This window comes from Primulina eburnea, chromosome 15 (assembly GCF_022965805.1).
Source record: "Primulina eburnea isolate SZY01 chromosome 15, ASM2296580v1, whole genome shotgun sequence".
Classification (NCBI taxonomy): domain Eukaryota; kingdom Viridiplantae; phylum Streptophyta; class Magnoliopsida; order Lamiales; family Gesneriaceae; genus Primulina; species Primulina eburnea.
In genome coordinates, this window is record NC_133115.1 from 36063399 (window position 1) to 36342016 (window position 278618).

The 278618-nt window shown below is 34.6% G+C and overlaps 40 protein-coding genes, 5 long non-coding RNA genes and 5 pseudogenes across 64 annotated transcripts in view; 22 read left to right on the forward strand and 28 right to left on the reverse strand.

Moving 5' to 3' along the window:
* Positions 1-6066: 6066 nt before the first annotated feature.
* On the reverse strand, positions 6067-9713 carry LOC140814000 (microtubule-associated protein 70-5). The gene is made up of 11 exons (XM_073172843.1): positions 9394-9713; positions 8639-8724; positions 8466-8531; positions 8200-8370; positions 7934-8104; positions 7702-7857; positions 7465-7611; positions 7214-7285; positions 6551-7135; positions 6311-6454; positions 6067-6180 (listed from the first exon to the last, which is right to left on the reverse strand). Exons 1-11 carry the CDS (start codon positions 9500-9502, stop codon positions 6157-6159), a joined length of 1731 nt encoding a protein of 576 aa, XP_073028944.1. The 5' UTR covers positions 9503-9713; the 3' UTR covers positions 6067-6156.
* Positions 9714-12331: 2618 nt separating this feature from the next.
* On the forward strand, positions 12332-20081 carry LOC140814412 (uncharacterized). The gene is made up of 7 exons (XM_073173372.1): positions 12332-12645; positions 13084-13373; positions 17779-17879; positions 17974-18096; positions 18179-18982; positions 19155-19371; positions 19442-20081. The coding sequence occupies exons 2-7, from the start codon at positions 13085-13087 to the stop codon at positions 19609-19611; spliced, it is 1704 nt and encodes a 567-aa protein (XP_073029473.1). The 5' UTR covers positions 12332-12645; position 13084; the 3' UTR covers positions 19612-20081.
* A 2586-nt stretch (positions 20082-22667) lies between these two features.
* On the reverse strand, positions 22668-23999 carry LOC140813440 (uncharacterized). Its single transcript, XR_012113952.1, has 3 exons — positions 23856-23999; positions 23073-23220; positions 22668-22900 (listed from the first exon to the last, which is right to left on the reverse strand). It is a non-coding gene; the product is annotated as an uncharacterized lncRNA (long non-coding RNA).
* Positions 24000-24881: 882 nt separating this feature from the next.
* Positions 24882-28838, reverse strand: LOC140813825 (protein NAR1-like). Of its 2 annotated transcripts, none has more exons than XM_073172576.1 (11): positions 28537-28838; positions 28163-28245; positions 27787-27940; positions 27449-27638; positions 27077-27203; positions 26654-26810; positions 26520-26569; positions 26268-26439; positions 25823-25949; positions 25633-25724; positions 24882-25297 (listed from the first exon to the last, which is right to left on the reverse strand). In XM_073172576.1, exons 1-11 carry the CDS (start codon positions 28621-28623, stop codon positions 25145-25147), a joined length of 1392 nt encoding a protein of 463 aa, XP_073028677.1. In that variant the 5' UTR covers positions 28624-28838; the 3' UTR covers positions 24882-25144. The 2 variants fall into 2 exon arrangements, with proteins under 2 accessions (XP_073028677.1, XP_073028678.1); XM_073172577.1 differs by having other exon boundaries at positions 28163-28308; positions 28537-28837.
* Positions 28839-29330: 492 nt separating this feature from the next.
* Positions 29331-30624, reverse strand: LOC140813827 (CASP-like protein 2B1). The gene is made up of 3 exons (XM_073172578.1): positions 30244-30624; positions 30028-30160; positions 29331-29811 (listed from the first exon to the last, which is right to left on the reverse strand). Exons 1-3 carry the CDS (start codon positions 30471-30473, stop codon positions 29563-29565), a joined length of 612 nt encoding a protein of 203 aa, XP_073028679.1. The 5' UTR covers positions 30474-30624; the 3' UTR covers positions 29331-29562.
* A 1243-nt stretch (positions 30625-31867) lies between these two features.
* LOC140813642 (OBERON-like protein) lies at positions 31868-35923 on the reverse strand. Of its 2 annotated transcripts, none has more exons than XM_073172255.1 (3): positions 35778-35923; positions 33752-34900; positions 31868-32771 (listed from the first exon to the last, which is right to left on the reverse strand). In XM_073172255.1, the coding sequence occupies exons 2-3, from the start codon at positions 34887-34889 to the stop codon at positions 32161-32163; spliced, it is 1749 nt and encodes a 582-aa protein (XP_073028356.1). In that variant the 5' UTR covers positions 34890-34900; positions 35778-35923; the 3' UTR covers positions 31868-32160. The 2 variants fall into 2 exon arrangements, with proteins under 2 accessions (XP_073028356.1, XP_073028355.1); XM_073172254.1 differs by having other exon boundaries at positions 35719-35905.
* Positions 34815-35397, forward strand: LOC140813643 (uncharacterized). Its single transcript, XR_012113993.1, has 2 exons — positions 34815-34954; positions 35003-35397. It is a non-coding gene; the product is annotated as an uncharacterized lncRNA (long non-coding RNA).
* A 4504-nt stretch (positions 35924-40427) lies between the features above and the next one.
* LOC140815697 (scarecrow-like protein 13) lies at positions 40428-43714 on the forward strand (annotated as a pseudogene).
* Positions 43715-46138: 2424 nt separating this feature from the next.
* LOC140813485 (uncharacterized) lies at positions 46139-47209 on the forward strand. Its single transcript, XM_073171968.1, has 4 exons — positions 46139-46275; positions 46379-46542; positions 46629-46887; positions 46988-47209. The coding sequence occupies exons 1-4, from the start codon at positions 46207-46209 to the stop codon at positions 47156-47158; spliced, it is 663 nt and encodes a 220-aa protein (XP_073028069.1). The 5' UTR covers positions 46139-46206; the 3' UTR covers positions 47159-47209.
* A 679-nt stretch (positions 47210-47888) lies between these two features.
* Positions 47889-49254, reverse strand: LOC140814751 (putative MO25-like protein At5g47540). 2 transcript variants are annotated; one of them, XM_073173835.1, is made up of 3 exons: positions 48925-49254; positions 48202-48363; positions 47889-48036 (listed from the first exon to the last, which is right to left on the reverse strand). In XM_073173835.1, the coding sequence occupies exons 1-3, from the start codon at positions 49060-49062 to the stop codon at positions 47914-47916; spliced, it is 423 nt and encodes a 140-aa protein (XP_073029936.1). In that variant the 5' UTR covers positions 49063-49254; the 3' UTR covers positions 47889-47913. The 2 variants fall into 2 exon arrangements, with proteins under 2 accessions (XP_073029936.1, XP_073029937.1); XM_073173836.1 differs by having other exon boundaries at positions 48800-49245.
* Positions 49255-58982: 9728 nt separating this feature from the next.
* LOC140815360 (E3 ubiquitin-protein ligase UPL5-like) lies at positions 58983-63703 on the forward strand. The gene is made up of 3 exons (XM_073174485.1): positions 58983-60946; positions 62557-63146; positions 63269-63703. The coding sequence occupies exons 1-3, from the start codon at positions 59251-59253 to the stop codon at positions 63530-63532; spliced, it is 2550 nt and encodes an 849-aa protein (XP_073030586.1). The 5' UTR covers positions 58983-59250; the 3' UTR covers positions 63533-63703.
* A 424-nt stretch (positions 63704-64127) lies between these two features.
* Positions 64128-65358, reverse strand: LOC140815361 (uncharacterized). Its single transcript, XM_073174486.1, has 2 exons — positions 65174-65358; positions 64128-64873 (listed from the first exon to the last, which is right to left on the reverse strand). The coding sequence occupies exons 1-2, from the start codon at positions 65186-65188 to the stop codon at positions 64316-64318; spliced, it is 573 nt and encodes a 190-aa protein (XP_073030587.1). The 5' UTR covers positions 65189-65358; the 3' UTR covers positions 64128-64315.
* Positions 65359-70358: 5000 nt separating this feature from the next.
* On the forward strand, positions 70359-73509 carry LOC140814743 (uncharacterized). The gene is made up of 3 exons (XM_073173828.1): positions 70359-70609; positions 72837-73058; positions 73176-73509. The coding sequence occupies exons 1-3, from the start codon at positions 70424-70426 to the stop codon at positions 73389-73391; spliced, it is 624 nt and encodes a 207-aa protein (XP_073029929.1). The 5' UTR covers positions 70359-70423; the 3' UTR covers positions 73392-73509.
* A 969-nt stretch (positions 73510-74478) lies between these two features.
* On the forward strand, positions 74479-75763 carry LOC140814744 (uncharacterized). Of its 2 annotated transcripts, XR_012114149.1 has the most exons (4): positions 74479-74654; positions 74753-74971; positions 75073-75195; positions 75443-75763. It is a non-coding gene; the product is annotated as an uncharacterized lncRNA (long non-coding RNA). The 2 variants fall into 2 exon arrangements; XR_012114148.1 differs by having other exon boundaries at positions 74479-74971.
* An 892-nt stretch (positions 75764-76655) lies between these two features.
* On the forward strand, positions 76656-78026 carry LOC140814325 (acyl-CoA--sterol O-acyltransferase 1-like). The gene has a single exon (XM_073173276.1). It carries the CDS (start codon positions 76797-76799, stop codon positions 77904-77906), a length of 1110 nt encoding a protein of 369 aa, XP_073029377.1. The 5' UTR covers positions 76656-76796; the 3' UTR covers positions 77907-78026.
* Positions 78027-84530: 6504 nt separating this feature from the next.
* On the forward strand, positions 84531-86740 carry LOC140815698 (uncharacterized). The gene is made up of 2 exons (XM_073174764.1): positions 84531-85705; positions 85819-86740. Exons 1-2 carry the CDS (start codon positions 84531-84533, stop codon positions 86738-86740), a joined length of 2097 nt encoding a protein of 698 aa, XP_073030865.1.
* Positions 86741-89638: 2898 nt separating this feature from the next.
* LOC140814647 (fumarylacetoacetase-like) lies at positions 89639-93197 on the reverse strand. The gene is made up of 14 exons (XM_073173687.1): positions 92871-93197; positions 92309-92387; positions 92063-92121; positions 91857-91981; positions 91697-91771; positions 91413-91488; positions 91146-91245; positions 90976-91035; positions 90737-90807; positions 90584-90646; positions 90367-90431; positions 90167-90263; positions 89940-90065; positions 89639-89839 (listed from the first exon to the last, which is right to left on the reverse strand). Exons 1-14 carry the CDS (start codon positions 93072-93074, stop codon positions 89777-89779), a joined length of 1263 nt encoding a protein of 420 aa, XP_073029788.1. The 5' UTR covers positions 93075-93197; the 3' UTR covers positions 89639-89776.
* Positions 93198-97162: 3965 nt separating this feature from the next.
* Positions 97163-101438, forward strand: LOC140814122 (transcription initiation factor IIF subunit alpha-like). The gene is given in 10 exon segments (XM_073172999.1): positions 97163-97376; positions 97378-97500; positions 98076-98228; positions 98337-98482; positions 98554-98924; positions 99427-99542; positions 99632-99781; positions 100102-100314; positions 100414-100626; positions 101201-101438. Coding segments are annotated over 10 exon segments (1623 nt in total). The 5' UTR covers positions 97163-97328; the 3' UTR covers positions 101291-101438.
* Positions 101439-101766: 328 nt separating this feature from the next.
* On the reverse strand, positions 101767-103046 carry LOC140815095 (blue copper protein 1a-like). The gene is made up of 2 exons (XM_073174206.1): positions 102619-103046; positions 101767-102373 (listed from the first exon to the last, which is right to left on the reverse strand). Exons 1-2 carry the CDS (start codon positions 102791-102793, stop codon positions 101958-101960), a joined length of 591 nt encoding a protein of 196 aa, XP_073030307.1. The 5' UTR covers positions 102794-103046; the 3' UTR covers positions 101767-101957.
* A 1051-nt stretch (positions 103047-104097) lies between these two features.
* LOC140814921 (phosphoribosylglycinamide formyltransferase, chloroplastic-like) lies at positions 104098-106717 on the reverse strand. The gene is made up of 5 exons (XM_073174015.1): positions 106203-106717; positions 105902-106013; positions 105215-105391; positions 104834-104960; positions 104098-104607 (listed from the first exon to the last, which is right to left on the reverse strand). Exons 1-5 carry the CDS (start codon positions 106573-106575, stop codon positions 104500-104502), a joined length of 897 nt encoding a protein of 298 aa, XP_073030116.1. The 5' UTR covers positions 106576-106717; the 3' UTR covers positions 104098-104499.
* A 411-nt stretch (positions 106718-107128) lies between these two features.
* Positions 107129-114134, reverse strand: LOC140814723 (mitochondrial pyruvate carrier 4-like). 2 transcript variants are annotated; one of them, XM_073173805.1, is made up of 5 exons: positions 113986-114134; positions 113019-113117; positions 112808-112860; positions 112013-112086; positions 107129-107255 (listed from the first exon to the last, which is right to left on the reverse strand). In XM_073173805.1, exons 1-5 carry the CDS (start codon positions 114038-114040, stop codon positions 107210-107212), a joined length of 327 nt encoding a protein of 108 aa, XP_073029906.1. In that variant the 5' UTR covers positions 114041-114134; the 3' UTR covers positions 107129-107209. The 2 variants fall into 2 exon arrangements, with proteins under 2 accessions (XP_073029906.1, XP_073029905.1); XM_073173804.1 differs by lacking the exon at positions 107129-107255 and adding an exon at positions 111827-111912.
* On the reverse strand, positions 107262-110030 carry LOC140814722 (glycosyl hydrolase 5 family protein-like). Its single transcript, XM_073173803.1, has 4 exons — positions 109467-110030; positions 109099-109346; positions 107993-108513; positions 107262-107872 (listed from the first exon to the last, which is right to left on the reverse strand). The coding sequence occupies exons 1-4, from the start codon at positions 109881-109883 to the stop codon at positions 107406-107408; spliced, it is 1653 nt and encodes a 550-aa protein (XP_073029904.1). The 5' UTR covers positions 109884-110030; the 3' UTR covers positions 107262-107405.
* A 1534-nt stretch (positions 114135-115668) lies between the features above and the next one.
* LOC140815085 (uncharacterized) lies at positions 115669-116621 on the forward strand. Its single transcript, XM_073174194.1, has one exon. The coding sequence runs from the start codon at positions 115802-115804 to the stop codon at positions 116456-116458; it is 657 nt and encodes a 218-aa protein (XP_073030295.1). The 5' UTR covers positions 115669-115801; the 3' UTR covers positions 116459-116621.
* Positions 116622-118460: 1839 nt separating this feature from the next.
* LOC140814468 (inositol diphosphatase DSP1-like) lies at positions 118461-120377 on the forward strand. Its single transcript, XM_073173465.1, has 5 exons — positions 118461-118777; positions 118878-118971; positions 119682-119739; positions 119835-119878; positions 119967-120377. Exons 1-5 carry the CDS (start codon positions 118575-118577, stop codon positions 120159-120161), a joined length of 594 nt encoding a protein of 197 aa, XP_073029566.1. The 5' UTR covers positions 118461-118574; the 3' UTR covers positions 120162-120377.
* LOC140815699 (protein CLMP1-like) lies at positions 120244-122325 on the forward strand (annotated as a pseudogene).
* Positions 122326-123376: 1051 nt separating this feature from the next.
* On the reverse strand, positions 123377-134672 carry LOC140813664 (1-aminocyclopropane-1-carboxylate oxidase). Its single transcript, XM_073172296.1, has 5 exons — positions 134665-134672; positions 124986-125123; positions 124659-124885; positions 124148-124481; positions 123377-123939 (listed from the first exon to the last, which is right to left on the reverse strand). The coding sequence occupies exons 2-5, from the start codon at positions 125088-125090 to the stop codon at positions 123652-123654; spliced, it is 954 nt and encodes a 317-aa protein (XP_073028397.1). The 5' UTR covers positions 125091-125123; positions 134665-134672; the 3' UTR covers positions 123377-123651.
* LOC140813663 (pyrophosphate--fructose 6-phosphate 1-phosphotransferase subunit beta-like) lies at positions 130848-136241 on the forward strand. Of its 2 annotated transcripts, none has more exons than XM_073172294.1 (16): positions 130848-131150; positions 131838-131990; positions 132070-132195; positions 132626-132675; positions 132764-132870; positions 132981-133086; positions 133401-133464; positions 133684-133772; positions 134193-134324; positions 134445-134615; positions 134699-134814; positions 135039-135150; positions 135265-135349; positions 135533-135577; positions 135796-135864; positions 135944-136241. In XM_073172294.1, exons 1-16 carry the CDS (start codon positions 130970-130972, stop codon positions 136018-136020), a joined length of 1683 nt encoding a protein of 560 aa, XP_073028395.1. In that variant the 5' UTR covers positions 130848-130969; the 3' UTR covers positions 136021-136241. The 2 variants fall into 2 exon arrangements, with proteins under 2 accessions (XP_073028395.1, XP_073028396.1); XM_073172295.1 differs by having other exon boundaries at positions 130917-131150; positions 132081-132195.
* Positions 136242-144530: 8289 nt separating this feature from the next.
* LOC140815700 (uncharacterized) lies at positions 144531-145550 on the forward strand. Its single transcript, XM_073174765.1, has one exon. It carries the CDS (start codon positions 144531-144533, stop codon positions 145548-145550), a length of 1020 nt encoding a protein of 339 aa, XP_073030866.1.
* An 11743-nt stretch (positions 145551-157293) lies between these two features.
* Positions 157294-161039, forward strand: LOC140815292 (homeobox protein SBH1-like). Its single transcript, XM_073174419.1, has 4 exons — positions 157294-158255; positions 158382-158625; positions 160261-160505; positions 160595-161039. The coding sequence occupies exons 1-4, from the start codon at positions 157899-157901 to the stop codon at positions 160796-160798; spliced, it is 1050 nt and encodes a 349-aa protein (XP_073030520.1). The 5' UTR covers positions 157294-157898; the 3' UTR covers positions 160799-161039.
* A 1845-nt stretch (positions 161040-162884) lies between these two features.
* Positions 162885-167069, reverse strand: LOC140814017 (O-fucosyltransferase 15). 2 transcript variants are annotated; one of them, XM_073172864.1, is made up of 10 exons: positions 166528-167069; positions 165966-166055; positions 165754-165853; positions 165616-165677; positions 165408-165496; positions 165143-165263; positions 164438-164581; positions 163960-164294; positions 163472-163712; positions 162885-163299 (listed from the first exon to the last, which is right to left on the reverse strand). In XM_073172864.1, the coding sequence occupies exons 1-10, from the start codon at positions 166963-166965 to the stop codon at positions 162991-162993; spliced, it is 1929 nt and encodes a 642-aa protein (XP_073028965.1). In that variant the 5' UTR covers positions 166966-167069; the 3' UTR covers positions 162885-162990. The 2 variants fall into 2 exon arrangements, with proteins under 2 accessions (XP_073028965.1, XP_073028966.1); XM_073172865.1 differs by having other exon boundaries at positions 165754-165847; positions 166528-167068.
* Positions 167070-168339: 1270 nt separating this feature from the next.
* On the reverse strand, positions 168340-174769 carry LOC140813596 (protein STRUBBELIG-RECEPTOR FAMILY 8-like). Its single transcript, XM_073172175.1, has 16 exons — positions 174387-174769; positions 173341-173473; positions 173162-173233; positions 173011-173076; positions 172845-172916; positions 172674-172745; positions 171925-171996; positions 171733-171798; positions 171558-171623; positions 171149-171459; positions 170526-170782; positions 169923-170194; positions 169691-169826; positions 169283-169425; positions 169015-169171; positions 168340-168814 (listed from the first exon to the last, which is right to left on the reverse strand). The coding sequence occupies exons 1-16, from the start codon at positions 174496-174498 to the stop codon at positions 168665-168667; spliced, it is 2157 nt and encodes a 718-aa protein (XP_073028276.1). The 5' UTR covers positions 174499-174769; the 3' UTR covers positions 168340-168664.
* Positions 174770-175597: 828 nt separating this feature from the next.
* Positions 175598-177318, reverse strand: LOC140814652 (uncharacterized). Of its 2 annotated transcripts, none has more exons than XR_012114136.1 (3): positions 176980-177318; positions 176597-176670; positions 175598-176124 (listed from the first exon to the last, which is right to left on the reverse strand). It is a non-coding gene; the product is annotated as an uncharacterized lncRNA (long non-coding RNA). The 2 variants fall into 2 exon arrangements; XR_012114137.1 differs by having other exon boundaries at positions 175760-176124; positions 176604-176670.
* A 4005-nt stretch (positions 177319-181323) lies between these two features.
* LOC140814998 (putative pectate lyase 2) lies at positions 181324-182858 on the forward strand. The gene is made up of 4 exons (XM_073174093.1): positions 181324-182010; positions 182116-182219; positions 182407-182545; positions 182640-182858. Exons 1-4 carry the CDS (start codon positions 181324-181326, stop codon positions 182856-182858), a joined length of 1149 nt encoding a protein of 382 aa, XP_073030194.1.
* An 8322-nt stretch (positions 182859-191180) lies between these two features.
* On the forward strand, positions 191181-193856 carry LOC140814676 (probable WRKY transcription factor 31). The gene is made up of 6 exons (XM_073173731.1): positions 191181-191740; positions 191871-191972; positions 192050-192214; positions 192307-192630; positions 192729-192842; positions 192949-193856. The coding sequence occupies exons 1-6, from the start codon at positions 191423-191425 to the stop codon at positions 193639-193641; spliced, it is 1716 nt and encodes a 571-aa protein (XP_073029832.1). The 5' UTR covers positions 191181-191422; the 3' UTR covers positions 193642-193856.
* Positions 193857-198977: 5121 nt separating this feature from the next.
* On the forward strand, positions 198978-201474 carry LOC140815353 (uncharacterized). Of its 3 annotated transcripts, none has more exons than XM_073174478.1 (7): positions 198978-199379; positions 199545-199937; positions 200043-200162; positions 200246-200404; positions 200501-200673; positions 201015-201120; positions 201260-201474. In XM_073174478.1, exons 2-7 carry the CDS (start codon positions 199692-199694, stop codon positions 201287-201289), a joined length of 834 nt encoding a protein of 277 aa, XP_073030579.1. In that variant the 5' UTR covers positions 198978-199379; positions 199545-199691; the 3' UTR covers positions 201290-201474. The 3 variants fall into 3 exon arrangements, with proteins under 3 accessions (XP_073030579.1, XP_073030578.1, XP_073030580.1); XM_073174479.1 differs by having other exon boundaries at positions 198980-199138; XM_073174477.1 differs by having other exon boundaries at positions 198978-199937.
* LOC140815349 (uncharacterized) lies at positions 201379-206344 on the reverse strand. The gene is given in 6 exon segments (XM_073174474.1): positions 201379-201673; positions 201917-202100; positions 202210-202382; positions 202661-203119; positions 204639-205277; positions 205857-206344. Coding segments are annotated over 6 exon segments (1944 nt in total). The 5' UTR covers positions 206253-206344; the 3' UTR covers positions 201379-201580.
* Positions 206345-209431: 3087 nt separating this feature from the next.
* Positions 209432-209988, forward strand: LOC140815066 (uncharacterized). Its single transcript, XR_012114249.1, has 3 exons — positions 209432-209527; positions 209649-209769; positions 209881-209988. It is a non-coding gene; the product is annotated as an uncharacterized lncRNA (long non-coding RNA).
* A 426-nt stretch (positions 209989-210414) lies between these two features.
* LOC140815065 (uncharacterized) lies at positions 210415-213978 on the reverse strand (annotated as a pseudogene).
* A 601-nt stretch (positions 213979-214579) lies between these two features.
* Positions 214580-218344, reverse strand: LOC140813530 (glucan endo-1,3-beta-glucosidase 1-like). Its single transcript, XM_073172059.1, has 5 exons — positions 218212-218344; positions 216943-217353; positions 215556-216836; positions 215048-215075; positions 214580-214863 (listed from the first exon to the last, which is right to left on the reverse strand). The coding sequence occupies exons 2-5, from the start codon at positions 217028-217030 to the stop codon at positions 214713-214715; spliced, it is 1548 nt and encodes a 515-aa protein (XP_073028160.1). The 5' UTR covers positions 217031-217353; positions 218212-218344; the 3' UTR covers positions 214580-214712.
* LOC140813531 (arogenate dehydratase/prephenate dehydratase 1, chloroplastic-like) lies at positions 218079-223084 on the reverse strand. 3 transcript variants are annotated; one of them, XM_073172061.1, is made up of 11 exons: positions 222510-223084; positions 221711-221778; positions 221536-221628; positions 221246-221446; positions 220760-220840; positions 220603-220698; positions 219972-220049; positions 219815-219904; positions 219652-219719; positions 218997-219078; positions 218079-218398 (listed from the first exon to the last, which is right to left on the reverse strand). In XM_073172061.1, the coding sequence occupies exons 1-11, from the start codon at positions 222766-222768 to the stop codon at positions 218342-218344; spliced, it is 1173 nt and encodes a 390-aa protein (XP_073028162.1). In that variant the 5' UTR covers positions 222769-223084; the 3' UTR covers positions 218079-218341. The 3 variants fall into 3 exon arrangements, with proteins under 3 accessions (XP_073028162.1, XP_073028161.1, XP_073028163.1); XM_073172060.1 differs by having other exon boundaries at positions 220760-220852; XM_073172062.1 differs by having other exon boundaries at positions 220760-220852; positions 221711-221859; positions 222510-222642.
* A 4147-nt stretch (positions 223085-227231) lies between these two features.
* LOC140814230 (uncharacterized) lies at positions 227232-228853 on the reverse strand. 3 transcript variants are annotated; one of them, XM_073173150.1, is made up of 3 exons: positions 228479-228853; positions 228306-228379; positions 227232-228149 (listed from the first exon to the last, which is right to left on the reverse strand). In XM_073173150.1, exon 3 carries the CDS (start codon positions 228134-228136, stop codon positions 227570-227572), a length of 567 nt encoding a protein of 188 aa, XP_073029251.1. In that variant the 5' UTR covers positions 228137-228149; positions 228306-228379; positions 228479-228853; the 3' UTR covers positions 227232-227569. The 3 variants fall into 3 exon arrangements, with proteins under 3 accessions (XP_073029251.1, XP_073029249.1, XP_073029250.1); XM_073173148.1 differs by lacking the exon at positions 228306-228379 and having other exon boundaries at positions 227233-228149; positions 228479-228851; XM_073173149.1 differs by having other exon boundaries at positions 227233-228379; positions 228479-228851.
* A 3804-nt stretch (positions 228854-232657) lies between these two features.
* LOC140814530 (starch synthase 3, chloroplastic/amyloplastic-like) lies at positions 232658-235668 on the reverse strand. Of its 4 annotated transcripts, XM_073173551.1 has the most exons (5): positions 235245-235668; positions 233947-235158; positions 233740-233851; positions 233322-233445; positions 232658-232894 (listed from the first exon to the last, which is right to left on the reverse strand). In XM_073173551.1, the coding sequence occupies exons 3-5, from the start codon at positions 233777-233779 to the stop codon at positions 232765-232767; spliced, it is 294 nt and encodes a 97-aa protein (XP_073029652.1). In that variant the 5' UTR covers positions 233780-233851; positions 233947-235158; positions 235245-235668; the 3' UTR covers positions 232658-232764. The 4 variants fall into 4 exon arrangements, with proteins under 4 accessions (XP_073029652.1, XP_073029651.1, XP_073029650.1 ...); XM_073173550.1 differs by having other exon boundaries at positions 233740-235158; positions 235261-235668; XM_073173549.1 differs by having other exon boundaries at positions 233740-235158.
* Positions 235669-241382: 5714 nt separating this feature from the next.
* On the forward strand, positions 241383-242361 carry LOC140813945 (protein S40-5-like). Its single transcript, XM_073172771.1, has one exon. The coding sequence runs from the start codon at positions 241540-241542 to the stop codon at positions 242179-242181; it is 642 nt and encodes a 213-aa protein (XP_073028872.1). The 5' UTR covers positions 241383-241539; the 3' UTR covers positions 242182-242361.
* An 8180-nt stretch (positions 242362-250541) lies between these two features.
* LOC140815352 (tobamovirus multiplication protein 1-like) lies at positions 250542-254485 on the reverse strand. The gene is made up of 12 exons (XM_073174476.1): positions 254469-254485; positions 254176-254353; positions 253796-253886; positions 253671-253723; positions 252842-252934; positions 252579-252650; positions 252004-252076; positions 251828-251873; positions 251649-251712; positions 251196-251249; positions 251014-251091; positions 250542-250943 (listed from the first exon to the last, which is right to left on the reverse strand). Coding segments are annotated over exons 1-12 (897 nt in total). The 5' UTR covers positions 254471-254485; the 3' UTR covers positions 250542-250850.
* Positions 254486-256188: 1703 nt separating this feature from the next.
* LOC140815350 (probable serine/threonine-protein kinase PBL23) lies at positions 256189-258805 on the forward strand (annotated as a pseudogene).
* A 139-nt stretch (positions 258806-258944) lies between these two features.
* LOC140815351 (N6-mAMP deaminase) lies at positions 258945-261493 on the reverse strand. Its single transcript, XM_073174475.1, has 11 exons — positions 261327-261493; positions 261089-261159; positions 260841-260932; positions 260710-260769; positions 260397-260609; positions 260238-260314; positions 260080-260149; positions 259872-259985; positions 259679-259745; positions 259400-259504; positions 258945-259289 (listed from the first exon to the last, which is right to left on the reverse strand). Exons 1-11 carry the CDS (start codon positions 261401-261403, stop codon positions 259180-259182), a joined length of 1056 nt encoding a protein of 351 aa, XP_073030576.1. The 5' UTR covers positions 261404-261493; the 3' UTR covers positions 258945-259179.
* Positions 261494-263098: 1605 nt separating this feature from the next.
* LOC140814499 (homeobox-leucine zipper protein PROTODERMAL FACTOR 2-like) lies at positions 263099-268265 on the reverse strand. 2 transcript variants are annotated; one of them, XM_073173513.1, is made up of 13 exons: positions 267910-268265; positions 267284-267491; positions 266361-266623; positions 266143-266260; positions 265840-266028; positions 265299-265736; positions 265109-265210; positions 264772-264972; positions 264503-264677; positions 264022-264293; positions 263748-263843; positions 263283-263661; positions 263099-263149 (listed from the first exon to the last, which is right to left on the reverse strand). In XM_073173513.1, exons 3-12 carry the CDS (start codon positions 266579-266581, stop codon positions 263296-263298), a joined length of 2178 nt encoding a protein of 725 aa, XP_073029614.1. In that variant the 5' UTR covers positions 266582-266623; positions 267284-267491; positions 267910-268265; the 3' UTR covers positions 263099-263149; positions 263283-263295. The 2 variants fall into 2 exon arrangements, with proteins under 2 accessions (XP_073029614.1, XP_073029613.1); XM_073173512.1 differs by having other exon boundaries at positions 266361-266628.
* Positions 268266-271002: 2737 nt separating this feature from the next.
* On the reverse strand, positions 271003-273774 carry LOC140815701 (COBRA-like protein 10; annotated as a pseudogene).
* Positions 273775-274219: 445 nt separating this feature from the next.
* Positions 274220-276652, reverse strand: LOC140813845 (uncharacterized). 2 transcript variants are annotated; one of them, XM_073172607.1, is made up of 5 exons: positions 276427-276652; positions 275850-276021; positions 275637-275734; positions 275449-275533; positions 274220-274684 (listed from the first exon to the last, which is right to left on the reverse strand). In XM_073172607.1, exons 2-5 carry the CDS (start codon positions 275908-275910, stop codon positions 274485-274487), a joined length of 444 nt encoding a protein of 147 aa, XP_073028708.1. In that variant the 5' UTR covers positions 275911-276021; positions 276427-276652; the 3' UTR covers positions 274220-274484. The 2 variants fall into 2 exon arrangements, with proteins under 2 accessions (XP_073028708.1, XP_073028709.1); XM_073172608.1 differs by lacking the exon at positions 275850-276021.
* Positions 276653-277961: 1309 nt separating this feature from the next.
* LOC140813844 (probable dolichyl-diphosphooligosaccharide--protein glycosyltransferase subunit 3B) overlaps positions 277962-278618 on the reverse strand; it is a 1091-nt gene continuing 434 nt past the window's right edge. Inside the window, exon 1 of the mRNA XM_073172606.1 lies at positions 277962-278618. This exon is cut by the window's right edge and continues 434 nt beyond it. Coding sequence (XP_073028707.1) covers positions 277977-278618 — 642 coding nt within the window. The 3' untranslated portion in view covers positions 277962-277976.

Sequence of the window (278618 nt, forward strand, 5' to 3'; positions counted from 1 at the left end):
TAATACAAACAGTAATAATCATATATAAATCCATATTATCCTAAATATACTTTAATTGTATCATCATGTAAAGAAGTTTTATTCTGACATTTTTACAGTTGTATGTGCAACACACTTTGCCATTTAATAAACACTTTGGATAACTCAAAGCAATGCAACAAATGAATTTACATCAATACAATATTCATGGCTTAAGATCAATTCTCTTACGTGCTATACATCCAAATTCCATCGTTACTATCAATCCTATAATAAATTGACAATAGAATTGATGATTTTGACTTAAATTTAATAGTTATTTTTTAAAAAATATTTTTTACATACACTAGTTACCTACGAAATAAATTATCTTTAATAAAAATACATACAAGATCAATATTAATTTATAATAAATATTGAAGAAATAAAATATTTTAAAATATATACATATATTTACATTACTTAAAAATATTAAAAATGAAGCATAATATTGAATTAAAAAATAAATATATAAGTTATATTAAATATTACATATTATTAGTAGTTTAATTAATAAATATAATAATATTTGAATTTATAATTAAATTTTTTATTAATTGAAAATTTAACATGATAAATATTATGAATATTTATAAACTACATTCAAATTTAGGATATGTATTATTTAACTTTGATCTAACTATATAAAACTTATTTTTAAACTGTTAATAAAATTTATTTTTTTAAATTGTTACAAATAATATACATTAAGTACATTAATAATTATTAATAACAGTTAAATCAAATATTGTAAAAATATTAATGTTAATAAAAATATAATAATATTTTAAATTATATTTGAATAAATATTCAAGTTCATGAATAATGTACTTTGATATACAGAAATAAATAAACTATAACACAGAAATAAATTTATTTTTTTAAAATTGTTACAAATAACATACATTAAGTACACTAATAATTATTGATAATAGTTAAATTAAATATTGTAAAAATAGTAATGTTAATTCAAGTTCATAATAATATTTTAAATTATATCTGAATAAATATTCAAGTTCATGAATAATATATTTGATATATAGAAATAAATATACTGTAACACATGCAGCTGTCTATATACTTAAATAGTACAAAATTAAATAATCTAACATAAAGTATTATACTTTCACATACATCTTAACAATAAAATATATATATATGATATGAAAGTTTTCTATATATACCATCAACGAATGTTAAGATCCCTAACAAGTGATCCAATGTCTTCAGACCGGAAAATAAGGTTTTATACATAGTTTTATGGTTTTACCATATCTCCTCCGTATCGCAGCTTTCCCAAGTTTGTTTTTCAATTATTTTCAGCCTTCTCTTGAATAAGTGACACATGCTGCTATTTGCAACATACACATCATGCACATTGTTTATTGAGTAATTCTCTCAGAAGACATTTTTTACATCACTTGAACAACAGTCAAGGTAAATCAAAATAAACCTAAGTAAATATCGCTTCCTACAATTACTGACATTGATTTGTTACAAATAATCTGATGAATATATTGTCACGCCCCGAGACCGGGGTTAGTAGACATCGGCGTCGTTTAACAATCACACAATTGAAACGACCAGCCTCGTAGCATAGTATAAACCGAAAACCAGTTTATTATTCATAATTTCTCAAAAAACAACTGTCTTTACAACTGAATTAAAATAAATCTGCGGAAGCGTCTTACATAAAATTTAAATTTGCTAACTTCAAAAAAATCTCTAATATTAAATCTCGAAATAACAATTATTCACCAGCCCCAAAATTGTTCAGATTCTTCTCCTTCAACCTGTTCTTCAGATTTATCTGGGGAAGATTGTAAGGGGTGAGTATTTTGGGAATACTCAGTAAATGGGGGACTTTGAACACAACATAACAATTTTATAACATTTTCGAATCATAACATAAACGTACAACATGCTTTTCATAATCGTAACGTAAATTCCATAACATAATAACACTGCGATTTTTCACCCTTCATGGTTTACTGACGTCAGTCCCTAAGTTTTAATCCTCTAAGGGGGCGAGGCCATAAAACAGTTCTATCCCACTGTTAAGGGCCATATGTTGGAATTCCACCCACTTTCAGGGAATCCTCACAGTGCCAAACATAAACGTACCAACTTTCGTAAAAACGTATAGACGACGGTGCTTGACCAAATTTTAAAAACCAAAAACCGAAAATTTAATATGCATAAAACCGAAATTTAAAACAGCCCACTTACCTTAAATTCTTACTTTACCGGCTGGACGGCGGCAGCGCTTCGCTGTACTCGAAAATCCTAAGGGACTAGGGGGAAAATTCTCGAAAATTTGGAGAAAAAGAGGTGTGATTTTCAAATACAGGGCCCTCCTATTTATAGGGGTTGGTTGCTATCGTGATCGAGTGATATCGCGTTTGAATTTGAATCAAATCTTTATCGAGAATCGTGATAAAATCGTGATAACGGGTGATATTCTAAATCTTTCATCTCAATCAAATCTCGAAAATATACACGCTATTAATTTAAATTTATCCCAGATTACACCATCCTAGTATAATCAAATTATTAATCTGATATGATCCCGATTGTACAAAATCCCGGGTTTTACATCCTTCCCTCCTTATGGGAAGTTTCGTCCTCGAAACTTGGGTTGACTTGGTCTATGAAGAGGTACGGGTATTGGTTTCTCATCCTTTCTTCTAGCTTCCACGTGACTTCTCTTTCGGTGTGGTTATTCGAAAAGGTTCAGCTAGTGACTCGGGCTTAAGTCCTAATTTCTTTAGCAAATCTCTTGGACACAAAAGAGTGTGTAGTACCACAGTCAAACAATACATAAGCAGGTACTTTTTGAATTAAGATGGTACCTGATACGACTTCATTGGCGTCGTCCGCCTCTTCTTGATTCATGGCGAACACCCTGGCGTTAGGCTTGCCTTCCTTTGGCTTGTTGGGGTTAGCTCCTGTATTTGGCCCAGTTCCCTTGTTGGGCCTGGCTGCTTGGTTGGCGGCAGTAGGACATTCGGCAATTCGGTGTCCCGCTTTCCCACATCCGAAGCATACTCCACTATTTCTTCGGCATTCCCCCAGGTGTCGTAAGTGACAGGTTGGGCAAGGCTTAATATCTTGGTAACTTGAGTTAGGCGAAGGCCCTTTAGATGGTTCCTCGGAATGGTTCGGTTTCTTGAACGACTGACTGCCATGAGGGGGCTGATCATTCATAGGCCTTTTGTTCCTAAATTCTTTCTCTCTGCGCTGGATATCAGTATCAGCTCGGATAGCTGCGCCCATCAGGTCGGAAAAATTCGTCGGTTGGTAGACTGCTAGGGCTGATTGGATCCTGCTGTTCAACCCCTTCTTGAAGCGGTGCAATTTTAGAACTTCATCCGCCATAATTGCTGGAGCATAAGATCCTAAGGCGTTGAACTGGGAGGTGTATTCCACAACTGACATGTCGGGAGCTTGACTAAAATTCTCAAACTCACTTAGTTTCTGTAGTCTGACCTCGGCGGGGTAATACTGTTTCAGGAAAGCTTCCTTAAAGCGTTGCCACGTGATTGGTCCTGCAGCTGTCATGGCTGGCGAGATTGCTTCCCACCACTTACCTGCTCGATCTTCCAGGAACGGCACTATCACGTCCACTTTCAGTGCTTCCGGGACTTCCAACAGTCGCAGCTGAGTCTCCACACTTTTCAGCCAACTCTGGCTAACCTCAGGGTCGGCAGTGCCACTGAAAGTTGGGCACCTGTTCTTACGGAGGGACTCGTAATGGAATTTGACTCCGTGCTGTGGTGGAGGTGGTGGTGGTTGATTGGCGTTGGGGTTTACTAACCCCTGAAGTGTCGTCGCTACGATCGTGGCTATGGCCATCAAGTCTGCTTGATTGAGATTGAACTGAGGTGGAGGTCCGTTGCCTTCTCCATTAGTGTTGTTGTTGTTGTTAGTATATCGGGGGTTGCGGTTCTGCCTTGGAGGTCTACCGGCCATTTCCTACAATTGCAAGTTCTAAGAATTTGTACGAGTGGGGTTCATGCAATAAATTGCGCAGAAGTAAATTGAAATCAATGGAACAAATAAAATATTTTATTGATTTCTCAAGCAGGACGAAAATAAATGAACATGACCAATCTAAATGAAATAAATGTACTGAACCAATCTAAATGAAATAAATGTGCTGAATGAAATAGGACATAATAAAATGTCAGGGTCATATAGAGTTCAATAAATGAAAATAAATAAAAATTCGAAAATTTCCAAAAAATGAAAAGTTTTGAGATTGACATATGGATTCGAAGAGTATATCGAGAGGATACCATAACAGTCGACGGAACCGAATTCGGAGTTTTCTACGAAAAAAAATCGAATGACATAAGCTGGCGGGTTGACTCGTTGACTCGGTCGAGTTGACTCGCCGGATTGATTTGCCGGAGTATGGTCGGAGCTAAGAAGTACGTCGACGAAGGTGTCAGCATCACGGAACCGGTGGTGGCACGGAAAGAATCGGTCGGAAAGCGACCCAATTTGACCAGAAACTCGCTCAAAATCGGTTAACTCACTTGAAATTAGGCGTTTTTGATTGGTTGATTTGAATTCAAAATTGATGGGTGGAAAACGTTACCCATGGATCATATATGATTCGGGTAAAATTAATTGAAAATCAGAGTAGGATTGATAGGGTCATTGGATAAAATAACATTCGGCGTTAGGGTTTGGGCGAAAATTCGTAGATCCGAAATTCCCGTTGAATACGAACACAAAATCTGAAATTATTTGAGGGCTTTTGTTCGTCTCATTGAGGCGGTTCTAGATCGGGTCCCCGATCGAAGAAAGAGTGCCGGAAGTGGCCGGAATCGGCGAAATACGCGGCAGGGCACCTAGGGGCTGTTTGGCCGAAAAAAAAAAAATATTTCCGAATTTTTTTTTTTGAAACTCGATTTTTTTTTTCCACTCGGATTATGAACCTGGCGGCTCTGATACCACTAAAATGTCACGCCCCGAGACCGGGGTTAGTAGACATCGGCGTCGTTTAACAATCACACAATTGAAACGACCAGCCTCGTAGCATAGTATAAACCGAAAACCAGTTTATTATTCATAATTTCTCAAAAAACAACTGTCTTTACAACTGAATTAAAATAAATCTGCGGAAGCGTCTTACATAAAATTTAAATTTGCTAACTTCAAAAAAATCTCTAATATTAAATCTCGAAATAACAATTATTCACCAGCCCCAAAATTGTTCAGATTCTTCTCCTTCAACCTGTTCTTCAGATTTATCTGGGGAAGATTGTAAGGGGTGAGTATTTTGGGAATACTCAGTAAATGGGGGACTTTGAACACAACATAACAATTTTATAACATTTTCGAATCATAACATAAACGTACAACATGCTTTTCATAATCGTAACGTAAATTCCATAACATAATAACACTGCGATTTTTCACCCTTCATGGTTTACTGACGTCAGTCCCTAAGTTTTAATCCTCTAAGGGGGCGAGGCCATAAAACAGTTCTATCCCACTGTTAAGGGCCATATGTTGGAATTCCACCCACTTTCAGGGAATCCTCACAGTGCCAAACATAAACGTACCAACTTTCGTAAAAACGTATAGACGACGGTGCTTGACCAAATTTTAAAAACCAAAAACCGAAAATTTAATATGCATAAAACCGAAATTTAAAACAGCCCACTTACCTTAAATTCTTACTTTACCGGCTGGACGGCGGCAGCGCTTCGCTGTACTCGAAAATCCTAAGGGACTAGGGGGAAAATTCTCGAAAATTTGGAGAAAAAGAGGTGTGATTTTCAAATACAGGGCCCTCCTATTTATAGGGGTTGGTTGCTATCGTGATCGAGTGATATCGCGTTTGAATTTGAATCAAATCTTTATCGAGAATCGTGATAAAATCGTGATAACGGGTGATATTCTAAATCTTTCATCTCAATCAAATCTCGAAAATATACACGCTATTAATTTAAATTTATCCCAGATTACACCATCCTAGTATAATCAAATTATTAATCTGATATGATCCCGATTGTACAAAATCCCGGGTTTTACATATATACATAGTACTGTAAATTCTCAAACATGTGTATTATATTCCAACGCTGAATTAATTATACTTTCATCTTTCTTTGGAATGTATCTTCAAGAGGCATTCATCACATGGACCTAATCAAATGGAACTATCAGAGAGTGAGAAATAATAAGATGTATATGAACTCTCTAACATATGCTGCTTCAACTAGGGAAAGGAGGTTGAAAAGGAAATGCGGAACGGGAAATGGAGTATATTACTAACTTTTTTGGATGTGTTCGGATTTCTTAGCTTATCATCCACCTTTGTTGGCATAGAATCTTTTTCTCTTATTGCTGCTTCTCTCTTGATTTTCCTTGACCCCACTTCTATTGCTTTGGCTAGCGTTTCTGTTTTTTTCATAAGCATCTGGAAATAATTAACAAAAATAAATACTTGAGTTAGTGCTATAAACAATCACTACTCCAAGATATGAATTAAGAGTTAGAGTTACTCTTTTACTACCTTGATTTCTTCTTCTTTAGTGTTCAAAGTGCGGTCCTTCAATTCACAGGACTTCCTCAAATTTAGGACTTCTCTCTGAAGCCTATCATATAAAAATCCTGATACCATGTCTTCACCATCAGTATCATCAACCTCCACTTCTTTAATCTTTTTGCAGCCGTCATTGATGCATTTGTTGTTTCCCATTTCTCCAATTCCTTCACAGACGTTACCTGTTATTTGATCAAATGTTACCTTACTGTTTGCCTCCGTATTTTCCTTTTCACTGTTATCATCTTTAACCTTGTTCCTGGAAGCCAATAAACTTTCTCCAGAAGGATATTTCTTTTTCAAACCATTAACTGGATTAGTTTCTTCTGTAACAGTTGAAGCTTGTTCTTGATCCTTAGTCTGCTCTGAGCCTTTAGCAATGACAGAAGCCCTTGGTAGTGATGTTGATCTCTTTTTCATTCTATTGTTGCTTGATAAGATCCCAAATAAATTACAGGTTTTTACGTTTTTAGGGGATCCATTAATCTTGTTTGAAACACCAGTGTCGTGCCTTAATCCTTCTTCAAGTGTCTTTAGCCTCAACTTCAACTTATCCTGGAGGCCCAAAAAACGAGCGTGTTTATTTCACCATATATAGGTGTTTTACCAAAATGGGGCTTGAAGTGTAGTCACCTTGACTTGTGCTTCTGCACTGGCAGTTCTCTCCGAGCTGGTTAATTTGTCTTTTAACTTCTGTATCTCTGCCTACAATTCCGAGGTCTCACAGTTAAAACGAAGGAGGTGTACAAGTTCAATATTTTTTCATTTATAACACAGTATATTCAGTTTCACAGATGCTGTCAGAAACCTGAACTCGATTTCTTTTCTACTTTCTAAGATTCGTTAGCATAATGCCTGTTTATATGGTTAGTTGTTAAGCATACCTGCAGTATCCTTCTCTCTTCTAGCCATTGCTTGACAGGCATTACTTTGTCCTTCTCGTCTTTCCACTCATTAGCTACAACACTTGCTACTCGGTTAGCTGAAACCTTGGCCCTTGCTAGTTCCCTTTCCAGCGTCCTCTTCTCGTCCTACAAAATTGGAGAAAAAATTCGTGGAAATTTGTTTTACAGTGATTTTTAGATGAAGCTGCTGTAGATGGCCGAAGCACGAGATTTTACATTTAGTTCAGATATCTGTCGCCTGTAGTCACGAATAGTGTTGGCTGTTGCTCCACCAGCAAGTATGGCCCCCTCAAGCTCCATGATGGTTTCACTAAGCTTTTCAATAACTAAAACGTTCTGCCTATTAGTCTTCTCGAGTACTCTATTCTCCTCCTGCATTACATTAGCATTTTTTTGTTAATGTTCTGAAAACTAACCCCTGTCAACCCATATTTGATTCAAAGGCTACCAGGCATATCTCAATTTGTCTCCTGAGCTCGAAGTTCTGATTCTGAACCTCCTCTACTATTAGTGCTCTTTCTAGAGCACTTCTCAATATTTTTTCTGCTTCAAGAAGTGCCGCTTCTTTGCATTTGGTGAGACGTTCCATAGCCTTTTTATCCTCTCGAAGCGCAGCAATCTAAAATGGCCGAATACCAGAAGTTCAATGTACCTTCGAACTCTAGTTATAAAAGATTCTAATGACTAGAAAACATGTTTTCCTCATCTGAGTACCTCATTTTTCCGCATCTTAAGTTCTGCTTCTAACGGGGCAATAACCAACTCAATGGCGACGGAATGATCATCCTTTTGATTGGCATAGACCCTCCGCAGAGTCGCTTCAACTGCATATTGTGCAGCCAGAGCTTCACGCTTCTCACCTGTGAGTTTCATTATGTCCAGATTCTGCATCAATCACACTTAAAATACTTTAACCATCTTAATTCACATCTTTGTACATGAGCACAGTAAAAAATATGTACCAGAAAATGAACACACACCTTTTGTTGAACAAGGCTTTCATTGATTCTTAGCTTCTCTTCCAACCTTTCTACTTCACTTCCAAGCTGTCAAATATATTGTTCTGTCAAGTTGATATAAATGCCAGATATCGATAGTGTGTGTGTGTGTATATATATATGTATATTGCATATCCTCAGGTTATATATTCTACCTCTTCCACAGCCTTATCCTTGAGGATTTCTGTTGCTCTCAATGCTTTAATTTCACTTTGAGCTTTCCCCAATTCCCTCTCCTTCTCTGAAGTTACAGTAAAATTCAGCATGTGATCGGTATTAACCATTATAAGATAATTGGAAAAATACGCTTTAAATGTTAAACCGATGTTCACATTTCCCACTAGGGGAAGATGGTCAAAAAATTATACTTCCATTTGACTTGAAGTATAATATAAAATTTATGTTGTGATTCCCTAAAAGAAAAAAAAGGTGTAGAAAATCACGTTCGTTTGAAATAGAAGCACAGCCTTTAGCCAATTATGACATTAATTAATTATGACTCATGAGTATTTAATATTAAAAAAATGTTAGTTGAAATAACTTGCCGTGACAACTTCGAAAATTACCATATCTAACATCGAATAGCCTTCATCAATCTAAAGTATTGATACTAAAATCCCCTTAATTTCATTATTTAATATCAGTTTTTTTTTTTTACAAATATACCACATGTAATAATTTTTTGAATGAATAAAATAATGACAAAATAATAAGTTTGCTCATAAATTTCGTTTTTTCAAATGATTTTTCTTAGTCTGAGTGTAAAAAAATCGATATATTTGAGACAAACATGTGTAATACAACAACGTACACCAAAGAAGAAAAGAAACACGAAACTTAAAAAGTGCATGAAATGAGCGTGTGCCGCATTAATCTTGAAAGAACAAGGAGGAACAAAGAGAAATCAGACCTCTTAGCAGATTCTGCAAGCGATTGAGCTCCAACACAACAGGGTCTGTACAAGAAAGAGAGCAAGCATCTTCTCCATTAAAACCATCCATTTTCCCTCCTGGGCTCATTCACTACCTCCCCGATCAAGTTTAAATAAAAAGTTGGGGTTGTTATGGGTTTAGTATATGTAGGAAAAAGGAGGGAAAAAAAACAATAATTATCGATGGATGTTTCCTACTCCCATAATTAGAATCCATACTTGTAAGGAATTGACCGCAAAGAGAGGAGCTTTGGATTGGGATTTCCCCCTCGTTTTTAAGCAAACTCTTGAAAACAACCGTTTTTGAGTCGGCTGGCCTTTGTTGTTTGTGGTTCGTTCGATCCTGGGTGTGGGGCAGTGCTCACACCCTATATGAAGTGTCAGGATTCTATTTCATGGGAAAAAAAAATAAAGTTGGACATGAAAAAATTCCAACCCTTGGATTAGTGACTGCAAGGGTAGAATGGAATAATCCGTTGTTTATGGACACTTGCATTTAAAAAACAATAACAACTCGGTTTAATGTTATCTTTCCTATTCTTTTACCAATTTACATCTAGTAAATCAATATCAGTTAACTACTTGTACAACTATTTTATCATATTATAAAATCATCATTTTTAAATAAGGGAAAATGGATAAATTACTTTATAAAATGTATTTTTCCAACATTTTCTTAATTTGTGTGAAAACACACACGAGCCTAATTATTCATGAGTGGGATGGAGGGTGGTGTTGTTCAAAAGAATAATGACTATTAATTATAGCTTCTGGATAATTAAGGATAAAGACGAGAAAATCATCGTGTTACACCTCTCCATGGTCATGATCTGAAAATGTTGATGGGCACCACTAATTAATTGCTTAAGCGTTAAACCCTCCTAAACTCTAGCTTAATTACTCAACCAAGAAAACATTGATGGATAATTGAATGAAGTTGCTTACAAGTATACATGAATGAAAAAATTGTGTAATTTTCCAAGAATACTATAAATTTAACATATTTTCCGCTTTAAAGGAATTTGGACAGATAAAATGGAAAATTAAATGCCACGTTTTGTTTGTTTCTTTCTTTTTGGGTGAGAGGCGACAAAGCCAAGGCTCCATTCCTACCAACACCGCCCCGAGAATACTTCTTGCATGAGAAAGAAGACAACGATATTTGGATTAATGGAGTAGAATAAATTCAATGTCTTATTAGAAGTAATGGAAATTGAAAGTGACTTTAATTTGGTATCAAGCCCAGAATTAGCTGTCGCGCTTACTCGGTTTTAGTTGGTGAATTTTGACAAATAATAACAAGTTGTTGATCAAATAATGGAGAGTAAGTAGGAACAACCATAGTATTAGTATGTATGTCCTAACCCAATAAATATTGAACCTTTAATGGTGTTTGTCTCCAATTAAAACTTACTATATTTTACGTCTTAATACATTATTATAAAGACAAAAACTTGTGTGAGACAATCTCACGGATTATATTTGTGAGACAGATATCTTATTTGGATCATCCATAAAAAAAATATTAATTTTTATGCTAAGAGTATTACTTTTTATTGTGAATATCGATTAGGTTGACTCGTCTCACAGATCTTAATCTGTGAGACGATCTCACATGAGACTTGTGATTTTGAAACGACGAAAAAAACACAAATGTGAATTTTTCGGGTAGTATTTGTAATTTTTTTTCATGAAAACTAGTATGAGAATATATCACATATCCATTTTGTGATACAAATCTTTAATGTGAATTAATTTATTAAAAAATATTATTTTTTTATTATAAACATAGATCAAGTTGACGAGTTGTTTGAGAAAATATAGGTGGAAATAGAATGGTTAGATGGAATGGGGAAGAAGAAAAGAACTTGTGGGCCAGGGAGGTGTGTTTGCCTTCGGATGAATTGGGCTTGTAAATAAAGTTTTGCTTAAAACGGCCTAATGGGCCATTGGGGTATTTTTACAATATATAGGCCTCTCATAAGATTTTATGGGCCCAATATTCGATTTGTCACACTTCGCAAAAGAATTTGTTCATGATGTATATTGGTCATCTTGATATAAATTTTCCTTATCCAGTTGATTTGATTTGTTACAAAAACCAATCAGATTACAAATTAATCAATTTCACACGAGAAATATATTTAGAATCATTTAATATTCATTCAATCTTATGATGATGAAATTAATATTTTTTCATACAAAGTAAATAAAAAAATTAATTTAAAAAAACCCAAAAGACTTGTATACCTGAAGGTAAAAACTTGTGTGAGACAGCCTCACGGATCATATTTTATGAGATTAATATCTTATTTAGGTCATCTATGAAAAAATATAACTTTTTATGCTAAGAGTACAAAAATAAAATTCGTTGAGACCGTCTAAATGGTTCCATGCTCAAATCCATTTTGACAAATTTTTTAATGGAAGCATGCACGTGGAATCTTGTTCAAACTCGATCGAGAACCCAAATCAAAATTTTTGCTTATTTAATCTTGAGTAGGCATCATGTGAGACCGTCTCATGTATATCAATATATGAGACGGGTCAACCCTGCCCATATTCATAATAAAAAGTAATACTTTTAGCATAAAAAATAATACTTATTCATGGATTATCCAAATAAATATCCGTCTCACAAAATACGACTTGGGAGACCTTCTCACACAAGTTTTTGCCTTCAATCTTTCTCGTTGAAGTAAACAAGTTAATTTTTTTACATCCATAAACTCATTCAAATCTTAAACAAGAATTTTGTCCAAGTAATAACAATAATAATAAAATCTAATTCATCATATTAAACAATAAAGAATCCAATAGTAATTACAAAAACAATCCTTTATAGGAGAATTCTGTTATTTACCCGAGTATCCTCATAATTATTGCCTGAAATATGTTTAAAGCAAATTCTCCGCAAAACCCATGTAGTAGTGTAGCGTGTATTCATGGCACTTGGCCTCTGCCTTTGCCCGCCAACAAAACCTTCTGTGTCTCTCTCGCTTATTTAATCCACCATCTTCGGTTACTCACTGAGCAGTGTCATTAACCCTTAACCGCCAAAAGCTGCCACCAAATATCCTACTCACCATTTGTCTCATTCTCTGCGCTGAACTCACTCCAAGTTGCTTTCTTCCGTTCGGGCCATTTTGAAATTTCTTTATTGTTTCTTTGCTTTCTTACTTCGATTCTTTTGGTTTTTGTAGTTGAAGTTCTTGTTGCTCAAGCTTTAAGGTACGTAGAAGCCTTTATGTTCGTTTTGATCAGTGGTTTTTGCGTGTGGATGCTAGTTTGTTTTAATGTTTTTTTGTGTATGGTGTTGAGGTTGGTCGAAATTCAACACAGCTCATTTCGTTTTCGGTGTAAAGAGACGATCTTTAGTTCAATTCAGCAATACAGAGGATGATATTCTACCTTTTGAATTTGTTCGGGTTCTTGGTGGGGTTTGATTATTATTTACTTTCTTTTGCTTTTGAATTTATTTCCATCCGCTGTGAAAACCAGAATTAGCCAAGTGATTTCTAGAATTCTGTTTTTTAGAAAAGTTAGTATACGGGGTTTGATATATTATGTGCGATCATAGCTTGGATTGCTTGTTTCTTGCGAGGGGTAACTAGTGAATGACGATTTTGTTTGTAACGTTTTCTCTTTCTTTATGTTTTCGTCGATAAGCATGTCTGAAGAACAGGTGATGAGGGCATGGGAAGAGTGTGTGATTTCACAGGAAATGGGCAACCGTACTATTCACTATATCATACGGGATACCACAGGGTATCATCTCCTTGCTGTGGTGGGGACCGAGAGAGGGAAGCACATGATTTATACAGTTTCCAGGGATTTCATACGAGTGTTTGGGTCAACCAGTGAAGTCCATGATGGAAAGAAATGGCAAACAAGACGTGATGTGGTTGAATGGCTTGTGAAACTAGTCTCAAAACGCGCCCCAATTCTGGTTGATTCAAGTATGTAATGCTTATTTATTCTAATTATTTGAAATCAATGATTTTCATGGAAATCTTGTATAAAACTTTAGTTGTTTTGAGAATTTTATATTCACGTTGAGAGTTTCCAGAAGGTTAGTTGCACGAGGTACAGCTAATCATTGCAAAGGCGGCATCACTAGGATAATATGGCCTTGAGAACTATGCAGGGGGTAGTGCACGACACAGAGAGACAATTCGGAAGCTTTTGTGCTTTAGATGTTAAGTTTATGCATTTGCTGCTTATATTATTTGCCAATGCTTCATGTGAAATGCTAACTTTCTCCTTTTATTAAGTTGTTCAAGTCATTAGTTAGCCATGTGCTAGGTCATTTCTAGTTTGATAAGATGATATTTTTCAAGTAAGTTTCCTACTCATTAGAATTGATCTGTGAAGTGTTACATATCCTTGAGTTTATATATCTCTGCTCACTGTTCAATTGTTCAGATGAACTAGAGGAAGCATCAGTGGAGGCTTTGGTAGACAAATGCGCTTCCATTTTCTCTCGGGATGTCTTTATTATTTTATTCCTTTCCAATTCCTGGCAGTTAAAGCCTTCCTTTTGGGGGCAGTTGTTTCTTAGATCATAGTTTTTTTAATGAAATATTCATGTCTTTAGGATTTATTTCCTAAAATTAGATATTTCTTTGTGTGCTGATTGAAATGAAAATGACATAAAGACTTGTCATCTGAAGAGAGTTTACAGGGGATTATTGACATTAACTTAACTCCTCCAGTCTCTTTGGCATACTTGCAGGAACTAATTGAGCTTTTTTCTCATTTTGGTTCCTTCGTTTGTTTCTCCACATCCAAGAGTTAGCATTATTTTGGCAACCTAATCAGTTAATGATCACGAGTTTTTCCATGTTACTTAAGCATCTCTTAGCTACAAACAGTTTAGTTATTTACAACCCAAAACTGTGAGTAATCTACCGTCTGCATTGTTATGCAATTTAACAAGAAACAGTTATAGTGCAAGAGTTGCATGTCCTTGTTCACTGAAAGTTTTTGAAGTCAAACTTTTTTTGTTGAGCTTTATATTATAAACTTATGAATATCAGTTACACTTCATCAACAAACTTGAAATCTAAGATACATTGTCAAAATTCACGTGTCAATATGGAAATTGGAATGTTTCATGTTTATTCCAATCTCACACTTTTAGATTGAGATAGCTTACTGAGCTTCTTTTCATTTTAGCCAAGTCAATACTTTCATAGGGGTGTGTTAGGTCTCAATATTTGGTTTGTTTACAAGAAAAAAATGTCGTACATAAAATATGCTGATTTTATAACCTAATATGTCCTGGTTAAACAAAAGAAAATCTAATTCCAATGTCTTGGTAAACTAGCCTTATGCTTTCTAAGACATTATTAATAGCAGAATTCATTTGGTATAGTCAAATTGATAGAGAGTACCAGGAGTGATGGGGCTTCTCTTTTGTGACTATTTGATTTCAAAAGTGACTGGACTGCATCACAAACTTGTCTCACAGTCAGTTTTCAGCACTTTTTGTTACAAGGTATAACTAAAAGGCATATCAAATAAATTCATGGCTTCTTTCGAACCTTCGTCACGACATTTGCTTCTTCGGTCCCCTTTCTACTTTTGTTCTTTAATTTACTATTCAGATATTTCCCTATAGCTTCAGTCGTTTCTTATATCATAGCCAATCCATTCCACCACGAACTTCTAATTATGATATATCCTACATATGCATACAAGTTGAACAATCACTTCATTCTTATTTGATTTCGAAGCTTCCAAACTTCCAAGCATTTTCTGAAAATGATGTATGTTACTGTATAGTCAAGCATCTACATGTGTGACATAGATTCGAATTGCAAAAGAACACGAAACAAGTCTAACGAGGAAAGGATATTGATATTTTCATTTTTATGTTTTATCAAATATCCCCTGGATCATGTCAATTATGAGAATTAGATTCGATAAATTTTTTTTCGTTTATAGGACTAATTTTACACTCCGTATGAGGTGACTCTGCCTCACACCAATGGATACACTTCTTAACACAATTCATGGAATGTTTACCCTAAACGACTCATTGTGTGATGAGTCAATAAGATACCATGGTTCGTTCTTCAAATGCAATCGATTAGCTTCCGTCTTGCCATCTTTTCCTTTACTTTATCCCCATCACTGTTCCATGCACTCTTAGGATTCTTTTACATATAACAGTTCGTGGTTGCCTGTTACAAATTTGAATCAACGCATGAATATTCATATTATAATGATATAGGGAGTAAGGAATTATCATACGGTACAAATATATACCCCCTTAAGCATTTTCGCTTGCACATCCACGTCAAAAGGAACCTTGATCTCTCACTAAGTATGAAAGTTATGAAATTAATAAACATAACTTACTCAAAAAGAAATATGAAATCTGAAACGAGGAATTATTGAACCAATGCTTACTATCCTTAGCTAGGTAATATTGCTGGAAAGTTATGAAATCATAATATTGCGAAATAACCGAGGAAATGTTGAAGTAATCATATAAAAATGCGAATCTCACATGAGTTCTAAAATCTAATTTTTTATGTCGATCACATTATGAAAATCTCTTTTAGATTTAGCGACGCATAGTTTTATCTCCTCCAAGTGTCTACATGAGTTCTAAAATCTAATTTTTTATGTTGATCACATTATGAAAATCTCTTTTAGATTTAGCAACGCATAGTTTTATCTACTCAGAGTGTCTACCGTGCCCTGGGCTTGGCTTGGTTAAAGCCGCTGGATTGCCAGATAGGAATGATGTTTAATTTGTAACGTTTATTATGAGAATCAACGAGTTAGAAAAAATAAACCTTTTTAAGAAAAAATTATCTTGAAACCAATTGAAGGTTTACACATGTTTGAGAAAATATGAGGCGGATGTAGCATCCGAATGTTAAATATCAGAGAAAGGTGTAGTGTTTCCTACTCTTTTTGCGAATTACTTTGGAGACTCTGTCTTACTCTGATCAAATTCAAGGTAAAATTGTAGATGCCTGGAGCTTTCCTCAGTGAGCATTCTATTCATAAAGTAAACTTCAAATCGCTTATCTGGGAAAGAAAGGCCATCTCCTTTTTATGTGATTGTACTGATTTTATGATTAAAATTTGGATTTTGTGAATTCATCTTCTTTGGCTTTATATTGGTTTATGTTTTTTTTTATGTGTCTTGAGTGTGTATTCATGTTTGACTATGAATTTGTCCACACAAACATATGTGGGGGGACGAGGGGGGTAACTCATCAATTGTGAGTTCCTTGCTAGTAGCCATTTCACGTATCTGACATCTATCTTGTGTAATATCTCTATGTTATGCCAAAAATATCAATCCTGTTATGTTACTTTCTCAATTTGGCTAGATTTTTGGTTTTGAATGTTATTACTTGTAATGCCGTATCATTATTTTTACCATTTCACCGCTTAAAAATTTCATTCAATGTCAAGTTGTTTTTAATCTCCTACTTTGATTAGGAAGTACATTTCTATTATTAAAGTGATGTTAAATATGTGGTGATTTTCTTTGAACCAATGCTTTGCTTAATGCTGATATTCCGAAGTTTGATGGAAGTAATCTGTCAACATGGTTAAGGTGATTATCTTTAAAGTTGTAAGTTTTCATAATGGTTTGGTTTGAGCTTTCAGAATTGGTATTTTATATGCTTCAACTAAGCCCGACTTGAGTTTTGTATATCCTGATGATCTTCGGAGGTGATTATTAAAATATAATTTGCTTTATTTCCCAACCATTATTGATTTGCCACTTTGTCTTTTATCTTGATGTTGCTTGCTTTAATCTCCGTGTTGAACCATCTGGGCTTCATACCCCGTTGCTGTTTTCATTAGGCTACACTTCATCTTACTTCTTTGTGGAAATTTTTTGAAGTATATTTGATTGGTGCTTTTGTTCTATACCTCTCGGTCACTTGTTGTATATGAAATGAGCACTATGATTTGTTCCTACTATTAATTTAGTTTTTGAAAGGCACGTTAATTTTTTCAAACCTCAGCTACTTATATGGTCAATCACTCTTGCCATCAATCGTGCAAAGAAGAATGAGACATGGTACAAAAATGTTGTATAATAAAGATAGATATCTGGATTTTGCAGACAAACTGCACTCAAGGCACTTCTAACAAGTATTTTGAGATATGTAGCTTGAAAATGGTTGGAACTTCACTCTTTGCTTTATTGAGATGGTTTTTACCTGTGAGATCCATTAGAGCTAGTAATAGAAGAAATGGAAGCTGTGAATCCTGGAAGTTGTAGTTAAGAGTTTATATTTCTTATAGCAACTATTGGATTAATTTTTCTTTAATGTGAATATATTTATGTAATTTAACATTTTGCATGTTAAAACTCCCTGTCAGAGCACCAGCGATTACTTGATACCGCACCTTCTCTACAATATCTTATGTCGGTGATGACTCGTTTCTCCACTCGTCGAAGACCCAGCCCTTCAGGCGAGGAGGTAGTTCATCATTTTGCTCCATGCAAATGTATTCTGATCATATCTGCCTAAATTCAGGTCTTATTATTTGATTGATTGAAAATCTTGATTTCAGATCCAAGAGTACGGTGCAACGGTAGAAGAAAATTCAGATATTGTGTGGTCAGGCGAATCTTGGAAGTGCTGTAAACAGCTGACTCATTATCCAACTTTCTTCAGAAGAGGAACTAAAATACCTGTAAGTCTCAAATATGCCACTAATCTTGCATTTGCCAGCTAACCTTTGTAGTAGTTCTCACAATCATGGTCATAACCTGTAGGTGCATTCCTTTGTATGGGTCATGGGCAAAGGTGAGAAGGACCTCTTAGGTTACATTGAAGATATGTACGAGGATCCGCAGGGGGAGAAAATGGTTAAAGTACGATGGCTAAACTTTCAAGAGGAAATTAATTTTCCAATTCCTTGCTTGAACTCCAATGGAAGAGAAGTTTTTATGACTCCTATTGAGCAGGAGATAAGTGCAGAGTGCATTGATGGCCTGGCTGCAGTTTTGACTCCTAATCATTTTGAGAAATGTTTGGCGCTTCTTCCACAAAGCATATCGTTTGGATGTTTTTTTTGCCATAGGGAAATTATAAACAAAATTATGAAGCCCTTTAGTTTAAGTAAATTGCGCGGCTACTCTACTCAGCCAATCCTGTACACTCTGGAATGCTTTGCTCGGCAATGCAAGAAGAGCAAGAAGTCAACTCAAGAATTAGAAGTTTCTGCTCCTGAGGAAACTGGAAGGCATGGTTCCAAGAGTAATAAAAGTGGAAGTTCAAATCAGACTATTGGGAATCAAACCTCTTCAGTATTGGACAATCAGGGCAAAAAATGTGAAACGAGTGGCCAAAGAATGAAAACCAAACTGTCAAGCAAGAGACCTATGGATAACAATCTTGTTGTGTCTGAGCCACTGGTTCCAGTCCCATCCAAGGTCGATAAAAATATCGAGCTTCTTTGTCAGGACAGTGGCATGCGAGGCTGTTGGTTCAGGTGCAAAATCTTGCGTTCAACAAAAAAGTGCCTGAGGGTTCAATACCTTGATGTTGATGATGTTGATGGAGCTGGGAAACTTGAGGTATATATGCATTGCATGTGTTGTTTTCCCCTCAGTTTCTGTTCAATATCCGCTGCCCTTGCAGTTTCCTCTGTCAAATAATTAGACAGCATACTTGGAAATGAGTACTTGATAATTTTGACTTGTAGCTGATATATATTCCTATTAATCTATCGAGGTGTGAATTGTACAGGAATGTGTTCCAGGTGGCAGAGTGGCAGCTCCTGATAAGTTAGGTATAAGATGTGCTGGCCGCCTTACAGTCAGGCCATGGCCTTCTGAGGATTCTTCAGACTCTAAGCTTGAAGTGGGAGTGGCAGTTGATGCACGCTGGTGCGATGGCTGGTGGGAAGGTGTTGTAATTGGTTGCGACCCATCAACTGCTACTAAACTACAACTTTACTTGCCTGGTATGCATTTCAATTTGCGCCTTTAATGTCTCAGTGATATGGGTTCGATTTAGTTATCATTTTGTGGCAGGAGAGAGCAAGTTCTTGACTATTGAGAGGAACAATGTAAGAGTTTCAAGGGACTGGATAGACAACAGATGGGTAAACTGTCAAGCCGAAGGCGGACATACTCTCTTTCTTAACTTCAACTCTGAACCCGGCCCTGGAAATTCCACCTCTGCCAATGTTCTCCAAGATTAATACCTCTCCGGAGGTGAATAAGAATAAATGTGACTTTCAGAAAGTTGCGGGCGCTGAAACTGATAAACGCCAAAATCCAAGTTTTTCTGCCTCGATTGATCTGAAACCCGGGAAACTTCATTTCAAGAAACGACTTATGAACAGGGACGATGAAGGAAAGTCTGACGCAAGTTCTGTTAATGAGCGCAAAGCAGTGCCAAACATTAGCTGCCAGTCTAAGCCATGAAACAGGAACATGGTTCGGCTGCTGCAGTTGTTTGCTTCTTTTTTGGTAACTATACATGGTGCTGCACATGTTTAAGCTGTAGCACCATGTATAGTTACCAAAATAGAAGCAAAACAACTCGTAGGACCATTAGTTTTATGTTTTCGTCTATGATTTTCAGACTACAGTTGAATTGAACTACAATTGTTAATTACAGTTTTCTTGAACTTTTCAATAGTATTGGTAAAGTTTAAGGTTGCATTTCGATAGAAGGATTTGAAAATAAAAATTTCGAATTTATAATAACAAATTCATCCTACTTGTTTGTGTGTTTTTTAAATCTGCAACTTTACATTTTTTACTTGTTTATTAACCCGTGCAATGATTTTCAAATTTCCCGGATATGGAGTAATTTGAATATCCTGGAAGTTTTAAACCCTTTCCCAAATCTTTTTTCTCGAATCCAAATGTAACCTTAGGTGTTTCTTTTCGGATTGTTATAGATTTGTAGTGTGTACATGGCTAAAGAAGATGAGGTTTTCGCACTTGGCCTTGAGTATAGCCAGCTTGCTCATGCCTCACGCATTACTGCTTCTGTTCTTTGCATTATCCCAACTATAACATTAAACGTGCTTTGCGATGATATACATGTGCGATAACGTGTTATTGAAGAGACGGGGACATATTTATTTTCTTTTTAATTTTTTTTTTAAAAAACATTTCTATTCTTGCAAATCATCCACTTTTTGAACGTTGTTGTACGCTGGATGATTTCGAAAGTTATCTCTTTTTGTAAAAGCAATCTTTCAAAAAATAATACAAATATTGCTCTTCCAGATTTGTTCCTGCAGGGAAGAGTCAGAAATATGGCTTTGCTCGAACTAGAATTTTAAACTCTAGAATTTTTTACCATTTTAAATTAATCTACCCGATTAATATCATATTATTCCAAAATTATACAAAAGTTACATATAATTTTTTTAAAAAAAATTGGACAACCCGGGCTTATGGGCATGTGGCTCCGCCACTGATCCCACCTAATAGAGGTGATCAAATTTTTTTATTAACCGTTCGAACCGCATTGCACCACACCGTTTTTCCTAATATTTTATAAAAATCGTGATTAAAAATAATAATCATAAACCTCACCGTATACGCGGTTTAGTATTTTTTTCGCGAAGAACCGCACCACCTAAACCCCTTGCTATAATATTTGTCCTATGATTATGATAATTTGTAAACAATATATTCAATTAAAGAAGTCATTATTCATTATATCTTAATTATCTTCAAAATTATATTCTTACAAATAAAACTTATCTTCTTCTTAATTATTCTTCATATTAGTCTTTTGTTAGATTATTTATTTCTTTTGCTACAGTATTTTGTTTGAAGTTTGAAAGTAAAAAAAATATATAAAATAATATAAAAGTCATTTTTATTGTGAGTGTATTGTGTTGTTAAATTATTAACTTAATTTTGAATCTTAATTATTGTTTTATCTATGCTTATCTTTGTATGGTTTGAATTATATTTTATATTTGAAGATACTATATTTTTGTTATTTTCAATTAAATTAGAATATATATTATAATATTTTTCATTTAAAAACCCGTAAACTGACTACAACCGTTTTAAACCGTTCAAAACCGTAAGACTAATTTTACATATAAAACCACGATGATTTTTTCAAAATACTAACCGACCGCATATGACAATTCAGTTTAATTTTTTTTAGAAAAACCGCACCGTGATCACTCCTACCACCGAGAGTTCCGAACCTATTTATTATTATATCGTGCTTTCATATTTTGAGTTCTTTAGTCTTTCTTGCAACTCAATAATCAATAAGGTGGGCTGGTAATATGAAATGGCCCCTTACTCAAGTCTGTGGCCCTTAACTTTCAGCGACCTCCGATTTCCTTCTTGGCCCGCATATGAAGTCACGCCAATGATGACATCATATACATTTGTGATTACGTAAATAACCCGGGAATATGAAGTTCCTCCTATTAGTAAATAGATGCTTGGCCGTTTCAAATTAATAAATTTCGATTTACACTTCAAATCTGCATACCGTGAATAAAAAAATTGAGAAACGTAGCTTTATACACGCAAGAAGATTTAGAAACGCAGGCAATTACAAAGCTGATTATGTACTCGAGAGAATTCGAGGAGACCACGTTCAAGAATCCGAAGAGTGTCTTCTTATAACTTATAAAACAAGTAGATTTCTCAATCTGAAATTACAAAGAATCACATGTAAAGAGGGGATTAGTTCCACGGCAGCGTGCAGTGTGATGCGTAGCATGGTTTCTTGGATTATCCAGCCATGCCACCATTGTTGATGAAGCAAAAATATGCTAAGAGTGCAGAAGAATCAAGAGATTTTGAGAAGTAGCAGCTTCAATGGGTGTTGGGATTGAAATCTGGCTATATAGAAGTGATGCCGGGATGAATTTATGTATTATTTTACTCCGAAATCACAGTGAAGTGGCCTGAGTCCATTTATAAAGTAGGGACTTTTTTAGTTAAATAAAATATATTATGACAGCAATTTAGTCAAAGAACCAAACATATGAGATCGAAGAAGCTACCTCATGCAGTACGTAGCACCAAGTTTCGATTTGGGGAAGATTTAATTTTTTTGTTTTCTAACTTTCACGATTATTTAAAGCTTTTTAATCCACTAGCTTACACTTTATTTAAAAACAAATATTAGTCATTACTTTTATTAAAATACTAATGTGACATAAGATGTATCAATAATATACGTCGTCTCGTTAGCAATACGTGGTGCCTGCGCATTAACATTTCAACGAAAAAAAGACTAATTAAGATGAACTGATACTAAAAACTCCCCAAACAAAAGATGGATTCAACAGTTTTCATGTCTAGATAGAACGAAACTAAGGTTACTTATAATTAAACATGAAGTTTTATGTTCAATAATAAGCTGTCTTAGCTTCAATTTATGCCAGAGTTCGAAACTTAGCACAGAATGAAGCAGCATGTTATAGGGTCAAGCCAGGTTTTCTCCAGTTACCCCTCCGTATAGTGCCATTCTTACCACCTGGAAGATAACTGCAAAGCCCAAGAACATAAAATCATCGGTGTTAGCATGTAACGATGAGACATAAGTCTTAATTTATTTCCAACACAGTTTTACAATATTTTCTTCATTAGTCACGCGGGGCCAAGCGTTAGTATGAGTACAGAAGATAGTAAAGGGAGAATCTTGGAAAATTAGTCTTACATGAAATGACAACCAAGACCGCGAATAGAATGAGAACAATGTGTGCTGGTTCGAATGCCTGTTTGGAGGGTAAAGAACCCACTCCTCTCCTTGTTATGTTCTTCTCAAACTTGGCCACTTTCTTCTCCGCCAGCCGCTTCGACACAGTCTACAAAACCCCATTTTATTCATCATAAATTGTTGGTGATGCATCCCGATAATATAATATAAATCACAAGCCTAAGGTCAAGGGAGAATTGCAAAAAGAGAGAGAGACTAATATTTCTTTCTTCGGACAAGGAATTTAATAATAAAAAGTAAAAGAAGATGACATTTAAACGCGCAACCACGCAAGTCATCTTCTACCTCCTGGCCATCAGGGTTAATTAATATTTGTGTCATAATAAGCAACGGCCGGAGCCCTATCAAACGACTATTAATCCACCACCATTGATGATGTCGTAAAATTCTTAAACCTCTGTAAGAGGAAAAATCAGTACTTCGTATCACGGAAGAGAAATAGCACACATGGAATATCTATCCAACGCAATGCTCGTGAAATATAAACCATAAGATAGTTGTTGTAGTCTCACAAATCGAAAAAATAAGTAAAAATATCCCAGATTTATTTTGCGATAGCCGGTGGAAATTGATGAAATCTTGAGGGGGAAATTAAGATACATGAAAACAGGAGCTATTAGATAGAACACAATTCATGGCGAACAAAAATGCGTATGAAATTAATTAAATAAAATTAATCTGTATGTTGGTGCTCATCGTCATGAGAGAGAGTGACAGGAATACCATTTTTGGGTGTCCGAGGAAGAATTGTTCACAAGATTGAAAGCAGTGCGCTGTTGCTGTCAGAAGATAAAAGACTTTTGTAAGACTGCAGAAACCTCGGACTTATGACAGAAACCTACGACTTTGGCACTATCTCTCTCTCTCACACACACACAAACACACACACACATATATATGTATATGTATGTATTTGCTTTTCCTTTCCTCCCTGTTAATATTTCCTTCTTTTTCATATAATCCCTTTTCACCTTTTTTTTTACCTTCCTTGCCCGCAAGAATCCAGCATTAACTGTGGCCTTATATTTATCATTAATAGCCCACATCAGAATGGATGTTTCCCAAGTTCAGTTTATGGATACGTCCATGACCTTTTAAATTTCTTGATTTTTTGGACAACACCCGATATGAATGTCGTTTGAAAATCTTGCCCAAATCAAATTTCTTTTTCTAAATCAAATCAACCGATCCTATCGCATATTTTTCTTTTCCATACATTAAGAGTGGACCATCGGTGAAATATTACCCTGTTACATAAATATTATTTGTCTCATTAATTGCTTAAGTCAATTCATTTGCAATCTTGAAACAATTTTTTTTTTTTTTTACTCGTACATCGGTGGAATATCATCTAAAATATTACAGAAGAAAAATTTTGAGTATCTTAATCATGTGTTCCCAAAATATATTAAATGATAAATTATTCTGACGATAGACAATGTGTTTTAGGGGAAAAAATACTTTGTATATTACTTTTAAAAAATATATCAATTGGAAGGTGCTTATCGATCATATTCAAGACCCCAAATATAGAGTTACAAAGAAATATTTGACTATTGCCTTCATTCAATTTTTATCCATAGGTCGCCATATAAGGCAAATGAGCATAAAGTCAAGTAAATTAAACCCATCTACATAACACCACCCAGAAAAATATTTGTGCATATATTGTTCCATATTCACAGCACTGCTCGAGAATTTTCATCAAACAAGTTTGAACACGGTACTATATTACAGCATTAATCATCGTTGAATCAAATAGACATTTTTCCATAGAATCAATAGTACCAGCTGCATGAAAAAGCGGGAACTGCACAAGGTTTTTTTTACCCTATGTTATTTTCGAATACATAAACAGCAAAATTTAGAAAATGCTATGTGCACTGACTAATTGCCTAAAAAAATAAAATGTTCTATCAAAATTGGATTCCTACAGGACCTGAGGCCTGACTGAGGAAAAGATCGCCAAAATTGATATAAACACCACTGGGGCAGATAGAAGAATACATTTCTCACCAATTTTGCAACTGAGAGGAAACACTTTTTGTGACGGCGTGGTATTCTGTATGTAGATGTCTCTTAGCCTTCTCTGAACCAGGTTGCCCAAGCCACTCATCGTATAGTCTTCTGGTTCTAGGATTTTCAAAAGGATCCGACACCAATACCTAAAAATTAGGATATTTGGGCAATTATAAGTCCATTGAAACCAGTAAGCAAAATCAACATTTTATCAGAAGAATACAATGCACCAAATCACTATTTCGATGAAGATATTATTCAGAATTACTTCCATGCACAATTATTTACGGTCATGACATCCAGAATCACTCGCTCCCAAAATCGTTGAAGGACATTGTAGTGTTATATTTTCTCGAGAATGTTCTGATGTGTACGAAAAAGAAACTGATCCATACATGGTACCCATTTGCTAATAGCGAATGGAAATTTGGGCAAAAATAATAACAGTTGTTCAGGCTTAACCCACTAGCAGTTTACTTACGCTTTCTGAATATGCTGCTTCCAACAATGGAATCAAATCTTTTGCAGATTGGCCAGCGATTGGCTTGATTTGACCTCCACCGTTCAAGCATCCTGTAAAATGACCAATCATGCTAAAGCCATCTAAGATTTATAGAAGTAACACACTGATTATGATAACCAAAATCTATATGACAAGAAAAAAAATTTACCTGAAGGACACGCCATGATCTCCAAAAAATGATATTCACACTTCCCACTTTTAATTTTCGTGACAATGTTTCGCAAGTTCCTGAATCCATAACACAGGGCAAATCTCAAGACAACTTTACCCTGCACCTGCATTACAAGAACCATCATTCATCAGAATACAGAACACAAAAGTGGAATTTCTTATTTGAAGAATGAGTAAATAGATGGGCTGATACAAACATAGCACAGACAACTTCATGCTGCTTGTATCAGAGAAAAGCAAAACAATCAAAACTGATGCCATAAATGATACAAGTGTCATTTGAGGGCTACAGAGTATTAACAAAAGAACACGTAAATTAATCAGACAATTTCAGTGGTCTAACTGGAGCATTTTCAGGATCAGACTACAATTTTCCCAAATCTCAGAAAACAGTGTCCACAAGCTGGATATATTGCACTTACTTCGAGAGTCACTTCACGGAAATCTGCATTTCTGATAGTCTTATACTCGAGTGGGCCTTTGATTTCCTTCCCGAAAAGCAGCTTTGTAGCGCATCTAAACACAGTGTCAGCATATCCTCCAGAGCTTCCATGAGCTCCATAAAGATGGCCATCTTCATCTACATTTGACAATCTGTCAAAAAACGAAGTCACCCTATCAGTCCCTCACCACATCCATTTTCTAAATAACCTAGAGATGGTATAGAAACTCACAATTTATCAACAGGAGATTCCTCCAGATTCATTAAATTAACAGATCTCAACTGCAACAATGAAACAATAAATTTTCAGTGAACATATAAAGTAGATAGAAGAAAGAAACCAGACTGCAACAACCAAAAGCAAACCTTAATTAAATCTAAAACTTCTCCGGTAGTCAATACGGAATCAACTTCTGCAATTCTTTCACCATCGGAGTCCAACTGGAACACAAAATCATCACGAGAAGCCTCAAGTTTTTTGTCATAACATGGCATCACAGTAACATGATAGATCTCCTCAGGCCTGCCCAAATATACAGTCAACATTAAATCAATTCTTTTCCAACCTCCAGCTTTCATATAGGCCATCATAGCCATTTTGGCGACTGCTCCTAACACAAAACTAAGTTTCATTAAAAATACTTGTTTACCCTTCCTAGTAGTTTTGGTAACATCATTGTCGCCATATTATTAAGGTGGTTTCAGAAACCAACTCATACCATCAAAAACATGAGCACTATGATGCAACAGAGCAAAGATTTATGAACACATGTGCAAATTATGGATCACCTGAGTCCTAATTTTTGGGATATGTGGTTTTTAATGGCAGCGCCGATTGTTTGTTGAGGACTTTTAACTGAGGAAATATATGGTAAGATATAGGATCCAAGAGTTTTTTCTGCATAGCATATCCAACCTGCAATTAACATCATGGAAAAGTCAGATACAGCCTTCAAATTGGACACATCGTAATTCAATGCTTAAACGGACCAACTTTCCTGCAGCTCACCCTCAACTCAACTTCAGCAAGAAAAAAGAGAAAAGAAAGATTTTTCAATTCATCAAGCATGCCGTATCCAGGTGGGGAAAAAGGTGATTTGACATCTAGCATGGGTACAATAATTAGAGATTTACACTAGAATTTCAGAACAAAGGACACACCGGGACATGCAGATGAAATCATAGGGAGCAGGGGTGATTTTGATCTCTCCTCATCAGTTGGGCTGCATTTGTTATACCGTGCCAGGAATTCATTACAGGACTCTATAAGTGTTAAATCCCGACTGCAGCTGGTATCAAATATGGCTTTCACACCCAAGGACTTGAATAATGTTGTGAGCTTTCCAAATATCTGAAAAATATTAAGTTCTTGGTAAGACCAAAAAACATGAATCCGAGAAGATAATCATCAGACAGTATCGACAAATGGACAACATGAGAATTTCAGCTGTAACCTCTTTTTTTTTCAAAAGAATTTTCAGCTGTAACCTCTTAATCACCTGATAAGGAGAAAGGCCAAAATGAACTGCAAGGGAAGCCCTGGACTGGGGAGAGAGGGAGACGATGACATATTTTCCTTTGTCGAGGTTGGAAAGAAACTCATCTAAACTTTGCTTCTCAAGCATAACTGTCTCTGCTGATGTTATGCACCCGCTGCATACACATGACAAACACAAGTTTTGTATCTTTCTATTATAATCTATACGGAATAAGAAGCAAATCAAGTTAAATATTCTCTCACACCTTCCTCCCGAACAATTTTTTAGTTTTCTATTCCCTCCCAACCCCTCTCTGTCTCACGAAAAGATTACACACTCACAAACAAAATAAGTAAGCAGTGATATCCATTCAACTTGAGCAACAAGTCCACCTTACCTGCATGCTAAGCAGTCTTTGAGGGAAATCTTTACTGGATCAGTTTGCACAGCTTTAGGAGCACTCCTTGCTTTTCCTACACCCTGATTCATAAATAACTATAAATGCGCGTATTTACCAATCGTCGTGCTCGTGTTTTTACTCTCCTGTGAAGTTAGGACGATAGCAAATGATTAAATAAAAAATATTTACGAAGCTGATCATAAACTACTTGCTTGCGGTATACCAAAAAACATCACTTCCTAATAATCATAGATCAAATTAGAGCCGTAATGAATTATCGACCAAACAAAAAAGCACAGAGAGAATACGTCAAATATAAATTAATTTTATATATAACAAAATACGAACAGAAAACTAGAACGACTCGTCACCTCAGTTTTAATAACGCAACCCTGAGATGGTGCTATGTAATCATTCAAATCCCCAATTCTCAACGTAGCTGAAAATTTTTCCGACATCGTACGTTTGTTCGGATAAAACAAAATTGGATTACATGCACTTGATTGTGCTAAAAAAATCAATTTTTAGTATCTTAACCGCGGAAGAGAAGGATTTGAAGCCTTGGAGGTTTACGAAAAATTAGGGCTACAAATTGCTGAAACAGGGTATGTGGAGGTGAAGACGATATAATATTTCCCCGTGTTGCCGGTGCACAGCTCTCCAGTAGCAGCGAAATAATAATAATAATCAAATCGCAAACTTGTCTTTTTATGCCAAATTAAAATTTCAAGTTCAATCCCTTTTTTTAAATTAATTTACGATTTGTTATGCAAATTTTATCCAAAAAAATTAAACAAATTGATTCAGAAAAATTAAACAAATTGGAAAATATAGTTTTTATATTTATGTTTCAATTCTTATTTCAAATATATATATATATATATATATATATATATATATATATATGTGAAAATTTCTGTTTAGATATATAAAAAAAAAAACTTCAAAATTTGAAGAAATAACATGCACCGGAGAAAGTAACGCTTGCATTTACAAAATAAGACAAGTCAAAACAACTCCCACCAAACCCAATAAGTGCCCTTTTATGACACCATTTATTTTATATGGCCTTAAGATTACTCGGTTGTTGCTCAGTCTCTTCAATAGGTCAATTATTTTCTTACCTTAAAATATTTTATTGATTTTTGTCTAAAATACACCCTCAAATAAGTGGTAGATTTTGGCATATAAACTTTGCAAATCCATACACTGGGCAAGAAAACAATCCCAGACTTGCCCAAAATTGACAGACACCAGACCCCTTTTAGTAATATAGTACAGATTCTACAGCCATAAGGAGGGGTATTTATTTTTTTGACGACACACCAAGTTTATTTTACAAATTTTCGGACGTCCCCTACCACGATCAACCTGGCTTGTCCTATTATCACTCACCATCATCGGTTTCCCTTTCCCAACTTGTTGTTCTCATACAAACGGAAGAGACTGAAAGCTGAGATGGCCGACATCACCACCATGGAAAGGCTCACCAGCAATGAACTGGCTATGCCCTCCGCGATTTGGTTGCAGAATTTACCATACATGCTGCATATCTTCATCCATTGCATTTCTTTCTGCCCGAATTTCGCAAACAGCGCCGACTGTGTGGCCGCTGCCACCGCTGCTAATGTCACGTAGGCCATCACCTGAAAGTACAAATTCACAACGTTCGACTTTTGACGGATTAATTTACTAGAAGTCCTCGAAAGTTACTTAAATAAGTAGGAAAACTCAACTTCTTGAAAGTTACATGAACACAGCTATGTCGAAAATTAACGTGAATCCAAGAAGGCAGATGTTTTCGAGAAATGATCAGGTTTAATACATGATATATACAATCTTACTGCAGCACAATTCCATACCTGATCTCCAGAGAAAATGGCCCAAGCCAAGGGTTTGTTGAACAAAACATTCCCTCTAATCATATTCACAACACACCTCAAAACTTGCACCAGTGAGTAGGCAGCCGCTAGCCCGTCGGCCACCACCAAGAAACTGCAACATATTCAAAAAATGAAACCATAGGATCTTAGTAAAGTAAGTATATAATACAACCGATCATTTGGCATAGATCTTACACAAGGGCTTTCATGTTTGTAAATTTAGCCTCCTTCCGAATTGTGAAAATCTCCTTAACCTGAGAACCGGTTCCTAAAAGAACAGCGGAAAGAATGGCCAAACCGGAGATCACACACCTCAGAACCAGTTCTACTAGCCTAACCCTCCTATCTATCACCTTCAAATTGCTCCCATGGTACACAGCAACATTACCGGGACTGGGGCTAACTCCCACATTAAGGTAATTCATCTTCACCAACTATTTTTTCTGTTCACCAAGCTTGTGCAGCAATCAGTGGAGAAATTATGAAGTCGTTGGAAAATGGAAAGACCAATTCCACTTCTCACAATGACAATAAATTTTAGCAATAACTCGACAACTCAATGCTGGCCTACCTTCATTCCACCACTTATATAGAAATCACCCGAAAGAAAATGAAAAAAAAAAAACTGTATTTGTCTTTTTTAATCATAAGGAAGGAAGCCTATCGTAATATACTTAGGATCTGAACAAAGCGAGGCTTTTTTCTTTAAATATCATTTTAAAAATTTCCGATTGATACTTAAATAGTTAATATTAGATTTTTTCACATTCTAATATAATTTATATATTAGTTATATCAATTCGTGGGATCATTTCAATCACATGAATATGATATGAATCATGCATTAAATTTTATTGCAATGTTGCACTTTTTACAAAATTTTTTAGGGGCACAAAACGATATGACCACATCTTCTTTCTTTTCTTGGTGTTGGTTTCAACTATTATATAATTATACTCATTTTGTTTCACTAATTTGAGCAAAAATCATCTCTTTTATATATAATATATATATAAGTGGCAATTTGAAACCGAAGGGGGGCATATCAACCTCTCGTATATTTAGTAAAATAACGGGACATCATTTAAGAAGGGAGGGCAGTGAGATTGCTATATTTTCTGGGGGGAGGGGCAATGATTTCTTTTTTTCAAGGAAAAAATATGAAGTGGGAAAAGATAAGATCGTGACAGGACGAGGGCTGGGCACGGGCCATCTATTTTGAGTCTCTTTTCTCGCAGTTAATAAGCCGTACTGGAATTATTTGATTTATTAATGACTCCATCGGATCATATTAAAAAGTCTAGATGTATTGAAAATGTGGTATGTCAAGTGTTATTATCATTAATCGATTTCCGTGTGCTTGGTAGGTAAAATTTCAATTCCGTGGAGTCCATTTCTTGATTTTGATAACAATATATACATGATGATATACCTCACTTCGTTACTTGTATATAAATTTGTTTATTTTTCTATTTAAGATAATTGAAAAGCAAAGTTTACAACCAATTTTTTTATTTTATTTTTATTTAATTAATTGAAAAAATGGTTGCACATTTTCCAAGGTTAGTTAATAGAATCAACAAAAAATGTTATTGAATGAGTATATATTAAAATGGACCTTTTTACGGATTCAAACTCGCTGTAGCGCCACAGTTCTCAAATAACAAAAACCAAAATGAGGGTATCAAATTTCCATAGCAGAGACGATGCCATTTTAATCACATCATGGCATGTTGGTGACGCATGAAATAGATTAGCTTCTCATTATATGGTCAATTGACAATTATAAACCCAGCACATCACAAACAGTTCACAAATCAAGATAAAAAAGAAACTATGCATGTATATGCCAGCACTGAGTGTCATGGATAACAGTTGCAAATTAAAGGAAAAATAATAGTGACCACTGTACATGAGAGGGTGGCCATGAATAGCATCCAGTAAGATGGGAACATTCGCTTGCATCCAAGCTGTTTCGCGAGCTTGCTTTCTAAGCTATAAGGAAAAGCAGCAACTAAAGGTTTGACAGACATAATTAACAATGAAGTTTCATGCCGTGCACGAAATCGAAAGGTCCACCATGGAGAATGATGAAACTCAAGGAAGTGAACCCTATGAGTGACGATCGTTTGACTGTGCCTCCACCTTCGAAGTTGTGTCATACATGTTCTTCAGTAGATCCTGGATTTTGCTATACATCATTTGGGAAGGGTCACTTGTTCCTTCACCACTCTGTGACACCCTTGTACTTTCCTGAAGCTTAATCTTTTCGAACAAATATTGTTTCTCGGCCTCAGCCTCATGCATTCTTTGCTTCAGATATCTACTTGTATAATCCTCTTCTGACTTTTCGCTTTTGGCGAGTGAAATTCTTTGAAGCCACTCAGCTTCTCGTCGAGCTTCATTGGCTTTCAGCTCGAACATGTCAGCCTCAGCCTGTTTGAGCCTAACAATATTATCAAGTTCATCAATTTGTATCTTCTTTCTCTGCCTTTCCATCTTCAGTGCTGCCACTTCCCTGGCTTTATCCTTAAGCTCTTGCTCACAAGCATCAACAGCCAAACGGGCTTTTTTTACCATCCGCATTTTCTCTTCTGCAACATTTTCCATCTTTTTAACAGCTTCCTGCACTACGTCTGCTATCCTGTTGAATGCTTCCTGTGGGGATATCATCCTGCCACTTTCTTCATTCTCTTGAATCTTTAAGGGGTCTGCCTCAAGCTCTGTAAAGGTAACAAAATTTTTCATAAAATAAGAGCGAGTCTCTGAAATTAGTATTTCCAGTATCATGCAAAAGGAAACAGAAGTATGGAACTCCTTGTAAAGAACTTCATCGCAGGAGTAACTCAAAGAATCTCAAGAAGTTGAAAAAGAAAAAGATTAATTTGTTCTATATGGAATTTGATGCTAACGTATTTAACAGAACAAATCGGACAAACTACAAAGCAGATGAACATAATTCACCTTGCAGGTTGCAAAGGAATGTCGAGCAATAATAACCTTACTTAGATGGCACAAACAAGTTGATTGAAAAATAGCTGTCATCCAGTAACTTGGTATTTGGATTTGAAAAATGCTAGTCACGTTACCTCAGGAGTAAACCAAGTCAATCTTGAAATAAAAACAATAAGGATGACTAGAATAGCCTATAATTTGCATCTTGAATTCAGAGGAAGAAGCCAAACTATATGTTGTCAATCCGCAGAATGACAATACTATGCAAGTTAAATTCATCTTGTTAATTGGCTCCCAAAAAAATTAAAATCCAGGTGTAAAACAATTTCCCTCCAAAACTATTACGAACAGTGGAAAGATAGGATGCACTCCCTAATATTAAATAAATACGACGTCACATCAAAATGTAAGGCAGGTTGTTAGAGGTAGACCCCTTTGAAATAAAATCCTCATTTTCCATTTCTCATCCCAAACATCGATATAGCATTCTTAAATGCAAATCCCATCAAATCCTCCTAAGCCATGTACAGTATGATTAATACAAAAACCAGAAGAAGTTTGCAACACGAAGATATGAACAACAATCATTGGTTCACCAAGCTGAGCATAGTAAGCCCTAAATAATAATCTGTTTTTGTGTTCATTTCATCAAAAACCAGTTCATTTCATCAAAAACCAGGCAACAAAGAAAAAATATAAATGTAGCAACGAGCATAATTCACAATATAACCTTGTGAATAAAGCTTACCTTGAAAGAGCATTAAGATTACTTTACAAGCCACAGGTTCTGCTACCCCACCCTTCAATTTTTCAATGAGCTCCTCACACTTTCTGAACAATTTCCTGCCTCTATAATCCTCACTCCCACGGAAAATTCTACTTACAAAGTCCAGTTCTCTGATTAAAGCATCCCTATCCCAGGTCGGCGCACAATGCTGGAATACATCTTTCACCCACCCTAATAACTCAGATGTCCTACTACAAGCTCTGCATCTGAAAAGCATCTCTGCTGAACTAGTTCCATTCTTCACGCAAGGGCCCATGCCAATTTGTCCATTTCGAATAGCACAGTCAGTGTGAGTCCAGTGAGAACACAAATCACACCCAATCCAGCGGCATGTGTTAACCTCAAAATCAAACTTTTGGCAGATTACACACATGCAAAGGTTGCAAAAACCATTTCTCTTTACGCACAATTCACATGCACAATCCTCCGCTGGTAGTGCACTTCCACATGCTATGTTTCTGCACTTCTTGTACAAGAAAATGTCCATCAGTGAAGCTTGAGATAGACTGAGGCTTGGATGCAAAAATGCCTGGATTCCAGTTTTTATAGAAACAAGAATTTCTAGCTGAATCCTGTGTGCCATAATCAGATTTTTCTCAGTCAAATCACCCCTACCTTGGACCAGCTTCTGCAGAAAAAGAAATTCGTCTCTTTGCTGAGAGCCACCCAACCCTTCCAGAAAAGCACGAAGTTCGTTTTTAAACTTGTCTAAATACTCGTCTGGGAGATTCTGCATTTTTTCTGCTATGATTTCTATCCTTTCACTGGCCACATCCCGAAGAGACATTTTATCTGCATTCGAAATATGTCGGACGACAGAGTGCCCAGCAAAACCATTCTCTCTTTCTTTTTCCTTCTCCGGTTTCTTTACTGTCAAAGCCTCAGCAGTGGGCCAAGTTTCTCGTGAACTGGCACTTTCTGTTGGAGATTCACGAACTAACCCATAATTTGAGCCATGTTCCTGAAGATTTGGAGATCCACATACATCTGGTGCAACTAAGGAGAGAGAGGTCTGCAGAACTCCCCCAGGTTGCAGCTGTTGACGAGGAGGTAGCATTGAGGATTGGTTATTGAAATGAGAACCAGAAGATGTTCCCATATGGGAATAACCTGAAGTAGCAACAACTTAAAGTCACTTAACCACCAACAACGACAAACAACAATGTTTTCTCGCTTACATCTTAATGTGAAACAATAATCACAATCTTCTAGGAAAGGATTGAGATGGCATGCCAGTACAATCTCTGATGAATAAGAAACAAAGATCGATGGAATGGATAAAAACACAACATAACAACTCTAAGAACTACCAAGACCCGCAGTTTTGTATAACCAATCACCAATAGCTTCAACAGGTACAAATAACAAGAGAAAGCATTTTTTCATATGAAGCATTTTGTCACATGAAACTTTAATTTAGTTATAGACCTCTGAAAAGCATAATAAAAAACCATTAAAATCATGAGTCCAGATAACTTCTGAAGGCAAATCAACTATATTGTAAGTAACAGTAACAGAAATTCAGAAAAAAAATATCCTCCCTGTTATCCAGAAAAGGGAAGCTTTGTATAATATGATTCAAAGGACAATTTCAAAAAAATTTCTAGCACATGAGATTAAAATCCAATTTTACAACCAGTCAACCATATTTCCAGGGATTAAGCTTCGGTAGTCAATATGACCGAAGAAAAATAGAATAATTATTACATGACCGACGTGGTAAATATATGCTTTCTCGACAGATCACCGTAAGAAGTAAGAAACTACCAAAAATCCATAACAAAGGAGCTAAAATTACACGATTAAAACCGAAAATGAAATTCCAAAACCAAACTAAACCAAACGCAGACTTACAAGAAGCAAGATCTAGGGCCAGCAAACACTTGAACAAGATAAATAAATGTCACTTGAAAGGATCCATCTCATACCTGAAACGAGGTAACAAGACGAAATTCAAACAAAATTCAGGGAATTGACTCAATATTACCCCTTTTACTCTTCGAAACCCTAGCTCAGCCGTAACGTATATGGGACGGAGAAACGCTGACTAGCCTGAAATTCCCATTGCTTTCTACCGTTTGGACTCGTCGAAGAGGGAGCAAAAACAAAACAGGAAAGTTGAAAAATAATGGTAACCGGAATGGTGAGTACCCGGTAATCAGCCGAATGGCGGGACCCACTTGGCGAAACTTCTTTCCGCGTTGACTTTGTTTCTACGTCTTTCTTTTTATTTAACGACCATGTTTCCACTTATTAAATACTAGCCGTATATGAAAATAGGATAATTTTCATAATAATAAAATAATAATAATAATAAAAATAGGATCGTTTTTCTAAAGACGTTTTTGGAATTAAATAGGATAATTATTTTATTTTAACATAATGTACTTTTGATTTTTTTTTAATTATCATACCACCTTTAATATAAAATTTAACTTAATTTCTAAATATTTCACACGCTTTATATTATATGAAAATTCAATATGTATACATACATGGCATGCAAAGGGACACTAATTATTATCATATTTTCATATCTTTTGATCCCTCAACATGAGAGGTCAAGAAGCACAAATATTTTTAAGTAATGTGATATTTGAAATAATGAATTTAACATATTTGGAACAATTAAATTTGAAATTAACTCCCATTTCACTTGGGCTCATTTATTATTGTCAGGAACAGTGGTTTTAAAGAATTTTAATTTCACATTCAAAAAAAAAATTAAAATAAATTCACCCAAAATAGCTGTAATTTGAATCCTATGTCGAATAAAGCCATTCAAATAAATTTATTCTTTCAAATGCAGACTAAACATTCGAAACAGTACCAGTATGCAGTTCAAATTTTAAACTTTTATTATGAACCTCGCAAAACAAAAAGAGATTTTATTGTTATTATTATTATTATTATATTAGGTCGGAGCCACGTTCATTTTTACAATTTAATTTCAAATTATAACATGGCGAATGTACTATAATCCATGCCATTAATATTAATGGCAGATTAACATATATTGCTAGAACTTCCCGACAAATGGGATTACAAAGAAAAAAACGATGAGTACTCATGAGTGCCGTTTTACAGACGAAGAGAAGTATCCACGTGATCAGAAGAACAAACCAAGGGTGCATCATTAAACCAAGATTTAGCAATACTTTTTGTGGGGACCTCGATTCGCCGGCAGGAATCGATTTTCTCGATTTGTGAGTCCGGCCGGAGGGATAGAGAAAGTTGGCAATGTGGATTGGGAGGAAGAAACATCAGTTCGGAGTGTACATATGATGTTTTCAAGCGTGGCTCGTGATGTTTCACGAGTGGACTGCACGGCTTTTCAGATTCTGATAATATTTTAAGGAGCTCTCTCTCCTGTCTCAGTTCTTTCATTTTTTCCAATTGTCGAAACATTTCTTGAAGCAAAGCAATGGAGGAAAGAGTAACCGTGCCTTTACCAAGATCAGCTTCCGCTACCATTTTACCAGCTGGATCGCTATGTGTCTGTAAGATTAAAAGAAAAAAAATCAGGTTTGGCTGTTTGAGTTAAGCTGCACGGTTTTTTCACTTTACACGTATATATATGTAGTGTTTTAGGATGTTCGGATTAAAAGGGTTGTTCTCTTTAGAAAAAAAAGAAATAAAATCGTTTGTGGGGAGAGAGGCGCAAAAGAAGAAAAGAGTTTTGGAGAAAAATCCAAGAGAGATGGTTAAATCTAGTACATGGAAGGGTGTGTTTGAAAGAATAATAGGTTGTGTTGATGCTATGTGAAAGTGTCCTCAAAGGTCCCTCTATTAAGAAGATGGTGCCTCTTTTAGTGTATGCACATCAAGTTTTCTTCGCTTACCCCTCTTTTTTCTTTTTCAAAACTTTGATAATTATGCATGTTTGCCTTCCAACAATTTGAGGTCTTCTTATTGATTATATCTCACTTTGAACACCTTTTTCTTTCCTACAATTCTTTGTACATTGTTCTTGGAATTTATTGTTTGGAAGGATCCATGATGCCCTAATCCACCGAATATTTGAGAAGTTTGTTTAGCAAAATCTAAATGACATGATCAAAATCCGATAGAAGCTATTCTTGACGTATCTACAAATCGTACTCTTCGAGCGAAAATATATTGATTGATTATGTAATATATAAGTTTCATGATGAACTAGTTAAAATGATATCAAATATTATATTTTATATCAAATTTCATGTACCACGGATCGTGGATTTAGTTGAAATCATAAAATCTTGAAATATCTTCTATTTACCCAATCTAAGTTCGTAAAAATGACTAATAATATCCAACTTTAAATAATTGTCGAGATACGTGGTTAAATTAAATAAAGGGCCAATTTTCCTATGCAATAATTAGATCGTGTGTGGGGAGCGGGAAGCAATGCCAAGAAAAGATAAGAAAGGACAAGCATTCGAAGTGTGAATAATCTGAGATTATGATTCTTTGATTGAACCATAATAGTACTATGATATATAGAATATTTGAATTTTTAAATGAAAAAAAGGCTGTCCTAACATTCTCCTTGCTAGATCAGTCGCCTTGATATTTGGGAAAACAACAAAACATTCTCTCTCTTTCTCAACTCATGTTTTTGTCTCCGAGTCATTGGAAGGGAATGGCATGCAGGTATGAAAGCTGCAGATGCCGCAGTTTGGATAGGAATAGGATGGTAGTCCCCCATCATCAACTACTATTCATGTTTTGGAAAATGGGCACTAGATATATTGGCTAGGCAACTGATCTTTTTGCATATTTTCACACACCCTGTTTCGTTGGAAGTAATATAATTGGGCGCGTCTTTAGGGAGTCTTTGTCACCATTCAGGTGTTTATATGTTTTTGTTGAATGTATATATATATATATTATCTATTATATATCTGTTATCTATTACTATTATAAATGAGTGGGTCTCATGTGAGACCGTCTCATGGATCTTAATATGTGATATGGATCAATCCTACCCATATTGAAAATAAAATTTAATACTCTTAGCATAAAAAATAATATTTTTTCATTGATAAATCAAATAAGAGATCCGTCTCACAAATAAGACCTGTGAGACCGTCTCACACAAGTTTTTACCATTATAAATATATAAGTTTAAATTGTGAATTTATATGTATGCCCTTGTTTTCATTTAATAATAATAATTATAAATACATATTTGTTGGTTTTTCATCTATATATTGTAATCTATTTACATGTATGTCTTTATTTTTATTTAATAATAACCATTAATATATGTTTGTTTGTTTTTTTTCATCTATTAATTATTAATGGATTTTAAAATATCTTTGTTTGTTTGTTTTTCATTTATTAATTAATAGAATTTAAAATAAATTGAAGCTAATAATAATAAATTTTTTTTTTTGTTTTCTTCCAGCTATTAATAGTTTCTAAAATAATTTTTTTAAAAAGAAATTTAGCCACAATTTTTTACGTTGGTTTAATAAAATCATTAATAAAGTACTTAAGTATTTAGTAATCCAATACACAACATACATGGTACATATATCATAACTCTTAATTATTTATTTGATTACTTTATGACTGAGGTTGAATATGGATCTAGTGTGTTATTAAATTAACAAGTCTTTCTAAAATTTAATATTTTTAAAATATAATTCATTTTAATATATAATAATAATGATGATGATGAGGATAACCGTTATTCAAAAATATATAAGGTACGATACGGTATAATACGATACAGGCGATTAAAATCCACGTCTTATCCAGACCGTCAACCATGTACGGTTAATTGCCTTTGGTCTCTATAAATATTTTTCATCATTTCTAAATATCCTATATAGTTATTTATTTATGTTATACAATATACTTTCCTATTTTTAATTATATAAGCTCTAAAATTTTAGATCAATAATATATATAAAATGCACAACAAATATTCAACTGTTAAAGAGAATTTAATCATGCAATTAATACAATAATTATAGCGATATGAATGTATATAATCATCGTATCATATTATTTTCTCGTTTGTACATATGCTAAAATTTTCAAAATGAGTTAAATTTATTTTATCATACAAAATAGATTGGTTGAGTTGAGAGTTTCACAATTCACATAACCTAATATTTTGATATGTCAAAATCATTCAATCCATAACTAAAAATAGATAGATCGAGCCGGTCATTTCAAGTGAATATGGTATGAATTTTTTGATAATTGATTTTTCTGTTTGAATTTATATTAGATTATGATGAAATATAAAACGATCAACAGCTAATTCAAAGGTTTCAAGTTCATAATTTCATTAAAAAATTACAAACTCAATCTAACCAACTTACCAGCACTTCTAATGATTAGAAAGCCAATCCAAATTTAAGTCTCAAAATATCCTTCAAGATTTTTTTCTCCTTATAAATCTTTCATACAAAAAATTCAAATAAAAATCTATATGTGATTAAACAAGATATTGTTTTGATAGAACTCTTAACATAGAGATACGTTCAAATATTTAAAGCAGAAAAGATAGGATAAAATATATTTACATATATATACCTCGTTTGCTTCTTAATTACTGAACCCACTTCTGTCCGTCTAGTTCTCTGCTCCTTAATTTGTATGTGCATGCGTGGAAGACTCAATTTCAAGAACATCCAAGAACATGGAGCGCTCAGATTCAAGAATACTACCCGAGATCAAACAGAACCTACAAGATGGCAATGATCTTGTTGGAATTTTCCGATCTGTCCAGTTGGTTGACGACGTTCACCCTTCGATTCACAACTCCGATATAAACGATCCAGATGGGGAAAGCTCCATGAACATCATGAGTAGAACGTTAACGACTAAAACAACCTCTGATCAAACTCAAAGTTTCTTGAATGGCTCCGTTGCTAAGATGACGCGGGGACTTCAGGAGTTTACTAGTGCAAACTCGTTTGGTTATGGAATTATAGGGGAGTCTCGCGTGGGTGGTAGTGAAGGTAAATAATTTAAGCAAATAAAATACCTTTTTGCTATTCTTGTGTATTTTTATTTTGAGTTCATAATATAATTGTTATTTATAGGGAAAGATATAATTTGGGAGAATTCATCTCATGTGAGGAAAAATTATTTTAATGATCGAGGATCATCGTCAGATATTCACGGAACAAATCCATTCTCATTCAACAATCCATTTTTTGAGGCTATGGAGCAAATTAGATATTCAACCAATGAAATCAAATTTAATGAACTAAATTATGGTAATTCTACGTACTCTTCTTATATATGTACATGAGTTATTCAAGATTAATTATTTGGATCGTTTATACGTCATTTTCTTGAACCGTTTCTGCAGGGGGGGATAATATCTCAAAGAATCTTGGAGATGGAGGTTCCACAAGACAAGGAAAGGTAGATTATTTTCACCAATCACAACCAGAAACTGGCCATGATGAATTAAGAGACACAGATATTGGACATCACTCTCCTGTCATGATCCAATCCTCAAGGCCCCTATGAATCCATTCAAGGGATCGAAATCAATGGACTTCGCTCTAGTCATGGATCCCATACAATGAACAACTCGTGGAATCAGAATGCAACACAGTCCAATGATTTCAATTTATAAATGGATGCTTCAAGTGATGCATTCGACCCATGTAATTAATTATGGCGATATATATTAACTCGATCCAATAATTATTATAAAATAGTTTAATTTTATAATCAGGGAGCAGCCAATAAGAAATAGCTAACTGGTGATAGCAATGAAATGGAAATTTTATTTGTCTTATAAGGTGCACTCGCGGTGACATTGAAAAACATATGAATTATTTTGAGACATTATTAATTATTATTGTTATTCTTATTATTATTATAATAATAATAATAATAATAATAATAATAATTATTATTATTATTATTATTATTATTATTATTATTATTATTATTATTATTATTATTATTATTATTATTGTTGTTGTTAATCTTATTATTATTATTATTATTATTATTATTATTATTATTATTATTATATGTATGCTAAATATAATTATTATACACCAAGAACGAGGACCGATAAGGTCAGAACTCAGAAATGCATGCTCGATATTGGGACAGTCAAATTCCATGGCCTTTCCAACTTGTGGTTTGTATGTTTTATGTCGATCCCAATCTCAATCTAAAATCGATCTTCGCGTAGCTATCTGTTTTAAATTTAAATTTTAAAAGAAGAAATATTAATACACTATTCCTTATTTTTATTTCATGACAATTAATAAATATTTAAATTAATTTTTTAAAACAAAGGGATGCGCCATATCTGTATGAACAAAGATAGTATTTGTAAATATTTTAAAAAATTATTATGAATAGATTTATCTTAGGTATCCGCTTTCCCTGTTCTTTTTTCTCTTTAAATTTAAATATATTTTCAAAAGTTGCCTTCCTTTTCCGAAGAACGCATTACAGATTATACTTTTAGAAGTACTATTTGTTCTTTATAATGTAATAATTAATTCCAAGAACACGCTGACTATTAAGCGCATACATGTTGGAAGGGCTCCGGGCTAGATTGTTGGCTTCAGGAAGCATAATATACAAGAAGTTAGTGCAAGGAACCAACGAGTTCTGGATTGATGTCTTCCATGCACGTGCTTTATCAAATATGCCCATACTACAAGTTTGCATACGTTTCATCTAACGCCATAATCGGGGAAGCAATGGAAACCGAGAATAGAATTTACATAATCGATTTTCAAATCGCTCAAGGTAGTCAATGGACGTCCTTCATTCAGGCTGTCTAGCATCGGCCTGGTGGGCCCCCGTCTATTCGAATCACAATTCACATGTGCAGACGACTTCAAAATCCGCTCATGCTCGAGGGCTTCAGCTAGTCTGCCAGAGGTTAGCAAAATTAGCTAATCCATATGGAGTACCATTCGAATTCCTTGGTGCTGCTATATCAAGATGTGATGTCGGGCTCGAGCATGATCTTCAGGTTCGACATTTTCCTTACGTGCCAGATGAGCGCGTGAGAACCGCAAATCACTGAGACCTCCCCCTCATCAGACTACTTAATATCCTGTCACCCAGGGGCGGATCCAGGATTTTAAGTTTGGGGGCACCGGCTCACCACTAATTATGATAGTTTTAAGTTGGGCATTTGAACATTTGTAAAGGCTCGTTATTTAGTTTTTCGAAAAAAAATTGCAGATAATGGAACGCGGACCACATATGTAAACCTTGAAAGTCTATAACCATTAAACTAATTATAGATATTTTATTTTTTTATTGTCAAATGATATATATACTAAATAATAAAATATATCTTATAGAGTAATAATTTTTTAAAAAATGTCGAGAGAACCGTCTATAGATACTTTATTTTTTTCATGAACAAATAATATATATACTAAATAATAAAATATATATTATATAATAATAATTTTTTGAAAAAATTTCCCGGGGGCTGGTCCTACACTAGATCCGCCCCTGCTGTCACCCAAGGTTGTGACCCTTGTCGAACAAGAATCCAACACGACACTTCAACATTCTTTGATCGGTTCCATGAAACTCTAGATTACTAAACAACCATGTTGGATTCCATCGACGCAGCACAGACGAAGGATGACAGGCAGCGGATTACTGTGTGGCAAGCGATGTGGTAAACATACTAGCTTGTGAGGACCCTGAACGGGTGGAAAGGCACGAGGCTTTTGGTAGTGTAGAATACGGCTGACGATGGCTGGATTTTCCCAAATTCCATTGGTCCATCAGTAAACAAAGGCATCGTGGATATGTCGAAAGAATACTGACCCATCTACGCAACCGCTGCTGGCCACGGTGTCGTGTATCTTGGATGGAAGTTTAGAGCTTTAGCTGCATTACACTTATTTCGGGTCTAAAAAAAAGAAAAAAGAAGTTGTTTGCAAGTTTAGTTGATTAAAATAATATAATGTTATAGATGGATATTTAATTATTGAAAAATGTTATATTTACAATTAAGGTTACAAAGACGATTTGAAATTAATAATTTTGTAATTTCAAATATATTTTGTAATCCAATATATACATTGTACATATATCATAACTCTTAATTATTTATGGATTTCTTTATGACTAAGGTTGAATATGGATCTAGTGTGTTTTTAAATTAACAAGTCTTTCTAAAATTTAATATTTTTAAAATATAATTCATTTCAAATATATATATATATATATATATATATATATATATATATATATATATGATAACCAATATTATTCAAATAGATATATATATATGTTATATATATATATATGATAACCAATATTATTCAAATAGATATGATACGGTAGGATAGGGTATTGTACGGGAGATTAGAATCTACGTGTTATCCAGACCATCCACCATGTACGGTTAATTGCCTTTGGTCTCCTCTAAATATTTTTCATCATTTCTAAATATCCTATATATTTATTTATTTATTTACTTTATACAATATACTTTCCTATATTTAATTATATAAGCTAAAAAATTTTAGATCAATAATATATATATATAATGCACAACAAATATTCAACTGTTAAAGAGAATTTAATCATGCAATTAATACAATAATTATAGCAATATGTACGTATATAATCATCGTATCATATTATTTTCTCGTTTGTAGATATACTAAACTTGTCAAAATGAGTAAAATTAATTTTATCGTATAAAATAGATTGGTTGAGTCGAGAGTTTCCTAATTCACATAACCTATTATTTTGATATGTCAAAATAATTCAATTCGTAACTGAAAATAGATAGATCGAGCCGATCATTTCAAGCGAATATGGTGATATTTGATTTTTCTGTTCGAATTTATATTAGATTATGATGAAATATAAAACAATCAACAGCAAAATCAAAGGTTTCAAGTTCATAATTTCATTAAAAAATTGCAAACTCAATCTAACCTATTAATTACCAGCACTTCTAATGATTAGAAAGCCAAACCCAAATTTAAGTCTGAAAAGATCCTTCACGATTTTTTTATCCTTAAAAATCTTTCATACAAAAAATTCAAATAAAAATCTATATGTGATTAAACAAGATATTGTTTTGATAGAACTCTTAACATAGAGATAAAGTTCAAATATTTAATGGAGTTTTAGATAGGATAAAATATCTTTACAATATATATATATATATATATACACCTCGTCCGAACGTGAGTACATGCAATACACTATTACTTTGCTTCTTAATTACTGAACCCACTTTTCGTCTCTGCTCCTTAATTTGTATGTGCCGTGGAAGACTCAGTTTCAAGAACATCCAAGAACATGGAGTGCTCAGATTCAAGAATACTACCCGAGATCAAACAGAACCTACAAGTTGGCAATGATCTTGTTGCAAATTTCCGATCTCTCCCGTTGGTTGATGACGTTCACCCTTCGATTCACAACTCCGATATAAACGCTGCAGATGATGAAAGCTCCATGAACATCACGAGTAGAACGTTAACGACTAAAACAACCCCTGATCAAACTCAAAGTTTTTTGAATGGCTCCGTTGCTAAGATGACGCTGGGACTTCAGGAGTTTACTAGTGCAAACTCATTTGGTTATGGAATTATAGGGGAGTCTCGCGTGGGTGGTAGTGAAGGTAAATGATTTAAGCAAATAAAATACCTTTTTTTCCTATTCTTGTGTATTTTTATTTTGAGTTCATAAGATAATTGTTATTTATAGGGAAAAATATAATTTGGGAGAATTCATCTCGTGTGAGGAAAAATTATTTTAATGATCAAGGATCATCGTTAGATGTTCACGGAACAAATCCATTCTCATTCAACAATCCATTTTTTGCGGCTATGGAGCAAATTAGATATTCAACCAATGGAATCAAATTTAATGAACTAAATTATGGTAATTATACGTACTCTTCTTATATATGTACATGAGTTATTCAAGATTAATTATTTGGATCGTTTCTACGTCATTTTCTTGAACCGATTCTGCAGGGGAGAATAATATTTCAATTCGAGGAAACTATAATCCGAGGACATGGCGCCCACGGACATTGTTTTCTCAATTCCAAGGCTCTTTTCTTGAGCTGATGACTAATAAGCATGGAATGTTTCTCTTTGAAATGCTTCTTCATGAATGCGCAAATGAGCAGCTGGATTCCCTCGTCCAAGAACTCTTGTGGGGGGATACAAAATCATTCATAAGTGCATCATACTGTAAAGAGGGGTGAGCAAGACCGGACCATTTGGTTTTTTATTTAGAATGAATATTTTTCCTGTTTTTCTACAGATTACCTCCATATTTTTCAAAAATCGAACTAATTTTCGTGGGATTATATCTGACTTATTGCTTCCTGTTTTGGCAGAGCAAATTCAATCAATAAACTGATAAAGAGGATCAAGAAAACAATTCACGCTTACACTCTAACGGGACTGTTATCTACTACATTAGATCGTCTGATGACTGATAATACGGCGAAGACAGTAATAAAACAGTGCCTAGATCAATTTGGAAGCGGACCAAATGAGGTAATTAAAAATAGTAAAGAAAATTAGGATGATTGAATACAGAAATATTGATACCATTCACGAGATTAACGCAATTGACTTAATATTCTGCTGGAGATTTCAGGTTCTTTATGAAAATGTGATATTGCATTACATGAAACTGGCTACGGACGAAGTAGGGTGCAGGTCATTGAACGAATGCATCAGCACTATTTCTGGCAAACAAAAAATTAAACTATTCGAAAAAATTGTAGATGAAGCTGTGTCACTGTCAAATGATCGTTACGGGTAACTAACAAATTACAGTCTGAATAATCTTACTTTTATGATAACATTTATATTACTAGTGAATGTTGATTCTTCTTTTTTCCCAGGAACTATGTTGTGCAACATGCAATGATACTTGGTCATGATATCATGACTTTTAAGGTCATGCAACGCCTCTGTGGGCACTTCACGCAGTTATCCCAAGATAAAGGGGGCAGTCATGTGGTCGAGAAATGTCTTAATTCTTCAAGCTTTGGGACTGATTTAGTTGTTGGAGAAATTTTACAAACGAAGTTAGCTCCTTTTCAACTTGCTCGGCATCAGTATGGTAATTACGTAATTCAAGCCGCCTTAAGGAATCTCAAGGTAAAGCTTGTTTTACTGTTATCTACATAGTTAGCGGATGCTAAAATGTCAATACTTGGTTATCTTCTCCAAGATTGACTACATACTTTCCTTCTTGCAGAGACAACGAAAGAAGACCCTTTATGCGATTCTTGTCAAAGCTCTAAAGCCTCATTTCCCACAGCTTCAACGCAATGCAGGTGGAAAAAAGGTCGTTAATCTCATCATGACTGATATTGAGTTCCCTTATAAATGCTGGCCAGAGTATTATAGTCAATGCAAACTGTGGTAAACGACCTTATGTTGTGTTTGGTAATTTTATTTGTTCGGTGAGGAGTTGTTTAGGTCCATGTAGGTAACTCACTTACTGCAGAAGCTTTAGTTTGATGTACTTTGTTTTGTTTAGGTTTTTACGATCTGGGATCTGCTCTGAATTATTATCATTTTTTAAAAAAAAAAAAAAAAAAAAACCTCCTCTTTTTTGTGCCCTCTCAAATCTCAGCAACTGATAAAATATTGGAAAAGAGGCATCGACCAAGTAAGATGAAAAAAGGCAGTAGAAACACAATACCAGCAATCAATCATATAAAGACCCGATGTGATTTTCACAATCAGCTGCAAAGTTTGTCAGAGATAAAAGAAGCTTTCAAATATAAGTACCTGATAAACAACTATCCCGTGCTCTAAATTTCACCAAGATTTTATTAGTGAGTACTGAACATGAAGAATGTTACCAGAATAGAACTCCTTGCTTACATGTAACAAGAATAAACATAGATTTCTATGCGGTTCATTTCACCCTACCTTGTGTGGCACTGCCCCATGAGGTGATCAAAGGCCCAGATTTACACACACATACACCACATGAAGTGATCAAAGGCCCAGATTTAATCACCATATAAAATCAATGGCTGAGATCCTGTGAGGGCACTACCCCCACAGGTAGCATCTACTCTACCTTTCTATGCTACCCTACAATATGATTGTTCAATTTGTCATATTTCACAACTTTCCAATTAACACCGAGACCTCCCAAAAAAATCCGCCTTACCCTTGTAGCAATATATCCAAGAGATCTAAATTCTTTTCCAGATAATCACATTCAATCAACCTCGACTGAACTTGTTGTCTCTGCAATTTAGCAACAACCTGAGAAATATCTTTGCGTACCTACAAAAATTTATCTGATTACTCAACAAAATTATCATGAGAATTGCCATACAAGAGAATCATCTGAGATTGAACACAATCCAATCACCAGTCATTTCCAATGACAAATCTAACACATAGGAGATATATTGGTAATTCATTGCAGTTTAAAAAGTTCAAAATCACCTCTAAGTTCAGCTTGGGAAGACAGATGATTAGCAGGCGTAAAGTGTTTTCCCTAAAAAACTCACTAGTCAATTGTGCACAAGCTTCTGCCACTGACTCAGATTCGCTGTTGCCATATAGGACTTGCTTCAATTCCCGGATAAGTTTGCTCATTTCCATCATCTGCAGAGATAAACATTAATGGTGAGGCAGACATCCGAAGAGAAAATGCGAGCTATTTCACCACTAGACACAATTACATTCCAGAGCACCAACACTAAGCCAAAAATCTCATATACATCAACAGTAGTCACACATACTCACAGTCACAGCTACAGAGAATTGGTCAACCCACTTTAACTTCATGTTTTCAAAACAAATCAATCCAATCAACATAAATGGATTGTTGAAACGCACGCATGCACAATCACACCAAGTAGAAAAAGTAATAAAGTAAAACGGAAGTTCAGTTTTTTCTATCAATCCATAGGACAACACCAATCACAAATTCCTCATTAAATCTGATAAAATTAGATGTAAGCTTCCGAACACAGATAACAGATGAAGCAGATGATGTATCTAAAAACCACAAAAACAAAAAAGAAAGAGAAATGACAACCTTCTCGTCGCGCTTGCTCTCGGTGCCACCGAGATCGAGGGAGACGAGCAAATCTCGCGTTTGTCGCACCAAATCGGCGGGAGCCTTTGGCTTCGACTTAAATAAACTCTTCATCTCACCGTGACCTCAGCCAATGGGAGACTCCACCCGCTGCGCTGAGGCCCTCTGCAGCCCCGACGAATACAGTCCTCCAATATTATACTTTTTGCCAGCACCCGCTTCACCTTCAATGATCGAGCGCCACTCAGTTCGATACTTTCCATCAATTTCGTTAACCTTGAACTCCGGATTCTAGATTCAGCACAAATGATGTTTGCTCAGCGATTCAAGGGACGCGTCAGGAATCGAATGTCACGCGGAATGATCTAGTACATCAGAATCGAATCGGATTGATGGACATGTCAGTATTCAGTGCGTAGCGGTGATTTTATTCCACTATTTTATATCGGATTACAACTTCTATATATAATATTGTTATCTTGTCGTTGTCGGCGTCCACCTCTTGAATGTCAAAATTATAATTGAGCTAAGTTTGATGTTTATTTAACAAATATATTCATGAATTATGAGATTATTCAAGTTTTTGAATAGTTTTTTTGTAAGATAGTTTCACGAATCTTTATCTATGAGACCGTAAATCCTACCGATATTAACAATAAAAAGTAATACTCTTAGCATAAAAAGTAATACTTTTTCATGGATGACCCAAATAAGAAATTTGTCTCACAAAATACGATCAATAAAACTATCTCACATAAGTTTTTGTCCATATTTTTATATCCACACATCTCGTCATGGGTTTCCCTTTCCTCTTAAATTTTTGGGTAAAGATAATTAAGATAAGTTTTATTCAAGCTAAAGCATTGGAGACACGAGCATATATAATTCATCTTTATTATTATCCTAAATTATTAACAATAAAAAGGACTCAACAATTAATAACAACAATAATAGTTTTTGTGAGACTATTTTATGAATATTTTTGGGTCAATTTTTCTCACATTTACAATAAAAAGTAATATTTCATTGATGATCAAAATAGAATATTTTTCTCACAAAATTGATCCATGAAATCATCTCACATAAATTTTTGTATAGTTTAATTTATTGTGAATTTTAAAGAGACGAATTATCGATGTTAACATTATACAAACTAGCGAATTGTGGTCACACGCAGTATGTGTTGGTACAGACAAATAAAGAATGACATTTTTTTAATAAAATAAAATAAAAGATATCAAATTTTTAAATAGAAAGGTAGTAGCTAAAGATATGAATTGGAAAGATAAATCCGATATTTGATATTTAATTTTTTAGAATTAAAAGCGTATTTTGGAACTATGAGAAAAGTTTTATCATTTATTCCAAAGTTATTGGAGTAGAACTTTTATTAATGATATAGATTTATATAAAAGCATATGATTAATTTTCACTAACTCATGCATCATCGCTAGATTAAATTATTTTAATCAGTTTTTCAAAATATTTTATTCTATGTACAAATTAACCAAAAATGGATATCTTCAAGCAAATATGCAGAAAGCATCATTGCAGAAGCCTTTCGAACGAAACGAGCTTCCTGAAATGTTCCCAAGCCTTTACCCAAACAACCGCCACGTAGCGGTCCGGCGCTACGGCTGCGCCATTGCCGTCCTTGGCCGAAATAACAAACCTGTATTCCATACCATCAACCACCTGACTTTCTGCTCTTAACACCGATACAAGCTCCAACTTTTTATTGACCTGCTTGTTGTGCTCGGCCACCGCAAATTTCACGATCTGCACCAACTTCGGGTCGTTTGGGTTATCGATTACGTGCCAACCGTAACCGAAATCGTTCCTGGCAGCCGAAAATTCAAGAGAAGCTGAAAACAACAGGACCCAGCAGATTACGTGACGAAACATGTGGGTTCTGAGCGCCATTTATTATTTTTGGTGGAAATTTCTCTGTGGAAATGTAGGAGTAGCTAGTTCTTGAAGTATATATACGGCTCCGATGCTTGCTTGGTAATTTATAGTGGCAATGTATGTAAGCATGCACGTGTGGGAAACAATGCATGGGGAGACTGATTTGATTCTACGAAAAAATGGGTTTGAATTTGTTGCAGAAACTGATTCTCGTTAGAAAAATCCGAATAATATTGGAAAATTCAACTTACACATGATTAACATGAAATAATATTTCAATACTGCATGTATTAACGTAATCTCTTGACAATTACCAAAATAAAGATTTTTTATTGTTGTTTGGGGAAAAAAATTAGACTTAACCCTAAAATCAGTTAGTTAGGTTGCGTTTTATCTTGGATTGTGCAGATAAATTATATCATGATTATTAAAGTAATTAGGATTTGGAATAATGATAGATAAATAAGAATATGTTTAGTTTTATTGATTGATTATGATTAGGATTGATATTAAAATTAAAATCATTCCTAATATACTCCTTTGATCATTTTACTTTGTATAATAAAATTAAATGATAATTATAACTGGAAAATATTTTTTTTACATTTTTATATTATATATTTAATTTCTTTGTTTTAAGTAGTTTATGATTAAAATATTTTATATTTTATATCATTCCAAATAAATACATACATATTTTTTTTTCAAAGTGCTTAATACTTTTATGATATAATATTTAATAATATTGCATTATCTCAAATATAAGACCAAAAAATTTAAAAAATATTGTAAATATTTCTTTTCACACTTCAAAAATTATGAATGTAACTATTTTAATTTGGATAAATGTAAAAAAATCATATAAATAATATTTTATATGAAATAATATAATGATAGGTAAAATTTACAGTAAATTTGATAGATAATGAATACAACTATAAGCAAGCTAAGTAAACGCGACCTTAAAATATTGACAGAATAAATCTTTAAGATTAACAATTTTTTTTGGAAATTTGATTATTCTTTATTGAAAAGTTAAATATTGTATTGTATAAAATGTAATATTATTATTACGGAGGAAAAACTATCATTATTTGATTATGTCCGTGCTACTAATTGTATTTCATTGAATGCATGTGTTCCAAGTGCATGTGTCTGAATATTACTCCTCAAATTCTCATTGGACTGAGGAAATAGATAATTTCATATCAATCCTGATGCATGCCAGACAAATCAGAACGAAATCAGACATAATTAAATTTCATGAAAATGGGACAAACTAGTATCTAAATTCATTTGAAAATTTTCACGATCCTCCATTTATTTAACATCGGTTAATATTAATAGCAGGTTTTATTCCTTAATTTCACAATAACCGGAGAACTGAGACATAAACTAGAGACAAATTCACAATTATTAAGTTGACATACACACACATGAAATCTCTATTATCAATAAGCTAGCCATGCATCACTCGTCAATTCTCAAGCTTTTCGAAGTGCTTCAACTTCATGTGCTTCGGAGCAGGCCAACTATCCAACCACACCAGCGCCACGTACGTGCCCGGTGCATGGCCGTGATCTTTAGCAGCGATGACAAGAATCAATTCCACCGAATAAGTTTTATGACCGTGAAACATCGTATATTAGATGTGCATCCACCACCTTTTCCAGTTTCAAATGTGTATTCTTTTTCTTGTTGTGCTCTTCCACTCCAAACTCTGCGGCTTGCTTCACCGAGTGGAGGTCTACACTGACTGGATTCCAGGCTTCCGCCGGATTCGCCTTGGAGGGTTCGAAGCAGTTCGAAGCCATTAAGCATGAAACAAAGGCTACGAGAAGGAGAAGATATGATTTTTTAGCCATATTGATGACCGTTTATATATTGTATAATATTTAAGATATTGGATTGAAGTGTGGTTTTTCGAGGGGGGTTAAGGAGTGTTGTTTATATAGTAGAAGACCGCTGCATGTGTATTAAATGCTGTGTTGTTTTTTAAGACAATTGGCTGGACAACACCTACAGCTAATTATAATATTGCAACTTTGAGATAAGATTTGTGGAATATTGAAATTGGGGTTGGGGGCCGGAGGTTATAAATTACGTAGATTTCATCACCTAGGGTTTCCTTATTAATGGCTTTATTTTATTTGATTGATGATTTCTCCATTACAAAGTACTGATTTGTATCCATTTTTGTTAATGTTAATTTCTACATGTAACACACACACACACACACACACTCTTCCAAAGGCTATATATTTTTAGATAAAAACTTGTGTGAGACGGTCTCACGGGTCGTATTTTGTGAGACGGATCTCTTATTTGGATTGTCCATGAAAAATGTTGCTTTTAATGCTAAGAGTATTATTTTTTAGGCAAAAACTTGTGTGAGACGGTCTCACGGGTCATATTTATGAGACAGATCTCTTATTTGGGTTATCCATGAAAATGTATTACTTTTTATGCTAAGAGTATTACTTTTTATTGTGAATATGGGTTGAGTTGACCCGTCTCACAGATTAAGATCCGTGAGACGGTCTCACATGAGACCCACTCTATTTTTTATCGTGAATACCGGTAGGGTTGACCTGTCTCACAGATAAAAGATTCGTGAGACCGTAAATCTACTCATATCTTTATTACTTTTTGTGACTTTAGATTAATTGTAGCATTCAAATTAAGCTTCAAAATTTATGCTAATTAGGTTCAAATTAACAAAAACATCTAACTAAGATACGAGTAATAAATGAAATCTTCTTGTAGTTAGGAATCTAACAAATCATCTATGTTAATTGGCTTTTGAATGTTGAGTCAATTTCCACAATGAAATGGGTTTTGGATGGATACCGTTGGATAAGTCATAAGTGGATTTCACATTATCCAACGAGTCTACTGTGCATATTTTTCTCAATTCAAATTAGTTCGATATTTTGTGAAAGAAGAAGTTATCATATTTGAACTTTTATGTGTTTACATTACATAAACATTCAAATTCAATAATTTTCGCTGGATTAATTATTTTTCGTATTTTATCTTTTTCCTTTTGCATTATTTTCTGGAGTTTCGATTCATTGTAGTCTCTCTCGTGTGTGTGTGTGTGTGTGTGTTTTTATTTATTTATTTATTTATATATCATATTTAGGGGGCTCATTGAGTCGTGATATTTTTTATTTTTTGAAGGAGAACTCATTGTTAAAATATTGATTAAAAAAATGGTTTAATTTATGACACACTTGATGTATAATATAGAGTTGTGTGATTAAAACGTATTTTGAACTTATAATAAACATTTACCAACATGTCAAAAGTCAATTATTCTGAGGGAGTTAACTTTAATTAATAGTATAGATAAATAATTATAATAATAATAATTATTATTATTATTTATGTATAACGACATTATATGTATATTTGCGATAAAATTATTTATCCCTTGCCTTAAAATGAATCATTAATTACTCATAAAAGAACTATATCTATACTATTATCTAATTCATATGTTATTCAAAGGATGTCATTATCATTATTTTAAAGACATCGTTCTTAGAGCGTTATAATAAATTCATTAAAGTCCCTATATATTTTTTGTATACTTTAATGATGAATTAATTAACGTATCTATCTATCTATCTATCTGTATGTCTTCCATTTTGCTTATATGTTTTGGGGCTATTATAATATAGCTTAGAAACGACTTTATTTTACATTTTATCCCATTTCATACTTATCTAGATTTTATTTTAAAATAAAAAAATAAGAACTTGTTTTAAACTATGTTTATAAAGTTTGATAAACTATGTTTATATGTAAAGTTTTGCTCAAATAAATGTCGTTTGCATGAATTATAAAAAATTAAATGCACCAAATATTATATATAAACAAAATATAATAATCACGGACAAAACATTTGTTTCATCTTTTTTTCTCTTTGAAAAAATTGTCTCAAACACGGTAAATAAATATATTTACAAAAATATGAATCAAATGTTTTTTCTGTGATTTATTATATTTTTGTTAATATATAATATTTGGTATGTTTAATTTTTCATAATTCGTGTAAACAGGACTAGTTTGAACAAAATATAGCATGATTTGAAGTACCAAATGTAGCAGATGATTTCGAATAAAAAAAATGTTTTATGAGGAAGAGATATAATATTTGCATAACTATTGTGGGGACCCGGACGCTAATCAAGTTATTAATCATCATTGAGACTAATTAATCTATTATAAAACAGGGTCTAAATTTTTTTTTTAAAATACAAAGCGGAAACGTAATGTAATTTACTCAAATTACATATTAAACATGAATATACAAATCTTGTATTATCTACCAGAATTCAACTAGACTCAACTACATATCAGTGCTGAATCCTAGGTTGCTTCGAAGCCCGGATCTCCACGCTATCTAATCTTCTCTCATCCTCTTCTTGACCCTGATCCAGCCCTACCTGTTGTCATGCACACATACAAAACAAGACAACAGCCGGATAACTCCGGTGAGATATAAATATCTCAGTATAAACAATGTATACATGCAATCATATAGAAGCATATACGAAAGCATATAAGAAATATTCATAACATGTATCAAATCAGAAACATAAATCAATATCAAACATTCAATAATCATGAATGATATAAACAATGTAAATCAACATGTCGTATCAGACTCAACTCAACCGACGCGTCGTCTCCGACTCGACTCCACTGATGCGTCGTCTCAGACTCGACTCCACTGATGCGTCGTCTCAGACTCGACTCAACTCTAACCTAGGGATCCCGATGTATGGATATAGGTAATTATATCGAATCTCAGTCGATATGAATGAATCAATCCCTAAACGGCATCGATATAATTCATATATCAGTGTCTGGGCGAATCAGCCGCAGAATTGACGAATCAGTCAAGAATTAGGCGAATCAGCCAATAACCAGACGAATCAGCCTGTAATTAAGCGAATCAGCTTAAATTTAGACGAATCAGTCAATAACCAGACGAATCAGCCTGTAATTAAGCGAATCAGCTTAAGTATAGACGAATCAGTCAATAACCAGACGAATCAGCCGGTGACTAGGCGAATCAGCCCATGACTCAACGACTCAGTGATCAATACATGCATTCAGTATCTAAGCAAATCAATCGATGACTAGCGAATCAGCAGTCATTACATGCAGTGGCTATAAATCAATAGACTACAATCATAAATCTCATCAATTGCAAATATCAATGCAATAATTGAAAGTATGTGATTTAGGGAGACTCGAGTCAAACCTCACTCGAGTTGTGCAATCCCAACTCAACATTAATTTATACCTTTCTTCCTTATACTCTGACTCTGTCGAAGTCTCGAACTCAAAGCCTGTCAATACTCAATCTGACAATAACAATATCGAGGAGTATACTATCAATACCCGTTCAAATCAATACTGGATATAAACAGAATTCAATCAAATTCTGTTTCAACGGCATAACATCATAATCTCAATATATCCATCAATACCATATCAGTCAGATATCAATTCCAACATCTCATAATCAATAACAACTCAATTCTGATATCAATTCTCAATCAACTCAACTCTAAAAATCATAACAATTTCATATGGTATTTTTTTCTCAGTCCGGTTTCGATTATACGATGTCTAATATGACAAGAACATCATATATGAATCATATCAGATTCTGACAATACCATAATTTCAAATCATATCAAAACGTAGCAAAACTTACGTCCAGTTGTAGCCTACGTTGATAGGAACACAGTACCAAAGTCGGATTCAAAATCGGATAGACGGATTTCTCAGAAAAGGCGTAAGGATTTTTCTTAAACCTCCCTCGACCCTTTCTCCGTTTTCTTCTGAAAGAATTGAACGTATATATGCATATATATATATATATATATATATATATATATATATATATATATATATATATATATATATATCAAATTGGTCGGTTAAAGAAACGTGGCTTGTTTCCTTGAATTTCGGTCGGCGCTCGGGTGGTAATAAACTACCGCTCGAGCGCGGCGTTCTCTGTCCGATTCCTTTCGGGTTACACATTGGCGCTCGGGAGGTCACAAACTACCGCCTGGGCGCCACTTCTTCTGCCCGAACATGCTCCCAATGAACATTGGCGCTCGAGCGGTCATTTTCTACCGCTCGGGCGCCACTAGTTCTGTCCAAAATTGCACTCTTCATCTATTTGGCCCCGTTCGGTCTCGGCATAATGCATCTATAATCATATCAGATTACGTTAATCATCTCAGATTATGTTAATCAAATTATTGGACATTACAACTATGCCTTCAAGACTTCCTATTTATTAACTCAATGTGTGATTAACTTTAGTTAAAAAAATTTATTACACAAATAAAAACTTACCGGCAATTTTTATGGACTAATTATACTAATAACATCTTAAAGATGATATAGAATTGCACTTATTTACATAAATGTCAATTGTGCGACAATAGTTTAAAAAATATGAGTGAGTCTCATGTGAGACCGTCTCACGGATCATAATCCGTGAGACGGGTCAACCCTACCCATATTCACAATAAAAAGTAATACTCTTAGCATAAAAAGTAATACTTTTTCATGGGTGACCCAAATAAGAGATCCGTCTCACAACTACGACCCGTGAGACCGTCTCACACAAGTTTTTGCCAAAAAATATTTGCTCGACACATAAATTTTTGTTGCCACATAAAAAATTTACTCGACATTAATTCGAACCATTTATTTATAAGACTTATATATACATATACATATATATATGTATGTATGTATGTATGTATATATATGTGTGTGTGTAATAATGTGACGCAAAGATCAAATATTCAACTTTCCTACTAACTCGAACATTTGTTAACACAATTCAAACAATTATTTAATAGGACATGTGTAAAGATTTGATTCCTTTTTTTTTACATATTCTGTCGTTATTAATTGTTTTAATATTTCTGGATTCATGCATGGTCGTGCACCACTAATTCTAATTTCTAATGATCGTAAAAATATTTGTAGTTTAGTACAAGAAAAATAATAAAATTAAAACTTGATTTTTAAATAAACTACACAAAAATGTAAGCTCCAACGTAAATAGTGCCAAATCCGGCCCCAAGGTATCTAACATGCTATAAATAAAAAACTAAATGAATGAAATATAAAAACTTACTAAACTTAAACCAAGAACAAAAAATCAAAGATACAATGTCCCTGACAAAATGGGAAATCTAAATTACTAGGGCTTTACCTTTTATGTTTTAATCTTTTTATTTATTATCTTTGTTTAAAATTTTTTAAAGTAATAAAACTAATAATATAAAAAAAAAATTAGGGGGCATTTTCTCAACGGGAAATCCACGTTAAAGAAAATCACCGAGTCTCGTGCATAAGAGTAAGTTGAATTAAACCCAGAATGGAGATGAGAAACAAAATCTGTACGTGTTTAGAATATAAATAAAATCTCAAATTAATGTTTTATTGCAAACCATAACCAGAATATTCCTCAAACGCAGCTAGTCCTCTTCGAGCCCCTCGCTCCTGGACAACGGCCGTGTATTGCTTGGACGCAAAGCCATCCATCACCTGAATCAAAACCATGCATGTAACTTGATTGAGCAAATTAAATAAAACTTTAACAACGTTCGCTGAAACCTCAACTTGCTGTCTGTATGTTTGTTGTATTGGTCGACTGCGAAATTCCCAATATTTACGATCTTAGGGGATCCTCGACTGTTAGGTTCGTGGTAAGTCCCCGCCATCGTTGATATCTTCTATAACGTCTCGAAGTTTTTCAGGCCACCATAGATATTGAAAACAATGAAGGCCACCAGCAAGATTTCGATGAGAATTATGTCGAGTTCAGAGGTCATTTGAGTTTTTTGTGTGATCAGGTGAAGTATGAATTTTAGGATGGTTCTTATAATTTGCCTAGTCTTATTTATTTTCCGATTCTAATTTCTTGAATTTTGGAGATATTTGGTATGATCAAGAAAATCCCTTTCATCTTCTCACCATTGTTTGACTAAAATACCATATGATCAAGCATTTTGAGTAATAACAAGGGCTGGATTCTCTACGCACAATATGTGTATATATTATATGAAATTTTGATATAAAAATATAACTTTGTTCTTAATTTAATATTTGAGTTTTTATTCTGTAATAATAATAATATATTTATAATATATTATGTATATATATTTTTTGAAAAAGTATCTAAACAAATAACGATATTGTCAACTGTGAAAAGGGTGTCGAGAGAGGAGGAAAGTATCCGCGGGAATGAATATCTAATTCAGTAATTTCGACGCCCATCAATACATACTGCCACACCCAGCCAAACCCCCGCCTTCGTCACTCACCTGTTTTCACACACTGAAAACAAACACACTGGTTTCCTTCTTATTCTTCGGCAAATTCTCCGCACGCAGGCTGCGAAAGAGGTGATTTTTCTTACTGTGACGGACGGGGTTCGGATTCCATGGGCACAGGCCCACCGTGAAAACCCCCCTCGTTCTTGCCCTCAAATGTCGTCGTCTCTCTCTAAGCGCAAGCTTGACGATTATGCAGACAACGTCTTTTTCTTCGTAAACCCTACAAGGATGAGAAAGGACCAGACCATCCTCCCCTCGTCCTCCGATTCCGCCCACTCCTCCCGCACCCGATCATCCCCCGACGACTCCACCCGCCTCCAATTCTTTGTCCGTATGCTTACCGACCGAACCCTTGTGCTCCATGCGCAGTGCACCGACACCATCAAAACGATTCATGAGAAAATCCAGTCGATCACCGGTTTGCCCATCATCGAACAACGACTCATTTACCGTGGCAAGCAGTTGCAGTGGGAACAGACTTTGACTGAATGCGAGGTACAAAAAGATGCAAGTTTGAATTTGGTTGGCCGGATGCGGAGCACCGAGCACCCCCAGGCCTGGCAGCTAATCAACGATGTCGTTTCTTTGATTTTCTTTCTCTACAAGAACAATCCTCCGACACCCATTCTTTCGGTGCCTCGCCCAAAAACTGTGAAATCGATGCTCCTGGAATTCTTGACTATGACGCCGCAACCAGACTCCGACCAAGCCTATGGACACCTGCAGATTTTTACTGCATCCTCTGCTCCAGCTGCGCTTGTGATGCTCTATATGTCTTGTCATAAACCTAATAGGGATGCTGCGGAAGATGCCATCAGACAGTTTATTAGTTCCAGTAAGAATGTTTTGCCTAAGCATACATATCATCAATGCGTTCCCATAATTTTGGACTTCTGTAAGTTGTTGAGTTTGGCGGCTGGAACTGATGATCCCTTGTATGTATTATGTCGAGGTAGTTTGGCAGCCATAGTGGAATGCATCGAAATAGGAGAAAACAAGGGATTGATTGGACTTCCTGACCTATTCCCTTTCGTTAGCGAGTTAGCGGCCAAGCTGTTGCGTGATTTGTCTTTGAGTATGGGATCGAACTCATTTGTGGGCCCTTCTTTTAGTGATGTGAAGGATTTCGCAGCAATTGTGGTTCCTGTGAGCAATGAGATCACGAGGCATGATGGCTATTGTGGCCCTATTAAAGTTCCCTTGTGTGTGGAGCTCCATAATTTCCCAGTGTGTTACGCTAAGGAGATTGCTCTTTTGCATGGGATTTTTGTTGACTTGTTGAGGAAAATGGATAAGTGCTTGAGTAAAGTTGAGGAGCATGTGGACTTGGTGATGAAACAGGACGGTGAGACTCTTTTCTTTGGATGGTGCCAATACCTAGCTATTCTGAAGGAGCTTAATTGTATTTCAAAAGTTTTCTTTGATGGCGTAGAGGAGTTTTGGGAGATCATGAAACATAGGAAGAGAGCCTTGTGTTATCTCATTGTTAAGTTTGCCAAGAGAAGTGACGATCATAAGTGGATTCTTGAGCGTAAGGAGGTAACCAATTTTGAGGCGAGGCGGCATTTAGCAATGATGATGCTTCCTGATGTGAAGGATGAATATGAGGAGATGCATGAGATGCTCATCGACCGAATGCATTTGTTGTCAGAATCATTTGAGTACATTGCAAATGCAGATGCTGAGTTTTTACATGCTGGTTTATTCATGGAGTTTAAGAATGAGGAGGCAACAGGTCCTGGTGTACTACGAGAGTGGTTTTTCTTGGTATGCCAAGCGATATTCAACCCACAAAATGCTCTCTTTTTGGCTTGCCCCAACGATCGTCGAAGGTTCTTTCCAAATCCAGGCATGTCTTTGCTCACTCAAAGCACGGGGTTTCTTGGTGATTTATAGCGCTATTTGTTTATTCCCGACTTTGACGCATCTGTCAATACTCAATAGTTGAAATTTAGATATAGATAGCTAGTAAGTAGTAAATGGCAGCACATTAGAGCTATTTAACGTCGCATTGTTTACTTCTCACACTTTATTCAAGCTAATTATCATTGACAAATCATTTTAATTGCATTTAGAATAACGAAGTGAGCAGAGAGCGAGTACCTATTTTCTGAACTTTCAAGGTTGTGGGCTGTTGGATTAGTTTGATATAAAATCAGGACGTCCGATCCTTGTTATAACTGGGGGTATAGGAAATCATGTGAGAACACCTTGGGTACCTGATGAACATGAAAGAAAATGTAGCGAATAGCTCTCTACCTGAGATATACAGACCATAACAGAAGAAAATCCTCTGAAGTAACTATGCAAGACAATTCCAATCTTGAGCTTTGGGGTTTTGAGGGAGCACTGAGGGTCAAGATTGTGCTGTTACACTGTGCAACCCAATTCATTATACGGGCATTGTGGAGGAAAAAGTAGTCACTCGAGTCAGTGGAAGAAGTCATATGGACATAAATTTCGATATTTTGAAAGGCAAATAGGTGCAATCACGATTAGTTTTTTTTTTTTTTTTTATTTCAGTTCGATTATGCTCTTTGGCTTCTATTGTGGTTGAATCACTAAACTGTGGAACATTTTTCTTGTAATTTAATTTGAACATGCCTTATCAAGTTAAGTCAATTTAAGCCAGTGTCCACTATTTCATATGTATAATCTTTTCCCTTTATTGATACTCGTTGACGTAGATGTCGATTTCTCGCTGTCTGTGACAATTTTTGGCTTGCAGATCGGGTTGATCAGATATACACTTTAACTCATCATTTTTTTGGCATTCATGCTTTGCTTTTTCTTTTTACAAGCATTCTCACGGGTGACACCTCTTCAAATTCATATTCTTAAAAAAATTGGTTTTATGTAAAATGATTTGTAAATTCGTTTATGAATGCTTAGAAGTTGCATCTCTGTTATGTAGAAGGCGTACCTTCTGTTGTCATAAGATCTCACATATTCGGAACTCCCCATGTGACATGGTTAGAGCATACCATATGTTTTTAGATGCTTCAAATTATCATAAATCAGCACATGTTCTGTTCATCACAATTTACAGTTTCAACTACATTAGATTCTGAAAATTGTAATTTATGTTACATCATTTCACAATGTCTAGCAGATTTTTAGTTCAGCTTATCAAGATTGTGTGCAACAATTTGACATTCAGTGATCTTGTATGGTTTGCCCAAGGGTGGTAGCAGCACTACCAATTTTGTATCTGACATTACCCCCATTGCTCTTTCTATCGACATTACCCCCCCCCCCCCCCAATTTTGTTTCCTGTTTCTACATCATCCTTTCATGCTTTGGACATCAAATTGTCTCTCTTCATTTGTGACATACTCTGAATTTATGCCTGAACAGGTTGGAAAGTTATTTTAGAATGTGCGATTCTTTTGTTTAGATAAATTCATGATAAGACTGCTAATTTCTACTCTATGCGTTGTTTTTTTTCTAAAATTGCAGCATCTAGGATGAATCCTTTGCACCTCAAATATTTTCGCTTCTCTGGCAGGGTAATTGCCTTGGCCTTGATGCACAAAGTACAAGTTGGCATAGTGTTTGATCGAGTATTCTTTTTGCTATTGGCTGGATATTGTATTACATTAGAAGATATTCGAGATGCAGATCCCTATTTGTATAGTAGCTGCAAGAAAATTTTGGAGATGGATGCTGAGGCTGTCGATCATGATGCTTTGGGTCTAACCTTTGTTCATGAAATCGAGGAACTGGGATCAATGAAGATTGTTGAGCTGTGCCCTGGTGGGAAAAGCTTGGTTGTGGATAGTAAAAACAGGGAGCATTATGTTGACTCTCTAATTCGACATCGCTTTGTTGTAGCTATTTCTGAACAGGTAGCAAATTTTGCTCAAGGTTTCGCTGATATAATGAGTTCTCGGCAGCTCCAGAGATCTTTCTTCTACTGCTTGGAACCGGAAGATCTTGACAGGATGCTGTATGGCAGTGAAACTGCAATTTCTATAGATGATTGGAAAGCAAATACAGATTATCATGGCTTCAAAGAAACGGATTTTCAGATAACCTGGTTTTGGAAGGTAGGTACCCCCCCCCCCCCCCCTGTTCTTGTACGGGTCAAGAATGTGTATGTACTAAAAGTTTCTCATGTACTTGCAGTCTCTTATTGTTCAAGTGATATAACTAAATTTCATTCCTTCAGATTGTCGATCGTATGTCGGCAGAGCAGAAAAAGGTTCTCCTCTTCTTCTGGACCTCTATAAAGTATTTACCAATTGAAGGTTTCAGCGGTTTGGCTTCTCGACTTTACATCTATAAGACATCTGAGTCATTTGATAGGCTTCCTTCCTCGCACACATGCTTTTACAGGTTATGCTTCCCTGTTTACCCTTCAATGACCATGATGCGTGATCGTCTTCATGTTATTACTCAAGACCATGTAGGTTGCAGCTTCGGAACTTGGTGAGATCGAGCTGCAATTTTTGATACTGTGCTTGCATCTGCAGATAAAGCTTTGTATTTAGTTTGTACATGATAGATATAACTCTTTTAACTAATTTCGAACTAGGGTCTAGTTGATGCATCACAATGTTGTTCTTGAATCTTTTCTTTGGTAAAAGATTGTTAATTTCTCTTTTGTCTACTGTTGATATGGGATAGTATGCAGGTCGACTATGACACAAGGTTTCTATAGCATTTTGAGATTCGTATTCTTTAGGATGTATCTATCTCACTATCTTTTTGTCGAACATCCCTTCAGTGATATGGCTACCCCATTTTTTGTTTATGCTGTGTTGTGGAACTAACTAGTTGCCTTTTTAGTTGTCAGAGAAAATGTCGATTTTGCTTCCTTGGGGTTAACAAGATTTTACACAACATTAATATATCATCCATGTAAACAATTTTTTTAAATTTAAATATATGGATGACGTTGCATCAAATTATAAGCAGGCAAGTTTAATCCAGAAAAAAGAAATGGCACATTTCATGACTTTCCATCACCCGATAAATATTTTGGACAGTCGATGCATGTGCGTGCACCAACGTTCTTTTGTAAGGTGTTGGGACCCAAAAAAGGCTTCAAATAGATTTCCGATTTAAAACCAATACACGAAGTACTGTTTTCCTTATATCAAACCAGAAATAAATTACAAATGGAAGAAATGCAAAAAAAACAGATAACAAACTTAAACCAACTTCGCCCTGCAGCCCGGAAGGATCCAACTTCCCACTTCATATATTTGACATCTCACTCTTCAGTTTTCTCAGCTGGAACAACCACTTCCTCCACTGCTTCAACCGTGGCTGCTGAATCATCTGCCTGAGCTGGAGCCTCTGGCTCAGCCTCAGCAGCTGGCTCGACGGTGGCTTCTCCTTGAGTCTCCTCAACAGCAGCCGGCTCCACCACCAATGGAACAGGGGTTTTCTCCGCAGGCTTTTCGGTCGGAACAACTTCAGCCACAACTTCTACGTGAGTCTCCAAAACGGCAACCGGCTTTGCCACCACTGCGACAGCTGTTTCGTCCCCAGAGATTTCGGTTGGAACTTCATCTGCCACAACCACAGCTTCTTCGTGAGTCTCCTTAACAGTAACCGGCTCTGCCACCACTGGAACAGCTGTTTCATCTGCAGACTTTTCTGTTGGAACTTCTTTGGCTTGTTCATCTGCCACGTCTTTATCAGGTTCTGCTTCAGGAGCAGCTGGTTTCCCCACCGCTGTTGACACATCTTCGGTTTCTGTTACTTCCATTGCTGGTGCTTCCTCCGTTGGGACGGACTTTGAAACTGGGACCGGAAGAGACTCCACCTGCATAGACATCAATATAGTTGTCCGTGAATTACATAAAGGCAACTCAAAAGAAAATATGATCATATGACAAACCCTAGCATTATTTTCTTATCAATAAAGATCCCAATCTGAATTGGTATTCCCGCTTTGCATGCATATGATTTGATCATATAAACAGCGTATGCAACTATAATATGCTCTTAAATTAATGAGATCAAGATTCAAGATCATGTTCATGAACTACTGAATCCTAGCACGGATGCAAACTTAATCAAAGGTATATCAATTCAAATGGCAAAAAAGTTTGAAATTTCATACCTGGCCTGTAGCCATTGTGCTTTTGGTAAGTGTTTCAAAAGAATGGGAGGAATAGAAGATGGTAAAGGTAAGAGAAGAGATGGAACGCAGTAGCTTTGTTTGTGATTTGGTGATATGAAACAATGGGTCTGTGGGGGTATTTATAGGGGTTATAAATACCAATACTATAAATTAAATAATTACAGAGAGATCGGAGAAGCTAATCTTATAGTGAATTCCTTTGCTCATATCAATCTTTTAGTAATTACTATTTTTTTTATGTTAGACATCTCATCTTTGTTGTGGATAGATTATGATATATTATAATACAGAGGGAAGGGTGCTTTTGAATAGGCAAATACACATGGGTCGAGGCCAAATCACTTTACCCTAGCTAGGCTTTTCACGTCCCATTATTTTCTTGAATAGCTATATTTTGGAGTGAGTCTATGTTACATCAAGAGATTTATTCTCGATTTTATTTTTTTTAAGATGATCAGTCAATCAGTCTATGTCACATCAAGAGATTTATTCTCGATTTTATTTTTTTTAAGATGATCAGTCAATCATTTCATTTTCAAACAAAAAAATCGAGATACATCAATATTTTTTTCATTTTACAACGATGGATGATCATATTATGTAACATAGAGTCACCTCTATATTCTATGAATGTTTTGTGAGGTATGGCATGTGGGCCATTGATTTTTTAGGACATAGAATAAAAATATATGTCGATATTTTCTATATTGGCTTTTGTTTAACATATCAGTTTGGATGAAAGTATGAATTATGTTTGCAGTGGTAGCATGAATCTCATCATTTAAAAAATTATCTTTAAATAATAAGATAATTTAATTTTGTGTTTGATACAGAAAATATAAGAAGTTGTAAGAGAATAAAATGTATTACGTGATATTTTTCTTAAAAAAATTGTCGAAAGGTGGGCTATCAAATCAATTGTCTGACGTGGTGTCGCCATTCGGTATTAAATCTTCTTGTGGGACCCGATGGATGCTTTAAAGGTTGTACACCTCGTGACGCCTCACTAGCGCCCAGTCAGACTAAAGTCATCGTCTGCACAAAGGCCCCACCTCAAATATATTCCGGCTGTGTTTGTATGCTAACGATCCAAATTAGGCCGAACAGTATCAGGTTTGAGCTTGGCTCGTTTAAATTAATTCAAGTTCGAGCTCGAGCTTGATTCGAGCTTTTATCATCTGGCTTGAGTTTGACTCGTTTAAGATTGATAGAGCTCGAGCTCAAACTCGAGCTTTATTCGAGCTTTTATCATCAGGCTAGAATTCGACTTGTCTTGAAATTACTAAACTTGTGAAAAGCTCGAGTTCGACTCGTTAAAAGCTCATTTATCATGTTAATCAAGCCGGGCTCGAGCTTGGTTTATTAATTGCTCGTTTATCATATTTAACAAGCATGACTTGAGCTCGGCTCGTTTTCGAGCTCGTAAAACATACAATTGAGCTCGAATTTGAGTTTGATTGGAGCTTGTTAAAATTAAATATATGTATGAACTAATTTTATATTAGACATACAAGTTTAACTTTTATTAGTACTAATATTTTTATTTGTCAATTCAATAAATGATTCAAGCTCGAGCTGACGAGCCACCTAAACGAGCCGAGTTCGAGCTCACGAGCCGAATACGCTTAAACTTGAGCTTGGTTTGATTAAGTTGTCGAGCTCAAAATCGAGATTGAGCTTGGTTTGATATGATTAACAATTGAGCTTGGTTTGATATGATTAACAAACGAACTCAAACAAACTTTTTATCGAGCCGAACTCCGAATAGCTCGCGAACGGTTTGATTTGTTTACATCCCTAGCTGTGCACTCTTTTAATTATATATAATATTGATAAATTTTGTTTTTTATTGTTTTTATTTTTTATGTTTTGTAAGCAATTTTTTTGTATTTTTAATTTTTTTAAAACGTAGTATTGACGTGATATTGATATAACATAAATGTGATGTTGACATATACAAAATAATATTACCACTTCTGATAATATATAAATAAAATTATAAAAAAATCGAATGATACATAACTAAAATTGAAATATGATATAAAAAAACCTAAATCGCCATTTTCCATGTTATATAAAATATATATAAAAAAATTGTCTCGAAAGAATGATAAAAATTGAATCGTAACATTGGAGATGATACGACAGAGTAGTAGCAAACTGGGCGAATGTATGTTATGTCCTCTGTCTCTTGCTATGTGAAGATTAAAAAAAAAAAATTGATTGGAATTGTCATATTGAGATTTGTTGGTATCGAGCTCGAGCTCGTTGATCGTAGATAATTTTCTTAGTTTATTTAAATAAATTTAATAGTTTTTTTTTTGCAATTTATTTAATCAAGATAAATAAATCTCGGATCAATACTTCAAATCTTGTCAATGATACAAATAAGAAGGAAGTTGGTGAAAAATTCTCAATCAAAACATTTATTTGGGTTCACTCTCTACTCACAAAATTATGGTACTATGTCATACAAAATATGGTACACTTCATGTGGAAATGTGGTGTACTTCATGTAAAAATGTTGTACTAAAAAGTACTCAGAGACTGAGCACAAAAAAAATCGACGACTGGAAATTGAAAATCAATTTCTCGTACAAATAATTACATTATATTTTTATTAATTTTGTAATAAGAAACTGTAACATAGTTGTACTAAAAAAAAGTTGATTGAAATCTAAAAGAATGGGCGGTGGATGGACCCATGGCTTTGTCGTGGCAGGAGCCACTCATATGATGCCGTGTGTGACTTCGTTTCTATCAGATCTGACGTGCTATCTCCCCTCCACTTGAATGAAAATAAATGAATTTCAATGTGGTGCTCGATTTAAGTTTCGATGTGATCTAGGTAATTAATTATTACATTTAACAAATATCGATTAACCAATTAATAATTATAATTAGTACCACAATGTTCGATTCTCCAGCTTGCATAAGATCTTGTGGAGGTTAGAAAAAATATTCTCGCAGCAATTTTCAGTAAAAATATATTACAGATGAAACTTGGAATCGTACCAGCTTCATGTATCTTTCCTAAAATATTGTTTAATACGATGTTCGATATTTTTTGTTGCATTGAGTGAAATTTCTAGTGTTTGAGACAGTTAAATGCTGTTGTCGGACATGGGATATAATTTTTCCTTAGCGTAACACTTCAGTACTAGAGTATTATAATATACATCGTTTTGATTCAATGTTGAACTCCTTGACGTTTTAGTCTATCATGTTTGTCAAAACTACTTGAAACCAAGTCATTGATATTCATATAGATACCTCGATAAGAGCCCAAATTATCATTGAACTCGGACGTGGGAGTAGAAATTGAGGTAAGGTCAGCCCAGAATTGGTCCGGAGTGTCTTGAGGTGGGAGTTAGCCTCGATAATTTCAACGCATACCCTAAATCACAAGTGATACTTCTGTCACATAGCCACCTGGAAAACTCGTTCAGATAAGGATTTAGTACTTTGTTCCTATCAGCCCGGATTGTCATTAGTCTGGGTAGCTTATCAGATCGTTACAGGTTTACGCAAGCTCATATCTTTATCCGAGCATATGCAACGTAAGAGGACCTAAGCCAAAATGAACGTGGACCTTGTCAAACGAATATCCAGGGAGTCATTCTTATCTCACGTTAGCACCAGGGGCGGAGTCATTTGCTTGTTTACCCGGGCTTTAGCCCGGTTGAATATGTAAATTTTATATAATTTTGGAATAATATGATATTAGTTCGAGTAAATCAATTTAAAATACTAAAAAATTTTAGAGTTTAAAATTTTAGCTCGGACAGAGTCATATTTCTGACTCCGCCACTGGTTAGCACATTTTGCAAAAATCATAACATGAGCCACATTCCCACACTATGGCCACTACCCGAACATCTCGTGATTGTTCACGATTTCAACACCCTATAAAAACCCCTAACATAAATAAAATCAAAGGAGAGACGAGTCATGATCACCATGACTCATCATATTTTCCTTTATATTGCACTCTTTTTTCCTTTGTATATTCACTTGATTGATTTGATTGTCGGAGTTGCTATTTCGGACGCCCCACTAACATATCTTATTCTCACTAACATGTCATATTTTCAGGTGTCCAAGTTTTATAGACATGGTTCATTTCACTCTGTCAGCACTGCATATAAGGAAGAACTATTACTCAGCAAGGTAAATTGTCCACTCAAACTCACCCAATTTATCCGAACAATATATATTTCCAGGATTACTTGGAATCAAGTCATTGGTTATCCGAGGTTCCAACTTTGATTACCATTAAAGATTTTGTCAGCAAGTTCACCTATATGTGTGGTTAGCAAGTTAATATATATTACTCGGTATTTGTTCAAAATGTAGTGGTTACTGGTTTCTCATTATCAAACAAAAATTGTATTGTTCAATTTTTCTATTCGTGAGATAATTGTGATGAGAACGTGTATGTCAAAATTTCCGTAACTTTATTATGAGCTATGAGATTTTGATAAATTCAATTTTTACAGTATTTTTGTTGGCAAAAATTTGTGAGAGACGATCTCACGGGTCGTATTTTGTGTGGCGGATATCTTATTTAGGTCATCTATGAAAAAAATATTAATTTTTTTGTTAAGAGTATTATTTTTTTATTGTGAATATCGGTAGGGTTGACCTGTCTCACAGATAAAGATTCGTGAGACTGTCTCACAAGAGACCTACTCATTTTTGTATCATTAGAATTAACAAATGCTAAAATTTGTAAAATTTGATTTCTTTTATAGTCTAGAACAAAATACATTTATAAGTAACATAAGGTTACGCAAGTGCAAATGAATTATATTTAATAAGTATGTGAGGTTGGCTAAAAAAATCTGATGTATCGTACACATAATCATAAATTTCAAACCAAATATATTATTCCAGTATAATTGTTAAAAGTCACATTTTTTAATAATTATTATATTATTTTATCATTTTTTCATGCCTCGATTTCACTAAATTTATAACTTCTACGGTTTCACTTTTTGATTAAAATAATTCTAAACATTCAATTAAAAATAACTTTAGATTTTTTAAAAAAATTCTCATTTTTTTTTTTTAAATTAAAAAGATCCAGTTAGCAGCAATGAGCAAACTAACAAGTCTAACAACGTTTGGAGGAAAAAAGAGAGTCTAAAAACGTGAAAAAAGGTTTGGGAAATCGCTATTAAATTTAGGGTCTGCAATCCCGTCACGAGCACAGTCGAAACAAGAACAATGGCGCAGGTCGCAGGCCTACGCCCACTAATCCCGTGTAAAACCCAAACTACGTGCCACCTCCAGCGCAGGCCTCGGCGAATTCAGGCCGCCGCTGCTTACTCAATTCACACATGGAGTTCTCTTAAGCAAAGTCTCAACTGTAGCGGGAAGTTTTCTTGCCTCTTCTCCGACAACCGCAAGCAGGTCCTTATCCGCTTTCAATTTCTCACCATTCTACTTTTATCATCGCATAATTTCTTCTTATATGCTCGCTCGTTATGTATTTCGGAATGGAAAAGAATAATGAGAAGATTTTGGCCTTCTCTTTTTTCTTGTTACTAATGGTTAAACGAAACAGTTGTTTGAAGCAAGCAGATATGACATCCTTGATGTGCAGCTGTGCTTGTGTTTCTAATTATCTCTTGTTTTATAAATTTTATTCCGTGGTTTAGCAACACAAACTTTCCTGGAACCATTTTTTTATTTTGTTCTTCATCCTATACAAGTTATCAGATTTCTTTTAATGTCTCTTTTAGCGCTCAGACTGAATGTTTGACTTTCAATGAGTTATTTGAGGAAATCGGCTCTTGCTATCAAATTAAAAATTGGGTGCGAGCTTGATGGGATTTCTATTTCAAATTTATTTCCCTGATCCACCCCCTGTTTGCAACTGGTGTTGGACTATTAACAAATAACACTACAATGCCAAGCAGTTGCATAAAAACATTTCATAAAACAGTCAATGGTAGAAGAATGAATTTTGTTTAGTTCAGAGAAGACGTAAAACTGCAAAACTATGTACCGATCGCCATTATATGAATCGGAAAAAACTATTTTGCTATGTAGTCTCAATACCGTGTAGCTCCACCATCCTCTATCAAAATGATTGTTCCTGTTTTTGTTCATCCGTACGTGCACGATGAGTTCAAACTGTTACAGTTAGTGCTTGCAACATTAAGCAACCAGCTAGAAATTTACCATATTTATTTAGCTTTATGGTAATAATTATGTCAGTCCTTTTGTTATCACATGATTTAGTATCATGTGAGTTAACAGTGAAGACAAAAATATTGTCAGTTCTAGAGCACCATGGGGCAAAATACAAGTAGTCGAGTATGTCATATTAGGAGTTACTTGTTGCTGTATAAAGAAAAGTAATTGATAATTAAACAACGGTATGATGAGTAAAAACTTGACCCTTTCTCGTATCCTCTGTTTTTAAACTGCATGAATTTCATTTTTTAGTTTGTAATTTATTCTTGTTTGCATGTTAGCCATCAATAGTTGCATCTGTTAAGAATCCTAATGACAAGAATTTTACGCTTGATCTTGATTCAATTTCTATGAATGATTATGATTCTTAGACCCTCGATACAAACTTGGAACCTGGTTTTAGAATTTTGGCACTCCAATGCTATGTTGTTGGGGTCTTCTTGGATAGAACATATTCGGAATTGTTATTGCCTTGCTGGTTGAGCAAAGCCTCAAAACTATGCTACTGCAGCCTTTATGTGATCCTAAAGCTTCTTCATGGTGATTCTTCATAAGCTGTAAGCCTTGGTCAATCTACCATACTATACCAAGTTACTTTGCCTAGGTGTATGACGACTTCAAACTACTGTAGTTAACACCTGCAACTTAAAGGGTGCATCGCAACTCAGTTTTTGGCAGGTCTATTTTTCGGTAATTCCACACTTGGAAATTTTGAGTTTCATTTCACATTTTGGTGTTCTCTATGCATCTACATATTAGTTATCTCCTGCGTTATATCTTAGAAGAATCTTAGTACTTTTTTCCTCGACAACTCGAGTGATGTCAGGCCCATTCCCCCTGTCTTGATTTCAGAAGCTAATTGATTTTAGAAATTTTCAGTGAGTGTGTCTCAATGAAAGATTTCTCGCGCATTAATCAGTAAATTTGACTTCCTAATCCTTAGCAAAGATGGATAATTAAGATCACACTTCTACAATTTTTTTAAACATGATTGGATGTAATTTTGTCTTTGTGTTTCAAATCTTTTCTGCAATCTGTCATTTATTTTTTATGTTTTTCCAAAAATGAACTTATGTGGTTATTTTATGTACATCAGCCGGAAGTATTGGACACTCAATTGTCTACTACAACTTTGAGAAAAGACACATTGTTTGGGTATTGTGTGGGTTTGATTTCAAGTATAACCATCCTCTCAATGAAGAGGATCTTCCTCGTATACAGAAATGATATGCCAATAATGCCATGATGTCTTGTTGGCAAAGTCAATCAAGAGAATAGTGCAGTATTGAATAGAGTTTGGTTTGGTCAGGAGGTTATATTGTGACATAATTAGGTTAGAGATCTTGAAAAGGAATAACTTTGGACTTGAATTATTTGAACTCTACTTTCAGTGAATGATCCTCTGCCGTGAATACTCTTAAATATTTATGAATTACAGGAACAGGCTCGAAAAGCCTTAGAAAGTGCCCTTGGTGAAAAGAAAATGGAGTTCGAGAAATGGGACAAAGAAATTAAAAGGAGAGAGGAAGCAGGTGGAGGAGGAAATTCAGGAGGTGGTGGCTGGTTTAGATGGGGCAGATGGTTTGGTGGGTCCGATGGAGACCATTTTTGGCAAGAAGCACAACAAGCAAGTCTTGCAATTTTAGGTATTCTTGTTGTGGTAAGTGTTTTCAACAATATTCGTGGGATCTGCTCCTACAAGTAAAATTTGTCCTTTTGGTCTAATTTCGTTTAAACACACACACAGAATATCTGATTTATATTTTTATCAGTACAGTATCTAATAGTGACAAAAGGGGATGTGATGCTTGCTGTTGTATTTAATCCTTTGTTGTTTGCTCTACGTGGAACTCGGACTGGCTTCATCTTTTTGACATCAAAGATCTCGAATATGATACATCCTGGCGGGGAAAATATCGCCACACCTCAGGAGGAAATGGCTCGAAATGTTTCCGCCAAAGAACGAGTCGTGGGCAAATGGGGAAGCAATTGATTTTGTTTCAGGCGATCCTTTCTTATGCCCAAAAGAGTTCTATATATGCTTGATTTTTGTAGAAAATATTGGTATTTGTTAGTTCCAATTTATCCTACAGAATCTTCATTTTCGTTCAGCCTTTCCTATAACCACTACAAATTCTGGCTACTATTTGCAATCAACTCATTCCAAATCTTTCGGTCCAAGTGTGATCTAAGTAGTCTTGTAAGATGATCACGTAGCTAATACTCAAAATGGAAGATGAAACTAAAATTGAAATGCTTGTATATTCTTTTGGTTTCAGTTGTTCAATTATGGATTGAATTAAAAGATAAAGTTCAGCTTCTGAAAAAAAATTATTAATGTGTGTAATCAAAATAATTGAACTCAATAATTTCAGAACCATTTTACAAAGTATTACTCCATGTATGTATAATTTTTTTAATATAAATAAATAAGATCCCGCTTAAATTTCGTTGATATACACTGACTAATTTAAACTATGCAAAATGAATTATTCATATAAATTTCAGGGTTTTAGAACTTAAATATTCAAATTTTGATTTGAAAAGCACTTTGGTAGGATGTAATGGTAATCGCATTTGCATCAACAAAATTAATTTTTTTTTGGAGTAAACAAAATTTAATGTTGGCCATGTTAAAAGAGTCCGTCGAGTGGCCTCTGGTTAATGAGATCCTACCTATGTAGGCACTAGCCTCACTTCATTTCAACGGGTAAGATATTGTCACACATACAATTTCAAAAAAAAAAAAGTTGGTCTTATATATGCATAGACAAATCTTGGTCATCCTATCATGGGTAATGCCCACATGAGTAAGATGAAATCAACCGTGGCCTCTCATCTCATTCAAAGTACAACGGTTCCACTGGTAATTACTGCATTCCATAAACTGCATTCCAATTCCACCATTAACCAATCAAAAGAAAAGTCAAATTTAAGGAAGAGTGCTACATACCACTCTGTCTCGTCCGACAAATGTAAGTTAGCGATTTTTTATCCACGTTAATTGCACATGCAATTTACTATGGTTTGGCTTTACAGTTAGATGTAAAACTCATATTCTTGTAGACTGCAAAAGAAAATTTTGAGTGAGATGTGGATGTAGACTAAAAATGAGATCCGTGGTCAAATATGTCATTGATTTCAGTTTTCATAGGCTCTTTTTTTTTTCTTTTTCTTTTGAGGATTATCATAGATCTCCGCACTGAAAGGTCATACAAGCATCCCGGTACAAAGCCAAGTTCTAGTGGTTCAACATGTATAGAGTTTGGCTGTTATGTTGGTTATTGCAGTTAAATTTAATCTGTGTCCGGAAATTAATTGTTTGATAAATCTGTCTCTGCTGCAATATTGTAGAAACACTTGATCCAGGAGTGAAAATCTTGAGCCTTGCAATAAAATCCACTGGTAGGAATGATATATTTCTTCCAATCCCTGAAGCCGGAAATCCAAAGGGCCCCTGGTTTACCTTGAAAGAAGGGTGCCGATACTGCCTTAGATTTACTTTCCTAGTCAACAACAACATTGTATCGGGTCTGAAGTATTAGAACTCCGTCTGGAAAACTGGCCTCAAAGGTTCTGTTCCCTCTATATATCTGTGTTCATAATTGCCGTTTAGTCGACAAGGATTTGGTATATTTAATTTACTTCTCCATTTCTCATACTTCTTTCCACAGTGGACAGCACGAAATAGATGATTGGAACCTTCAGTCCTCAGGCAGAACCTTATATGCATGAAATGCACGAAGAGAGGACTCCTTGGAGTATTTGCTAGAGGATCATACTCAGCGAAAACACAGGTTACTTAGCTATTGCCTGTTTGTCTCTGATTTACCTCTTCATATGAATGCATTACACTAATGCAACCTATCCACAGATATGATTTGAATAGTGAATTGCCACATATTTTAACTCTCCAAATGGCCATGCCAGCATAAATCATAGCTAGAATATGCACTAGTAGAATCCTGAAATCTGTAGACAATATCGAAATGTATCATTTATCTCACACCACCATGCTTTATCTCTTTGATGCGATATTTGCAGTTCCTTGACGATGATAACAGATGCTACTTGGAACTGAACTATACATTTGAAATCAAGAGAGACTGGTAGTCAGCATAGAATCACTCCCAACAGCACAAACATAAAAAAAATATGCTGTGACAGTGAGATATGCCTGTTCATGGAACACTACTACCATGCTTCAAATTTGAATTTGTAGTTGGAAGTGGTGGGCTACTCATTCGACTTCCAATCTAACTGTATCCCATTGAGCATACTACATTTTATTTCTCCTTATATATTACTATTTACTAAACTTATAATAACCGATTTAATCCGTCATTGTAACCGAACTAAATTCATATATATATAACCCTCCTATTTCGACTCAACTAAATACAAATATTCTTCTCCTACTAATTTATTTGGAAGACATAAATTTCAAAAATCAAATTTAGCTTACACGCATGGTGTATCCGTATGTCACAACAGAGAACAGTACGTAGGTTAAATATGATATTTCCGACAATTATGGATCCAAGACAAATCAATGAGTACCATGTCCAATGTCATTTTTTTTCTTCGTTGTACCTCGTCATTCGGCGATGTTTTTATATTTTATTTATATTTATTACGGAGACAACCAAATCTTGGTTGCGTCTTGTTTCTGCAACTAAATTTTGGTCAAACCGGAAAATGCCACGATCATTGCCTCTAAGCCACTCATAGAACGCTAGTGATATCTTCGGCGGCGCCCGTAGATATTGTTACCTTTGACTTTTTGGAACCAAAGCTTCTAATTAGTCCATTTCTTTAATGAAGCAAGAATATGACAGTTTGGATGAGATATTGTTAATTCTCTCATTCAATAAAAAAAATTATTGTGTCAAACAATTGTTATTTTAATTTTTTATTCTTTAAATAATAATTCTATTATCATATTCTATATTATTTTTTTCTAACTATATAATGCGTCGTGACAACGCAACCGATATCTCTAACAACTGATGTTTATTGTATTTGACCATAACTATATAATATAAGTAACTGCAGTAGAAAAAGTTTAAACCACATCATCATCTAGTAGAGAAAAAAATCAGTTTTCAAAAATATTATCAATTCATTCTCGAAGAAATATAATATATGCCCTCTCGTTTTCACACACGCACATTTAAAATGATTGATGACAGTTGCTTACAATAATATTAAACACATTTTAAAGTCAAAAATGATGTGTAACGTTGAATTAATATTTGTGGGAAATATATAGTAGCATTCTTCATCGTGGCTCCGCAGGTTAAACACGACCAAGTAATATTTTTTTCCTGAAACAATCAAAGCAAATTCGCCATAGCCCACCAACCTTCCCACACACACAGAAGAGACCGCAAAATTAATGGCGGTTGATCAGATAAAGAATGTGATTATGCATTGGACGGAAGGAGAAATCAACAGCTTCATCAAGATATGGTTATCAGCATACATATCTTTGTTGTACTGCTATTCTGCCGGCAAGATATTAACCGGAGGAATATCCAGACTCACCTGTTTCCTCCCTGTGGTGTGCCTGTTCATTCTCCTCCCGTTGCAGTTGCACTCCATGCACCTTGGCGGCATCACCGCCTTCTTTCTCGCTTGGCTTGCCAACTTCAAGCTGTTGATGTTCGCTTTTAACACAGGTCCTTTAGCCAATCCTTCAATTTCTTTACCACGATTCCTAGCCGTTGCTTGCCTTCCAATCAAACTCATTCAACAAAACACAAGTAAGAAGACCGAAGAAAATGAAACTTCAACCCCTAACAATGGTCATAGGTCGGTCAAAAACTATGCATTGAAGGGTTTATTATTGGCGTTGATAGTGAAAACATATAGCTTCGAAGAATACATCCATCCAATAATCATTTTGGTTATATACTGTTTCCATATATACTTTGCCTTGGAGATTATACTAGCCATCGCCGCAGCCATGGCTCGCGGGTTGCTCGGAGCGGAGCTCGAGCCACAGTTCAACGAGCCATATCTTTCTACTTCTCTGCAAGATTTCTGGGGGCGTCGGTGGAACCTCATGGTCTCGCGGATACTCCGCCCGACTGTGTACCTTCCCGTTCTACACTGGTCAACGGGAATAATGGGCCGACAATGGGCCCCGCTGCTAGCGGTGATGTCCACTTTCATCGTGTCGGGCCTGATGCACGAGCTCATATTTTTTTACCTGGGCCGAGTAAAGCCCACCTGGGAAATCACTTGGTTCTTTTTGCTGCACGGCGTGTGCTTGAATGTGGAGATTGTTGTCAAGAAGGTTGTAAACGGCAGGTGGCAGTTGCCGAGGCTTGTAGGGACAGTCTTGACCGCTGGATTCGTGATGGTCACCGGATTTTGGCTGTTCTTCCCCCAGTTGTTGCGGTGCGGCGGGGATCAGAGGGGGCTGGCGGAGCTATCCGCTGTCGGCGCGTTTGTGAAAGACGTCGCCAGGGCGGTTGGTTTCGCGGTCAACTCAAGAGTATAACATTTCTTTTTTACGTCCTACAGATAAAAACATATGATTGTAATGCTATAATATTATTCGGACACGCTTCGTGGATGATTTGATTATTCATTAATGATTAAAACAACAATTTCAAAAACATTTACTTGAGCTATAAAATAATCTAACCCCAAAAACGGCGGGCGAAACCAAGAAATTACAGTTGTGGCGACTTAATGCCACTGCTGCGCGCTAAACTAAATCATCTTCACAGGGACCATTGGAAATTTGGAAATCTGGTTTCCAAGAATTTTGTTTTATTCAAGGTGGGTTAATTGTGTTTTTTTAAGTCAAATACCCATTTTTTGGATGAATGACTTCGATTTCTAGGAACAGAAAATTGTGAATGAGAAATTAATATTCAAATTTACATCTTGCCGAATATTTTAGCATTTTTGCTATGTGAAACATAAACAAAAATATTAAATTAATATTTGCGAGAGTTTCACTGAAATTAAATTATTTATGCATGGAACTACTATTTCTCATAATGTAAGTAAAGGCAATATTAATGTATTCTTCTATCATCAGTGCTAATACAATTTTTTTGTCATTTATTCGAAAATTCTCGTTCAACCTTATATTGGTCAAATTGTGGCAAAGTACTATGATATTAATTCAAAATCATTTATTTTATGACCATGATGGTTGCTATGGAATAAAAAATCGAATCACACGTTATCATATGAATTAATGTTAATAAATTAAATAATACCACGGATAACTTTGAACGGAGAGGATAAGGAATGGCTCATAGTCAAAATCGAGGAGAAATAAATATTGTCATCCAAGAAAACACCCCACCAATCTCAGAAATGACTTAAATGTTCAAATGCAACCATGTATATATATAGAGGGCAACCCCTGGAGCAAGCTAAATCGTGGTGGATCGATCGTAACTTCGTTTTGTAGAAATTCTAAGATGTCAAGAATGATGATTTTGTGCGGTGTAACGATGATCTTATTATGGGAGATGAGTGTGCCTTCTGTTGGCTGCCCCTCTGATGGTAGTGGATGCCGAAACTGTCTCGCAAATCGGATGAAATCCGGGTGCCCTGGATGTGTATCTGTTATGCAATGCATGGACGGGTGTCTTTGGGGTGGCAACCCTCGTTCCAAATGTATGAAGAGATGTGATTGCAGGGGTGAGTATCCACGGTTAGAGGACTGCAAAAAGTGTCTGTCGCAGTGTAAATGCAGTTGTTCTGTTTAGAGGATGATGGTGTAGTTTTGGTGTAGTGAATTTAACATTTTATGCGATATTTTGAGATTTAAATGTCATTTCATGGAAACTGTTTCGTTTTTCAAGAATATCTACGTATGTGGCTGTTAGGTTTTCTGTAGAAACAAGAATGTCCAATCAGTTAGATTGATTACGAGTTTACACTTGTCACAACAAGTAGTGCTAGCAAGCAGGGTTCATTGTTGAAAAATGATACAACAATCTGAGTGCCTCGAATTTTTTGCAAAATAAAGATTGTGTTTGGGCTAAAAATAATTAAATTATGAAGCCCACGTTAAATTAATACAAGCCCGATTAAATTGTATGGGCCCATCAAACTTAGCAGAGCAAGCCCAGTCCATTTAAACTGATCACGAGACGTTAAGTTGGAGAAAACGTGGGAAGAATCGTGGGAAGAATCGTGGGAGGATCGAGACAGATCGTGGAATGAGAAGCGGGGAAACATGGGTCATGGGGGAGTGGAAAAAACCATATCTCACAGTGAAGAAAAAGAGTTCATCGGCGACACACAAAACACAACACAACTCTTCAACACAGACAAATCTGCAAATACTCTCTGCAAAATTTCCAATATTCAAGCAATAGTCTTTTTCAAGCTTTCAAGCATATTTCTATTTACGTCTTCTCGTTTGTAGATTTCAGCAACTTCATATTTTATATTTTTATGTCTTGTAAATTTCTACAGTTTATTGAAAATATAAACGATGTCAGAGATTTATTCCTCAAATCCCAATAGTTTTCTTTATTTTGGCGTTATAGTTCTTTAGGAGATTAGAACCGACGATCAAATTTAGAATTCACAATCGCTTGTTTTTAGAAGTTAGATTTTATCATTTTCACACAAATCGGTGCACTTCGCACCTGGCACGCCCGCAACACCAAATATTGTGCAAACATATTTTTGGCACGCCCAGTGGGACCATCACTATGCCGCCAAGAAGAAAGGAAAACGTGAATCAGGAGGGTGGGGAGTCTCTGGCGAATCAAGAGGGAACTCAAGCGCCTCAGCCAGAACAACACGTTGTTGAACCACAGGTTGAAGAAATGGATCTACAGATTTCTACTACTAATGACCAAGTCTCAAACAGGGTGATTGGAGAACTGACTGATACAAAGATTGAGGAAATCTCACTGGCATTATCTAAGGCGATGGCTGACTGTTTGAAATCCATTTTGTGTAAGCCGAGTAAGTCCCTTCGAGGAGAGCAAAATACTACTGGCAAAGAGGCTGACCAGGGAAGCAACCAAGTTCATGAATCCGATCAGGGAGTTGGAGACTCAAGGGCTGGCGATCCCCGCCGCCCAGAGTGTACTCTCCCAAATCAGCCCGAAAGAAGGTACACACCACCTCACAAGAGAGAAGAAACCTTAGGAGAGAGAGCTCAGCCATATCCACGTACTCATGGAGTGGGGAGCTCGAAGCAACCAGTTGCTCAAGTGTTCAGCGTGACCAATCCTCTGTACCAACCGGGAGCTTATGATGACATATCGCACATGGATTATCCAGGAGGAGATGGAGGCTTCCCAGGGGGTAATTTTGGTTTAAATGCAGGGTTTCAAGCTCGGGGGGCAAATTACCATCACCAACTCCCCGCTCGGAATTTGCACGGGATTGATCCAGAAATGGTGAGAGAAGCTGTTCAAGAGTTATATGGGCCGGCCTTGAAACAGATTGGCCGCCCAGAGTTCCACAAACCATATCCAGACTACATTGACGTGAATAACCCGTACCCAAGGGGTTATAGAGTGCATGAGTTCAGTTTATTCTCCGGGGAGGATGGCCAGTCCAGCATGGAACACATAGCCAGATTCACCATCCAGTGCGGGGAATTAGCCAACTTGGAGAACTTCAACAATCTAAAGTTGCGGCTATTCCCAAATTCCCTCACTGGAACTGCATTCGCTTGGTATGCCTCGCTCCCCAGAAATTCAGTGATGAGTTGGCAAGAAATGGAAAGACAATTTCACATTCAATTCTATAGAACAGAGCCTGAAGTGTGCATTGCCGACTTATCCAGAGTCACTCAAAAGAAAGGAGAGTCTGTGGAATATTTCATAGACAGGTTCAAGAAGATGAAGAATAGGTGCAAGGTGTTCCTACCCGAGACTGAGTTCGTGAAGATGGCACAAAAGGGGCTAGATTTTGAATTAAGGAAGAAATTCCAGGGAATGGAGTTCAGGGATTTCTTTGAGCTAGCCGCCAAAGTGGCTGAATACGAAGAGCTTTTGAGGGAAGAGTCGTACAAGAAGAAAACTGCTATGGGGTCGTATTATCAAGAGGTGGAAGATGTGGCATTGGCGGAGATTCGGTCAGCTGGTTCTTGCACCGTTCCCCTGCTAAAAAAGAAGCCAGCAGAACCTGAAAAGAATAATAGCTCCCAACTCCCCAAAGACATGCACTATACTTTTGACACGTCAAAGACCGAGGAAATCTTCGATTTCTTGGTAAAGGAAAAATTCATCACATTCCCGCCTGATCATAAGATGCCACCTACAGAAGAGCTGAAGGGAAGAGAGTATTGTAAGTACCACAACTCTTACAATCATGCTACGAAGTCTTGTTGGGCGTTCAAGAATATCTTGCAGGACAGAATTAACAAGGGAGTTGTGAAGTTCCCTAACAAACAAGAGTCTATGGCGGTGGATGACGATCCTTTTCCCCCCGTTGCTTTGGTTAATGTGAATATGACAGATTTGAGAGATCTTCTCAATGAGAAGAGAAGGCGATCTTTTGCAGTGAAAGACCGAGTGATCAAGAAATACTGGATTCCAAAGGGTCAATTGTTTGAAGCTCATGGAAGGCACAGTGTCGATGGAATGCCAATAGCCCAGCAGCGTTTCCCTAGAAGTGTTGGTGAATCCGCGGCCTTTAGGCCGAGGGATCAACATTTTCTTGAAAGACCAGTGATGGAGAAGCAATGGTTCAGAGGGGAGTCATCTCACAGTCATCACCAAAGGTATTCAAACAGGAGAAATGCATGTGAATTTGAGTCAAGGAGGGTGGAAACCAGAAAAGTATCAGCTGATCACGGCAGAGAACGGCGTTCATACGAAATCACAAAAGGAAAAATGATTGAGAACAGTGGAGTAAAGCCAAGATACGTTCTTCCAGCCAGAGGGGAGTTCAGTGAGTCTTGGAGAGTGGCCCAACACAAAAAGTTCCCTAGGCCACCGACTAGGACACAAAAGAGACGACTGTTGAGAGAAAGAGCTATTGCAAGAAGAGAGGAGTTCGCTAAGCTGAAGAATGAATCCAAAACTGATGTTCCAGTCTCCAATGAGCCAGTGGGGAGTAAATCTAAGTTTGGAAGATCGGCTACTGAGGACAAGTTTGTTGAAGACGATGATGATTTATTAAGCGAAGAGGATGATCAAGCAAGGAAATCAATTAATTTTCGCGTTGGGGAATTTCACATCACTGTGGATTGTGCCACTGGAGTGGTGATACTACCCGAGATATTTAAAATGGTAGAAGAAGGGAACGGGGAGTTGATACCCCATGAATCGTCGCAAAAAGAAGATCAGGCAATTAAACTCCCCGAAGGGAGTTCAAAAGTGATTATCAAGGAGGATCACCGAAACAAGCCTCAGCAGGTGATACTTGAAAAGCCTACACCGGCCATGACCAAGCACATAAGGCCGTTGTACATCAAAGCCCACTTGAATGGGAAGCCAGTGTCTAGAGTGTTGATTGACAATGGCTCAGCAGTGAACGTTCTCCCAGTAAGAATGTTGAAAAATCTAGGCAAAAATGAAGAAGACTTGATCCCTTCAGAAGTTTCGGTTGCTGCATTTACAGGGGAAACTACCAAGACCATTGGGGTACTCCCCGCCGATGTTACTGTGGGGAGTATGTCATCTTTATGTGCATTCTTCGTGGTAAACTCCTCCGCCAACTTCCAAGCGTTGTTAGGCAGAGATTGGATCCATGCAAACCAGTGCATACCATCCTCAATGCACCAACTGTTGTTATTTTGGAAGGGGGATGACTTGGAGGTCGTAGAAGCGGATGGACAACCGTTCCAAACAAGTGCAAGTGCAGTAGAAGCCAGATATTATAATGGGGATTTTGGGCCCATCAAAATCCGTAGCAATAGCAAGAAAGAAAATCCACTGTACATGCAAACACCAACTCCAAGCTCGGTGTTGGAAAGAATCCTCAAACCTACCGTTATCGTGCCATCGAGGCCGATAATTCAGCCACTGATTGAGGAGATTGATGATTGATTCGAACCAACGAGGAAAGGAGGTAGCTGCAACCTCTATATGGAAGGCACATGTGCAGCAAGTACTGGAAAAACTAAAGGAAGAGGAAGCATGGGACACTTATGGAACTGAAGTGGTCCAAGAAGAAGAATACGAAAATGATGAGCTCCAAGTCGATGAGTTGTTGATGGCGTCATCTCAACTGGAAGATGGCCAACATGAAGTTCAAGACCTATTGGAAGAGATTAACTTGGGGGAGCTTGAGAATCCAAAAGTTGTATATGTGAGTAAGTTACTGGAAGAGCAGTTGAAGCAAGACTTGATCAGCATGTTGAAGGAATACAAAGATTGTTTTGCATGGGGTTATGATGACATGCCAGGGTTGGACCGAAAATTGGTCGAACATCGACTTCCACTCAAAGAAGGTTTCAAACCATTTCAACAGTCATCTCGTCGCATGTCAAAAGAAGTTGAATTGAAAGTAAAAGAGGAAGTGGAGAAGTTGTTAAAGGCCAAGTTTATAAAGCCAATCCGATATACCGAATGGCTTTCAAACATTGTGCCAGTAATGAAAAAGAATGGTAAGGTCAGAATATGCATCGACTTCCGAGACTTGAACTGTGCAACTCCCAAGGATGTGTATGTAATGCCGATACCTGATATGTTGATTGATTCAGTGGCTAGACATGAGATGTTATCTTTCATGGATGGATTCTCGGGCTACAACCAAATCAAAATAGCTGAGACTGACACTCACAAAACAGCATTCAGATGCCCGGGAGCTGTTGGTACGTTTGAATGGCTTGTTATGCCATTCGGGCTAAAGAACGCGGGAGCCACGTATCAAAGAGCCATGAACTCCATCTTTCATGACATGATAGGACATCATATTGAAGTATATATAGATGATATAGTTGTAAAGTCTAAACAAGCTACTGATCACATTGAGCACTTGAGGAAGAGTTTCCAAAGAATGAGGCAACATGAATTGAAGTTAAATCCATTGAAATGTGCATTTGGCGTGAAAGCAGGAAACTTTCTGGGATTTCTTGTGCACCAGAGGGGAGTTCAAATGGGAGGAATCGCATCAGAAAGCTTTTGATGTGATCAAGGGTTATCTATCTAACCCACCTGTTCTGATGCCTCCCAGGTATGGAATGCCCCTTAAATTATACATCTCTGCTGCTCATGAGTCAATTGGATGCCTACTAGTTCAAAATAATCATGAAGGAAATGAACAAGCCATCTATTATTTGAGTAGATTCCTTACTCCAGTAGAGGTGAAATACTCTGTGATTGAAAAGCTATGCTTAACACTGTATTATGCATGTACTAAGTTAAGACATTATTTGATTCAATCAAGAGTGTTTGTGGTGGCTAAAACCGATTTGATTAAATACATGCTTAATAGACCCATCCTCTCTGGGAGAATTGGCAAATGGTCTTTAGCATTGGCCGAGTTTACATTGACATATTATCCCCAAAAATCAGTAAAAGGCCAAGCTATCGCCGATTTTTTAGCTGATCACCCTTCACTTGATGAGTTTATTGGAGAACAGGTTGGATTTCCAGTTTGTGGAGTGGGAGTTCAACCCTGGGAGTTGAAGTTCGATGGATCAAGTACAGAAACAGCAGCTGGAGCTGGTATTGTGATCACCTCCCCAAGAGGTGTGAAAACCGCTCTATCCTTTAATTTGAATTTCCCATGCACCAACAATCAAGCGGAATACGAAGCACTGGTCATTGGATTGGAAATTCTGAAAGACTTAGGTGCAAGAGAGTTATTGATATCAGGGGATTCTCAGCTGGTACTCAAACAGCTGTCAGGGGAGTTCAAATGCACAAGTTTGTCCTTAGCTCCTTACTATACCGCTGCATCCCAACTGCTAGATGATTTCGAGGAAGTGTCATTAGTACACGTCCCAAGACAAGAAAATTGGGAGGCAGACGAGTTGGCACAGGTTGCTTCGGGATTGAAGATGTCTCCGGAACTTACACACAGGCTGGTGTTGATTCAAAAGAGAAACCACCCTTCAATTCAGCAAAGAGGGATTCAGGTAGATACGCTCAACTTGGATATAAACTTAGCTGGTGACTGGAGGGATGACATAAAACATGTGCTAGAATCAACCGGGAGAGATATTCCACGTGGTTTAAAAATGAGAGCTCTTAATTACGTTTTAGTGGAGGGTGATTTGTACAGGAAAGGGCTAGATGGTCTGCTTCTCAGATGCATAGGCTTCCCAGAGGCTTTGGAGATCATGAAGCAAGTTCATGAGGGAGTGTGTGGAGCGCATCAATCTGGAATAAAGATGAGATGGTTGATAAGGAGGTATGGCTACTATTGGCCATCCATCCTGAAAGATTGCATCAAATATGCTAAGGGATGTCAGCCATGTCAGAGACACGGAACATCCAAAGAATTCCAGCGGATGAACTTCACAGCGTTGTCAAACCATGGCCATTCAAAGGCTGGGCCATGGACTTAATAGGGAAAATCTACCCTTCATCATCTAAAGGCCACTCGTTCATCCTTGTGGCTACAGATTTTTTCACCAAATGGGTAGAAGCAGTGCCCTTGAAGAAAGCGGAGCAAGGGGATGTTATTAACTTTGTGAAAGAGAATATTATTCATAGATTTGGAATTCCAGAGTCATTGACCACAGATCAGGGAACTATGTTCACAGGCTCAGATATGAGGGAGTTTGCAGAAGACTATGGAATTAAATTGATAAACTCATCCCCTCATTACCCACAGTCCAACGGGCAAGCCGAAGCGTCAAATAAAGTGTTGATAAAGATTCTACAAAAGATGATGGAAGAGAATCCTAGGGATTGGCCAAGGCTATTATCAGAAACTCTGTGGGCATACAGGACATCCAAGAGGACTGCCACTGGAGTGAGCCCTTTTTCCCTTACCTTTGGCCATGATGCAGTGCTCCCATTGGAGATTATGGTGCCATCAATGCGAGTGGCAAAGCAAAATGAACTTTCCCTTGAGCATTATAATGAAGCAATGATCATGGAACTAGAAGAACTAGATGAGTTGAGAATCCAAGCGTACAATGCTTTGCTGTTACAGAAACAGAAAGTGGCAAGAATCTACAACAAAAGAGTTAACAAGAAAAGTTTCCATGAAAGAGAAATAGTGTGGAAGACCATACTACCACTAGGAACAAAGGATAGGGAGCTGGGCAAATGGTCTCCCAACTGGGAGGGACCATTCAAGATACATAAGGTGTTAGACGGAAATGCATATTGGCTATCAAGCATAGATGGCCATCCACACAAAAGATGCATAAACGGCAAGTATCTCAAGCCCTATTTTCCGAGTATGAGGGAAAAAGTAGGAAGATCTTGCGAGTAAAGCAATCACAAAGGCTAATCTTCAGTGGGGAGTTGGCATTTTTCAGTGGGGAGTAGGCCTTCAGGGCCATTTTTTTAATATTAAGTTCCTGATTTCAAGGTGTCACGTGATGTAGGCCTTAGGGCCACTGAAATAAATATCTGTTTATGATTCAACAATAAAATTGATAAGAGAGAGTGGGACAGTAAGCCACTTTCATTCATCATTTTGAAGGCCCTTTGTTTCACTAGGGAGTCGGCCTTATGGCCACTTATTTCCAATGTTTTTATGGTATCAGAAATAATGGTGAAGTGGACCGTACCACCATTATATAAATTGGTTGTTTGCGTGTGCAGTGACAGGCCCATGAAGTAGGCCTTCAGGCCACTTAGAATAGGGCAAGAAAGAAACATACCGAGCGGGGAGTTGGGCTCACCGAACGGAACAACGAATAATAATGAAGAACAGAAGAGAACAAGGGCGTTATGCGAACCCCAAGAGAACCCAGAAGTGGAATTTGGTATTGAAATAGGCTATCTAGCCATTTTTGTACGGTTTTTAGCTTCATGTTGTAAAATTTTGTTTTAAGTAGGCCGTAAGGCCACTAATGCAAATATTTGTTGGTTATGATTCAAAAAACGAGAAAGACCAATGAAAGTTGGCCAGTAGGCCACTTTTACCATATTGGATTCATTGTGTTTCGATAGAGAATCAAGGAAGAGAATAATCTCGAGTGGGGAGTTTTAGACCAATCTATGGTTTTGATTGAAGATATTGAAATGAGTTGGGTTAAGTGGATTAAGAACGAATAGAAACTCCTTTCCAACATCCAATACACAACATCACATACAAACCCACCTTCATTCCACATCCATCACCCGACAACCACAACATCAAACCAACAGTCAACAAATACAAAGCGGAGTCACCGCATGCAAGAACAGTAAGTAAATGTGTATGTGGGAAAGGGGTCCAACTGAAGTGCAATGCATGCAAATGGCTGCTTGGGTAGGGGGAATGTGACCCAAGTGATGTGCAACACACAAAGAAAATATTAGAGTTACCTCTTGGCTGCCAATTCATGGTCATATGCACGTTTGTTGAACAAGGGAGCTAGTGATCTAGCGGGGAGTTATGCCAACACATGGCTTGAATCAGTTGTTTGTCGGTGGGGTGCACAAAACCATCCAACTCCCCGCAGGAACTCGATACTAGCAAAGGAACAAAGGGCAGTGACATGAAAACATCTACAAGGAGCCAACATGGAAATGACATAGAGTAACATGACAGTGATCAATATTGTGGCAAAACAAGTCGTCATTCCCTCAAATTTCTCTAGGCGAGTCAAAGTGCCTCAAGGTTAATCATACAAGGCAGGAAGAAGAAACCAAATTGTATTGCATAAGATTCAAGAAACGGGCAGTACATTTACCAATGGCCATAGAGGTTGGAGTCATGAGTAGGGGCAGACAGTGGTGACTCGTGCTTGAAGCTTGAGCGACGACCTCAGTTGGGTACCCGAGCGGAAGAACTATGACATAGATGTAAGAAGCATCGGCACATACATGACACATGCATGTTGGTATCACAAGAAGACTTCATGAACAGAACAAGTTTGGGTCTTGCAAATGTTTATGTATTTTCATTGGAACAAATTCACAAACACCATTAGGGCACAATGATGAGCAGAATGACTTCTTGGTTGGAACAACTAACGTAAGATTCATCAATTACCTGGTAGGGATTGACGGTACTGGTCATGGTCGACGGGGAGTTAAGCTTGGTGTTGCTTTCTACTCAGCTTACTTGGTTGCTGAGAAGGTTACTGTAACTACTTAACATTATAATGATTATCGGTATGTATGGGAGTCTCAAGCTAGTGGCTCATTCACTGTTACCAGATAGGCTCATCTGCGAAAACATGAGGAGATCTAAAAGAGGACCAGCTGGAATACCTTGAGGAATGCAGGTTGAAGAGTTTGGTCAAGAAGCACTTTGAGTTTATTAGCTACCCAATCTCTCTTTGGGTGGAAATGACTACAGAAAAGTAGTTCTCTGAATGCAGGGATGAGGAAAGAAAAGTTGAAGACAGAGAAATAAGAATAAAGCGGGCTGTAGAGTTTTTGAATCTGAAAGGGAGTTGGCTGTGAAAAATCCAAGAGATAATTGGGCTCGGTCCAAAATTACAAGCCCGCCTCAGAAAAAATGCTTACGGGCCGCTCCAAATGAATGAATTGAATTTGGCTACATACAAGCATTTTGGCCCACGGGCCAATGCTTGCGGGGGGCAATTGTTTGGGCTAAAAATAATTAAATTATGAAGCCCACGTTAAATTAATACAAGCCCGATTAAATTGTATGGGCCCATCAAACTTAGCGGAGCAAGCCCAGTCCATTTAAACTGATCACGAGACGTTAAGTTGGAGAAAACGTGGGAAGAATCGTGGGAGGATCGAGACAGATCGTGGAATGAGAAGCGGGGAAACATGGGTCATGGGGGAGTGGAAGAAACCATATCTCACAGTGAAGAAAAAGAGTTCATCGGCGACACACAAAACACAACACAACTCTTCAACACAGACAAATCTGCAAATACTCTCTGCAAAATTTCCAATATTCAAGCAATAGTCTTTTTCAAGCTTTCAAGCATATTTCTATTTACGTCTTCTCATTTGTAGATTTCAGCAACTTCATATTTTATATTTTTATGTCTTGTAAATTTCTACAGTTTATTGAAAATATAAACGATGTCAGAGATTTATTCCTCAAATCCCAATAGTTTTCTTTATTTTGGCGTTATAGTTGTTTTAGGAGATTAGAACCGACGATCAAATTTAGAATTCACAATCGCTTGTTTTTAGAAGTTAGATTTTATCATTTTCACACAAATCGGTGCACTTCGCACCTGGCACGCCCGCAACACCAAATATTGTGCAAACATATTGCAATAAGAAATCTTTACATCTTAGACCTTGATAATTCTGGCCTACCCAGCAGTAAAAACTCACAGACATGGAAGTCATGAAGTAAACACAAAATCTAATTAAGATCGCGTTTTCAGGGAGGTGACGGAAGAATCTTCCCAGAGCACATTCCGAAGCCAACGTTGTAACCTTCCCCCTAAAATTGAAAGAAATAACCACTCAGTGAAAATTAAAAGATGTGGCAGAAAAGAACGCAAAAATATTAACTTAATGTGGATATGTCCACAAAAATTAACCTTGCAACACCCAGTAAAAATGACTTTGTCCCCGTCTTCAAGAAACGTACGAGTGGCTCTACCTAGAGACAATGGCTTTTGCCCGTTCCAGGTTAACTCTAGCAAGCATCCGTATGATTCAGGTTCCTGTAGTTGAAGTAAGGAATGGACATTTGGGAGAGGCAGAAACAGGGAGGAAGGCAACAGAAATGACTGCATTACAAACATATCTCAGAATTTAATCTTACAGGACCACTAATAGTTCCAGTTCCAAAGATATCACCAGGCCTTAAGTTGCAACCATTGATAGTATGGTGAGCGAGTTGTTGAGTGATTGTCCAATATCTGTACCACAAAGCAAATAAATTAGCGTAAAATTCTCAGCAACACTTTTGTTATCATAAAGTGAAAAAAAAATCTTCAATTCGAAACAAAGATAACGACATACAAGTTATTGAAGTTGCTTCTTGTGACAATGTATGTTTCTTCGTGTCCAGCAGGTGTTACAGAAACCTGGTAGGAACATTTTCTTCAATGTGTATAAAATTTAAAAACATGCTAACACTTTAGGGGTGGAAATTTTGCTCCAGAAATCTATCGACTCAAAAGATGCGCTAGGAGAGAACATTTATTGATCCCCAATAAATGGACAGAGCAGACTACACCTGCAATGAAATATCATAGTTCTTGGATTTCTTTTCCGTGAGATATGGCAAGGATGGAGGATTCTGCAATTAAAGTTACAGAAATTAATATGCTTTTGGAAAATGCATGTTAGCTGGTATGCTGTCTGATTGCAAAGAGAAGCTAACAAGTACCTGCTCTGGAGCATCAATGGCAAATGGTTCTAAAGCGTCCAATGTTACAATCCATGGAGATATAGTCGTGCCTGCAGTTTAAACAAAAACAAAAGTTAAGTTTTTGATAACTCCACCCAGAGTTAAAGATGTACTAATTAATCAGAGTAAAAATCGGATATCAGCACTCGAATGCACCATAAAAATTTTGACTCATTTAAAGAACATGATTCACAATCAGTAACACATTGATCTCTTACCAAAACTTTTACCAAGGAAAGGTCCAAGAGGCACATATTCCCATGCCTGAATATCCCTTGCTGTTAAAACCAACTTCTCATTATTATTGAAATGCATGTATCAAATCAATAAATCAGTGTAATTGATATAATCTGAAGAATAAAAAGACTCAGAGAAAGTGTCTGTATACCACTCCAGTCATTCATTAAGACAAGTCCAAAGATATGATCTGCTGCCTCGTTGATATCAATGGGCTTCCCCAATTCGTTTCCAGGACCAACCACAGCAGCCTAAATTGATAGCAATTTTCAGAAAAACATGCATGTAGCTTTACAAAAGCAGGCAGGTGGAATAATATCTACCAAGATGGATTCACAGGACAACAAAAGAGGTGCACTCCACTTGAAATTTAGCTAGAAGGAACTATCAAGTTAGATACAATGATATGAAAGCTCACCATTTCCAGTTCAAAGTCCAACTTACTAGAGGGTCCAAAATAAGGAGCAGAATTTCCAGTTGGATAACCTTGACCTCTAGACAAAACATGATAACGTAAGTCACTGATTTACTTCAAGGGCCTAAAATACAATTTTCAAAGATTGATTGATAACATAAAAGCTTACAGTTATATCGCCCTTAATGGGATGATCATCAGATTTTTAATCATTGTTTTAGTGCAAACAAGCAGGGAAATTAAGTATGTTTGCTAATAAACAAAGAAGGAAGGCTGATTTTTGTAACCTTGGTCGAATGATATCAGTTCCAGAAATGACGATAGATGATGCACGCCCATGATAAGCAATAGGAACATGAAACCTGAAAATTATTCAGTCACCGAGAAGAAAATTTAAAAACACCTCAAGAGCTATGGGCTGTGAGGGAAGACAATAAATTGCCATACCAATTTGTATTAATTGGGTTTTCTGGGCCTCGAAATATAAGTCCACAGTTTTTGGCATGATGCTTAGATGCAAAGAAGTCCGTGTAGTCCCCTATTGCAATAGGGAGAAGCATTTGGACCTTATCCTAGCACATCACAATATATTAAAACAGAAATATAGCGAATTATCAATTACATGAAAATTTTAAGCTGTAAGAATCTCCTACCACTGGCACAAGGGCTATCTGTTTTAGGATTCCATTATCACGCAGTGTTGGTTCATCAGCTGCATTCAGAGATTAAACAATCAAGCACTGAAATTGCAGGTCATAAACAATGAATTTACTGTTTTCAACTATGCAGTAAAATCACAAATGATTGATGAAATTTCGTGATAAAAATTAGAGAATGTCACAATAAGTTACGGAAGCAGGAAAACAGAATTTGTGCAATACAGAAAGTGAGTAGACCACCTGACAAAAGCTTTTGCAATGTAGCACGAGCTTCCCTCCATGCAGGTCGTCCCAATTCCAAAAACTTATTAAGATTAGGCTGTTGCAGAGGACATTTCCAGCATTTAATCGTAGACTTCATACTCTATTCTGATTTTGCAGTGCAGATTAACTCAAATAGCCTTCCCACCCAATTAGAAGTAATACGGGCACATTGACTCAAGCATTGTTAAATAAATGGTTAAGTATATTCGACTCCATTTTCTCAGTTTTTTTCTCAAACATAGAGTTACTCCGGCGCACTTAAATTTTAAATCCCGTGATGCTTTTCATTTCAAGCAATTTTATTATAAACAAACAATTAGATTGATTACTCGCTTCCCATATAATATGATGCAACCACTCACTGAAGCTGCATCAGAGCATTAAAATACGAGATCAACCAAAAATCATGCCGATGGCGATATATGTACTTCTAAGCAATTCACACAAGAGTACAAGCCCAAGAAGAACCTCTCCTTAGAAAATCTCAAATTTACAGAGCAAAAGTACATCGATTTTTTTATATATAAAAAAACCGTACCTGATTGAAGCAATCGGAATTTTTGAGAAACTTTCCATCGAAGAGACCGGCGGAGGAAATGATGGAGAGATCCAAGACGTAATCTCCAATGGCGACGCCCGGTCTAGGCTCGGAAATCGGCTCGGGCTTGAACACACCGAACGGAAGGTTCTGAATCGGGAAATGAGAGCCCGGTTGGACTTCCACGAACGACTTGAGCACCATAGCAAAGCACTGAAGATGGAAAGTGAAGAGTGGTGAGTGAGAAGAAATGTGGAGAAGGTCACTAGTATTTATAGTAGGCAATTACCAGTCTGGTGGTTGGCGAATGCTACGGCTGAGATATGAAGTCATCATCTTTTTCATTGTAATTATTTTGTTATCAACTTGAAATAAAATATAATATTATATAATTACGCACAATCTTAATATTCGAAGATGTAAACGAAGCAAGGCTGAAAATGTATTTTTGCCCTTCATGCTCTATTTTTTTGACTCTTCGAAATAAAGAGCAAGTCTTTTATGAGACGATATCATGAATCTTTATTTATGAGACGGATCAACCTTACTCATATTCATAAAATACGATCCGTGAAATTGCCTCACTTAAGTTTTTGTCGAAAGTAAAATATTTTTTGAGAAATGATTTTATGACTATAAGTCTAGGATCAAATCTTTGCTTCATATGACGAAAAATTTGATATTTTCAAATTATTCTGGCATGAGATATACGTTGGAAAATAGGTAATGAGTACCATTCCATGAGTATTTGTCGAGATCCTTGGTAAATTGATCCGAAAAATTTCTATATACAAATTCATCTTTATAAGATGGAACCACTCTAGGTGGTTTCGGACCTGATTGACCTTTCTTCGCGCCCATTGATACCGACTTGTTCCAAGAACTTCTCCAACCATGGGATATCGAGTAGATCACCACCGTCCCTCTATCATCACTTGTCTAAGAGGACCTTCGAAGCTGACACTTCCGTCAAGATTATATCTATTTAGTCAAGTCCGGATACAAGTAGGGGTGTCAATCGGGTGGGTTGGGTCGGGTTTCGGGTCAGCCCGCGAATTTTTTTTTACTTTTTTTCCAACCCGAACCCGAAGCAACCCGAAAACTCCCAACCTGAACACGAACCCGCATAACCCAATTTAACCCGTCTAACCCGCTTAACCCGAATTTTATTAATTTTTTTTAAATTTTTTTTAAAAAAATTCAAAAAAATAATAATAATATTTTAATTTAAACACATAATAAAAAAATTTTCGATTTAAATTTGAAAATTTAATCGTAGAAAATTAAAAGTATATTTACTAAATCAAATAAAAAATTGTTAAAAAAATAAAAATATACAAAATAAATATCAAATGATGAAAATTTAGCACATAAATATACAATAAATTTTGTTCAAACATACAATATATAAAAATATAGGTAATATTTTCTAAAAAAAAGTTCGTGGGTCAACCCGCGACCCAACCCGACCCAACCCGAAACCCGTCTAACATGACACTAACCCGAACCCACCCAACTCGAACCCAACCCGAACCCGAAAAACCCCAACCCGAACCTGATTTTTTTCGTGTTGGATCGTGTCGGGTTGACGGGTCGTGTCGCATTTTGACACCCCTAGATACAAGCTTCTTATGAATATGTCCACTCAGACCAATAAATTGTGTTTTACACTTGGGATTGTGACGTGCGGTCGTCGAGTTATCAAACTTAAATTTTCACTTCCAAACATAATGAGTGTAATAATAAATATGGTCAATTCACATGAAACGAGATATTTATTTCATTTGAGGAAATACAATTTAAAAAATGATTTTTTTTGGATAAAATCTAACTAAAATACTAAAACTAAATTAGCAAGGAAGAAAAATGATGAATTCAAATGAGAATTAATCAACCAAGATGGGTGGAATAAAATCAGAAATTCAATATGAACAGATTCTGATTCAAGAGAGTTTCACTATTCAATTATATCACGGCTAACAATTTATCTATTTATTTAGTTCCAATCTATTAACCTTATAATTATGGGATAGTCGATATATTTTTTTGTGTTTTCCTGATTTAATTTGTCAAACCTAGCATCCAGTCAAAACTTATCAATAATCAATTGTGCACGATGACATTCCATACTAATTAAAGATAACATATTTGTTTTCTGAAAACAATTAATCTTATATCTAACAACTGAGATAACTACAATTTATGAATCCAATTTTGTTGATTTACTTGGATCAAATGTGCTACGATAACACAACACACTTCATCTATCACTATATCAATCATTCACGACAATTATAGATCATTAAATTCATATATAACAATAGAAATCATATATCAAATTAAATTATCATATTAACTGACATTCAACTTCATAGAAATAAGAGTGACTCATGTGAGACTGTCTCACGAATCTTAATCTGTGAGACGGGTCAACCCTACCGATATTTACAATAAATATTAATACTTTTAGCATAAAAAGTAATATTTTTTCATGGATAACCCAAATAAGAGATATGTCTTACAAATATAACTCGTGAGACCGTCTCACACAAGTTTTTGCTTAGAAATAATTCATAACTCAATAAATAGTTGAACAAACAAGAGCATTCCATTAAGACAAAAACTTGTGTGAGACGGTCTCACGGGTCGTATTCGTGAGACAGATCTCTTATTTAGGTTATCCATGAAAAAATACTATTTTTTTATGCTAAGAGTATCACTTTGTATTGTGAATATGAGTAGGGTTGACCAGTCTCACAGATTAAAATCCGTGAGACGGTCTCACATGAGACCCACCCTTCCATTAAAGTGCCCTCACATAAATAAAATATAAATATTTCTTGAATCAAAAGTAAAAAATCGGTAATAAAAACTTAGCATATAGTTTTTGGATAAACAAAAGAATACCCTCATCTTTGGTCTTCATTGAGGTTGGTGGAGAGAAATTGATTGTAGTCTTTCACGTATATGATATGATAGACATAAGTGAAGATTCAAAAAATTAAAATTCTAAAATATAACTTAATCCTACTTTGAAAAGATAATGTATATCTATAAAAAAAAACAAATCTTTTTTTTATCTCAATAATAAGAGTTTCATTCTTTCGATATATCAAATATCACAATTATGATTTAAAAAATATGGTATTTTTATCATAAATTTCGAACTCTTCTATGCACCCACAAGACATTTGGGTCTTTCTTTCAAAATTTCATCTTGACAATTTTAAATGTGATAAAAATATTTTTTATCCCAAATTTTCTAAAGACCATAACATTATTTCTCCATAAAAAAAATAACGTAAAAATATATCAATTGAGTATGTCGGTAGCGAAAAATACGAGAAATTTTATAAGAAAAATAAAAATTATTATGAGTTTGTCAGATCGGGCTAGGATGTGAAAGCTCGAAGTACCACCAAAGATTAAGTATTTCTTTGGCGTGCCATGAGAAACCGTCTGATCTAGTGCTGTAAAAACGTACAAAATTGAGGTATAGATGTCCCTATATGTCGATACTGAAAATAATTGGCACATATTCATTGATTGCCCTAATGCACGGAATTGTTGTAATCTCGCTAATCAAATACACCTTGAGGCTGAATGTGCAAATGATTCGGAGTCATTCGCACTTGGTTATATCAGCGCCTAGAACGATTCCCATATTTCAGGAGCGCACAAGACTGAAGTAACAACAGTCATTCGAGACTAAGTGGTGAATTCATAGTCTGTAGGATACAAAATTATCATGGGCTAATAGAGGTTCGTGAAGACTAAGCGAAAGCATTGCTCGACGCCATCCATTGTGTTGTCTTCCTGGAGTTGCAATATATTATCTTCAAAGCATATTTCAAATCTGTGGTAGTCTGGTAGATGATGTAACTTCAAAGTTGGTGGATCATAGCGAATTTGGTTAGATGATTGCTGCATGTTATACTCCCTTCTATCTAAAAAAACCTTCCTATGAAGTTCTTTTGTTAGTAAACAAACGAATATAGTTACTTATATACTGGTCAGAACGATTTATTAGTTTTTTTTATGATAATCATTATTTTATTTATTATGTTTTGCTTTGTGTTTTAACGAAACTATTTTGATTATAATGGAAAATGAAATATTTATTAAACAAAACCCATTGTTGACAATATTTAATTAATCTCCTGTCAAAATTTGAATTTTTGTATTTAAATGTTATTTTAAATTTTTTATTTTTATTAAATGTTATATTTATTTGATTAGCTCGGCCCCTTAAATTTTTACATGGAAGCCCACTTTCTTTTTTAATTATATATTATCTCGCTGTGTAAATAAAATCAATCGAGATTGGAAAAACTTCAATTTCTCCCAATTTGTCAGCCCCAAGGTCCCGTCCGTGGTTTTCGATCAACCTTATACTACGCGTCTCAATTATCCAGGATATTTGCGTGTTATGCAGGACGGCCGGAAATAAGGAGGAGGATGCCGATAGATTTGATATTGAAGCCGTCGTGCAGCGGTTGCGGTTCCACGGTAGGATCTATATGGAAGCACTTGCAAGCATCTGACACTTTGCTTGACGTGCGGCAAAACCATGGCTGAGAATCGAGCCAAGTGCTACGAGTGTGGAACCCCCGTCACTCGTTTGATTAGGGTTCGTCCCTTGTCTCATCCACTAGCACAGGAGCAGTTAAATGTAGAAGATGCTAAAAACTAATTGATTTTAGTTTATCAATGACACTTTATCTGCTTATGCGCTTGCCCGTAGCGTGTGTGTCTGTATGCCAACCATCCGTCCTCCGTTGCTTTCTAATTATGATTTTATTTCAATTATTTTAAGTATGATGGTGGATTGGGTCTTGAAGTTTTTAAACTGCTTACTTATTGCCCTGCAATCATTCACTTGTTGATAGTTCATTTTGAGTACTTTTTTCATAAAGAGCTACATTAGCTTGCTTGTATGAGAACACTAGAAATCTGTTAAGAACTTGGGGCGATTTCATCTATTTCTTTGAAATAAGCATATATGTGAGTAAAGTGACCAAATCCTTATGTATCCAAAAGTGCTAATCAGCCAAAAAAAGCAAACACTTCAATTCTTGGTGGCTTGGCAGGGAAAAGATAATTTATGGATTGGATTCCATGATTACATTTTTAATCCTGTGTTATATATTGCTGAATACCTATTCTTCGGTTATATTTATGATGGTTTCTATGTCTCAAACGCAGGAATATAATGTCCGGGCAAGTTCCAGTAGCATCAAAAATCATTTTATTGGCAGATTTCCAACAGGTGTGCCGAATTTTAAGAAGAAGACCGAGAATAAATGGTCATTGCAGAAAGAAGGCCTGCAGGGACGCCAAGTTACTGATGCCATGCGGGTGCGAAATATTTGTAATTTTTTAATCAATCACTTGTTTTGTCCTCATTAATCTCTTTCATCTGTATCTGCTAGCTGATTACTATCATCATATGATTGCATTGTGTAGGAGAAGTACAAAAATAGACCATGGCTGCTGGAGGATGAAACAGGCCAGTTTCAGTACCATGGTCAACTAGAGGGTTCGCAGTCAGCTACATATTACCTCCTGATTCTTCAGGGAAAAGAATTTCTTGCTACTCCTGCTGGTTCTTGGTAAGAAAATTACTGTTCTGCCTATGTATTGGATACTAAGCGTTTAAGTTCATATTTTCTTTTGATTTTAGGTACAACTTTAACAAAGTGGCTCAGTATAAGCAACTCACTTTGGAGGAGGCAGAAGAAAAGATGAAAAATAGAAGGAAAACTGCTGATGGCTACCAAAGATGGATGATGAAAGCAGCAAACAATGGACCTGCTGCCTTTGGTGAAGTTGAGAAGTTTGATGAACAGGAAAGTGGAGCTGGTGGTGGGAAGGGACGCAAAAAAACTGCTGGGGATGAGGATGAAGGCGATGTTTCAGATAGAGGAGAGGAAGATGGAGAAGATGAGGCATCAAGAAAAAGTCGGTTGGGACTTAATAAAAAAGGTGGGGATGATGATGAGGAGGGGCCAAGGGGAGGCGACCTGGATTTTGATGATGATGATATCGAAAAGGGTGAGACTTGATGATTTCTTAATTCTTCATTACTTCTAATAGTTTGATTGAAGATCCATTTGCTTGGGTTCTAATAGTAGCACACCTTTGATAAAGATGTAGACATGTAGTGTAAGAATCAGCTTTGCTAACGTAGTTTAGGACTAGGACTAGAAGAATGCCAGTGCTTCATCAAAACTGACACACAAAGCAAGTTTGGTTTTCTTCTCTCTCTTTTTTTTGTTCATTATAAGTTTGCATGTGCAGATATTTGGTCGTGTTTTTAAGGTTTGGTGGTGATGTTTTGTATCCCATTAGTTATCCTACAAATTCATTGCCAAAGCAATTACCGTCGGGCTTTTCATGTTCACTCATGCATATTTATTCAATACCCTGAGTTCTGCTATTTAACTGTGTCAGAGGCAAAATCTACTTCTATTAATCTGGAGCTGCCATGTCATATTTTATTGCTTTTAACACTTCCATTTCCAATTTTTTAAAAGTTTTTTATCGTTTTCCGTAGGCGATGATTGGGAGCATGAAGAAATATTTACAGACGATGATGAAGCAGTTGGAAATGATCCTGAGGAACGTGAAGATTTGGCTCCTGAAATTCCTGCTCCACCAGAAATCAAGCAGGTTTTTATTTAGAATGTTGCAGTAATGTATATTTCATGCTAAATGGTAGTTGTTTTATTGGTTATTATAATATCAATCTCTTTCCTCAGGATGATGAGGATGAGGATGAAGCAGATGAAGAGGAGGGAGGGCTAAGCAAATCTGGAAAAGAGCTGAAGAAACTGCTTGGGCGAGCTAATGGAATGAATGATTCAGATACAGACGATGACGACGACGACGATGATGATGAAGATGATGATGTAAGGTGTTTAATCCCCTCATTGTGAAATTTAAAGCAAAATTCATGATAAATTTGTTGACTTGCTTCTGTCTGTTGGTGAAGAAACTTTCATACACCTGAAACTAATGATTTGGGTGAATATCCACTTTTCTGTAATTTTTTGATTATTATTTTCTTTCCTGATAACCATATGTGGTGTGTTCTCTCTGATTGAACAGATGATCACTTCCGGGCTAATGCTCAACTTGTTTGGATCTTTGAAATTGTTCTTTGTCAGAATCTATTAACCTTTATACGCATGCTAATCTGATGAGAGTATAATTTTGTTCATGTGATTAGATGGAAGATGATATTTCTCCTGTACATGCTCCGAAGAAGGAAGCTCCTAATGAAAAACCAGCTGAGTACAGCACTCCACCAAAAGCAACTACTTCTGGAGCAGGTCGTGTGACACCCTCCTCATCAAAATCTTCAAAGAGTAAGAGAAAAGGTAATGGAGAGGATTCAAAAACACCTAATGCTGCACCCCTGAAGAAGCTGAAAACAGAAAACGTAAGTATATTGTTAAGTGTATATTAAATGCATCAGTTACAGTTCAGGCTACATGATCTTTTACTCTTTCATCTTTATAAAAAATAAATCGGGATTCAGGAAGCAAAACCCATGAAAGATGAAACCACAGTGGTTACAAAGAGCAGCTTGCCTCCTAAAGGCGTATCTCCACCAGTTCCATCAAAATCTGGATCAACACCATCTTCTGGACCAGTTACTGAAGAAGAAATCAGGGCTGTTCTGTTGCAGAAGGCTCCAGTGACCACACAAGATCTTGTAGCCAAATTTAAATCCAGGCTAAAACTGAAAGAGGTGAAGGATTTTTTTGCAGACGTGTCTATTTCAGTGCACCGTCTCATATTCCTTGATTTGGGGTTGCACCACAGTTGTCTGGTGCAACCCTAGTTCTAAAAATAAAAAATCTAGACATTTTATTTTCGGTTCCTTAGACCTATGAACTCCCGTCAAATAAATTTTGCAGCTTATACTCCACAATGGCTGGTTGGTGATTAGGGTAGCTAACGAACACGTCGAGCAGAATATTCGTCACCTGTCTTGTTCAAACTCTAGCTTAAATCCAGCATGAGATTTGAAAAGTGAAATTGGTATAGATTCGAGTTTGGCTCAATTAGGAGTTTGAATTTGAGTTCGTCGGTATCAAGTTTTGTCAAGTAAATGTTCAAAATTTAGTTTGAGCTAAAAAATTCGGTCAGTTATGTTAAAAATACTTAGAATATATATCTGTTGGATGGGTAACATAATTCGACTTGAATTAGATTCACAATAACTGCAAAAACGTGAGATCCAAGATCCACATCAGTTGTTTGGGATATCTTAAGCAGTGAATAAATCCATTTAGTAGTTGAATTGAGTTTTTGTAATGCAGGATAAGGATGCATTTGCTGCTATATTGAGAAGAATATCAAAGATACAGAAGACTAATGGGGCCAACTATGTAGTTATGAGGGACAGATGAGTAGTTTAATACTTGTGTCTCTATGTATCTTTTCTTGTTGACTCAGAGAAACCAACAATTTGGTTTTTTCATACTTGATTTTCGTAGTAATAAATCATTGTATTAGTGAACAAAATTTGGAGCAAAACACCCAGGTACAATGCTGGCACACGTCTGTGAGACAGCCCAGAAAAATTACTGTTAACAAATTGTGCAACTTCAACTTCAAATTCTGCAACTTGAAAAGTTGCAATAAACATATTTTGAAATCAGTGGAATTTATTTTCAAGTTAGCGGTTTCGCTCTCAAACTAAGGGCATTTATTTTATGCACGTTTATGGAACCTTTTGACAATTAACTACAATAACTTTTTGTAATGAAAATATATGGTGTTATATAATAATTTTTAGAATTTTGTAGGTACTAGAGTTATGATGTGGATAAGATAATTTTTCGTCATCACAAGTCCATAAAATGCGAAGTAATCATGCAAGGAATATCTAAATTGCTTATATAGAAGAGACCGGGTGGTTTAAAAAGTAACCCCACCGTGTAATCTTTTAGGAACAAAAAGGGAACAAAGTGCAGGAAATTCCAGCCAGTAGTCGCGTTACATTGACGTGTTTTCAGAGGTGAACTACTTAATTGAAGCAAAAGACATTATTCGTGGCTGGTTAAAATAAAAAAACTACAGGACAAAGTAGGAAAGGAACAACCCATAGTACACAAAAGAAAGCACATTCGAAGGGGTGGTGGCTGCAGATGGAGGCGGAGGCGGAGGTGGAGGTGGAGGTGGAATGGCGAACGGGGGATGAATCGGAACCGGCTCCGGTGGTGTTGGCACCAATGGTGGTTCTGGCTGAATGGGCGGCAAAGGCTCCGGTTGTGTGGGTGGTTCAGGCTGAACTGGGACAGGTAGCTTCATCCCGTTCTTGCAGTTTTTGATGTTTCCACTGGTAAAATATCTGGTACCTTCCTTTTCCAGTGTAACGTTATTTAGTCCATCAGTATACATTCTGATGGGGTTTGTGATATCGCAGGACATGAATTCCTCCAGGCTTTGAAGCTCTGCGATGGTGTCTTCTACTGCCAGGCTCCTAAACCCTGTTACCAATACCTTAGGCTCAGCTTGAATCAAAATTTTCCCATAATACATGGAGGTGAAAAAAGTATCGTGCTCTAATGAGAGAAAAAAATTAAAGTGCTGAGCTTTGGTTTAGCAATCTTCCCAAATAACAAAATTCCCATCTATATTATGAAACATGAACATCAAGAAAACCGCTACGTCATAAGTCCAAAAGAGGTGAGATTCTTCATTCAAAAAAAAAGGTGAGAATTGAGATGCTCACATATTTTGTCACCAACCCTGAAAACCCGACCAGCCAACCAGGAGCTGACGTTCAAATCGGAGCTCCAACCATCGTCCCCTCCGACGACGTGGTGTGTCTGGGCTAAAACCTCTTTCCCACAGAAGGCAGCAACAAGAAGAGCAAATACCTTGAGCACGACTCCAGCCATTTCCATAAGCAAAATACCTCGATTTCCTTTATCAAATCAAATCAATCTTAAGAGAAGTATGAGAGCAGCGATTCTTTTAGTTTTTACCACTCCAAGACTGAAAATTGTTCAACTGGGTATTTTCCTATAAATAAGGGGAAAATACAAACAGGAGTTAGGTGGGAGGCCAAGCAGGTAGTAATTTGGCACGGGTAAGTTTTACACCAACCCTACTCTCTTCCCTCCCTGTTTGGTTGAATTTTACCCTCATTTTCGATCTTTTTTTTTTTTAGAAAACCAAGGTTCAATCTTTTACTGATCTCTCTTTTTTCTTTTTCTCTTCTAGATGATGCTGCGAGGTTCTTTTCAGGTACTCGTGTGCTTATTACTATGGGTAGTGGTCCACCTCATTCGTGGGGAACTGCGATTAGTATTAAATAGTGATGGGGAAGCTAAAACAACGGACACGTATATCAAGAGCGGGCTTCATGTTCTTAAACTTTTTTTTCATTCTTTTTTTTATCTTTTAGTGAAACCTCGGTCTTCATTGGCTGTGATTTAATCCGGGAATCTGATGCTTGTCCACCACTAAGCTCGAACGATTATTTATTTCTTAGTCTTTTCATATGGGGACTGAAAATAAAATATGAATCTTTGGATCCTCCAGATAATTAGTTGCTCTATCATAAAATATGAACGTAAACAGAGGAATAGTTTTTCTTGATATAGTAGAGACTTCACTCATAATATTTTGAAACTCAAAAGTCAAAACGTAACTTAAAAAGTAAATTATGGTCCCCAAACTGATAAGTGGAATTTGAAATTATACAGAAATCAAAAGCATTTGGACGAAATATACGTGGACTTAGATATCTATCAATGATACAGAAATCCTAAGCATTAAAGACGAGTTAAAATTTGAAAAAAGAATGCGCAAGGTAACTCAAAACATCTAAATTCAATAAAGAAATTAAATCCTATGCATCCAACATGTTTCTCGAGGTGAGAAAACTTGTGGGCATGCCTGGTGCACCAAATTGGCTCCTCATTGGTCAAGAAAATCGTGAGCGTTAGATATGAGTCTGCGGTTTCTCCATGATCTTTCGATGGAGCTGTATCTCCTCTTTTCATGATTCCATGGATATGTGCATTCTACATGTATTTAATCATATTCTGATCTATACAAATTATTTTATCAATAGAAAAGATGACAGAGAAATAAGTCCGTTGCCCAAAGAGTGTTTACTAATGAGCTACAATACGCTATCAAGATCGTTGTATCGTTGACAAAATTCATAAATATAATCTCATAATATTTTCATGCACGTCAATGAATCAAACAGACATCTTTATAAATAAAACACCGATGCTTACAACATGAGAATATCTCAGAGTTCATAGAAATCAAGCATCAGCTATGTGGTATTTCGACAAAATAATTGGCCATACGAAATCCACAAGTTTTTTGCCGCCAGTTTCACCATAAGATACCTTCACTTTCGCGCTAGAATGGACACATAACAGGTATGCTTTCAATAATAATAATATTCAAAAAAGGGCGCGCCGACAGAATTTACACTCTTAAAAAGTGAAGGCATGTGAGTATATCTGGCTGGTAACTTGAATTGATGGTATGATGCAGGAAGACACCAGGCAAAAATTTCCACTCCATGATAACACCAAGTGTGATCTTCCAAAGGTAATGCAAGCAAAAATAGTGCAATATCAGTTCACTAGGTATAATCATGAGGGTTTTCTCTGATAAGAGGGACACCATCTTCGCGCCAGGTGATTCGGTCTTCACATAATGCTGAGACTACCTCCACATATAATTTATGCTCCTGTCACAAAATAATTGTATGTGTCGGTATAATATATAAAACCACAGAAACGTAAATATTTGATCCAATCAGAAAGAATTTTTACAGGCATTACGGCACCAGAAGGGCATAGCAACTATGTTTCTTATCCTTGAGGCGGTTTAGTGTTGCATCCAAACAGTTTGATATGGAAGCAAGTAAAATTGAATGTATAAAGTCTAGTAGTTCATTATTAATTAGAAAAAACCTCGTGGAGAACCCTTTCAGCTAGCTCTTCAGGTGTGTCATAAGCAAGCACAGGAACTACCCTTTGGGCAAGGATACGACCCGTATCATATTGTTCATCAACAAAATGGATTGTAGCACCAGAATACCTATTAAAAATGTTTAAAAGAAGGCAAGATGATTAAGGAGATCAACGTGCTGGTTTTAGAATTTCTGCAGAAGGGAGTTCCGGGCTTGATAAATACTTACACAGGCAGAGTGAATCAAATTGATGTTCATAAGAAAATTGAAAAACTGCAGATCAAGCACAATCAAATATTTTATAGGACTGATCTAGATCTAGATTAACATCCCCCAAGATTACAACAATGACAATACTTGAAAGGACATCAAAGTTTCATACCTCGCCCCTGAAGCAATGACTGCTTTATGCACCTTCATACCATAATATCCTTTGCCACCAAACGCTGGAAGAAGTGATGGATGAATATTCAACATCGATTTTGGAAATGCTCGAATCAACTCGGCGGGAATAAGTTTTAGATAACCAGCCAAAAGAACGAAGTCTACCCTGTAGGATCTGTTCATAGATAATATGAATTAAACTCGGTAAGATAAATCAGCAGGAAAGGGAAAGTGAATGCTTGACGATATTTTGCTAGAAGAAGGGACAGACATAAATCGGTTTCTGCTTTTCCTCGAGATGGTGATAATACATAATAGTAAGCCAAAAAATAAAAAGACAACAGAAATTAAATGGAGACAACATCGTGAAAGAGCTCAAATACAACTTTCAGAAAACGACTGAAGCCAAACCGGATGGATTAACTCAAACCGGATGGATTAACTCAAACTTGAGCAACATAATAATGCCAACAATAAGACAAGTCAATTCTCAAAAATCCTTGAGGTGGCAACTTATCATATAGGAGGCAAAACTTGTTGTTTTAGAAAAATTTAATAATCAAGTTTGAAAATTATTAGCTGGAATGGGAAATTATTCTCCTTATTTGCTGCACTTATCTGCATCAATCCACAAGTGCTAGTGCCTGCCACAAAAATTTGTACTTTCAGAAAATAGAGATCTGACCTTAGAGTAGTTACAAGGTCTTCTGCAGACAAACCCTCTTGTGCATCTTTCAGTTTAGGAAAAATAAGAACAGGGATACCCTTCTCACGGGCAAACACCGCCCCTCCACATTCTGTATCAAATGTTAACACAGAAATACAGAGTTGGGTTTAACAACCATGAAAACAATTATGCCATGAAAGTAATCGATATCAAGTTTGGACTAATAGCGATAAAGTTGAGATCTTTTTCCAATTAAGAATCAACTACAATGTATGCCGCATCTGCGCGAATAATTGCTGAAATTTGACATGAAAATTACCAGGTTTATTGGTGACCAAAACAGCGATATCCCCATGAACAGACCCACTAAGACTTGCCTCATAGATGGACCTGAAATTGGAGCCTCCGCCAGATACAAAAACCGCCAAACTTCTCTTTCTAGTTTCTGAGACTGGGTTATCGTTTCCTGCATCGAGGCTCCCTTTACTCTCAAGTCTCACGACTTTATTTATAAAGTGCAAATTTCTTTTCGAGAATGGGTGAGGATAAAAAGAATGATGAATTTTGAAAGAAACCCAGCTGGGATCACGGATTTTGGATGAAAAGAGAGCAACTGACTGGATTTTAGAAGATCGAATCGATGGAATAGCTGAACGGACAGGGTTTCGTAATTGAGCTGCCTGGGTTTCCATAGAACTGAAATAACTGAAAACTGAAAAAAAAAAAAAATTAACTTAGGGTTTATGCTCTCTGCTTTCCATGCCAATGGGGGGGTTTAACAATATCCATTGCCTGTTCTATTTAAAAATTAGAACGGATCAACCAAAATAATCAAATGTAACATAGGAAAAAAATATTCAAAATACTGAAAAAAAAAACCGTGAAAATCCAAGTTAATAATATTTTTTTTTGTTACAAGGAGAATAATATGTCACTGCATCATGAAAATTTCGAATTATGATATCTGTTTTCCAAATGCACTAAATAATACTAATATATTAAAAATAATAGTTATATTTTACATTTGATATATCAATCCATTTTCATTTCGTCAATAAACAAATTAACTTAAGGTTTGTATTTCGTGTTATTAATATTACCACTTATATATACATATATAATAAATAAAGTGAAAATAACACTAATATATTAAAATTTTATATTACGACAAAAGAGATGGTAATGGTTTCTTGCAACGAACAAAATAATAATAAAACATTATCTGAAATCAATTATTATATGTGATGGCAATTTATGTTATTTATTACAATCAGTCAATCAGTCAAATTGAGTTTATTACAAAAGGAGACGTGGGTGATTTTCGGATCATTCTTTAGCTACAACAGCTTGCTCCTCGTTGAAGTAATCGTGCCTGTAATGGTGAGGGGTTCTCATGAACGCAAAGCACTATGTAGCTTTATCACGAAGGCCACAGTGAAGATATATGCCAATATCAAACCATGCATTTTCTCATATTCGTACGTACTTGTAATGTTCATCCCAACTAAAGCCTCGAGGAAAATTATTCTTGGCTACATTTTTCAGAACGGAGCCCGAGATTCGTGTGTCTTGTGCTGTCGATGATTTTGAACCACTGGCTTCCTGGATCGCACGTATTGTTCTTATTATCCAAACATTTGCAACTATTTGTGACAATGCTCTTCTCTGAATCTATGTCCAAACACACGCTGATGCCATCTTCGAGTTTTGTGGACAGATGCATCTTAGAGTCTGAAATAGCCTCCCATTTTGAGCTGTCACTGCCGCAGATTATACCAAGCTTTGCAGGCTCCCCCAATTTGTCTGCTTGTAGGCAAAAATATGTTCCCTTTATTGTCAAGGTTTTTTGGGGAGTGTAGCTCCATGCTGAGGCATTGGAGCATGATCCTAAAACCAGGGGTTTTGGTAATGACAATATTCTTCTCACACATAGTCCTGTCATGGGATGGAAAAGTATCTTATGTTGACGTGCTTCAGAGTAACCTGGCCCTGTAAATTTTTTAGAATGATTATGAATCCCAGGTTCGCCGAGAAATTGTGCATGTTAAATTATGAGTGAACCTTATTTGGATAGTAGAAATCAAGAAAAAAGATGCGCTGCAAATCTACCTCTAAATGGAGATTGAAGAACAGATAACTTTTGTAAAATACTTGCGTTCCTTGCTCCACACCAATTCCAATTATAAACTCCATAAGTTTCATCTAATCCAATCACCCCTTCTCTTAAATAATAACTTCCTGTTAAAGCCCACAATGCCCAATCCACGTCGAATTCGGCTGCCCACCCAACAAAACAATTCAAGAATCTGTGGTCATTCACACTAATACCCCTCATATCCACCCCAAATTCACTCACAAACAAGGGGTACCCTTGCTCCAGCAAAAAAGTTGCTCTCTTCATTGTCTCATCTACAACTTGCCCACATACTTGGTTAGGGTTGCCTGATTGCCATGCTGTGCCATCTGTGAAACTATACCAATGAAGCTCAAACACTGTCTTGTTAGAGTAACTCAAATTGACAGGTTTGCTAATAAGAAAAGATAGATCATTGTCGAATTTCAGCCCGGACAAAATGACAAGAACGTTGGGGTTGGTGGCATGTACTACTTCTGCTCCTTTCTGCATGTACCTGTCCATTACAAGACAGAGCATTGACTCGATTATGCAATTTGTATCATAATAACAGTGATTTGAGATAGGGGATTCCAAGCGTTATTTAATGATACAGTTTATCTCCTCCTAGATATGTGGTGTTGTGATCTAGCGTTAGCTTCATAACTAATAAACGTGGAATCATGTATAAGTTTGAGAGGCTTTACTCAAATGCAGTAGACTATCCTTCTTGATTTGAACTGTTCTGAAAACATACATCTTAACACTTGTGTGTTCTCCTTAAAATAACAATGCAGTAAAAGAAACGACCCAGTAAAGGAATTGGGATGGCATCGGTAATCTGATTCCTATTCATTTATTTATAGTTGAGTTAAGATAAAAACTCTGAATTTTGATGGACTAGAGAAAGCCATACAAAATTGACTTCCATCAACCTTGGTTACTTTTGAGGTGGCCAATTTTATTTATGATCTTCGCATACCAGACTCGAGGAATAATTGAGAGATTTATAAATTTGGAGATATTTCAAGTGTACGTACGTCATATTTTCAACATGGGTTCTTATAAGAGCAGTGTTATGATACAAATGTCGCTATGTTACCTGTACCAATCATTAATATTTTGTTTAGGACCTCTGAGTTCATTCCTCAAGCCCATGCCAACCACATTTTTGGTTCCATTGAAAGTGGTGGCAACCTTTGTTAGGCCCTTGATCCATGTGTCTGGGTTGAAATACTTGTCTCCGAAAAAGCCATTGTCATCAAAATTGCTGCAGCACCAACCCGGCTTGCTTATATGGTTGTCTAGTATGACCATCACGTCGTTCCTAGCAAGACTAGAGACCACTGCCTGAAACATATCACTTCAAAACTGTCATCGAATCGAATATTAATTTTTTTTATCCATCATTTCGGAAAGGAAATTATATTACAAGTACATTAGGACCATTGTAAATCTCTTACTAGCTACCTGGTATGCATTGATGAGAGTAAGATTAATCAGTGATGGATTATTTGCCTGGAAACCTGCGCTGGATTCGACCAATCCCAGGTTGTTGAAAGATTGTTTGACAGTAACAGAAGCCAATGTATCATTCGTAAACAAGAAAAGTGGCCATGTTAGTCTAACACAGTTGAATCCCATCTCAAGAATTTCTGCAGAAATAGCATCCAGTGGCTTCTTGCTCAGCCCTTCTGCCACCACCACCTCTAGATGCGCCGGCCAATTTACGCATGCCAGCTTTATGCGCTTGCCTGATTCATCGACGATCCACCGTGAGTCTGTGGAGAGCGGCTGAGACACCGTGAAAACAATGGTGATCAATAAGAAGATTAATAGTAGAGGAGAAAGAAAATATAGGTGGAAATTGGATCTCAACCTTCCCATGTTGGTTTGTTTTTGTATCAAGAGTACTGAGGGTGGAATACATGCGCATGCATGTATGATATTTAATTGTCTAGCACATTTTCTACGTTTTTAATAAAGTAGAGTAGAAGACATGCATGATTGATGTTTGGTAACACGCCAAGAAATATAACGTGGAAAGATTGTGAAGGCTCATTTCATGCTTAAAAATGAAAATTAGAAAAATGAAATAAACATAGATACCACGCATCACTTTTGTGACAAGAAAAAAAATATGGTAATTATTGGAAGAAATACTTACAAGGCAATGTAGATATAAATCATAAAAAAAACATTATTAACCTGACTTCTAATTGTGAATTTTCCAATATACCCTTATTCATTTAATGTAGCAAATTAAATCAATAATTGTTTCGATGGGTTCTTTTATAATCTATTGTTTATCTTAAATGTCTTTGGATATTAATGCATATTGAATTTATCAATTTACCCATAATTTTTCTTTGTTGTTAACCAAAATTAGTGTATTTCTTCATGGTTGTTAATGAATATTTAATATTTATATCTTATCTTATCTTTTATTTTATAAATTGATTTAAATAAATAATTACTCAATAATTTAGTGATTTCATTTATGATTAATTATAATATTTTAGATAATAATGTTTTTAAATGATATTTGTGTTTAAATTATTATTAGTTATTAAACTACTTTGTGTTTAAATTATTATTAGTAATTAAAACTATTTTGTGTTCGATGAAATTATTTGACTAGTGAGAATAATTTTGATTTCATTTATGATTCATTTGTGTTTAAATTATTATTAGTAATTAAAACTACTTTTGTTTTCGATGAAATTATTTGATTAGTGAGAAAAAATTTGATTTAGAAAAATGATTTCTAAAATGTAAAATAACAACTATATCATATTTGTTAGGTGCAATACTTGTTTATGTAAGATATAACAATCCAAATGTGACGTTTGAGTTGATTTACGATTTTAAAAGATTTTAGTTAATGTTGCATCGTTACCCTGGTTATAACTTTTGGTAAAACGGCAATTGCATGATCTTACAATTGGTATATATAAGAGTCAAAGTCATGAGATAGATTCTCATAGATTGCAATTAGTGTAATAATTGATATTGTTTGAGTTCAATAATTGTCCTTGTTGGATACATCGATCGAATCATGGCGATTGAGCTACTATACTGTTTAAAATATTTGAGTTGACGTGTAATATATATTTTATAAAAGGAAAAAGTTAAACAAAATTCGCAAGGAGTTAAAAGTAGCAAAAACACAATTGATATTTAACTTAATAACAAGTTTAAGTGTTTTATTTTAACATCATTATGATAATTGAGTTAATTAAGAGAATTTTATTTGACAATCACTATATGCACTCCATCTAACATACATTATGATTTTGGTTTTAGTAAAATTTTCTATTCTCTTAATTTTATTTTTATTGTTTTTCATTGTGAATGATATTTAGATGAAAAATATCTTTGTTAATTTGAGAAAGCTGTCATTATGTTATAATCATACAAATTGAAAAATATTATATAAATAAGTGAATATATTTGATTTATCGTTATCGTATATTTTTATTTATTGTGTTTTGATATATTTAGATTAATAAATATTCATAAACAAGATATTATTCAAACGATTTGAAAAATTATCTAAATCTCGTTATTATATTTTTTTATTATTAATCACCTACGTGCATCGCACGTGATCATTCCTAGTATATATATATATATATATATATATATATATATATATATATATATATATATATATAAAGTTAAAATAACACTAATATATTAAAATTTTATATTACGTCGACAAAAGAGATGGTAATGGTTGCTTGCAACGAACAAAATAATAATAAAACATTATCTGAAATCAATTATTATATGTGATGGCAATTTATGTTATGTATTACAATCAGTCAATCAGTCACATTGAGTTTATTACAAAAGGAGATTTTCGGATCATTCTTTAGCTACAACAGCTTGCTCCTCGTTGAAGTAATCGTGCCTGTAATGATGAGGGGTTCTCATGAATGCAAAGCACAATGTAGCCTTATCACGAAGGCCACAGTGAAGATATACAAAAACATACTAAGAAATACACCTACTGAATTTTTCGGGCAAGCTGGTAAATGCCGGTACCAGCCATTACAACGTTTACACTAAGAAGGTTCCAATTCTTCTGCACACCATAGTCAGTGATATCACGGTTAAGAAACCAATAATCTCATAAGATCAGAAAAATAGAAAGTGAAGCAATTGCAAAACAAAAATGACGTGAATAATGGAACATGAATCCATCAGCTGCAGATGCAAAGAGCGGCTTGCAAATGCAACTCGCATTAAATATTGACTTTGAAATTTGATTAACAACCTTCACTTTAATCCTGTTTTGCTTCACCTACGCCTTTTTTTAACAGCCTGCTTCAAAAAGACTTGATTTGCTGTCTAACATGATATATACAAATAGAGCAGCACAGTTGAGATATTGAAATAAATTTGTCTCGAAAATATGCCAGAAAAAGGTGATGCTTAGAACAAAAGATGGAGGTGTAGATTTTATCTGAACTTTTTAAGTCCTGCGACCTTACCGAGACATAATTTTGGATGGTTTTGTAGGATTCCAATTCAGATGGTTTTATAGGTTTCCACCAAATAATTCTACTCTTTTGGAACTAATATTATACTGGTGCCTTAAAGTTTCTTAAGCTGTCAGGACTTGCTTGATCTGAGAAAAATGTATGACTTGAACCGAAAACTCAACATAGATGGATAATTTGGTACCTAGATGTGAGTTGAAAATTATATTTCTCAGACAGAATGACAGATCAATAAAATTGATGATTATCTAGTCTCACAAAAACATAATAAAAAAATTACAGCCCAGATCTAATTGAACTTACAGGAGTAATAACTGTGCTGTAACGCGACAATACTAGTCCAGTTGCAGTCACAGCTGCACAAAATTAATCATAAGATTGACACAATCAGTTCCACAATATCCTAAATAAAAGTAATTAAACTTTCGATGGGAAGAGACAATAGATACACCATTATCTCATGTTCACACGTCCAAAAGTTCAAGAGTACAAAAGATCATCAAACATCACTCACCAACTTGCTGGGGATATGAAACTTTCTCCGGCGGTTTGCTGAAGTCAGCATAATTGGCTATGCTAATGCCCCACTTGAAGGTTGGTGCCCAGAAATGAACTACAACACAACATTAACTAGAATATTACACTAACTGATCACAATATTGGTCAAGGCAGATACCTAAATTATAACGTGAACTTCACAGTTAAATTAGAAACCCAAAGAAAACTCAACTCCGCAGACAGTGTTATTCAGCATCTGTTTATACGACACCATTGGTTGAGAATTTGAGACAAAACAAGAACTTAAAAAAGAAATACAATTTACTTGCTTAACTACAACATTTACATGCTTCTTTTCATGATTAACAATCTCATCAAGTATGAGCTCATTAGGATACTCTAGGATAGATAATTGCCACAAAGACTTGAGAAACTCTGCAGATCAATGTTGTATAAACTTGAGAGTCATTTAATCTTCTTGCACTCATCATTCTACCTAAAAATAATTTGTCAGTTCTTGCAAAATATCATTATTCATAGCAGCGCTATAAGACTTCTGAGAATTAATATAAGAAGCTCTTTCATGCATGGTAATGGAAAAAAATAATGAAAAATCAATTAAATTAAAATACTCAAAAGTCCCAAGAGTTTTCACATCCCAAGTTCAGGAAGTAAAGACACGAGATTACATACTGAAGCCGTACAATAAAATAAAGGCTATATCGATGCGATTACAAGATCAGCTAGAAGTCAAACCATTTTCACATCTAACTCCGTAAACTTAATGCAATAAATCAGTAAACACAACACACCCTTTCCGGGTTCAGATATAAACAGGTAAGATAAAATCTAAATCAGATAAAGCAATTCCATCAAACTTAATGTCAACGACATAAAGCTGGAATTTTTTGCATCTAATATCGAACATATAACGTAAAGATTATTAGAAATCGATGAAATAAGTGAAGCAATGATAAAATAACTTGTTTTAGGGCCAGCTGGGTGGTTCCACAGAGCATGAAGTTTCGAGGTAGCCATCGAATTTTTCCTCGGCTCTGGCCTCTGTGTTTGACTGCTTGAGATGCCGCTCCGAGAGCTCGGTCGCTTAGGCCTATTATTTTAAACTTCTATTGTATTTATTTATGCCTCTTCCTGTTTCGTTTCCTTCAGGGGGACTAGGGATGCTTTTGTAATTTTACATAGTCCGACCATTTTGAAGGATAAGATTGTCTTTTTCGTTTTAAATTTGGATAATTAAATTTTCAAAGAAGCCGAGGGCCCAGGGATAGCTTTCCTGGGCTTTTAAAAAACATAAATGGGCTCTTTCCAAGAAAAATAATAATAAAGGGGCCAAGATCCGGGATTGCTCTCCCGGCGCCTTAACACAGATGGGCTTTTCTTTCTCATATAGTTAAATTACCCTATCCACTTATTTAAAAAGCGTGTTGGATTGCAGTTGATTAAATCAGTATTTATGAAGTATAATTTTCCATGGATCTTGACATTAGCTAGTGTTCTGCTGGTACCCGAAATGTTTGGGTGGAGGTGCAGTGTTTAGTGGATGGGTTCCGTTCAAGCTATACTCAACATTTATATAAACATGAAAGTTGAACGATTACAAAAATAACTAAACAAATGTGATGTTGGATGGACAAGTAATAGATTATATTCTAAAAATTGGTTGAAAATGTGGATAGATTTTAAAGTTGCATGCATATTTTATAATTATTTTACTCGAAAAGTGTGAGAAAGTGGGAGACATGCATATGAAGTGGTGTGTGGTTTTCAAAATTTTAGAAAATTGATGTGTTTATCAAGGGAATCCATGATGGTGTTCAGCAGGCTCTATGGTTCACTCAACCCTGACGCAATATTTTGTTTTTAAAAAATGCGAGTTGTTATCTATAGATAATGATTTATCATCATAATCCATGATCGTGTGGCCCAAAAATCCCAATTTTTGACATGAGATGTTCATCGTATCATCTTAATTTTCATGGCTTGCGATTATGGTCTCGAAAGAGAATTTTCTACTTTTTTTTTGTATGTCTCATTTGTCATTTGTTAAAATCATATTATTATTATTTGAGTAATGGTGAACGGCACAAAGAAAACTGTAAATCCAAGTATAACGCTAGGTATACATCTAGTGTTACGCTTATTATTTTACCATTTTTCACTTACTATCGAACCCGAAGTCTTAAGATCTATATTTAGTGTTGGATGATATTTTTTATAATATTTTTTTCAATATAATATTTCATCTCAAAATACCACTATGACCGAATCGAAACACGGTAAAGAGTTATTACATAAAAAAAAACATTTGAAAATGATCCCACGAATGAAAATATCGTAGATATGTAATCGAATGGATCGACCGACCATAAAAAAATATTCTTAAAAAAAATGGAAGAAAGAAAAAGCCAAGTCATACATCGTGGGCCTATGTTTTGGGCCTCATTCCGGCCCAAATTATGAAGAAATGCTGGCATTTAACAAAGAGACAAAAGAGAATTTCTACAAAGAGGACACGATCAAAGAGATTCGCATAGAGTGGGGGCCCACGTTAATTGCTTCCTGCCAATCAAATCTCTTTCTTTCACAAAATATCACCGGTTCATCAATGGACCGTGTACATACACCCACACCTGCGTCGCACTTTAATATTCCTCCTACCCAAATAATATATTCATGAATCAAATCCTCGCCCATTCTCTCTCTCGCTCTATATTTCCTTACATCACTAAACTAGGAAGAAACATTGGACAACTCTCTTTCTATCTCTAGAAGTAAGCTATGAAGAAGCTGTACAGAAGGGGCACGGTGCATCCGACGCCACCGGCGGTCTCAGACCAGCTTCTTTCCTTCTTGCCGGCTGCGATATTGACTTTGGCAGCTGCTCTGTCTCAGGAAGAAAGGGAAATGCTTGCATACCTCATCTCTTGCTCCTCCGCCAACTTTTCCAACAGCCACCACAATAAAACCCCTTCAACAGCCACTTCGGGTGGTTCTAAGGGTGGGGCGACTGACCACCCTGTGTGCTTCAGCTGCTGCTGCTTCAGATGTTATATGAGCTACTGGGTGAAGTGGGATTCATCTCCAAATCGTCAGCTTATACACGAAATAATAGATGCGTTCGAAGAAAGTATTTTTAAGGAGAGCAGGCAAGAAAAGAACAAGAGAGAAAGGAGGAAGAGTAAAAGTGTTAAAGGTAAACTTTGTCTTGAGTTAGATGAGTCCAAGAAGTCTGAACCCAGTTTGACTAAGCAAGATTTTGACTTCACTGAATCGAACTCTCCCGCGGAGCACGGTATTGACGGCGGCGGAGACGACGGAGAAAATAGTGGCCGTGAGGAGGAGGAGAAAAATGGGGAGGAAGAAGAGTTGGAGAGAGGGTCAGTGAGGTGGTTTGTGAGCTTTCTTGGAGAGAGAATTTGGAGCGTTTGGGGTTAAAGATATTGGAGGAAACTAAGAGAAGGGTAAAAAAGATTGATTTACTTTCTTTTTATTTTTATTTTTGCTTATGCCATGAAAGCAACATTCACGTTTGCTGCAAGAAATTGTATTTCGGTATGTTTGTAGACAAACATGTTGTAAATCAAGGGTGAGTTTTATATATTCGATCTTTCCTTAAATTTCTGCTAAATTGATTGGATGGTTTTTTTACTTCATTTTTAGTATATTCGATCATTGACAGCAACGAGTTAGTTTAACTTTCATCTGCATTTGAGCTCTGCGATTGGTAAATTTCCCTGATTTAGCAGGTGCAGTTGAGTGACTCCATTATTGAGTTATATGTTTTTCTTTCATTTTTTTATTTTCTAGAGTGTCCAAACAAAGCCATCGTATTTTTTTTACCCTCTCTCTCTTTTTCGGTACTCTTTCTTTTCACCCGTGCATAATTTTTAGCTTTCCCAAGTATCTATTTCTCTTTTTCGTCCATTTCATCTAGTATTTTCATTGTGTTCACCGTCGTATTGTCGCGTGTGGTTTCGTTCCTCTGGATGGATGAAATATCTGGAGTCGTGTCCTGTTTTTCATTTACTCACGACAAGAATCTTCGAGTGGAAGAGAACCTAGTTTACTTCGATTGAAGCACAAACTCGATTGAATTTGTATTTCAGTTATCAATGCTCAGACATTTCATGTCAGATACATATTAATTTATATGAAATATTGGCAATGGATCCAACTCATCCAAGTTTGGAGCATGATTCATGAAGACTTACCCTGAGTTCACTACGATAATTAATGGATGGGTTCCTCCACCATGTTGGAATTGAGAGCAATATAACATACTTGACTGTATCTGCCGAGTGGAATCTTAATGTAGGATTAAGACACCCCCAGGTAAACAATCAAAAACAAAAACAAAAATTATCCTATGTAAAATTATTAACATTTTAGTCCACGTGTTTTTTAAAATTAGGCATAAATCTTCTTATAAATATATTTGAGTTTGTACAACATACTAAAATGCTTGTATCAGTTGTCAAAAGTCAAGGAATATCTTAGCTAATTTCATTCTCGAATTTCCTTAATCTTGCAAGCTTCCCATTAATCACCTGCCCCATTCATCACGTAATTCGGAATTTTGAAGGATTCAACGTTAAAATTCAATACCATGCTTAGAAATTGACAGATTGGTCGGCATCGAGTCAGCCATCGATGATCGATCGCGAACTCCTGTTTTGATAGTTACTCTTGTGTTGTTGACCTCTTCTTCCCAAAAAATTATACCTCGCTGCTTAATATATATTGACGTAATGTAGACTCGGGTTTAAGGAGAAACAATTTTATTTGGGCTTTGATGGTTAATATTATTGGGCGGTAATACTTCCAGCCCTAAAGAACAATGATATCAGGAACTCATTGGGCTTCATACCTAGGTCCATTAAGCTGATATCGTTCGTGTTCTCCTCTCTGGCTGTACGCTTTTCGTTTTTCTTTTACTCATTTCGTCTTAATTATATAGATTTTTTGGATTGTTTTAAATAATGATAAAATATAAAATTTGTTTGTGAATTTTGTTTTTTTATGGGTTTTATTAACCTATGCGAATTTTTTTTTATTATATATAATTAGGACAGAAAAAGTATATTTTAACTTCTTTTTTTAATTGGAGAGAGTTTATTATAATCGGATATAACAACTTAAAAAAAAAAATTTAAACGTCTAACATAATACAGAAATCGAAGTAACGTTATTCCTATTTTTGTTTTCTGATTGTTTCTCTATACATATCATTGTCAACAAAATAAAATAGTTTATTTGCTTAATTATATTAAAATTTAATATTAGATATTTAGATTAATAAATCATAATCATAAATATATAAATATATTAAGTTGGAATAAATATATACTTTTATAACTTTTAAAAAATATACTTTTATATAAATCGTTCTCATAATTTTATTAAAGTGTATATGTAATTATTATTGGGGACCAAAGCCAACATCTGGCAGCGCCAATTCCTCTTGCCAAAGGATCTTCCGAGATTCCAAGGAATCAAACCATTCCAAAAAGTACGAAATCCAGAAGTCTCGAAAGAGTAGAAGACTAGTCCAATGTGCCACACAACCACGGGCACGCCACCGTCGTCAGACGATATGTCACCTGATAAATCTCCGACGGCTGCCGTCAATGTTGAGGAGCCTCTTTTCCTTCCGCCGTTGAATTTCTCTATGGTTGATCACGGAATATTCCGGTCCGGATTCCCCGACACTCCTAATTTCCCGTTCTTGGAAACCCTAGGCATTCGATCAATCATGTGAGGCTCAATTCGGAATCCCTCCATTCTTTTATGTACTTTCATTTCTCTTTGTACGGAAAACTGAAATTAATGCTCCTGTGTGAATTGTAATACGTAGATACTTGTGTGCGGAACCCTATCCCGAAGCCAATATGCAGTTCATCAACGCCAACAAGATTCGTCTTTTTCATCTCGGCATCGAAGGATCTAAGGTATTTTGGATTTATGCTTCGACGTGTAATTTTGTTTAGGCTGCATAATGTGATTCATGTAGATAATATTGTTGGTAAAAATAAAGTAAATATATATAATGTGGTTTAATGAAACCGGATTAATTTGGACTTATCCGATAAATCTTGTGCTGATCATGTAGAACTTTGCGAGTCTTAATTCTTTTTCTGCGCGGAGTTGTTATTCAAAGCAGCAACTGAAACCCCTTGAGCAAAAGAAAAGGTTAAAATTCTGCAATCCTACAAACTATATAGTAGGACGAAATAGGCAAAAACTTGTGTGAGACAGTCGTATTTTGTGAGACAGATCTTTTATTTGGGTCATCCATGAGAAAATATTACTTTTTATGTTAAGAGTATTACTTTTTATTGTGAATATTGTTAGGGTTGATACGTCTCATAGATAAAAATTCGTGAGACCGTCTTTGACTTACTCGACGAAATAAACTCAGCAAGTGTGAGAAGGATATTTGCTGAGGATAAGGAGCGGTTGAATTTTTATTCATGATTGCTGTAACTGTTTCTGTTTAGTAAGGTTAGCATGAGTAGTTGAGTTGTTAATTAATCATATTTCTTTGATATTCTGTTAGCTTAAAAGGACACCGATGGGCCGGCACTGATGCAAGTAACATAACATGATTTCATGTTTCTGTATGATCAAATTATTAAAGATTTTGTCCCTCTTTATGCAGGAGCCATATGTAAATATCCCAGAAGATACAATTCGTAGGGCATTGGAAGTGTTGTTAGGTAGTTCCACCACAAATTTGTTTTCTTGCTAATATATTCCCCAATTTTTCTATCTGATCATCAATATACGTTTTGCTATTGGACATTATGTATAGATGAAAGCAACCGTCCACTCCTAATTCACTGCAAACGGGGGAAGGTACCAATATATTTCCTGTCTTTTGACTTCTTAGTCAGTGCCTAAGAATACTTCCCACTCTTAACATGTGCTATTTTTCTTGATGAAGCATCGAACTGGTTGTCTCGTGGGATGCCTGAGAAAATTACAGAATTGGTGTTTGGCCTCAATTTTCGAGGAGTACCAGAGGTTTGCAGCTGACAAGGCTAGAGTTTCGGACCAGAGATTTATGGAGGTGTTTGACGTGTCGCAAACACCACGTTCAATTTCGTTATCACGTGAAACCGGAGATTTTTCCAGATGAGCAACATCTATAACCTGACAGATGTACTTTTTTAGAAACAGATTATTTCTTTCCTTTTCCCCCCTTTTTCTTTGTAGAGCATATGCAGCCAGGCCAGAGTTTCGTTGATTTTGTTTTTTTTTTTCAAAGTTCCAAGATCGTAGCTAGAGTTTGAGGATTGAGTAGCTTTTCATGGAAGACTCCAGTGTCTGTTTTTATATGAAAAACAAGATAACAAGATTAATAAGACGCCAATGGAGAAATTGCAGACTCGGACGAAAATATAAAAACCAAATTCCTATTATAATTTAATGCCATATTAAATTTATAATTTTAAATAACGTATACTTCAATAAATTAAGATGTGCATGTATCTTCAATGAATATGTGGCTATTATATTTGATGCGGTACATCACAACTCCTTGGAGTGAATATTTTTTATTTCATGAATTTTAGCATTTTTATATTGGATAACTTTTTTATAAAAAAAAACTTTTATAATTAGATTACTTTTGTTTGTATATATATATACATATCACATATAAATACTAATAAATTTGCAAAAATATAAACGGTATACTGGGCAACATCAACTGAAAGCCCGAATTATTAAGGCCCGTGTTTACACTAAGTCAACTGATGTCATGCGCCATAAAGGAAAGCCCCACAAAAAAAAAAATTAACAGAAAATAATCTGAATTTAATATTTTAGGGTTTCAACTTTCAATAGAACCCCCCGTCTGGATGACCAGAGAGACGGTCGGTGCCTCCATTGGATTTTCTTTCACTGAATAAACAACCTACACCGTCTCTAATCAGATGGAGACAGTTGAAACTTGTTTATGATCATGACATAAGGTTTGGCCAAATTCCAGTAAATTGCAGTTTAAAGGTTTTGAGGGATGTGATCAGCAAACGCTTTCCCATGTCAAAAGCAGTGCTGATAAAATACAAGGACAATGATGGTGACTTGGTGACTATAACATGTACCTCTGAACTTAAAAATGGCCGAGTCGTATGTTGACAGCCTTATTCCCAGAGACCCTGATGCTGATAACGGAGGATCCATCGGTATGCTACGTCTGCATATTGTTGAAGTGAGTCTTGAGCAGGAGCCACGTTTAATAGAAGAAGAGGGAGAGGAGGAAGAAGAAGAGGAGGACAAAGAAGTAGAAAAGCTACTTGAGAGCAAGGGGGCTACAGTAGATGAAAATCTGGACGCTTCAATACTGAAAACTGTAGGTGCTGGAGATGGATGATTGGCTATTTGAGTTTGCTCAATTCAAGACCTTTTTGACAGGGCTGCCATGAAGTTTCAGGAGGCTGCTGCGCTGGATTTCTTTAACTGGGTAAATGTTCATATGTGTGCAGCTAGGAAGATAATCCCCATAGATGAATCAGCTGATAAAGAAATGATGGCTGTGCAGCTTCAAACTGCATATGATTGGGTGAAAGAGAAATATTCTCTTGCTAGAGAGAAGTATGAGGAGGCACTACTGATCAAACCAGATTTCCACGAAGGATTGTTGGCTCTTGGGAACAGCAATTTGAAATGGCAAAACTCCATTCGTCTTATGTGCTAGAAAAGAAAGAAGACGTGTCAGAATGGGATCCAACGAGACTATCAGTCTTTTTAATAACGCAGAACAGAAAATTCTAACAGCTAATGAGATGAGGGAAAAGCTGGAGGAGCAGAGAGCAAATGAACTGAAAGATCTATAGCAAGCAAGAAGGATGAGCTGTTAAAAACAAGGAAGGAACAGAGCAGTGGTACAGAAGATAATTCCTCAGGTGTAGGAGGCGGAGGTGAAATTTCGCCTGAGGAACCAGCAGAGCAAGCACCACTAATGAGATCTCAAATGCACTTGTTCTGGGGTAACATGCTTTTTGAGATGTCTCAAGTTGAGTATAAACTGGGTTTTCCTTAGTTGAAGAACCTGGATGTTGCAGTGAAACTATTCAAACTTGCTGGAGCTTCGGAACTAGACATTTCTACCGTTCTGAAAAATCCCTGTTCTAATGAAGAAGCTGCAAAGTGTAGAGGATGTGAATAATGATGTAGTTGCCAAAGGAGACAAGCAAGAAGAATTCAGCAAACTTTTCATCATTGAAATTTGAATTAAATTTAAAGTTTGAATTAAAATTATGACTCATGAATGAGAGAGTGTTTTTTGACTCTCCACAATTTTTGATTTAGTTGTGTTGGTGATTATAAAAATATCTTTCGACTTTACACTTTCTTGAATTAATTCAAGATGTTGTGATCTTCATATTTTTTATTTGATTGCAAGATTATTTGAGTTAATTAATCTTGCATGACTTTTAATATGACTTTTAGCGGGCATTTTGAAGTTTATAAATAGTGTTCATTTCCTACCCATATCCCGGAGTTCTTCTCAGAAGCTTTTCTGTCATGTCCATGTGACATCTAGAATTTCAAGGTGACTTTTGAAGCAGTTTTACTGAAACTTTCTGGCTTTACAATGTGTATATTGGAAATGTGAAACTGAAATTTTATCTTTAATCGAAAGAGTAATAAACAAGTGGTTTTTCATTCTCTCCAAGTTTGCCTAGATTAATATGATTTGAACTTTTTCCGGTCTTTAATCCATCAAGTCTATCTTAAGAATAGCATTGTGCTGAATACATAAAGACATCACATTTTTAATGTTTCAATTTCATCCAGCAAGGTGCTTTTGTAGGGAGATATGCTGAACTGTTGGATTTGATTTTAATGATTCTTGGTCACGGATAGGAATCACTACCAAATGCGCTGTGATATCAGGAAGAGATTACAGGTGGGATTTTTCCTCATATTTTTTGTTGATCAACCCATGTTTTCTCCAGTGCATTGGGCTAAAATTTGAGATCCGCATGGCCCATGTATCTTTGTACCAGCAAACCTACTCCGCGATTCAGTTGTTAGAATGGATAGAGTATGATATAGTGACGATGCAGCAGCCACCAGAGGGGTTAATTCGTTTATTTTGGCTTAAAAGTTTTTTTTTTTGGTTTTTTAGCGAACTTTAAAGTTTTTTTGTTTAAAACTAGATAAGGACATAAGGTGAATTAAGTTCAACAAAGTAAGCACCGCATAAAAGTCATCTTCGTTTTCCTCTTTCGAATTCAAAATGATTTCTAGTAGGTTCTCTTTTGACTGGAACTAGACATTTTTTATGTTTCTAATAATAGTTAATTTAAAAGATGTGCGGAGAGAGAGATGGTCGATAGAAGATATCATGAACATGTGCTAATATTATCAATGGATATGTATCCAAATCTGGTAGCAAATAACAGCTGGAGTATCACAGTAACGTTGGAAGATAATCTCATTACCCTCGCATTGGAGGGAAAATCCCTCTTCAAACCAAATAGGCCTAGCACCCTAGTATTGTTTCAGGCGAAACAGACTCTTAACAATATATAATATAATGCAGTATTGTGGTAGACTATTCAACATCCTCGATAAGCACACTTTATTTAACTTTTTAATTAACTACTAAGTACTACTTAAGCAGTTGCAATGGGTCCCAAGTTGGAAGGGCTTTCGATGGCCTTGAAGGCTTCAAATCTTGGCTCCTTGGCCTGGAACTTCACGCCAACATAGAGTTTCATATAGTCCTCGAATACAAATTTCGGGTATAAATCCTCTCTTTTTTCTTTCTCAACCAGTGCTGGAGCTGGATAGATGACAGCGTCACTTCCAGGATTGTAAAATGATGCAATGGACATTCTTGTTCCATCTGTCTGAGCAATCACACGGTGCATGACACTCTTGTACTTTCCATTTGTTATAACCTTCACAAAAATGGTGGCCAATATTAGAGTCACAACTTCAATATAGAACTTGTAACATATACATATCAAAAGATCTGAACATGGATGGGGTATAACAAAAAGTTATATGTATGCTTAATTTACAAATAAAAAATTTGCCCCATCCTTTCTAAATGAAACATGGTTATTTCCGATTTCATAACCTTATGGTTGTCGATTTATCTTATACCTCAAGTTGGTCACCTAAGTTGATGACAATTGAGTGACGCATAGGCGGAACGTCGACCCATTCGCCGTCTTTGAGTAGCTGCAGACCGCTGACCTTATCATCTTGGAAGAGAAGGATGATGCCACCTGCATCGGTGTGGGCACGTAGACCCTTGATCAGGTCGGGCTTGGGGCATGGGGGGTAGTTGCTCACTTTTGTGCCGAAAGTTGGGCCTTTTGCGCCATAGAATGCCTTTTTCAGATAGCCCTTCTCAAGTCCGAGGTTCTCGCACAGCAAATCAAGAAGATGCTCAGCAAGTTTCTCTAACTGCGCACCAAATTCCTTCAGAACTTTCCTGTTTTATAACATCAAAGAAATTAATGTCAAGAGCTGATACAAAACAAAGACGTACATTGTCGAACCCAAAACTTAGACGAAGGGGAGATTCAAGGTGAAATGGGCAATTTAAGAAAAATTTTGAACGAAATTACAATTTTACTGACGGGGTCTATCAAGTTTGAGGAAAAGAAACCTGTATTCTTGTTCAAGATCAGGGATTTCTGAGATGTTTGAGACAGGGAGATGGCGTAAGTGGAAGGTGCTTTCCCAGTCTAAATCAGTTATCTCTGACTGAACAGATTCAAGCCCTTTACTTGACACCATTTCTTTGAACCTTTGTTCCATAGTTTTCTTGTAATGCTCCTTCGTTAGCCTCTCCACGGTGTCCATGAATTCGGGAGAAATCCCATGATTCACCAGCTTAAAAAAACAGAGATTCAACTCAGTAAAGTTTCTTGATAATAGCTTGAAAGGATAATTTATGTACATTTAAAGAAAAAGAACGTGTGCGTGCGCTTACCTCAAAGAAACCCCAGTTTTCACAGGCATCCTTAATTATCTCCATTGTCGCAGACCTCTCTTCTCCATTGAGCTTCTCCATGTTGATCACTGGAAAAGTTGCCATTTTTTTTTCACCGCGTTCCTTCTCTCTCTCTCTCTCTCTCTCTCTCTCCGTATGTGTTACAAATATAGTCGATGGATGAATCTTGATGTGCAACGGGAGCTCAATTTATAGAGGTGAGTGGGTCACCACAGAATTATAGAAACAATTTCATTTAATATTAATTTCCAAAGATTCCAGTGATGGAACATACACAATTTTTTTCATTTCAATAGTCCACAAATTTAATTTGGTAAACTATACAAAATATATCATTTCGATATTTATTATTTGAAATGACAAATTTCATTAAAAAAAATTATCAAATTGCATAAACAGAATTAGTAACTAAAATAAAAATATTCCATATGTTAACTATAAAATCCTTAATATTCTAGCTACTAAATTTATACGCCTCCCATTACCTTAGCATAAAATTTAATTTTTTTTAAATAATATCATATTATTACCCATTTACCATCGGATTGAGCCAAATGGTCGGACCATTTTTCCTCGTTGTTTTTTAATGGTGTGGTGGGACCTAATTGTTGACCGAGACCGACGACTTAACCCGGCTGCTAGTCTTTCTTCGCACGAGTTATAATAATAAAGTAATGATTAATACTATTTGATAAAGAAGATGAAATCCAAAATATGTTGGGGAAAAATAATGAATATTCACTTTTTTGAAGAAAAAAAAAGAAGTATATTTGAACAATATTAAATAGTTAATTAGAATTAACTATCTATTTTTCTTAAAAAATATATACGTCTCATGTACACAAAATTTAAAAATTAAGATGAATAGCTTTTTTATGGAAAAAATAAATCGATAGGTTTTTTTAAAAAAAATTCTCCTAGGGATCTGCAAAGCTGTTTGGCTGTCAAAGTCACATTTGTAAAAAGTAAAAATGGAGAGATGGTTTCGTAAAATTTTATGTTTGCCTAGAAATTTCGTGTCACTTGCATGGTCAACAAGTTTTATATGAATTAGATTATGTTGGCCAGAGTTTATTAAATAATTTCAGAGATGGGTTTAAAAGCTCTAAAATTTTATTTGATAAAATATTATTAATATGAATATGTTGTATATTTATATTCATAGACAAATTGATTTGGTCTATATTTGGATTGAAATTTAATAGGTTGACATAAAAAATAATATTTTTTCACGAGTCGAGTTGTGTAAAATATTTGTCTTACAAAATTGACTTTTGAAATGGTCTCGTAAGAATATTGTATTTAAAATAATTTATAAGTTCGTTAAAAAATTGAGTACCTTCAACTTATATTTTAAGATCTTATTAAAATTTCTTTTGAAAATTAAATTATAATGACATATTTTATAATATCTTAAATATGCTATGTATAACACAATATATAAATTCGATTAATATCTAATAATAATAATATTTCTAAATTTAATAACATCAATAATTAATTATCATAAGTAGACAATAATTAACATTATTATTATATTATAACTATTTTATTTATTATAATAATAGGTTAATATATTACTAGTTATATTTATAATTATATAAATATTAAATATTATTATCATTATCATTACGTGTACTAATATTATGAAGTTAATTTGGCACGAACATTTGTATTCCATTATCAATCCAGACTAACGATTGATTTTTACCTCTGCAGCTGTGTTTGGAACGCAACCAAAAATACTTTTTTATTATATGTGAAATGAATATTATTGTTGTATCCTATTTATTTAATTACAATATGTATCGCATCTTAATATATATATATATATATATATATATATATATATATATATATATATATATATATATATATATATATATATATATTTGGGCTGATGATTTCTTTCTTTCTTTTTTTTTTTTCTTTTTGCATAAAGGATTTCCTATTACTATATTATAACACATAAATCTCTTGGAGACACTATATTTGATAATTTTAATAGATATCCAATTATATCTTTATCATTTCCTATTATATATATACGTACCTAGCTATCTATATATAGATATATATTAAGACAAACTCCAATTATTTTGGATATGGTCATGCATTAACACTGAGTGTTATATTAAAAAAACATATCTTAAAAGTTGTCCGCTGTTAGAGAATGCAAACTTTGTACTATCTCTTAATTATTTTATACTATTGAGAGGCTAACAAACTCGTGCTTAAAATTCACCCACAGCGGACATATATCCCTTAAAATTTTATATTTATAACTCTCGTTCAATACCCATGCCGAAAAAATTACAAGTAATACTAATTTGTCTCAACTCTATATCAAATTCTAATAAAACAAAATTTGGATTCGAATAGTATAGATAAGAATGTGCTCTTCGTCTTACGTGTAAACGATGCCAAGATCCAAAGTTTAAGACGAATTCTCAAGTTCGAAACTATTGTAACAAACACTTTATTCAACTCATAATACATAATATATAAAAAAGCAACTGTTATATTCCGGAAAAGAAATAATTAATTAACATCGTAAATTCATATTGTTATAACAAAAGTAGTATAATTTCAAAATAACCATGAAAGTGGTTCACGTCACATGCACTCTTTGAAAAAATATTGTTATTTCCGTATTTAAAATTTATCACAATAGTTCGAAGGTCACGAAAATCCCTGATCCAGTCTTAACTCACATTAGGACAAATTCAATAATTGTAAATATTGAATCTTTATTATATTTGTTGATATTTTAGCTACATATAATAAATTATCAAAAATAAAAATGTCCTGATAATTAAAATTCTTATCCAAGAAATACAGACCATGTAATTGCTATACAAGTTTGACTGGTTTATGTAATTTTAGTTTAGATTCAATGAATTCTACGTTGATCAACAATCCTTCGTTTTCTGATCATGATGTGTGGTCTCAAATTTGAACAGACACCGGCTGTCTTTACCCGTAAACCAATAATGAATTACTTAATGAGAATCTTATATAAAAATCCTGATTTTTTTTTCCTAAATAAGATGTTAATCCCTAGCTCAAATATATTTAATTAGTAGATCTCGATTTTTTTTTTTTTGTAATTTTATCTATTTATTTATAGAATATAGTATATTTTGATTTTCAGAATACAATTTTAACACGTCGCCCAAATAACACTTTGATTGGGTGAGCACTTTAATTTATTTGTGCTCCAACAATGCCTTTGCAACATATATATAATTTCAAAATGCTGCTATTTTTGCTATGTTTTATACTTTCGATAGGATGTCACCAATGATATGTACTTTTATATTAGATGTAGCGAAACTACATATATATATATATATATATATATATATATATATATATATGTGTGTGTGTGTTATATCATCAATAATCACATAAGTGAGCACCGAAAATGTACATCATAATAAAATTATATATATGTGTGTGTACGCGGACATATATAAGATATAAAGGCAAATATATATGACGAAAATTATTATATGAATGGCCAGGTTCAATAGCAAGTGTGGCGGCAACGTAAGTGATTGAACAGACCAATAATTTGATCCAAGGGAAGTATAATTATAGTGTAGTTTATTTAATCAATTATTCACATCAAAAAAGAAAAAAAATACACGAATATTGTCGAGGAATTAGTTTGTCCCTCCGAAAATTTTAAATTTAGTACAATTCATATTGAGTATTACTTTATAACTCAAATTGCTCACGTTTTTCTAGTTGACTTGTTTCACTAGCTAAAACAAAATTCATGGATGACACTTTTACGGAATCTAATGCACCTAGTCATAGTTGCAGATGGGACAATTAGTTATTAATGGACAAATATTTTAAATTAATCATATAAGAAAAAGATAATATTTAATAATAATATACTTAAACATGATAATTGTCCCAAATATTGATCTAAACATGATAATCGTCCCAAATATTGATCTTTTTAAGTAACAAAATTTCAATTTAAGAGTTATTTTCCTTAACATATAAGTATCTTATGAGACGGTATCACGAGTATATATTCGTGAGATGGATTGATACGATTTATATTTACAATGAAAATTAATAATTTTCATGAATCGAATCGGATTAGAGTTTAGTTTCATAAAATTAACACGTGAAACAGTCATATATGAGTTTTCATATTGAAATTTCTATTTCGATACAAGGAGAACCACGTGCATTTAACGAGTGATGTTACTTTATTAAGAACATTTTGACCAAATGAGTAATTTGGTATGATAATATAGTAAAATAATTTCTTTAGATTAAATTTATTGTTTCGAACGTAATTTAATTTTTGTTGATTGGTTTTTTTAGTAATTTTCCCTAATTATAATAACCAAAAATTTAATAACCAAATTAACAAACTAAATTAAGTATCCTTTTCAAATGCTAATATTCACGCATGCACATCGAAAAGCAAATGAATAGAATTCATCCAACTTTTATGGATAGTGGGTTCAATTGTACGTGTACCTGCGCCCCTTACTGAAACACACTTTAGGCTCTATCAGGAATATTTAAATCAAAGGTCCAGTTTTAACCAAACATATGTGGGGTCCACCAAATTCTTCAAAATCAACAGTCCAGATCTTATAGGGCACTGCCACCACAGATAGCATCGACCTTTCCTCTCTATCCATCTACAAAAAACTTTTATAAATACTTTGTTTTATTTTAATTCTTTACCCTATCTTTGAAAGGCCTACAAAGCAAGTGATAATCGTGCAAGTATGATATATATTCGATCCAAATGCATTTTTTTTTATTCAAAAAAATATGATATAATTATATCCTCTACGTGACTTACAATCCATGCATTAGTTTCCCTAAAATGTAATTTAAAATATGGCAATTTTTTGTTATATATAGTATCTTGTTAAAGAGTAGGCCTCTTGTGAAACGGTTTCACAAATCTTTATCTGTGAAACGTGTACTCTTAACATAAAAAGTAATACATTTTCGTGGATGACCCAAATAAGATATTTATCTAACAAAATACGATACGTGAGACTGTCTTACACAAATTTTTGTCCTTATTAAGTTTGAGATGTATATAGTTTGTTTTCTTATAAACCAACTAATACTTTTTTCCCATCAAAATTACGAAAAATTCTATTATTTGTGTAATAAAAATATCATTAAATTTATTTGAGTAAATTTGCATCGTATCTATGGACTATATCTTGATAAAATATCTTTTCTCTTTATCTATATTTTGAACTTTTAAATTAAATAATCATATCACTTGTGACGTAAAATTTATTATAAAATACCATTTTAAAATTTTAATGTAATCTTTAGAATTCACAAAAAAAATTATTTAATACCAAATTTATTTAATATGTGTATATAGGAACACTAGTAGTATATATATTATAAATAATTGGATATTATTTTTATATTATTTTTTTCATCGTGATTAATTTGAAAATCGATTTGTGGAAAACAGATGAGGGCTAGAACTTGGAATTTTATGGGCCAAGGCCTCTTAAGGCAGAGGATCTGGGCCTGATTCAATGCGGGAATACACGTGGATCATAAGTTATGTTCGAATATACTTCTCTCTCATTATAATCCGACTCACCAGATAGAATTTCTTAACTCCGCCTGCCATTTATTTTTGAGAAGGTTTTGTATGAGACAGTGTCAATCTATTGGTCTCACGAATCTTTTATCTGTAAACATGTCAATTTTATCGATATTTTTAATAAAAAGTAATACTTTTTCATCCATCTCATGAAATACGACTGATCGTCTCAGAAAAGTTTTTATATTTTTTTTGGGCGGACCTTTCGAGGACAAATTTGCCCTTCGGCTTTCGTCCCTTTCAAGTTTCACCTACTCCTAGCTATAAAGACATAAGAGCGAAAACAAAGACCCGAGGATTCGTTACTCCAAAGTGAAGTGTGTTGAGACGCAGATTTTCGATGGCAGCTGCTGCATTGGTTTCTAACGGCGATGTCAAAGCTCCTTTCACCGGCCGGTACGCGGCTGTGTACAGTGAAGTGCAGAATACGCGCCTCGATCATCCTCTTTCCCTCCCCTCTATCCTCAAAGCCCCCTTCAAAGTTGTTGACGGTCCACCTAGCTCCGCCGCAGGAAATCCAGGCATACCCATATTCTCGTATTAATACAAGTACTTTTCATTTACATGAATGTCATGTGGATGTTGTTGAATCCTTGTTTTCTTGTCAGAAGAGAATTTTCGTAATCTCGCTTGTGAGCTTGGTTAGTTGCACAGTCAAGAACTCTGTGATGAAGTATTGTGTGATCTGATGGTCATTTTTTGGAGGAGGGTGAGGTGACGTTATTTTGCAGCATTTGGATTATGGAAAAACCCGTACAAATTTGAATGAAAAAGCGATGTCAGTTCTTTGCTACCAAATACCGCAGCGTCTCTATGTCTATGTTCCAAAGTTTGTTCTTGCATGATTTGAGTTGAACATCCTGATGCAAAGTTGCGTTCATATATTTTGTTCGTTTTGCTAAATGGTTAGCGGATTAAGTAGTATACATAGAGTGAGCATTGAATGTTGGATTATTATCTCGGTAATGCATTAGTAAAAATTTATGGTATGACGCTGATATTTCTTTTATCCGTGAGAGTTGAGACAAATGAAGAAAGATGTAAAAAGAAATTCATGGCCCATTTCTTGGAGACCTTACACTCCTGATTTCTCATTGTTAGTTGGAATCTATGTTTCAAAGCTGTCCATTGGTTCAAATGCCCTGTCAGGACTCAGTAGTATTGGGAGATGTGGATTATATATAAGTTGATGGTTTGCTTTATTGCAGATGAGATAGCAAAATTGTTCCCTTACCTCTATGGACAACCATCAGCAACCTTGGTGCCTGGAGATTTGAGTTTGGTTCAGGATTTGAAGATCGGAGTGGTTTTATCGGGTGGCCAAGCCCCAGGAGGACATAATGTTATTTCAGGGATATATGGTAGGGATTGATTTATTCACCATTTTTTAAGGTCAAATGGTCTTGCCGATTGATATATTCAAAAAAATGTGTATGCTAGATTATTTGCAGGATTATTGCAAAGGAAGCACATTGTATGGATTCAGAGGTGGACCTGCAGGAATAATGAAGTGTAAATATGTGGTCTTGACATCACAGTTTATTTATCCATATAGAAATCAGGCAAGTTCGGTTCTTAAGTGAATTGCTACTAGCATTGATTTTTCCTGGTAGTTTAATAAGTTATTACAGGGAAGTGAGATTGGGAAAACTGAAAATTTGAGATTTGACATCATCATATTGAAAAGCGACAAGTTGTTTGAATTCTGGATGAGTTTTTTTCCCTTTCCTTTCCAGATGTTTTTTGTTTGCCTGATTTATTTTCGTTTAGATATGCTTATCTGGTGTTATAATACAGTTGCATTTATACATTTTCAAGGATTAAGATCTATATGCAATTGCTGTCCCATGTATCTGTTGAGTGACTATTTTGTGGAGTTTTTCCTCATCGAGGCACTTTTTTTATAAAAAAAAAAATTAGGCATTCACACAGTCAAATGGTTCACGTCATGCAGTGAGATGTGTTCATGGTAAACCTGTGAAATTATTTCAGGGAGGATTTGATATGATTTGCAGTGGAAGAGATAAAATTGAGACTCCCGAACAGGTTTAGCTATAAATTTGATGCTTGGTAAACTTTACCCAGATAATCGTTTATCTTTTTAAGGCTGAATGCAATATTAAATCTGGTGCAGTTTAAACAGGCCGAGGAAACAGCCATCAAGCTGGATTTAGATGGACTTGTTGTAATTGGTGGAGATGACTCAAACACAAATGCCTGCCTTCTGGCTGAAAATTTTAGGCACAAAATTTCCTAAAAATAGATAGCTTCAACTTTCTTCTGTTAATGTATCTGTAGGTTTATAATTGTTGCAATAATTTTGTCTCCTCTTCATTTTTAATATTTTTCAGGAGCAAAAATTTGAAAACTAGGGTAATTGGATGTCCAAAGACCATTGATGGTGATCTGAAATGCAAGGAGGTTCCAACAAGTTTTGGGTTTGATACTGCATGCAAGGTGATCTTTTAAAATTTATTCTTTTGGCTTCACTTGTATGATCCTATTATTTATCTTATGCGTAGAACCGGCGTCCATGTTTTTCTTATCAATGATGGTTTGCCCTTTACAACATGATATACTTGTGAGAATTAGTGAAAGTTAACTCGAGAAAAAGTCCATGTAAAATTCGTATCTAAAATTCTTCTTTGGCAGGAGTCTTAACAGAAATTGATTTCTTGTGGTTGCGTCACAACATGTCTTTTTTGTTGCCTATTTCATTTGACTTATTTTTAATAGCATCTCTAACACATTTTTTAAAAATACTCCTGCAGATATATGCGGAAATGATTGGGAATGTTATGGTAGATGCTCGTTCAACGGGGAAGTACTACCATTGTATGGAACACTTGTTAAAGACAATAAAAAAATTAAAAGCTTCACATTTCTGAGAAGTCAGCTCTTAGATGATGTAGCCAGTTAGAATTGTAAATAGAGCTAGGTCGACAGCATTTAATTTATCTTTTATAATCAGTTTCCTAGCTAGAGGTCATTATCTCTTCAAAATTTCAATTTTTAAAAAAGTCTACAGTTTTTATAATGCTACCTTACATGTAGTTGTTCGGCTGATGGGGCGTGCCGCTTCTCACATTACGTTGGAGTGTGCTTTGCAAACACACCCAAATATCACTCTTATTGGAGAAGAGGTTACTCTCTTCTTGTTTCTCATGTTGCTTGCTTCATTTATTTTACATTGATTTGTAACGGTGCAAAAGATGAGACATTAATTGACTACACATTTTTGTTCCATCTAATGTTTGACTCGTTCGGCAAATGATTAGATTTATAAATCATTTGGTTATCCATATATGTTGATTCATTATTCTTACATCATACATCGTTTATCATCTCACGAGTCAAACAATATCATAAAGTTTCATAAACTTTCGAATGCTACTCTGATGAGGAAGTTCTTAGTTCTGGAACCCTATAAAAAATATTAGCATATTACTACATCTAGTTTTTCTTAATGATTAAATTACATATGATTTACAATGACTTTTTAATATTCCTCAGAACTCCAAAAGGCAAAACAATTGTTACTGATGAGTTCAATCTTGTTGTAGGTTGCTGCTAACAAACAGACCCTTAAACATGTTACAGACTACATTGCTAATGTGGTATGCAAACGAGCCGAACTCAGTTATAATTACGGTGTTATACTTATACCAGAAGGGCTTATAGATTTCATACCAGAGGTAAATCTGGGTTTTCTGAAACATGTTGATGACTAAATTTCTCAAACAATGTTGCTGCTTTTGTATGGATCTATTTCTTTTTGCTGATATTAGTTCTGTACCTCATACTTCGATTTACAGGTTCAGCATCTCATAGCAGAATTGAATGAAATTTTGGCCCATGACATCATAGATGAAGCTGGTGTTTGGAAAGAGAAACTCACTCCTGAGTCTCTTCAGCTCTTTAATCTCCTACCCCCAGCAATCCAGGATCAATTGATGCTTGAGAGAGATCCACATGGAAATGTCCAGGTATATGCATTGCATCTTATCTTATATATTTTTGCCTTGTGTTTCGAACTTGTGTTACAAATAATTTTATCCTGTGCCTACAGGTTGCCAAAATAGAAACTGAGAAAATGCTTATTCAAATGGTTGAAACTGAGTTGGAATCAAGGAAGAGAACAGCTGGATACAAGGGTCTTTTCAAAGGACAGTCTCACTTCTTCGGGTACTTTCTGTTTCTATAACTGCGACAATTTTAATGATGATTTTATTCTCTTATGACATATTTTTCTCTGCAATAGTATTACTGTTTCTCCTAAGGGCAATTTACACTCTCTGATCTTGTGTTCACAGCTCCACAGATTACCTGTGTTTTCCTCTTTCATAATGATCATATTCGCACAAGATTTTCTTGACCGATATCTTGCATATGTATAATTTTCAATTCAGATACGAAGGAAGATGTGGTTTGCCTTCTAATTTTGATTCCATGTACTGCTATGCTTTGGGTTATGCGGCTGGAGCACTGCTTCAAAGTGGGAAAACGGGATTAATATCTTCAGTATGTGACTTTACCATTTTAGTTTTATTTTTAAAATTTTATGTTTAGTGAACATTCAGATCAGGTTTCTGTCTTGAAATCGGCTTTAATTTTAAAAATAATAATTATTTAAAGGTAGGAAACTTGGCTGCTCCAGTGGGTGAATGGACTGTTGGTGGAACACCGCTGACTTCCCTAATGGATGTTGAAAGGAGACACGGTATTCTCATTTTTTGCACCTTTTATTTTATCAAGTAATATTCCTCGCATGAGAAGATCTATTCCCATGTGATTGTCTTTACCTCATCCCAGAATGATCCAGAAATCCTCTACATGAGGAGTTTGTGATGTTAAAATCATATGGCTTGTTTGATTTTTACTCAAAACTTGTTCTGCATTGCAGGTAAGTTTAAACCTGTGATAAAGAAAGCAATGGTTGAGCTAGAAGGTGAGATTTTACGGAACGCTTTACATCTTTTACTTTTTGAATTTGTATTCGGCCGTATGACTTACCTACCAGCTTGCAATTTCATGCTTTCAAACGTTACATGTTTAACGCCCGTGTTGCACTCAATATCTGTGTGATTCTTTGTACATACAACAAAACTGATACTAGCAGGACATACTTCAAGAATCAGTTTACCTAGTTTATTGATTACTCTTCAGGTGCCCCATTCAAGAAGTTTGCATCCTTCCGAGAAGAGTGGGCTCTACAGAACCGATATTTGAGTCCTGGTATGCTTCTTCAATCAGAAATCATTTTGCTAAGTTCTAGAGCAATAATGTGACTGGTTTTGCATTACCATGATTACAGGTCCCATTCAATTTTTTGGCCCAGCAGTTGATAAAGTCAATCACACCTTGCTACTGGAACTTGGAGCTCAAGTATAAATGTGAGTACCCTGTTCTTAGCTAGACACAGCAAGTAGTTGAGCCGCATGAGCTTTACTTCACTCTCAAGTCTCAACAGGCAAGAGGATTTGAAACCTGTATTTCCCTGCATAATGACGGTTCTTTCAGACCATATCTGTTTTTCGGACATTTCGGTTGGAATAAAATGAAAAATAATCTCAAGCTTGAACTCATAATCACAAGATTCTTTTAAGGCTTTTTATATTGTGCATCCAAAGGCGAGTGGTGCAATTGTCCTGACTAAGGGTGTAAACGAACGAATCTAACCGAATATTAGAAAAAAATTAATTTGACTTCAGTTCGAATTAAATATATTTGAGTTCGAGATTGGTTTGAAACATAATTTTTTTTTTCTTCTTGAGTTCGGCTTGAAATGATGTTTAAGTTCGAGTTCGGCTTGAAATGTTCGAATATAATCACGAGCTATTCGAACTATTTCTCAGACATTAAGGTACGAAGATGAACATTCGAAAGCTAGAAAAATTTGGAAGGCTTGAAATGCATGTATATTTAATATATAATTATATTATATTATATTATATTATATTAATAAAATATTAAAGTTCGCGAGTCGGACAAAATATTTTTTACTCGAGCTCGGCTAAAAAAAATTCAAACATATTTGAATTCCTGTCACGAACTACCGGACAAAATTTTTTTTACTCGAGTTCGCTAAAAAAATTCAAAATTAGTTAATTAGTTTACGACCCTCGTCCTAACTAACTCCCGCCGTTGCCTAAATCAAATCCTCACAAATTTCACATCTACTTACCAAGTCTCCATCACACATTTAAATTGACTAGCAAAAAAACAAGTGTATCCGCACTTGAACCTTATATTCTAAATAACTAAAAAATAAATTAATAGTAAAAATATTTTTAATTTTTGCATAACGTGATCAAATCCATCAAACAACATTTCGTTCGGAAAAAGATAGATCAAAACAAATTATAAGAATTTGGAATAATGATATATCAGATTAAGGACTAAATTGAACTAAAATAACAATACAAATACAATGATTTGAATTGATTAAGCAATATAAGAATGTAAAATTATATGAATATATTTTAATTAATTAAGCAGTATAAGAGTGGAAGAAAAAAATTTAGTATATATTGTTGATATTTATCTACTCATTACATCAATTAATTGATAAATATGTTCATAAAATGTAAAAATTACATCTTGAAAATCTAAAATAATACTTGTAATTTGGAATAATTAAGAACGTGTGACAAAAATGTCATTGTATTATTGTTATGATTGAGTACTATTTGATAATATATAAATATGAGGAGACTTAAATAAAATAGAATTTATGAGAGTAATTAAAACAATTAATCATTCAATTAATTTTATTTATTATCAAAATTAGTGGGAAAAAACTAATGAAAAAATTGATTGATTTTCTACATATTTCTCTCTCATTTTAGCAATTGTACAACAATATTTTTCTAACATCATATCATCCAATGTATGTGGATTAATGATTCATTTGTCCACACTTTTATAGGTACTTCTTATTCAACTTTATTAATTTTTTATTACTATTATTCAAATTCACAATTAAATTTAGATTTACAATATATTATATTTGTTCATGCATTAAGAAATTAATAGTTTGACAAAATAAATTTAAAATTTTGATTAAATATAATTTTAGTTTCAATTCAAATTGTTTATTTAATTTAAAAGTAATAATGATTATTTTAATTTTTTAATTTTTCAATTGTCAATATTTAATTTAAAATTTATTTGAATGACTCTTCGTTCAAAGCACTCACATACTTTATCATAAATCCTTCATATATATATAATTTTTTGAAGTTTTTTTTAAATCTAATTATATTAAAATTTATTTTTAATAATTCATTGAATGAATTCAAATGATAGTGAAATAGAACAATAACTAACATTTATTATCAAAATTAGTGGAAAAAACTAATGAAAAAATTGATTGATTTTCTACATATTTCTTTCTCATTTTAGCAATTGTACAACAATATTTTTCTAGCATCATATCATCCAATGTATGTGGATGAACGATTCATTTGTCCACACTTTTATAGGTATTTCTTATTCAAATTTATTGATTTTTTATTACTATTATTCAAATTCACAATTAAATTTAGATTTACGATATATTATATTTGTTCATGCATTTAGAAATTAATAGTTTGACAAAATAAATTTAAAATTTTGATTAAATATAATTTTATTTTCAATTCAAATAGTTTTATTTAATTTAAAAGTAATAATGATTATTTTAATTTTTTAATTTTTTATTTGTCAATATTTAATTTAGAATTTATTTGAATGACTCTTCGTTCAAAGCACTCACATACTTTATCATGAGTCCTTCATATATATAATTTTTTGAAGTTTTTTTAAATCTAATTATATTAAAATTTATTTTTAATAATTCATTGAATGAATTCAAATGATATTGAAATAGAACAATAACTAACATAATTAATTTAATTTATAATTTAAATGAAAGACCAAGAAAGTTATTAAAATGAAAAAAAATAATTGATATTAATAATCAGTAATTTTAATAGTATTTTTTAAAAAAATAGCTCAAACATTTAAAAACGTGGAGATGACTTATTTGCTACATATAAATTAAAATATGAATATAATTAAAATGAAAAAAATAATTGATATTAATATTAAGTAAATTTTTTAATAGTATGTTTATTTAAAATTAGCACAAACATTTAAGAACATGTTGAAGAAAGTCAAAAACACAAAATAATATACATAAAATATGGTTAATTAGTATTAATTATTAATTAATGAATTAAATGTGAAATTACCACATATGTTACCTAATAATAAAAATAAATAAACATGTGAAGGGTAATAATGTCCGTTCACAATGAGAAAACTTTTCTAGGTTAATTAGTATTAATTATTAATTAATGGACTAAATGTGAAATTACCACATATGTTACCTAATAATGAAAATAAATAAACATGTGAAGGGTAATAATATTCGTTCACAATGAGAAAATTTTTTTACTATCCACATTTTTATAGGTATATAGATATAGATAGATTATAAACCCAATTGCCCGTACAACATTTAATACCTATGTACATGGTCTAACACATTTTGGTTAGAACCCCGTGAGATGCGAAGAAAGGTCCATCTCAGTTTTTTTTTTGGTTTCCAAATCATTGCCTTTAAATCCGTCTAATACGCAAGAAAATTTGTCTTTTTTGCAATTTTAGTCTTCTTTTCTACGTAGTTTTGACATGACATTGTGACATAGACGTCTAATGCACAAGAAGGAAAAGCTAAAGCTGACTAAAAAAGAGACAAATAAATAAAATTGAAATTTAACAATGTAATTTATACAAATTTCGAAGAATGGTAATTTTTCCTGTCACTAATTATACCATATACCAGGTTGGTACCTAGTAGCAATGCTATAATAATAGAATGAAGCCTCGTGGGTTTGACATTTTTGAACGGAGAGTGATTTGATAAAACTCGCACACAGTGCACAACATGCCATCGTACTTTTTGCATGTGAGCCCTACACCGATGTGCGTGAAAGGCATTATTAAGTCAGTAGGTATACATCACATCTTAGCAACCCAAAAACGAATTGCTTTGGAAACGACGATTGTTATTAAGACAACCTGGAATGTAATAAACCGTACAAAAGATAATGATATGATATTCATTTTAATAATTTTTATTAAACAAAACAAAACAAAACAAAACAGAGCGATTCAAACACGAAAAATAGTTGCACTTAATGGGCACACGAGTCCATATATTTGTGGGTACATATATACGAGAAATGCAAATACCACATGATTTCTGTGGTACTTGCATGTAAAAATGGTCATATTTTGATCATTGATCTTGTTAAGATCGAAACTTAGACATAACTCAACCCCAAAAGCTAGTTCAAGAGGGGAGGATTGTCCAAGCCAATATATTCAACTCTCAAAATATATCCAACCGATGTGGGACAATTAACACACCCCTCTCACGTCCAGGAATGAACATCTGGAGCGTGAAGTTTATAAATGACCCAATTATGGGCAGAACGGGTGGCCTAATTATAAGCAGTCCAACAACACATTACGGTGGAATCTGGCTCTGATACCATGTTAAGATGGGAACTTGGACCTAACTCAATCCCAAAAGTTAGTTCAAGGGGAGAGGATTGTCCAAGCTAATATATTCAACTCTCAGGATATTTATCCAATCGATGTGAGATAATTAACAGATCTTATATTTAGGTATAATTAATGTTACATAGAATTGGGTTTTCTTGATAATTTATGAGAAGTAGGTCTGGGTAAAGATCTCGATGTCAAATTTAATGAGTTAAATTGACAGTTTTAGATTAGGGGCCAACCTATATATTACCTATAGGCCAGAAATTAACTTTATTGGTTCAATAAACCGTAGATTAGATGGAAATCCTACAGAACTCGGAGCTTTCTATGGCTAAAGCTAAACAACGGTTGCAAAAACTTTAATTTTTTAATTACTTTATTATTTGAAACTGACATTAAACCCGTTATTTAAAGTGTATAGTAATAAATATATATTGTCCTATTATTGGGAAATTGACGGAATGACGGCGGCGTCGCGCTGGGTTGCAAGCTGGATAAATGAATTTTTTGTAAATTCTCATACTATTTAAATTGATTATTCTTGAAAAACCACTTATTTTAAAAATGTTTTCGCAAGTACTTCAATTATCTACGCTATTAATTTATTTTTTTTGTAATTTAAATGCTATTTCTATATTTATGGATAAAATTATGAAACAATTAAAAAAACCTAAACATAAAATATATTATCTTTAGCATATTTAAAGCATGGTTATATTTGTTCTTAAAAACATTATTATATTTCTATTTTTTGAATGTTTTTTGATTTTAACATAGTTCTCTCCCTACGGCTTATTAATTAAAAGATCAGAGAGTAGGAATGAAATTATTGTCACTATATTCCATAATATTTTTTATTTCAAATTTTATTTTAGGATAATTTCATTCAAAACATCGTATAAAAATGTTATGATACGTTGAAAAAAGTTACCTAGGCTTTGAACTGCGTATAAATAAATGTAAGAACATATTTCAAACTATTAAATTTTTACACGAGCTTTTATGTAACGTATATGAAAAAATCGTGGCACAAAGATTTTACCTTATGATGTGATCTAATATATATATATATATTATATATATATATATATATATATATATATATATATATATAAAGTCGGTCAGTTGAATCTCTTTTTAGGGTAATGTGATTTTCCCAACTTTGTATATATCAAACAATCTATATTTATTTTTATTTGAACTTTATGTATTATATTGAATATAAAAGTTTGGAAGTCAAAGCTATCTTCTGTCAAATATATATATATGTGGGTATTTTATATAATGCCAACAAGGAAATAAGTATTTTATCAAGGGTTTGGAATTGGTGAGCTTCTTATCCGCCAATGTTGGTTCATCGTTCCTCAAAATATAAATGAAAATTAATTATCTTGGATTAAAAAACCGATTGGGTATGAAAAGTCGATCCAGAAGTTGACATAAGACATAGTTGTCAATCGTGCAATTGCAAAGATTCTTTGACAAAGCAAATGTTGCCAATTCGTGTCTCTTCCTCTTTGTTGTCATCTATAAATATTATATTTAAATAAGATATATATGCATTATTTTTCACATTTATAATTAGAGTTGATCTCAAGTGAGACCGTCTCACGGATCATAATCTGTGAGACGGGTCAACCCTACACATATTCAATTACGATCCGTGAGACCGTCTCACACAAATTTTTGCTTTATAATTATTGAATCCCAAAGAAACCACGGAGCCATCCTAACTCGTTGTCTTTATTATGTATTAAATCCATGATTGAATTAGTAAAATAATGGAAAAATAAATATATACAAAGATTTTTTTCTTGAGAAAAAGATATGTAAATTGATACATCAAACAAATATATATCGACAAAAACTTGTGTGAGACGGATCTCTTATTTGAATCATCCATGAAAATGTATTATTTTTTATGCTAATTGTGAATATGGGTAGGGTTGACCCGTCTCACCGATTAGTATCCGTGAGACGGTCTCACATGAAACTCACTCATATATATTTGGGTTCTCAGATACCCGGGTTAACATTTTCTAGCCGACCAGACTAAATATAATCGGGTTCGGGTCGACGAATTACCCCAAAAAATGAATTAGATCGAGATCAGATCGAATATCGAATTGCCACCTCTTTGCAACATGTCCGCGGATACACTAGTTACATAGAAAGAGGTAGTTAGCTAGGTTGTAGGACCATTCTAATCTCGTGCAATTAAGTTGGTGATAATTGAGAGAAGATCGAGACTTAAATCTCACAAGCGACATCAGTAAATCAACTACCTTATTAAATTGGTAGGAGGTAATTAATACTGCTATTATTTTCCCAACAACTCATTACTTCATTATTATTATAATTAATGCTCTTTTTTTCCAAAATATAATTAATTTTTTTGTTCCTCTAAAATATATTGTCAAATATTAATATATATTATTATTATATTATCTACTCTATGACGAATATATCTCAATTATTAAATACATTAATGGTGTGAAGTAATAGAAAACATTACAGCCAACATGTAAGCGTGGATCATTTGTACTTTGTATTGCTACCAAACAAATACCATTAAAACCGAATCATTCCCAACCCCTTCATTGGAATTTTCCTCCTCAGTTTTCTGCCAATCAGAGTGGCTATGTAATAATTTTTATATCTATAAATAAATTAGTATAATTATAATTTGAGTTGAAACTTGAACATCGAGGGAAGGCTGCTTGCACGTGAACGCCATCAATATTTCATTTCCCGAAGCGATACATACCACGAACCTGATCTATTGTCATCTGTAGCTCACTTTTCTTCTATATTATAATCATAAATTCTGATAATTATTAGATAATACACTATTTTATGTGATATGAAAACAGTGTAGTTCACTAATTTTCATCAGTCGTCAATTCTTTATTTTTGTTTTTGCATGGATTAGTCTTTGTGTTAATGATGAATAATTCAAGTGCAAGGGATGTGGAATAAAATGGGACTCTTGCTGTCATTCCGGATTTGGCTGCTTCTCCTTAAATTTCCAAATAACATACATGCATGGATTCATGATTTTCTCCCCCATACTGATCAAATCACTTTCGGCCTTTCATACAAATGGATTGATTTTGTGCGAATCCTCGACTCGATCCATGAAAAAGTATAATCGGATGGTCCATGTTTCGTCAAAGTATATGTAGGGTTCACACGTTAGATCTCATTTACAAAAGAAACTTAAACGAGTCATTGATATATAGTTAGTGGAAATCCTTGCTGCTATGTTAAGTTAAATTACATTTGTTAAATATGAATTCTCAAAGTTCGAAGACACAAGGTGGAACTAATAATCATCCGTGATTATATTGCATTAATTTCCACATTGACATATTCGTGATTCTGTCAACTAATAAACAAATCCATTTATTCGAAATATTTAATTATTTCACTTATTAATAATAATTAAAGATATGATATATATGCGTAACATGTAGAGTACGTGAGAAGCACTTTACGAGGTTAACTCACTTGAACTGCATTAAAAAAATCAAATGATATATGCCACTTGACTTTAAAAAAAATATATTAATTAGGATCGATTAAACACAGAGAATGAGACACTTTTCTCATCTGTATGATCAAGAATAAAAAAAAAAAAAGAGACAAGATTCAAGAATTGATATCTTTGCGTAAAATTTAATTTTGAATTTTTTTTTAAATGAGATTTTACAGGCTCCATGGAAATTATGCCTTTTTTTTTTGTAACAATACCTTGTAATAATAATAATAACAATAAAATAATGATTATATTTTGATTAGATAACATGGCTGGTAGGATATATAATAACATAGTAAGAGCTATAGTTTTATAATTTGTAAATAGTTATTAACTTCTTATTATTATTTAAAACAAAAATATAAGCTATATATAAAAATTTAAAATTATTAATATTTAGATGTGATATTGATATTAAAAATCCATTAATAATATGATATTGTATCTTGTAAATCCATCCCATATTAAATATATTTATATAGTCGGATCCATCAATTCATAATAAAAAATAAATTTTATGTCATGATATTAATTCGTGAGATGAATCATATATAAATTTATGTGTGTGTATATATATATAAACCATGACAATTAAGTGACAGCTATGCTTATTGACATATTAATTATTACTCGATGCAAAATCCCCAGCTTTCTTTTGTCTTATTTGTGGGGAAGACCACTGGGGTCTCATCTAATCTAATCTAATCTAAATTTCTCTACTATATAGCCATAAAAATTTTAAAAATAGTAACGAGTAATTAATTGGCAAAGAGATCAAAAATAAAATTTGTCTACTCTCAAGAAAATGGGAGAACCGGAGACCCTTCCTAAAATTCTTTCATCACGTAGCAGTGGAACAAGACGAAGCACCGATTCTAACTCACCTGAATTCGAGTTTTGTATGCTTCGGAACCCATCTTCTCCTCAGCCAAATATCCTCTCTGCCGATGAGCTCTTCTCCGACGGTTTCCTCCTCCCCCTGCACCTCCTCAACCTATCCGATGACCCTACTCATCCGCATACGATGAGTGCTACACCTGAAGAAACCGGATCGGATCAATTCCAGGAGAATCAAGATTCGATATTAATTGAATCGGCTGACCTGTCAGCCAATCCTTCGTTCACTTCCTCAAAGCGTTGGATGGATATTTTTAAGAAAGGCGAAAAGAAAAGCTCGAGTTTATTCAATGGCGTGAATGCAGATGATAGTAGTAAAGGTAAGGATATTAAAAGTAACAGTAAAGAGAAGAAGCGAGAGAAGAAGAATGGTGTTGGTTCGAGTAAAGGAGTAAGCGCCGCGGAGTTGAATATAAACATATGGCCTTTCTCGAGGAGTATATCTGCCGGAAACAGCGCAGCTCGCCCACGATCGGCGGTCGCAACTAGGAAAGTGAGTAGCGCACCTTGCTCTAGGAGCAACTCGCGGGGTGAGTCAAAGTCCAGGAAATGGCCTAGCAGCCCGAATAGAGCCGGAGTTCACTTGGGAAGAAGCAGTCCTGTTTGGCAGGTTCGCCGCGGCGGAAGTGGGCGGAGGTCGGCTACCTTCGTGAAGAATCCTCAAAAGGGCATCTGCAAAAATGGGAATGACAGCTGTTGGAGAACACCCCCTGCTGAATCCGTCGGTGGACGTTCTAATAAAGCTAGAGTTTTGAGTTTAAACGTCCCCATGTGCATTGGCTACCGACAGCAATTGAGCTGTAGAAGTGATGAAAATAGCGCCGTCGCTGTTTCCACCGCGCTTACTGGTGGTAATGTCGGCGGCGATGGAGTTCGTGGTGGTTATTTATTCAACATCCGAAGTCTATTTTCCAAGAAAGTATATTAAGCCTTTTTATTGATTTACCATAAATTTCTCGACATTTTCCCTGTATGTCCAAAATATTATTCATAATTATTTTATGTCTAAAATTGTGAGATTTGACTAGTTGTTGATGGTATATCAAACGACGAGCTAGGAAAAATGTCCTGAATTTGAGAGAGATCAGATATATATGTATATTGTATGTTGTGTTTTGTATGTATTTATCCTTTTTTGGCATTTTGTAATAGATTGATTGAATCTCTTTAAATTTTAATAATGTGACTGCCTATATAGATGTATATTATAATAATTATATATTTCATCAAATGTCATAAGAAGCAGTGAATAATGTGCATAAGAAATGTTGTATGATTTTAAAAAAAAAAAAGACAAATGTTATATGATGAATCATGCCGCGTTGCGTTGAGTTGCTTCCTTTATTTATTTATTTATGATTCATTCAATTTATAATAAAATAATATCAATATTATGATATTATTATTATTACATAAAGATATTATTCGTTGTAGGCCTTCTCATATATCTAGCCCGGGATAATATTTTAATTATTTCTATGAGCCCAATTATTAAATAGGGCCTTCCCTTGCTGCATCAAAAACTCCTTTCTCCAGTGACCCATTTACAATTCTTTGCCATCACTGCCTTTTATTTTCCCCTTACTTTCTGTTGGTATTTTGGGTACTTACGGAAGGAGGCTACCAAAGGCCGATCTGGGATGGGGTATGGTTAAGGGATTGAATTATTCAATAGTTAATTTCGGTTTTGGATTGAGTTGCACTCTCAACATAGTAAATTACTAAATTCAGAATCTGATATCATATAAGGCTGATTAGGTGATAATCCGGAACCACTTTAATTGGATTTGGATCCTCTACAGTATTGAAAACACAGCATTTAGTGTTGTGCACTTTTTACATGAAATGATCACGTGATCATCTTGTAGATATCACACCATATGAGATAAATTTAAAAAGTTGACAGATTAAACGAGATGATCACATGATCATCTCGTGTAAAAAGTGCACAGTACCAAGTGTTGTGTTTTCACCACAGCAGAAGATCCAAATCCAGTTTAATTGGGTCTTGAACTAGTTTGATCTGGTCGAGTAACATGCCTATCTTATTACGATGAAACCAATTGATTCACCCATATATATGAATTAATTTCTTGATACGTTATTACCTGTATTTTTTTTCAAAATCTTAGAATAAAATTAAATCATAGAGTTGATTGATGTTGAGTATTTGCCAAGAGTGGCAGAAGTATTGTTGTTGAATCAAAAAATATTAATTTTGTTAGTGCATGTGGATGCACGAGCCACTCAAGATTTTATGGTGGCCATTTAATCCATGTTCTCTCTATAGATGCCTAATTGCCTATGCATGTAAAGCCTAAGTAACTTTGATAAAGGAAAAATGCAAGGAATATCAATTATCGACCATCTTTACGAGACATGATAAAGAATGGTTTAAAAATACTATTTATCATATGATGGTCTCAAAAATGCATTCGCAATGTGTTATATATTTGTAAGAGTTTATTATAATTGCTTATGAGCTTCTAGCTAATTAAATATTTAGAAATTGTATGTAGAAGTTAAAAATCACTTAAAATAATTTCTTGCAAACACATAGCAAGTATTTCATATTCCAGTTCATTCAAAATCACTTGAAAATTGAAAAGAAAATTTTATTCTTTCATATTCCAGTTAATTTATGATTTTGCATTTCTAGATTATGAAATCTTGCTTGATTTATTTCTAGATTATAAGATCCCGATTGATTTATGTCTAGATATTACATGATTTTTTAAATATGATTTTTATCTCCAAGATATTTTATCATTGTTAAAAAAAGTTGGCGAAAGCTTGTGTGAGACGGTCTCACGGGTCGTATTTATGAGACGAATCTCTTATTTGGATCACCCATGAAAAAGTGTTACTTTTTATTGTGAATATGGGTAGGGTTGACCCGTCTCACAGATTATGATCCGTGAGACGGTCTCACATAAAACCCACTCTAAAAAGTTTTATCCCTAATGACAATCTTGTTTCCATATTTTCTAGTACTCTTTTATAGAAGTATTTCTAGGTCAAGCAAGTGATATATATACATAGAGGTTGGACAGCCGCAGTGGGTGTAGAGAGGCTTTTCAGAGCGTTGGACAGAGTGCTTTTTACATAGAAGAAATTAGAAGAGTCCAACATATATTTGCTCTACAATTTTTTTGTGATCATGTGATCACTTTGTTGTGGAGAGGAGCTGCGGGAGTTTTTGGGAGTGCATGTAAAGGTCGGCAGAAGAGTTAATGCATAGAAGAAAAAATACAAGAGCCGAACCTATTTTGATGAGACATTTTTGTGTGATCGGGTGATCACTTTAAAGCGCATGAGAGCTGCTGAAGTTTGTCTCTGAACACACTCACAGTTCAGAGTTGAAGATTTTTATGTTGAAGAATTTGTATGATTGAATCACGGATTTACCGTGCTGCCGATTGGTATTGACAACACTCAAGAACAACACTGACGTAGAGTGTTGATCGAGTGGTTTCGTTTGGTTTTAAGCAATACGTGTTTGTTTTATACATCTAGATTTGATTTGTGTTTTTTTTTTTTTTTGCATATTTTAATTCCTTGGAGTGTCAAGGAATTTATTTTTGTTATTTTCACTAGTATTGTTTTGGTGTAAACGATTTACATATTTTTCTAATGAAATTTTTTCCATGAGATATCGCACAAATATTCGTACTCGTGCATAATTTAAAACTTGTGTTTATTTATTAAAATTATATATATGTGTTAATAATTAATTTCCGCTGCATGTTATGTGCTCGTGTCGACAACACCAAAGTACAACACTAACTTCTGATACACACATGATAAAATTTTAATTTCTTGTACGTTTATAAGCAACAATCCTTTCAAAAACCATAAACAAATCTGTTAGGAAGTACCGATATTTTTCCTGACGCGACTCATCCGATGTCTAAGTCAGACAACATGTTGTGTAAAAAATATTGTGTATCTTATACTGTTATATCTTGATCTTTATTGATCTGACTCAGAAAAACAGGATGACATGATAAAATATGTCGATATATCACACGACAATTCAATCAATTATTTTAAGGGTGCCATCGTTTTAATATTATCATGAAAATTTAACGCTTTGATATAACCTAAATCTAATTGCATCGCGCAACAGTAGTTTGGGCATCCATAGTGACACGGATTAGACGAGAAAAAGCAACATGTTGTCGGCCAAAAGATGTACCCTCCATTGATTTGTATGCCTATCTTCAAGATTTTGATCATCTAGGCTTAATCAAATACTAGTGATTCGATGTACACCGCAACCCGAACAATAATATATGGCAAAAATTTGTGTGAGACGGTCTCACGGATCGTATATGTGAGACGGATTAATCTCTTATTTGGGTCACCCATTCAAAAATATTATTTTTTATGTTAAAAGTATTACTTTTTATTGTGAATATGTGTATGGTTGACCTGTCTCACAGATTATAATCCGTGAGACGGTCTCACATGAGACCTACTCATAGTATTAATATTAAAAATATAAAAAGACAACGAGCAAAGAATAATTAGTAAAATAACTAAAAATAAGGGTGTTAACTGTAATTTTGAAGTGATCGTACCAAGTTAGTTACAATTAATAAGAAATAAGGAGTTGATATATATTAATTATTTTTTAAAAAAATCATATTTGATATTAATTAATATGTTGATATATATTAATTAATACTAGAGTTGATATATATTAATTAATTTCTTAAAAAATCATATTTGAGAGTGGATTAATTTATACATAATTTAATAAGGAGTCTTGTCAAGTTGAAGGAATAAAATGGAGTGATGGGCTTGCTTTTTTACACTCCTTGGAGAAACGATAAAATACACAAGTGCAAATTTGGAAAAAGTGGGTCGTGTCCGTAGAACAACATTATTTTGTTCGACCTTCAGTTTTTTTTATTTACTTCGACGCCGTTGAATTTATATATTCATTCTTTCTCTAGATTTATTAAATTATTGGGTCGTGTCGGTTAGTTTATGTTAGACTTTAATTTTTCGTTTCTAATTAAATATTGTTTTTACGTGAAAATATAAGATATTTAAAATATGAGGTATCTTATTGAATTAATTGTTAAAACTGGGAAATAATTTTTTATTAACTGGTGTGATTTTGAGTTTTTGTCTGTTAAGTTTAAAACTTTGGTTTTTCCTGAATTAATTTTTATATTTCGATTATTTTGATCTCATTTTTGACGCGAAGTCTGTCAAAGAAGTAATTTTCCATACCAGTTCAACTTTTTCGATTTCATATCAGTATTTTTCATCGTCGTATAATAATATGAACCAAAATAACAATAAATAAAAAAGTAATGTATCAAAACCAAATATAAAAAATGTAGTGAACTTTAACTCAAAATCGAAAAATTAGTAAACAAAAAGTATAATGTTCCCTATTACAATTATCATATTAACTAACAAACCATGTGATAAAAGTACCAACAGTATAAATCTATTTTGAACACATCCCACTTTAATGATTACCCATATAATTTTATTAAACAAAATGTCACTTCATTCGACCTATATTACAATAAAGCTTATATAGCCAGAAAAGGGTAAATTTGAAAAAAATACATCTGTCCATATTTACTTTAAGATTCAGTACCTAAATGATTTTTTTTACAAATCAGTACCTGACACACATTATAAATTAGTTTTAACTACCTAAAAAGATAAATTTACTTTTTTGCCCTTTTATTATTTAAATAAAGATATAATTTTATCCGCCAAATTAATTGTGTGTTTTCCATCTACCAAAGTATTAGTACATATTATGAGGTTCCAGATACTTGATTGTGTTATTTGAATATTACAAATGTGTAAAAAAATATTATATTTTTGAAAAATCACCTTAAATTCAATCATTATTGGTTTTTCATTTAAAATTCATTATAATGAATTATTCATGTCATTTTATTTTTAAAAAAATATACTTCTTCACTCATCATGAAATAAGATTAAGTACTTATTTGACATATAAAGTATCTATTTTGAAGTTTCAGATATTTGATTTGGCTCTTTAAATACTTCAAATGTGTAAGAAAATACTGGATTTTCGAACGATCACCATAAATTCAGTCATTGTTTGTCTTTTCATGAAAGGTGTATTTGGATGACATATTCATCTCATTTAATATTTTTTTGTAAAAAAAATCAAATTCCAAACTTAGCATGTAAATTTTAAAATACTTAGTTTTACTTGAGAAATACCTATTTTGAGTTTGCAAATATTTGAATTCGTAAATGAGATACTCACAATATGTATTAAAATATTGGATATTCGAATAGACAAAGTAAATTCACCAAGTATTGGTATTTCAATGAAAAATGCATTTTGATGACATATTTATCTCAATTAATATTTTTTAGTTAAAAAAATTCTCAAATAAACATGAAAATTTTAAATTATTTAGTTTTACTTGATAAGTACCTAATTTGAGTTGTCAAATACTTGATGTCGTAATTGGATATTCGAATAAGCAACGTAAGTTCTCAAAGAGTCCAAGTGTTGGTATTTCCATAAATATGCATTTGGATGATAAGTACCTAATTTGATTTTGTAAATACTTGATTTGATATAGAAGATACTCATAATATGTAATAGAATACTGAATATTCAAATATGCAACGTAAGTTTACCAAGTGTTGGCTTTTCATGAAAGATGCATTTGGATGACATATTCATCTCATTTAATATATATTTTGTAAATAAAAAAATTCTCAAATAAGCATAAAATTTTTAAAGTACTTAATTTTACTTGAAAAATACCTAATTTGAGTTGGAAAATACTTGATTTCGTAAATGATATCTTTATAATATGTATTCAATATTGGATATTCGAATATGCAAAATAAATTCTCTAGGTGTTGGTATTTCCATGGAATATGCATTTGGATGAGAAGTACTTAATTTGAGTTTACAAATACTCGATTTGGTACATGTGATACTCATAATATGTAATAGAATACTGGATATTCGAATATGCAACGTAAGTTCATCAAGTGTTGGTTTTCTATGGAAGGTTCGTTTGGATGACATATTTATCTCATTTAATATATTTTTTGTAAAAAAAAAACCAAACAAACAAATTCTCAAATAAACATGAAAATTTTAAAGTATTTAGTTTTACTTGAGAAGTACATAATTTCATATTGCAAATACTTGATTTGGTACGTGAGATACTCATAATATGTAATTCGAATATGCAACGTAAGTTCACCAAGTGTTGGTCTTTCTATGAAAGATGCATTTGGATGACATATTCATCTCATTTAATATTTTTTTTATAAAAGAAAAAACAAATTCTCTGATAGACTTAATTTAATTGTGGTGTTGATAGTCAAAACCAGTTGATCTCGTTAGTAAACCAGAAGAACATATAAAAACAGAAGTTCTCGTATCATCTTAACAGAGCAGTACTCTTCGTGTACTTATCATATTAGAAAAACAGAAGCAAAACTTGACTTTTGCTAAATCAAAACCTATCGGTCATATATTAAATGCTACCGTTACTTTACCAAGTACGAGTATTAAATGCATCAGTAATGCTGAACAAAGTCATTTAATACGTTTTACCAAATGTGGTATGAAACAAGACTTATTGTTCTGAAGCTTTTTGCATGAACTTTTTTAGGTAATAAAGCTGATCCTATCAGATGTCAAAGAAGCCGTTTCATATATAGACGTTGGATTCAAGACTTCTATAAATACACAAGATCAACGACGTTTATAGGTTACCGAAACAACGTTTACATTCTCCTATATACGAACGTCGATTTGAGCACTCAGACTTACTTATCATCTTCAAAGCTCAATATTGACACCATCAAATGATAATCGAATTTGAGTATTTAAATGGTAAAATCAAATATTTGTGGACTTGTATTAGCTATTATTTGTATTAATTTAGGTATCACATTATATACTTCTCAAGTAAAAATAAGTATTTTAAAATTTCAATACTTAGTTGAGAATTTGTTTTTTTTTCACAAATAAAATATTAAATGAGATGAATATGTCATCTAAATGCACTTTCAAGGAAAGATAAACACTTGATGAGCTTACGATACATATTCGAATATCCAGTATTCTATTACATATTATGAGTATCTCATGTAACAAATTAAATATTTACAATATCAAATTAGGTACTTCACAAATAAAAACAAATACTTTAAAAATTTTATGCTTAGTTGGAAATTTGTTTTTTCTTTTACAGAAAAAATATTAAATGATATGAATATGTCATCCAAATGCTTATTCCATGGAAATATCAATACTTGGTGAACCTACGTTGCCTATTCGAATATCTAGTATTTTAATACATATTATGGGTATCTCATTTACGAAATCAAGTATTTGCAAACTCAAAGTAGGTACTTCTCAAGTAAAACTAAGTACTTTAAAATTTTCATGATTAGTTGAGAATTTGTTTTTTTTTAAATTATTAAATGAGATAAATATGTCATCTAAATATATCTTCCATAAAAATACCAACACTTGATGAACTTACGTTGCTTATTCGAATATCCAGTATTTTAATACATGCATATTGTGAGTATCTCATTTACTAAATCAAGTATTTGAAAACTCAAATTAAAATATTTCTCATTTAGGGAGTAAAATAAAGTATAGGTAGACTCGAATTAGATATTTTTTGTACTAATTTAGGTATCACATTTTAACTTCACAAATGACACATCAAAAGTCACTCAATATTACTTGAAACTATATTTTTTTATATCCCAAAATAATCAAAATTTAGCCTTAAAAGGGTAAAATCAAGTATATGTGAAATCAAATTAGGTACCATTTGTACCAATTTAGGTAGCACGTTTTTTATTCACAAATCTCATCATCAAAAAATATTCAATATTATCTTCAAATTATATATTTTGACATACTCAATCGAATTTGAGTATTTAAAAGGTAAAATCAAGTGTTTGTGAACTCGAATTATATATTATTTGAATTAATTTATGCATCACATTTTTGCTTCACGAATATCATCATCGGTGTCACTTAATATTAACTTCAAATTATATTTTGGCATCCTCAAATAGTTGGATATGAGTATTTACGTGGTAAAATCATGTATTTATATACTTTAATCAGATACTCTTTGTACCAATTTAAGTATCACATTTTAACTTCACAAAGGACACAATCAAAAGTCACTTAATATTACTTGGAACTTAAGTATTTTCTTACACATTTGAAGTATTCAAATAGCCAAATCAAATATTGGAACCCGAAAATAGGTATTTTATCGATCAAAATAAGTAATTTTTCTAATTTAACAATGAGTGAGAAACTGTGTTTTTTCAAAAATTAGATTACATGAATAAGTCATCTTAATGTATTTTCAATGAAAATACCAACAATTATTGAATTTATTGTGATGGCTCGAAGATCCAGTATTTTTTTTACACATTTGGAGTATTCAAAGAGTAAAATCAAGCATTTGGAACTCCAAAATAAGCATTTTTTAAGTGAAAATAAATATTTAAACTTATTTCATGATGAGTGATGACCTATGTTTTTTTTTTTAAACTAAAATGACATGAATAAGTCATCTTAATGCATTTTTCATGAAAAGACCAACAATGACTGAATTTATGGTGAATGCTCGAAAATATAGTATTTTCTTATATATTTAGAGTATTCAAAGAGCGAAATCAAGTATCTGAAACCCCATAATAGGTACTTGGTATGTCAAAATAAGTATTTACTTTTATTCCATGATAATTGAGAAACAATACTTTGTTAAAATTATATTTTAAATGGAGAAAAATAATATAATTTTTGTTATAAAATAATATATTTATTTAAATAATAAAGTGTAAAAATGTAAAGTTTACTTTTTGGGTAGTTAAAACTAAATATATAGATCTGTTAGGTACTGATTTCTAAAAAATAATGGCTAGGTACTGAATTTTAATTGAAACATTGACAGAGGTATTTTTTGGAAATTTACCGGCCAGAAAATACTATCAAAGCAAATTATTCATATCATAAGTTTGATTTTCTTTATCAATTTTTTTTTCCAAATGAACTTATTTCACAAAATTTGTTCATTGTGATTTATCTGAATAGCGTTGATTTCAAGCTATTGCATTAATATGCACTAAAAATAGTTGCAGATTCATACATTATATTTAAAAAAATCAAATTTGCAAGTCCCAAAAAGCTAAACTAACTATATATTCTGATCATATGTATAATATGTGTATACACACACCATCCTGCATACGCGGAGAACAGATCTAGGGAAAGGATTTAGTGGGGTTAATGGGCCACTATCCCTGAATTATTTAGCAAGTAAAAAAATGAATGGTGGCGAGATCAAGTAATTTAATTAAAAATGTTCAATTTATAATAGCAATTAATGTATATGTTCCTCTGCTAAGCATGCAATCAAAAAGGGGTTTTGCTTTCTCATAATCTTCATAAAGCAAACATAAAACACCATCTTAACTCAAACAAACAAACAAACAAAAAAGTACTCTATCAATCTTATTTTACTCCAAAGGGTCTGGTAGTTTGGATGATTTTGAAATTATATTTATGTACACTGAATTAGAAAAGGTAATATAAGTTTGGTTATCTTTTATAATTCATTTTTTTACTGTACACCAATTATTGAATAAAATTTCAGCTATATTGGGTAATGTGAAAGTGGAATAAAAATAGAATATGTTTTTCTTGAAATATAGTAAAAATAGAATCTCGATTAAATAATTGAAAACTATTGTAGTTCTTCCTTTTGATTTATTTTATGGAGAGAGATTATATTTTTGATCACTTGTCTTGTATGTTATCTTTTATAATTGTTATATTATTGGAGAAACATTGATCTTAGTTCATTTTTTCTTCTTTCAATTTTAATCACTTTTCATCGATTCGTTGAAGTGATATCTAATACATCAACAATATTTGCCACCAACTCAACAAATTCCTGTAATACATCATCATTTTCTTGCATCTCGATGTTCCCTTTTATTAAAAAATAATACCAGAAAGTATTTGTACAAAATAATATCATTATCACATTTAAAATAATGTATAATACATTTGTAAATAGTTCGAATAATTGTAAATGAAACAATAATAATTTTTTTTAACAAAAATCTTTTAAACGATTTGGGAAAAAAAATTCTTTTAAACGATTTGAAAATTAATTTTATATTTAACATATATAAAATATACAATAAATAAATAAAATAAGATTGTGAATTTGAAAATGGCAACGAAAAAAAAAAGTTCGATTTGCTTTATAAAGAGACTGAGTTCACACTAGTGATGGACAAGACCTAAAAGCATATATATCTGTGTTGGACAAAACCAAAACCCTAGCTATCAATATATATATGTGTATATTATGCAATTTATATGTTAGCTGTAAATCTTAAAAAGATGAAGATGACGTCTTACAAGAGGTTTTAAGGCAGCTTTTTATGTATCCTTTCTGACCTTACATGCAACCCTTGAGACTCAACCAGAAACCCACTCTATGCCTATTGCTATGGCTATGGCCACCTACGTCTAAATAAATTTTAACCTTTTTGAATCTAATTCCAGTACTGCTAAATTCTTACTGTCTTCACCTCAATCAAGGGTGGAGCTGTCACTTAAGCCAACCTAATTTTCTGTTTTTTCATAAATAAGAATAATATAATAAAAATTCTAACATAATCAGTCCAATTTTGAACTTTTAAACACTTATTATAAATGAATAAATAGGAGTTTGGAAAATAAGATGTGCGAATATATTATTGAATTTAGTTACTAATTATGAGATGAAGTGGATCACGAATCATATATACTTTCATTAGGACCTATATAATAATATAATAAATAACCTCCAAAATATGATACAGCAGCGGATAAGACATGGAACTCGGCAGAAAAGACATTGCAAAATGTACTACATATATATATATAAAAATATGTTTGGTTACCGGAGCAAGTCACCAGGTGGGGGGAATGTTCTTCTTTCTGCAAATACACATCACATTTAATTAAATTGATTTCTTTATATTATAAATTACGCATTTTGAAGCTCCTAAACTCCATAGCCAGAGTACCTAATTAAAGTGGGGCACCAACCAATAACATAAAAATCACTATAATTTTCATTTAATTACAAGGCTGGTCAGAAAAGAAACATCATAATTTTTTTTAAAAAAAATCTAGATTCCATGGTGTACGAGAATGTATTGGACTGAGATTCATTCGAAATTGTGTGGATTAGGAGTTATGAGAGTCTGATTAATTTAATTATTTTTTGAAATTAAATAATTCATAGAAAACAGTTATAGTCTAAAATCTTTGCAATCGGAAGCATAAAGACAAGTAGTTTATGTTTATTTAGGTTTTACAAATAATAGGAATTAAGCAGAGTCTAAAAATAAAAATAAAAATAAAAGGCATCAGTTGTTCCAATGGCTAAGCTGTTTTAACCTTGATGGCCCAGATACGCAGTGATTGAGTGGCTGAACAAGAAAATAGGGTGGGAGGTTTCGTTGGGAAGGTAAAGATTTGCAAAAACCAATCATTAATCATCAAAGAATTAACTTTTAATTACTTATACTGTTAAAACTAAACCTATGGCTATAAATATAGAGATAAGAGAGAGATTAGGAATCCATATACAAACAACATTTTGTTTTCCGAATCCGTCGCAAACACCGCGTGCCCTCTGCAAGTCCTTTCGGCCTTCTCTCTCTTCTTTTTAATGTGTTTCTTTTCCATATTTTCCTTTGTTCACTCCATTTTGCTGTCTGTTCTGAGAGAGAGGATCGGAGGAGGCACGTATATATAGATAGTGTACTGTTAAAATCGTCCGAATTTTGTAATGGCCATGATGATAAAAACAACACAGCACAGTAGCGTGGCCCAATTCGAAGAGGAAAAGATAAACCTGAACAGTTTACTTTCTCAAACCCATTCATCAACCAAATAACCCTTAATCGACTGACTAAAAAGTCACTACCATTAATTATACAACAACTATTTAGGATTACCTGTAAAAAGACTGAAACAAGTAGCATAAAATTCGGGAGACCCCTGCACAGAGATACCTTCAAAAAGGGAAAAAGATTGCTTATGCGTGTGTACAACAGGAAGGGGAGAGAGAGGGAGTAGGGATGCGAGTACGTTATCTTTGAGGGTTTACACTCTTTTACAACAAGTAGGAGTTCTGAATCTTTACAAGGAGAAGATCTACATACTTAGAAATACTCAGTAGATTGTGCAATGGAGGGTGGTGAGGGCTCAGGTAACATGAACACTCATTTCATGGCTTTTGGAGAAAACGCAAATGGGTTTTGTCCCATGATGATGATGCCTCAGGTGGCTGCTACTGGCCCTCATGGGGACTGCAGCCAAACCATATATCTACCTCTTCCATCCACTAATCAACAACACCTCAATCTCAACAGCAGCACCGGCGGCGGCTGTTCTATGATGCTTGCAGAACATAACAATAATACGAGTACTGGGTATTATTTCATGGAAAGCGACGGAGATGCTGGCAGCTGCTCCGTCAAGTCAAAGATCATGGCTCATCCACACTACCCTCGCCTCTTGGCTGCCTATGTTAATTGTCAAAAGGTACAGTTTTGCAGATAATTTAATTGTGTTCACCCAAACGTCTTTGAGGATGAAACCGATAGGCGATAGTGACAGTTAAATCATGCTCTCTGCCCAACTGATGTCGGGTACTTTATATTGAGGCAGATAGGAGCGCCGCCTGAGGTGATCGCGAAGCTCGAGGAAGCTTGTGCGTCCGCCACCGCGATAGGCCGCAACGACAGAAGCTCCGTCGGAGAAGATCCAGCACTCGACCAATTCATGGAGGCCTACTGTGAAATGCTGACGAAGTATGAGCAAGAACTCTCGAAACCCTTCAAAGAAGCCATGCTCTTCCTTTCGAGGATTGAGTGCCAGTTCAAAGCCCTTAGTTTATCTCTCACTGATTCTGGTGGCAAGCCCTCTACTCTCTCTTGATCCTTTTTCTTTTTTTAAAGCGGATGAAAATTTATTCTTCTGATCATCTCACTGTTTTTATTCTTCTGATCATCTCACTGTTTAATATCGAATTACTGTTTTATCTTCTGTGATTTACATAGGGAATGGATACGCACTTGCATGTTTCCAAGAAAATATTTATTTGGATTTACCTTTGTTAGTGTGTATTTCCAGATGTTACTTCATCTCCTGGCACCCATAATATATTTTTCCTTGTTTTAATTTTCTTTTTTTTCCTTCTTCACGCACTGCTTTGCGTACCATCTGCGAGTGAAACGTTAGAATCTAAAACACTAATGCTAGGTTTTCTGAGTTTTGCATATCAGAGTTCGCAAGTACTTTCTTCTAGTTCTCACGGTATTTGTGAATTTTACCAAGCCCATCTTTCAATAATCTTTCTTGAATAATGTGGCACGACATGTATTAGTCAATTTAGGCTCTGAAGTTCTAAACTTTTGTTTACAAGTGATTATATTTGGTTCTTGTAATTTCCCACGTGAAGGAAAAATCAGAATCTAGTGAAAAAGGAAGCCACTCACTTATTTTGGAAATCCCAAGTTTAATTTGATGAAATCCACGATTTAGATTCATGTAATAGTTCTCTTCGTGTTTCTTTAAGTTCTTCGTATGATCTTGCCAACGTCGAAAGAATAGATTCTATGTACTTGTGCCAGCCTTCAGGTGAGGGCATGGACTTGAAACTAGTCAAATGTGTGAGGAAGACACGATATACCTAAATCAAGTCTATAAAAGAAGCCTATGGACGTTGGCTAGCTTATTAATGACTATATTTTCTAAGCTTAAAATATTTGTGTCGCTCTAGAAATATTTTCAATAATGAACCTTTAAATTTTACTGCATTCATATGATCGATAGATTTAAACATTTATCATTATTTTGAATAAATTATTTTGGAATCACACTTGGTTAGATCGTGACTTGGGCACTCTATTGGGAGGAGAGGGAGATTTTATTATTTATTAGAAACTCATTTCACGTACACTACAAAATTTTTATGGTATCTTGATTTTTTTTTGTAATTTCCTCCTAAGCATGGTTTTTTCAAAACACGACCTTCTTAGGTTGAGGAGAATATATAGTTCAGTTGACTTTTTCCCAAATCCTTCCATTAGGTCGGTAGTTATATTATCTCAGCCAACAACGTATGGCGATTTGTTGGAACTGCTATCCCATGTCAATAAATTTCCTAACATGCCAGCTGGTGGTGGTCGTGGAGCTTGCACTTTAATTAATGATTGTTTTAAGGTAGATTGGAAATGACCAGAAATCATTATATGCATGATTTAAGTGTCATGAATTGATAAATATGCTGCTCACACACAGTTTATTTGTACTTGAAACATGCATTTTGCTCGATGATTGCCTATGCATCTCAATCCAGTTCCAATCAGCAGATTTTGAGAACTGCGGTTTCACTTTTTCCGATCTTAATTTGTGGTGTGATGAGCTTCTTTTTCTATATTTGAGGCATTAAATCTACATCTTAAGTATGACAAGGGTGGCATTTACATAATTATGTGGAAAAGTATTTTGGTTTGGACACGTCTTACTGCTCGTTATGTCACAGCTTGTGGCGATGCAGTGGACAGAAATGGTTCGTCCGAAGAAGAATTCGACGTGAATAACAATTTCATCGACCCCCAAGCAGAAGATATCGAACTGAAAGGTCAGCTCTTGCGGAAATATAGTGGATACTTGGGCAACCTCAAACAAGAATTCATGAAGAAACGAAAGAAAGGCAAGCTGCCTAAAGAAGCAAGGCAGCAGTTACTAGAGTGGTGGAGCAGACATTACAAATGGCCTTATCCATCTGTACGTGTATCTACCCCCCCCCCCCCCCCCCCGGTCTTGCATTTTAACACTATTGATAAATTGTTGAAATTTCGTGGCAATTAATGTAGGAATCTCAGAAACTAGCCCTAGCCGAATCAACTGGCCTGGACCAGAAGCAAATAAACAACTGGTTTATCAACCAAAGGAAACGCCATTGGAAACCGTCGGAGGATATGCAGTTCGTGGTTATGGACGCCGCTCATCCTCACTACTACATGGACAATATTATGGGCAATCCGTACCCAATGGACATTTCCCCATCGTTTCTTTAATCTGAAGATCAAGTCTGCAAACTTTAATATATATATATATATATATATAGCATACCAGTGAATCTATCCACTGCTATGGCAAGTTTACTTATTTCAATATATTGCTGTATGTTTTGTTTGCCTGCAGCTTCTCTAAGATTCTAGTTGTTGACTAATATTGAACTCCCGAAAATTAATTGTCATGTATAATCTTCTAGTTCTATTTTGTTTTCAAGTTCTTGTTTCATTATTGTAACGATTTGTCTATTTTTGTAATAAAGAATAGACAACATTGAAACCTAAAATTAATGTTTTACAATTTATCCAGTCTTTCTCGTTTCTCTAGTTTCATGCATGCAGCTTGAGGTTGCAACCCAACCCACCCGAACAATTATTATTAATGTTTAAATTATTATTAATTAATAATAATAATTAAAATTATTTTGTGATCGATAGAGTTAATAATAATATATTTAATTTATATAAATGATTTTTGAAGTGCGTAATAACATTCATAACAGTCAGCAGATTTGTTAGGTATAATAATCGTCTATGCTAAGTAAAATAATTGAAACATGACATTTGAGTTTTTTTTTTACTATTTTAAAAGATTTTAGTTAACATTACATCGTTACCATCATGTATAACTTTTAGTAAATCGGTAAGAGAATGATCTTATGATTGGTATATATTAGAACCAAAGTAATGAGTTAGATTATCATATATTGCAAGAAGTATAATTATTAAGAGTGAGATTGTTGGAGTGCAATAAATGTCCCTGCTGGATACATCAATCGAACCATGACGATTGAGCTCCTATATCGTTTAAAATATGTGAGTTGCACCGTTATCCTTAGCTATATATTTTGATAAAGCGACAAAAGTCTGATCCTACAATTGATATCAGAGCTAATGTCACATGTTCGATTCTGATTGATTGCAAAAAGTGCAATTGTTGGGGCCAAATAATTATCTCTCCTGATTAGAACAATCAAAAAGTGACACTTGAGCTACTATATGATTTTTAGTTATTTGAGTTAACATTTAAGCAATATTACCTTGAGCTATAATTTTAGTAAAATGACAAATACTCTGTCCAAGATTTATTTACATCATGACTCAATTAATATTACATTATAATTTTTTTCTTTCCTAACCATGAATCATAGATCCTAAATTATAATTGAAAAATTCGAAATCTCTCATCATTTTTCTATCAATTCTTAATCGTATTAATATTTGATATTATTAACTACTTTAAAAATATTTTTATTTCTTGTCGGATAATTTTAACTGTTATATGGACTTTTAAATACAGAAAAATTAATTAAAATATAGTCATGATAATAGTTTAATTGGTTTTTAAAATTTTGACATTATTCAAAATATTTTTTTTACTAAATATTTATTTTTTGTTGGTTACATATATTTTGTGTGTATATATATTATTTTGAATATTTTTTTGTCTTCCCAAGTAAAAATACCTATCTATATCCCTTACCTCGAAAGATTTTTTTTATTTAATCTAATTTTCATTTATTTTCTCATAATTTTTATATCAAGTAATTATTTCAATAATTTTGAAATTAATATATACATCACATCTATTTTAATCACTTCATTTTTTCAGTGTTTTTAATTCATTATACATCAAAATTCAGGCGCACGTTCTTTCTCATTAACAATTAATTCATATACTTAATTATATTTCTAATGAGTATATCTGATTTATTATCATGATGATTTTATCTCATGTGAGTTTATTAAATACTCTTAAATATTTTGTTATTTCAAACTTTATAAAATATTTCCTATATTTTGTACCCATATTTTTATATGTCAGTCACCCTTGGGTGCTCTTTTCTAGTTATATATCTATATATATATATATATCTATATATATATATATATATATTTGTCACTTTTTAAGTTTAAGTTATTTGCAAAAAAGAAAAAAAGAGAGGCAAATTCATGCATACCTCAAACAAGCACAGAGTACTTTTGATAGTATAAGTTATTTCATGCTTAGGGTTAACCAGTTCCATATACTATCCATGTACAGCAAATGGTGTCAAAAGAATGCTTTCATATAGTATTCATATTGTTGTTAACAATCGAAAGAATGCTGCTTTCGTGTGATTAAGAATAAAATTGGAAAATATCCAAAGCAATCCAATCAAAACGTTACAAAACTGTAGATTACACTACAAAACTCAAGCGGTATAACACATACAATCCCGACATCGAGGATATCTATATACACTTCTTCCGACAGGCCGTGAAAACACACGTTTATTTTGCCTCACGGCCTTCGTCACTCTCGTCTCAAATACCTTCCACTCTATTGTGTTGTTTTTCAAAAAAATGTCAGCAAGCCTCCGTTTGTTTGGCCTGATTGATGGCATCTTCCCCCCACCGTAATAGATTCGATACCCGGCTACTAGAGAAGAAAACTGACTTCCAGAGTCTGTCATGGCAAATACGTCTGAAGCTGTGCATACTATGAAGTCAAGTGCAGCCAACTGCGAAATTTTATACTCGTAAGGGACTACGAAACCGTACTTCAAGAAACATTATCCATCTTAGGGAAATGTGACAACCCAAATGGATAAGGATGAAAAACTCGTACCACGGTCATCTTTAACAATACGATAGAAGTAGAATAACAGTAGAGGGTAAATTTCTAATTTTTACCTGAGATGAAAAATTTGCAAATGGTTCGATCTCAGCAGAAGAAAACAAGTTTTCTTTGGTTACTAAATTAGGGAACAATGTAGTCAAGGCTGCCAATCTCGACTTCCCTCCATAAATATGAGCCCCTGCAAGGTATATGTGGGACCTTCGGTTAAAACCAAGGGCCGCAAGCATGAGCACAGTCTCCTCCGGCATTAACGGGCATAGTCCTTCCGATCTTAAATCTGTAGGGGAGGGTAACCTGCGTGAGAAATTTGTGCCAAGAACCATTAGATAATGGAAGACGCATCCGTAAGCCTAAATGTTAACGCTTCAAAAGCCTCAGTCACCATACATATTAGAAAACACTAGTTCAACCCACAAGAAAAAACAAGCTTGGATAACTTCTCCAAGAAAAAGCATTTTCCAGAAGTTGGTGGCTAACTTTATTAGTCCCGATAATGTGGAACGAGTTTAATGAAACTCAAATCAATACTGAAAATACATACTTTTTAGTCTTCATCAGTTCCGCCAATGCAGGAAAATGGATGTCCCTATAAGCTTCTAATTCTTGCATTTCATCTTCACCGCCACCGAATTCACACAAAGAATGAGCCACCATGTCAATTTCAAATCTCAGATGTAATGCCAAGTACCTAGATGTTTTAGCTGCATGAACTTTTTGCCCCTTCATCTTTGACAGAGAAAAAGGGCCAACAAGATAATGGTCCAAATGTCCCAAGCCGGTATCGTTTTGACGCATTCTCTGAATCAGCAGAGCACCTGCTTCTTGTATTTTGGGAACGAACCTCAGGGCATGAAAATTGCATCTGCATCGAAGTCTCTAGACGATGTTCTTTAATTAGGAAGCAAAGTGGAAATACATGCATCAAGAATGAAGAAGCAAAATTATAATTTGGAAGGATAGAGTTGAGACAATTTCTAGGTTGGCATAAACCAGTAAGGTAAAAGCTATCATCAATATACCTGTATCTGACGTGGTATGGGATCAGACGCCAATCGGTTCCCAAATCCAACAAAATGAACGACTCTGTTGCGGTGTAAAATGGGAAGAATATTTTTCAAATAAAAACTTGGCTTAGCCTCTTTTACCACATCTATGTCTGTCACCTGAAATGAAAGTTGACGCATCATACCACAATATTTGGATTAGAGGCACCCATGAGTCAAGCTCATTGCAGACTTAAAAACTGAGCTTGTCTTTCATGAGGTCTTACTAAAAAATGCTCAAGCTTGATATCAAAGCTAGCGAGCTTGGGTCACAAACAGACTTACGAGCTCAATTGAGTTTATAATTTTGTTCATGAATATAATCGTGAGTTCATATCATAAATTCGGCTGGCGATCTCGAGTTTGAAATGTATTTGTGAACTTTATCTAAACATTAATATAATATTTTTATATAATAACAGTTCTATATTAAAATAAAAAAGTATTAAATCTTATATTTGTTATTAAAATATTAAAAGTTAACTAAAAGCTTGTGAGTCAGCTTGTTAGTTCAACAGATCGTGCTCAATAAAACCTTTGCTGGTTGCGCTAAATTCAAGCTGACTACTAAGACTAGTGAGCAAACGCAACTTATCTTACAACCCTGATTTGGATTACATTCTTTAATAAATTTTAATTGGAATCATTAATTATCTACAATAAATTGAAATGTAATCTCACCACACTTCCAATTGCATTTAAGTCCAATGACTGCAATTCCTTTGGAAGTGTCTTGACAATTCGAATATCAGGCTTCAAGTAGTTGATGAAATGCTCCTCCTGGTATATATCCCCGAACTGACTATGAGATTACAAATTTTGATCAATTTATGGTCGAAAAACTAAGAAAAATTCGTTCATAATGACATACAGAGTTGAAAGCACTCATAATAAAAGAACACCAGACAATCCTTGCCAAAATAAAACCAAATCTACCAAATACTACCTGGAATCCCTCCAAACACTGCTGTACATAAATATGGGAAGAACAAGTGTTGCATTAAGTAACCTAGCAATAGCAACAGAATTGCACACCTGTTACCAACCACGTGAATTAATTAGGCAATAGAAATGGTTTCATCATAAAATTTGAACAAGTACAAACAATATACATGAAGCATATGGCTTCAAAAGTTAAAAAGGGAAACACATACAGCGACTCGCTGCTGATTTATTCCACCATTTGCAGTGACCACTATATAACCATTGTTACCCTCTGAAATTGAAATACATAATTAGGCACCATATCTATGTAAAAATTTAGTCAAGCACAAGATTCTGTGAAGACTGACCACTAGGTTTCCAATCTCGTGTCTGAGAACAAGGAGTCCAGGAAGAAGCACGTATGTAAGGTTCCACCCACAAGTCCTTAGGCTCCGGCTTGTTCTGTTCCTTCGTATTAAAACATAATCAACTTAAGAGAGCATATGAAAACAAAATAATCAAACTCAAAAAATCCCATGAGATCAAGGTTAAAAAAGTTGCACCTCAAGTATGAACATACCTCAGCTAACGCATGAGCAGCCTTAGACAAAAGCCTTGCAAATATTGTTTTCTGTGGTTTTCTGCCTCTACCAAGCTTTTCTAATTCTTCCTACATCCATACAAAATACTTTCTTGTATAATATCATATTTAACAGATAATAGAACATGATAAGGGAAAAAAGTGCTAATCATTTCACCATTCAGATTGCCAACCATTCTCATTACCATCCCAGTTTAGATTAGATGAACTAAAGGAGGAAATTGTTGAGATGATTCGCTAATGAGTATCCAAAGTGATCCTGTTAAGTAGTATTCGTAGAAGGAACAAGGAAGTTCCAATTGATAATTTTGACAACTCCATCATAGTGAAACTCCTTAATCTCCAGTATAAACAATTGTGACAACAAAATGCAAGTTGAAATCTTTAAACAAAACCATCTCCAGGGACACAAATGGTCAGAGGCCGACAGTTATATCTGTAGATCCCTAATAAGAGTCAACTTTAAAATATGGGAAAGAATAATTTCGGGAATTTACAAGAAAACACAAAGAAAGAATTAATGACAAAAAGAACAGCATACCCGGATAGATACAGTGGAAGAATTCACTTTTAACAGCTTAACCTTGATTTCCCCTCGGGTTCGACCATGTTCTTGGATCCGAGAAAGCATCCACCAGTTCATCAAGAAAAAAGAACCAATCAACACCGCCAATCCAATCGTCCTCTTTTTCCTATACCACACCTTTATCTTGGCTTTGTTCATTTTCTTGGTATCAATTACAGCACCGCTAAGAAACCCATTAAACCACGTCGTCGAGGAATCGGGTGAGAGGGATAATTCCGAGAATCTGGTCGGGGGCGACGACCGGAAAGAATTGGCGGGTGAAGAATCGCTCAGACGGGCCGGACTATTTGACTTCCGGGAATGAACCCGAGACCTTGGCGGATCATTGCCATCTTCTTCGTTGGATGTGTTGCCACTAGTTGCGGTGATGTCGGAGAGATTGGAGTTGGACATGTTCCGTTCTAACAAGGTTAAGCAGAGAGTCTGTTTTTAAATATTACGTTTGCTGAGATTTCTAAAGACCTGTAATTTGTAAATTACCCGAGAATCTGGCACATACCTAAATTTAGAAAGATCCAGTCTCATGTTAAATCGCTTCACGGATCATAATATGTGATACGGGTCAACCCTACTAATATTCACAATAAAAAATAATACTTTTAGCATAAAAAATAATATTTTTTCATGGGTTACCCAAATAAGATATATGTCTCACAAATACGACCTGTGAGACCGTCTCATACACATTTTTTTCATTTAAAAATTTAGGAAAATAGATATATATATATTCTAAATTTAGGTATAAATATATATATATATATATATATATATATATACTTTAAACTTTATTATGTGAATACTAATAAATATTCACATGTTTAAAATAATTTTTAGTTTGGTTTGAATGATTAGGTGGGTTTATATATTTTAAACCCACAATCTAATCTCATGTTTGGTAAGTTTATTATTTAAAAAAGTCAATCTCACCTATGAATGATTAGGTTATATTAAGTGGGTTAAAATAATCACTCCTCACATACTAGGATTATTTATCCAACTCTTAATCCTACCTATTTTTCCAATTTTACCCTTCTCCTATATTCAAACTCACCACCACTTCCCGCCACAAGCGCAGCCGACGGCGGCTGACAACCACAGCCGACCGCCGGCGCCGGCATCTGCCGAGAACCAGCCGACGCCGACATACCGCCATCGCCGTCGGCCGACAGCCGTTGACGCCGCTGACTGCTACCGCACAGACGTTGTCGGACCGTCGCCGCCACCAGAGTAGAAGAAGAAAAAAAAGAAGAAGAAAGAGCAGTTTTGTTCTTTCATCAAAAAATTCAAAATTATTCTACACTTAAATTCTTACCAAACATAATATTAATTTACAACATATATTACATTTCTATGACAATCATTTTCTTTATCATTTACTTACTAATCATTAATTTATTTTATCCCCCGATCAAACACAATCTTACAGTCTAACTCATTATGGGAGATGGATTTAAACATAATCTAACTAACTGAACATGCCACGTAGATTTAAAACATTATTTGACATATTATAACACACGATTTTGGATGGGAGTTCGATTACTCCATTCCGTGAAAACACTAGACCTATGTTCATGAGTCAATGAAAACAAAGTAGACATAAATAACGAACGTTTGTGAGGCCCATCCAACATGTTATGTGCAAAAACGGGTATTTTTTACTTATATTTCCAATTTTGGGGCAAAATTTTAGCACTCGCTATCATTTTTCCAGAGTCATTTGTCCGAACCAAGTAAAAAATTATAGTCAATGGAAACCTCGTCAAATAGTGGCAAAGCACTTCGATAAAACGTGCCGCACGTTATACAGCATGGCCCGATTCATTAACTTGGTCTTTATGCTTAAGATCGTGCTGCCAACGCTCATTATTATTTTGCTAGACAACTGTTAACTGCCCAATATAATATTATAATATGCATCTCCAACGCTGGCAAAAGTGAGAGAATTTTCTCACAGTATGCAACACGATTACATTTCTTGGCAGCTCTTGTTCATATGTTCTTCCTTTCACTGATTTTGTTTTCCTTCTTCTTTATGGCCTGTGGAACTCCGCATAATTTTCAAAAAACTGCAAAGGATTTTGGATACATGCTACAGCAAGTCAACTGCTTCATGATCTGGATTCTTGAATGCAAAACCTGAATCCTCACTGGGTTGTCTCTTGACAATCACTGCCCTTTGCATCAACCGAACCAGGGCTTGCACGACTTCAGACATGGGAGGTCGAAATTCAGGCTCAGGCTGCATTGGATTTATTATTTAGTTTCAATTTCAAATTCTGCATAACACAGTGGCCCACTGTGACAAGCACGAGTCTAAGAGCAAAAGACGAATCCAAAAGACTAGCATACTAGATGAGAGAGCATCTCAAACTCATGAACTGCTTCTCAATTGCTAGTGAAGCTGCTTAAACATCACATAATACTAGTGCAGGGCTTTACCTGAACACAGAGGGCAATGATATCTGCAAAACGGCTCAAAGACTTTGCCGGATACATTCCATTTAAGATAGGGTCAACCATCTTTGCTAGAGTATCGATATCGTGGAGTTGAGGAGTGGCCCATCTCACAAGTGACTGTTCTGATCTCACTCTTGAACTGAAAATGGGGATGAATTTGAAGGATCATGGAAAAACAAAAGTTGATGCTCTGCTGGAATATTTTAAAATCACAGTTATGATAATCATATCATGTAAGATCTGGTTTTACCTATCAAGCGGTTTCCGGCCAGTCAGAAGCTCCAACATAACAACACCAAAACTGTATACATCGCTTTTTACAGTGTATATCCCAGATAAGGCAAACTCAGGTGCACTGTATCCAAACGAACCAATCATTTGTGTTGAAGAAACCTGTCCATCAATGTTGGGAGGAAATGTTATATCATATTCCTTTTTTTGCTCGGCCATTCAATAATTTCAAAGATGTAAGAGAAATCAATGAGCGAGAGACCTAATCAAACAACACACGCCTTTTCTAGTCCACCATGCAAGTGATTTTGACCTCTAAGTTCTACAAAGCAAGACTCTATATACCAACATACATCCCACAAGAGTGCAACTAAATAAATAGGGAGCAGCGGCCAACTTGATGTCCAAATTTACAACATTGTTTTACCTGTCGTTCTGTGTTCGGTGTTAGAGAAGCTAATCCACAATCTGAAAGGTGGGGATTTAACTCATCATCAAGTAAAATATTTGCGGACTTCAAGTTTCTATGTACAAGGGAAGGCAAACATACTTCGTGCAAGTACCTACCAAAGAAAGCTGAACTTTAAGATTCAAGCCAGAAGGAAGGAGAACATGTGTGTGCATGAGTGTGTTCAAAGTTCTTTCCATGTACAACATACTCCAAAGCCCGAGCAGTGCCAAGTGCTACTCTAACCCGTGCATTCCATGTCAGCATTTTGCTCCTCTCATCAGCATAGTGCAGTGTATCATGCAAGTTAGCATGTCCAATATAATCATGAACCAGAAGACGTTGACCATGCTCTGCACAGTATCCTGCCAGTGCAACAATATTTGGATGTCTCAGACGTGACATATTAGTAACGGCTTCAAGAAAATTATCTTCCTCATGCAGGGACAATGCTGCACTGTCTATCTTTTTTATGGCCATAATCTGGAAAAAGAACATGTAAAACATATGTAATATCCAAGAACGAGAATCTTCAAGTCACTGGCACACATACATACGCCACAATGTTAAAATGTCCATATCATTTAGAATCAATAGCATCAGGGGATAAAAAATGTAAAGTTGATCATCGCTTTCATGCATGTTGTCAGTTAAAACCGAAAAATGCAGTTTATTTCACTGAAATTTTAGACCTAAATGGAAAAGGAAGGCAGAACATATCCATCAAATTGCCTTGCTCTAATTGTTTCAAATTATTAGGCAAACTCACATGTAAATTATTGTAAATGTTCTTCCCAAGAACAAAGGAAATTACCTTCCCATTGGGAAGCTCTGCCCTATAGACACGACCAAGAGAACCTTCACCAATCAGATTTTCCTGACTAAAGCTATTAGTTGCAGTTTGAAGAGTGGCCACTGTAAAAGAAGTGGCGGTTATTGGAGACTTCACTCTTTTGACAGATCCATTTTTTCCCTGTATTTGTCTGACAGCCATGTTTTCCACTGCTGTGGGCTTTAGATCAGATACAGTGGCTGTTGTCTTCTCCCGGTGCTCTTGCATCTCTGTGTTCACTAGGGACCAAAAAGAGTGCAAGACGAAATGATAAAACAAGTATATACAAACAGGCAATAAACAGGTATCATGTCTACACTTGTTGATAAAATCTATCAAATTTATATGTATTAAAGTATACAATAGTTCTATGCACTTCACATTTTTATTTAAAACTAGTTATAAGAAATAATTCTTTCATATGCCAAAAGAGCAGAGAAATTAGTGCACGATGTCAGAAGCAGTTTTATACATGGACGTCATAGTTTCATTAGGTGGTTTTGAGTGCACGTGTTACGTAAAAGAGGGGAAACACCTTGTAATCGAATCCATATTAACAAATGAAACAATTTTATACAACTAATCGCACAGAGAAGAGGTGCTACCTTTATCATTGTCAGGAAGGCTTTCGACTGAGGTTCGTGCAGCAATTTCTTTCTTGGATCTCCTTCGAAGGCAAAAAACTAGTGCAAGAAGCAACAAAATTGTTGCAGACAAAGATCCTAGAACTAACCCCAATATGCTCCCTGTTGTCAACCCATTCTTCTTATTTCCATTGCCAGCATTTGGGACATTAGATCGAGGTGTATGACCACTTTGAGGATCGCGACTGCTCCCGCCAGATTGACCTGGAGGAGGTGGGGTATATGGTGGAGGAGGAGGAGCAGGACCATTAGCAAACACATTTCCATCATATCTGAGACGTGACAATGATTAGATCATAAATTTTCCTAAAGCAAGAGCATTATTCATATTATCTGATTAGTTCACATCTAAAATGACTGCACTACTCACACAAAACTGGTGACCGAGTTTAGTTTCTGGGGTATCCAGCCACTAAAATTGTTGTTAGCAACATTTCTGCAGATATCAGTATATTGACCAACTTATCAAATCCATCAAGTTCATCTTATTTTTCCTTGGATTAAGTAAATGAGATGATACTTGATGTGGGGATTGCAACACTTACAAATCGATTAAAGGCAAACCGACGAGAACATTTAGAGAACCAGTAAGTTTATTATTCTGCACTCGGCTGTGAAAGTAATAATATTAAGATATTAACATCGACACAAACATAGAGAAGCAAAAAAAATGAAAAATAAATGAGAACAACAAAACAGGGAAAAAACTTAAAAGAGGTAATAATTGCCATACTCACAGAGTTGAAAGATTGGTTAGAGTACTAAAGGAAGGTGGGAGATCTCCAGTAAAATTATTGAATGAAATATCCCTGAAAGTGCATCGTATTAATTATATACTTCTAAGATGAACAGATCCTGAAACAGATAGTGATAGTCCAGCAACGAACATGGATGGACATGATACTTTTTATTCAGAAAATGTTTGTTCTGCTTCTAGTTATAACAAATTTGTTTTAACAATGATTGTAAAGAGCACGTCTGTTTGTGAAAAAGAACCAGAACTTCCAAGGAGAGAACTCTATCGTCAATCAAGGGTGCAATAATTGGTAAATCAAATATTTACAAAGATAATAACCTTACAACATAAGTTAAAAAAATAACACAAGTACTTTTAGAGCTCAGAAACAACTAAAACTAGAAGATTTTCTGTATTTCGGATTCTCACGATCAATTTAACTCAAAGCTTATAAAACTAGTCCAGTAGTTCCTATTATTTCCTGTTCTTATTTCTCAAATTACCTTAGTGTAAAGTAGAAAACCATCAATTTTAGATTGAATAGAGGAAAAAGGCCACAATTATAAGCATGAAAAGAGAACTAAAGTATAAGACAGGAGAAGGGACAAACTCAAAGAAGACTTACATTTATACGAGAATATTTTGAATAATTAGCGAGTAAAATTTCAAATGAACAAAAAGGAATATATGGAGATTCAAGTATGGCCAACATTGACGAATTGGTATTCAGAGATATAAGAACTGACTGACAAGGTTGCTAGTGCTGAATGATTGTCAAACATATCTCCAACTCCCTGAGACAAAATGTTTCTGCTGACATTCCTATACCATAAATAACAGGCATTAGGCGTTAAAAACCCAGAGACATGGATCACACTATAAGAAATGCCAAATATGAGTCAGAAAAACTATGCCACTTACAGGTAACTAAGTGAGGTCATACTAGAAAGCGAGTAAGGAAGATTCCCGCTTATGTTGTTGTTTGCAATGTTTCTGCAACAAGATAGAACAAGCATTAGAAAACAGACGATGGAAATCACGTATCAGAGATTACAAAAAGTTGAGCCCAATAAGATATCAAAATTACAGGCTTGTCAGGTTTGGTGGTAACTGATACGGAATAGAATCATGGATATTGTTGCTACTCAAATCACTGCAACAAAAGAGCGAAAGGTTGGCAAGAGGTGGAGAGCATCATCGTAATACTTTATTCATATAAGAAAAGAGATCTCTCATACAATGTCTTTAGTGACACAAGGTTGTTGAGCAAGTATCCCATTGTTCCGCTCAGTCCCAACCCAGACATATGCCTGTTCCAACGAAGAAAAGTATGTCATCAATCCTATTATTCAAGCAGATTAATCTCAAAAGACATGTTATACCAGAGATACGGTAAATTCGGAACATTGAAACTCACAAAGACACTACAGAAGAACCTAGGCAGATAACTCCATTCCACAACTCTCCACAGGGATCACCACCACTAGATCTCCATCCTGTTAGCTGCCAAGGACTATTCAATGAAGTGTACAAAACTTGAAGCCCTTGAACTGCATAGAGGCGTGACAGACCAGGTCCGTCAAGTTCAACCCACGTTAGTTGAACATAATCAAGGCCAACCAATCCATAACTGGAATTATACTTTCATGGTTGTGTATACAAAGGTAACACACATGATGATTACACAAAAAACATAACCGGCCCCATTTGTATGATACGAATAAATCAAGACTGTTTTTCAAACAGTGATCCAAATGTTTAACCATTTTTTAACGTCAAAACAGAAAAAGGAAGCAAAAAAAAAAATCTGTTCTTTCTGTTTTCCAAACACTCATTGAGTAGGACGCACAAGCAGAAACTCACTGATCCAGCTATACCAAACTAGAAACCTGAAACTACTACATAATAGACACTGACGAGTCAAATTCCTTTTGTCCACAGGATACGAAAATCGTTAATGATTTTAAAATGTAAAATTGAAAGATAAAGATTTCTTCCAACCAATCTCAGGGCTGATTAAAACTCAATTTGGATACTAAATTCAACACGAACAAATTACACAGAAAAACAAACATTTTCAATAGATTATCCGTCCACACGTCAAAGTCCTACAGAATTAGGACCTCCGATATCAATAAATTATTTGATCTTTAATTTTCTTGGAATTCTGAGATCATTTGAAAACGTCCGAAAGATTACATCTTTTTTTCTAAATATATAATATGACTATATGAGGATACTTAAAAAAAATATTCCATCAACACAGCCCCTATAGTCCGTCATACAAAAAGTGAAAAACCTCAGGTTTCTAAGTGACCATGCAAAATAATAACTAATAAATAAGGTTACCCATCATTTTTCCATCACATTTTACATTAACTCTCGAAGATCACCAAGAAAGTTCCCCTACGAGCAGAAAAATATCTGGGTGTGCAAGAAACGGAAAACATCTTAAAGGTTCACCATCATTAGGATCAGTAATAGCATCAACGGGAACACAAGAGCTGAAGATCACCGCCCAGATGACTAGAAGGCGAGTGAGGAATACAGAAGAGCTGGCCACCGCTTTATCCATTACCAGAGAATATACACTGCGTCACAGTTGTTTGTGAGCGTGCATTTGACAATAGAACTAAGCAGCCAATGGCGGAGAGCAGGACAGAAAAACGCCGGAGGATGTGGCGGTGCAATCACCTGTGGTAGGTCTTACCATCGTTAGCTGCACTCATCTGAGATTCACAGCTCCAGTCATGAAGACACGCAGAAAACGTAAGGTATGATTCCTTTTTTAAAAGAGAAACAATTGATTGATTAATAAATAAAGTGATTCAGGGTCAAAATTGGAAACACGGGAGATTTTCCAAATGATAAGACTCACGAGTTCGCATCCACAGATCTAGGGATGTGAATTTATAAACTGCCGAAAATGTCCTCACGAATATAGTTTATTGTCGATAGTGCCATCAGCTGCCTGCCGACGTTGGGTTGATTGTTACTTGGAATGGGGCAGATTCGACACTGAGAGTGAATGGGAAGCAGGTTGAGAATGTTTAAATGACTAGATTCTCCTTACCTGGTCATGTATTTTTGTGTTTGAGAGTCGGAGAAAGGAAAGAGAAGAAATAATTTAACAATTTTTTTTGTGTTAATCTCATTTTTGGGAGGAAAACGTTTTGGGTTTGAAGGAGAAATTTCTCTCCATTTCCTTTCTTTTCCTTCTTTCTTAACGCTCCCAAATGAAGCCTAAGACTCTTGATTTTGAATGTGTTTCCTCTCTGATGCCCTTTTGTTAGTGGGAAAACAAAAAATTTCAAACGGGACGAAAGCATATGAAATTTTGTAGTCTTTGACTCATTCTTTTTTAGTTCGAAAAGTCAACTGATAAAAAATTGCCATTGTTATATTTCATATCGAATTCATAAAATGAATGGCGTCAAACATAAATATCCTGTCAAAATGTAGGATAATTCATCATTCAAGAATAAGAGGATAGATTTGTGTGAAATGAAAGTTTCGGAAAGATTCTCACTTTGCTTCATCCCAACTTTTGTACTATTAACACAAAATATTAACGTCAATGTATCACTTACTTGAATTTATGATTTATTTGGTGGAATATCTACGCGTTTTCCAATGGTAGCAGGTGTTAAGCTATATCATTGTCCACACATGCATGCACTGGTTATTTCAATTATTACTACGCTCGCAGTCTTCTCTCGTCATTAATTTGGGTCTTTCATGTTTCCTTCCCACCCCGCCTGCTCGGTACGTTTGTTCTGAATGCCAGCTCAGACTCGATTCTTTTTCTTTCTTGATTGGCCCACATATAAGTACTATTAATTCATTAATACCTCATGACACCAAATTGTTTGATTTATTTTATCCGACACTGATTACATTTAGGATATGTACACAGACAGATAAGATAGATGGTGCCAATACCTCATCGTAAATTTGGCTTCATTGTATTAATAATAGCAGCAAAATTTTACGACGTAGTCAAGGACGTAAACGATCCAAACCAAACCATCTCGTGCAATTGTGGCATTTCTTCTAGAATTCTGTGTCTTAATTTTTACTTCAAACTATATGGTACCTGCCATTTAAAAGGTTCTTGTTTCGGTACAAAAAATACAAGATAATATTTGTTTACCTTTCTCATCATCTACAGTCTCCACCATGGAAAGATTTGGAACACCATCTGCCAAGCAGAAGCGTTGTTGTATATTAAAATACTAAACCACAGACAGAAACGCATTAAATTACACAAATATTTGTTGATCAACGTACAAAACTAAACAGAACAAATAATTTCCAAGTGTACATGTAATCTGCAGTTCAATCAGTGATTTATCACTTCTCTGCCGTAGCTTTTCATATTATGCCAAATCCTTTAATCCAAGAGTGAAGATTGTTCATATATACAATTACCAATAATTTAATTGATCAGTTGATCTGGACATCTAAAACTCCCTACGATACCCTGGAATGAACATATGGATTATGTCCAAACTGAAGTTAAGCGGTTGGCCCACAGCCCAACACATAAGGTGTCTGGGATATCAATGTTAAGATTACGGACTTGAGCCAATCTACTCACTAGACCTAGTTTTTTAGTGGACTTAGGCCCAAGTCCATATTCGGATCAGAGAGGTTGATGGTTCCGAACTTACTTAGAACTTAGAAGTGGTTGCAGTTTATTGATCTGCAAATTCCCAATGAAATGCCACTCTATATCATCAGGAAGCTGCAATTTAAAAAAAAAGAAGAAGAAGAAGAAAGATTATGCATGGTTTCATAACAGCTATACATACTAAACTGTTAACCAATTGACAAAACAAAAGAAACCTAGAATCTAACACCGGATGCTAGACGTTCATAATGGCAAAAATGATGCCTTTTCGCCCAGACAACAATTAATGAGTAACAAAAACATGCTACCTTCTGCCCAAAACAATCAACAGTAACAGGAAAAAAAGACTGTAAATAACTAATTAATAAATTTCACATGGAGCTACTATTCTGCATCACAGAGAAGAAGACATCAATTTTAGACCTCATGAGCTTTCTCTACGAGTTCTTGGACATAGTTTTCGCCAAAGTGGCGGTGGCCGGCGTCATAAACTTGGCGGATGAGTGGTACCGGTTTAGTCTTGCTCACGGCCACAACTCGAATACGATCGGATGAACGGCCGGAAAGATCGGCGGCGTTGTTAACCCGCTGGAGGACGGATCGTAGCGCCGCCGCAGCCGCGCATTAAGCAGGGGAAGCCGCAGCCATGTCTAATCCTGGAGATGAAGATGAATGCTCGCTTCGAATGGTGTTACTGTATATGAATCCCGTTTCGGCGGTCCCTCTTCTGCATTTGTGTGGATCAATTTTTGGGTTTATTCCACATTTTTCTTCACTTTATCCATATTTATAATAAAAAATATATTATATTTTTAATAATGGTCGGATCGAAAATCTATCAAACAAAATTAACTCGTAAATCATCTCTAGAATTTTTAAAATTAATTAAAAAATTAATAACTTTCATTTAAAAAAAACTAATTTTTTTTCCTAAGAAACACATACATTGTGCTTTACGATCTTTTATTATACACATGTCATTGTATCACAAAGAATCTGCAGCATCATCCATTTTATATGAACCAACGTAATTATAAAAAATTAATAAGGAACAGAAAGCAAAAACTTATATGAGACGGTCTCACGGGTATTATTTGTGAGACGGATCTCTTATTTGGGTCATCCATAAAAAAGTATTACTTTTTATGCTAAGAGTATTACTTTTTATTGTGAATATGGGTATTGTTGACCCGTCTCACAGATTATGATCCGTGAGACGATCTCACATGAGACTCACTCGGAACAGAATTGGGATTTGAAAATATCTATAATATAACAAGAAATTTTACAGTATTTACGTTATTAAAAACAAAATTATAATTATTATTACTCAAGTATAATAAATACGAAACTAATTGCTTTGATAAATTTATGATTAATTGTCAATAATCATACATTCATACTGATCATTAATGTAACATTGAAAATAGTCAAATATTAATGGAAATTTGCATTTTTGGTAGGTATGGCGGTTCCAATCCCAATTCAATCTGGTTCAATTCGGAAGTAATATAATTAATTTTGGATGGAATCAAATTCAATATCAATAGTGAATTAGATTGAATCGCCTCAAAATAAATCCAAAATCGTTTTATTATGGTCTGTTTGAGTATGTATCGTAATTAGTCTAAGAACAGTTCCATGCCACTATAATCAGTAAATAAATTAAGACTTGACGTAGAATATATATATATATATATATATATATATATATATATATATATATATATATATATATATATATATATATATATATATAATTCATTTAGATACATAAAAGTTTTTTTGATAAACAAAATTGATTCTAATTTGGTTTCCAATATGATTTCAATCCAGTTTAGTTCGATGTTTGTTTTGAATCGGCTTACACTCTCAATCTAAAAATTCAGAACCGAATCAATCCGATTTAAAATAGGATTGGTTCAGTTTCATCACCGTGACAATCAAAAACCAGTTTAATCCGATCCAGAACCACTCCAAGCTAGTTTGGTAACATGCCTAATTTTGGTCCTGTATATTTGTTTATTTGTGATTATAGTGTTTTATGTAACTAAATTTCAGTCTTAATTATCTATCTTCTCATTTTGACAATTATATTCTTTTTCATTATCGAAAATGTTGATATGAAACTACATGACATGCGATGCATTTATTTCATATAAGCCACGTCGGAAAAATGACAAAATATGGTGTTGTTCATGTTATATATATGGATAATATCCTTATCCATCCAACACATGACATGTGTACTGAGTTGATAAATCATGGTCACTCATTCAACCACAATATATATGGATGAATGGTCATGATTTTCTAAATATTAATTCCAATTATCCGATAATTATGGATTAAAATTATTTAATTTGGAAATCGACCTACCCTACCGCCATATTGACTGAAATTTATAATGAACTGCAATTCGGTCAGCATCGAGACGTATACGATAACGTATTCTTTTTTACAAACAAGTCAGTGAAGAACGGATTAAGTGCACTCATACCCGATAGATTAATCGTATAAAATTTACAAAATTACTTGGTTTGCTTGACTTTAATTCTGGATTACTTGATTTTGACATGAAACTAGATTACAAATAATGCATGGTTGGGGGAAAGTTCCCTATAATATTTTGGCTTTTCAAGAATATGTTTCGCTCGTTAATTAGCATATTTACGTTACGTTGGACAAAATCACATGCAACATAATAAAATAAAGTTTATAATAATTGAATACATAAGCTTAATTATTTAATAAAAATTCCAAAATTTTGATATATACTTTTGTTGAAAGAGGTGAGTGCTCTATCTACCAGGTATACTCCATTATAATTTTGTAATTAGACATATTCTATTCTCGTAAATATACATATATACATATACACATACTTATATGTGTGCGTGTGTGTATTAATTTCTGGCAGTGAAGCATTTTAGAGCCTAACTTCAGCTTGAATTTACGTGTGAGGAACTATTAGAAAAGTCGACGATCAATTTACAATGGCTTCCACATTTTCAATTATAAATACTATACTTCAAATAAACCCACATTCTCAATCTTCATCTGAAAATATTCACATTCCTCTTGCAATAAATTTCATTTTTTTTTTAAAAAAGAAAAAAACATTGTCAAGCTAGTGTGTAGTTCTTACATATATATGTTCGTAGTATGGGATTGCCTATGCTCTTGATGTTAATGACCCTAGCTCTACTATCAAACACAACCACACCATTTTCGTTTTCGCCCCAGATAAATAATGATAAACTACATGTTGATTCAGACAACAATGTTCCTAAATACACAGACGACGACTTAAATATTCTGAGCCGGAAAACATTTAGCAAACCATCCCGTTTCACGATGACATGTGACAAGTACCCTAGGGTGTGTGCAAGCAAAGGGAGTCGACGCCCAGACTGCTGCAGGAAACAGTGCGTGAATGTGCTTATGGACAGGCTTAATTGCGGAACGTGTGGCAAGAGATGCAAGTTTATGGAGATTTGCTGCAACGGGTGGTGCGTAAATCCATTGCTGGATGAGAAAAATTGTGGCAAGTGCAGAAATAAATGCAAGGGATTAGGGAATAATAAATGTGTTTATGGGATGTGTAGCTATGCTTAATAATCGATTTGGGGTGTTGACAGTGTTGTTCAATAATAATAATAATAAATATTAATAAAATGGTTAATTGCTATCATTTTTCTCTCGTTAATTAAGCCTTAAATAAATAGTTAAATGGCTGAGATATATATTGTTATTCTAAGACAAATGGAGAACGTTGATCTAGATTACAATATATTACACCTTCCCTCAAATTTGGTTTTTGAAATTAATGGATTAATTGATACTTTGCAGGCTACAGCCCTTATATTTAATTTCCATAAATTAAGGTCATAGAGTTGACAATGGAGGACAATATGTAGGTGCCCTTGTACCAGATATCCTTTGTAACCGCCTAGTTCAAAATGTCAAATATTTTTTTAATCTGAACAAGATTTGGTCAATGTATTCTTTCCCCGTTTCATTTTCAAAAATAAATAAAATATGGTTATTAGGGAATTTTGAGACTTAAATGGGCTTGTACCTTCAATAAAATTATATTCCAATTTCAATTTAGATTTTAGGAATTTATATGGGAAAATTATATTTTTAGTTGTACACATTTTTTTTACTATTTTCGTCATATATATTATCAAATTTTAGTTTCAGTTCTATATCTCTGATTTTTTTATATTTAAGTTATTTTTCATCGGAAGTGTTATGTGCATGAGACTACATACGTTCGTACCACATCAGCGCTACATTGGAGAAATAACTAAATTTTCTAAAGATAAAGATAGTAAACTAAGACTGAAATTTAAAAACATGAATAATCGAAATCGCAAACATGTTATATATCACATTGCAAAATGCATGAAATTAGCCCAATTCAAAAAAATTAAATATGTGACTACAGAACACATGAATATTTTTCCCGAAGAAGTATTGTAATGAATAAAAATAGGTATGGCCGTCAAAAATTTACTATATTCTCTAATTTTTGTGGACCAGTTCTAAAGATCGATCGAAAGTCAAAATGGCTCCCCTCGTGCCATCACGTTTAATATCCGCTAAACACCATCTTAAATTACCCAAAAATTATAAATTATCAAAGAAAAATTCCTACTTATTATTACAACGTGGATGCCACCTTTTAGACAAAAATATGCACATAAATGTCAACACATTTTATCGCATTTCGTACCTCCAAACTCGACTGCAAAATCCAATATGGCTGCCCCAACTTCTCTTCCAATAACCCTAATTACCCTCATTCTAGCTTTCGTCAACTTATCTCCATCACTAGCTAAGAGTTACTACACTCCCAAAATCTTAAATCCAATAGACTCATGCTGGAGGAGTAAGTCAAACTGGGCCGCAAATCGTCATGCCTTGGCTAATTGCGCAGTTGGGTTCGGTAAAAATGCCATTGGAGGAAAATATGGTGCAATTTATGTCGTTACAGATCCATCAGACGACCCAGGAAACCCTAAATGGGGTACCCTTCGGTACGGTGTGATCCAAGCTAAACCATTGTGGATTGTTTTTGGTAGAAGCATGGTTATTACACTGAAAAATGAACTCATGATCAATAGCTACAAGACCATAGATGGAAGAGGGGCTAAAGTGGAGATTGCTTATGGGCCATGCATCACTATCCAGCATGTTAGCCATGTGATCATCCATGGGATCAGTATTCATGATTGCAAACCTGGAAAATCGGGTATAGTTCGTGATAGCCCGACCCATGCTGGGCGTCGTCGTGGATCTGATGGGGACGGGATCGACATATTTGATTCAACTGATGTTTGGATCGATCATTGTTATCTTGCTCACTGTTATGATGGATTAATTGATGTAATTCATGCCTCGACTGGAATCACTATTTCTAACAACTTCTTCACTAACCACGACAAAGTAAGTATTTAACAGAATATTTTCTTGTGAAATCATGTGTACGTTAGGCGTAAAATAAATCATAATCAATTTGAATTGGGATTGATATTTGTTCTATCTTGGCAGGTTATGTTATTTGGACACGACGATAAAAACGTAGAAGACAAAGCAATGAAAGTGACAGTAGCATTTAACCATTTTGGCCCGGGTTTAGTTCAAAGAATGCCAAGGTATGTATGAATGTGTGTGTGTGTCTATATATATATAATATATATATATATATATATATATATATATATATATATATATATATATATTTCAATCAATAAAAAAAATTATTTGTTTGTATTTATTTGTAAATTATGATCTTTGTGTGCATGAATGTAACAAATTACTTTCATGCAAATGCATGTGCAGGGTTAGGCTAGGTTACGCACATGTGGCTAACAATAGATATGATCAATGGAAGATGTATGTCATCGGGGGAAGCGCGAATCCAACCATTTTCAGTGAGGGAAACTACTACATGGCGCCTAATAACCGTGACCAGAAACTAGTAAATAACTAAAAAATATGCAGAAAATTGTTGATATATGCTTTTAGTTACGCGGGTATTAGTTCTGATTAGCGAATATTAATTCATAAAACAGGTTACAAAGAGAGAGGTGAAGAGTGGTTGGACGAACTGGAAATGGAGATCATCCAAGGACAAATTTATGAATGGAGCATACTTTGTTCCATCTGGATATGGAAGCATTTCCCCAGGGTACACCTATGCGCAGTCATTTCGAGTGGCTGATGGATCATTGGCTCCGGCTCTAACATCCGATGCAGGCCCATTGACCTGCACTGCCTATAAACCATGTTGATCAGACGTTATTTTCAATGTAGATACTTGAGCAGGGCTCCCACATATTAACTGCATACAATTAATGTGCGAGGTGCAGGCAGACGTTAAATCAAAGTGATTATCATATCCTTTTTATTTTTAATCAGCATTTCCAATATCGAGTTTCCCCTTACGTCAAATGTGAAACAAGACAACATATATTATTCAAGTTTTAATATATGGATTTCGTTATACACTTTTGGATATTTTTTATTTTTGGGTGCAACACCCTACTTCGATTTTGAGTCAAGTACTCTCACTTAAATTAAGTAGGTATTTGAAAAGTCGCTTACATAATTCAAGGGATAATAATTAAAATATAGTACTCTAAATTTGTCAATTTTGTGTTTTGATCACGTAAACATTCACATTTGGACTTTTGTTTTGTGAGTTTTGTTGTGTTTTGGAATCTGGTCTTTTCTTATTAGAGTATGATGGCATCTCGTCGAACACGTCAACATTTCCTTGTATCATATTAGCATTTTTCAGCACCTATCACATATCACACTCTTGACGAAAAAACGAAAGTCAAAACATAACATAATTTAGATGACCAAACCTATATTTGAAGACTTAGAAAACTAAAAAACAAATTAGACAAACTTCGAGGACTATTTTGATTATTTTCTCTATTTGTATCATTTGCTAGGTATTTAGCGGTAGATGTAATAAATACGATATTTATCGTATAAATATTGATTTGAAGATCGTGATAGACATATATCAGCTTCGAGCCTTGGTATACAATACAAAGTATACATTTGTTTCTCACTTGGGGTTATTTAGAAGTGAATGGATGAAGGCTATTGATATAAAAATTGAGTTCATGCGTGACCTTTAGTTTGAAAATTATTATACATAACCTAGATCTCAATTCTTCACATTATTGATGTTACTACTAATGCTCAATTATTATTATTTAATTATGGCAGTAATAATTCTCCATTATTATGATTAATTAATCTAGGCATTTATTAATTAATATGATCTATATATGCTAATATCAACATATTTCAATTGATAAGCGTACTTGAATTAAGTATGGAATTTTTTAAAGATATTGTCTTAAATTTTATCAATTTTATAATTTAGCCCATCCAACATAATATATTCTTCTGTCCTTGACTTGACCGTTGAAAGTAAGGGTTTCACCGAAACAACACCAAAACTTTCTCTGGTCTCAATGTATAAACGCAAGCAATCAAGATCATTGGGCAAAACACAAACGGCAGAATGCCACATTTTGCATGGCGATGAACGAGTCTGCAACACCAGGTTTGTGCAGGTGAATTGACATATATATGTCCAGCCATTTCTCCATGAAAACACATCTTTTAAACTCGTTTATCAATTCCTCCTTTTCAAATTCCATCACGCAGATTGAGCACAATTGATCATTCTCCACAACTGGTTCTCTTTCGTTTCTACTGCAAATGCCAAATCTGGAAACCGTGATACCTGAAGATCAAGCTCCCACAGCGGGGATTCTTGAAAATGGGTGTTCTGGAGATGATCGTATGGGGGTTTAATAGGAAGCTGAAAAGTCTGAGAACGGACTGGGATCCACATGCAAGTGAATAAGTATTGTCGATCAAGGTGAAATTGCACATATTGGATTCTGCAAATAAAAAAATCGTTTTTCCAAAAAAATAAAATATTGGGGCTTCTTTTCTTTTTATGTTGCTGTGTATAAGAATGATGGTAAAGGAGAGCAGCTGATCTACTTTATATTCCATATGAACTTATGAAGTCAACTGCGATTTATCGGGGTAATTTTTTTGTTTTATATAATTTAATATTTTTTATATATCGAGTGGGATTTTGATTTTTGGAGGGTGTGAGGACCTGTAATATTAAAAAATTAATGTCTATAATATAAATAAATCAAGTCAAGAAGGAAAACGAAAATGTAACGTTCAAGACTTGTGTGATATAGTGATTAAATTCTATTTAAAAAATATACGTACAAATTAAATTTGTCAAAGAAAATAATATACTAATTAATGACAACTGAAGTTTTTGTATGTATTAGTTTAGCATCATTTTGATGAAAACAGTTTCTTGTATTTGACAATTACGTGTATGTGATATGAGTGGTAAACATAAAAAAAAAAAAAAAAAAATTATTCAGCTAAAAACTGATCTTTAAAATAATTATTATTCAGAAAATACTGACCTGGTACTCGGAGATGTTGACGTGTCACTTCATTAAAAAAAAATCAAACTCAAATTTAATTACTTATATGATTAAAACACAAAATATGAAAACTCATAGGACCATTTTGGGTATTATCCTATTTTAATATGCGAAAATAAAATGTCAATTTACAACATAAAATATTATTATTATTAAAATTTTGACGATAGAACTCGTTGTAACTATTTTTTTGTGTGCACTAATTTATCGTTGCTTGTAATTTTAGAAAGAAAAAAATTACTCCATTATATTTTACTTTTTTTCAAATTCATATCCGAGTAAGTTTAAAAATCCATTATATTCGTCACTATTTTTTAGTCAAAATCTGAAGCCAATTCATTTCCCACGAAGTCAATATTTTCCTAGATAGAAGAAAGAGCCAAGAAGAAGTACTCATATAACAAATATTTATGAAAAGTCTGATTTTCTGATGGATTACTTTGAATGTTAGTTTAAACCACAATCGATTACTTTCAGAAATTCATAATTATGTTCCCTAATCACTTCCCCAAATAGTTCGCTTGCTTTCAACAAAAATCGAATTTTGAGTATCTTAATTACTTTCATGTAATTCGCAGGATTAAACAAACAATCGATATTTCACTACAAAATTGTAATATTTTTTGTAGTAACGGTCCTTATATATCGTATTAACAATCGAAATATGATCGAAAGAAAAATTCTCTAGCTTTTTCCCATACATATGAATTCCATTGGACCCAGAAATGATACATTGGAATAATCGGTTGGGTCTTTCAATATCTATAGGTTGATTGTTTTGCATGTCCTCGGAAATTTAAGATACAAATTCTCCCAATTTGTGTCCTACCATACGATCTATTATATAAATAGGAAAATGTTCCTTACCGTTATGAATAACAATCGTATGGCCGATCATTGTGTGTATAACGGTAGATGCACGAGAACAAGTTACTATATTTCTTTTTCTGCTTTTTTATTAAACTTCTCTATTTTTATTAATAGATTATTGGCTACAAAAGGATTTTTTTTTTTGTGAACGTATCACAACTAACTCCTATTTCTTTTTCTAAAAGATGAAAAAAGAAATTCTATTTTCTCGTCTATTTACTACGACGACGAACAATCAAATTAGCACTATATTTATTCTTTTTTTTTCTAATTCTTAAATAAAAATGGGGATTAAGAAGTTTTCTTAATTTGAATTAGACATATATATATAATAGGACATGCTTCCAAGTCCATTTTAGATAACAAAATGAGTTCTTTAAATTATAAAAAGTATATTTAGATTACGTTTAGCTTATGCTAGGAAGAAAAGATCCTCGAGCCTTGTGTATTGAATACATCTCTCATATGTATTTCAAATACTTATTTATGAATTAAAATTAAATTTAAGAATATTTCTCCCATAAAGCGATGTTGGCGTTTTGATGCAATGTGTGCAAGTAATTCATAATACTTCCACAAAGTTTCAAATCTCATTCCCTCAATTTTATTTAATAATAGTAATAATTTTATGGGATCTAACCAGAATCTGCGTTCATACATTTAATTTGGTAGGTATCAAAACAGTTATCACCTACATTAGAGTATATTTGTAAAAATTTGTGTGAGACAGTTTCATATGCATTATTTTGTGAGACTGGTCTTTTATTTGGGTCATCCATTAAAAATATTACCTTTTATGCTAAGAATATTACTTTTTATTGTGAATATCGGTAGAGTTGACCCGTCTCACAGATAGGGATTCGTGAGACTGTCTCACAAGAGACCTATTCAGTATGACAATATATAAATAAATATTGTAGATATACTAATTTTTAAGGTGGCACTTCTAAAGAATAAACTTGCTATTCACTATTTTCTGAGGTTTTTTTAAATGACAATTTGGATTTATTATCTATATTTTCCTAGCTCGTCCTTATTGATTAAGTGACGATCAGATCTGGCCTAACATTGTTTGACTAACTTAATCAACATAGAATAGGGGAAATGCTACTCATTAGTCAAACCATTTTTTAATAAATATAAACCATCAAAATTGCGAAATAGAGAAATATAAAAGATAAAAATTTACCATTCTATGACAAATTAAATTCAATATGTGTTCGAGTCGGCATGTATTTAATTGTTTTCGTCGGTTAAAATAAAAGATTTCACGCAATCGTAAAATCTGAAGGTTGATTGCCTGACACGAGGTGAAGTGAAAGTGAGAAGACAACCAACAATGAAAAGTTCAAATAAAGGCCAAATATGGAGCTGGTCTTAAAGGGTCTTTGAAATTAGAGATATTGCGTCGAAACTTTAGGGAGACTTGAGAACTTCTCCATTGATTCCCTTGACAAAAAAAAAAAAAAAAAAAAAATTAATAATAATATTTTAAAAAATAAGTATCTTTTGACTTTTGAGAGTCTCTTATCGATAATCGTGAGATCTGAGTTGACCCGATTCATAATCATCTTGAATAACAATATTTTTAGTATAAATAACTAAATTTAAAAAAAAACTATAAATATTCGCTCGGACTTTTATTTTTGTTAATCGCCCATAAATTTGTTGTTTTATATATAAGTTCAAAATAAAATTATTTCACAGCTTCAAAAAAGTAAAGCTAAGAATTAACGCATGTAATATAGAAGGAATATGAATATTAGAATAATTTATAAATAAGCAAAATTATTTTTTATTTTTTGTGTAGCAAAATTTTAAAAAGATTTACTCTAGTATATAGAATAAAACATAGGACTATCCTCTGCTTTCACCTCCAAATGACATATTCCGACTAATCTTCTAATTTTTTGAAAATAATTATACATTAATCTCCACTAACATTTTAATAATTACCATATGGAGAAAATGAAATAGATGAAATGTACCAACTAAAATTTAAAAAGCATACCAAGGATAAAAGAAAATTATCTTTTAATTTCAGAAGAAATATATACATGCATATTACGTAGATTTTTCTTTTCTACAAATATAAATTTATCTATCTCTATCCATTCAAGATAAGAACCATGGAAGTAAAGAATTATATTTCACAAAATTATAATACTACTGATGGTATATATAAATGCACATCAACTGTCAACTCCTATGCGAACGTCGTCTCACATATCGATTTTGTGATATTGATTATCAACATGATCAACTCAATTAATACAAAAATATTATCTTTTATGTTAAAAACATTATTTTTAATACTAAATATAAATTAAATTCACTCGTTTTACGGATAAAAATTTGTCATTGTAGATACGGATTAAATTCATTAATATTTTAGATAAAAATCTATGAGACGATCCTGAACGTAGTGTACATACATACGTAAATAAGTATATATATTAACTAATCACAAAATGACAAAATTGAAATCATCAATTGAGAATTTGTTGCATGGACGAGTTATCAGGTAGGCCAGCTTGTGTTTACATGCATGTATTTGAATTATTATCGATTCCACGTACAAACAAACAAAACACAACTTTAATATTCTTTTTCCTCCAAAAGCAAAAGTAAAAGGCTTCGTCGATTAATGGGAAAAACACGTTTTGTTGATTGTTCTTCTTTTCGATGATAGTCTTATTTTAAATGTGAATGCTTGTGGAAATATATATTAAACTTACCCACGTTTCTACTTTCTATCAACTTTTTAAGTTTTATTATCAATTTTTAACTGAAGTCAGATTCACACGAATAATATATTTGTGAACTGAATCTTTTTCCCAATAATAAAAAGCAGTTCAATTGTGAGTTTTTTTGGTCATGAACGGTGGAAATATTGAAAAATTTGCAAGTTACGCGTACGACAGAAGAAAGAAATATACAAGAGCTGCACGAGTTCAAAATTGTATCAACGTCAATATCGGAATATCAAGCGAAAAGTTACTTCAAACATTTGAAAAATTATAAGTGAGACCCTGTTTCCCCTTTTACCTTTTCAATCTGTATCCGTGTCGGCCATTGAGACATTTTTAAACATTTTTTTCATGAGACAGATTAATTATATTCATATTTACAATAAAAATTAATATTTTTGACATAAAAATAATAATTATTCGTATATTACTCAAATAGATCATCTGTCTCATAAAATTAATATGTTAGACCGTCTAACGGAAGTTTTTGTGTTAACAATAATAATAAGCGGAGCCAAAAATTGATGAAGGGGTGATTAATTTTTTTGAAAAGTCTGTATGAATAAAATTGATAGAATACATAAAAAATAATAATTCAATTTCACATATTTTATAACATACTATTAGTTTTTTATTATTATTATAAATGAGAATAGAGTTTGGACCAATACCTAGACTAAAATTCATTTGGATTTTGAAAATAGCGAAGAAAAATTGTTATTATTAAGAAATCTGTCTAGTTTGGGCCAAAACAGGCCTGCCATCCCTTGCATCCGCCACCGATGACGATGATAATAATGATAGTAATAATAACCAACCACATTGAAAAAAAATGCAAAAACAATATTTTAAATACATTTTTTAAAAAAATTTAAAATGAAAGTTATTAATTTTAGAAATTGAAATTTTAAGAGAGAAGATAAAGAAAAATGTGAAATATAACGTTTAAGAATATTTTTACAATTATAAAAAAAAAATTAACAAAATTTAGTTTGAGTAGGTCTCTTGGAAAAATTAGTCAACCCTACCAATATTCACAATAAAAAGTAATAATCTTAGTATAAAAAGTAAAAATTTTCATGAATGATCCAAATAAGAGATCTGTCTCACAAAATACGACACGTGAAACCGTCTCACACAAGTTTTTGTAATTTAGTTTTTAGTTAATAGTATAGAATTTGGTTTCATTTAGCTAGATCTTATCTATCAATTAGTTTTTTTTTAAAACTAATAATATAGTGCTTGCAAATGTTTAAAAATTATTTATAGATTTTTTAAAAGAATTTTTCTTCCAGTGCCAAAATATTCCATGACACAAATATATATTAATCGAAATTTGACATTGCTGAATACAACAGACGAAATGAAAACATGTTTTATTTTGAATTAATAAAAAGAAAAATTCAAATTTTCAAAACTTTATAAATAAAAAGGTCCATAATTATTTTTTTAAATATATGTGAATAAATACTACCTAAAACAATTTTGACGCCGTATGCCATATGTAAGATTAGCTTAATAAAGAAAGATATATGTAGTAGTTGAAATTGCGGCCTACAACATATATATTACACGAAAGTAATAGAACTTGGGATTACACTTTATCCACGGATTATAGATTACTTGAAAATTTTCAAGGATGTCACGGTGTAAGCATGACAAGTCTCAAAAAATGCGCTATAATGAATTATGCGGTCCCCCCTACTGCTTATTTTACCTTTTCCCACTTGCCCTTCGCAGTCAAAAATCAAGCTCTATCTTCCCTCTTTTTCTTCTCCCCGCCTACCCCAAACCCGCACGCCCCAATTGTCCCCACCTATACCTTTCACTTCAAAACTATATTTTTATATATATTTATTGAGATTTGATTAGTAGTTCGTTCATATTGTCTATCTATGTGTCTATAAATGAAGTGAAATTCACATATTGAATGGCAAACGTGTAAGTAACATAATGAGTGAACACTGTATCAAAATTAAATGTATTTGATCATATATAATAATGCGTTGATGGTTGATAGTTCATATATAATTATAATTATAGTATAGATAAAATTATAGTGAACCATGTAATTATTCGAGTTTTGTGTGTGAACTTTTTAGGGATGAGATTTGATCACTGCCTAACCCGGTGGTCACGCTAAGAAGCACTAGGTCGGCCGTCAATTGCATTGACTTTCTGCATCATGCTATTCATTTTCCTCACGTGGAACCCGCCGCATAGCTCGGGCTGCGGATCTGTATTAGCACATACGGTAGCCTCCATCCCCTAATTAACACTACTCTTTAATTTTCTTGTATGAACCAGTCCAACTTAGTATTTGCGGGATTTGGACGAAACCTCTTCATTTTCACGAGAATTTATCCAAGTCTAAGATCTGGGCTACGGCGCCATCTGGCAACCAATTACACTGACGCATTACCTTACGTCAATTCATCAAATACCCTTAAAGTCTTCCCCCTTTAACTTCAAGAGTAACATTAAATCTTCAAAAGTTTCTGGTCTTCCAAGACTTTTCCACCTCCCAACCTCTTTTATATACGCTTGCGCTTTGTATTTGTAAAAGACTTCTTTCTTAGACTCTCGATCCTTCACCTCTTGCTTTTTTCAATATTATTACATAAGCATTTCAGATAGCCATGCTTTTCACTGAATTTATTGAAAGAGTTGTTTAGATTTGGTTCTTGATATATTTTCTTCTTGATTCAATCTTGGGCTTTGTTATTTATGGACAAAGGATGGGGACTTGCCCTTGATAAATCCGATCAAGCTGGTTTTTTTGGGAGCAAATCAATTTTTGGATTTAACCTGAGTCCGAAGTTGACAAATAAGAACAAGGGATTGATTATGTTTCCGGTAAATTCGAGTGGAAAAGAAGAGCTTGAAGCAGTGCCCTTGCAGCCCACCGGCAGCAAACAAAAGGTGGTCTTAGGCGAAGTAGACTTCTTCTCAGAGAAAAGTAAGCCGGTTAATGATACGAACGCTACTATTAAGAAGGAAGTTCCGCATGTTGAAGCAAATACACGCAGGGAATCCGATGTAAACGTGAGCCATATATATCTATGTGTATAAAGTTGAAATCTAATTAATATATGTGATGAAGTTATTTTTCTGGAAGCTAGTTCTCGGTTTAGATTGTTGATTGGTTTTTTTTCCTGGTTTCTGCTGAATACAGACTGGTTTGCAACTTGTAACTGTTAACACTGGAAGTGATCAATCAACAGTGGATGATGGCGTATGTTCCGATCGTGCTGATGATAAGCGAGCCAAGAATGAGGTAATCAATCAAGGAAATGTAGTTTTCGGTGCTTCTAGTCGAATACATGATAAAATGGTTTGATTTTGTTTAATTAGCTGGCACAACTTCAAGTTGAACTGGAAAGAATGAACGCTGAAAATCAGAGGTTGAGAGGGATGCTTACTCAAGTGAGCAACAACTACACAGCAATGCAGATGCATCTTGTGACTTTGATGCAGCAGCAACAGATATCAATAACTGATAGTACGCAAGAACACGAGGTAGTCAATTAGTCAGATTTCTAATTATCTCATAAATGTTTCCTTGCATCGATGATTAAACTGATTTTACACGATTACATGCTTCAAATTAGATTGTAGACATAAAAAGTACTGAAGAAAAAGAAGATGAAAATGGAAGAGTTCCACGACAGTTATTGGGCTTAACCCCCGCTAATCAGTCGGTGGAGGAACAATCCAACTCTTCATCAGAAGAAAGAACTGTTTCAGGCTCCACTAACAACATGATGGAATTATCGAGGAACAAAAGGATTGCGCGAGAAGGGAGCATGGAATCTGAAGGATTGGGTCCTAACAAGCATCCTAAATTGAATCCTGTTAAGTCCGCTGATCAATCTACCGAGGCTATAATGCGTAAAGCTCGTGTTTCAGTTCGAGCACGATCAGAAGCTCCCATGGTAACTAAACTAGTAGTATTCTTATATTTGAAATAATAGTTAAAAATTTTATACAATCATTATGCTAATTTTGGTTTCTTTTTGCGTGATATTAACAGATTTCGGATGGGTGCCAATGGAGGAAATACGGACAAAAGATGGCCAAAGGGAACCCATGTCCCCGAGCTTATTATCGGTGCACAATGGCAGTCGGTTGTCCAGTGCGCAAACAAGTATGTACTCACTTTCTTCGGTGGAGTTTTGATTGTTTATTTTTCTTCATAGATTTTTCTAAGCATCGAATAATTAATCATTTCTCGCATGCTACGACAATTACAGGTTCAAAGATGTGCCGAGGACCTAACAATCTTGATCACAACCTATGAAGGAACACACAACCACCCGCTACCTCCGGCCGCCATGGCCATGGCGTCCACCACCTCCGCCGCCGCAAACATGCTCCTTTCAGGATCTATGTCCAGTGCCGACGGGTTAATGAATCCCAATTTCTTGGCAAGACCGGTTCTCCCATGTTCCTCCAACTTGGCTACAATATCAGCTTCTGCTCCATTTCCCACAATCACACTCGATCTCACACAAAATCCAAACCCATTACTATTTGAAAGACCCTCATCACATTTCCAGGTCCCATTTCCTGTGCCCCCACAAAATTTTGTACCGGTTCCAAGTCCATCATCGATTCCTCAGGTTTATGGTCATGTCCTTCACAATCAGTCCAAGTTTTCGGGTCTCCAGATGTCTTGGGATCACATTAACGAAGCCGCAGCTCAATTAACGGGTTCAATGTCGCAACATCCGCAGCTTCACCAGCCGCCGCACCACCCTTCTTTTGCGGACACCCTCAGCGCAGCCACGGCGGCTATTACCACCGATCCTAATTTCATGGCCTCCCTTGCCGCCGCAATCACCTCCATTATGGCCGGTTCTCATCCGCATAACAGCACTTCCACGCCCGACAACGTAAATAAAGGCAATATCAACAAAACCAGCGGCAGTTTTACTGGGAACTAGTTGTCGAAACGTTCTTCCACAGTTCCACTTCATTTTCTTGTAAATTATGATTCCATTTTTCGTCACACTTGAACCAGATAGTTTTCTTGATTGTTTCTTTTCTTTCATTTTCCGGGTCCGATATCATGAAGTTAACATGTCCATATTGTTTCAAGTTTCATTTTGTTTTACTTCTACCAGTGGTAAGATTAGAACACAGCTGTATTCTTTCTCATCTTTATAATATTTTTATTCATTCACATATATACACGTAAATAAAGCATAAGACAAAAACCAGTGATCGGTTTCTTGGATGATCTGTCACAATTTTCCTTAATTTGGTTATCGTTATAATAATTGTCAAATAATGGAAGGGAAAAAAACAACTGAGAAGCAGACAACTGGAGACTAGTAGAACCGATCAAAGGCCCAGTTGTGGAAAAATCAAAGGTTTGAGATGGTATATTCTGATTTGAGAGGTCAACAACTCCGGCCATAAAATTTTGACACGTACATCGTAAGATAGAGAACTGATGTGATTTCAGATTAGAGGAGACTTCATAGCCTTCGAAATTTTTTATCGATAATATAATATAATTTAGAGAGAATCACCGTCGATAATAGTTTAAACAATGTGATCGGGTACTTTCTTGCGTTTGTTGACTCTTCGAGCAGAAGCTAGCAATATTCGATCGAGATTATTGGTGCGGGACCATTCCCAATACAAAAATTAATAAAAAAATGTTTAAAATTATTGATAAACATTAATTTGTCATTAATATTTGATTCAATTCCCAAAATCGATGCAATCATATACTAAAAGATAAAAATATACCATGGGAATAGCACAACTTTGCTTCCTTCCACGGTCCTCTTTTCAACCTGAGCAATATCAGAAGACCACTCAAATTCATGTAGTCCGACTCCTCTCAATTCTTTGATACCCTCGTGTTCGGAGTCTTGGAGCCACTTGGGTCATCAATCAATATAAGTGTTATACATTATCTTTCGATAATTATTGGCACGTCTTTCAACGTATGTAGGAGTGCAACCTAATAACACTTACGATCAACTCCCGTTCTCTTCGGTCCCAAGACTCACATGTCCACCAGCTCCTGCTTGGTTTGTCCCCAAACCATATCCTACTAGGAGAGGTCGACTCTGATACCAACTATAACGTCCTCCTAGATTCGACAAGTGTCCACACTGTATCAAGACGGGTTTTTCCAGTGTGCTTATGTTCTCACTCACACGAGCACGCCCTCACTCACGCGCACCTGAGAAACTTCACAAAGGGTCACATATCTCAAAATTACCTTAAGTCAAGCACGCTTGACTTTAGAGTTCTTATGTGATGAGCTACTGAAAAGAAGATGCACATTTTTTTTATGAGTAGTACATATCCAATCTTTTAAGTCATTCTCAACTGTAGAGTCTCATACATGAACATTTTCGGAATCTCTCTCCTTTCGGTTTAAGATCAGTTCATTCATGTTCCCTTCGCCTAGAAGCTTGCCAGGAGCCGCTCATTGTCCATGCAACCTCATGGCACCAGCGATCACCCCCGCCCTCTTCGGCCCCGGACCTCATATGATTTTGGAATCCCTCTCCTTTCGGTGTAAGATCGGTTTATTCATGTTTCCTCCGCCTAGAAGTCTGTCAGGAGCCGCTCATTGTCCGTGCAACCTCATGACACCGATGATCACTCCCCGCCCTCTTTGGCCCCGGGCCTCACATGGTTTTGGAATCGCTCTCCTTCCAGTGTAAGATCGCGGTTCATTCATGTTCCTTTCGCCTTGAAGCCTGCCAAGAACCGTTCATTGTCTGTGCAACCTCATGTGGTCTTGGCAAAGCAATCCTGGTAAGGTAAAAGCTTCAATGTCTGGGCTGGAGAAGTCCTCTGAGTAATGATCGCGGGTGAGTGCTATCGGGTCATTACATTTTCTTAGTCAAAATCTGACTTAACCATAATATGGGTCATGCCGACAACACTCCCAACACCCCCTAACAGTTGTTCATATGTGCAGATCCAGCCCAATCCAAAACATCTGACCTAATCCTTAAGTTGTTGAAGATTTTCTCACAACTTGAAGTGAGTTTTTGATGGCATCATATTTTATATTAAGACACTATTTGATCAAATGATAGTTTTTTGGAATAGTTTGACACATGTGTAGTTATCATCCATATATTATAAATTCTCCATCATTCAAATCAAATTGTGTCTAAATAAAATATATTCAATTCAGAGATTTAATAGATTTTTTTAAATAATTGACTTTCGTGAATGTAATAGATTTTTATCGAGTTTAATATAATATCACATATTGGCAAAAAAAAATTACATGGACTCGTATATACTTTTATAGATATTTGTAAACTATGTGGTATAATTATGCAGATTTATATCTTTAATTATATCTTATTATTTTTGTTTATTTATTTGAACTAAAAATTATTTGACATTAATAACATATTTAGTTTGAAATATTATTTTTATCTATTAGTGCAAATAAATTTTATTTAAAATAAGCTTAATCCATATATGTGGGTGTGGGTTTCTTTTAATGTTCGTAAATTTAACAAATGTGTCATGCATTGTTTTAAATCAATAACCTTGTGTTTGGATTGATATGTAATGTGTGAGTTTGTGTGCATATTCAAAAATCTAAAAGGTGTCATTGTATTAAATCAATACTATCGTGTGTGTGTGTGTGTATATATGTCTATATATATGATTAAAACATTATTCATCATTGTTTAAATATTATTTTTGAATAAAAATATGATAGTTTATAGACTAACTGAAATAACAAAAAAAAAATCAATTTTTATTAAAAAAATAATAAATAATTTAAATTTTATTTATTTATAAAATTATTATTATTATTGTTATTATTATACGGGACAACGAAAATAGACATGATCAGCAAGTTTTAAATTGTTTAAAAACAATGATTGACAAAGTGCTAGATAACAAAATACAAACATGATAGATTGAAGTTTAAAGTTGTAAATAAATACAGCAAAATTTAAATTTTTAAACCAAAAAAAATTATTTTATCAATTGTATCATAAAATGTTTTGATAAATTATAGAGATAATCTTAATTTTTATTTTTTAATCATGCAAGAACTGTTCAAATATTTAATTTAAGAATTAAACGGCGTTATAATTTTTTGGGTCATCTTCCTTTATTATTGAAAATTACAATAACTGATATAAACTATAGAATAAAAATCACAAAATCGATTTCAAAATTCAAAAAATTATACAAAATTAAAAAAAAAATTGTTTTGACTTCAAACTATTTTAATAATAAGTGAAATAATTTTTTTTAGAAAGTATTTACGCAAAAATTGACTAAAAAAACAAAAAAAATAAAAAAAAAATGAAGAGTAGTGTAAACAACATGGCTAAGATGAGTTGTTTCAAGAATTGTAATCGAGGGAGAGTAGGTATTCCGTAGTTGAATGGAAATGGCTTTTCGATTATAGTTTGGTGGAGATGGAGAAGATAACAAGGAGCTAGGCTGTCACTTAAGTGAGATACGCCTTTGACTTCCGTGCACGTAAAAGTCGTGAACGTGCCACCAATCAGAGACCTGGGCATTGTTAAAAAAAAAAAGAAAACATGTGAAAGCGTCGCCGCACCACCCGTACGCCGTACTAAAGTCTCTTGGACTTTGACTTGGACATTGCTCCTCGGAATGCCCGCTCCCATAATGGGCCTGAGCTTTTATGGATCTATATTGCCTTCTAGCCTGTTCGAAGTTTCTGCTCCGACCCATTTTAAGTGCCCAAAGAGTTGTTGGGTCATAGACTAATAGGTTTCAAAGGCAGCCAAGCGGAAATAGTACGAGGTTTTGGGTTTAAATTTGTCTCCGCTTTGATAGAATTTTGATTCTGATGTTTAGCTTTCTTATCTTTGGATCTCTGGTTACTAAATTTTACTGTAAAATCTGTTTTTTTCGGAAATTTTCATGTTGAATTTATCGAGGCAACAAGAGAACCAAGTGTAACATCTTTGGTGGCCAAGTTTGATGGAATATTGGGACTTGGTTTCAAAGAGATCATCTCTGTTGGAAATGCAACCCATGTATGGTAAGAGTTGGTGGCCAAATTACAATGGGAGAATCAGCCGTTGAATGTGGAAGCCTTTCTTCCGTGCCTAGTGAACCTTTACAATCGGTGAAAAAGTTTTTGAACTCTCCACAAAAGAGGTATTTATATATAAAATTCGATGGTCAAAATAATACCTTAACTCACGAGGATTCTTTAGGGTTGACTTGCTCACAACTGCCATTCTTTCGGGTATCTGAACATTGCATACTCAATGTGGGGGAGAAGGTGATGCAGGGCAATGCGTCAGCGGTTTCACTGGCCTGGATGTTTACATTCCTCCTCCTTGCGGACCACTTTGGTAAGATCCCTGGAGTTTATATTTCTTGAGTTCTTTTCGCAACATAATAATAGTGTCCAGGATCTTGGGAGATATTTTTATGGGCCGCTACCATATCGTGTTTGATTATGGCAAATCGAGAGTTGGTTCGATGAAGCAGCTTAAACTAGTCGATTATATATGTGGCTTCCAAGTTAACTTTAAGACTTAATGATATAGGAGATTTATGTGAATGAGATTTCGTTTTTCTGTTTGATTATCAAATACCACATATTAGGTTGAGAAGTTATTTAGTATAGTCACTCCATAATCTAATGGATATTCTAAAAGAGTTATAACAAGAACACAATTTCACGCTCACTCTAATAACGATTCTGAAACAGGCTAGGATACAATTTGATGCTCTCACACACACACACACACATGTAGCTCATAAACATGTTGAAAATGCTAAATCAACGATAAAAATTATTGCGAGGGCATAAAGAATAGGCCAATGATCAGTAGTTCGTTAATCTGGAATATATTCAATGCAAACAAAAAATATCCACGTTTTCATCCATGTCATAAAAAACAACCACAAAGAAGAGACGCTATGTATGTTAAATCAACAAGAAAAATAATTGTTAATGCATTATATGTTTCATGATTAAACAAAAGTTTACTCATTTTCGTTGGGGAAAGACTTCTATTTGATTGGACCACTATCCCCATCAGTTTATATGAATGTATTTAATTAGTTTGAATAATATTTAAATGTTCGGTTTGACTATTTAAAATAGTCAAACATACCACTCGAGCATAACATAGGCCCATAAAAGTTGCTACGATATTGGGTTCTGACTTGAGCTAGACCTCACTTAGACACGGACCGGATCTATGGGCTGAAGGCCCAATTGGCATGTCCGAGGCTTTAAATTTATCAACATGACGTCATCTAGTATGTCATTGCCTTGGCATTTCTGAACTCGCAGCGTCATAAGCCAAAAGAAAAAATCAATGCCCGGAATTTGTTCGTTTTCTGCGATCCTATGCGGCAACCTCTAGAACCATTCATGAAATTCGTGGCCCCCTTAATTTTCCCACACAGATTACTTACATATATCCTCATATCCAAGTGGGTTTTGTTTCTCGATATATTTGTATGCACGATATTTGCACGGTTCTTTGATTTTCTTTTACCTTGTTGCGAACTCCTGTTTCTCTGTTTTTGTTAATATCAGTTTGGTTCTTGATATAATCATACTTTCTTCCTGCTTCTTAGGATTGGATACGATCGTGGTTTTCCTAATCTTATCTTATATTTCGTGCTTTGTTTTGATTCTTCAAACGATAAAAACAGTTGAAATTAAGAAAAGGTATAAAAGGGTTTACATTAATTCTATTATTTTAAAACTTCAGCTCCAAATTCATTGAGTCGTCACTAAACTTAATCTTGGGTCTGCTCCTGTTACTACTGCTTTTTTCGATAGTTTTTGCTAAATCTCTGTTTTATAATTTGCTGCGTGATTCCTGGACTGCAGTGATGATATGAAGCGCAATCAAACTTCGTGACTAAATTCCATGGAGGATGGTTGAATAGCCCGTATTTTTGCTCACAGTATCGGTTTCAGTTATTTGTCAGTTGCACTTTTACAGTTTACTAAGCTTTAAAAGCTCTTGGTTCAACCATGTCGGTATTTCACGTACCTGGAGCCTTTAGCAGTTGCCACTCTCAGTTGGATATGAATGTGCTACAAGAGACTATTTCTTACAATGTAATACATATTAATTCATTGATTCATAACGTCAGTTCTATAGTTCCGTCTAGGAGCCTTTATCATAGAAAACAGAAGATCTGCTCTTTTTCTAAGAATTTTGTTAATCAATTCAAAATCCAACGCTTCTCACACCAAGTTACTTCAAAGAGATGGCTGGTAAGCATTATCTTCTTAGTTATCCTTGACAAGCACAGAGCACAATCATAGGACAAGAAATTACTTTTCTCTTCTATCTTTTTGAAATATATATTTTTCTTCTAGTGCCGTTCCCAAGATTCCATTTCACCTGAAAATGAGTATCGCTCATCACGCAATATAGCAATCAGCTTGTTAAGGCGATACCGTAGTTTTGTTGAGCGTGGAGGAGGTGACAACCTAAAAGTATGTCCTATATTTTTTGCTTGTCTGGTTTCTTACAAATACGTTGTTTCTCCTTGCTTATTCACTTATTGAATGATTTCTAGGAGTTCATTATCGCCGGTGTTAATTCTTATGCATTGGGATGCACTGATGAGGGCTTGAGGAAAGAACTTACTGATATGAAGGAATCTGGTGTCGAAATTGAAGCAATGCAGGCTTATGGAGGCAGTACAAGCTTAAAATACAAGATTATCTCCCAAGAAGTTAGTAATCTTATATTTGAGCAAGTGATAAATTTTTTGGAGGGTTCCACGAACCTATATATTTTTTTGTTTTTCACTATCAATTCATTTGTGTAGATTGATGAATGCATCTTATGGCTGGGCATTGTGTTTATAACAATTCTTTGTACACCACAACCAACTGTAGTTCGATGGTCATCCACGCCTTCAGTGTCAGATAAGATGCTGCTCCAATGGAAGGGTTTCTGTGCAATCATAGCGAATGCATACTACATGAGAGGAATGGCTTGGTAAGATACTGTTGGCTTTTTTCAATCTTATTCTTTCAATTTTTTTTGTTAAAAAAGTTGATGTTCAATCCCCGCCTATCTTTCCATATGATTTACCCAATACCTTATCCATATTGGTCCAAAAACTATTGATAAATCATACATCACGGAGTATGAACGATTTTTCCTTGTATGTGCGCATTTCATGTTACGTGATTGCTTATGACGACACTCTCATATTGCTTGATAGCTCAACAGATATGCTTTAACATTTTATATCGATAAAGCTTCGGTTTTGGACCAGCAAAGCTGAAATTCCAAATCCTGAAATAATGGATACTGTTTACCTTTATTAACTTTAGGCTTCCTGTGAAGACTCTCCAACTGGAACAAATGGCAGTAATGGGGAACGCAGAAGAGCCATCAGTTGTTGCTAGCCGTATGAGACTAGTATTTAGCACCCTTGAGGTCCGTTTTCTGTGTTTTGATTTCCTGAAAATATTTGAGAATTATTCTTGGCTATTTCTTGGGTGGTGGTGGTTGATTCGAAATACAATCGATTTCAAAAAAAAAAAAAAAAGAGTATTGAAATGAGCTTTTCATGCAGGTCGTGAGTCCACAATGGCCAAGAGTATAATATGGTGATGGCGCATCCAACATCAACATCTCACTTCGTCGCTCTTCCCTTCATTCACACGAAACACAGGACATGATTTATGCCTAGAATATCAATTAATTTGTGCCCCGTGTAATACAGAATTCGTTAACTATGTATGCATCTCTGAAAATGTATATTAATGCATGGCAGAAATTAGTATACAATTATACTCTTCAAATAACTCACGTCTCTGGATCCTAGTACTACACAATCCAAAACTAGTGCCGAAACATCAATCAGCAAAAAAATGAACAGAGATTACAAATTTGATCACAGAGTTGTAAAAGTAACAAGCGAAAAACCATTTTTGAGCACTTTCATAGCCCGCCAATGGACAGCCGCAGCAGTTTCTGATGTTCCCATCTGGAATACAAAGATAGCAATAAGAATATACATGGTAATAAACAAGAGAACCTAAAATTAAGAGAGATCAATGTCCGGCCAAGAGGACGCATATAATAAAAACAAGAATTAAGGTTGATTGTGGAGTGTCATTGTTTCATCCAATAATTTGATGCACCGACAGTAGATAAAGGTTAGCTCCCAAGGGTTAAGATTGGAAAATGACTTCACAGACCACCAAATAAAGAGGTTATCATTTTTTACCTTCAACTCCATGGAATGATAGTCTTGCCACAGGCTTGTGTCTTGGTGGTAAGTTGTAAGTGCAGATTCATACAATTTCCGAGCATTTGAAAGACCTGCTTTGTCCCCAGCAGATGCAAGATTCATTTCTAGCTCAATACATTTTCTGTATATGGCAAGTCCGGGATGCGGTAGGGCAAGAAATCTGCAGTCCAGAAAAAGGATAAAAGATCATATGCATCAGTGCAAAAGTTTATCACGGGTAGGTCAACATATGAAATACTTATGACGCATGCATACATATATGTACCCACCGCTTATACATAAGTCGCGAGCTATCAACTCCATCCCTTTGAAGAATATAATTTACAATTATTGATGAGAGAGAAAACCCAAAATCATTTCCGCCATATTTGGCCAATGAAAGCACTGCAGTATCCACAAGCTTGTCAAAATAGTGTCTCTGGTTTGCAAAATATTTTAGTCCCTGCAAATCACCAAAGGAAAACCTAGTTACCAAGTCGAGAAATCCCTTTTTCTTCCTCACAGTTTTACCAAGCATACAAATCACCATCACGGCAGACTGTAAAATCGGAGGAGGTTCAAGAAACTACTCCGCAACAATCAATTGGCAGTATTACTAGCTTGCTTAAAATGCAAAAAGGACATTAGTTTGAGACAAAGAGTCAGCACATAAATAGATAAGAGTTTAGTGCAGTGCTTGTAATTTCACAGAAGGAATAAGGTATCAAGATTTCTGCATACCATAAGCCAGATGTTTTCTGCTTCTAAAATGCTAACTTTTATCAAAACATTGTTGAGGAGTTCAAAGATATAAGGTTGATCAGCCTTGTTAGGAGAGAGAGTCACGCCCTGAATATGTCTCATTTCTATGGACAGACGCCAGGTCCATAAATGCACCGCATTTGAAAATTTTCCGGAGCAAAGTCTTTCAACCAGCCTTTTAGCTTCATCCAATTTTCTCAGCTGCAATAAGAACGAAACATGCAGGCAAGCAAGATCTTCTGTCATGCAGCAAAGGTTCTCAGCCTTCTCAAATACTGTTTCAAGATGTGAAACAACTTTAATCGCATGACCATGCTTGGTCAAGAAAGCGTTTGTTTCTCCATCGCCCCCTTCATCACTAGCTGCATCCATGAGGAATTTTACATAAACATTGAACATTGAAGCTGATGGTAGAAATTTCAAACCCTCCTCGTAAACCTAGAAATACCACACACATGAAAGGTGAGTCTCAAATGCAACTTCATACCACAAGTTCATAATGTCCACTGTATCAAACAAAAAAACAAATCAGTTAACAGTACAACAATAAACAGATTTGATTTGTACTTCATTTCAACCATACCATTATTCTGTGAATTGGGGGCCTAGTGCCATGTGGGAACTATTATCTACGAGCCTTGCATCATAATAAGGCATTTGAAGTCTAAAAGTACAAATTCAACATTGAATCTGTCAATAAAATCTTCTGTGGCATGAAGATTGCTGGTTGATTATTTGCCAGTGGCAGCTTGGCGTACATGGTACTTTGAAACCAGCTGCCAAGAAAAATTTCACAATTGGCCAACAAGTATTAATACCTGGCTGTTATGATACTTTGGAACAACTACACGAATTGAGTACATCTAATCATTTTAGGACGCCCTAATCAAATAGTTTCAGTTCAAACCTATCAAATTTTTACAGTATGCTTGGTTGGCCAGGAATCTAATCCGTGAGGAGAATTTTTTAAAAATAAATAATTATGAAAGAAAAGGAAAATAATCATAGCACTTGATAGATTATATTCACGTGTATATTCTAACAAAATGTTGATTCTAAGAAACAATCTTTATTTAATACGATAAATATTTCAAAATTAATAAGTATGGCCTCAAAATAAATTATCTAAAATTTAGAACAAGAATGATGACAAACTTTTCAATATGTCATCCATAACACGTCTCAAAGCAATTAAGTCTTGGAAAAAACAAAGACAAGAAATAATGTTTTAATCTTGCAATATAACTACCTACTATAGATATTGAAACTAACAAAAGATAAATATAAAACGCATCCACGGTGGCAGCTGTTGGAGACCCTGTGGATCCAAAGCCTAATCCTGGTCACTAATTGCAGAAAGTCCAATGGGATAATATATGAAGTGTACGCATAGACATATTAAATAATCATGGAGAAAGGGTCCTTTCTATGGGACGAAACCCTCTACTACACTTGGTGCTCCAAACCGTGCTACACTATACTCGAACAATCTAAGTTTGCACAAATTTTAAAAAACTAAAAGCACAAAATATTATATATAAACACAATTCAATACTGACAAATATCTCAAGTAATTTATTTATTTTTTTTAAGAAAATATAAATAAAATATTATGTCTGTGATTTATTATATTTTGCTTATAAAAATTCATGCAAATGGGATTTGTTTGAGCATACGGTAGCACGGATTGAAGTACTAAATGTAGCAAAGGATTTTGTTCCCCCCTTTACAATGCATTAATTTGAATCAAGGGAAGTTACTAATGGATTGCTGTATTCACATCCCTTGGATAGGAGAGAGGAATGATCAACTAAGATGTTAAGATTCACATTATGCATACCACATAAACATATTAGTTCATTGTCAAAAACCTCTTAACTCGAGATCAAATTTCCATCTAAGTTGTTGGCACAAAATAATGCATGGTAAAGGGAATTACGATATTAAACTGGTCAACCTGGGTCGCCTTTCCCAACTGTTCAGGATTTATTCCTTTGATGTCACCTATTTCAACCCTTGCAAGCCAATCCCAGTACTGCGGATCTTTTGCAAATTCCTTTTTCATGTCATCGAGTATTTTCTTTCGTGTATCATCTGAAAGAGGCAGATCTATGGCTTCTAGTATCTCTAGTAACCGAGTTCTGAGACTGAAAGCTGTTGGCAGAGCGAGGATTGCAGCACTATAAACAGTTTGTAGAATGTTCAATCCATGCTCCCTAAACAAATCAACCTTCCCCATAGATTCACGCTCTTGGAGATCAAACATTTTATCATCTTCCCCTGGCTCATTCAAAGCCATAAACAATTCCTTGTTATCATCTCTCCACTGTCTCTCATCAACACCTCTCTGATCACGAGTCAGGGTCCCCTAATCCTCTCCTAATGCAACCTTTCGGGCTTTTAACTTGTTCAGATATGTGAGTTCCATACGAATGTACTCTATCCACAAGTCCTCTGAAGTAGGGCATGCTCTCAAACCATTTTGCATTAGAGAACGAGCAGCTGCAACATTCAGATTCTGATCGAATTCCCAAGCAGCAGCATATATCCATACACCAGGCACTTTCGGATGAAACCTAACTAGTTGAGCCAGAGCCTATACAAACAAAAGATGGGAAATTGTATGTGTCAGGTTCAAGTCCAGGCACCGAAAGGAGAACAAATGGAGCCAAATCAATTTATGATACCAATGCGTGATTTTTATCTATACACTCTACGTACCTAAAGAAACCATTTTAATTGCTTTTTCCATGCTAACGTAAGTCTTCAACCCAATATCCTGGTGTCGAATAAGTTTATTGATGAAAAATTAGATCTTTACTTTGTTTTCGCGATTTGAACAAAAATGCAAAGCTCCATACACTTCCCTACTGAAATCCAAGATGTAAGAACAAAAGTGACCATATTAAGGTAGTTTTCCAAGAATCCAGATGTAAGAACAAAAGTCACCATATTAAGGTAGTTTTGCTAGACTTAGTAAAGTGCCAATAAAATGTTTTGAAATTATACATAGAACTTAGGAAACAAACCTAAGCCAAGCGAAATTGTAAAAATTGCATCAATCATAAAAATGATATGAGCTCGATATAAACTAATCTAATTTCAACATCTAAAAAATGAGAACAAAAACAGTCAATATAAAAGCAATACCTTCTTTAGCACACAAAAAAAATACCTTCTTCATTCTCCCGTTGCCACGCGCTCTGCAAAACTCCAAATATTGAAACCAAAGTTCAATGTCTCCCTTAAACCGGTTCGTGGCAAGCCGATAAGTTTCTAAAATTCTGGAGACCCCAGCGTAATCGGAGACTGACTTCTTCGATTTTTTACCGCCGGAATTATTTGAAAAAGATTTTTTACGAAGGAGGCGGAGGGATTCGAGATTCTTTTCGTAGTCGATGTAGGCTAAGAAATCTTGCTTGAGGGGGCTCGGTCTTTTGAGACGGTACTCGAACTTGCGGCGGCGCTTAACAATCTCAGCTAGCTCTCGGCGGCTGAACAATCCCCGACGCTCTAGATCATCTAACTCGTCTAGCATGCGCTCTAGCTTGAATTGCACCACGTCCGCCATTGCCGGTAGAATCTCAAGCAAGTGCTCGTTCAGGCGTGGGGGAAAACGGACCGAGAGATGACTGCGTGTTTACGCACGGAGGAAATCGAAGGGAATACAATTAGTGGGCCGATTATAAAATGGACTGTATTGGTCTATGGTTTTGGGCTTTGGTGCTTCATGGAGTGTATAATTTTTTCTCTTTTTTCATAGGGAGACGTGGGTATGTTCGGCAATTTTTTTTTTTCAGGAAAAAAATAAAAAAATCGATCCAAATTTCATTTTTAAATAATAAAACCAAACGTTGTCATCTTTTCATTCCTCAAAATATTTTTTATTACGCTATATTAAATTTTTTTATTGTTATATTATATTCTAATCCAATAAATTATCTTGAAAAACCTGGAAAATAACTAATGTGCCGCGAAAGAATTAAGATATCTTTATATTAACAAAGAATGTTCACATAACAGCACGTGAATGACTAATAATAAAAAATATAATCATAAAATTTAGATAATGTTTAAAATCGATAGAAGAACTTCTTGTTTATGAGTATTTATCGATCTAAATATATCAACTATTATTTTACCCATTAAGTTATTTCAAGAAATATATTCAACAAACTCCAATTATTTTAGCCATTAAGATCTTAAAAGATTTCACAAGGCCCTTATCACTTTGTTTTCAACTAAATTATCATAGTTAAAATAAAACCACTAAACTTGTTTGTATGTTAAATCTCAATTGTGTTTTTGCTCACTTTTAACCTCTTGCGGATTTTGTTTAACTTTGTTTGTTTGTTTTTAGAATACATATTATAGATAGTTAATTTTATATCATACTGTCTCATTTGTAAATTTATGTTGATGATTAATAATTTCATGTGAAATAAAATTTTAAAATAATATCACTCAAATAAATATGTGTAGTAAAACACGTATATAGATAAAATAATATGTAATACTCAGTTAAAAAATATAATATATTAGAATTTTAATATCTAACAAATGTTAATAAATTATCATTGTAATTCATATTTATTATAAGAGTTTTCTTGGTTGAAAAAATTAAAGGATTATCTGAGTAGAAAGTAATTTCTATTCTTTTTAATTTCTCATTCTATGAATAAAGTTGAAATAAATCAAACTAATCAAATTATACTGTAAATAAAATATTAGACAAATTTGTAAGAGAGCATTTAGAATTTACATACTCTCAATGTCCATTTTTATTGAAAAATTATCATAAGAAAAATGATATTTACGGACATGTTTTTAATTATACTTGTAGAAAAGTGTCAAGTTGAGATATATATAGAGACATTAATTAAATATCACAATTTAAAAAAATTACAAATAAAATAAATTATCATATAGGGTGTTTTGTAATATCTATCGTCAATTCAACCGAATAATAAAATAAAGTTATTTTTATTTCTAATATCAGTCTCTAAAAATATTTTCTCGAATAGTTTACAATAATATTTGAAATTTTTCATCTATTGTGTGACCTAATTTATTTTAGAAGAATTTATATTTGCATTTTAGTTAAATTAATATAATATTAATCAAGTTAAATTCGATCACAACTCAAATGATCTCATCCGAAAGCAAATTAATATATTATCCTCTACCCATACTTTATCCTAACTATTTCAGTATGACAGATTTTGAGCGGAAGTGAAGGGGATAGATAATCATTTACCCACAAATGTATTCCATTGTGTTGCAATAATAATAATAAGCAGTAAGCAATCAATAGCCATGAAGTCTTCCTCCATTCATCACCAAACAAAATGCACACAAAAAAAGTCCAATCGTAAATCTTAATATTTGATGAAACAGAAGATCCTCAGAAGTCACCGCATCGGGAATGACATGATAGCTCACTTTGAAGAGGGTGACTTGGAGAAAAGTCTTTGGTCCATTCTTTGCATACCTCAACGCAACTACGGATGTGTCAAAAGCATACAACTTATGGCTAGATGCAAAGAAGCAGGTACACCTGCACAAATATATATGTTTCTTTATAAACAAAAGAAAGAAAAGGTGAGGAAAATATGAGAATATGCAGATTGAGAAATTATACGATCGACTTTTGGCACCTATGACTTCATACTCTTAAAAAAAGCTTGTTATTATCCATGTGATTTGATGAGTGCTTATTATATATACCTCAGCGCACTCAAGTTTTATCTTGCTTGTACAATCCTTAGAGGTTAACTGAAGAGTCATTATGGCCATATGAGTTTGTCTTCTCGCCGTATCACCTCACTTACAAAGAGCGCTGTTCAGCTGCAGGGCGATTCTCTCTCGGCCAAGACAGGTAACCAAGTTACAATTAGAGAATATAGATTCTTAAACTGTAGAAGATTACGCAAAACATAATAATTTGAGATTGTTTCCTACAATGAAAAAGTGTATATATAGCAGCTTATCAGTTTCTTCCCAATAAACTAGATGTAGCTCAGCTTCCGTGCTTCCTGTTAAGTCTGCATACATTGGACTATCAGCTGCGACAACTGAAGGCTCATGGCAAACTGAAAGCGAGGTTCTTACCAAATTAAGTTCTTCTCTGGCACTACGAGGTTCCGATTTCTAATCATAGATAATTTATGCTCAATTTTGGACATAAACAGACGTGGATGGAAATTTTACAATTAAAAATGTCATACCAGGAGTGTATGGTCTTCGTGGCTGGGTTAAAGGTTACATTGCCTGAAAGTAGTAACCACTCACTGTGTTTCCAAATAAAGCATGCACTCTCTTAATACAACAAAACAAACACCTCACAAATATTATAGAACTAAGTACTCAAATACTATAAAATGAGAGAGAACTAGATAAATGAAAGATTTCAGAATGAGGGGAAAGAGCTCTATTAGTCTGTGTGAAAACGCATATAAAAACATGTCTTCCGTCAAATTTGAAACGTTTACTTTGAATTTAACAAAATGTTTCTGTTGTCAAATTTGACAACTCAAAGAGCTGCTCAATGATAACACTCAACCAATGCATTTCTTATGTTAATTATTTTTTGCCGACCTTTTGAACAGTCAAACAAATCATAAACCTTATAATAATCTAATTTGATGATCATGTTGTTGAAATTGCCGCATGTGTTATTTACTAAATCAGTACATTGCCAAGGTCTTACTTCTTCTATTTACCTATGGTTAAAATTCAGGCAATATGGAATGTGGGATAGATACACGGATAGGCATCCTACGTCTGATCAAGTTTGCACACTAGGCACAAACGATCCAAAAGAGGACTGGTTCTTCGCTCACGTGGGTATATCTCCTCTCTCTTCACAAAATCAACATAAAAATACTCAGGATTGTCTTAAATAGTAATGCAAGTTCAAACTTCAAAAACCATGAAGAAATTTAGCATGATTCATGTTGTTATACAGGAGGGCCGCAGACAAGTATGTTCCATCAACATAGGAAATCATATTTGACCTCAACTCGGTAGCTAGTGGAATTTACAAGTTGAGATGGTCTATAGCATCAGCCGCCCGTTCTGACTTAGAGGTCTTGCTATCCCTAGAGCTAGCAGCCGTTATTATTGTTATTTTTTAAAAGAAGACTGCATATAACGGTAATCAATTACTTAAACTCGGCGATCAAAACTGGTGTTTGCAGGTGCATGCTAACCAAATGAATGGCAAACAGCTTGTATTGCAGTTGCTGAATTAGGAGCAGATAATGCAGTTTGCAGACAAGGAATTCATGGGCTCTATCAGCTTTATGGTGTTGATATTTCCGTGCCTCTTTTAATTGAAGGTGATAGCTGCATATCTCTTAACCAAGCGAGGGATGGAGATGCATTTGTGGAATTCTTTATGACTATATAAGGCTGGAAGCTCCACCAACACAACAGAGTTAATAGAAAGAACTGAAAATGTACATCAAACAAGAAAAAATGATTAATTTCATATGAGACCCCGAGTGCAAGTATCGATTTTTTTGTTCTCTTTCCATTATCTGTACGCAGTCGGCAGTGCTTAACCGCTCAAACACTTGGTCACTTGGATGATTTGTGAAAGTTAAAAAAGAAGCAAGCTGTTGTAGGCTTAATTTTTTTACTAGCTATTCAGATCGTTGAACAATTCACCACCAACAAATTTAAACTGAAACTAGTACTGATGAATCTGTACGGGCCCTCAGTTTCAGAAAAATAATATTTTATAAACAATCACTTCATTCCCTTGAAGGAGGACTGCAGAAAACAGTCAACAAAATGCTCACAGAAGTTCAAACAGCCCTTCATTGGTTCAGTTCTAGGCACAATATTTTGCAGCAAGCACAGAAGCAATAAGAGAGAACGTAAAAAGGCACAAAAGAAGTCTTGACATCGATTCTGATGGAGCACCAAGTTCTTAGTTGGATCACTGAGATATGTTGTGACATATTGTTAACAGAAGTCCATAGTGATCACTGGGTAAAACAGGAGCACCAACTTAGTGACCTGCCCTTTCACTCTCTTTTCCTTGATATGCGACAGACCTTCAATAGCATCCATCCCTATCATTTCAATTTCCTTAACCTTGAAATCTTTCAACTTACAAACAAAACGATCCAACCGTTTTTGCAGAGTTCTGTTACCACTCAACATCTTGTTTGATTTTGTGTCGTATGTCCATCCAATTTCTCCAGGCCGTAGCTCTGTCCAGGCATCTAATCCAGTCATCAGATAAAGGGAAACCACCATCCAATTTATCATCCCAGTTCATGTCCCCACAAAAGATTACGTTTAGATTTTCATCAAGAAATTTAACAGCTTCCTTGGCTTGATCGACACGTTCTTTGCTGAACATCTGATCCCATTTTGGCGGGCTTGGGCAAGGGCTTTCTAAGTGGGTTGTAGCAACAACCAGTGCTACATCTGGCAGCACTTCAACCTTCGCAAGACAAAGTTCCCGCCCCATGATGGAGTTTCGGAATGGTTTGCAGCTATAGGATTTAACAGTCAGTTTACATAACTGCAAAAGATTTATCACTGTAAGTGCCTCAATTGAGAGTGTGATGAGCGGAAAACTGAAATTTTTAGTCCAAATGGTTCCCGGTGATATGGATCAAACGCGCGAGCAACACAAAATAATTTGGCAATTGAGAATTAATGACTATATAAAGATGAAACATCATCAAAAATCAAAGCAGAGTTCCCTGCCTATACATTATTTAATAATTTCTTCTTTGGATCACCTGCATGCAGAAATATGGTCCTGGAAACTCCATGCCATTTGAAATTGAGCACTGGTACTTCTTCCACCAACTCGATTGCTGGAAAATTTCATAGAAACTGGGGGTAACCTCCTGTAGAAGTACTTAGGCACAACCGGTGACAAACATGAAAAATAATGGGATTTTAGGAAATCAAAATAATTATTAAGGAAAGAAAACCTGAAAACATATAATATCCGGTGAGTGCAGTTCAATAAGGTTGCCCAGCGCTTTCATCCTCTCGTGCATCTCAAGATCTTCACGAAACCAAACGTTATAACTCAAAATCTTCCATGTTTTAGATTCTGAAGCCAGATGAGTCCCACCAGAAACAAGCATTGCTGCACAGAATTGTGATGTTATAATTCCAGATTCTAGCAATACAACGGAAAATGGAAGAAGCAACACGATCAACAAGGAGAATGGAAGAAGCAACACGATCAACAAATTAGAGAGACTTCTGCAAAGCGAGGCCAATGCAAAAGCAGCAAACAATTTTTTTGCATCCAATTAATTAATAATATCAATGAAATTTCAACACGATTTATCAAAAGGGAGCAGCGAAATCAGAAGAATTATTCAGTTGCTACTTTTCATGCTCAGGTTAATAAAGAATAAACTGATACTCAGATTTACGTGAAAACCCCTAAAAATTATTAGGGTAAAACTATGGACAAGATTAAAAGAATTCCACTATAACTCACTCATTGTGTTTCAAAAGAGAACAGACGCTCTCTTAATACAGGAGAACAAAACACCTCACAAGAGAAAAAACTCGAATAAGAGATATTTGAAATGAAGGAATGAAACACCTAATTATAGTAAATTTCGAGGTGTGAAACCGCATATAAAACGCGTTTCGTCTGAACTTTCCTTCCATCTGCAAAATTCATTTCGGCCATTTGGACAAATTTAAAATGTGTTTATAAATTTGTCTCCACCTCATTTAATGTGTTTGCCAACTTGTGCCGACACATAGTTCCAAGTTCCAACTATATTTTCAAAAAGAGTACACAACAAAACCAAATTCCTTCCTAATAACATACAAAGATAAAAGCTGAATTAGTAAATAACCTTCCAACATTATATTTTTAACTGTGGATTCACTGATAGAAAATATTTCTGCACACCAGGTTCCCTCAGTTTATTCTTTCAGTTGTTTTGTGTGTTAGAACCAATTACAAAATTTGAGACCTGCAAACCTCATTATATAGGTGCCAAAATGATATCCTCCATGAGAAATGTCGCATATTCATTATGTTAATTCCATTTACATGTGTCTCGAGACACGTGAGATTCCAAATGCTGATACACGAATTGCATACAGATTCCTCATGTTTCTGTAGTGGTGAGATCCAATTCTTCTCAACTTGCACAAAGTGCGTTGCATACATACAATGGACCACTGCGTGAATATTGTCGCTGCTTTAACTCGGATTAACTGAACATAGACACTCCAATATGCATGCATTTTAAACCGAATACGTTCACTCTATCAAACTTTAAAAACAGAATCGACCCATCGTCATTTAATAACATAAAGCGATGTGAAATTCAAACGATTTAATAAAACCTTCAAAAGGGAAATGGCGGATGAATAAGACTCCTAGCGAAAGAGCAAGACAGGAGATTAAGAATCATAAAAAAGTTCTAGAACATACCAGATAATTCTACTTCCAATGCCTCATTTGCAGGTTTCACGGCCCTAAACCCAGAAGAACCACCCGCATTACCCCCACCACCATCCGCACTTGAGCCTTCCCGATCTTTCCGCTTATTACTGCAAGGCCGAACTACTGGCAAGAAAACTTTTTTATCTCCAGAGTTACCGCCCCTATTTACACCAATATCCACAAATGGGCTCTCCCTACTTCCCAAACCACCAATATCGCTACGCAACGAAGGCGAAATGTCATCCTTTGACAGACCAGAGCAACCAGTGTCATCGTTACCGAAAGAAGCATTCTCATTCTTTCCTTTCTTGATACCGTTACAACTTTTCAAGGGCAAGAAGACGCTGCCAATGGAAGAACCCAAAAGACCATGATCAAGATCATCGTCGTCGACTTCGAGAGTGGACAACCGAGAAGCTGAAACCCTGGTGCCGCAAATTTCGCAGGTTGTGCTGCCATACGGGTTCAAGAAGGTGCAGCCGGCGCATGACCACTTAGGTTTTGATGAACACGATAACGATGACAATAGAGACTGTGGTATTGGGGTGAGACAGATTTGACAGTGTGACTTCCGGGAAGTTGGGTTCTTGAATGTGCACTTGGAGCACGTCCAAGACATTGTTTTTATGATCAAATATAGGGTTTTTTGAAAGGTTTCGGCGATTACGATGGAGATGGCAGAGGACGACGATTGGATTTACTACGTTAAGCAATGAAAGTAGTACGATTTTGAAATCGAAACCATCGGTGATGGTTGCCGCTTTTCGACAGAAACTTATGTTTCCCTATTCCTTGTGTGTTCAAACTTCCATTTACTCTTCCCTTTACGGTCGACTATTAATTGTTTAGGTTATTTGTATAATAAACTAATTAAAGAATTTCAAATGCTAACAAAATCCAAATTTCGAACTTGATGAAACAAACATGGCTCAACTCACCAAACATTAAATCTAAAACTACTCAACTCACCAAACATTAAATCTAAAACTACGGATCTGCTATATTTATATTTACAATAATAAATAATAATTTAGAATATAAAAATTATAGTAGTTCTATTGTAAGACGATTACACGAATCTTTATCCGTGAAACAGTTTAACCATGTTCATATTTACAATAATAAGTAATATTTTTGACATAAAAAATATTATTTTTTCATAAGTGACACAAATATGATATCTATCTCATAAATTAACTCGTGAAACCATCTCACACAAAATTTTTAAGTAGAAATTATCTTCATACATAATTTTTTTATTAGTTGCATATATTGGTACATAAAATGGATTCAACTGGTACATTTTTTATTTTTATTTTTTTTAAAGAGTTGTATATTTTATTGGAACCGATAATTTTTACTTGTGAAAAAGTGTAGTTATTTAAGTATGTAATAAAAAGCTAGGATTTTTAACTTTCATACATAATATAGTAGGGACCAGGACGAAAATAATTTCCCCGTCCAATGAATGATTCACAAGTTCCGACATAATTTACAGTAACACCAAAAATAGCAGTCCGACAACCTAAAAATTATTTCCTCTAAGCCAGAAGTTTATTTGCTAATACGTATACATTATCATGAAACGAAGGAATAATAAAACAGGCAAGAAGTGAAGCCCCAAATCAGATGCAAAATCTTGAAATGAAAGCCAATAAATCTCACTGCATTACCACTGCTTGCTTGTGTTGAGTTCACAACCTGGCTAGTCTTGTTGCTTATCATTTTGCTGCATCCATTAAAAGAAGAAAACACTTATAAATAGACAATGGGAAATAGACAATGGGAAATGGGATATGGGAAATGGGAAATCACTTATCATTAGGTGGATTCAAACCCAACTCATTTTCATTGGGAAATGGGATATAAAATAGACAATAGAGTACGAATAAAGTAACACGAATCATGCATACCTTCCAGGAAATATACAATTCCCGTGACCTGCAAATCATCCCCACAAATAAAAAGGAAAATGGATCAGGTTACAGTTTATCAGAGCTGGGAGAAGAACATACATAACATGTGGAGCCACACATGGCTGCTTCGCGACAAACTTTCTATAATTATAGAACAGAAGTTATTATTGTGAAAACAACAGATTCCACATTATAATTTGCAAAATCAGTGTACAAAAGAATTTGCCTCACTGTTTTTTCTTCCCTCGGTTTCAAATGAGATAATGTTTTTCTCCTGAATAGGAACATCGTCAAAATCTTGGCCGTGCAAAGCTTAGCCGACGAAGTCTTAGAAATTAAACGATATTTTTTGTCATGATGAAACAAGCTAATTAACAAACACTAAATCTCGGCTTAATAATAAATGAATCATTAATCGAAAATACGCACCAAATAGAGACAATGCCCTGAATTTCTTCATTGAAACAAGTATATATATCAGCAATTTTAAAGTGAATTTACTTACTAGGATCAGTAGTTGTGATCGTGGCAGCACCCTTGAAATCACAAGATCCAGGGGACTTCCCTTCCTTTTGATAATAGCTATCAAATGCATATGAAGCATGGTTCCTAACGTTATTAGGCTGGTAACAACTCTCCCCTGGTTGGATTTCCGAGCAATTCGCCCTCCCCCGTCCACAGGACCAATCTAAAGCCGTTTGCAAGGTCTTTACATCCAAACCATCAGTGGCAATACAAAAAGTTTGATTTGTTGTGTCATTAGCCAAAAATGTGCCACTTCCCGACACATGAAGCAAGTAAACCGGCGTTGCATTCGCGTAAAACAACCCCCAACTGGCCTCAGATACCGGGGGTGACCTCAAGTCCTCGTTGAACAGTTCGTATATGTACACACTAGAAGAAATTTCGGGGTGCAAAGGCGTCCCACTACGGTCTATAACATGCTTAATCAAATTTGAATTATACATATCCGCATTATCAATTGTAGCATAAGGCTCCTTTGAGTCTCCCCTCGAAGGCCACCCAGTCTCGGAAACAAGAACGACCACATCAGTAACATTGATATTCTTCATAGAAAAATACACAGAATCCAGCATGGCATCAAACACATTGGTGTAGTGCAGCAATGTGTTAGGATCAACCATTTCTTCGGAGGGTGTTAATGGCTTGAAAAGGGAATTGTCTAACGGAACAACCCCTTTATTCTGCATAAACACGTAGTAAGGATACAAATTCATCATCAAAGGTGACTGTGTCCTGGACAAGAACTGCAACAACTGGGTAATAACAGGGCCCAAGCTCTGATTAAAATAGGCCTGGGAAGGTGGGAAGGGGTCAATAATTATGGAAGCAGAATTGGGAGTTGAAATCTTGATTTGGGTATGCAGATTTGCAGCCACAAGAGCACTGTAGAGTGACTCAATTGCTGGCATGAGCAAAGGTGTTGAACTAGGAACGGTTGTGAAGATTTCATCCCCAACTGCCACGCCGGTGATCAGAGTTTCAGGGTAGTACGCTTCTACATTGCGGCCAATCCAGGTGGCGGCAGTGGCGTTGGAGGAGCCAATGGCAAGAAGCTGGTTATTGGGCACACTGACAATGACCCTAATCTTTGTATTAGCAAGCGCCTTGAGGATTTCGGCGTCGGCATCATAGAGCCTGACATGAGTAATCTTTTCCGACTGTAAAAATGCCACTAAATCTGTAGCCGATAGCAAATTTGACACATCTGTGCCGATGTTAACTCCTATGTATGGCTCATCTTTGCTTTGCTGCGCATTAATTTCTGCGCACAGGACAAAAAAATACACATCCATGAGCTTTATTTATGTAAAACTAACGAAAGAAAATAAGTCTCTTGAATTGAACTTTGAATCAAAAAATCATCTTACCTGAGAAAAGTAGAAAAAGTAGAATGCTCAGAAGAACGAAGTAGAAGAAGAACTTAGATTTTCCATTAAAAATGGTTTCTTGAATCATCTTCTGGTTCTGTACCAGCCAAGACTAACGGCATTTAGTTTGCAAATTTCTACAGAGTTGAAATTTCGATAAACTAAAAATAAAGCATGGTAGTTTTGAGTTGGCAAACTATACGACTCAAAGCATAAAATAGAATAAAAAGCATTGATGAGAATTGGTTAAAGAAAGTGACTTTAGTATTGAGTAGGCTAGATTTGCAGTTTGGACAGTGAGCTGAAGTCCCAAATGACTATAATGTCCTCCTGGACCGACAATAAAATTCTTGATCAACATGATGGAAATTACTATTTGGTGGGTTCTGGTATAGAAAGTTCCAACAGTCCCTGTAAAGTAAATGCGAGGTCAAACAGATCAAACAAAACGAACACAAATTAAATAAGTGTTTATTATGAATATAATATATATATAAGTCATTGTTTGGATTCCATTTTATTTGTGTATATATATTTTTCTAGAGTTCAGGTGTCAGCTTATGGTGGGCTCTCCCCTTATAAAAGCTTGAACGTTGAACTCTTCACCCAGACTTCCAGGCTGTATCCTTGAGATTATTTTGTCTTAACCGCGAAAAGGCAATAACGCCCTTTCTACAAAATATTGCACCTGCTCACCTATCTTCTTGAACTATATAGCAAATTGGTGCAATGGCCCAGGGAGAGAGGTTATTATAATTGAGATTTTATTCGACAAAGGAATTTGGTGGAGGAACTGAAAGAGTCTTATTTAAGGAATGGGGTTGGTTTTATTTTGCCAACAAAATGCTTTGTGACGTAGCAAAAATAATTTTTACGCGTAGACCAAAAGGTCTCATAATAGTTTAGTGATTGTTACTTAGAAATTCAATCAACATATGTTGCACGTAACCTTCACAGAAATGTCCAAGATTTCAAACTCACAAAGATTGCTTCCCAATATATTTTATGATATCACGCCAAATTGTAGATTACCCAGAACAAATGTTTCCTATCATGGGTGTCATTCCTAAAGTTTGATGAATTCAATCGATATGGTAATATGGCAGACATAGCAACATAATTGGAAGAAAAAAAAAAGCATTATGAAGTCGCACATTTCGCTTACTCTTTTCAAGGACTATGTATCACATTTGAACTTTGAAGTAGTGATTCAGTAGCATAAGAAACGTAGAATGGACGTTAATCTACTAAGCAAAGTACAGAAATTACAGGTCCAAACTGAAGCGATCGCGTTGATAGTCATCAAGGTAAAACAACAATCGAATGTTCGTCTTGTGATCCATCATCAGAAATGTGGTGGAAACCGCGAAGTTAAAAGTGAATAACTTTGCTGATTTTTTCATGGATCTATATCTACCGGATAACAGCCAAGAACTCGAAGAAACCTTGCAAACTCCTACATCATGAAACAACAAAAACACACGGGTCTTTTTAGCATTTAGATAGTACTGGAAAACTATTTCGTGTAAGTGGACTGATGTGTAAACGAATCGAGCTAGCTCACGAATTTTTCGAGTTAGGTTGATGAATAGTTTATTAATATATGAAATTATAGAATTCCAAGCTGAACTAAAAAACACTCTAACTGTTTTCGAGCCGAACCCGAATTCGAATATCTGGCTCGATGTTTCGCCAGTGAGTATTTATTTTCGAGTGTTGGTTCAAATAGCTTTCAAACATGTTTGTATCTTAAGTTGAATCCGAACTCTAGCTCGAGTTCCAATTCGAGCAAAAAAAAATTAAACTTCTCAAACATTGAGTGAGTCGAGTTCGAGCTATCTAATTCGAACCTTAATTTTTTGATATTCTACTCGATTCAACTGGTTTAAACCCCTAATATGAACATAAAGAATAGCAAGCGCAGAAAGCCTTGGATTACGCAGTTTACCAACAAAGAAATGCCACCATAACGTTTTCTTTGTTTACCAATCTTATATTCAACCAAGTTAAACGCATGTAATGCAAATCACGAACAACACAAGTTAAATACAGACCTGAAGATGGCCAAGTGCGTACTGGGCGCGAGGTTCAGCCATTGAAGCTTCAAAATCAATGTAAAAGAGGTAGTCAAAGTATCTGCAATTAGGATTTTGTCATTTCTACCTGGAGAATGATATTAAGTTTTAGAAAGGAAACAATCCACTACGGAAATATGAAAGTGATTTGAATGTCGAAAATGAATTACAAGGATTACAGAGTATATGGTGTGATATATAGCTCTGATGATATTCATTAGTCGTTCTTTAGGATGAGAAAAATATTTAATGCGTTTATACAAGAGAATTATATCAGAAAATGGAAAATGCAATGAGGAATAAACATACATTCAGCCGATCCCAGCTGCACATAGCAACAGAAGGAATAAAAAATAAAAATAGCATGGTTTGAGGATTAAAAACATTTGTAAAGGTTAATTTGAAATTTTTATTTGTCAAACACAACCAACCAAGATCATGTGTGGACAAATAAAAAGAATATAAACCAATTTTAAGCGCTGAGTTAACATCAACCAACCAAGATCCTTATTAGAAACTAGTAATCATCTTAAAGAGTTCGGGAAGCTGACCAGACAATTTTCTAGCATTAAGCGTGCAATCATATACACGACTTAATAAGAGTTTCTACTTAAATAAATAAAGTGGTACTCACGTGGCACTCCCCCTGTTAGAGTCATCAACGACCCTCAAAGGCCGTCTTTTCTGTGGCCGGCTCTCAATCTGTAGATTATCGTTAAAATCAAATGCAATTATCATAATTTAATAAACAAGAAAAAGGCACAAGGACTGCAAAGAAAATCACACCTACAATTTACCTTTGACAAATCAATACCCCTCAAAGCAAAGACTGTTAAGGCTTTGAATAGAACTCCAGGTCCTTCGTCCAGAGTAAAGACAATGCTAGTCTATAAAGAAAGACTGAAATGTTTGATCAACCAACAGAGAGTCAGAGGCTGATTAAAGAAATAATACCTTATAAGGTCGATCTGTTCCAGGGATTGTAGGTTCCCTTGCAAGTATTAGAAAACGAGTAATGTTGTCTGAATGATCCTGTTTGGCAGATCAGGTAAATAACTCTTACTGGATATTTTTGGCATAGTCATCTATTATTTTTGTAGGAAGAAAAAAAAGAGCGGGAGAAGGAAGAACAAATGCAGTGGGCGTGTGCTCATCAAAATTTCATCTAAAGACCGAGTTTCGCTTTGAATATCAGCCACTCATGATTAAATTAAATCTCATTATTTCATCACCATCATCATGATTCATTCAATCCCAATCAAACAATTCATGTGCCATGCACCCTTTGGCAGAAGATTCCATAAGAACACAAACGAGTAATATCAAGCAAAGCAGTCATCTTGATTTCAAGAAGCAATAAATTAACAGTGTGCTCATATGCATATATATCATAGGCCAATACACGACCAACTAATGTTTCAATCAAACTCCTTGATGGCATGTCATACAATTTTTTTTAAAGTGCATCATACCATTTTGGGTTCAGAGACCAAAGTTCAAAAGTGTTGAATAGAATTCTGAAAACAAACCATGACATGACTCGATTAAAGGGCCTGTTCGACAAGATTCTAAACCAAAAATTCACCTGTATTCTTTCAGAAAGAACATTCAGTCCATAGATTTCTGCGGCTCGAGAACTTGCAATAGCTCCAGTCTCTCTAAAACCTTCGGACGCTATAATCTGTCATCGTGTCAATGCAGAATCAAATAAATTTGCAAACAAACAAATCTCAAAAGAGTACCTGAGCAGCACCGGCGGTATCATCTGTGCTAACTCTGGTTACACCCAACTTGTTCAGATACATCTCACACTGATCAAGGGCCTGAAACAACATCTAACAACTTTTTACATCTCACACTGATCAAGGGCCTGAAACAACATCTAACAACTTTTTGCTTAAATTTCCAGGATACAGATGGCTCATGGTATCGAATGTAAATCAGGGGAAAAAAAAATTTCCTTGCACGATACAAGAGTCAGACTTTCTCTATCAGCTTAAGAAACTTCATTTGTTAAAGCTATTTAAGTTTATGGTTTTTTCTATTACACTGCCTACTTGAAACATTTTTATCTTCACATAAAACCGAGTAATGAAATAACTCCAGCTAATCTTGGAATCCATTACAGCACTTGACTTGTTTGCACCCAACCAAAGATTTTGAAGAGTAGTACAATGCAAATAAAGCACATGAATTCGTGAATGTAGAAAAACTGAAGAAATTATCACCTGTGGATGACTCAAGACGCACTTTAGCTCCTCCTTTCTGACCCCAGGCAAGCCTAGAAGGGAGTGATTGACAACTAACCGAACTTCCCCGACAATGTGAAGCCGATGCCGAAGCAACAAGTCATAGTTCCGATGGATGCTACCACCAACAGAATTCTCAATAGGAAGAACTGCTTTGTCAACCAACCACAGTTCAACTGCCTACGAAATAGAACTCAGCAATGTGAAGGCAAGAGGAAAGTTACTTGATTGAAAAGAAAGTAAAAGGATAAGTTGAAAAGCATCATAACCGTGAATGCAGCCTCAAATTGGTCGCAAGGAACAGTCTCGCACTTCGGATATGCTTTTAATGCAGCAGCTTCACTGTATGCTCCTGGAATCCCCTATTTAAGAAAGTAGATCTTTCAAAGAATAAAAGACTAAAAATCCAAGCAAAGTTATGGATCGAATCATAGCTTACATTACCTGATATGCAACACGAACTTTTGATCCATGACTAGAAGAAGAAATAGCTTTACTAGCAGACAAAGGTTCTGCATTTGAAACATACTTCATATAGTGCGTGCAAAGAAACAGTATAACCCAAATGGTCATCGATGTAGAACAAAATCAACCTGGAACATGTGATGGTTATGGCATTTCTATATTGACTAAGGTATAAAGACAGTTCACATAATCCTAGACTTCAATAATCATCACCCCTAATAAAATATTCCCAAAAATGAGGATCAATCTGGCTCAAGAAGGAACTTCTTTGTTTAATTTTAAAAATAAAATGTCAATGTCATTATTGTCGTGGAATCATTTCGCTTGGTCTTCTCTATTATGTGCGCATGAATATGATTAGAATCAGCCACCGAACATCCCAATGGCAATCAAAGCATGTCAGTAACGGGCAGGGTAATGTCTGCTAAATACTACGAGCAAAAGGCAGTCCAAGCAGCATATTTCCTCACGACACATATAAACAAAATCCACAGGCCTGGTACCACACAGTTTGAAAATCAATATTACAACTACAATCAGATAAACATTACAAACCAGAAGTTAGTGGAAAAATAGATCCATCCAACATTACAATGCCAAACTTACCCAAAACTTTGATAAATTTCGTGGAAGTCACATGTTTTCCACTAATTAATTCTAAATCGACACAAAATACCAATCGGATACCTCCGCCATCGACAAGAATGAGGTTTTCAAACGAATCCAACAAACCTATGCTCAAGATACTATTTTCACATAAAAAAAGGGATGCACTTACTTGGAAGATAATTGAAATCATGGTGAAATCCCACAGCGAGGGAAACTTCAGTGGCCCCTTCAACAGCCGCAGGAGTTGAGGGAATCTCACCTTCCACGGGGGTGATTGCCCTGTGAGACAAACATTCCCATTTCCTCTGACTCCTCGAATTCAAGAAAGTAGACTGCATATGCAAGGAATACAAAACGCCTATTTGAGGACACGTGGTGGACTTCTTGCTATTACAACCACAAACAATCGGCGCAGCCTTTAAAGCCATGTACTTTCGCGGTCCCGACCCCAATCCAAAGTGTTGTATGTGAATGAAAATTCATGAGAGAAACAGAAAATAACCAACAGAACTAACAGAGTCTTGACGGGATTGTAAAGAAATTTCTCTTCTCAGATGGGTTTTGAATTGTTCCATGGAAATGTAGTCAGAAAAGATCGGTTTCTCGAATTCCCGCATCAAGAACGTTGAATGATTTGTTGGGAAATCTTGAAAAGCAGGCAGGAAAAGAAAAGAGGAGACAGTGTTGGTAACACGTTTTATACTCCTCGTGAGCATCGATGTATCATTTCCGCCAGCTCGTCTTCTTTTCTTTGAGACGATGTATTATTTCCCGCACACGGAATTTTAGAAATAATTTGATGTAATTTTTAGGCAGAAAGTTATCTTTATGTTCTAGTTACCTTTTCATTTTTTTATTCCATAAATAGTAATATTTATCCATTAAGGAATAGAATAGATAATATATATTCATCATATCTTTTAATATTTGAATTTCAAATATCAATAACTTTAAAAAAATTTTTGAAAAAAATATTTTCTTCTAATTTTTTACAGATGACACGCAACATCTTTATTTGATACACATGATAGGATAAACATGTGATATATAATATAAGGATAAGTTAATGATGAATAAAATGTATGATATTATATTTAGTGTTTGATATGATTTTAATAAAAGTGATTACATTTATATATTAGATTGTAATGATAAAATTAATTTCATCATAATAAATTTTATAATTTCAAATTTGTTACTTGAGTTCATATTTTTTATCCGTTAATGTGCCGACACTGATTGCATGATTTATCTTTTTTCTCTAATTTTATATATTATATAATATGATAATTGAGCCTTAATTTTGTGAGTCAAGTCAAATATAAATTTTTAAGGTAATCGAGTGATAATAATAATTTTATTGAGATTTATACAAATCGTTTATATAATTATCATATTATATAATATATAAAAATAAATAAAAATATTTATTTGATTTTAATTTCTACCGACAAGTAAAATAAGAGAACAACAGGGTTTAAGATTTTTATATATTGAAGGCAATTAAGTCATTTGTGATATTTTTATGATTAGATTAAAATTATCACATCTCATAAAATGATATTTTATCCATATATAAAATTATTTATCACGGGTATGTGCTTTCTAAAAGATACCAAACGTGGGATAAGAGGGGATTATTTATCAATCTCTCTTTGTGTTAATTGTCCCACATCGGTTGGATAAATAACCTTTGAGTGGTATATATGAGATTGGACAATCCTCCCCCCTTGAGCTAGCTTTTGAGGTTGAGTTAGGTTCAAGTTTCAATCTTAACATGGTATCAGAGCCCGGGTTTCACCGTTATGTGTTGGACTGTCTATAATTAGGCCACCCGTTCTGCCCATAATTGGGTCATTTGTAAACTCCACGCTCCAGATGTTCATTCCTAGGCGTGAGAGAGGTGTGTTAAATGTCCCACATCGGTTAGATAATTAACCTTTGAATGACATATATTGGCTTGGACATCCTCCCCCCTTGAGCTTTGGGATTGAGTTAGGCAATCCTCCCCCCTTGAGCTAGCTTTTGGGATTGAGTTAGGTCCAAGTTCTAATCTTAACATACTATCTCATGTACCAAACTATACCTTACAATATTATTTATTTGGCATGTGTGGCACCACCAACTAGTTAAATATAACATTTTAATACATCAAATATTCGGTATACATATAATAAATTATGCAAATTTCAATGTCGGGCTAGTGTGTGATAAATGAATAAATGCTAATGGAGTTTAGGTGTGAAATGTGGGGCAAAGCGAATTTAATGCTTTTCACGGTACACCTATATTTTCCCGTGAAAGCAGTACAGAGTGGGGGTGTAAAAAACAGATAGATGGTTATGCTAAAGCCGAGGGCTCAATACTCGAGTAACTTACTTAGAGGATCTTATAGATTGTAGGGAAGAAAACGACTGGGCGGGAAGTCAACGTCTTTCGCCTGAACGTATCCCCGAAAATATGGAGAAGAAAGGGACTGGACATGCAGTCAACGTCCCTTATTCTTGGAGTACCCACGAAGCTATCGGGTAGAAAGGGACCCGACAGGCCGTCAACGTCCGAGGGTACAAGTAGTAGGTGAGCACGCGCATCAAAGTAACCCTAGCTCCTCTTTAAATAGCAGGTATCGTTGACATCTTACAGGTCTGAAATTTCTTCACTCTCGAGCATCCATACATATTGCTTTAAGTTTCCCTCTCGACAACCCTGCTGACTTAAGCATCGGAGTGGTCACGCCGGACACCCTTCCGGCGCCCATTCACGAGTTCCTTTCATTGTTTGCAGGTCACGATCGAAGCCATCTACCTTGCTCATTTTCCTAAACAACACTATAAATTCTTGACAGCAGTATCAGATACAAACCCACTGGGATTGAATTAAGGTGTAAAAATGTGTAGAAGAGGCGAAGGTGACAATTCATCTAGGATGGAATGAATCAATGAAATGGTCCGCATACACTCTCTTAAATTAAATGGTTCAATTGTAGATACAACATTGTCTTTCACAGAAACGATTCGGTGTTGTTTAGATAAAGACTTGACCTTTAAAACCAAGAAAACAGAGGAAATACTATTGTAATTTGAAATTTAAATGCAGGTGCTAGCAAGACTTTTCAGCACCTCATAAATGCATATTCATGGAGGCTACAGATTAGCTCCAGTGAGCTTTTTCTTTGTTACTTAGCTTTTGAGTAAATATACCCTCCTTTTTGTTCTTTGGTTGTTGGCAAATTCAATGCCTGCTTACTTCTGTTCTGTAAATAACAACCCCACCCAATGCACTCATTTCAACTTAGTTCTATTTCCATCTCTCCTCCTATATATAGTGGCTGCATTTCATGGAGTGACTTTATAAAAGTTTAGTTCTTTGTGGAAGCACCGATTATATTTAACTGATAATCCATGCATGGTTCATTTGGTTGAAAATCGATGGCCTGTCTTTTGTGTATTCTGTTGTCTATGAGATGACGATCGATACCATTTGGAGTGAGGTATCTATAAGCCAGACAAGACGGAGAATGGTAGAGTTGACAGAAGCCTTATGGTATACTAATACGAGATATTGGTCCAGTTCAATTAGAAAGCCGTTGTTCTATCAATATAGAGCTCGGTTATTTGATTGAGCCGTGCCAATATCACGTTTACAAAATCAGGATGCCTGTACAGATACATTGGAATTCAAATCCTGTGACTATTTAAGTTAATGGTTTGTTTTTCTTTAACTATAACTAGCTTCTATATGATATGAACATTTATTTCCTGAATGAATGTCACAGGTAAACACCTCACAATCGGCTTCATGTCGCATAGTTAAGTACAACAGATGAAGAAGGTACATTCTGATCTGCCTATAATCCCATTTGATAGAGCAAACCCAGCAGCGCGATCAGGGCAGACGCCTCATTTCAAGAATGGAGGAATTTTTTATTTTTCATTTTTGCCACAAACCTAGTGCACCAGTAATTCTGCCCCACTAGAGCATTTACGGTAGCTACCAGTTCGCAAAGTTGTAAATCGCAAGTCGCTATACTTTACTTCCCTACATATCTATTTTCTTCCACTATGGTTGTTTCATTTATGTGAAGAGCCTCAAAAATACAGAGAAAACAAAAGGAAGTAAAGAAACTTCCTCGATGCATTTACTCATCTCTACCTAAACTTTTGAACAAAGCGTTGGAGGTAGGTGAAAGAATACATCTTTTTGTTATTGTCACTTCAAAAGAGCAACCTTCTTTTCGAAAGAGATACCCTTTATTCTGTTCCTAAGCACCGGACAACTAATCCAATTGCAAAACTAAATGGGAAAAAGCAGACCCGTCACATACCATTTTTTCTTAGACTCATATTTTCTGGTCCATCTGATCATTTCTTGTGCGCTTACGCTTATATAAAAGGTTGGGCCTGGACTTTCTAAACATGACCAATACACACGCAAGATAACAGATATATATCAAAACTAGATTTTGATATATATTGAATTTGGACTATTTGCCATTAATGACTAGATTAAACATCGAGGTTTAGCCGCGCGTTTGTGATTAGAAATTAAAATAGAGCAGGACACTACAGGACGTCGGGAATTCATGGAAAAACTTTGTATTTTGTCTTGGAAAAATTCTTTATCATTCTTAATGTGTGAATTTTTCCAATCACGTTTTGAAGTCTAGCCGCAATAATTTTTTCTCTAGTAATATATATCATCGTTGATCTTTTAACTATAAAACCAAAAAAGAAACACAAACATAACAAAGTAACATAATTTTTTCAGACACAGTATGGTAATGGAAGAATGATGACATAATGTAGTTCGAAACACAGACAGAAGCCCAGAACAAAAATCTTCCATACAAAATCTCAGTGCCTTATATATATATTATATGTAACACGTTTTACATTACCACGACCAAGGGAAACAAAAACCCCAAAAAGGAGAGGACCACTCTGACAACAAAAAATTATGCTCTGGAACAATTGAGTGAATGATTATAAAAAATTCACTAAAAATACTTTAGAAGAAAAATCACAACAAAAAAACATAGAAATAACCCTAGAATGTGAAACACAAAAGTAAACAAGGGTAGGAACATTTCACATTTTCACTTGCTATTGTTGACAAAGATTGATCATGCAAGGCTAATGAAGGATTATACTGTCAAACAGGGACATCTTTTGCAAAATTCACATTTTTAAAAAGTTATGAATAAATTGTTTTTCTGAGACAGGAAAAATATCATTCCAGAAATCCAGTTTTGGTTAAAATGGCATTCCTTAATTTGCTGAGATCTCTTCCTTTGAGAGTTCTTCCAACACCTTCACACATGGAGAACGAAGCAATCTGAGTACTAGCAAGCCTTCTTGCCAAATATTCATGTGGTGGGACCATTTCATTACCCTCTTCATCATCATCATCATAATTATCTGCATCAAAAACTAAATCATGGCGGTTCTTCCATTCCATATAATCGTCATCGTTATCATTGTCATGTGCACCAGATGCATCATCCCACAAGTTCTTGTTAGAGATTCTCTTCGAAATCTTGGACCAGTCCGGAATGTCCACAGGAGCCGATGACTGCTGAGGCTCCGTCCACGCTGTAGAGGATCCGCCGTCGTCGGCCCTTCTGATGGCCCGCGGAGCGGCGCTGCGCCATGCATTTGATGATGAAGAACCGGAAAAATGGTTCTTTCGGGGTTTTGAGTTCGAATCTTCTCTTGCTTTCACCAGAGGCCACACCTCCTCTTCTTGAAGGTCTTCATCTTTAAATAATGGCTTTCTACCACCATACAAGTCTGCCATGCCGCCGCTACAGCTGCAAAGACCACTGCAAAACAGTGGGAACAAATCCAGTAATTATATGTAGACAAAAAAGCAGGCCGTTTATTTCAGTCTTTCACTTTATATGAGAGTAACAAGACGGTGGGGGTGCAAGCGTAAAGAGGATATGATGAGGAACAATCAATCACACCTTTGGTTAATAACTCGAAAAAAACACGTCTTTGCGCAATTTTTATCTCAAATTTGCACTCTGATTGGTTAGCCCTCCAAAAGGAAAAAAGTGGGAATAAATCGTGTAAAATTCCCTGTAACAAATGCAAACTTCCAAAGAAAAATACAAATATCAAGAACTTAAAGCAGCACCTGACGGGAAAAAGACAAAATCCTGAGGGATATACGTGACAGACGCTTTAACTCTCCTTGGCCCTCAAAGCAGGAACTGCAAAGAAAACGGCCAAAACAAATTAAAAGTAATGGCCTTCTAAAATGATAAAATGCGTTTCAATACGACCGCTCTGTGGATTTATTCACTCTTATCTGCAAACATGGGTTGAATCTGAAAGGTGGGTTTTTTCTTGTACGGGAATAAAGTCCAAAACGCCCACAGAAAGTATGTGATTGAGATAAAGGAGAGAGAATAAGTTGGGGTCACTGTTCTCCTTGGGACTTTCTGAACGAACTCATAAAAACAAACATGTCAAGATCCCATTTTTCCCCTTCTGGTTAAAAAATTGAAGGTCTCATAGTTATAAAGATTTTCCGAAAGTGGTTTTTAAATTTATACACGCACAGATATATATTAATATATATTTGTGGGTGCATGGGTTGTTTATTATATAAATAAATAAATAAATAATAAATAGACAAAAAGTTCCTCAGAAGTTTCATAAAAGGCTGGATTTTGATTGGGAAATGTGGAAGAAAACGATTGATCCCAGCTAACCTCACTGATTTCTGTAAACCTTGTCCAAGCTATGATAACACTCATTAGGGCAGTACGCCTGTATTAAAAGCAGATACATATATTACAGTATAGGTAGTAGATAAACGCTCAACTTTATCGAGAACGCCTATGCGGCTATGCGAAAGTTCAGTCATTACCATCCGCATAAAAGTGTGCTGTGTTCATTTTCACCGTGGATTTTGAGAAAAAGTCGTGAAATCGAATTCTTTAGTTTAAAATTTACATATACATGTGTTTGTTTCGTATCAGCCGACAGCCAACACTTTCTAGTGTGGATGGCGCGGCTTCCTTTTTTCCCCCCCTTGTAAACTAAGAGTTGAAAGATGAGATCCCCTCCCCGCGCATTCATTGGTCAAACCATAAAAGAGCTACTCCTAAAATAGCCACTTCCACAGTCCTAGAGCTGGCAACGAGTACTTCTTGAGAACACCTAACATTGAAGGTTATATATTCCTAATTATATTACACATATCCAAGAGTTCGAGAGGCGAAACCACTAAAAGTTACTCAAAGATAGAATGGATAAAAATTTAAAACGCATGCACATCGAGATTTGGGTTTGTGTGTTTTATTGGTTAGATCAAACTGTGAGTCAACTTCTTATGCCTTGTTCTTGAATGCTCCCCTGTCCTGGGTTCTTGGAATTATTGCTGAGATGACCCTGTAAATCACAACAAATAAAAAGACAGTAAATTTCACTAACATACTACGAGTACTGTGCGTGACCCTTTAGTTTTGGCGTTATGGATACTATCTGAACTAAGTGGGCGTATTATAGGGTCGTGGTGATAATCATGTGTCAGCCTAAACGAATTATTGTAAGGATAAGGAAGTAATTTCATCTTCTGCACTTTGCACCGTGAATGCTGAATTTTTGGATCATCTCTTCTTCAGGTGCAATGTTTCGATTCGTTTCTGGGATGGAATTCAGAAGTGACTTGGGATGAGGAAGTCCATGAGATCTTCGACAGCAGAGTCTACCGAGGTAATTCAGTCCTTAATAAGATGAGGAGTGTTGCTCTTACGACTACAATTTACATTGTTTGGAATACAAAGAATCGTGCTGTGTTTGAGAGTGAGAAGCCGGATGTTGAAGCCATATTTAAGAAAATTAAAATTTTATGTTTTCGTTGTATTTCCACTGCGATTTCAGTTATTGATGATTGGTAGTAGCGTAAGCAGGATTTCAAACCCATGATAACTTTTTTCCTGCAGATGCCCAGTGTCGTTGTACATACACTATCTTTTCACTTTATTTAACGAAAATAATCTCATTAAAAAAAAATATTGTAAAGATGAGAGGTCCCTCAACTCTAATCCCAATTCAATGTTGCTTTAGGTAGATAGGGACTCTACCACCTATCGATTTTGGTAAATAACAATACACAACACACTTTTAAACTCTTTTTTTATTGTTATTTTTGAACTCCGAACAAAATTAATATGTAATAGAATGGCTCAGATATTGACTTCATTTTAATATAGATCGAGATGATCGTCGATACAAGTTGTGAAACAGCAGATAATATTTTGTTAAGGCCATTTGGTGGGTGAGATATATGATACATTCAAGTAGTTGTCTATATTTGCGGAGCTTTTGTAGAGAAACGAGGGCCGTAGCTAATAGTGCATAGTTTATCATGCCAGCCAAGATAGCCCATTTCAATTTCAGTAATCAAGAGCATATTATTGTAGGGCAATGCATATTGTGGCTTACATTTAAATATTATAGCAAAATATATAATACATTATCCTGTAATCGGGCATAGATAGTGAAAGCAAAGAATTTAATAATTTCACTTATTGTGGTATATTTTAATAATAATTGTGGTAGATTTTTAAATAAACACACGATAAATATCATCTGAAAAATATACTCAAATCAAATCAAGGCCAATAAGAATTTTGCATGAGAGCAAGAGAGTGAAGGAGAATCGTTTTATTCGGGATGAAGTTTATGATTTTCAGAACAAATTGTGAATAAGTCATTCTCGTTCCATTGTTGGATCGTTACCTACACTCTATTTAAATATTTAGTTAATCAAAACAGGAAAAAAAAAATATTGAATTCTTTTATCAAAAACACTTTTAAAAGGTCTATATTATTAAGCGGATGCACTTGATCTTGAAAACGTCGAGCCTTACTGGACCCACATATTGCCCCCTTTAGGGTCCAATATGCAATCATATCATCATATATTACTATTGTTATAAATATAAATATAAATATAGATAAAAAAAAATAGGCAAAAACTTGTGTGAGACGGTCTCACGGATCGAATTTGTGAGACGGATCTCTTATTTGGGTTATCCATGAAAAAGTATAATTTTTTATGCTGAATATGGGTAAGGTTGACCCGTCTCACAGATTAGTATCCGTGAGACGGTCTCACATGAGACCCACTCAAAAAAATGGGATTCCGTAATCAAGTTGGCCATTTAAAACTTATTCCCGAAGTGATGTCCAATTAAAAACATATATCAAATCAATAACTCTATCCTCTCTTTTGATGAGATCAAAACAATTAGGAGCACAAAAATGTACTATGCTAAACCATTGGCCCATTTCAATCAACTTCGACTCACTTTTCTTTTCATTTTTCATTTTCATTTTCAACTCTTGCCTGCTCTAAAATTCCATCTTGACACCAGAAATAATCATTCACAACTCTCTAGTCACAAAAACATCATTTCGACAACCATATTCTAATGTACATTTATGGATTTATCTAAAAATAAATGAATAAATCATTTTACAATGCAATAAAATTGTCTGGATGATAAGATAGTATTTACGGTAACCAGTGTTCTAAATGGCGGTCGAAGCGGTTAGACGGCCCTCGACCGCACCGCCTATGCATGAGGTGGGTGTCGAGACGAGTTCAGGGGCGAGTAGGCGGGTCGAGGCGGCGAACAGGCGGTCGAGGCGGACGAGGCGGCGAGCAGGTGGACGAAGCAGTAGTCAACAATTTTAAAAACCTAGTCAACAATTTTTAAAACTTAGTCAACAATTTTAAAAACCAATTCAAAGTCAACCAATTTTAAATATTAAGACTATTTAAAAGTCTTACTTGGAGAATGGTAGTGGAGGCCTCCGGAGTGGATGAAAGTGCTACATCCAAGGAGGAGTGCAAGGAACATCCCCATTAGAAAACTTAATGAATATTTAGAAACATCGGAGGAGGAGAATGAAGAAAATGCTGATTGAGTCGCGATGATGAGAGGATCATGGATGTAGTAGATGGTGGCATACGTAGATGATTTGGAAGATAGTTATGTTTAGTCTACTACTTTGTTCTAACGATGGATAATTGATTGAAACTTTGAAAATTTCTAACTTAATGTTTTGGGTAAAAAGAATATATTATTTCGTAGCATAATAACATTAACATAATGATGAATCTTTATTAATTCTAATCTAGATGTTTTATTTTGGCTTAAACATTAAGCACATTTTACATAAAATATAACTTGCATGATATCTAAAAATTAAAAATACATGGCACGCCTGGGCGGCCGAGGCGGTAGGCGGTCACCGACCGCCCCGCCACCCCCTTCCGCCATTTACAACCTTGACGGGAACTATATGAATTTGCAGATTTGTTAAATATATTTTAAAACGTAAAATTTTACCAGAAACGGAAGTTGTGACTAAAGCTGTACAAAAACCTCCGTAATAACATTCTCATTTCCGAGAAGCATGGTAGAGCTCCAGATAATCTAGAGCAGGACGATTCCAAGACCAGTCTTGATCCATGACTCGCTTGCATAAAGAATTTAGCCACTCTCTACCATCGTACCAAGCAGATATTGCTCTAACAACAGTAAACATAGTAAGTTTTCCCACTAAAGCAAAGATAAAAACTTTATAATTATGAAATAGAGAGAGCCTTATAGAGGATTATCTATTCCCAATCAAATCCATTTTCCCAGTTATCTTCTTAATTCTCTTTTAGATGTTACGTTTGTTCCAATGCAAATGCAAATGCAAATTAGTTTCAAATCATACCACTTACATGAACTGTGTTTTTTCAGTTTCCCATGTTTAGTTGACACGAGACAAATTCAACCGCACGGCAGTAATTTAAGAATCAATGGTGAAATCTCCGGAAACAAATCCTTTCCCTGAGATGAAGCTAAAATGTCGGAGCCAAGCTATTTACATGCCATACCACGCTAGAAATGCAACTATCTGTGGTGCACCATGAAAAACTAAGAAAACATGTAACCATACCAACTTACCTATTACGAGCATAATCAACACCGGCGGCATCTGCACCATCAAAATTAAATCCATTCGGTTCAAGACCATGACCTTGTGCTCTTTCTTTGTCATGGTCGGCATCAAAAACAGTATCATAGAGTCCTGCATGGTAAATTTGGTAAAGACCAGCTTAAATGAGTTCAATGTGAAGACATGCAACAAAAAAGAATGCCACCAAGGAACATCATAACATCATGCATATTCCATTTGGATGGTTAGTTGCTCAGCAAGGTCTTTCACTAGCACCAACTTGAACTGCTAGATAGTTAAAACCTTTAAAGCCATCTAACCAAAAACAACTTAGATGGTTAGTCGCTCAGCAAGGTCTTTCACTCACACCAACTTGAACTGCTAGATAGTTAAAACCTTTAAAGCCATCTAACCAAAACAGCTTACCACCAGTTTTACGAACAATAGGAATTGACCCGTATCTCATGGCTGTGAGTTGAGTAAGTCCACATGGTTCGAATATTGAAGGGACCAAAATGAAATCAGCACCAGCATATATCTGGGTAACATACAAATAAAAGTAGGTGAAAATGTACATTGCACATAAAATCTGCAAACATACAAGGAAAGTAGCTAGTTTCCATGAGAAAATACCAAGTGAGAAAGAGGCTCATCATATGATAGGCATAGGCGTGCACGATCATTATATGAAGAATGCAATTGGTTTGCCAAATTAACAAAATCATTCTGGATCCGATGATCAGGAGCCGAACCCAACAAGACAACCTATCAAAAAGTTCATTCCCAGTATAGCTAATAGTAAGTTGATATCTCATTTGTTTCCCAAAAAAATCTCAAACTATCCAACAAAAAATAGCTTCAAGCATTAGAAAATTGCTTTTGATCTAAAACTGATGGACGAGCTTTGCATACTTGCATATATGCCTACAACACATTGAGGAAGAATATGTGTGAGGACAGGAGCAAAACATAAACTAATAGACCACGGCAAAGGAATAGTATTTCATTCAATGGTCCAAACAAAACCCATGCAATTCAATTCAAACAAGTAAAAATTGAACTACAAGATATAATCCATCGCATTTATTGAACAATTTTGAAAGAAATAAATTGATCTTCCTTATATATTTGTTGGAATTGATAATTCAGATGCAAATAAATCCTACTGTTTAAATTAGACTGTCAATTGGACCTTTTGTATTCTTCCTTTTCTGTTAATGGGTTTTCTTCAGAATATCAACAAGCCCATTTCTGTCTTTGTTTTATCACTCACCATATTTTATCCTCAGAATATCTTTCTCAATTATTCTACTCTCAGATCTTAAAAAAAAATAAGAAGATAACCTGTTTTTCAAAATGGAGAGATTTCTGTTAAAAAATATTTCTATGTTTTTATCAGGTCTTGCAACCTCAGGGTAACAAAACACTTTATTCCCTTGAAATTTTTCTCTGCAAACCTATTTATTTCCTCTTTCCGTAAATTTCTTCCCTCTCCAACTTTAGTGCTAGAAAAGGATCTTTTATCTTTCCATCATCACTGATTAAAATGTTATCTTCCTTAACGGACTTAGGCTTTACAAGCTGACTTAAGCTAATATCATCAATAATTCTTGTAATTTCAGCCTGCTGCGCAGTGTGAAAAATAGCTTTGTTTTCATTTATTCTTGAACCTGTTTCATCTGAAGCATTCTTTCCAACCATATGTATTGACTGTCCTTCTCTGGATTCCCCTGTCTCGATACTCTCGTGCCATAAAACTTCACCAAGTTTAGCATATCTCTGTTTTCCTCCAACAACTCTTACAAATTCAGGAACATCATTATCCCCAGTTGATGTCTCCTTTTCCTGAAAATCGTGTATCTCAATATTTTATGATTTTCAGAATGCTAGTAATCGAGGAATAATTTATCAATTTATTAATAATGTTCTACCTGCATATAGACTGACCTCGCTCTTGGTAAATCTTTCGGCGTCTTTGGCTCCATCACATTGTCAACCACTTTCGGAAGTGTTCCTTTTTCATCGTAATGACTTATATTCTGATCAGACAATGGTCCGTTGGTTGATGCTGCTTCAATGTCAATGATGTTGATCTCGTTTTTGCTTTCCTCCTTAACTTCAGGTACTTTACTGAAGTTGGCGACCGATTTTTCATCAGTTCTGATTTCCACTTCAGCTGTTTCGTGTTGGGGCCCTCAAGATCATTGGATAGTGAAGTGCCAGGACCTTCCTTTTCCTCGTTATTCTTTGTATCCCTTCACTTGGTGCTTGTAGGTAGCTGCGTTCTCTGCATAAATCCCCTTAGTGTGGAATCTTTAGACTTCGGAGTGGAAGATTTATCTGTTTTCTTCGTGAAAAGTCATACATCACACGGATAAATGAAAAACATGAGAAAAAAGGTAACCGATATTAAAAAAACTTATGTCTATTAATCAAAAGAACCAAACGGCACTAGCAGTAAATGGATGTGTGATCCTGGTTGCTTTGTGAGCCTGTTGCCATCCATAGGACTGCAATAATAAAGGTTCTAAAATACTTCAAAAAATACTCAATCCGGCCTAATTTTAGTAAACCATCCAACATCCTTCGAGAAATCCGAACGAACTAATATAAATATTTGCGGAGTACAAGCAATTACCATTGAAATACTCTCCAACGTAGCACTAACTCAAAAAACAAATTAATCACTTTCAGAAAACATTACGGATTCGAGCCGCAGTGCCGCACGTCATTAATGTCAACCCCAGACGATAAACATACGGATAAAATCAAAGGAATAAATGATATTAAGAAATCAGACAATAAGTATGGTTTAAGCGTAAACCACACACTCCCATTCATCATAAGAATTTAGACCACCCAATGACACATGCACATGCGGAATCACAAAAGGACGTTGAAGTGAATATTTACGATTGAGAAACAGGCTAGGGTTTCCATTAGGCAAAAATCCAAAAGTGTAGAATAATTCAGCTGAGTTCGTCCGCCATAAAATGTTCTGCAACTGAAACCACCAACTTTTTTTTCTAATTTTATTTTTTATATATATTAATATTACATTTTGTTATTTTTAAATTTTAACATACTTTTATTTTTATTTTTTTTATTTCAACCTTTCAAATATCAATTTAATCTTTTATAATTTGTCAAATTTCAATTCAGTCCATCAATAATAATATAAAAAATTGTACAAATACACATCGCGTGTAAACAGTAACTAATTTTTGTGAATTGACGATATTTTAGTGCATAAAAATAATAAAACTATCATTATTCTTTATTTAATGTTTTAGAAAATATCAACGATTAATATCGCCACGTGTCTTTCGAGAGGTGCTGCTGTGGCTGATATCAATTTGCTAAAGACGAGGAGAAATTCTTAAATCCACACAACACATAATAATAAAATTATAAATAATTGAAATATGTAGATTATTAATATTGTTTGATAAAACATATGTTGTTTGGTTTAAATATATTACAAAATGATCATATTACTCTTGAATATTTTATTATAAATTTACTTCTTCTACCGTTTAAAAGTATTTAGATAGGTATTTTCGTAATTTCATGCTTTTATCCTTAATACTGTGAGGCTTGTCCACATTTTAATATACACAATAAAAAAATACTAAATCTATCTAAATTACATTTCAGACCATAATATTTTAATACTAAGTTAGCAACAAAACTGTGAATTAAAATTTAAATATTAATTATATAATAAAATATAAATAAGGTTCGTTTGGATTTAAACCCGAATTACTCCATCCCCGCCTAAAAAATCTGTGGATAGCCTTGACTGAAAAGCCCAAAAACGACCATAAAATGACTTTTTAAAAAATCAGCCCGCGCCACAACAGTAGGCCGCCACCATCTTTTTCCCGCCTCTGGAACCGCACTTGCCCCATTTTAAAACCCTATCTCCCCCACTCTCTCCATACCATCCCCACTCTCTCTAGGGTTTCTGCTGTTTGTTCTCCCTCTAAAAGCGCACTTGCCTAAACCTTCATCACCATGAAAGCAAGGGTTCGAAGCGGCGGTTTCAGGTCACTGGCTACATCGCCGTCGTTTTACACTTATCTGAAGCCGGGAGCTCTTGCCCAACTCAGATACTCAAAAATCACCGCTAGATCTAAAGAAATTGGTGCCCAGGCTCTGATTGCTCTCTGCCAGCTCAATGCTGCTTCTGATTCAGCGTTCTCACTGCCTCATTCGACGGCTTTTGCTGTGGATGGTATTCCGTGCTTCAATTTGAGGGTTACAACTTATCCTCGGTGTCTTCAGCGGAAAAAGCTCACTGCTGCTACGCCATTTATTTACGAAACTCAGTCCTGATCTTCTGTTTTGTCCTCCTTGTTTATCGATCGCCTAGATTCAAAGCCAAAAATTGTGATTTGGGTCATTTCTTTTAGTTTGTTAAATTTGGATGTGCCTCTCTTTTGTAATTCGAACACAAAAATTATTTAGGAGAAACATTAAATGAATAAATTGAAGAACTTATCAGTTGCTATGACTTGTAGGTTCTACATGAAAATTTGTTGTTTATAATTGGAAAGCTGTTCATGGATATGTGATAATAATACATGTGACTTTGTAAGATTGGATTAGAATAGTCGATGCTTGTTGAAAAGTCATACCTTGTCTGCGATAAATTCATTGAGTACAACTTGGGAAATTGGATTAGGTTTGGTAGACGCTTGTTGACACATGATATATTATCTTGGAACGAACTATTGAATGCAACTCGGTGTTTGTGCTTACAGGAACCAATTATGATCTATATCTTGTATACTTGCGCGTTGTTTTTATTAAACCTCGCTATGTATACAGAGTTTGAAAGATCTTCTGCAACTATTAGGCCCTAATCTTTGACATGGTATCTTTATACAGCTATATTTTCCTGATTAACGTTTTGAATTTCATTGCCCTGTTTTTTCCCCGGACTAGAATGAAAATATTTCAGTGGGTTATCACCGTATACGTCTATTCCACTGTAAGATTTATGTGATGACTGGAGTTTGGAAAAACAACATTATTATGTTTCATGATTTATGTTTGGAATACATAATCAAAGAATTTGTTTGAGCTGAAAACTATATATGCCTTAACAAGGCAGAATATGAATGTCATAACAATGTTGAACATACTTCTTCCGATGTATCATATGTTTAATAGATTTTACAGCTACAACTAATGGAAACCTAAAATCTGTTTTTGCATTTGTTAAATCTTGAAAAATGAATGAATGAATGATGAAAGGACATGGAAGGGGTCAATTCTTGTATAAGTCTTATTTATGTATGTCATCCCATCAGTTTCAATATGCTGTGTTTCCCCTTTCATTGAAATAGTGTGTAATTTGTGAATAGCATGGAAAGTTTCAACTTTGGACAATCGGATCAGATTAGATTGCTAGTTACCATCAGGCTAGGGTTTGAAAATATTAGTTTATTATGTTGGAAACTAACAAATTTAAGGAAAAGTGATTATTATGTCTCCCCACAAAATTAAATGCTGCATGTCACCTTTAAATGGAACAAATATTCAGTTGCTATCTATTAGTTTAGAAGCTTAAATACGATAATGAAAGCATAATGCTGAATGTATCAGTTTCCCCGTGCAAATCGGCAAAGTACATATGTGAGTGTTTACTTCTTTTATTGAGCTTTCAATGCTTCAGCATCCCGTCTCTGTGGATTTTTCATAGATGTTTGCTGCTATGCCTGAACTCATTCTAACTAAGGCAAGACCCAATCATGCAAATTTTCATACTGGCAGGTGATAAGCCAGTCGAATGCTAATCTGTTACCGATTCCAGTCATAAAATGTAACCTGTTCTACAACTTATCATGACTTGGAAACTGAATCATGGTTTTTCCATCCATCTCAACAGTGGCTACATTGCGCCGTTCACTGTAGGAAACAGTGATTTTTCTTATCGTGGAAACTAAGACAGACCCAAAGTTCCAAACAACAGTTTTAATACACACACTGAGATTGGGAGACAAGTATTGTTTAACAGCCAAGTCCTGATACTTTCAGTGCTGGTTCTACAAATATAATAGCTCCCAGACAGATATATTCAATGACTTATGACTTGGTATTGAATTGTCTGGGATGAATTCAGTTGGCTCGCTGGCCCATGCCTTCCAGTCTTGAAGGCCATAATTTAAAAATTCAGTTAGCCCACTAGGATGGGTGGCCCATAAAAATTGGAATCCAGTTCGCTCACCAGCCCATACCGTGTAGTCTTGACTGAATGAAGTTTCTTTCTCTGGAAAAAGAAAACTTAAACTTTCTCGTCGATTCAAAATATCTAATGTAAATTCAGATATCGGGTTCTGTTTTGTTGCTCTTCTTTGGTTAATTCAAGTGTTATATTTTCGAAGATGGTGACAGCTGCTTAGACAATTTATGTAATGGCTTAATCGTGGAATGTGAGGTACTGTATATTTAATCTGTATATGACAAATATCACATATTCGGTGGATCATGGATATTGGATCGAGATATTGTCGAGTGTATGATGAGTAAAAATGCGACGGATAATCGTCGCTAATTAGCAACGGTTTATTTTTAGAGACGGTAATTAGCGACGATCAAAATTAGGGACGGTAATTAGCGACAGAATAATAAAATTTTCGCTAATATGCAACGATTTTGTCATAAACATTAAATTGTCGCAAAAATTGGCGACGGTTTGAAACCGTAGCAATTTTTAAATGTCGGGTTTTGTTAACCCTTCGTTAATTTTTTAAAAACCGCGGGTAATGAGTTTTTTTTTGTAGTGCGAAGTTTGCTATCACTTGTAATCATATATTATTATGTGTTCATCAAAATTCCAAGCAATAGATAAATATTTTTCAAAAAGTTAATTTTTTTATCATTTAATTTTGAATAAAATTTTAATTATTTTTTATGATATGTTATAAAATATTTATATTAAATTTCTAATTAAGATAATATAATAATAATAATAATAATAATATATCAATTTATTAATAATCAATATATAAAAAATTCACGATGAAATTTTTAAAAAGTTGAAAAACATAATAATATATAAAAAATTATATTTATTTAATATATTAATATTAAAAAATATTTTATTTTATAATATTTTAATTTTTGACAAGAATTTTTAAATATGTCAAAAACTTTAATTTATGTATTTATAGATATGGATTGTTTAACCAAATTTTCCATTAAAAAATTTGAAAAGAAGAAATTAATCGATGTGGCAAAAAATAAGAATTTAAAAATGAAATGTCATTTCATTTTTTTTATTGGAGTCGGTGACGTATAGAAGTTAGGTGGCTTGTTCTTTTAAGCTGTCATGTCCCGCAAGTGGTGGGCGGGTCTACAATATTCTTCCTCCATTGAATTCTCGTATATTTTTATATTATTATTATTATTATTTTCTATACTATTATGTGAGCGATTGTATGTGAGGAATTCTTCTCCAAGCTAGCCACCGTAAAAATAAGCTCTCTTCTTTATGACGTATGTTGTAATATCATGAATATTTAATATATTAGCCACAGTGTATTCAAGACAAACGCAACGTGTGTGCCCCAGTTACTAGTATATATTAAATTTACAAATAAATAAGATGGTGAAATTGTATAATATCAGAGTTTTTGACACGTAATATGTGCATATTACGTGTTTAACTCCAAATATTTTTGGTATTTATTTATTTTACAAACACAAAATTAGTTCGGGCACGGGTCAAGGTAGGTGCCCACATGTTTCTTGTTTTGTCTGCGTCAAAAGAAGGGGGCTGTTTCTTTTTAATTAACCTTTTAAATGATAAGTGAGTACGATGTTTGTGCAGTACAAATTACGGTCACATGTGTTTTACCATATCAACAAGTGAAGATTTTAAAAGTGTCGTGTACATTTTCTCGTCATTCCTTACCATACATTTGCCTTTTCCTTATTGCGCAAATGAATTAAATGCAGACAAAATGAAACTCAAATTAACGTCAAAATGCAACGTTTTAGATTTAACCGCAGCCGATGTTCCTGTATTACAGCCCACGGGCGTATAAGTACATGCATAAGGCTTACATATTTCGGGCTTACATATTTCGCTGTTTAGGGTAGCCGGAAAGTCACCATTCCGGTAACTGAACTCTATACGGTTTATATTTGTTCATCAAAAATTCGTTTTTGATTGGGGAATCATGGTTTTTTAAGATTTAGTAATTATAATAATTCATGGCAAAGGGCCGGAAATCAACCACCAGTCGCAGCGAAAGGTATTTAGGAAGTTTTGGTTCGAATAACGGCCAAGAAACGTTAAATGGTGCGGCGGAGCTGGGGGAAGACGAAGTCTGGTCTTTGGTGGATAACACGGCCAACGGGGATGATCACTCTCCCAAACGAGAGTGGAACTCAGGTGCCTCCACGGACAGCAACGGGACCTTCAGCATATACAGTAGCCATCGCCCACCTCCACCCGTCTCACACCACCATCACCGCCAGGTCGGTGGTTTGTCACTGGCTTTCGATGATTCCAACACCTCGTCGTCGCCGAGGATTGTCCACCAAGTAATCCGCGGTCAAGACATGGAATCTCCACGTGGCCGCCATGTAGCAGCGTCGGCACCAGTGAACGTACCTGATTGGTCCAAGATTTACCGGGTTGACTCAGTCGAGTCACTGCATGAATGGGAAGACGATTTCAACGACAATGATCTGGAGGTTGTTCCGCCGCATGAGTATCTGGCGCGTGAGTACAGACGCAGCCGGAAAGCTGCAGCCAATTCAGTCTTCGAGGGCGCGGGGCGAACCCTTAAGGGTCGGGACCTTAGCCGGGTCAGGGATGCAGTGTGGAGTCAGACCGGGTTCGATGGGTGATTGATAAATATAAGTTAAGTAATTAATTAATTTAATCCAAATTAAATGGTTAACCACGATCACATGTATATCAAGCTTTGGTGATTTTTTTGCCTTGTGAGTTCATTTGGAACAATCGAGCATAATCATGTATTAAGTTAATCATATATATGCTGCAATAATAAAATTATCTTCTTATTATTTCTTAGTAGTTCTCTATTCTATATAAACACTTTAAGATGTAATTTATGTAGTCCAATGGATGATTAAATCTTGTTCCATGTTATCAATTCCAATTCCAATTCCAATCGTACAAAATAGTAACAGTTTCTTTCATTCACAAGGAGAAATAATGTGTACCATTTAAATGCAATATCATTTTTAAATAACTTCAATATAATCTAACTTAACTTGAGAATACAAGTTAAAGCCAATCTAGCTAAGTGAACAATAAATATAAACAACAAAAGAAAGCTTAAATATATCATGTCTATATATTAGAAAATTGGTGACATACGCTAGGCCATTTGGCCGACAATTGCAAAACTTTCATCAATATATTGAAGGTATAAGAAACGACTACTGCCATCAATTAAAATATCTTCTTTTTTAAAAAAAAAGAAATCGAAATATCCATTAGATAAATAGTTCATAGCTACGTCCATCAACCAAGATGACCGGTAAAAACCTTTAAGCTAGGGAAACCAAAGGTGACTGACTGACTGGTAATTGACAAAACAAATTTCCCAGGATCGACTAACATGGCCAATGTTCTTAAAGCTACTAGAATGCTAGAAATAATTAAACCATCAAGATTGAGACCTCCGATGACGACTGCAGCATTTGGACAACTTCGCCAACTGTGTTTTTGGTGCACAATCAATCAATACGTATACAAAGTAATAGACTACTATATTTTTTATTTTTTAGAATATAATTTAGTATTATTTTGTGTTTTTTTGAAAAGGGTAATGCATGGATTTCTTTTATTCGAGATATGTACTTTGTGTTTTATTGTTTTGTACTTTTATTTTATTGAGGTTGATCGATGAGTTTTTTTATTATTATTATTTGACATGAAATTTATGGAAAAAATCGGAATAATAAATAAAAAATAGTCAAATTGCAGGACACCATTTTATTTATTTATGTTTTATAAGTTATGTAACGTGCATTTGACTAAAAGTCTTGTAGTTCTGGTCAAAAGTGACCATATATTTTATGTGGACATGAAAAATATCGAACAATGTTTAAATATTGATAATAACGGATCGATGAAGAATAAAAAACCACAGCCACTCGCATTTAGTTTTCGACGTTCAAAGTTCAATCACTAAAGTTTGGTTCGAAGGTTTGACCAACTTGATCGACCTTTGAATTCGGGAGTCACTACCCATGCAACTAGCTTAGATTAGAATCTCTAGGAAATGATAGGCCCGCTACTTTATTAGTAGAATGGTTTGCTATTTCATCGTTGTTTTCCCCGAATGTATGTATATTTTGTCTCTACAAGAAATTAAATATTTGTGTAAAATATATGTGTATTTATTTAGGAGCAACCAACGGTTCGTAGGAGATGGATCTTGACGTTGGCTGCAACTCGCAGGTTGGGTCTGTCCTGGTCTGTGTCGGACCCCGCAGGTTAGGGTCGAAAAAAACCTGACCCTTAATTGTAACCGGTCCAGGATGATTATGGACCGGGTCTAAGTTCAGGCCCAGTCCATCGTAGGATTGGGTACGAGTACTGTTCAATCCTTATGGTTTTTTTTTTTTTATATAAAAAAGATTAATCGTTAAAATTAAAGAATATCTATATATATGATATAATATCTTAAAAAAATATTAACATGTACGTTTTATTAAGTGGGCGTCTTAATAGTATAACGACGATCACTTGATTATGCAATTAATATTAAAACCAAAGTCGTGTATTTTTTTTATTATCATAAGTTGTTAGAATAGTTATTTAAGATAACTTAACACCTAAAATGTGGTGAGAATTAACAAAAAATTTTGATACACAAAAGATATTTATATTGCCCCATTTGCTTTGCACGCGTATCATAAGCTGAAGATGATACAATAAAAAACAGAAGATCATTGAAAAACAATGATAATAGCGAAATATATCACTTCATCTTGTATTATTTAAATTTAAAATATCCAAATTATACAATTATCTCTTCCATTATCTTTATTCTTGAGCTCATGCTCATGCAAATACAACTATAACAAATATTTGTATTCGTTCTAATTTTACAAAAAATGGTAAACCAAGTTGTTTTTAACCAATATATGTTTTCAACATCAACCCATACGGGACACGATCGAATATTCAAGACAAAAACTTGTGTGAGACGGTCTATCGAGTCATGTTTTATGAGACAGATATATTAATTGGGTCATCCATTAAAAAATATTACTTTTTATGCTAAGAATATTACTTTTTATTGTGAATATCGGTATAATTGACCCGTCTCACAGATAAAGATTCGTGAGATTGTCTCACAAGAGACCTACTCAATATCCAAACCATGAGCTGGGAGGACCAAGGATTTTGATCCGGGGTGTTATTTTGGGATGAAACTAATATATTATTAACAAAATTTCTATTATGGGTAGATCGTACTTGGGTGAGACGAGGCTGCAAAGCCTCGGTGTCACGGATCACGCAGCAATGAAACCCTATATTCTGTTACAAAACAAAAACAAGCTTCATAGCACTGGTCGGAGAACATTATTAGTTACTATTGAATCCTGTTTGCGCTGAAGCCAATACTTTAACCAACTAGCAATCTGCCTGCACAAATCCGTTTTAGCAGAGAACGAAACAATGGATAAACCCTTTCTCAATTTCTTACCAATCTTGATCTTCAACCTGAACATTTTCACTCTCAACCACGATGGCCTTCTCTTTGCATCAGCTTTCTTCAACGACTTGTAAATCAAGAACTGTGCCCTTCGATGCTTTATTTCGTTAGGGTCCTCACTCTGGATCTTTGAGTAGGCATACTTTTTGTTCAAAAGAGCCATCTTCTAATTAGTTTTATTAACAAGAGGTTCTTTCTTTCTTTTTTTCCAGGTTACTTTTTTTTTATATGAATTAGGTGCAGTATTTATAGTGAAAAGGTGAAGAGTCGTGGAGTGATGAAACATGGCATGCGCACTGTTTGAAATCTTATAATATAAAATAGAGTATGTCTCTTATGAGACGGTCTCACGAATCTTTATTTGTGAGACGGGTCAACCATACCGATATTCACAATAAAAAATAATATTTTTTCATAGATAACCCAAATAAGATATCCGTCTCACAAAATACGACCCGTGAAACTGTATCACACAAGTTTTTACCTATAAAATATTGAGGTAGTATGTCAAATATATTTTTCTCATTTGTATCATATCATAAAATAAATCTTATATAGGTGTTTATCATTAATTTTTTTTTTTAAAAAAAAACTCACACAAATAGCTTAATAAATTTAAAGTATGTACCATAGATATAAATCGAGGCAACCTTACATATATACCATGTTCTCGATGTCGTGATATTATTCGTAGGTAGTATTTACTAAAAAAAATTCTTGAGTTTTCTGGTAGTAAATGTTGCATCGATAATGGGATAAAAATAATATGTAGTTTTCTTGCTTTTGAATTTAATAAACATAATTATTTAAACAATAATAGTTCGAACACAAAAGGGTTAACGGGAAAGTGATTAACTATATGGTGATGAAAGCTGTATCCGACGTAATGTTTAATAAATTATGTAATTGGTCAAATGCTCAATTACTATAATCTCAAGAGGGCGGCAAAAAATACATACATATGACAAAAACTTGTGTGAGACGGTTTTATGGGTCTTATTTGTGAGACATATATCTTATTTGGTTTATCCATGAAAAAGTATTATTTTTTATGCTAAAAATATCACTTTTTATTGTGAATATGGGTAGGGCCGTCTCACAGATTAGGATCCGTGATATATATATATATATATATATATATATATAAGTTAAAGGTCCAATATATATATATATTAATTAAAAGTTAAATGTACTATAATAACTAATTTTTAGTGTGTTAGCGAAGATCATTTTATAATTTAAAAAATACACTTTAACTACTCAGTTTCATATTCCACATGTATCTTTTCATACTATTTACTTCCTATCATAATATCATTTAAAAAAATTGATAACTTTCATTTTATTATTTTTAATTTTTTTTATAAAAAAACTATTCCGATCCATTCTCAATTTTTTCTACGGTTACGGCACAAGTCAGCAATTTAATGTTAAATAATCAACATTAGTGTATTAATTTTCAAGTTTTATTTTTTAACCAATTGAATCTATAAATCTTTGATAGTATTAAATTATATAACATAAAGTTAGCTTGAAATTTTAGTTTATAGATAGTTATGTTTCAACAATTAAAAATAGTTGATGTCTTGTGAGACGTGAAACAGGTCAATTCGATCCAAATCTACCTTAAAAAGAAATAATTTTGGTATAAAAATAATATTTTTTCATGAGTTGGGCCAAACCGAATATCTGTTTCACAGAATTAACCTTGCACATAAATCGACGAATCAAGAGCTATAACAAAAAAAAATCCAACATCTCGACTTGTACTATCTTGAGGACGTCTCACTTGGAACAGCTCATATCAAGCCAACATCTTAAAACCATCACAGACCAGATCAGACTATCAAATCATCGCAACTTATCAGCTCAATTTCATAAAATGGCAAGAAACGCGAATTTGACCGTTGCAATGTTAACATCAGTACACAATATTACCAAACGGTCATATTCTTGTATTTAATGTCTATTTCATTATTGGAATACATAAATACAACATATTAAATATCAAATACAAGATTTGGAAGGAGATTCAAAGTATGAGCAGCCTACATGAAGAAATCAGCTAGAATTAGAGCAAAATCAAGTGCGAGGATACATTTGGTATATACATACACTGAACAATTCCTCACATTCAATCACTCACACATATCAATGAGAGTTGAGCTTCAAAATTTATATGAGTAAGTCTTCGCACAAAGACATTAAATATCTTGTTTGTAATATTAGCATAAGAGATGTTAAACATTATACGGATTGCGAGATTATGACCTACAATCGAATGTGCTAAGAGTTTCAATTAGGCAATTGATAAGTTCTATTTTGAAATGGGTTTGTACACGGAGTTATATAAATCAAAATCTTTTAATAAATACCTCCTAGGTGGAAGAAAGGATGACATATGAGTTGTTAATCTCCAAATATCTATAAACAAATTTGTGTCTATTTATTTATTAAGTTTAATTTTCGCAACCGTTTTTAAGATACATTCTTGAAGCATTTTATGTGTTTTTCAAATAACCAAATATTGGATATATTTTTTTCAAAATATTTATTTGATTTTTGCGATGAATTATTTTTAGTGTCTTCTGCTCAGCTTGAAAACCAAACTTGATTTAATTTCTCGATGTTCAATATTTTAGGAAACGAGCTATTGTAGCTCAATGTTTGTCCCCCAAACAATCTTATAATTAATAAGTTTCTGTTCAGTTCTGAAAAATCTCACAGAACTTTGTGTATTATTTTACATGATTTTTATTGACATTTGTAAATTTTTAGAGAAACCTATAGATTTTTTAATTTATGATTATAGTTTTTTTTAACTAACAAGTGAATGTGAATAACTTTTATTTTTTTTATCTATCAATATAAATATTTATAGTTATTGATTTATTTAAATAAATACAATAATAAAGCAAAATTAAATTTATCGTAATTAAACTTCAATTATTCAAATTAATTCAACATATTTATTTATTTAATTAATATTTATTAAAAATATATAAAAATAATTTAAATATTAATAAATAATCAAACTTAAAATAATTTCATTCATTCTAAATAATTTTTTTTAATAAAATATATATCAATTTTATTTTTGACAATATGTCTAACAAAAAAAGACAAATATTGTACCTTGAAAGTAGAGAATATGTTAAATTTTATAGTGTAAATTTATAAAGTTTTAATATATTTAATATAAATATCTTTATATATATATATATATATATATATATATATATATATATATATGATGTGCAATAATTTTGAGTTATAATTAAAATTAAGATGAAGATTAAATAAAATTATATAAAATAACTAACATCAAATGTTATACAATAATCAGTAAAATAAATGAATTTTATTTATTAATAATAATTATTATTATTTTAAATTTATGAGCAAATAAAATATTATAATTTTTTATTATGTAATGTAATAAATTTTTATTCTATTTTTAAACAAAAAAATTAAATATTTTACGAGGTTATGTGATCGAAACTTAAAAAATAAAATAAATGATATTAATAATTTTTATTTTAAACTATTGGTAGTAATAAAAATATGTTTTTAAAAAGTTCAAATAAAAAGAAAAACGTATGGAAGAGAAAAAAAATGAAAATTAATGTTTGTATTGATACTATTTTTAATTGAAATGAAAGTGAGTATGTTTGAGATATTTTTCAATTAAATATCCATCCACATATTTAGATTTAATCAAAGAAAATTTTAAAATTTATACTTGTAGTTTAGGATTTTGTTGAGTTGAGAAACACAAACATTCTTAATTTTGATGATAACAAAAAAATTTATTTTGTTTATAACATATTTACTCAAGTGTGAAGTTGCTATATCAAGTTGGAAGTTGAAACTCGAAATCAACCAAACTAAAAATCTGACAAACTGCAATGTTTTCATGATATCTCACAGTTCGATAATGAAAATGACTAGCTGTCAAAACGACTTAATAGAAAACTAAATTTTATAGTCATATTTCACCACAACACAGTTGGTTTGAAAGTTCCCTAGGCGAAATATAAGTCGTAATGTTGAGCTGATGGAAACAGAAACAACAATAAGCATGAATATAACAGTTTTGGTATTTTGGCCAACCATATCTCTCAACTCTTTTATTCAAATGTAACGATTCAATAAGTATTACAAAACTAATAGAATGATCAAAAAAATAATTTTCTCAAGTCAAAGTCTAAATCGAGGCAAAAGAAGTTGATATACTACGATGAAATTGTTGGTTCTACACAAAATGAAAAACAAGTTTTAGATTGTTAATAGTCTAATCGGTCAAACATGTCTTTCTCATATAAACTTGAAATTGAATTATTCTTAGTTCCACGGAAAGTTAAGAAAAAAAGCTACAACTTTCATGTTTATCACTTTGTCCAAAAATCGAGGAATCAAGATATATAACGAAGCATAATCAATAGCTCAACTTGTATTAGCTCAGCAACACCTCACTTGGAACAGCTCAAATCAAGCTAACATTTCAATCTCATAACATACCAGATCAGACCATCAGATCAGCTCAATTTCAAAATATGGCCAGAAATACAAATTTGACCGCTGCAATATCAGAATCCGTACACAACTTTTCTAAACGGTCATATTCTTATATTAAATGTCTATATCATTATTGGAGGCTATAAACACAATATATTGAAGAACAAATACATCAATCTCAAGTGTGAGAATACAATTGATACATACATATACCGTAAAAATCCTCCCAGACAATCACTCACATGTATACATGACATTTGAGCTTCAAAATTTAGATAAGTGAGTCCATACACAAAGACATTAAAGATTTTGCTTGTAGTATTGGCATAAGAGACATTAATTACTATGCGGATTATGAGATTGCGACATACAATCGAGTGTGCTAGGAGTTTCAATTAGGCAATATATAATCCTAATTTGAAATGAGTTTATACAAATAGTTGTATAACTCAAAGTCTTTTAGTAAATCTTTCATAGGTAGAAGAAAAGATGATGTATCAGTTGCTAATATCCGAACATCCACAAATAAATTCGTATTTATTTATTTATTATATTTAATTATTGCTACTGCTTTTAATGTACTTTCTTGAAACATTTTACGTATTTTTCATATACAAAACATTGGGATTGGCAGAAAGATTTTAAACAAATGGATATAAAATGAATAAAATTCAAATGGTTAGGTTGAAGAGTAGTTTAGAAATTTTTGTAAAAATATACATAGTCAACACAATGAACTTCAAATCTTTCATTGTAATTTTGAGCCAAATCGTTGTAATGAATTTATGATATAGATTTAAAATCAAATTCACTCAAACCCTTTTATCTAAAGCAAATCGGTGTAAAATGAACCGCGACCTGAATGTAGATGAACTCTTGTGAAAGTTGAACGCAATAGGATTGTTATCAGAAGATATTCACCACATTGAAACTTATTGTTGTGACAAAATAACCTGCTTTTCCAAGCACAAAACCTAGGAAATTGATTTAAAAGAACGCAACAGGATTGTTACCAGAAGATATTCACCACATCAAAACTTATTACTGTGACAAAATAACCTGCTTTTCCAAGCACAAAACCTAGGAAATTGATTAAAATGTCATTTTGGGCATAAAACACATGCATAAGAAACGAAATTCCTGAAGCGAGCCATCACAAATAACGAATCTCAAACTTCTTCCAGGCTCTGATTTGACCTTCAATTCCACCGACTAGAATTTGACCCGTGGGAACCTTCAACAATGATGTAACCACAACGAAATGCACCTGTGTAATGGTGTGGTGCAGGCCTTTTTTTATCACTAGCGGATGGGGTGGTATTGAGCAGATATTCTTTTGGGAGGAAGCTTCCGCAAAATGAACAAAACAAGAGCTGATGGTAGAATCTCGACGAGCTGTTTCAATAATCTATATTAGAACATGAAAATATCTAAGTTGGACTATACTGAAAGACAGAAGCAGTACCGCATAGTAGATTAAATTTAGCACAGGATGGTACAGTACATCAAGTGTTGCATCTGAATCAAATGCTGATAGCGTAACCTGCAGTAGAAGGGTATAACCTCAGCCAGGAGCTAATCAAACAATTTTTTAAGAAAATGAGACCCAGCAGTAAACGTGGGTCTAGAAACTAGAATATAACTTACCACAAAGCATCTTATAAGAAAACAAGTGAAGCATATAGCTGTCACGTATCCAACCTGTAACAAGAAATGTCTTAAAAAACCATCAAATAGACAACAAATTCAAATGAAAGCAAGGACCACAAAACAAACAAGGCCTCAAATGAACACTAGATTACTCACCAAAAACCCACAACCATGTCCACCACGAATAGTTTAAACTAGAAGTTAAACACATTATTGCAAGTATTATTAATTGATCCGTCTCAAGATGATGCAGAACACTATAATGAATGAACCATCAGAAAGTCAATTGCATCAAGCAGTTTTTCATTCTCAAAAAACCAGAGGAAAAGCATCCACAGGATAAAAGGCAATCCTACCAAATCAGAACTGGTATAGCTAACCATACAGCGGAAACTAGAATTTCCTGTACAACATAATTACATAGATGTACATCCTGTTCGATTCACAAACCTCGTGCAGTTTCTTTCTTCTTCCTTTAGATTCAATAGGAAAGCGTCTCAGCATGAAGAATAGCCTAAACAAAGAAAAAAAACAATTCAGTGATGCAGAAACTCAAGATTTAAGAAATCAGTTGAAAGAAAGTAATGTTGCTCTTATGCAGAAAGGGCATGTACGAAAATATCACTTACTTCCCTCCATATATCAGAAAGCCCAAAGCTGCTACAAATGATACCACTGCAGAAATTAAAGAGGAAAATCAACAACAGGCAGTTCATCTATCAGTAAAGTAGGGTAACCAATAAAACCAAAGCTGCGGCAAAACATAAATATTAAAAATGCAACCAAAGAACTACGAGAGATTGACCAGCTATAAATATCTTTCCAATGAATTCCACAATGGCATTATCATTTATCCAGAGGTACACCCAGATGCAAACCTGTTGTCAACACAGCCAATATCTTATTTAGGTAATCAAACCAGATACAAATATGAGAATAAATCGAAGGTGAATAGATGACAGCTCAATACACGAGTTCCTCCAAAAAAAATACTCACATTAATATATCCAGCATAATAGGGGTATGTCTGGCTAGTTAAATGAAAAGCTAGAACAGCTTCTACAAACTATGCCTTCCATTTATAAAAAAAGTTTTCTTTTGAATTTTAATCCAAGCCATTTTGAAAAGGAAAGAGATGCTAAGTTCTAAACAATTGATGCCCACAAAGCTCAATCATGAAAACTGAAAGGGACAAAAAGAAACATAGAGTAAAAAAGGATCTGAAAGGTAAATGGTATGAGAATGGCAGCGATAACCGACATGTACAAGATGTAATATGAGAAACCAATTTCCAAATATAAACAATGATCACGAATAGAATAGATTCAAGAGATAGGAGTAAATAAGCCAAAGCTGCGGTTCAAATGCACAAGCACTAACCTGTATGAAGTAAATGGCACTATTGATAGAAATGTAGCTAATTCTCAGTTTATCAGTTGGCAAACTTCTAGCCTGACCAAATATAAGAATAAAATTTTCCGTGAACTTTCATGTCACATAAACATATTCACAACTCACAAGCATCTGAATTCACCAACAGCTCAATCAGGACTGGAGAAAATCCTTCCAGCCAATTATTGACTGCATTTGGCATACTCATACTCCAACTCCTTCATAGTTTGTCAATAACTCTCCACTTATACCTGATGATATATCTCAGCCCAAAAAAGAGTAAGAAGAGTATATGTCGAAAAGAACAGCAAGCCAGGAAGATCCAGCAGCACCAGGGTTAGTACCTGAATTATTATGATTCATATCAGCAGATGAGAATAAAACCACTAAACAACTAATAGTCCACAGATGATCCTAAAGTGCACTATTTCAGGTGCTAAACAGGCTTATAAAAAACACGGCACTTGAGTATTATGCACCTTTTAACTGAATAAAAAAGATTCTCCGAGAAAGTGACAGTCACCAGCACAAATGGAGTAGAAATAGATAAACTATTCGATCATCCTTGTCTAACAACAGTTAAAGCAAATTATACACGATAAAGCTTGAAATGTTAATAGATCCAGAACAAAACAGTAACCTCGACCAGTAAAACAGAAAATTTATATGGATTAACTAAAAAGGAAAAAGATGACTGATATTAAACCAGGATGATTAACACACTATGTTAAGGAAATACATTTGATTTTTCCCCCAAAAATCATTATTCTCGATTAATCAAGTTTAGAAAGACTTCAAAAGCGACCGGCTAACACCTTAAAACTTATAGCTCCTTAAACGATACTGACAAGCTTCGATCTTAGAGAAGATTTAACGAAGTATGAGATTTTTGCATTCAACTCCCGTATATTAAATGAATTTGACATTTACCTCTCTCGTCAAGTAAAAAATATGTAAAGAGGTAAGTGCTAAATACATTAAATACAGGGGAGGGAGGTGAATGCAAATAACCGGTAACAGTACATAACATGAGCCAAAATTGTTAATGCGTAAGTAATATTGGAAGGTGAAGCTTATTACCTTAGGATGCAAAAGAAATACTTTCATGTGAAATCCAAACATCACAGCACGCACTGCAATGGATGACATAATAATTAAACCAAAACAGAGACATGTAAGCAAATTTTTCAGCGAACTTCTCATACCTCCATTCACAATGAAGTTCATGAAGTGGAAAACCTTCTGAGTTGTCCAACCATACTCGGGCACCCTGAGCTCAATTCTTATCAATTGAATCTGCAGAGAAGAGAAGACACCAAGTCAAAAAAAAAGCCGCCCAATAAATAGAAGTCCTCCAAAGAAATATAATAACATGAAGCAAAAATATCATAATCAAGAAAAAAATTTAAGAAGAAAAACTGAATGAACAAGAAGACAACTTCACAAAACATGACTTTATAACAACAAGACTTGATCTTTTTGTGAATCATGAAGATAAATTTATACATTATATATACAAAAAAACTGATTAAATAGATACAGACACAGATAATAAAAACACAAACGAAATTGTTGATAGACATACGAGAGCAACTAATGAAACGAGAGCGTAGGCGGCGCAGAGAGTAAAGAATATTCCGTCTTGCCACTCAACGGATTCATTGATCTCGTTCCACCAACCGGCAGACAGTCCTCCAACTCGGGCACCAATGGCCGGAAAGATCGTTGGCATTCTCATCGTTTCAAGTTTCAACTCAGCTCTCCTTTTCCAAAAAGTAGAAAATAAAAATTGATGAGCTGTCAATTATATATACGAGGAGATCAAATCGAAAATGGAAGAGAAAACCCCAAAGAACAGATAAACGCGAAGGTTCTTACATTGCATCAGTTAGGGATTTTGTGTCAGTCACGACAAAACTAAATTATTTATGGGGTATTATGTAATTTACAGTCCGTCCTTATTTTTTTAAAAAAAAAATTTGTAAGACGATCTCATGCGTATTTTGTAAAGTAAATATTTTATTTAAATTGTCTATTAAAAAATATTAATTTTTTATGTTAAGATTATTATTTTTTATTGTAAATATCAATAGGATTGATAAGATTCGTGAGATCGTCTTACAAAAGACCTACTCTTTTTTAAAATATCTTGAACAGAATATTTCAAGTATATTTTTTGTACTGTTTATCAATTGTCTATTACTATTTCTAAAAAATAATATATTATAGTCAAAATTGTGTCATGCTATATTATTTTATCTTTTTCATTCTTTTTTTCCCCAAATTTCAAACTAGTCCATTACTTTTTAATTTCACGATTTCACTTTAGTCTTTCATTCTTTGTAATTTTTTTATAATTACAATATGATATTATAAATATAATAATTTTAAATTGCAATATGACTATTATGATATAATTAATTATTAAGAATTTTCGTAATAGAGTAAAAAATTATTCCGTGATGTTTATTTTATTTTTCTGTTTTATTAATTTTTTTTTTCCAAATTGTAGTTTTATCCTATTCATCTTTTTTTAATTTCACTATTTTATATTGTATTTTCGTCTCTTATTAGTTTTTACAATTACAGCATAACCATCATTTAAATATAATAATTTTTCTTACGATACAACTTATCGTTACTTTTTATCATTATTTTATTAGTCCAATTTGAATACAAATTTAATTAATTATAAAAAAAAAAGTGTTTAAACACGCAACATCTATATTGATGCACTAGATTAAATATATGACTTTTATAATACCTTTTTAAAGTTAAGATTTAAAGTGCTAACGATGATTAAATATTAAAAAATTTAGATAAAGATAAAAGATTATTAATAATTATTTAAAAAAAATTAAAAAGATGACATACGATAATTATAAATTATATAGTTATGTATGTGACGTAGAAAAAAATTGTGATTATCTGATTTACTCTGCTGGTTCGTAAACGTATCCAAGTAGCTGATGGAGAGAAATCTTTGTGGGTTATCACCTTAGTCACAAACAAATGTTAGAGGCGCCAGGGTTTTCCGGGCGTATACACTCCGACGCTCAAGTCAGAAAATAATTCAAAGATGTTAATTGAGAGCTAGAAGGTTTAAGCATAAAATCACCCATTCTCTACTATTTATAGATTTTTTTGGAGTGTATAGTGGGCTTGAGCTTTTATAATTAATTGTAGGCTTGAGCTTTTATAATTAATTAGGACCTCAATAATAAATTAAATAATTAAATTGAGTCACTACCTATCCATATGTAAATTTAGTTTCTGTCATCAGACTGCAGACATACCAACTTCGAGTAGTAAAGGGTTCTATCGCTTATTATATAGTATAGATGCTACAAAATTTACGTGTTTTGAAAATAAAAAGGGCATAATTTACTTGTTTTTTTTTTAGAAAAGAAATTCAAACCATCATCTAAAATGTCATAATTAAATGAACCTGTCCGAGAAAATCGATTCTGAATTGCAACGTGGGATCTCATCATTAATCTACTACATGAAAAGTAGTTGTTTCTATTATACTTGGGCACAATATTTGCTTTGAAGATCCTCATTTTGTTCCAATATATGTGTACATTTAATCTTTTAAAAATCATTAATTGATAACTTTTTCTGGGCAACCAATTTGATCTTCATAGAGAAACATGGATACAAGAATGCATAATTTGTGAAGATTCTCTTACAAAGTAGAAAAGGTTCTAAAGGAGAGGTAGAAAAGTGGTAGGCATTCTGTGTTGTTGCAAGGATTAATAAAAGCGACGCAATGAAGAAGAATCCATTAAAAACTTCCAAAAGTTACGTCAATGAAATTAAGGCATCACAGAAATATGATGGTGGGGAGGAATTATGCCCAATCGCCAGAAGTATTTCTATGTATACAGGTTAGAATCAGGAACAAATCTAGCTTTTTTCGTTTCATATTTTGCTTTTTTATTTTTCTCGTGGTTTGTGATCATGTTCTTGAAAATTTACATCATTTTCCATCTCATATGAAGATCGACTCTAAACGTTTCTGAAATTGTAACATGATCTCGATCATACGATATTTAGGTAATGGAAAACAAAGGAAGATAGCTGAAGATATACTAAGGCATGGAAATGTGATTAGAGTTCCGGCCACGGTATTCACGTTTCGCGAACTGGCCATTGCTACAGAAAACTTCAGTCCTGAACTTCTAGTCGGTGAAGGAGGCTTTGGAAGAGTCTACAAGGGTCACCTTAAGAATATCAATCAAGTATTTGCCACCTTTCTCTACTGCTTTTTAGTTTCAAGTTATGTTTCAACGTATAATTTTCACGTTATTTCTTGCCAAGATTGTTGCTGTCAAGCAGCTTGACAGAAATTGGATTCAAGGAAACAGAGAATTCCTAGCAGAGGTCTTGACATTGAGCCTCGTCAACCACCCGAATCTAGTAAATTTGATTGGATATTGCGCAGATGGCCGCCAAAGGATATTGGTGTATGAATACATACAAAATGGATCTTTAGAAGATCATATTCATGGTAAATACCTCAATATGATTTGATAATATTGACATTGGAAAAAGAAACTTGTACGACTGGGTTCGATTTCTTGGTGGTTTTGTGGATAAAGTTGCTACTTTTTCATGATTTCAGATTTGCCACCAGATAAGAATGCCTCTGGACTGGTACACCAGAATGCAGATAGCTAAAGGTGCAGCACAGGGACTTGAGTACTTGCATGATACAGCAAACCCTTCAATAATATACCGTGATTTCAAGATTTCTAACATATTGTTGGACGAGATGTTCAATCCTAAGCTGTCGGATTTTGGACTTTCTAAGTTGGGTCAAAAAGGTGGAGAGGATCATGAGTCCAGTAGGTTGATGGAGACGTATGGATACTGTGCACCAGAGTATGCTCAGACAGACCACCTTACGACTAAATCTGATGTTTATTGTTTCGGTGCTGTGTTTCTTGAGATTATTTCAGGGAGGAAAGCAATAGATAACTCAAAACCAGCTGAAGAGGACAATCTAGTCGAATGGGTTAGTTAACTAACTTATTTTTCAATCAAATTTATTGAATTTGTGTCCAATTTCACAAGTCGAACCAAATTATATCCTAAGCAAACTCAAAACGTTATGTTTTGAATCTTGAGCACGTAGGCGAAGCCACTTTTCAAGGACAGAAGCAACTTTACGTTGATGGTGGATCCATTGCTCGAAGGGACATATCCGGAGAAGGGTCTGAATAAAGCTCTTGCTATTGCAGCTATGTGCCTTCAAGAAGAAGCCAGCACACGACCCCTCATCGGGGAGGTTGCCACTGCACTCGAATATTTAGCCATGGAAACAGATGAAGATATGAGTGCAACAGACACGGAAAAAAATAGCCGAGTTAAAGAAATTTTCTAGGACCTTTAGTATATATGGACATGATCAATATATTCTTGTTACATATAAGGAAGAAAAAGGAATAATGCGTTATGAGAATTGTTAGAATACTTAGACAGCGGCATGCATTTTCACTTCGGTTATATTTATGTAAAGATGATAATTTAGCTATCATTTAAAAAAAAAAACCGCATGATAAGGAAATTGGCCGTCCTTTTTGTTTCTGTTTTGGGCACTTCTTCTGTGCAAATGGGGTTTGTTTACAGTTTCTAAAATAGACTTCTTAATTCGTGGCAGAGGCTTCAGGGCCCGGAGAAGAGATTGTCTGAGATAATGTGTAAGGCGTGATGTTGGAGCCCATTAATTCTTTGTGCGATCACTTCTTTAACATATTTCTGCACAATATGTGACTCGAACAGTAGAAGTTCGGGCTCGGGTAATGAGAAACCAACATGCCCACATTTTGACACTAAAGTGTTTCATTAACATACCATGCTTAAACTTGCGTGTGTTTGTTCGTTTAGGTTCTCCGGTGACAGACAGTAGCTGTCAAATTTAAAAATAATTTCCGTGCACTTTCAAAATAAGATTTCTAAGAGCGGAGCATATAATGCCTTCTAACCATGAAATTTAAAAGCTCACCATGATAGTCCATGCACAATGACATATCCTCGAAATAAATTCAGATTTTTTTTTGGAATTTACTGCACATGCGCCATTTTCCTACATTTAAAAAGAAAGATGGAAGAAAACACCAGGAGCGAGCGACAATTTGCAAAAGATGAAAATATTTTTATGGGGCTTCCATTCTAGAGGAATAATCAAACCTACCACTCGTAGGAAACCAATTTGTAAGTGGCTATTCTTTTCAAGTTTTAACACACGAATTTGTCAGCAGTACCGAAATTCTGTTACCAGGAAAATCATCTTTTGACAAAATAATGCCGTAAGGTGTAAATTTGAAGGGATAAACTTTGATCTCTAGAGAAATGCTGTTTCGATTTCTTTTAGTTATGACAAAAGTTAAAATACAGTGTTCAACAGATAAAACTACTTAAAAGCCTAAACAAAAGATGGCCCAAATCTTTTACATGAAGAAACAAACAAGAATTTATGAATTCAGATCATACTTTTGGAACAATTAAACGCCGCAAGGCTGAAATAGGCATACCAAGAGTGGATCAACACCTCAGCTGAAGTTGTGATTAGAAACTGAGTTTGCTAAAAGTATGTTGCAAATATCTCCTTCAGTTCTCCTTTTACTTCATCGCCAGCAAAAATAACCTCAATGGCCTTCTGAGCTAGCAGAAACATTTCCCTCCTTCCAAGACCTTGCAATGAAGAATTTAACAAAGAAAACCAATAAGGAAGCTAACACCTTAAGGAAACAAAAATTTTACTCCCATAAAAACATAAAATCAACAAAAAAACAAGAACCTACCAAATGCAGATGAGGCAAGGCTGTACTCATAAGATAGACTGGTAGAAAAAACTCCGGCATCGTCCGTGCATAAAACTAATGGGTGGTTTGATTTATACAAATCAGCTGCAAGTAAAACTCACACGTTGAGCATGGAATTTGATGGTCATCAGTTTTGGAAACTACTTAGTTTTTCTCAGGCGCACAAGGGAAACACAGGCTGAAAGTCATCAGGTTCGCTCCCACAAATTGAAACAAAACCAGAAAAAAGAGTATCAATGCAGAATTAACAAATCTTACCGAAATGATGAACATCCACGGAAGCAATTGTTTCGGTTCTAATGTTGGAAGTTAAACAAATCTCCACCTGTGAATCAGGAAAAAACTAAAGAAATGGAACAATTGGCAGTGACAGGCAATGATGGATTGACAGGAATTTACGCGCCAGTTATTGCATTTTATATTGAACCGAGTAATGGATTAGGAATCGAACCGGGATCTTGAGACTTTTTAATACTTCCCACTCCTCCTCTTCAAAACAACAAGCATGTCCGATTCTCCTCGGATGAAAATCTAGCATCGCGAGGATTTCCTTTTGATTGGGAACCTATAAGCACTAAGTAGCGAAGTAGAATACTCAGAGTAATGCAAATGGCAATATCATGAAATAATAATTGACCAAGGAGCAAAGTCATATGCACCTCCCCACAGTGCAGCGTGATTGGAAGCCCTTGCTTTTTCGCAAACTCTAAAGCTGGTAAATACGTCACCCTGGTACAAGATAAACTCAGAAAGGAATTATATTACAGAAACTAAATGGAAGAACACATTATATACAACAACTGGTAGAATAGAATACCATTCACCAATCCCTGGATTGCCAGAAAGATCTATGCCCACCACTCCCAAGTTTTTCATTTCCAGCGCTAGTTCAACCTTGACAAAGTGAAGAGTTTTAAATTCCTTTGGTTTGAACGATTTACATCTTGACGCATCTTAATCAAGTGCACAAACTTACAGTTTCCATAGCAGCTTTGGTAGTTTCACGACGGTCAATACTGAGAAGAAGCCTCACGTATATCTTTTTCCTTTCAACTCCATTACAAAACAAAGAAGCACGAGCTGAAGTTTCCACATCAGAAAGATCAACCTCAACAGCATTGACGGATCTTATTCCTTCGAGAACTGCTTCCATGTATGAGTGCTTGCTCATGCCCTTGGAATCATTCCTCTGCAATTTAATTATGGAGAGGAAACAATTCTTTGCTTACTAAAATTGTCAATTACAGATCAACACAGCTACAACCAACTGGTGGTATAAAATCATATACCTTTGGAGTTGTTCTCAATTCCAAGTAAACGACATTATCAGCAGCAAAATCTTCAATAACCTACATAAAAAGAAGAGTAAATAAGAGTTTTGCGTATGAAACCGAAAAACTTCATGAAAAGAAGCTCGCACCTCTTTGGTGATTCTTGTGACAGTTTTGTGATCAGTAGTAAGAATATGGATTAAATCAAACATCTTGAACACTTCACTGAGTGATCGATCATCTGAATTTTTGTGGGTGGGAGCAAAATTAACCTCAAATGATAAGAAAACCACATACGCGAGCATTGAGCAAACAAATGAAATGACAGCGAACATTAACTGATGAGCCCAATTCAAACACTATGATCATAAAAAATTTCACAGGCAAAGGTACATACTTTTCAAAATTACATGCTCCACATCGGAGAAAACTATAGCGCCCTTCTCACTCAAATCTCCAGCCAGTTCCCTGCTCAAAAAATTTACTCAGAAGAATTAAACTCACCATTCCCCTTTGCCCATAACTACACAAAACATCTAATCTAAAACAAAAGGCATCTCTAATGCTCACACCAGAATAAAATTTTATCGAGTAAATGGAATAATGAAAGAAAATGTGTAGATTAGTAAACATACAACAGAGTGGAGTCTCTAATGGAGCCATTTAGGTGCGCATGTAATTCAATCTTGGGCATCGACACACACCACTCCATGTTTCCCACTCAACTTGCTCCACGATACTTTTTTCTAGGACAAGTACAATTGCGGGGACTCCTTGGTTTTTTGAAAGCCAAGAAGAAATTTTTTTCACGTCTTGCCGAAACCCGACAGACGAACGCAGTTAAATCGCGGATTGGGCTTTGGTTGATGGGCTTTACTAATACTTATGGGCCCATTGTCACCGTTTCAGAGGCTTTAAATTATATAGCACTTTGAATGGTTAGCGGCCCATGTTTCGGTTAATATGAGCTTAATTATATTAGAAAAGTTCTAATTAATTTCTTAGACATATTCATAATCGTGTTAAATTAATCGTACTCAATTACGGGAGGACTGTTTTTTTTTATTCTATAATCATTTGATATATTACTTCTGAATTATATATTATATTATATATATGATGTAAAAAAATATTTATTTCTTCGGTTTTAAATATGTTTTCTTAAAAAGTAATTTTTTGGGTTTTGGGGCTTGTCCTTGTTCGTTAAAAATTGTTTAACATTAAAAATACTAAAATACTTTTCATTAGATGAGGTTTGGTCATTTGTTTGGTATATATATTTAATTTTAAAAATTTCTACTGAAAAGTAACATAAAAAATATATCGATTTTCTTTTGTGTGATATGAGAGAATAAATGATCAGATTATATGTTATTATAGAATGAATTTGAAGAAAAAATAGTTTAGTTTATTTAAAAGATTAATTATGATGCCACGAGAATGTTTAATTAATTTATGAATATTATATAACATTCAAAGTTTTATTACCTGATTCTTGTACAGCAGCAAGTAGCCGCGAAGAGGGACCCCAAAAAGCCAAAAAGATGAAGCTTAGCGCATGAGTACGATGTCTGTACTTGAGGAAACCACAGACAACACATGTCTGAATCCGTGTTCACTTTGGTAGTTCCTTTTTTTGCTAAAAATTCAATTCTTACATCAATTCCTAGAACCAACCCTTGTTATGATATAGATAATTGCGCAAAGAAGTTTTTTCCTAAATTTACTTTTTATTTGTAATTTTATCTTTCATCGTTTTGTTTCCATTCTTCATACTTCATTTATAAGCATTTTTTTTATTTTTTAAATAAATTATTCATAAACAAACCAGTAAAGAACTGAGTTTTTGGTCCTGGCCTAAACAATGTGACCAAACAATGATGCTTCTAACGACCATAATTTTGAGATAGTACTAATACAAATCTCAAAATTTATGAACAAAAATATAATTTTCTCGGAGTTATTTATTTACTTTACTCTGGCTTCGCCTTCACTATCTCATGCATGCATACTACAACGTCTTCCATCCTCTTCATTCGAAGAGGATTTATGTTTAAGTTATTTAACTCGATGAATATTTTTTTTCTAGCTGTCACTTTGAAGGATGAAACCACTGCATGTTCATTGGGAAGAGCCAAGATTTCCTGGTGTTCTATCAAATGCCTAAAGAATATATAAGTTGTACGTAACACGGACACAGAAACATAATATACATATACTTAAATAACAAGTTGTAGTTTAGTACATGATTTCCAGTGGGCAGAGTCAATACCCGAACCAGTTTCCCTTGCGGTGCGGTAATAATCTATCTGATTTCTCATTAATCTTAGATTTAAAATATGAACGAAAGCACTACACTGCGAGGATTAAAGCAAGGTGCGTTCTTGACTTCTTCACTATTTCAATATCATGCCCATAAAGAAAGTGTTTCATCGCGGTTAGTCCATCTCAATCGTCCCTGCGACGTACAAGACAAAGAAAACCAATGTTAGATGATAACTGTTATTAATCCAAGTTTTAAAAAAAAGAGTACTATAAGTGGAAACTACTCAAATTTAACTCCAGTCTGCTTATCAACTGGGAAAAATTACCACAAGTTTCTGGTCATGTGGCATCACATAGTACAGCACCTTTGATCCTTTCAACAGTGCACTTAATAAGGCTATTAACAGTAGCTACCGAGCCTAACGAAAGTTTTGCCGTTGGGACAGAATCTACTAATATCTGAAAGGCGACGGTCAGTAAAGATCCACCGGACCCAACCTCGGGAGTTTCTCTAACTGAATTATTTGGTCCATCAGGAAGTATAGCAAAACCAGATGGTAGAAGAGCTACATACTCCGGATCACCCCCGCTTAAGACAACATTCATAGCCACAATATCAACTGGAGCATAGATAACATAAGATCCTGTTGAATCAGTGCAGCTCTCTTGTAGTATGAGCATATTGCATTGGCTTGAATTTGCACTCTACAGTAATAACGCTTTTGTAGTTCATGATATAAAATTATGTTAGGGGGAAATATAAAAATGATTGTCAAATTTAATGAACTCACATTGACACGTAGTAAAGAGACGGAGTTTCCTGGATGACGGCCATTTGCTATATGCGCCATTTCTTGAACAAGTCCGCCGTTGGAGAGAATATCCCACTTTAATATCACAGAAAGAAATCAAAATGATTCAGCAACAACAATAAATTGAAGAAGTGAAACTACTAGAGTGAATACTATTATATTGACAGTTGTTGAATTCTTGGATTTGACAATCTACAACCATCTTAACTCATCCCAATTTGCAATGATATGAAAACAATATATTTTATTGTACCTCACTTCTCGAATTCTCGTCCCGTAGAAAATTGAATACTCTTTTTGGTGGAACTGGGAGCCAAAATGAAGTGGCAGCACTAAGCACAATACCAGGAGGCCTGCCTGGATCATCCATGCTTTTTCTAGTCATGACTCGAACATCGTCAGCGCCACTTCCAGATAAAGTTGTCCAAGTGTGTGCAGTTGAAGCGCCAACGCCTGTGCAGAAGCTCATCACCATTCTCTCGGCAAGCTTCAACATACTCTTTCTACCTTCCGGGGAAGAAATCACTGCAACAAGTACGCCCGATACAATTTAAATTTGAAAGCTACAGAATCAAAACACCTAATGTACAATCCCCTTTAATGAGGCAAATCAAATAAACGAATTGTAAAGTTAGTGGTCTTTCGAAAGTCTTTTTGGGGGAAAAAGACCAAAATTTCTACATGTTGTAAGAGAGAACTGATCATTACGCCTCATGGAATAAATACATACGTACCACCAACATCTCCTGCTGAAATATTATCAGCCATAACACTTGCCAGTCGTTCACACTGTCGGTCAAGGGTTGCAACCCAACGTCTGGCACCAAATGCAAGCCCAGAACTGACTAATGGTTTGTAGATGTTGTGAACCGCTCTATCATCCACTTCGACATGTTCAATCCACGTAACCTAGCAAATAAAAAATAGAGCACGTCTGAGAAGATGAACACTCTTGTATTATCAACCCAAAATCGAAATTTAAACTAGCCAGGATTACTCCTACCTTTGAATAACCATTCGGTAATTCTTGAATCAAACAACCAGATGGCCTCCTTCTGCATCTTGGTAAGGAAGTAGCTTGTAAATTTTCCAAAGAAACATCAACAACAGCCCAAATCCCGTCAGCATGTTGTTTGCAATATCTTGCGAAGTAGCTTTCGCGAGTTGGGACCAATGGAGATGGGACTTGGAACTCAGCAGTCATCTGATATCAAACAAAGCAATATAATTGGAATAGACTGACTGTATATAAATTTGAAGAACTATTATGATATCTTTAAACTAAAAACAAGTTCATTATAATTTAATTTACAAATTAGTATAACAATCTCTAGACATACCACTTGTAAAGCTCCATTATAGTTTCCTGCCACGCCAGTAGATAAAACATCCAAAGTCATTGCTCTAGATACGATGCTTGAAAACAGAATAGCCCATTGGTTCTGTAATAAATATCAAATGTAACGTGAAACATTTTGCAGAAGAGTAAAATCTTTATCATTTGATGTTGCACTATGCAAGAAATCATACCGAATCCATTAGAATCTCCACCAAATTGGCATGATTCATAATCACCACAGTTGACTCACGAGAAGCTTCGGATTTCAATCCCAGAGGCTTCGGACCAATCCCACGTGGGAATGTCCGCATATACTCGTCTTCATTCAATGTCTCTGCAGAGTTACCAATGCTAGGTATCCATAAAGGCTCTCCTGCTTGAGCCATTCTTATCAATTCTTCCATTGCTGCAACAGAAAGCTCGATAATCATTGGCTTGTCCGCATCCGTAGGGCCAGATACTGTCCTAAGAAGATCAGGAGCTCCATAAATCTCTCCAGCCATGCCTGCCTGAGGCCCGAAATTCGCCACTCCTAGATCAAGTGAACGAGATGCTCCCGGAGAAAGATGGGGATAAGAGAGCATTGGTTTTCCGACATATTTTGCAGCGATACTGGATATTCTATCGATCTACAAACATATACATATAATTCACATACGTTCAGAATGCTGTATCTCACAATCAATTCTTGGGAAATGGAATAAAAGAGTCATGTTCTTCAATTTTATATACCTCTTCTCTTAAGCGAGCATTTTCGATCCTCAGATGCTGCTCATCGAATGACATCTCACCTATGTCGGCTGGGCCTCCACAGTTTGGACAACTAGCATTGCTGATAGCTTCCTTATAGCGTATGTTCTCAGCACGAAGCTTCTCATTTTCAGTTCTCAGCTGCGTATTATCATGGCGTTCGTGTTGAGCCTGTAATTTCTTTCACTACAACTTTAGAACTTTCATAAAAGAGAAACAAAGGCTAAAAAGCATCGGTCTGACATACCAAAAAAGTGGAAAAAATTATCAACAAATACACTTCACCTTCATTTGTGTACGCTTGTTCTGAAACCAAAATTTAACTTGCAATGGCTCTAAATTCAATCGACGGCCAAGCTCCTTCCTTTGTTTATCATCAGGGTGAGGGCATTCCTTAAAAAATCTGTCAGAACATCGTGAAATAATGGATCACTATCGTGAAGAGAAAATGACCCTTTACAACATATCAATGGTAAATATTCAGACTAGAACATTGAGCGTACGATTCCATTTCCTGGATTTGAAGTTGAGTATGGCGATGATATTGCTTCTTCTTAGGACGTTGATTTGGATCTTGGTCATCTCCAGAGGGGGCTTCCAAAATTTCCGTCCCCGATTTGCTTTCATATTCATCATCCCTTATAAGATCCATTTCGCTTTCCGGAGGTTTATGTCCCATATCCAGCAAGTGAAGGTGGCTATCAAACATGTTTGGCTGAAACATCTTAAATACAATGGTAATGGAGTCTGCCAAAAGCTTTAGTCTCTAATCTGACATGAAAGTTATAGTGAAATCAGAGATATCTTTCTATCAGAAAAATAAAGGTAACAACACAATAAAATCTGAAGATATCTTCAAGCAATTAATGATGATATCAAGTCAACAGATCTCTTTCTTTATTCACCACAAGAAATATATGCACATGAAAACAGCCATTTACTAATGAATTAGACGAGGACCAGGCGGGGGTTAACAATACAGACGCTTCTCAAACCGAAAAATTTTGAAGAACGGATTTTTTCTAAAATATAAATTTGGTCATGCTCCTAGGAGGTACATTGAGTTTCACTGCCTTCAGAATAATTGCTTAAACACCTTCGGAGTGTGGATGAATGTGTTTGTCGAAATAATTTTTTAAGTTCATACTGAATCATTTTGCCTGGGATTAATCAGATCTTTAAAAGGTTCTACAGTAAAACCTAGAAAAAATTAATAGGCCGACTCTTGACAGAAACCGTACTCCATTAAAACTTGATATGGGATATATGGTTGAATTTTCATTCTTTAACCATGAATTATTTGTACTTTTAACTTGTTTAAAAGGATGCCAGGCCCTTATTTAATTCAACGTACAACATTGCAGTAACAATTATTATTTCAAAAAGATGCAGTTTATATCATCGTGAGAACGCAAACTAGACCGACCTTACAAATTACTCCATCGAATCACGCAGGTGATCTTCTGAGTTGCCGGGAAATTCATTCCTTCATGCCGCCTCCTCATTAGCCATGGAGTATTTACCAAGAAACCCTAGAAAGATTGGTGCTTTATTGCTTTGTAATGCGGGTTGAGCTTTATGGAAGCTTTCAAAAGATCACTACGATGACTTTAAATAGATTCTTCCGGCAGTGCCTGAGACAAAAACAAATGAAAGGGTCACATGTAACAACAGAAGACTAACAATGGACTTCTGTTTTCCAGTTTCCGGTTTCTAAGGAAGACTTTATCTGTCTTTTCTGTCTCAACGTGCCAAATAGAATACAAACAAAAAAGGAAACCAGGGGTTGACAGCGTGAAACCGCCTTTTGACACCAGCTATATATGTGTGTGTGTGTAACGCCTACGAGATACACGGTGGGATCCTATTCAAATATTCTCTCTCCGCAAGCACAGAAAAACACGAAAACAAAACCAAACCAAAGAAAAAAAAAGAAGAGAAAAAGAACATAGCAAAAGAAGAAAGACAACTGCTGTATGAAAAACTTGTCGATCTTGGAACTTGATACTCAAAACGATGCATGTGAAATGCTGAGAAAAAAGAAATACTTACACTTTTAGTAAATCAGCCCATTCAAGAATTAGGTTAACCGGAAGAGTGAAGGTTGAGATCTGGTTCTTAAGCCTGAAAAAGCATTAATTTATTTGTTTCTCTCTTGTTCATTTTCCCAGGAATGTGTATAAAAAGATTGTTTTCCTGAGGTTCACTGAAGATGGCACCTTTCTTGTGAATAGAATTTAAGACGAACAGTGGATACCGAGGTTGAAAAATAAATCAAAAAGAGGCTACAAGTAAAAAGGGAGAGTGAATATGAGAAGGTGAAGCAAAGGGAAAGGCGAACAGGTGGAGAAGATGTGGTAGCGGAGGAGTTATTGCAGATGATGCGATAGCATTAATGGCTGTGTGTGTGTGGGGAGAGCGCCTACTGTTCATATATATATATATATATATATATATATATATATATTATATTGCGCACTCAACAAGACGAAGGCCATTTGAGGTTGGTATCCCATGTTTATTTTTGCTCCATAAAAATTAATCACTACTTAATATACTTTATTAAAAATACCTAAACTTATTTAATTTTGACTCTTAAAAACGAATTATGATATTAATTTCGAGTCATATTTTAACATCGGCAAATACGTGGCTAAAATTAGATGTTTATAACAAGAAATATTAATTTCTCAATTTTATTTTATTTTCAATCTTTCTTGTTCTAAAAACATATTGTTGGTTTTGTATGTGTACATTGTGTGTGCATGTACACACTGTATAATTTAATTTGACGGTGGATTCAAAGCATCGGCATAAATTTTTTCCATTAGTGAAGTGCATTCAATGTATATATGTGTCTATGTACAACGACGTAGCCAGAAAAATTTTATTTAGTAGACCAAATTTTAATTTCAATCTAAATGTTAAAACTATCTGAATAATATAATTATAATGAAATACAAATTATATTTTTCGAACTTATAATATCTAATACTATCATTAAAAAAAATAAACTCAATGTCGTATAAATTAAAATGCACTAATCATATTAAAAAAATGCATTACAAATTTTATAACTTATTTTATAAATAATGAAAGGAATAAATTTTTAAATAACATGTCAAAAGTGGTAATTTTACCAATTTATTCAGGAAAATAGATTTGAAATTGAACTAATCAATTTATATAAAATAAATACACTGACACAACCGATTTTATCTTCTCTTCTGAGAATTATACCTAAATTATATATTAAATAGACATTGTTATATATCTCCTAAATTTTTACCAAAAAAATAATGCATGATAATGAGTAAAAAATAATAAAAACAAAAATGGTTGCAAATGTTCGCATAATCATTCCTCTTTTTTCTTCTTCTTCTTTTTTTTTTTTTTTGAAATCTTTTTTCTTCTTCTAATGATATCTAATTGTATTAATTAATTCACAGCAATTCATAATCTCCGTAGTACACCAGCAATAAATTTTCAGGCTCAAATAATTTCCTATTTTACATTTTTAGACGTAGTGCATCGAAAAAAAGTCAATTATTTCACTAACAAAATTATTTATGTCGAGTATTCTTGTTATTTAGGTCTTCATAAAATACGACCCAGTGAGACCGTCTCACATAAATTTTTGTCTTTTGTTTGATTTTCTCTTTTATAAGCATAATTTTACAAAATGAAATCGAAGTTTATATCATACGAATATAATTAATCGAAATCGAAACAAATAAAAAATTACGAGTTGGTTTATGCTACACCGCAATAATCCCTGATTTTTGCCTGATTGTGTACATCTTTCTCTCGATTTTGAGATCATAAGAATGCATTCGATTGGAAAACTTTCAGATTTCATTGCCATGATTTCGGTATTTTGGTTTCGAATTGGTTTTGCGATTTAGTACACCACCGATCAAGTTTTGTAATCTGTATTCAAAGTTCTTAATATATTTTTAAATTAATATTTCGAAAAGATATCCATATATTGATAATAACATTTTATTTTTTCACCTAAGTTATTTTCTTCATTTTCAAAATCATTTAATCATCTATGATTCAAACCATTCTATAACTATTAAATCTTTGTAAATGTTAAATTAAAAATATATCAAAATAAAAGATAAAAAAACTTTTATAACATACGTGTAAAATAGATCTTTCTAAAACTCATATGATTAATATATTGTGCTTAAAAATAAAAGAAAAAGAAGAAATTATGATTTATCTGTACATAATTAGGGTCTGTACACATAAATATTGGACATTAATTAGGAATTAAGCACATATAATTTACTCTTCGTTTTTTACTAATTCAGTTATTTGGGTCTGAAAAGTCGCTTTCGACAAATTTATAATTTAATCAACATAAAGCCCCCAAAAAAATAATCGTCCAATAATTGATTGTTGAATTTTATTATCATTATTTTACCCCACGTTGTTTTGTCATTCATTTCACCGACCTTACGTACCTCAATAATGGATTGAAATATATTTTAGATATTAGAGTAATTTATTATATATAGGTTTTTTTAAAAAAAATATTTTTTATACGTAATTTTTTTTTTACATTTTATCAATTAATTTTTATTGTAATCCATTGATTTATATTTTTTTAAATTTTAGTCTGTGACATCGATTTCACGTCACGTCAACAATTTTTGTGTGATGTGATTTTTCCACTTCAAATTAGCATTTTAATTGTAAATTAATTAAAATTTTAAAAAATATATGTGCAAATTAGTGTATTAATTCTGAGTAGAGACATGCATATTGTGTCATTCCTTAAAACAACATGGTCGTAGAAGTGAAGTGGAGCTGTATCATGTGACTCAGAAGAATAATGTCTGATTCTTAACCAAAAGTTTATTTTTTTAATATACACAGCTCTGTGTAAGATCAACATTATGTTCACTCTTTCAATATGAACTCTCAGAAGTAAGCAAGCGGCAATAATTACAGTCCCCGGCCTGGTTTATCCATCGAGTTAAGTCAATTATCATATCATATATTTGTTGTCACTAAAAATATAATGCAAGCAAGAGAGGGAAGAAGCTTGAAATTTGGAGGATAAAGCCTGGAATCTGCGCTTCGAAGTTGCATGGGAAGCGCACATTCCTCACCATATAAGGAAATCCATCACCATCAACAATCTCGATCCTCGGAAGTCGGATCCTTCACAGGATCTGACCCATTTGTCTCCCCGATCGGGTAAGCCTGTCAAGAAAACAATGTTGTTCAAATCTTCAAGCAATGTTCCATTAAAAGAATAAGCCTTTTGAAAACCAGGGCCAGATTTCTTCAGCTGAACCGCCACAAACCAGTCCTCGAAATTCATTTCCATCCAATTGAATAATGTGATTCGGGCTGACCATCCCTTCCTGTAGTTGGTGGAAACATGCCAGTTGATGCTAACCCGGCAGTTGCCATGAAGGCAACGGCCTAGGAACAGGAATATGCTTGATTGTTGCCCAACCTACTGCTTTTTCTGTTCTGTTCGCGAAAGGAACAAGAAGCGATTCTGGAGGAACAAGCAGCGCTTGGGCATTTGGATTACATTTTCCTGTGTTTTCACGACCGCAGACGCATGTGTCGCACGGAATTATAAAATCATTGTAATAAGATGAGTAAGAAACACAACACCGAGCCTGTCTTGTTTTGGGTAGGGTTATGTTACATAAAACTTGCCAGCTTGCAATTGCTGTTGTTGTGGACTGGAGGCCGCCTGGATCAGGGAACTCTGCATCATCAACTCTTATTGTTGCCCCACTTGTAATGTGGATTAAGCAGGCCCTGGATTGTCCATTTTTCGGGAGGATACAGAGCCGTTCGGTTTAAATCAGGTGGAAGTTTCTACAAGTGAAGCTGGAGACTGACACTGATTTGGTTTCATTCATTATAGTCGGCAACAAGCTACCATTTCCACAGCAATTTGGTTAATTTCCAACATCTTTGTCATTTTCCCTGCCTTGGGAAGATTTCCGTGTAAGAGATTTTATCTAAAAATCATGTTTTTGCACGTATATAAACATGAAAATCAAATATGCGGAAGCTAAATCGAGCGTTACCTCCGGCCATTGAATCATTTTGATTTCTCTGCTTTTCCTTCCGGTTGAAGTCTTATGTTTTCCTCCGATTGAAGCCTTCTAAACACTCCAATCTCTCTATAGATGGTGTATTATTCTGTATGAGATTGTGTATCTAGGGACCTCAATGCCTTTGATATTTATAGGCAAACTCATACCATCAACGAGTTTATGTGAGAGTCTGAATGTTCAGAAGAAGAAACGTGTACGCATGTTTTGGCCGTCGCCAATTCCTACACGCTACGTCTCTTTTAAATTTTCATATGTGTCATAATTTCTTACATTCCGATGATGGGCTTCTTCTCACAGCACATAACTTTAGAAAAATCTAAATCTTGATAGTACTGTCCTGCAGCACCATGGATGCAGTCAAGAGTGTCCTACTTACGGGTATACGCCCCTCTCATAGAGTATATGAACTCCCCTCTCATCCACTTCCGTGTTAAGTTCCAGTGATCTAGCAGCCCCAAAGGATTTTGGTTGTCAATTGTTACCTGAGCAAGATAATTATTACGAAAGGCTTGCAACACATCATAAGATATCGAGAGATCGCTTTTTTGACGAGGTAAGTATTTGGTTGCTGTGTTCTTGATCTTGAACTTAGGATCCCTCACACAGCAAACTAGCAGTTGTTGCTGTTCAGTTACAGAAACAGGTTTAGAAGATAAAATGCAAGCAAAAAATGCAGATATCTGAAAGGGATCGATTCGGTTTTTATTGCGAGATTTTGGTGCAGGACACCTGTAACCATCATTTATGATACTCCGGAGATGTCCGGATCATGGATCAGGTTACGAGAAGTTTTGGGCTAATCCGGTAATAGCCGAGCAAATGAATGCCCGAGACATCATCGCATCCAGACGAGTTCTCGGGTGATGACTTTCTATCCAGGTTACCTCGATAATAGCATCTCATTCAAGTGCACAAGTGTGGGATACCTTATCTTAGTAATCATTACTGGCAAAATTTCATAAATTTGACAAAGCAAAAAAGACAGTTTGACGTGTCAGAAAAGCGAGATGAGACCATCTTGCCATAATTAATAAATGGTCACTGAAAACAATGTTATCATTGACTTTCTTTTTATAAATATCAGATTTGTTTTAACAACTAAGCGATTCATTCACTTACATATTGCCTACAACATTTATTACAAAATTCTCCCAATAACCATTGACTGATTTCAACCTCAGAGTGGTCACGCCGGAGAATCTTCCAGCACCCATTAACGTTCTTTCTCTCTTGAAAGTGCAGATCCAGATGTCCAAGCAACCATCTCCGGCTCATCAACTCGACCCTTGAAATCGCCCAACAAACTCTTCCCCGATTCACCTAGTCTTCATCAATTTACAAGCTTGATAGTTCGTGGAATTGGATATCCCGGTGGCCTAATCCCAAATTGAATTCCGGTTAATTCAACCCGAGTCTTAATTTGGCTCAAATCTCCTCCTGTTTCTATCGAATTTTTCAAATCTGTCAGGGGATAACCAGGAAGTGTAGTTCCATTCCCCACAGGAGCAGGGAATCCATCTCCATCTTCAAGAATAACATTGGTAGCAGACACTAAAATCTCTCGATTCTGAAACCCAATGAATATTTCCAGCCTTTGAGCTCGTCCATGCCCGCATTTAGCATCGTTGCCGTGGACTTGAAGGCCCAAGGTTGAGCACTCGCATTCTTTATGTAGGGATACTCCCTTGTTCGAGAGACGAAAGTCTGTGAGAAAGATCCCGTTGCAATTATTTTGTTCTGGAGGTGGCTTATTTCCATCATAATAATCTGTACTAGAAAGAAATTCAAGAAACTGTACAAGATTACCAATCAAGACCATTTCAAAGATGATTTTTTCTCGTTCGACTTTGGACTATAGTAGTTGGTTCATCTGAGTTTTGGTGCTTCAGAACCTTTGTAAGCTTTACTTGGATGATTATTTAATCTTTGTCAGAAAAAAAGAAGGTAACGATGTTTCATGGTTTTGGACTCAGTGAAGGAATTAGTCAGGTAAAATCTCCTCCAGTACTTTAACTAAATATTCAGAAAGTTTGTATTACCAACTACAAGGTCTGTCTATCTGTTAGAGAAAAAGAATACTGTAGTGCCCACGAATATGTTCACAGATCTCGTAATCATGTATCATGTTTCTGTTGCCTGAATCTTCGTAAGATAATAAATGTTAATAACTAACTAGTCGCAATTTAAGATTGGAAATCGCTGATAAAAAGAACATATTTTTAGGACTAGGTATCAAAAGTAAAATAACATCATTAATAAAAGGAAAAACCAAATGATTGCTTCTAGAATTCTCGCATCATTCAAATACAGTAAGTTACACCAGCTACTCTTTACACCGAGAGGAAAAGAAAACAAAAGGAAGAAAGAAATATCCAGCTTCCCAAGTCACTATCACATTTGAACATTAGATACAACTCTTTCGCATTATATCTCCATCCCCTCTGATCCCTTGCAGCTGCCGCATAGGATGTTCTAGTATAAAAAGAGGACTTCCGAGAACTTTAAGGAGCATTTGAATTCATACTTCTACTACGCCAATTCAATGTTAGCTGGTTGTGAACTGCCTTCGACAAATTTGGATTTTGATTTTGCTACTCGTGATGACCTTGATGACAAAGAAAAATTAGACTTAGGGGAGGAAGTTGACTTAGATTTCTTCCTTTTCTGCTTTTTCTTTATACTAGAAACATTCATGTCAGATCCTGATTGTTGCATGGATTCTCCATAATCTGTTCATAAAAAAGAGAGACAAAATTATGAATAAGAAGCTGCTAAGATCCTTCATCACCTTTTCATAACCTCAAAACATCTATAAAAGCAACATGATGAGAACACAAATGAGAGAAAAAAATGCTGATGTTATTCACATTTTTATTCACTCATCGTGAAGTCGCAATAGGTTTCGATACAGTGACTGATCTATCCACTGTAAAGTTACCAAAGAATTCTTGAGACACTAAGGAAATTTAAACATATATTTGGGTTATCAGAGCAGAGCCAATGGTTGCCAAAGTAATGATGCACTGATTCAATAATATGTTTAAATCTACATGCCCTGTGATTACATATTCCCAGTGTTCTAGGAAACCCGTTCACGGTGCAGCTGCAAGTCTACCAGTGCACAGAAACCAAATTTATTATAGTTCCTTTGGTTAGATGCATCCTACCATTTACTCAAATGTCACTACAAATGAGCCAAAGTTTCCCCCCGACGCGTGTCTAGGAATCTTATTGATTTTACCTCTCTTACAAATTAGAAAAATACAACAATATGTAGGGCATGCTTATCATTTTCAGGCAAAAATCATATTTTCTGAAAGATACAAGCATGTGATATTACAATCATTGGACGAATCATCCTTTCTTGAATTCCTTTACTGGTCACTGTCTATATGTGGTTCTAACATTAAGTTGGAGGTAATAAAGGCTTAAGAAGTGCTATGATCAATTATGAATCTTTAAAAAAAAATTCGTTTGAGATGCATGAACCAACCATGGGACGACCACGGAGAAAGCGCAGAACCAGAGTTACCGATCGACGTTGTTGTGAAATCAGCTGTTGTCCTAAATTCATTCATCTACATTAACACAAAACAAGAACGGATTCAGTAAGTGGTTAATGAGCATTAAAGGACAGTACGTTACCAAATCAAATTAAAAACTGGAACAAAATAAACATACCCAACTGGGGGCACTTCCGGAAGGGCCATCCCAACCGATGTGTGCCACATGCTTAACATCTGTTGGAGTCCCAATCTCCATTTCACGCTCCTTTACAACTACAAGAATCAAGAATTTTGAATTTAGCCCTAAAAATCAACACAGAACATTTCAAAACATGAAGGAAATCATACATGGGGAAAATCAGCGGCAACATTAGAAAAGGGCAATTACCAAAGATTTGAGACAGAGTATATATGAATCCTTTATAGATCCCTTTCATTTTTGTTCCCATTGGAGAAACTGTACCGGACTAATACAATTCCAGTCCAGCTACCCTTTTTAGGATATATGAAGCACAATGTGGAAGAAAGCACCAGCAAAACGTAAAAAGGTGTCGCTTTGCCTATCACAAGAGCAAAGGCATTATTATAGGGTTAAAGTCACTCATTAAACAAATCTCCGTCATAACATTCCAAGTCTTGAAAGGTAAAAAATAAAAGAATTTCGGCATCAAAGAAGGTGCAAGGGTGATTTAACTTTCTGAAATTGAAAGACCATCTCACAAGAAAAGCATCTAAACAACCATAGGCCACGTAATTATACAATAAACAAAATTAAAGATAATAAATGCGCATGAAATTGAACAAAATATAATCTTTTTGGCTTCCACGTTAGAAAAGAGCGAGAAATGTACATGAAATTATACCCATTTTAATCATTTTGACATCTGCATTCGCAATAGAAGCAACGATACCTTTTCCAAGAGTACAAAGTGAGAGAAAGGAAAAGAAAAAGAGTATGTGCGTACCTTTACAGTGAAGAGCCTACATTACACAGAGAGAATGGAGATTCAAAAGAGAAGCTTCATCTCCAGTCCCCCTGCCTCAAACCCCCACATATCTTCGAACGCTGTTGGCTTCCACATTTTACAATAAGCAGACATGCAGACCAAATCGGATTAAGAGTTCTTCAGTGACGGGATGAAGAAGCAAGAATCCAACCACGAACATCAAAAAGAATATGTGGGCACGAAACTGAAAAAAAAAACAGAAAAAGCTTTGGATGGTTGAAGCTTTCGATTAATTAAAGTGGTAAGGACATTTCATAATTAAAATAATTATGAAAAGATTGGAGCATTAATTCTTATGTGAAGATAATGCTCGAAAATTGATGCGGTCCTTTGAAATTATCAGTGATTTTACATAATATATTTTTACATCTAATAATAAATGGTATATACCATGTAAAAAAAATTATATTATATTAGGTTGAGCAAATATATATTTTTCTTAGTGGAGATCTATTTGTTTTTGGCAAAAACTTTTACGTCAATGCAAGTTGGCGATTTTGTTTAGAACAATGCAAGGGGAGATTTTACTTTATAATAATGAGGTATATCAAATAATTTACTAGAGAAAAGAAAGAGAGAATGATTTGGAATATTTTATTCATCGTTGAAACTTTTATTTATAGAGTAGATTTTCAGAGATTGAATAGTTGATAACACGATAAAATACAAATCTTATCTTAATAATTATCTATAATATGTTATTTATTTCACTTTCCTTAGATAATTATTGACTCAACAAATTACTTTTAAGAGATGTGAGAGCTCAAATACCATCTCGTTAAAACCTTATCAGTAAAATCCAAATGGAAAAACCTGAACGATACAGATCATTCACATCGTTATTTTCCTTATGTACATTTTTTTCTCATTATTTTGCCCAAACAGAGTTCAAATTTCTTTCATGAAGTTAATAGCTACCATCTCAACATTGCCCTCTTACTATTGAAAATCATAGAAACTTGAAACTCCCCATAAAATTACCACTCATTCGCTTGCCAGATAACAGATAAAGAAGGCCAGTACAAAAAACAATGTGTTCCCCAAGCACCCCACAGTCAACAATTTCTTGCTACTTTTGCTTTCCCCATTTGGCATCATATTACAGCAAGTAAATACAGATTTCTTACCCAACACAAGTTTAAAGGACATTTCTTACCCGGTGATAGATGCATACACACCATTAAGCAAAAATTATGTCAGAACCGCATAAACACAAAGGCATTAGAAATTGCAACCAAACAATAAAAAAAAACACTCGGCAAAACTAAATACGTAGTGTGGGACATGAACTAAAATACAACACCTCTTTATCAAATATGTTGGAATTGCCGTTCAGCATGTCTCAAGAAAAAAGAGATAGATCAGTTGTCTCAGTGAAGAGAGAAATATCCGTTGAAGTAAAAAGCTCTTTAATGAGCTACATCTTTAGAGTCCCACGAATTTAAAATAATGCAAAATTCTTACCCAAACGCATAAACACCCAGTGTTCCCGGACCTTTTCATTACACTCACCGCCAGCTAGAAGGCCAATAGCCGTGAATACCATACCCCGTCTTCCAGTTGTCCAAGAAAACCACCTTCTTCACAGCCCAGAAAGATGTAAAAAACACAAAAATCATCAACACTCTCTGCACAGTCCTATTCCTCAGCCTAACCATGGCGTGAGTCACGAACGCCAGCAAGAGGCCCACGATTGTATATAAGAATCCAACAGAAAATCCTTCGGCCCCTAGCTGTGTCCCTGAGCCCTGGTAAAAGAAAACTAATTTCCCCGGATCTTGCCTGTCCATCATGAACATTGGCATCTTCCTGATTATGTTAAACATCGCCCCTGAAACGCTGAAGAAGTAAACAAAAATGGCTCCAGCCATCCATATATTCTTATCATGCAAGAAAGTATTCCAGGCAACCAATTTCTTCAAGAAAAAAGGAGTCCAAATCAATACAACAGCGACTGCGAAAAAGATTTGTTTTTTGGAAACTACAGGAGGGCGATTAATGGGACCAACGGAGAGCTTAGTCCTGGATTCAATAAACTCGGCCATGGATTCAGCCAATCTGGAAAAATCGGAGGCCTCCATTTGGATCGTGTCTCCTTTTAAGTCAGCGGCCGACGGAGGGACTAGACGGATGTGAGGAAGAGATTTGAT

Excerpts from the sequence above, each read along its gene's own strand:
- LOC140814000 (XM_073172843.1), bottom strand. The coding sequence starts at position 9,502 with ATGAGCCCAGGAGGGAAAATGGATGGTTTTAATGGAGAAGATGCTTGC. Across the intron at positions 7,612-7,701 it reads GACAGATATCTGAACTAAAT|GACGAGAAGAGGACGCTGGA; the intron begins GTAAAATCTCGT and ends CCAATTTTGTAG. Across the intron at positions 6,455-6,550 it reads CTAAAGAAGAAGAAATCAAG|ATGCTTATGAAAAAAACAGA; the intron begins GTAGTAAAAGAG and ends AATTATTTCCAG.
- LOC140814412 (XM_073173372.1), top strand. The coding sequence starts at position 13,085 with ATGTCTGAAGAACAGGTGATGAGGGCATGGGAAGAGTGTGTGATTTCA. Across the intron at positions 18,097-18,178 it reads GAAGAGGAACTAAAATACCT|GTGCATTCCTTTGTATGGGT; the intron begins GTAAGTCTCAAA and ends CATAACCTGTAG. Across the intron at positions 19,372-19,441 it reads ACTACAACTTTACTTGCCTG|GAGAGAGCAAGTTCTTGACT; the intron begins GTATGCATTTCA and ends ATTTTGTGGCAG.
- LOC140813825 (XM_073172576.1), bottom strand. The coding sequence starts at position 28,623 with ATGTCGGAAAAATTTTCAGCTACGTTGAGAATTGGGGATTTGAATGAT. Across the intron at positions 25,950-26,267 it reads TCCGTGAAGTGACTCTCGAA|GTGCAGGGTAAAGTTGTCTT; the intron begins GTAAGTGCAATA and ends CTTGTAATGCAG. Across the intron at positions 25,298-25,632 it reads AAGCAGCATATTCAGAAAGC|GTATTGGTGTCGGATCCTTT; the intron begins GTAAGTAAACTG and ends CCTAATTTTTAG.
- LOC140813827 (XM_073172578.1), bottom strand. The coding sequence starts at position 30,473 with ATGAATTACCTTAATGTGGGAGTTAGCCCCAGTCCCGGTAATGTTGCT. Across the intron at positions 30,161-30,243 it reads ACAAACATGAAAGCCCTTGT|TTTCTTGGTGGTGGCCGACG; the intron begins GTAAGATCTATG and ends AATATGTTGCAG. Across the intron at positions 29,812-30,027 it reads CCATTTTCTCTGGAGATCAG|GTGATGGCCTACGTGACATT; the intron begins GTATGGAATTGT and ends TTGTACTTTCAG.
- LOC140813642 (XM_073172255.1), bottom strand. The coding sequence starts at position 34,889 with ATGGGAACATCTTCTGGTTCTCATTTCAATAACCAATCCTCAATGCTA. Across the intron at positions 32,772-33,751 it reads AATCTTAATGCTCTTTCAAG|AGCTTGAGGCAGACCCCTTA; the intron begins GTAAGCTTTATT and ends TTACCTTTACAG.
- LOC140813485 (XM_073171968.1), top strand. The coding sequence starts at position 46,207 with ATGACTGATAATACGGCGAAGACAGTAATAAAACAGTGCCTAGATCAA. Across the intron at positions 46,276-46,378 it reads TTGGAAGCGGACCAAATGAG|GTTCTTTATGAAAATGTGAT; the intron begins GTAATTAAAAAT and ends TGGAGATTTCAG. Across the intron at positions 46,888-46,987 it reads CCGCCTTAAGGAATCTCAAG|AGACAACGAAAGAAGACCCT; the intron begins GTAAAGCTTGTT and ends TCCTTCTTGCAG.
- LOC140814751 (XM_073173835.1), bottom strand. The coding sequence starts at position 49,062 with ATGGAAAGTATCGAACTGAGTGGCGCTCGATCATTGAAGGTGAAGCGG. Across the intron at positions 48,364-48,924 it reads GGAGTCTCCCATTGGCTGAG|ATGATGGAAATGAGCAAACT; the intron begins GTCACGGTGAGA and ends TTATCTCTGCAG. Across the intron at positions 48,037-48,201 it reads TTCCCAAGCTGAACTTAGAG|GTACGCAAAGATATTTCTCA; the intron begins GTGATTTTGAAC and ends AAATTTTTGTAG.
- LOC140815360 (XM_073174485.1), top strand. The coding sequence starts at position 59,251 with ATGTCGTCGTCTCTCTCTAAGCGCAAGCTTGACGATTATGCAGACAAC. Across the intron at positions 60,947-62,556 it reads AAGGTTCTTTCCAAATCCAG|CATCTAGGATGAATCCTTTG; the intron begins GCATGTCTTTGC and ends CTAAAATTGCAG. Across the intron at positions 63,147-63,268 it reads AGATAACCTGGTTTTGGAAG|ATTGTCGATCGTATGTCGGC; the intron begins GTAGGTACCCCC and ends TCATTCCTTCAG.
- LOC140814743 (XM_073173828.1), top strand. The coding sequence starts at position 70,424 with ATGGCGCAGGTCGCAGGCCTACGCCCACTAATCCCGTGTAAAACCCAA. Across the intron at positions 70,610-72,836 it reads TCTCCGACAACCGCAAGCAG|GAACAGGCTCGAAAAGCCTT; the intron begins GTCCTTATCCGC and ends TATGAATTACAG. Across the intron at positions 73,059-73,175 it reads TTTTAGGTATTCTTGTTGTG|TATCTAATAGTGACAAAAGG; the intron begins GTAAGTGTTTTC and ends TTATCAGTACAG.
- LOC140814325 (XM_073173276.1), top strand. The coding sequence starts at position 76,797 with ATGGCGGTTGATCAGATAAAGAATGTGATTATGCATTGGACGGAAGGA.
- LOC140815698 (XM_073174764.1), top strand. The coding sequence starts at position 84,531 with ATGCCCCTTAAATTATACATCTCTGCTGCTCATGAGTCAATTGGATGC. Across the intron at positions 85,706-85,818 it reads ATGAGATGGTTGATAAGGAG|CGTTGTCAAACCATGGCCAT; the intron begins GTATGGCTACTA and ends TGAACTTCACAG.
- LOC140814647 (XM_073173687.1), bottom strand. The coding sequence starts at position 93,074 with ATGGTGCTCAAGTCGTTCGTGGAAGTCCAACCGGGCTCTCATTTCCCG. Across the intron at positions 90,647-90,736 it reads CCATTGATGCTCCAGAGCAG|AATCCTCCATCCTTGCCATA; the intron begins GTACTTGTTAGC and ends CTTTAATTGCAG. Across the intron at positions 90,264-90,366 it reads AGAAGCAACTTCAATAACTT|ATATTGGACAATCACTCAAC; the intron begins GTATGTCGTTAT and ends TTTGTGGTACAG.
- LOC140815095 (XM_073174206.1), bottom strand. The coding sequence starts at position 102,793 with ATGGAAATGGCTGGAGTCGTGCTCAAGGTATTTGCTCTTCTTGTTGCT. Across the intron at positions 102,374-102,618 it reads CAGGGTTGGTGACAAAATAT|GGTTTAGGAGCCTGGCAGTA; the intron begins GTGAGCATCTCA and ends TATTGGTAACAG.
- LOC140814921 (XM_073174015.1), bottom strand. The coding sequence starts at position 106,575 with ATGGAAACCCAGGCAGCTCAATTACGAAACCCTGTCCGTTCAGCTATT. Across the intron at positions 105,392-105,901 it reads GACCTTGTAACTACTCTAAG|ATCCTACAGGGTAGACTTCG; the intron begins GTCAGATCTCTA and ends ATCTATGAACAG. Across the intron at positions 104,608-104,833 it reads CTGAAAGGGTTCTCCACGAG|GAGCATAAATTATATGTGGA; the intron begins GTTTTTTCTAAT and ends ATTTTGTGACAG.
- LOC140814722 (XM_073173803.1), bottom strand. The coding sequence starts at position 109,883 with ATGGGAAGGTTGAGATCCAATTTCCACCTATATTTTCTTTCTCCTCTA. Across the intron at positions 109,347-109,466 it reads CTCTCATCAATGCATACCAG|GCAGTGGTCTCTAGTCTTGC; the intron begins GTAGCTAGTAAG and ends GATATGTTTCAG. Across the intron at positions 108,514-109,098 it reads AATATTAATGATTGGTACAG|GTACATGCAGAAAGGAGCAG; the intron begins GTAACATAGCGA and ends TGTAATGGACAG.
- LOC140814723 (XM_073173805.1), bottom strand. The coding sequence starts at position 114,040 with ATGGCTACCTCGAAACTTCATGCTCTGTGGAACCACCCAGCTGGCCCT. Across the intron at positions 113,118-113,985 it reads CCCAGCTGGCCCTAAAACAA|TTCATTTCTGGGCACCAACC; the intron begins GTTATTTTATCA and ends GTTGTGTTGTAG. Across the intron at positions 107,256-112,012 it reads CAGCTTGCCCGAAAAATTCA|GCACGATTACTTCAACGAGG; the intron begins GTAGGTGTATTT and ends TCACCATTACAG.
- LOC140815085 (XM_073174194.1), top strand. The coding sequence starts at position 115,802 with ATGAAGAAGCTGTACAGAAGGGGCACGGTGCATCCGACGCCACCGGCG.
- LOC140814468 (XM_073173465.1), top strand. The coding sequence starts at position 118,575 with ATGTGCCACACAACCACGGGCACGCCACCGTCGTCAGACGATATGTCA. Across the intron at positions 118,778-118,877 it reads CTAGGCATTCGATCAATCAT|ATACTTGTGTGCGGAACCCT; the intron begins GTGAGGCTCAAT and ends TGTAATACGTAG. Across the intron at positions 119,879-119,966 it reads TTCACTGCAAACGGGGGAAG|CATCGAACTGGTTGTCTCGT; the intron begins GTACCAATATAT and ends TTCTTGATGAAG.
- LOC140813664 (XM_073172296.1), bottom strand. The coding sequence starts at position 125,090 with ATGGCAACTTTTCCAGTGATCAACATGGAGAAGCTCAATGGAGAAGAG. Across the intron at positions 124,886-124,985 it reads AAAACTGGGGTTTCTTTGAG|CTGGTGAATCATGGGATTTC; the intron begins GTAAGCGCACGC and ends TGTTTTTTTAAG. Across the intron at positions 123,940-124,147 it reads ACTTAGGTGACCAACTTGAG|GTTATAACAAATGGAAAGTA; the intron begins GTATAAGATAAA and ends ATTTTTGTGAAG.
- LOC140813663 (XM_073172294.1), top strand. The coding sequence starts at position 130,970 with ATGGCAGCTGCTGCATTGGTTTCTAACGGCGATGTCAAAGCTCCTTTC. Across the intron at positions 132,196-132,625 it reads TCCATATAGAAATCAGGCAA|GATTTGATATGATTTGCAGT; the intron begins GTTCGGTTCTTA and ends TATTTCAGGGAG. Across the intron at positions 134,815-135,038 it reads GGACAGTCTCACTTCTTCGG|ATACGAAGGAAGATGTGGTT; the intron begins GTACTTTCTGTT and ends TTTTCAATTCAG.
- LOC140815700 (XM_073174765.1), top strand. The coding sequence starts at position 144,531 with ATGGGAGAACCGGAGACCCTTCCTAAAATTCTTTCATCACGTAGCAGT.
- LOC140815292 (XM_073174419.1), top strand. The coding sequence starts at position 157,899 with ATGGAGGGTGGTGAGGGCTCAGGTAACATGAACACTCATTTCATGGCT. Across the intron at positions 158,626-160,260 it reads TTTATCTCTCACTGATTCTG|CTTGTGGCGATGCAGTGGAC; the intron begins GTGGCAAGCCCT and ends GTTATGTCACAG. Across the intron at positions 160,506-160,594 it reads ACAAATGGCCTTATCCATCT|GAATCTCAGAAACTAGCCCT; the intron begins GTACGTGTATCT and ends CAATTAATGTAG.
- LOC140814017 (XM_073172864.1), bottom strand. The coding sequence starts at position 166,965 with ATGTCCAACTCCAATCTCTCCGACATCACCGCAACTAGTGGCAACACA. Across the intron at positions 165,497-165,615 it reads TAAATCAGCAGCGAGTCGCT|GTGTGCAATTCTGTTGCTAT; the intron begins GTATGTGTTTCC and ends GGTTGGTAACAG. Across the intron at positions 163,300-163,471 it reads TTGCAAATTTTTCATCTCAG|TTGGCTGCACTTGACTTCAT; the intron begins GTAAAAATTAGA and ends AAAATTTCGCAG.
- LOC140813596 (XM_073172175.1), bottom strand. The coding sequence starts at position 174,498 with ATGGATAAAGCGGTGGCCAGCTCTTCTGTATTCCTCACTCGCCTTCTA. Across the intron at positions 172,917-173,010 it reads CCACCAAACCTGACAAGCCT|AAACATTGCAAACAACAACA; the intron begins GTAATTTTGATA and ends ATCTTGTTGCAG. Across the intron at positions 168,815-169,014 it reads TCATTGCCCTCTGTGTTCAG|CCTGAGCCTGAATTTCGACC; the intron begins GTAAAGCCCTGC and ends AATCCAATGCAG.
- LOC140814998 (XM_073174093.1), top strand. The coding sequence starts at position 181,324 with ATGGCTGCCCCAACTTCTCTTCCAATAACCCTAATTACCCTCATTCTA. Across the intron at positions 182,011-182,115 it reads TCTTCACTAACCACGACAAA|GTTATGTTATTTGGACACGA; the intron begins GTAAGTATTTAA and ends CTATCTTGGCAG. Across the intron at positions 182,220-182,406 it reads TTAGTTCAAAGAATGCCAAG|GGTTAGGCTAGGTTACGCAC; the intron begins GTATGTATGAAT and ends ATGCATGTGCAG.
- LOC140814676 (XM_073173731.1), top strand. The coding sequence starts at position 191,423 with ATGGACAAAGGATGGGGACTTGCCCTTGATAAATCCGATCAAGCTGGT. Across the intron at positions 191,973-192,049 it reads ATAAGCGAGCCAAGAATGAG|CTGGCACAACTTCAAGTTGA; the intron begins GTAATCAATCAA and ends TTGTTTAATTAG. Across the intron at positions 192,843-192,948 it reads GTTGTCCAGTGCGCAAACAA|GTTCAAAGATGTGCCGAGGA; the intron begins GTATGTACTCAC and ends CGACAATTACAG.
- LOC140815353 (XM_073174477.1), top strand. The coding sequence starts at position 199,692 with ATGTCGGTATTTCACGTACCTGGAGCCTTTAGCAGTTGCCACTCTCAG. Across the intron at positions 200,163-200,245 it reads GAGGAGGTGACAACCTAAAA|GAGTTCATTATCGCCGGTGT; the intron begins GTATGTCCTATA and ends AATGATTTCTAG. Across the intron at positions 200,405-200,500 it reads ACAAGATTATCTCCCAAGAA|ATTGATGAATGCATCTTATG; the intron begins GTTAGTAATCTT and ends TCATTTGTGTAG.
- LOC140813530 (XM_073172059.1), bottom strand. The coding sequence starts at position 217,030 with ATGATTCAAGAAACCATTTTTAATGGAAAATCTAAGTTCTTCTTCTAC. Across the intron at positions 215,076-215,555 it reads GATCACAACTACTGATCCTA|GTCACGGGAATTGTATATTT; the intron begins GTAAGTAAATTC and ends GATGATTTGCAG. Across the intron at positions 214,864-215,047 it reads AATTGTATATTTCCTGGAAG|CAAAATGATAAGCAACAAGA; the intron begins GTATGCATGATT and ends TAATGGATGCAG.
- LOC140813531 (XM_073172060.1), bottom strand. The coding sequence starts at position 222,768 with ATGGCTTTAAAGGCTGCGCCGATTGTTTGTGGTTGTAATAGCAAGAAG. Across the intron at positions 221,779-222,509 it reads TGATTTCAATTATCTTCCAA|AACCTTTGTCTGCTAGTAAA; the intron begins GTAAGTGCATCC and ends TTTCAAATGCAG. Across the intron at positions 219,720-219,814 it reads GGGGTATTGATTTGTCAAAG|ATTGAGAGCCGGCCACAGAA; the intron begins GTAAATTGTAGG and ends GATAATCTACAG.
- LOC140814230 (XM_073173150.1), bottom strand. The coding sequence starts at position 228,136 with ATGGCAGACTTGTATGGTGGTAGAAAGCCATTATTTAAAGATGAAGAC.
- LOC140814530 (XM_073173548.1), bottom strand. The coding sequence starts at position 235,298 with ATGGAGCCAAAGACGCCGAAAGATTTACCAAGAGCGAGGTCAGTCTAT. Across the intron at positions 235,159-235,244 it reads CGAGGTCAGTCTATATGCAG|GAAAAGGAGACATCAACTGG; the intron begins GTAGAACATTAT and ends CACGATTTTCAG.
- LOC140813945 (XM_073172771.1), top strand. The coding sequence starts at position 241,540 with ATGGCAAAGGGCCGGAAATCAACCACCAGTCGCAGCGAAAGGTATTTA.
- LOC140815352 (XM_073174476.1), bottom strand. Across the intron at positions 252,651-252,841 it reads GGGCTGAGATATATCATCAG|GCTAGAAGTTTGCCAACTGA; the intron begins GTATAAGTGGAG and ends ATATTTGGTCAG. Across the intron at positions 251,713-251,827 it reads TTTCTGATATATGGAGGGAA|GCTATTCTTCATGCTGAGAC; the intron begins GTAAGTGATATT and ends TTCTTTGTTTAG.
- LOC140815351 (XM_073174475.1), bottom strand. The coding sequence starts at position 261,403 with ATGGAGTGGTGTGTGTCGATGCCCAAGATTGAATTACATGCGCACCTA. Across the intron at positions 260,610-260,709 it reads AATTGAGAACAACTCCAAAG|AGGAATGATTCCAAGGGCAT; the intron begins GTATATGATTTT and ends ATTAAATTGCAG. Across the intron at positions 259,986-260,079 it reads TCACGCTGCACTGTGGGGAG|GTTCCCAATCAAAAGGAAAT; the intron begins GTGCATATGACT and ends TAGTGCTTATAG.
- LOC140814499 (XM_073173513.1), bottom strand. The coding sequence starts at position 266,581 with ATGTTTCAGCCAAACATGTTTGATAGCCACCTTCACTTGCTGGATATG. Across the intron at positions 265,737-265,839 it reads ATGCTCGCTTAAGAGAAGAG|ATCGATAGAATATCCAGTAT; the intron begins GTATATAAAATT and ends ATATGTTTGTAG. Across the intron at positions 263,844-264,021 it reads ACGAGAATTCGAGAAGTGAG|TGGGATATTCTCTCCAACGG; the intron begins GTACAATAAAAT and ends GTGATATTAAAG.
- LOC140813845 (XM_073172607.1), bottom strand. The coding sequence starts at position 275,910 with ATGGGAACAAAAATGAAAGGGATCTATAAAGGATTCATATATACTCTG. Across the intron at positions 275,534-275,636 it reads CCGGAAGTGCCCCCAGTTGG|ATGAATGAATTTAGGACAAC; the intron begins GTATGTTTATTT and ends GTGTTAATGTAG. Across the intron at positions 274,685-275,448 it reads TTCTCCGTGGTCGTCCCATG|ATTATGGAGAATCCATGCAA; the intron begins GTTGGTTCATGC and ends TTTTATGAACAG.